This window comes from Felis catus, chromosome E3 (genome assembly GCF_018350175.1).
Source record: "Felis catus isolate Fca126 chromosome E3, F.catus_Fca126_mat1.0, whole genome shotgun sequence".
NCBI classification, from domain to species: Eukaryota; Metazoa; Chordata; class Mammalia; order Carnivora; family Felidae; genus Felis; species Felis catus.
Window position 1 is genome coordinate 868,540 of NC_058383.1, and position 279,850 is coordinate 1,148,389.

General features: G+C 58.4%; 7 protein-coding genes and 1 long non-coding RNA gene across 28 annotated transcripts; 4 read left to right on the forward strand and 4 right to left on the reverse strand.

Annotated features, from left to right (window-relative positions):
- Positions 1 to 1,691: 1,691 nt before the first annotated feature.
- Positions 1,692 to 53,328, reverse strand: ADAP1 (ArfGAP with dual PH domains 1). 3 transcript variants are annotated; one of them, XM_023246235.2, is made up of 11 exons: positions 53,137 to 53,327; positions 25,282 to 25,412; positions 20,477 to 20,568; positions 16,947 to 17,029; positions 10,673 to 10,785; positions 9,928 to 10,074; positions 3,652 to 3,735; positions 3,361 to 3,423; positions 2,684 to 2,755; positions 2,277 to 2,505; positions 1,692 to 2,192 (listed from the first exon to the last, which is right to left on the reverse strand). In XM_023246235.2, exons 1-11 carry the CDS (start codon positions 53,216 to 53,218, stop codon positions 2,164 to 2,166), a joined length of 1,125 nt encoding a protein of 374 aa, XP_023102003.1. In that variant the 5' UTR covers positions 53,219 to 53,327; the 3' UTR covers positions 1,692 to 2,163. The 3 variants fall into 3 exon arrangements, with proteins under 3 accessions (XP_023102003.1, XP_019675876.1, XP_023102004.1); XM_019820317.3 differs by lacking the exon at positions 53,137 to 53,327 and adding an exon at positions 36,971 to 37,072; XM_023246236.2 differs by lacking the exon at positions 3,652 to 3,735 and having other exon boundaries at positions 53,137 to 53,328.
- A 17,149-nt stretch (positions 53,329 to 70,477) lies between these two features.
- On the reverse strand, positions 70,478 to 76,372 carry COX19 (cytochrome c oxidase assembly factor COX19). Of its 3 annotated transcripts, XR_006591005.1 has the most exons (4): positions 76,218 to 76,372; positions 72,695 to 75,662; positions 71,847 to 71,969; positions 70,478 to 71,430 (listed from the first exon to the last, which is right to left on the reverse strand). XR_006591005.1 is itself a non-coding variant. In XM_011290451.3 (3 exons), the coding sequence occupies exons 1-3, from the start codon at positions 76,297 to 76,299 to the stop codon at positions 71,346 to 71,348; spliced, it is 279 nt and encodes a 92-aa protein (XP_011288753.1). In that variant the 5' UTR covers positions 76,300 to 76,372; the 3' UTR covers positions 70,827 to 71,345. The 3 variants fall into 3 exon arrangements, 1 of the variants encoding a protein (XP_011288753.1); XR_006591006.1 differs by lacking the exon at positions 71,847 to 71,969; XM_011290451.3 differs by lacking the exon at positions 71,847 to 71,969 and having other exon boundaries at positions 70,827 to 71,430; positions 75,551 to 75,662.
- A 7,317-nt stretch (positions 76,373 to 83,689) lies between these two features.
- CYP2W1 (cytochrome P450 family 2 subfamily W member 1) lies at positions 83,690 to 88,900 on the forward strand. The gene is made up of 9 exons (XM_003998398.3): positions 83,690 to 83,943; positions 85,260 to 85,422; positions 85,721 to 85,870; positions 85,941 to 86,098; positions 87,168 to 87,341; positions 87,678 to 87,816; positions 87,929 to 88,113; positions 88,263 to 88,404; positions 88,644 to 88,900. Exons 1-9 carry the CDS (start codon positions 83,770 to 83,772, stop codon positions 88,862 to 88,864), a joined length of 1,506 nt encoding a protein of 501 aa, XP_003998447.2. The 5' UTR covers positions 83,690 to 83,769; the 3' UTR covers positions 88,865 to 88,900.
- A 6,209-nt stretch (positions 88,901 to 95,109) lies between these two features.
- Positions 95,110 to 215,305, reverse strand: CE3H7orf50 (chromosome E3 C7orf50 homolog). Of its 3 annotated transcripts, XM_023246549.2 has the most exons (6): positions 214,932 to 215,305; positions 214,750 to 214,842; positions 195,013 to 195,136; positions 105,877 to 106,073; positions 100,373 to 100,454; positions 95,110 to 95,765 (listed from the first exon to the last, which is right to left on the reverse strand). In XM_023246549.2, the coding sequence occupies exons 3-6, from the start codon at positions 195,133 to 195,135 to the stop codon at positions 95,583 to 95,585; spliced, it is 585 nt and encodes a 194-aa protein (XP_023102317.1). In that variant the 5' UTR covers position 195,136; positions 214,750 to 214,842; positions 214,932 to 215,305; the 3' UTR covers positions 95,110 to 95,582. The 3 variants fall into 3 exon arrangements, with proteins under 3 accessions (XP_023102317.1, XP_023102316.1, XP_044903541.1); XM_023246548.2 differs by lacking the exons at positions 214,750 to 214,842; positions 214,932 to 215,305 and adding an exon at positions 203,380 to 203,497; XM_045047606.1 differs by lacking the exons at positions 195,013 to 195,136; positions 214,750 to 214,842; positions 214,932 to 215,305 and adding an exon at positions 107,805 to 107,846.
- LOC123382517 lies at positions 108,777 to 112,251 on the forward strand. Its single transcript, XR_006590993.1, has 2 exons — positions 108,777 to 109,760; positions 110,493 to 112,251. It is a non-coding gene; the product is annotated as an uncharacterized LOC123382517 (long non-coding RNA).
- GPR146 (G protein-coupled receptor 146) lies at positions 121,139 to 152,273 on the forward strand. Of its 15 annotated transcripts, none has more exons than XM_045047597.1 (5): positions 123,159 to 123,250; positions 123,729 to 123,812; positions 124,466 to 124,588; positions 127,051 to 127,299; positions 134,630 to 139,450. In XM_045047597.1, exons 4-5 carry the CDS (start codon positions 127,285 to 127,287, stop codon positions 135,638 to 135,640), a joined length of 1,026 nt encoding a protein of 341 aa, XP_044903532.1. In that variant the 5' UTR covers positions 123,159 to 123,250; positions 123,729 to 123,812; positions 124,466 to 124,588; positions 127,051 to 127,284; the 3' UTR covers positions 135,641 to 139,450. The 15 variants fall into 15 exon arrangements, 14 of the variants coding, with proteins under 14 accessions (XP_044903531.1, XP_044903535.1, XP_044903537.1 ...); XR_006590991.1 differs by lacking the exon at positions 123,159 to 123,250 and adding exons at positions 139,732 to 147,636; positions 149,442 to 152,273 and having other exon boundaries at positions 123,442 to 124,588; positions 134,630 to 137,138; XM_045047596.1 differs by lacking the exons at positions 123,159 to 123,250; positions 123,729 to 123,812 and adding an exon at positions 121,139 to 121,695.
- On the forward strand, positions 161,198 to 166,731 carry GPER1 (G protein-coupled estrogen receptor 1). The gene is made up of 2 exons (XM_003998386.6): positions 161,198 to 162,157; positions 164,426 to 166,731. The coding sequence occupies exon 2, from the start codon at positions 164,750 to 164,752 to the stop codon at positions 165,827 to 165,829; it is 1,080 nt and encodes a 359-aa protein (XP_003998435.1). The 5' UTR covers positions 161,198 to 162,157; positions 164,426 to 164,749; the 3' UTR covers positions 165,830 to 166,731.
- On the reverse strand, positions 215,303 to 221,988 carry ZFAND2A (zinc finger AN1-type containing 2A). Its single transcript, XM_045048234.1, is given in 6 exon segments — positions 215,303 to 215,367; positions 215,830 to 215,978; positions 219,138 to 219,267; positions 221,082 to 221,220; positions 221,443 to 221,488; positions 221,866 to 221,988. Coding segments are annotated over 6 exon segments (606 nt in total). The 3' UTR covers positions 215,303 to 215,348.
- Positions 221,989 to 279,850: the final 57,862 nt, after the last annotated feature.

Sequence of the window (279,850 nt, forward strand, 5' to 3'; positions counted from 1 at the left end):
CCGGCGTGGCTCTCCGGAGCAGGTGGTGGTACAGGTTGGCTCTGAAGTGCAGGGTCCAAGCCCACCACGGGCGCCTGGCTCCTGCCGTGACGTTTGTTCCGGAACTGCAACGCGCGCCCAGCGCGGTCGGCGTGAGGGGAGTTTGAGCGGCACGGCGGTTTTTCTGTGCGGTTCTGCCGGGAGGCACGGCACCCCTGTACAGCTGCTTCCTGCCTGCGCCCACGTCCCCCGGCGGTGGCGTCTGCCTGGACCCTCAGCACACGGAGACCCGCGTCCCCCGTGGGTGCGGCCCTTTTACCGGGCAGTTGGGAGCGGCGCCTGCAGCCGGGCGGGCCTTGTATCCCCACGTCTCCGCTGTACGGCACGAGGGAGCAGAGGCCACCACGACCACCAGCCCCGAGCCGGCCTCTAGCCCAGCACCCGGACTACGAGCGGCCCGTCACCCGGACGTCTGTGAGGTAAGCTCGGTGACACCCTTTGTGGACCATGAGTTTCCTACCTTGTTTCGGAAATTGTTCCCGCCAGTGGTGAAGTTGTTTCTCGTTGAAACGGGCGCAACGCCTCTGCCTCCGGGCCAAGAGAGGGTCTAGACTACCAGTCCCAGAGGACTTGTGGCCTGGGCCGCTGGCCACTCGGGGAGGGGACCACGAGGTTACCCGTTCCACCTTGGAGGAGACTCCTCGTTTCCTTGGGGAAGACGGGCCAGTGACGGTGGCTTATGGTGTGGCGGCACAGCTGGGGAGGAGCGGGGCCAGTGGATGGTCTCTCCTGGGGCAGGTGGGGTCTCTGGGACTCTGGCAGTGGCCCTGGCTGACCTCTGGCTGGCCTCACCCCCAGCCCAGCTGTCTGGGGGACCCCTACCCCGCAGCCTCTGTGCAGTAGGGTCAGGGTTGAGACGGCGGGGGGCGTGGTGCAGCCTCGTACTCCCTCTTGACCCTGCAGCCGCGCCCTTTCGGGTGTGCAGGGGTCCGAGCTGGCGGGCCGTGTGCTCAGATGCAGAGGGGAGAACAGGTGGTGGGAGCCCGGCCCACGAGGACAGGCAGAGGCCCTCGGACACCCTTTCCCTGGAGGTGTCCCCACTTCCTGCCATGTGCCTGAGGCCAGTGGGTAGATCTTCCTGGCGCCCAGAGCCCCCCCCTCCCCCCCAGCCTCTGACACCAGTGGCCACTTTAGGATAGGATGTGAGGGTTGGTGTGATGGGTCAGGACACCCTCCCTTGGGGACTGTCTTCCGGTCCCCTCAAGGGCTGGTCCAGGCAGGACAGGGGTGAGGGGCACCCGGATCACCCAGCTGGTAGCCCGTGCCCTGCACATGCTCCTCTGTCCCCCCCACCAAGGGTGGGCAGAGCCAGGGCGCCCGGGGACGAGGCTCGGCGGCTGTAACTACCATCTGGCCAATGGCACACTGGGGTCCTGTGGGGGGCAAGCGCTGCCTCCGTCTTCCAGGCGGCGGGGTGGGTCACCAGTCCGTGCCCAGCGGCGGCAGACAAGAGCTGACCCTTCATTCTCCCCCCCCCCCCCCCCATCCAGGTGCCCAGCAGGTAGGCAGGCCTGAAACCCCGACTCGGGGTGTTACAGCTCACTGGGGGCTCTGCCCCCCAGACCCTCGTGTACACGCCAGGTCAGCTCCCTGAGGACGAGGACGGTGTCCCCGTGCCAGCACCCAGGACCGCACAATTGACACACAGCAGGTGCTCAATAAATACTTGTTGAGGAGATACGTAGGAGGGGCCGGAGGGAAGGCATGCAGGCTGCCCGCTGTCCCCACAGCCCAGCCTCCTGCTCGGGCAGGGTCCTGCTCTGGTGGGCAGGGGGCAGGGTGAGTTGGTGAGGGGCCGCTGGGCTGCCCTGAGCCAGGAGGCTGGGCCCAGGCCCCGAGGAAGGGTGGTCCGGTGGACGGGGGGTGGGGTAGGGGGGTGGGCAGGGTCACATCCATGGGCAGCAGCATGATGGGGGCAGAGGTCAGGTCAGCCGGCCTGCAGTGAGGCTCCGGAGAAACGAGTCTTAGTGGCTAGAGCACAGGCCCCGCCTGGCCACGTCCGGGGCTGCCCCTGAGGGCGGGGGCCGGGAGGCCTGTCCTCCGTCACCGGCCCCCTCTGGCTGCTGACTCTTCGGTGGCATTTCCCGTGAGTCCAGCTCCCTCGGCCTCCACGACCAGCTCTTGTTAGGGTTTATGCTTGAAGTGGGCTTCCACTGGAAAAGGACAGGCGTCCGGCTGTGTCACAGCCACGCAGGAAGTGTTGGGCTCCCCCCCCCACCCCGCCCCCCCGCACTCACCTGCGTACTCCTGGGGCAGCATGGGTCTGTCCACGACCTTCCGAAAAGCCTCCATCCACGCCCGCTGCTCTGACTCCGTCTCACAGGCCAGCAGGAACCTGCGCTCCGGTGTCACGATGGTAATGCCGTGTGGCCAGTGGTGGCCCTGGGTGGACGGTGGGAGCCCGTCCAGCACCGTGTAGCCGCTCTCCCTGCTGCCGATGAAGACTTCCCCGCGAGCAAAGGCATCCTGTGGGTCGGGGCCGGGCTGAGCCTCGGGACTAGGCAGCCCAGGCCCCAGGGATGCGGCCCTCCCCTCCCGTATGTTCTCCCCGCCGCCCGTGGCCGGCAGCCTTCGGCCTGTCATCGTGGGAGAGGAGGCATCACCCGTGAGGGCCCAGCTGACCCGGGCCAAGGCCCGTCCTTACCAGGGGATCTTTGAAGTACATGAGCCTCCGGTCGTCCATGGTGAACCAGCGCTTCCGGAAGCCTTCTGTTTGCTGTGAGAGAAACCCGGGGACTGGTCACTTAGCCTGAGGGCAGGGCCCCCACCTGTGTCCCTTCTTCACTCAGGCCTTCTGTAGGCTTGCTGCGTCCTGTTCTGTCTGCCAGATGGTGCCCCAGGACCTTTGCACTTGTACTGTCCCACCTCTGTGCCCTCCCCTCCCCTCCCCACCACTTCCCCTCCTCGCTGCTCTGTGCATCTTGATCCTCCCTGGGGGCTCAGCTGGGGCTCAGCCTCAGAGTCCTGTCTGGGCCATGGGGTCACTGCGTGCGGGCCTCCATGTGGCAGGGAAGGGGGCTCCAGGCGGGTGCACAGACAGGTACCAGATGGACAGGGGCAAAGGCACGAGGCAGGACCTGGCACTAGCTAGGTTGAGTGGGTAGGGCTAACCAGAGACCCACAGTCCTGGGTCCACGGGGCCCCTGCTTACAAAGGTTTTGGGGTCAAGATGACCCGTGAGAAGCGTGCCGAGAGCACAGTGAATCTTCGCCAAGGTGTGTCGCTGACCCTTCGACCCTGCACGGCCACCCCAGCCCCTGGAGGCTGAGACACTGGCCTCCAAGGAGGCCCTGGCAGCTCAGGTCAGCCAGTCAGACTCACCTTGGGCCCGGTTTTTTCCATGTATCCTTCTTTCAGGTAGTTCCGGGAGAGCTTTGGCACCAGCTGGGGCAGAAGACAGGCTCAGGCCTGGGCCTTCGCGGTCCCCACCCCCCCCCCCCACCCCCCGTGTGTCCCAGCCCCTCCATCCCACTCTCATGGCCGCTGAGCTGAAATGCCCCAGCACAAAGGAGCAGCGTCTACGGGGGCCCTCGGCCGGCCCCCCGGCCCAGCATCTCAGGCTCGGGCTGTGCCCCTCACCCCCTCCAACAGACACGAGCAGCCACCACTCACGTCGGCGTCGCTGGCCCCCGGGAACGCCACCTGCAGGTAATGGAAGCGGGCCGCGCGGAGCGCATTAAACCAGTCCACGATCTCCTGCGGGTCAGAGGCTGGTGTGGGCCTGGGCCGTGAGCTCTGCCCCCCAGACTGTGTGCTGGGCGAGGCCTGCTGGGGGGGCAGCCCTGAGTCGGCCCAGGGTGGGGGTGGCGGCGTCTGAGCCGGCCGGCCCCTGGCCCTGAGCTGACCCTGCCCCGGGCTCTGGGCGGCTCCTTTCCTCTCCTACGGAGCTGTGGTTACAAAGCATACACGTGGCCCAGAGGGAGGCCTGTTTGTAACCCCACCCGGGGCTGCCACCCCTCTCCTCTGAGGGAAAGAGCAAGAGGGTTGCTCTGCGGGAGGGGAGCCCCATCACCGGGCAGGGTGGACCCCCAGCCCCTGCCTCTCCTGGCCGCCACGCCCCGCTCTGGGCCCCCACCCACCCGATGCTGGAATCTGCCCCAACCTCGGACGAGCCCCAACAGCTCCTGCCCCTGCCAGCACTTGGTACCCATCAGGCCGCCTCTCCCTGACCGCTGGGCAGCCCACTCCTGCCCACGGGTCACCCTGCGTCCGCCTTGGCCACAGCCGCCCCCCTCCCTCCTCCGCCATGCCTGCCTGCTGCAGATCCCACACCCTCTAACCATCCCTGCCCCTGGGGCTGGCTCTGTCCCCTTCTGTTCTGTCCCCCACCCTCCTACACAGGCGTCCAATCCAGGCCGTGACCTCCACCTGGGCCCTGCCCACAACCCGTTCACCCTTCCAGTGACCACTGGGCTCTCCCATTTCCTCACCAGCCCCGGAGACCAGAAGGCACCGTCTCCTGCCTGCTCCCCGGCGCTGGCCTCCCACCTCACGTCAGGCCTCCCTCGGATCATTGAAACCACACAGCTGGGTGAGTCATTGGCAGTTCGGTGACACTTTCCCAGCAAACCACCGCTGTACCTCCAATAGAGGTGAAAGTCCAGAGCGTGGCCGCAGGCCCTGCGGGGTCGGCCCAGCCCGTGCCCTTCCTCTCCTGCCAATCTCAGCCTTGTCAGCTTATCCAGCGTCTCCTGTTTCATCTGGCCCCAGGGACGTTGCACGTGCCATCCCAGTGTCTGTCCTCACCCTTGGGATGTGGGTCCCCTCCCCCACAGTCAGTCACTGTTTCCAGTTCTCAATGTAGGTGGGATTTTAGCCACTTGTCTCTCCTGACAAATTGTGCACCTGCTCACTGAGGGCAGAACCACGTCAGACAGTCTTCCTTGTGTCCAGGCCTAGGGCCCGGCCCCAGCAGGTGCGCGCAACCCTCTCGGGGAAGGCACCGCTGCAGACGCGTGCTGCACGTACAGGAAGGCCCTGGTCTCAGTCTCCTGAGGAGAGAGAGGGTGGAAGCTTCTGGGTGAAGCTGAAGACTGGCTCACACGCCTTGAGCCACGTCCCTCCTACAACCTGTTAATAGCATGTAACCTTGTGTGCAATCTTCCAAAACCAGATGAGGAAGTAGAAAACTTGAACATGCCAGCGACTAGTAACGCAACGGAATCAGTGATCAGAGATCTCAAAGCGCACAAAATTACAGGACCGGACGGCTTCACCAGTGAATTCTACCGAATGTTTAAAGAAGAGTTAATACCGGTTCTCAAATTACTGCAAAAGATAGAAGTAAAGCTTCCAGATTTGTTCTGTGAGGCCAGCATTACCCAGATAGCAAACCAAACACAGTTAGCCAATATCAGGCCAAGAGCTCTGAGAAATAGATACGGAAATCCTCAACCAAGTACCAGCAAATCGAATCCAGTGATCATTCACCTTGGTCAAGTGGGTTTATTCCAGGGATGCCAGCGTGACTCAGCAGTCACAAACCAACACGGTTTGTCACGTCAACAAAACAGAGGATAAAAAATGCATGATCGTTTCACCAGATGCAGAAAAAGCAAAGGAAAGCTCTTGACAAAGTACAGTCTGTTCACGATAGAAACGAAGGGTTAGAGGGGACGTGTGTCAACATGATAAAGGCCTTATTACGGGACAGACCTGCAGCTGGGGAAACAGAGCTGCTCCTCTGAGATCAGACAGTAACTCGAAGCTGCACGGAGAAACAGAGGTCTCGGGAAAGGGAAGTACTGGGGCAGTTGCAAAAGCTAGTTTTACTGTAACGACAGGCTGTAACTACACGTTGTGTTCTTCACATGACTTAAGACTAAGACTTTGAAAGAAACAAATAGTAATTAAAAGCTACTCTTAACTGTAACTGGTTTGTAATTACATATCTTGTTTTATATGTACGTTAGGAGATAGAGCATTTAAAAGGATGATTATTTATGCCTCAGGGCACACGGTGTACCAAGAGGTAAGACCGTGGCATCTACAACCACGGGGTGTGGTCCAGGCCGAGTGAGGGAGCAGTTTCTGCGTGTTCCTGAAGTTCAGCTACTATAAATTGGATCCAGGAGGTTATAGATTTCGGATGTTAGGTGGAATCCCCATGGCAACCACAAAGACCCACAGAACATACACAAAAGGGAACCGGGAGGGGCTTTCAACACTCGACTACAGAAGCTCACACGAGAGAGGACAGGGACGCGGGAAGTGAGGGACAGCAAAGCTGTAGGCCACACACAACGGGACGAGCGCGAGCCAGAGGGCAGGCCGTCCTTATCCACGTCCACGGGAAAGGTGAACGTGGGAAGCTCTGGGATCCACAGACAGGGAACGGCGGGCCGGATGACAGCCCGTGGTCCAGCCACGCGCCGTCTGCGGGAGGCTCGGCCGAGGTCGAGACGCAACAGGGTGGCGGTCAAAGGCGGGAAAGGAGATTCGTGCACACAGCCGCCAGGAGGCTGGAGCGTCTCGCGGACACCAGACAGACTCGAAGTGAGAGCAAGGTCCCAAGGGACAAAGAAGGACGTTGCACGTTACTAAGTCCTCGGTGCGGCCAGAAGACGTGACGCACACTCACGCCTCGTGCCGCACCGTCACGACCTACGAAGCAAAACCCGGCGGAGGTGAAGGGAGAAACAGCCTCGAATGGCACACGGGGGGCTCGATACCGCACTCGCGGTAACGGACGGCGAAGTCCAACACGGGAAACGAGGACTTCGCACAAACGACCGGATCCAACCACACGCGCCGGCCGACCGGGACGCGTTCTGGCCTGGTGCCCACGGGACGCGGCACGGGACCGACCCCACGTGAGGCCGCCTATCGGTCTCCTACGAGGTGTCCTCTCTGGCCGCGACAGGGCGGATGCAGTTAGAAGTCAACACGAGGAAAAGTGGAACGTTCACGACTTCGTGGAAGCAACACACTTTTACGAAACGACCAGTGGACCAAAGAAGAAGCCGCAAGGGAGGTGAGCAGACACTTCCAGACGGGGGAAGACGAAACACCACAAAACACGGGATGCAGCCAAGCGTGCCAAAGGCGGGTCTGGCGCCACAAACGCCACCGTTAAAGCACAAGGAAGGGGTCCGGTCCGCGACCTAACGGACCACGGAAGGAAGCCGACAAAGAAGAACAAACCAGACCCAAGGCCGGCACGAGGGAGGGGAGACTGGAGCGAGCTTGATGACGGAGGGAGTAGAAACTTGAGAGAGAAAATCAACGAAACTGACAAGAGCCGGCTCTTCGACAAGAACGGCAGTTGGCGAGCCTTGAGCCGGACGGACTAAGAAACACACTCGGGCCACTAAAATCAGACTCAAAAGCGGGGACACTGCCACCAGAAATCAAAGGGTCCGGGAGACAGCGCTGTGAGCAAGGTCGCCGACGACGGGGGAACCAAGATGAAGTGGATAAATCCTGGAAGCAGAAAGGCCGCCAAGATGAACCCATGAAGAAATGCACGGTGTGCACGGGCTGGTAAACGAGTAAGGAGCCCCCCTCGGGAATCAACACTTGCCAGCAAAGAGGGGCGCCTAGGCAGCTCAGTATGTTAAGCGTCTGACCTGATTTTGGCTCAGGTCATGATCTCACGGTTTGTTAGATCAAGCCCGGCATCGGGCTCTGAGCGGAGTATGGAGCCTGCTTGGGATTCTTTCTCTCTCCCCCTCTCTCTCTGCCCCTCCCCTGTTCACTCACTCTGTCTCTCTATCAAAGTAAATAAACATTTTTAAAAGTTTCCAACAAAGAAAAACCCTGGTCCTGATGGCCTCACTGATGTTCCACCAAACATTTCAAGGATAACCCACACCAGTCCTTCTCAAACGTCTCCAAAAAAATTGCAGAGGAGGGAACACTTCCTAACTCCTAGGCAGCCAGTGCAACCCTGATTACCAAAGCCAGACAAAAATAGAAGATGACCACAGAGCAATATCCCATGCGAACACTGACGCAAAAACCCTCCACCACATACTAGCAAACAATTCAGCATATTTAAGGGTTATGCGTCACGAACGAGTGGGATTTATTCCTGAAATGCAAGGAATTTTCAACAAATCAATGAATGTAATACATTGTATTAACAGAGTAAAGGAAGAGGAAACCACATCACCACCTCAGTTGGTGGATAAAATGCATCTGCCAGAATTCGTACAGAATCTCTGGGAACCTGAGTCATAACAGTTCTAAAAAACAAACATGGAAGAGTCACACTTCTAATTTCAGCATTTATTGCAAAGCCACAACAATCCAAATTACCTGGCACACAGACCAATGGGACGGAACCGAGAGCCCAGGGAGCAGTTACGTTATTTTTTGAGAAAGGGCGCCACCACCATCCAACGGGGGAAAGGACAGTCTTTTCAACCAAGTGTTGGGAAAAGTGGACGTCCTCTTGAAGAAGAATGAGGTTGGACCCTTACCTCACACCACACACAAAAATGAACTCCAAGTGGATAGAGGACAAGGTAAGACCGGTCACTACAAATCTTAGAAGAAAACACAGGGCAGAAGCTTCGTGGCATCGGACACGGCCGTGATCGTGCTGACGTGACCCCAAAGGCACAGGCAGCAAGAGACAAGTTGGACTTTTTGCAAATTGTGAACTTGGGTCCTTCAAATGACACTATCCACAGAGTAACAGGGACCCACAGGTGGGAGAATGTTTTCAGATCACCTATCTGATAAGGGCGTCACATCCAGAACATACAGAAAATCTACATCTCGGCAACAGACCACCCGCCTCAGTCCCAAACGGGCAAAATGGGAACCGAGTACACATTTCTCCAGACACAACGTGCAGGTGCCCCTCCCCCCGAGCAGCGTCACGCATCATCAGGGAGACGCGGGTCAAAACCGCTGTGATCCGGCCCCTCACACGTCACAACGGCCAGAATCAGAAACCAGAAGCCGGTGCCGGCGAGGACGCAGAGAAACGAGCCGCGAGCCCTGCTTACGGCGATGCCAAGTGGTGCCGCTGCCGTGGAAACCAGTGTGGTGGTTCCTCAAAAAACGAAACGGTGACCCCGCGATCCCACAGTTCCCCTCCTGGCTGTATAATCACAAACACTGGAAGCAGGGTCTCAGGTGTCGGTACCTCGACGTTCACAGCAATAGCGTTCACGGCCACCGGCAGGTGCCACCCAAGGGTCTGTCGGAGGAGGAGGGGATAAACCACAGGTGGTCCATCCACACGACCCCTCGGCCTCGGAAAGGAAGGAAGGAAGGAAGGACACCCGCTACCATGTGGACAGCCCTGAGGTTGTGGTGCTGAGTGACTCGAGCCAGACGCAGGAGAACCCGACACTGGGATCCACTCACACGAGGTCCTGGAGTGGTCAGACTCACAGAGCAGACGGCGGGGCAGGGGGGCCGGGTCAGGGTCACTGTGGGGAGATGGGACGTTCTGGAGACAGATTTGGGGGGCCGGCTTCACAACAACGAATGTACCTAATACCCCGGAAGCAAATGCTTAAACGTTGTGAGAATGTGCATTTTAACGAATAAAAGGAGAAAAGGTTGTTGACAGGTGGTTGCCAGGTGCTTGTGTCTGAAGCCTCACAGACACGTTTTGCCCTTGAAACCACGGGCACGTGGTCTGGAGCCAAAGGTGGGACAAAATCCAAAGAACAATGATGAGAATCCCCCAGTGGCCAAAAGGACAGACCCCGAGGTGTTTGCAGGGAGCTCCCTCCACCCTCAGGCTGCAGAGGTGCGGGGTGGGAGGCAGGGGGGACGGCCACGGAGCAGGACGCTGCGCACACGCCCCAGACCGTGGCCCTCTTCCATGTGGGCCCCTCCGGGCCCCATCCCCCGCGAGGGCCCAGCTGGCTCCGCGCTCGCCGTGGGGGCGGGGCTCTCCCGAGACGAGGGCAGCCCGGCACCCACCTTCCCGTCCTCGTGGTAGACGAAGATGTTGCGGGTGCTGTTGTCCTTCAGGTAGGTGATCTGCAGGCCATGGGGGTGGCCGATCTTGGCCGGCTGGAAGGTGGCGTTCAGATGTTCGATCTTCATGACGGCCTTGGGCTCCTTGGCCTGGAAGCAAAAGCCATGCCTTAGCTCCGGGTGGGCGGGGGAGCGGGCAGTGCGGTCCCGTGGGCGCTGGCTGTGCTCTGTGGCTTTGGGCAAGGTGCTTACCCTCTCCGGACCTGGTTTCCCTGACCCGTAAGCCAACGGCAACCGGCGCTCGGCACCTAGGCGGACCCTCCTCTGCTCCTTTGGCACTGAGCGCCTCTGTCCCGTGTGCCCCCTGCCCAAGGCCGGGCTCGGTCCCCCACACCGCTCCCGTCCCGCCAGCCTGGCTTTCCTCTCTGCCTGGGGGACCGGCAACCGTACCCTCGGCTCTTTGTGTCACGGGACCACGTTCTGATCTGGAACTGGTCTGGGTGGGGGCAGGGCTCGACCTGCCCCTCCCCTGCTCGCTGCCCGGGCGTGCCCAGCAGGGAAGGGCTCGCTGGTTCTGTTCCTGGCATTGCCAACCCAGGCCTGGCCCCAGGGAAGACTGAGGTGGACGGGGGCGGGGGGAGGGAGCGGGCATCCCCATCCCCACGGGACGGGCAGTGTGGCTTCCGGGAACTGCGTGCGGGCAGCTGGGGACCACGTGCAGCCACGACAGACCCTGGGCCCAGCTCACATCATTTCTGTTGAAATACTTCAGGGACCCCTCTCGCTCAGTCAGCACAAACTTCCGGCTTAGAAACTGCCCGTTGTCCCGGCCTCGCTTCCAGAGGGAGCCTTCTCGGTATCCTGGGGGGAGAGAGGGCAAGGGTCAGAGGGTCAGAGTGGACCACAGTCAAGGCCATCGTCCTGACCCGCACAGACATGGTCCCGCCCCTCGCCAGGAGACCCGTCGGCCTCTGGGCCGGGAAGCTGGGTGCGCGCGGGCCAGACAGGCCCACGGTGCAGGGGCCCGAGACCACCCCTCCCCAGCACGCTGCCCGCTGCTGCCTGCCGTTTGGGCCATTTTTCCTTTTTTTTCCTGGAGGCATAATAAACACACACGGAAGGGGTGCGGTGCGGCCCCGTGCGCAGGCCCACGGGCCCCTGTGGATACGTCTGTGGGGTCGCCCGCGCCGGGCAGCCCCGAGGTACCCACCGCGGAGTCCTCGGGACCGCAGGCGTGAGGGGGTTCTGGGGATGGGCGAGCGTCCTGCATTGTCCAGAGGGCCCGAGGTCATCACGAGGGTCCTTGCACGCGGACGACCACGGAGATGCGGGAGCGGACCCGCCCTGGCCTTCTCTCCGGCCCCCGGACCCAGGCTGCGGCCCTCCCCTCCGGATCCGCGGGACCGCCAGTCTGTGTCGTCCTGAGGCACCCGAGTTTGGGCCGGCCGCTGCGGCAGCTTTTGGAAGGGAACGCTGCCCCCTCACGTGCACGCTCCTGCCCCCAGACGCCCCCTTCTCATTCGCTCCTGCCTCACTCCCGTTGACTTCGCCTGTTCCGAGACCTGAAGACCTGGTCCGGCGCCCTGCTGTGCCTTCCCCGACAGCGCGCGTGCGGACCCTGTGCGGCTCCTTCCTTTCTGCTGGGTGGGGCCCACCCGGTGCGACCGGGGCTCCGGGTGCCTGCCGTCCTCGGGCGCGTTCCACAGCGGGGCTGCCGGCCGCGGTCAGGGCTTGTGGGTTCCGGGACGAATCGCCCCACGGTTCCACCTGTTCTGCCCCGGGTGCGTGGGGCTCCCTGGGGCTCACGTCCGGCCACCCACCTGGGCCGTCAGCCCCGCGCGGGGCCATCTGAGGCTGGTCCAGGACGGGAGGAGGAGGCGGCCGGGCCCGGGGCCGCTCGTGCCGGCCCCTCACCCCACTCAGCACCCCACGGAGCCCGGAGCCCGACAGCCCTGGCCGCCTCGTGTTTCGGATGCCACCTCCAGGCCCTGACCCCACCGCGCCTCCCCTCTGCGGCCCTGGCAGCCCCCTCCCGGACACCACGGAGACGAGGGCTATTTTCTCTGCTCTAGAGACACGTGGCCATAAAAAGGCGGCAGCCTGGCGTCGGGGAGGGGGCAGCTGGTGCCGCTTAGTCTGTCCCGGGACTGAGTGCCAAACGGGGCCTCTCCCCTCCCCTCCCCCGCCCCCCCCCCCCCCCGACTCAGAGGCTCCTGCATACAGCACCAGCAGGCACCTCCCCACCACCATGTCCCCAGGCCCACACAGGGCCCTACCTTGAATGTCTGTTGACTAAACGAACACCCACCCAGGGCAAAGCTGCAAATGCACTTGCCTCCCCGGGTCTTTGTGAGCAAGCGTCCACACCGGGAAGTGCAGAACACAGGTTCTGCCCGGCAGGTGGGGCCCCCACACCTACAAGGACGGTCCCCACCAGCATCTCCGGCTGCGCCCCCGACACACATGACCCCATTCGGTCCCCAGAAAGCCCTCCGCGCTGTTATCCTCGTGCAGGAGGGGAAACTGAGGCCCAGAGGCATGGAGCGCTGGCTGACCTTCGGCTCGGGGCTGTGGCTCCCGGCGCAGCAGGACCCCCGCGGCCCGGCCCGCCCGCCCGCCTTGCCCGCCGGGCCCAGCAGGTGGCAGCAGCGCCCACGACCCACACTCCCGCAGGCCCAGGCCCTGCTGGAAGGGGGGGGGGGCAAGCACGGGCCCCAAACTGCTCTGGCGCCCGGGCCACGTGGGTCCCGACGGCCAGCCGCCAGGAGGCCTAATTCCAGCAGCGGCAGTATTTTCGGACGGGCGCTGGCCGGGGTCCCCGACTGGCCCCAGCAGCAGGACGCCTTGGCCCGGAGCCTGAAGCCAGCGGCCGGCCATGTTCACACCCGGCCCTGCCGTGGGGTAGGCCTGCCCAGCCCTGGCCGTGGAAGGACGCCCGCCCCCCACACCCGGGGCCACACCCCGGGGTTCTAGCCCCCTGCAGACTCCGGGGCTCCGGGGCTCCTGGCCATCGTGTCGCCCGCCTACACAGCCTGGGGTGTCTCGATGCCCCACCCTTCCCCACACCCCTGCCAGAGGGGTCTCTCCAGGCGGCACGGGGCCCAGGGTGCCCTGCGGACGCGCACCCCCAGAGCTGGGCTGAGCGGGGAGACTGCTTACTCCCCAGGGCTGACCAGCCCCAGGGCAGAGGCCAGATGGTTCACTCAGCATTTACTAAGCGCCTACTGTGTGCCGGGCCCCACCACCCCCCGGGAAGCCGGACTGGCCAGCCCACCTCCCGGTTTCACTCGCTGCCTCTCCCCAGAAGCCCCGCATGGAGCGCCAGGAGGACGTGCGGGGAGAAGGTGCCGGGCCCCCAGGGGACAGCGCTGCTCACCCCCTGGGGCGGCCCGAGCAAACCAGAGGAACGGACCGTCCCCAGGGCGGGCCGGCGCCCGGGCTGGACGTGCGGGGAGAAGGTGTTGGGCCCCACCTCGGCCGCAGGGGCTGCAGAGCCGCTCGTTGACGCGGACAGGGAACCGCCACGCGCTTCTCACACGACGCAGAGAGAACGGAAACCACATTCCCGTGAAAGCCTCAGCACGACGCTCGCGGCGGCTGCAACCGGACACAAGCTGGGGACTCGTCCGCGCGCAAGACACTTTTCTGCGCGGGAAGGAGCGCCGGGGACGGGCGCAGCGCGGGCCAGTGTCGGGCGTGTCACGCCACACTCCAGAGGTGCCACGTCACTGGCCCCACGTAGTGACTCCGGGGCAGAGCGGGGGCCGGGAGGGGAGGCCGGCGATGGCCCTCAGGGTCCTGGTTGACTGGGAGTGTCCCGTATCTGCCTTTGTCACGGCTCACAGAACTGTCCCCTTCACGGGCACGGAGCTTATACATGGATTGTATCTTTGGTTTCTTAACTGGAGCCGGGACACGTGGCTTCCCGTGCCCAGACCCGGGGCGGCCCTCCCAGGACGGGAGACGCCCGGTGGAGAGGTGTTCTCTGGGCACAGAGACAGGGACCGGGGAGGCACCAGGGAATCGGAGGCCCACGGCAGCCTCTTCCCGAGAAGGGCCAAGACCTGGTTCCCGGCCTGTAAGTTCTAGACCCTGAGAGGTTGACACAGGGTCCCAGGCCTGGCCTCCCTTTCCCCCCTCTCCCTGCTGCCCCAGCCAGCCCCCCAGTCTCCCTGCCTGCTCCCGCAGCGCCCCGCTGGGGGACCAGCACAGCCCTCCGCGTGGCCAACTCCACACGCCGCACACCCCGATCCCCATGCACAACATACTCCAGGGAGCAGCCAACGGTCCCGAGCCCCGTGGGGGCCCGCTCGCATCCACGTCGGTGTGGGGGTGAGGGGCCCGTCAGCCTGCCCCCTCCCAGACAGACCCCCCCGAGCACCTTCACTCTACGGGACCCCACCAGCCACCACCCCAGGGATGCCTCAGGCCCACTGGCTGCCCCGCATGCGACGCTATTTGATGCTTAACAACGACCCCATGCCGAGCACTGTGTCCTCCCCGCTACACAGATGGGGAAACCGAGGCACGGGGGGATGGGCTCTGTCACACAGGGAGCCCCTGGGTCATCCTGTGACAGTGAGGACAAAGGCGGGGCAGGGTGCAAACTCGGGACCGGCCCTGCTTTGCACAGACAGGAGGGGACACAGGGAGATGGGGCGAACCACCCCCCGCCCCCAGCCCCGGCAGGAACGGGGTCCGAAGCCTAGACAGGAAGTGCTGTGTCTGTCGGTGACTGGGGGCGGCCTGGGCAGCCAGGCCCTCTGGACAACAGGGGGCATTGTCCTCCCAGTGAAAGGCGGCCATTGAGGCCCTGGCTCGAGGCGGGGCACAGGGTGGGGAGGCAGCCGTCACCAGGGTCACCCCTGCGAGCTGGGGTGGGGCAGGTGGAGACACCCTATCTCTACACACCCGCGACCTTGCCCCAAGGGCGGGGAGCGCCAGCCTGGTGCCTGTCCGTCCAGGGTCCATCCGGAGCCCGGGCCGTGTGGCCGCCCCTCGCCCCTTGCTCCCAGGCACCAGGCAGTGCCTGGCCTGCGCGTGACCCGGCGGGAGCCCGGGGCCCACTCCACACCTGGCGACCACAGGGCACTATGAACTACCCCGTTCTCGGCGGCCCCGCCGAGTCCCCACAGCCCTACGATGCCTGAAGGCGCCACCAGCTTCTCGGTCTTCCCTGCAGGCCATGACCTTGACATCTTCGAAGAGTGCTGGTCAGCTCTTTGGGTCATGGCCCCTCACGCAGGTCTGTCTGGGGTCTCCCTGAGGCAGAGCAGAGGCTTTACGTCTTTGGCCAGAAGGCCACGGAAGCCACGCTGCCCGTGCACCAGGGCCCCGTCCAGCCTGGTTGCCGTGGGTTAGGCGGGTCCAGCAGCTCCTCTGCCAGTGACACCCTTTCCCTCCGTCCTAATCCGAGTCCACTGGAAGACGCTGGGGGGACGTGCCAACCCCGCCCCTCCTCCAGCCCCCGCGGGTTTCAGCCCCGCCGTGGGCCCGTCCACACCTGCTCTGCCGGGAGTCCGCCCGGGGCCCGGCCCTCCCTCCCTGGCCCGTCCCTCCGTGGGCTCACGGGCGTCGCTTCCCCTGTGGCACCTTTGGCGCCCACGTCCCCTCACCGAGCCCTTCCTCCCGGGGCCACGTGTGGTGGTCACCAGCCGGTCCCACCGCCTACTGGGGACGCAGGCTCCCACCACGGCCCCTCCGAGCTGCAGGGAGGCCACGGCTTTGCCTCTGCTGTGCCCCGGCCTCACCGGGCCCCCGGGGCTGGAGGCCTCCCCGAGCCCCACGTCTCCCTTCCTCCCCCTCCGAGGGGCCCGGCTAAACTGCTGGCCAGTGGGTGTGTCAGCCCCTGGGCCCGAGAAAGTGCTCTTGTGGCAGGAAGTGCTCCCGGGAATCCCCTGGTGCTCCTCCCAGGACTGGGGGAGGGGCGCCCGACAAGGAACCACAGGGCCGGGACTCCTCAGTGGTTGCCGGCCCCCCAGGTGCCCCTGCCCTACCCCCTGGACGCCGGCCTGGGGTGGGGGGGCCGCTCCCTCCGTCTCAGCAGAGCGCTGCGCGGGCTTGGGGTCTAGGGCACCCGGCCAGCCGGGCACCGGAAGCTGCGGGGCCTGGTGCCCCTGGAGGCCCCCGCCTGGGAGACCCAGGAAGGCACGTGTGGGGCCATGGTTCCGGCTCCTCTGGGTCCCCAGGCTTGTGGGGGTCGGTCCCCGAGGCCGACCTCTGAGGCCCGTGCACCAGCACCTCCCACGTGACTTGGAGCGTGGCCTTGCCCCCAGGGGGGGCCCGGTGAGGACCCGGGCGGGGGCTGCACTCGGCCTGCCTGGGCCCTGGAATCGGGACGCCAGCGCCCTCCGCCAGCCCCGCGGGGTCCGGTGGAGAGGCGACCGTCTGCACGGCTGTGGCCTTGTGGGGCCACGGGCTCGGGGCCGCTGGTGTGTCCCTCCTGAGGACCCCCCCCCCCCCCGCTCCTGGCCTGTCTCACACACGCACGAGATGCTGGGGACGCTTCCCGAGGGGAACAGTGGTGGCAGCAGCTTGGGGGAACGGGTTCTAACGGGCAGAGAGGACTCCCGGCTGGCCCCGCGGCCATGGTGGGAGGCACAGGGGGGACCTGGCCCTCGTGGACCTCAGCGCCTGGGATGGACCCACGCACTCCGGCCGTGGACCGGTCTGGTGCCCACACCCCTCACCTCCGGAACCCAGCAGGGCCGCTCCCATCACCCCTGCCCCATCTTCTGGCCCCGGCCCCACCCAGGCCGAGTCCGTCACTCCCCTCCCACCAGCACCTGGTCACCCTTCGGGTGCCCGCCGCGGCCCCGAGGCGCCAGCCCCATCGGAGCTGTGCTGTGGGTGACCATGGGGTCTGAGCACCGGGCCGCCCAGCTCAGTGTCAGGAGGACCAGACACGGGCCAGACCAGCTAGGCCTGCCAGCGCCTCGGACAGGGAGGAGAGACACAGAGACAGGCAGGGACAGAGAGATAAGGACAGAGAGAGAGACACAGAGGGACACGCGCGCTCTTACCTGCGGAGTACGGCTCCTGCTTCTCCGGGTGGGTGAACTCCAGCCGTTCGTACTTGGCCCGGATCCACTGCTCCCGCAGGAGCCTGGGGAGGGAGGGCAGAGTGAGCCCCGGGCCGAGCGGGCCCACGGGGCGTGGGGGCTCCTGGCACCCCACGGACACGCGGCCACTGAGAGCGCGCGTGTCCACCGCCTGCAGACAGCAGGGCCGAAGGGCCACCCGCTTTGATTTTTAAAATAATTTGCTGATCAGACAGGTCTGCCACTAACACCTCCTCCTAAGAAAAAAAGAAATACGGGGCGCCTGGGTGGCGCAGTCGGTTAAGCGTCCGACTTCAGCCAGGTCACGATTTCGCGGTCCGTGAGTTCGAGCCCCGCGTCAGGCTCTGGGCTGATGGCTCAGAGCCTGGAGCCTGCTTCCGATTCTGTGTCTCCCTCTCTCTCTGCCCCTCCCCCGTTCATGCTCTGTCTCTCTCTGTCCCAAAAATAAATAAACGTTGAAAAAAAATTTAAAAAAAAAAAGAAAAGAAAAGAAATGGCCCTCGGGGGCGCCTGGCTGGCTCGGCCGGAGGAGCCTGCGACTCTTGATCTCGGGGTTGGGAGTTCAAGGCCCCGCACTGAGGGCAGAGATTACAAAAAAAAAAAAAAAAAAACCTAAAAAATTGGCTCTGATTCACGTGGCCATAACGCGACCACCGAAAGCGCTGACTCTGGCAGCTCACGGCGCCTTCCCAAGGTTATGCCGTCGTCACCCCAAAGAGGACCCCCGTGCCCACCAGCGCCCCCCCCAGCCCCCAACCACAGTCCACTTCCGCACGGAATCGGGCGGGTACGAGGCTGTCTGGGTCAGCCCCACTGGGGCGTCATTCCTTTCCGTCCACCGGCCCTCGAGGCGCACCCCCGCCCACCGCCCCCCGGGAGGGCTGCCCCAGAGGCGGCAGAGGGCCGTCTGCCCCGAGCGCCCGCTCATGCCCGTGGTGGGTCCTGCCAGACGGCCCGGCGCCCACGGTCCTCGCCCCTCCACCGGGCGAGGCAGCGGCTTCCTCGCCCTCCTCGCCCTGCGGCCCCTGGGGCCCGATCCCCCTCGGAAGGGGCCATCCGACGACACGTCTGGAACCCCGGCACGGCCCTCGGGCTCGGAGGCCCTTCCTGCCGCATGCGGGGGCCTCCCCGGGCCCGGCACCGAGGCTCCCGGCGGCAACAACGGGACTAAGCCCTGGGAGCAGACACGGGAGGGGGTCCCCACGCTGCTTGGCAGGCGCATCCCGGACCGCTCGGCCCCCGGGGACCCCACGGCCAGGGTGTCGCGGCAGGGGGCCCCGCCCTCCGGAGGCCATCTGGCCCGGCCTCCCGCACCAGGGAAAGCCGGCAGCGACGGGGTTCCCGCTACACGTGAGGCCCGGCGACGAGGGAGGCAGCGCCCACACCCCGTCTCGGGCCGCTGATGAAACCCCAGACCTGCTCTGCGTTCTCGGGAGCTGAGGGCGGCCAGGCTTCGCCCCCCCACCCCGCCTGCCGCGTGCCCTCCGCCCTCCCCACAGCAGACCCAGACCTCCTGTCGTTTCATCCGCCTGGTTTCAGAGGCCGTTAAGGGATGAACTGTGTCCCCCACCCATGAAAAGACGTTGGGTCCTAACCGACACTGCAGACTGGCCCCCGTTTGGACGGATTAACGGGTTATGATGAGGTCGCCCTGGAGTCGGGGCGCCCTCGGGGTGGGGGGAGTCTGCAGAGACACAGGATGGCCACATACAAGCCGAGGAGGGGGCTCAGGGGACCCCACACGCACCTCGACCCCGACCTCCAGGATGTGGGAACAGTGAATTTCTGTTGCAAAAGCTGAGCACCCGGTGTTTCGTCACCCTGGCCCCCGGAAGCCAGCACGGGGCCCCTGCCAGCCAGGCACCCTGCCCGCTGAGGGCTCGGGGGGCTCCTCCAGGTTCCGCCGAGGCTGCCTGCTGAGCCCACGTCACAGGAAGCCAGGGGCTGGCTGACAGCAGAGGGAAAACCGGGAGGGCCCTGGTGACTTTCTTCCCGCCGTGTGAGGACCGAATGCCAGGCCAGCGGGGCAGACACGGGAAGGGAACTGGGTCCCGCCCCCCTCTGAGTCACCGCCTGACACTAACACGGCCTGATCCCCAGGCCTTCTGAGCACCGCTCCTCATGGGCACAGGGACACACACCACCCCCCCCAGGCCATCCTCACGACACGTGGGAGGCTCCCTGGCTCCGCAGTGTGCACATCTGAATCCCCACGGTTTGTTTACAAAGGGATTCCACCACACCTCCTACCGCTGCACGGCTGTCCACAGGGAGCTTGGTGGGTCGGCTGCCACACCTCCCTGGTCAGCTTTCCCCATGAGGGGCTGGGACCTCACCCCTACAGATGTCTGCACCCTCCTGGGCCTCTGGGGCTTGGCCTGGGCAGACCTGAACACCCACGGAGTGTGGGTGCCGTGGCAGGCTCGGCTCCCACAAACCTCCACCTGGCGGAAGCTTCTGGAAGGCAAGGCCTGCCCCGGGTCAGCACGCTCACCACCCTGGGACGCCCAGCCACCTGATGGGTCCTGACCACACTGCCCCGGCAAGGGGCAGGGATGGTCTCTGTGAGCATGTCCTGGCAAGGGCGTGGCCTGTGTTCCAGTCTGTCCCTTGTCATACACTCAGACAGAAGGGACACATGGGGACACATGCAAATAACCAGACCACAGGGCAGCCTGTGGCCGGGGCAATAAAATCACATCTCACAAATAGCTGTCCGGCCTCGCTGATTCATACTGGGACGTGAATGGCCTGGCGTGGCCTCAGGGTCCAGATTTCCCCGGGAGCCCAGAAGCAGTGGGGTCTCAGGATGTGACACGGTGTCTGCATGGGGGTGGGTCCCTGGCAAGGCGTCCTGTCCCCAGAGACCCGCAGCCAACAGCATATCACCGGCCCGGGAGGTGGGTGGGTCAGGTCCCCACCTTCCTTTCCAAGAAAGGGCAGCTCACCCCCAGGCAAGTGGCCACGAGGTCTCCCACCTGCCCCCATGGGAACAGGGCTCCCCAGCATAGAGACCACGTCCCAAGTACTGGTTCCAGCTCGTCTGCTGGCATCTGTGTTACCCTGAGAAACTCACCCAACCCCTCCGGGCCCCCAGGAACACCCTTGTCAAAAGAGGGCCATTCGTTCTGAGCTGTGGCTGCCACCGTGGAAGAGGAGAGGCGGTCGGCGGGTGGCGGGTCTGGGTGACAGGCCTGTGCTGGGAGCAGACGGCCGAGGCGTCCCGGGCGGCGATGCCCAGGGAGGGAGGGAATACAGGGAGGTGTAGCGATGCCGGGGGAGGGGATGACTGGCTTGGGTGGGGGGACGGGGGGACAGGGGGACACCCTCAGACAGGCGGCCGCAGAGGTGCACTTTTCAGCATCCTCCTCAGACCTCCGGGGAGCGCTCGAGGGCCCCCAGCAAGGACCCCACCGCCCAGCCACCGGCCCGGGCCTGCACCCGCCCCACTCCGGTCTTCCAGCCCCAGACAAAACCGCTCGGCGACTTACTGACAGTCAGAGGACGTGGGCCGGTAGTAGAAGGGAGGCACTTTGGACTCATACGCGTCTCTCGCAGCATCATTTCCATGGGAGGCCATGAACTGCGGAGAGAGGACAGGGTCAGTGCTCCCGGAGGCCGGGGCCGGGCCGGCTGACCCCCAGCCGCTCCTGTCCCAGCGAAGGTGTTCGCAGTGGCCGCAGGGACGGGACCTGCACTTCCGGGTAGAAGGGGTGCTGGGGAGGGTGGCAGAGAGGCTGGGCCCTGCATACATCCCCCGGGACGGCAGCGCTGTGCCCTCCGCCCAAGGTGCCCCGTCCCTGCCTCACGCGAGGCCCGCCGTCCACTCATCTGACCCACACGGGCAGGCGGCCCTCGAGAACTGGACACAGCGAGGGCCCCAGAGATGGAGACTGGCCCGGGGCAGCAAAGTGCGTGTCCCCGAGGTGGACGGACAGCAGGAGTCAGGAGTGGGGAGCAGGGCACTTACACGGGCAGTGTGGGTGGGCAGTAGGTGCAAAGGCCCTGAGGAGGGTGCTTGGTGTGCTGGTGTTGGATGACATCCCAGGGCCGGTGTGGGGAGCAGGGAAGGGGCCAGAGGGGCCTGACCGCACTGTGGCCTTGAGGACAAGGGGAGCAAAGGAAATCCCTTGTGTTCCAATCCTGCCTCCTTCCCGAAGCCTCCAGGGAAAGCCTTTCTTCTAACAGCATGGAGCTTTGGGGACCGCCGGGTCATGACCACGGACGACCCAAGTGGGTCAACTGGAAAATACCACCAACAGTAAGACACTTGAGCAAAAGGCTGGAACCAAATTAGAATTCTGAAATCAGAATTCTATGTATCTGAAACCTCAGCCAAGAAGCAGCCTCACAAGAAATGCTCAAAGTCTCCACAAGACAAAACTTACACGCTCCTGAGGGATGAGCACAAAACTCTGCACAGAGACCCGTGCCTGGAAGGGGTGGGAACATGCTGCCTCCTTATGTTAATCTATGCGCTTTTGGAAGTTGTCAAAAACAAAAACAAAACGGGAATAGCAGTTTTTAAAGCTAGCAATGGTTCTAAAGTTCATTTTAAAGTTAACAAGCAGGGTAGGGGCGCCTGGGTGGCTCAGTCAGTTAAGCATCCAACTCAGCTCAGCTCATGATCTCACGGTTCGTGGATTCAACCCCCTCGTCGGGCTCTGTGCTGCCAGCTCAGAGCCTGGAGCCTGCTTCGGATTCTGTGTCTCCCTCTCTCTCTGCCCCTCCCTGGCTCATGCTCGCTCACTCTCTCTCTGTCTCTCTCAAAACATAAACTTTAAAAAAATTTTTTTTTAAATACAATTAACAAGAAAAAATATTCTAGAAAATTCTGTAAATGAAGACTCTTCCTACCAGATATTAAAACCTGTTACTGACTAGAAAGCCTAATCAATGAAACCAAGAAAAGATCCAGAAATCGATCCGCTAGAATCTAATACTGATATTAAGTGGATTTAATAGGATTAACGCCCATCTCACATCAGCGAGGGGTGCCCACCGGCTGATCATCAGTGGGGGCAGGAAACGCGGAAACCACTGGAGAAAAAGTATGGCTGGACGCAGCCTTTCAGTGACATAACTTCCAGCTGAATTGAAGCTGTGATTTCCAAAATTAAACAGTAAAAATAGTAGATAAGAACCGTGGTATAATTTTAAAAATCATGTTAGGAAAACACAGGAGGAAATCTCCCATTAATGTCTCCCGTTAAGACGTGGTTTCCCAGATGTCTCTCCAGAAGCACAAACAACCAGAGACAACAGTGGAACTTCAGAATTAAAAACTGTGCTCCAAAGGACGCCATCGAGAGAGTGCAAGCATCGTGCTAAATGACAGCAGCCGGGCGAGAAGGGCACAGCGCGTGGCCGCGGGGCCGGTGGCCCTGGGTCCTTGGACATGACGGGAATACTTGGAAACAGACAACGTGACCGTGGCAGACGCCATCACACTGTTCCCTTTAAGATGGCGGGTTTGGGGGCGCTGGGGCGGCTCAGTCACGTGTCAGACTCTTCATTTTGACTCGGGTTATGATCTCACAGTTCATGAGTTCGAGCCTCGCGTCGGGCTCTGTGCTGACAGCGTGGAGTCTGCTGGGGATTCTCTCTCTCCCTGCCCCTCCCCCATTCGTGCTCGTGCTCTCTTTCTCTCTCTCAAAATAAATAAATGAACGTAAAAAAATAAAATAAAATGGTGGGTTTTCTGTTATGTGGTTTTCACCTCAGTAATAAAAAATATATACGTATATAGCTCTTCAAGAATATACATTTCTTTTTTTTTTTTTTTAACGTTTATTCATTTTTGAGAGAGAAAGAGAGACAGTGTGAGAAGGGTAGAGTCAGAGAGAAAGGGAGACACAGAATCCGAAGCGGCCTCCAGGCCCTGAGCTGCACCGAGCCCAACGCGGGGCTCGAACCCGTGGACCGTGAGATCATGACCTGAGCCGAAGTCGGACGCTTAGCGAACTGAGCCAGCCAGACACCCAAAAAATTGGTAAAGGATTTGCGTGGACGTCTCTGTGGAGCACGTACGCAGACAAGCCGGCCGGCGTACGCGGAGATGCTGACCGCCTGGCACCCACGAGGGCGTCTAGAATCAGAGGCAGGTGGTACGATGCGTTGGGGGCCCGGGGACCACTGTGCACTGCCAGGGGCCACGTGCACCTGTCCTGGACCCCTTGGGAGGCCCCCAGGTGTCAAACAGAGCCCCGTAAGGCACAGTGAGGCCAGGCCATTCCCGGAGGAAGGCGACCCCTGCCCCTGACTGTTCGCAGCAGCACTTCCTGTGGGAGCCGAGGGAGTCACGCAGCCCAAGAGTCACTGATGGACGGGCGAGGGCGTAAGTCGAATGTGGCCTGTCCACACAGCAGGAAGCAGTCCACGATAAAGGGGCCGATGCCTAAGGCCACATGGCTGAACCCTGAACACACGGTGCTCTGCGGGGGAAGGAAGTCACAGAGGCCACGGGGGGGGGGGGGTCCACTGACATGACCCGCCCAGAAGACGTATCGGGACAGAAAAGCAGATGTTACTTCCAGTAGAGGCTGGGGGGGGGGGGGGGGCGGTCGTGGAGGGAAGGGGGAGGGGCTGCTGAGGGGCACAGGGTTTATTTTGGGAAAATGTTCCAAAATCAGTCAGTGGGGCCGGTTGCGCAGCCGGAAACGCGGTGAAATCGCGTCGGTTCACACCTCACAAGGGCGAGTGGCCTGGCGTGAGAGCGGCGTCTCAGTAACGCCCTTGTGAGTCAAAAGAAGCCTGGGGCAGAGCGGGCCCCTCTAGGTACCCAGAGACCCGAAAACCACAAAACGCTGATAATTTTGACTCCACCAAAGTAAAAAAGTTTCCACTGCACACAGCACGAGCAGAGTCAAAAGGCAGCGCGAACCGGAGGGCCATACGGTCTCGAAGGGTCAGACCCCCAAACGTGGAAGAACACGAGAAAACGAAACAGCTAACAAGGTGTCAGCCAGGGCGCCAACGGGAGGCCACGGATGAGACGCAGAGGACGCCAACCCGCGCCACGGACGCTCAGCGTCACTCATGATACAAAATGCCATAGGGGCGCCTGGGCGGCTCGGTCGGTTAAGCGGCCGACTTCGGCTCAGCTCGTGATCCCGCGGTCCGTGGGTTCGAGCCCCGCGTCGGGCTCTGTGCCGACGGCTCAGAGCCTGGAGCCTGTTTCGGATCCTGTGTCTCCCGCTCTCTGACCCTCCCCCGTTCGTGCTCTCTGTCTCAAAAATAAATAAACGTTTAAAAAAAAAAAAAAGGAAAGCAAGGATCCCGCAGGGACACAGCAGAGGAGGATCCCGGGGCCAGGGTGTGCGGGTGATGCGAGGTCTCCCGGAATCACAGTCACGTGACCTCCCACGTGCAGGAATTAAGGTTCCAGGACCCGCCACGGGTCCCGCGGTGGCCTGGCGGTCACAGGGGGTGGGGAAAGGCAGAGCCGGCGCGTCTGTCCAGGGGCCTGGTTCCATGAACCACGATTCTCCACCGGAGGGGTGACTCCGCCCCGGCGGGCAGGACGGGGGCCATGCTCGGTCACAACGCTCCTTGTGGGCACAGGGCTCGGTACCAAACCACGGCGCCCCAGGTGCTCGTGGGCAGGTGGACGGGCAGACAGGACGAGGCCGGTCAACGCAGTGGACATCGTCCCCCACAGAAAGGCCGAAGCCCTGACAGGCGCTACCAGGCGGGCGGAGCCTGGCCACGTGGCACTCAGTGAAAGTGGCTGAGGCCAAGGCCACCTGCTGCCTGCGCCCTTTCACAAAAATGCCCACGACAGCCACGTCTGTGGAGACGCAGAGCCTACGGACACTGCTCGGCCTGGACCGGACGGCAAGGAGCACGGGTTCCCTTGTCGGGCGTGAGATGCCCTAAAAGTGACTTCGGCGACAGTGGCCTGACCGTGGACACACCGGAAACGGCTGAGCTGTGTGCTTCGAAAGGGCGAACCGGGGGGCGGACAGCACAGGACACGAAGGCCTTGCTTACCCCATAAGCCCATCCCCCTGCCTCGCCCACCCCTCCCTGCCCCCAGCCCCCTGGGCTCCCCGCACCACCGCCCTGCCCTCTGCCCTCACCCCTCTTCCCCTCCCCCCACCACACTCCTCAATCCCCCCGCCCCCCACCGCTCCCCCCTCACAGTGCCGGCCACAGCCAGGAGCCGGGAACACCGGGGGTGGCCACTTCGAGGTGTCTGTGACGCAGGGGGCCGGGCCGACGGCCCCGTGGGGGGTGCGGCCGGACCACAGGGGCTCCTCCAACCCCCCGCAGCCCCATCCCCTCGGGGCCGTACCTCCACTTGGGCCTCCTCCCAGGCATCCAGGCGGACTGACTTCACCTTGCTGACCTGGGGGATGTTCCGGTGGATTCCCGAGCAGCTCAGGCAGATGAACACCCCCAGGGTGTAGGAGGCCCAGTCGGGATCTGGAAGGCAAAGGCGAGACCCTCAGGGGCTGGAGCTCGGCCGGGCCTCTCTGTGGCCTCAGTCTCTCCACCTGTGCGACGGGAAATCGGCGAGGAGATCCCCAGGGCGCACCGGCTCTGTGCCCCGCGCGGGGTCCCTGCCACCAGCCACAGGTGAGCGGCCCCACCCCCGAAGTCCCAGCTCCACAGACGCCCGAGCGGACGCGCCGTGGCCACAGAGACGTGCTCGACAGCGACACTCAATCGGCACCAAGTGCGCCGGGCGCGACGGGGACGCTGGCTTGGCCACGCGCCCACGCGCTCGAACGCACCCCGACGTCTCGCTCGGTGCAACAGCCACGTGCGTATGCGGATGGCCCTTGACCCGGTCAGGGGCGCGGGTCCACTTTTCCGCAGCTTTGCCAGGTTTCGCGTTGAGCCACGGGAGGCGAGCGTGGCGGAACGTGACGCTTGTTCACTCGGGGCACCGACGGCGCCTCCAGGATTGTCCTTCCTGTTGCGCACACCCCAGCCTGGTAACGGCGCGCGGGGCCGGGGGCTGGAAGGACCGAGCCTCAGAGCCAGCTCTCAGAAGGGGCGGCAGCCTCTGAGACACCTTCCACTTTTAAGTGAAGCTTCTGGATCAGCCGGTTCCAGTCAAGAGGCCAGGAGGGCCAGAGCCCCTCCGCAGACACCACAGGCCCAGCCACAGGCCCATGGTTCTGTGCCAGGGGTGCGTTTGCAGGGGGCGTGCGTGTGCGAGTGTGTGAGAGCTCATGTGTGCACACACATGTAAGTGGGCAGATGTGGGTGTGCACACGTGTGCGAGTGGGCAGGTGCGGGGGCTGTGAAGGGGCACCTGGGGCCCTGGGGTCCCCCGTTCCCACCCAGACTCTCGCTGCCCCAGGGCAGCCGGCCCCGCCCCCTCCCGCCCGTCTGGGGAGACGAGGGCTGCCCTATGGCGAGACCCGAGAGGGACACAGGCGGCCGGGAGGCTGGGCAGTTGAGCACGGGGACAAGAAGCACCAGATCTGGCAGCCACGGGCCTCGCTACTTTCCCAACCTAACAGCCTAGCTCGCGGCACCCCCGTCCCCACGGCGCCCACGGGGTGCTGAGCCGAGGTCTAGCAGAGGAAGTGCGGGCCGGGGCGGCAGGCTGCTTCTAAGCGGCGCCCAGAATAGAGAAGTTTCAGGAGAACAGCCACGTCATCCCGAGGGCCCTGCGGCCCCCAGGCCGACCGTCTGAGGGGCGGGGCCTCCGAGCCCTCCCTCCTGGTCCCCACAGGTGCTTATGGGGTGGGGGTGGCTGGTGCAGGATGGGGGTCCCGGTGGGTCTGGGGCGGTGCGGGACGGGGAGGTGACCCCAGGCACAGACACAGGCTCCTGGCCGGCGCTCTGAGACCACCAGGAGCCCCGGCCCCCCCACCTCCTGTCTATCCCGGGGTCGCCGACCCAGAGGCTCCCGCGAAGGGCGCGGCCCAGGGAGCCCGAGGCCTCAGAGCCTCGGCTCTGGGAGCCTCGCCACCCCCGCCCCCCCCAGAAGAGCTGTGAGCAGAGGCGCGGAGCAGACAGGCACACCCGTCCTCCCACACGTCCCCTCCATCCATTCCCCCCACCCCACCACCCCCGGGGCCCTTCTGCCAGCTCCGCCCACAGGCCGCCACCCCGGAAACCAGAACATCACCAGCTTTCTGCTTGGAACCCACAGGGGACTTTTCCCCACCTCTCCGGGCTCCTCCCCACGCCCGGCCCGCCCCATCCCTCCCGCACCTCAGGGCAAATGTCACCCTCGCAGGCCCCCCGAACACCAGCTCGAGGGACCCCCGCACGTCCCCATCATAACGCCCTCTGGGTTCTTCCCGGCATCTGCCGGTCCCGACACTTAGTTCCTTCCCTGTTTCTCATGTGCTGTCGGGGCCGCTGCGCGTGGACGGGTGCCACGAGCCCCCTCCCAGCAGCCCGCCGCACCCACACTGGGTACCCAGATGCCTACGCTGCCCCCACAGCCACGAGCTCCCTTCCGCTGCTCCAGGGTGACGGCTTGGGGGACGCCAGGGCACAGGCCACCACCCCTGCCGCCCTGAGCACTGACCTGGGGATGAGGCTTGGCTGCGGCCAGAGGCCAGGCCTCCAACGTGCCGGGACCGTGGAGCAGGCAGGCCGGGCACGTCGGGGGCCCCGGGAGTGGGCCGCGGGGAGCTCGGGTGGGGGGAAGGCCACGTGCCCCGGCTCTGTGCCTCCCCGGGGCCCGGGGGGGCAGAAGGAAACCCCGGGCGGGGGTCGGAGAGCCACAGACCCACCTCCGGCCCAAGGGCTCTTGGCAGCACGCGGATAGAAGACCGCCACACGCGACCCAAGCCTTCACAGGAACGCGGGGACGTGGACAACACGCAGAGAACCAGCGCGGGGTCCCCGGCTCTGCACGAACCCACCTCTACCTCTGCCCGCTATTCTCAGAATACCCTCTCCCTGCATTCTGGTGTCATTCTCGAGAAACCACCCGGCTGCTGCGAGGGGCACATGGAAGTCCCGCCCCCGGTCTGCCCCCCGCCAGGCCCCCGCCCCACACACCCCTGTGCCGTGGGCACAGCCCACCCTTGGCGGCCCTCCTGGAGGCACCCACCCTCCCTGGGCCCCAGGAGCCACTCCCTCTTTTTGAAAATGCTGCCCCACCAGGAAATGAGGAACTCGTCCGGCAGGAGAGAACGTGAGCAGGGAAGATCCACGCGGGCCGCGGACTCGGCCACCAGCCGGGCTGGGTCCCCTGGCGTTGCTGCCCGGCCGGAGGGGCCCGCCCAGCAGCGGAAAATCACACCAGGGCAGGGCGGCGGGCTTTCTCCCACAGCCACGGCTCCCTCCCGCATTCGTACTCAGGAGAGACGTGGGCCCCCGCCCGCCTGACCTGCCCCACTGGCCGCTCACCAGGGAGGACCCCGTGGCCCCGTCACACGCGCCGCAGAGCTGAGCAGACCCCCCCGGAGCCAGACGGCCCGGGTCCCCCTCCCTTCCCACCCTTCTCAGCTGGGCGTCCCAAGGCAAGTCACTGACCTGCTCTGGGTCTGTTGCTGGCCTGCAAAATGGGCACGTAGAGCATTCAGGTGCAACAGCCGGGCGCGGAGTGCTCGGTTAAGGGCACTTGTCGTGCAGCGGCACATGCGTCCAGGCCACGCTGCCTGTCCCAGGGATTACTAACGGCTCCTCCGTTCACCCTCAGGTATGTCCCGGTTCGGATGGTAATTTCCTCGGCCCCCGGGACGAGGGTCTGCGGCAGAAACCATTGGGGCTCGGCAGCATCTGTTCCTCCAGCTCCCCGGGGTCGGAGCTCCCTTCCCAATCTCCTGGAAGTTCGGCGTGGCTGGGGTTCTGGCCCGGGGAACGTGATCAGATGGACCCGTGTCCCTCTGGGCCTGGCTGACAGCCACCACCCACCCATGGTGCTCATGTCTCCATCCTTGGCTGGTGTGTGTGTGGGGGTGGGGGAGGGGTGGAGGCCATAGCGGGAGGAGCCTGGGCCCCCAAGGCACTGTCTGCAGCAGAGAGACCCGGGAGAGCTGGGAACGGGCACCCCCGCAAAGCTCTGTGTTACAGGCAAATGACAAATGACAAGTCTGGTCTCTGAGATGCGGGGTGTCTGTTACGGCCGCTGGCCTTCCTGACGAACTGTCTCCCCATTCATTGGGGCCCCCAGGACCCAGCACAGAACCTGGTCAAAACCAGGGGCCCAAGAGTTCATGATGGATGAGCCACCCAACAGCCCTACGCGCAGTCCCACTTCCAAGAGAGAGTCAAGGCCTCGTCCCCCACCTCACCGGCCCACGTCCGCCGAGGATGCGCGGGCAGGCAGGGAGCGTGCAGAGCACAGGGGCTTCGCGGGGAAGAAGGGAGCTACAGCGGGGCCCACGGCTTGCAGTGAAATGCTGTCCCGGAGAACGAGTGGCGAGGACCGGCGCAGGTCCCAGGAAGGGGAGAGTCCCAGCTCACCGCTCGGCTCTGCCTTCCCCAGAGACCTTCACGGAGCTGCTCCGTCAACGGCTGCGCACAGAGTACCCGGCAGGTACAGAGTCTCGGGTGAGCAGCACCCCTTCCGGGCCTCACCCTCCTCATCTGTAAGATGGGACAGTAACAGACACCTGCAAAACGGGCCCAACTGGGAGAATCACCGGGGTGCAGGAGAGACCCCCACTTTTCACCACCCGGGGACGTCTGCTCTGAGAGTGGACCTCTAGCCCAGGCCTCCCTCCTCACGGCCTTCATCCACTTGTGTGTACATTCTGAGACTGGCTGAACAAAGACCACCAGATGCCCCTGCCCGGCCATCCTTCTACGCAGTGTCCCAGCCTGGAACATCTGTTCGCGGAACACTTTGGCGGGGGTTAGCAAGCTGCGGCCCTCGGGCCCAGTGTTTTGTAAATAAAGTTTTATTGGCACGCGGCCACGTCGATCATTTAGTCTATGGGTCCTTCTGCAATAACCCAGCAGAGTTGAGTGGTCGTGACAGAGAAGGTGTGGCCAGCAGAGCCCGAAAAGTTTCCTATCTGGCCCTTTAAGAAAACATTTGCTGCCTGGCTCAGCAGAAGAATACCGACTCTCGATCTCGGGGTCGTGAGTTCGAGCCCCATGTTGGATGTAGAGGTTAAGACACAAAAAGAAAAGAAAAAGAAAACGTTGGCCAAGCCCCGCATTAGAGGGAAAAGGGGTGAGACACAGACGTGAGCCCAGGGAGGACCTGTGATCGGAGGGGTGCTTCCCGTCACTGCTAACAATCATCTCTGACAACAAGGCTTCTGGGTTTAAGGAGCGGCTACAGATGGGCCCGACATCTCACGACTGACGTGAGGACCCACTGGTACACAACTTAAGGCTGCCTGCAAGCCTGCCCGTCTGGTACCTGTGGGGGGACACGCCCCGTGTGCACGCCCGCACACAGGAGGGCTCCGTCCAAGGGGGGCTCAAGGAAGTCTGACTCTAAGAAATGGAGACACTAAGCCTTTCGCAGAGGAATAAAGACAGAAACCGGGGCGCCTGGCTGGCTCGGTCAGCACAGCATCTGACTCTTGGTCTCAGGGTCATGAACTCGAGCCCTACGTTGGGTACAGAGATGAAAAAAAACCAAAAGACAAAATCCGGTACATCACGTGTGTTAGAGGCTATCGCTGGAGGAACAGGAGGTCTGTCGTACCTTTTGAGAAAGCGTTGGTGACGAAATGCCATTACGCATCCACCAGAAAAGCTACAATGTAGAAGACTGGACCCCCGTGTGACGAGGGTGCAGGGAGGCTGGTACCCTCATACGTCACCCGCAGGAGGATACGTGGCTTCAACTCACTTTGGAAAACGGTTTGGCTGCTGCTCACAGAAGTCAACTTCTGTCCCCCGTAAACCAGCATTCCTACTCCCAGGTGCTCACCAAGGCGAAAGGCAGACACGTCCACAGGAAGATGGTCACGCCCAGTAACAGAGACAGGACACAGACCACGCCTCCGGGGATTTATGCCAGGAATGAAGAGCTGCCTTCGCATCTGGAAATCGGTCAACGTAATTCGCCATGTTCACAGGTTAAAAATTCACAGGACTGTCTCGTAGATCCGGAAAAACCACGTGACAAAATGTAACATCCCGATCAAAATTCTCAGCAAACTAGGAACGGAGGGGATCTTTCCTAACTCGGTACACAAGCTTCTATGAAACACCTACAGCTGACATCATACCTAACGGAAGAAGACTGAATGTTTCCCCCTAAAACCAGGACCACGACGGGAAGGTCTGTTCTAATCGCTTCTAATTAAAACCTGAACTGGAGATTCTAGTCAGTGCGATAAGGCAGTGACAAAAGAAAAGACTTCCAGGTTGGAAAGAAAGAAACAAAACCTCTTTCATTCACACACAACATGATTATCAGTGTAGAAAATCTGATGGATTCCACAAAAACACTACTATAACTAGTAAAGTTGCAAGACTGGGGCGCCTGGGGGGCTCCGTCGGTTAAGCGTCCGACTTCAGCTCAGGTCGTGATCTCACGGTTTGTGGGTTTGAGCCCCACGTCAGGCTCTGTGCTGACAGCTCAGAGTCTGGAGCTGCTTCAGATTCTGTGCCTCTCTCTCTCTCTCTCTCTGTCCCTCCCCTGCTCACCCTGTCTCTCTCTCTCTAAAATAAATGTTAAAAAATATATAAATAAAGCTGCAAGATATAAAATATACAAAAATCAATTATATTTGTATATATCAGTAATAAGCAGCCGGAAACTGAACGCTTAAAAACACCATCTACGGGGCACCTGGCTGACTCAGTTGAAAGAGCATGTGACTTGACCTCAGGTCATGAGTTGGAGCCCCATGTTGGGTGCAGAGATTAAATAAACTTAAAAAAAATAAAAATACCGTTTACATTCTAGAGATTGTTGTACAACGTGAATGTGTTTTTAATTTTTTACTTTATTTTAAATGTTTATTTTTGAGAGAAACAGAGAGATGTGAGTGGGAGGGGCAGGGAGAGGGACACAGAGGGTCTGAAGCTGGCTCGAGTCCGAGCCGTCAGCACAGAGCCCAACGCGGGGCTCGAACTCACGAACCGTGAGATCGCGACCCGAGCCGAAGTCGGACGCTCAACCGACTGAGCCACCTGGGCGCCCCGACAATGTGAATATTTTAAATGCAACTGAACTATACTTAAAGAGGGTAGGGGCATCTGGGTGGCTCAGTCAGTTGAGCGCCTGACTTCGGCTCGGGTCGCGATCTCACGGTTCGTGAGTTCGAGCCCCACGTTGGGCTCTGTGCTGACAGCTTGGAGCCTGGAGCCCTTGGATTCTAGGTCTCCCTCTCTCTCTGCCCCCCTCCTCCCTGCTCGTGCTCTGTCTCTCAAAAATGAATAAACATTTAAAATAATTTTTAAAAAGGAGGGTACAACAGTAAGTTTTATGTTTATGTGTTTTTACTACAATGAAAAGTTAAAAACACTGTTACAGAAGCATTGAAAAAAATCAAATACCTACAGGTAAAATGACAAAAGATATGCAAAACAGCACATTGGACACCACAAAGTGTTGCTGGGATAAATCACAGACCGCCTAAATATGTACGCAGAGATACAGTTTTCCTGGGTTGAAAGACTCAATATCGTGAAGATGAAAATTCTCTCTAAACTAACCTAGAGACTCAATGATCCCAATCAGAGTTCCAGCAGGATTTTAAAATACATATTCACAACCCGATTCTAAAATTCACGTGCAACTACAGGGGACGTAGAGTAGCCAAAACAACCTGGAAAAGGGACAAACGCTGCTTGGTTTCAGTGGGACAGAATAGAGACCCAGAAACAGTCCACACGCATTGCTGACAAAGGCGTAAAGGCAATTCAGGGGAGAGAGAAGAACCTTTCAGCACACAGCGCCGGAACAGTTGGAAAACATCTGCAAAAATATTAAGCTGGCATCCACACCCCCTGCCACGTACGAAAAGTCACTCGCGACGCACCGCGGTGCCAACGGTAAGACCCAGAGCCCAGGAACTTGCCAAAGAAAAGGAGAGAGGCCTTCGGGGCCTTGGGTTAGGCAAAGGTTGTTAGCCACAGAAAACTGAAAAATTAAACAAGTTAAGCTTCATCAGAATGTTTGGAAAGATCTGCTCTTTGATTTTTTTTTTAACGTTTATTTATTTTTGAGAGAGAGAGAGAGAGCATGAACAGGGGAGGGGCAGAGAGAGAGAGAGAGACACAGAATCTGAAACGGGCTCCAGTCTCTGAGCGGTCAGCACAGAGCCCGACGCGGGGCTCGAACTCATGGACCGCGAGATCATGACCTGAGCCGAAGTCGGACGCTTAACCGACGGAGCCGCCCAGGCGCCCCAAGAAAGATCTGCCCTTTGAAAGACACCAGTTGAGGCCGGCCGTACCGGGGACGTTTTGCAGATCGTGTACCTGACGAAGGACTTGCGTCCAAAGTACATAAAGAACTGTTCGAACTCAGAAGAAAAGAACTCCATCAGAGAGAGAGGCAGAGGGAATCGACCCAGCAGAGGCGACGTGCGGGCGGTACCTGGCACGGGTAGTGCCTGGCTGGCCATCCGGGAAGCGGGACGGGCGCGGGAGCTCTGGGGCCAGGTCAGCCCGCCCTCCAGCCTCTCCTCCCAGCATCCCGGCACTCTTAGAGGGGGTGCGCTTTCTTGTGTGTAACTCACGCCTCGGTAAAGGTGAATTTAAGAAAGCGGAGGTGTGTCTAGACCCCAGCCCTACCCCAGACACCGGAGAAGCAGCGAAATCAGGGCCTCTCACCCCGGTGCGCCCTGCTCTGTGGGGCAGGCAGGGACCTGCTGGATGTGGGCCCATCCAGCGGCCTGACCTTGGAGCAGGAAGCAGGAAGGTGCTGGCCATCTCGTCCACCTGGGGTAGGGGCACTAACGCCCATCACACTCGCTTGGGGCTAAAGATCAAGTACGTTGTCCCACCTGGTCCCGTAGCTCTGCCCATCCTACTAGTAGTCTGCTTCTACAGAACAAGGCATATAAAGCCCAGAGAGGGTCACACACTCGCCTGAGGTCACACAGCGGCAGAGCTGGACCAGGCTGGCACCTGTCCCAGAGCCCGCCCGGACCCTGTTCAGCACAGGCAGGTGGCAGGAGCGTGGGAAGCGGCACGGGCTGTGGGACCAGGCAGGGGAGGGGGAAAGAGGTCCTGGGGGCGGGGGTGGCCTCCCAGGGGGCCGTGTGGCAGGTCCACAGGGACACAGGGGGGTGGGCACAGTGGCCCCGCCTCCAGGCAGGGCTCCCAGCACCCGTGGAAACCCACTAGAGGAGTGACTTCACATTCGGGTCCGACCCTTCCAGGGGCAGGAGGGGGAGGTGCGGGGACCCCGGGCCTCTCTGAACACCCTCACGTCACGATGGGCGCAGGGGCTCGCGGCCTCCCCCGGGTCCTAAACCTCAGGCCCGGAGAAGCAAGACGACCGGTGACAGGCACAGGCTGGGCACAGCTGGGATCCCACCCAGCGAGGCCCGCCCGTCCGCCATCCCTGGAGGTGACGGACTGCCCACCACCCCTCCGGCCTCCCCTCCCGGGGCGGGGGAGTGTGGAAGAGGAGTCCAGCCTCCGCATATGCCTTCGCCTCACAAACCTGTAACAGACGGGACAGAGGCTCCCCGCCTGGGGAGCCCTCACCGCACCCACAGATAAGCTCTGCGTTGAACCAAGGCCAAGGCCGCCAGGAGAAGCGCCGGCAGGAGGCGGGACTGGGCTGGACCGCTGGGGAGAAGGAAGCAGAAGCCTGGGGCCCATCTTCCAGGCCGGCAGGGTCTGGAGCGGGGCTTGATCCAGCAAGAGGGGTACTTTGACCCAAGGTGCAGAGTGCGGTCCCCCCCCAAGCCTCAGGCTAATGATTCCACAGCACTGTGTGGGGGTGCCGTCTGCCTAGCGAAGATCCTGCCCAAATGTCCCCTCTGTGGTCACACAGGACGGTGGCTGAGTGCCACTCGGAGGCCGGCCAGCCCGCCTGTGTGAGGGGCCTGCGCACAGTAGGCTCACAGCAGCCCCAGCGAGCGCACCACCAGGGTTGAGAGCCTGTAATCCCAAAGATGAGGCATGGGGCACCTGCCTCCCCCTGGGGCCAGCCGGGGACATGGTCCTGCTGTCCTCGGACTCAGTGACCCCAGAGGGCCCTGTCCAAGCAACACACACCTGAAACGTCAGCCCTGGGCCTGGGGCCTGGGAAGGCAAGAGCCCTTACTTTAGGGGCGCCTCGGTGGCCCAGTCGGTTAAGCGTCCGACTTCGGCCCAGGTCACGATCTCATGGTTCGTGGGTTTGAGCCCCACGTTGGGCTCTGTGCGGACAGCTCAGAGCCTGAAGCCTGCTTCCGATTCTGTGCCTCCCTCTCTCTCTGCCCCACCCTGCTCATGCTGTGTCTCTCAAAATAAATAAACATTAAAGAAAATTAAAACAGAAAAGACCCTGAACTCAAAAAGTTAAAAACAAACAAAAGCCCTTATTTTAAAGAAGGATCCTGACTCTGGAAAGAGAGTTCTGGAAGTGATTCTGAGCAGCCCTGTAAGACTCCTGGGCTCCAGCAGAGGGACCCTCCCCCCTCCCACCGCCGCGTGCCCCTGAAACCACCACAACAGAGGGCAGAGGGCCAGTGCCCAACAGACTGGCCCTCTGCTGGTGCCCACGTCTTACCAGGACCAGCGCCCCCACAGGAGTCAGGTTAGGGGAGTAACTCCTCGCCAAGTGCTCCTGCTTCTCCTGGAGCCAGAGACTCCCTGGGCTCCCAGCCCCTCCCTCCTCCCTGAGAAAGCCCCTGGGCAGACTCTCAGGAGGTCACCCTCACCTCCAGAGTGGGGCCTCCAGAGTGGGGCCTGTGTGCGCGTGCACGGAGGACAGGAGCAGCTGGATGAAGGCTGGCGGGAGGTCCCCAAGGGAAGAAGGATGGGGCTGATGCTTTAGTTCTCCAAGTGGCAGGGCTGGGCCTGTGGGCTTCCTTCTCAGGCTGTTGGAGCACAGCCAGATCTGCCCATCTGAGCACACGCCCCCCCCCCCATCAGGTCTGCCCACCTGTGCACATGCACCCCCCCCCCCCGCCAATATGAGAGCCAGGCACCAGGGGTAGGATGTCCACACGTCACGCTCCTAAGCTCAGAGCCCCTCCGGGGGGGTGGGCAGGGGTATCCCAGCAGCAGAACCCCCTGACCCCAGGCAGGAGGGTCCCACACCCTATTCCCAGGCTCTGCTCTGGCTGCACCCCCTCCCCAGAACCAGACACACAGCTGCCCAGAGCCTGCCCTGCTCCTCTCTTCGGGCACCAGGGATCAGGACTTCCTTGCCCAGGGGTCTGGAGTGAGCCTCCAGCACCTGTGGGGACAGAGGGGGACACGGGGGGGGGGCAGAGGGGGACACCGGGGGGGCAGAGGGGGACACAGGAGGCTAGAGGGGGACACGGGGGCAGAGGAGGGCTAAGGGGAGGCAGGGAGGAACAGAAGGCAGCAGAGGGGGGCATAAGGGGCAAGGGGAACAGAGGGGGGCAGGGGGGACAGAGCAGGGGTGGGGGGTAGAGGGGGTAGGGGGGCAGGGGGGGCAGAGGGGGGACAGAAGGCAGCAGAGGGGGCAGAGGGGGACACGAGGGGAGCAAAGGAGGGCAAAGGGGAGGCAGATGGGGACAGAGGGGGGCCAGAGGGCAGAGGTGGGCAGAGGGGAGGCAGGAGGGTCAGAGCAGGGGTGAGGGGTAGAGGGGGTATGGGGGCAGGGGGGGCAGAGGGGGGACAAGAGGCAGCAGAGGGGGCAGAGGGGGACACGGGGGGAGCAAAGGAGGGCAAAAGGGAGGCAGGTGGGGACAGAGGGGGGCCAGAGGGCAGAGGTGGGCAGAGGGGAGGCAGGGTGGGGCAGAGGGGCGCAGAGGGGCGATGGGCCTGAGCCTGCAGTTCTACCCCTGTCCCCAAACCCACGACATCAGGGCTGCCGGCACATCAGGCCAGGGCCTCGCCCTCTGGGGTGACATTGCCCATCAACCCCAGGCTGCCAGCTTCTTCCTGACTCCCCCGGCGACCCCCTCCCCCGCTCCCCCCATCCCGTGCCTTCCGGGATGTCACTGCCCTCCATCTACCTCTGCTCTGCATTCTCCCAGGGTTTGGAGGTGACTCAGCCCCTCACCATTTCCTGGAGCAGAAGGGAGGCACCTGGGCAGGTGAGACACATCCTGGGGCTGAGCCGGACTGAGCCGGTATCGTCTGGAACCGTGGTCTGGCACAGCCCGGTGGCCGGGGCCCCAGAGGACGTCGCCCCTCCCACGCCGAGGCCCAGGACTGAGGGGGGCTGAGGTCCAGACATACAGTGGGCCCGGGGAGGGGGGAGGGCACAGGCAGTCTGCTGTTTGTTTATCCCGTGCCCCCCCCCACCCCCCGCAGAAGCCAAGCTCCGGGGGGGGGCACTTTTGCCGCCACCAAGGAGGGGCCATCCACACAGTGGCGCTTAGCGGCCCTGTGGCACCTGGAGGAGGGAGGCTCCCACATTGCCCTTGCTCCCCCCGGGCGGAGGACCCGGCCTCCCCTCCCGACCCTCCCCTCCGGCCCACCTGGCCCAGGGGCCTCCTCCTGGCACGTTCCCTTCCCCCTCCTGGCCCCACGGTACCTTCCGGCCTCCACCCCCGCGTTCACCGAAGCCGCGTCGCAGACACCGCTGGCCTCCGAGGTGCCGACCCGAGCCCTTCGGGGACGGGGCAGCGCGCGGCCGGCCTGCGCACCCCCGGTGGTCTTCCCGCCCACCGCCAGCTCCCCAGCTCTCCGTGGCGCCCCGTCTGGTCCCCCGGCTATAAACACCCAACCGTGGAGCTGAATGGAGGCCGCACGGCCCTGGAAATACGACAGACGCCACAGAACTGTTGGCTTTCACTGGTCGATTCCGTTTGTGTGACTTTCCCCTCGGCAAAGAAAAACGCGAAACGGAAAAAGGCGCACACCGTCGGCTATTTTCTACCTGGGTTCTACCTCCGGCCGCTTCTCCAGAACGCTCCTCAGCCCCGAGCTCGTGTCTCCCGGGCTCGAGGCCCCCGGTCTGTGGCGACCTCTCAACCCCAACGCCAGCTCCTGGTCTCCACCCCACTCCCTTCAGCCTCGGCCAAAAACTGCAGTGGCCTCGCCTCTCCCTGTCCGGCACCCCAGGTCGCAGCACACGCTGTTCCCCGAACTTCAGAACATGCGCAGAATCTGACCGCTTCCCGCGGCGTCACCTCTTGTCCGAACGACTCCAAAGTCCCCCCACGGTCTCCCGGCGTCCACCCCACCTCTGTCGGCCGGGGACTCTCCCCAAGAGCCGCAACAAGGCCCCGCGTGCACCGTGTCACCGGTGAGCCCGTCCCCCACCCTTGGCTCTGGACACACCGCCCCCCCTGCTTCCCCTTTCGGCCGGGGCCACCCGCCTTCCGGGGGAGCCGTCTCCCCTCCTCTGTGGATAATTCCGGAAACTCCGGCACCGGCGCCCCTTTTCCTTACCCACCGTTCCCCACGTCCCGTCCTGGTGGCACCCTCACGACACCCTCGCCGTACCCCAGGACCACACCCTGACCTTGGTCACTGCCAGTAACCCCACGCTGGCCACCTCAGCACCCGCGCTCCCCCGCGGCCTGCCCCGACGCCAGGGGGGCCGCCGGTCCATTCGCTGCCCCTCTCCTCACAGCCCCGCGGCCTCATCACGTCCCCTCACGTCCACATCACGTAGAGCCCATCCCTCCACCAAAGCCTGTGCCCGAAGAGCTGAATGTTCTAGACCAGGGGAGGCCTGGATGGAAAACTGCGGTCAGTGGTCAATGTCAGCTCTTAGCACAGGAGCAGCGACGCCCGTGGACCCCTGGCCCCGGGCAGGCGGTGGCCCAGCACACAGGTGGGCATCGGGGACCCCGTCCTCCACATATCATCCCCGAGCTCTTTCCACGGACGGCTGCCTCCAACCAGGAGGTGGGCGGCCGCTCCCCCCCGCTCAAGTGACCTCCAAGGGCATAAAAGCCCGGCACCCCCTCTGCCCCCTCGGACGGCAGACCTTAAAGACCGGGATATTCAAAACCCCTGCACAGATAGGAACGATTTTAAAGTGACCCCAAATCACCAGAGAAAAACTAAGACCCAGGAAGGTATTAAGTTTACCCTCAGGCTGATCCTTGGCGGACATCTTCCAACAATAAATAAACAGAGAGATGACAGAGAGATAATAGATAAATAAACAAAAACAATGACGAAACCCTGGGACGAGGGGAGAGCCTGATCTCCAAGCTCCCCCCTTATCGGAAAACAGTCACGGGGCAGAGACACAGACACGCAAGGCCCATTCGAAGGAAAAGATGAACAAAACGTGCCCCCGACCAAGATTCCGTAGCAGATAAGTTACACAGACGCAAAAACCAGTTTTAAATGTGCTCGAGGAGCTAACGGAAAAGTGTGGAGAAAGCCCAGAAAACGATGTACAAACAAACGAGGGCTAGGAATAAAGACAGAAACGGTACAAAGGAACCAGAGAGGGACGCGGAGGCAGAGCCGAGCAGCGGGACCCACGGAGGCTGCGGGGCGAGGACCACACGGAAAGATCAGATCGAGACGTCGTGAGCAGAGCCTCAGGGGCCAAGCGACGGGCGTGGGGGCTCGCGGGCGGGGGCAGGGACGCGAGCTGGGGACATGACGGCGGGAAAGTCCGCCAGGTGCAGGGAGCCTGGAGCTTACGCATCCACGAGGCTCCTGAACGCTGCGACCCAACAGCGCGACGTCCAAACCCAGGCTCGCGGGCCGTGGAGCGGGACAGTGGCCACGGGTCACTTCCGACACGTCCCCAAATAGATGAGGAGCAGGCTTTCTCCTCGGAAACGTCAGAGGCCGGAAGACCGTCAGCCGATATGTGCAAAGGGCTCAGAGGGAAAGGCCGTCAACCGGGAATCCTGTTTCTGGCAAAACTGTCCTTCAAAAGTGAGGGAGAAATCCAGACCTTCCCAGCTAAACGGAGGCCGAGGGAGTCTGTGCCCAGACCTGCCTGCAGGTGAAACGACAGGACGAGGCCGGACGGAGACGAAGATCTCCGGAGAAGGAAATAACGCGGCGATTACAGAAGCTAGGGCTGTCAGACACTGGAAGGCATTCAAACAACGGTTTTCTACAGAATTTGAGACTAATTCATTTAACGAAAAAAACAATTATCAAAGTAAGAGCCAGTGTTCCTCTAACTTTGGTATTTACCCTAAATCTTATTTTCTACATAAGAAACTACAGCATTTAAAATTTTTCTCTCAAAATAAATAACTTAAAAGAGACAGCACGGGGGTGGGGGGAGCGGCAGAGAGAGAGAAGAAGGGAGAGAATCCCAAGCAGGCTCCATACCGTCAGCACAGAGCCCAGTGTGGGAGTGGAACTCCCGAACCACGAGATCATGATCTGGGCCAAAGGCAAGATCTGGGCCAAGTCGCTTAAGTGACTGAGCCACCCAGACGCCCCTACAGCACGTGACTCTTGATCTTGGGGCCACGAGTCTGTGTTCCACATTGGGTGTAGAGATGACCTTAAAAATTTTTAGCAGGCGCCTGGGTGGCTCAGTCGGTTAAGTGTCAGGCTTCATTGAGCTCCGGTCATGATCTCACGGTTCGTGGGTTCGAGCCCCGCGTCGGGCTCTGTGCTGACAGCTCGGACCCTGGAGCCTGCTCCGGATTCGGTGTCTCCCTCTCTCTGCTCCTCCCCTGCTTGTGCTCTGTCTGTCTGTCTCTCTCTCGCTCAAATATTAATAAACATTAAAAAGAAATTTAAACAAAGAATACGTTAAAAAAAATTTTTTTTTTTAAATTTTTTTTTCAATGTTTTTTATTTATTTTTGGGACAGAGAGAGACAGAGCATGAACGGGGGAGGGGCAGAGAGAGAGGGAGACACAGAATCGGAAACAGGCTCCAGGCTCCGAGCCATCAGCCCAGAGCCCGACGCGGGGCTCGAACTCACGGACCGCGAGATCGTGACCTGGCTGAAGCCGGACGCTTAACCGACTGCGTCACCCAGGCGCCCCAAAAAAAAATTTTTTTAATAAAATAAATACAAAAAGAAGAATGACTATTTATGCCTCAGGGCACACGGTGTACCGAGAGGTAAGACTGTGGCATCTACAACCACGGGGTGTGGTCCAGGCCGAGTGAGGGAGCAATTTCTGTGCGTTCCTGAAGTTCAGCTACTATAAATTGGATCCAGGAGATTATAGATTTCGGATGTTAGATGGAATCTCCATGGCAACCACAAAGAGCCACAGAACATACACAAAAGGGAACCGGGAGGGACTTTCAACACTCGACTACAGAAGCTCAACACGAGAGAGGACAGGGACGCGGGAAGGGAGGGACAGCAAAGCCGTAGGCCACACACAACGGGACGAGCGCGAGCCAGACGGCAGGCCGTCCTTATCCACGTCCACGGGAAAGGTGAACGCGGGAAGCTCTGGGATCCACAGACAGGGAACGGCGGGCTGGATGACAGCCCGTGGTCCAGCCACGCGCCGTCTGCGGGAGGCTCGGCCGAGGTCGAGACGCAACAGGGTGGCGGTCAAAGGCGGGAAAGGAGATTCGTGCACACAGCCGCCAGGAGGCTGGAGCGTCTCGCGGACGCCAGACAGACTCGAAGTGAGAGCAAGGTCCCAAGGGACAAAGAAGGACGTTGCACGTTACTAAGTCCTCGGTGCGGCCAGAAGACGTGACGCACACTCACGCCTCGTGCCGCACCGTCACGACCTACGAAGCAAAACCCGGCGGAGGTGAAGGGAGAAACAGCCTCGAATGGCACACGGGGGGCTCAATAACGCGCTCGCGGTAACGGACGGCGAAGTCCGACACGGGAAACGAGGACTTCGCACAAACGACCGGATCCAACCACACGCGCCGGCCGACCGGGACGCGTTCTGGCCTGGTGCCCACGGGACGCGGCACGGGACCGACCCCACGTGAGGCCGCCTATCGGTCTCCTACGAGGTGTCCTCTCTGGCCGCGACAGGGCGGATGCAGTTAGAAGTCAACACGAGGAAAAGTGGAACGTTCACGACTTCGTGGAAGCAACACACTTTTACGAAACGACCAGTGGACCAAAGAAGAAGCCGCAAGGGAGGTGAGCAGACACTTCCAGACGGGGGAAGACGAAACACCACAAAACACGGGATGCAGCCAAGCGTGCCAAAGGCGGGTCTGGCGCCGCAAACGCCGCCGTTAAAGCACAAGGAAGGGGTCCGGTCCGCGACCTAACGGACCACGGAAGGAAGCCGACAAAGAAGAACAAACCAGACCCAAGGCCGGCACGAGGGAGGGGAGACTGGAGCGAGCTTGATGACGGAGGGAGTAGAAACTTGAGAGAGAAAATCAACGAAACTGACAAGAGCCGGCTCTTCGACAAGAACGGCAGTTGGCGAGCCTTGAGCCGGACGGACTAAGAAACACACTCGGGCCACTAAAATCAGACTCAAAAGCGGGGACACTGCCACCAGAAATCAAAGGGTCCGGGAGACAGCGCTCTGAGCAAGGTCGCCGACGACGGGGGAACCAAGATGAAGTGGATAAATCCCTGGAAGCAGAAAGGCCGCCAAGACGAACCCATGAAGAAATGCACGGTGTGCACGGGCCGGTAAACGAGTCAGGAGCCCCCTCGGGAAACACCCCCGCCCCCCGAACAGAGCAAAGTCCTGGTCCCGACGGCCTCACTGGCGAGGCCCGCCGAACGCTTCAAGGACACCCCACGCCGGTCCTTCTCAGACTTCTCCAGAAACGCTGAGGAAGAGGGAGCGCGTCCCGACTCCTTCCAGGCGGCCGGCGTAGCCCCCATACCAAAGCCCAAGGCGCCGGGAGGAGATCGGGGACCGCCACCCCTCGTGAGCGCTGATGCAAACGCCCGAGCAGAGCGCAGGCAAACAGACCGCGACAGCGCACGCACGGACGACGCGCCCCGAGGGGCCTCGCGCCTGCACCGCGAGGAGGGCTCCCCACGACAGGCCGGCGGGGGGGAGGGGGGGGGCGCGGCCCCTGGGCAGAGGGGGGAAGACCCACGCGATCGTCCACCTCCACGGACGCGGGATCGGCCCCTGGCTGGCCCCACGCGGTCATCACGGCACTCAGCCAACCGGGAACGGGAGGAGCCACCTCCACACGGTCCCCGCCGTCTCCGGAGAGCCCACGGGGGACGTCATGCGCAGGGGCGAGACCCTGAGAGCTCCTCCTCGAGGCGCAGACAGGCGAGGAGGCCCTCGCCGCCTCCATTCCACACCGAACTGGAAATTCCAGCCAGAGCAAGCAGGGAGAGAGAGAAGGAAAAGGCACCCGCGGCGCAAAGGAAGCAGCAACACCGTGTTGGCGCAGGACGTGGTCCTGCCACGCCGAAAACCCCAAGGGCTGCACGAAACAGCCGTCGGAGCGAGTGAATTCAGCAAAGGAGCGGGATACAAAGTCAGCAGACGGAGATCCGTTGCGTGTTTATTTTTATTTATTATTTTTTTAATAAAAAAAATTTCACTTTATTTGAGAGAGAGCACAAGTGGGGCAGAGGCAGTGCAGACAGGCGCCCCTAATTTTTTTTAAATTTTTCTTTACGTGTTTCTTCATTTTTGAGAGAGAAACAGAGAACCAGCTGAGGAGGGGCAGGGATGGGGCGGGCGGACACGGGATCCGAAGCGGGCTCCACTCTGACAGCAGTGAGCCCGAGGCAGGGCTCAAATTCACGAAACGTGAGATCACGACCTGAGCCAAAGTCTGAGGTCACCCAAGTGAGCCGGCCAGGCGCCCCAGTGGGCTCATTTTTACACCCAATAAGCGATCTGAAAGTAACTTACAACAGCATCAAAAACAATATGATGCCTAAGAAATAACCAAGCAGATAAAAAGCTTGCAGGATGATAACTATAAAACATTGTGCGAAGAAACGAGAGATGTAAATACGTGGAAACACATCCCATGTCATGGACGAGAAGACTTGAAATTGTCAAAATTCCAGGGGCACCTGGGTGGCTCAGTCGGTTACACGTCCGACCTCAGCTCCAGTCAAGATCTCACAGTCTGTGAGTTCGAGCCCCGCATCGGGCTCTGTGCTGACAGCTCAGACTGGAGCCTATTTCGGAGTCTGTGTCTCCCTCTTTCTCTGCCCCTCCCCTGTTCATGCTCTGTCTCTCTCTGTCTCAAAGAAAAATAAAAACATTTAAAAAAATTAAAAAAAAAAGAAACTGTCAAAATTCCATATGACCCAAAGCAAACGTACAGACTCCACCCAATCCCGATCAAATTCCGAATGACATATTTTGCAGAAATCAAAACCCATCCTAAAATTCATATGGAATTTCAAGGGACCCTGAAGAGCAAAAACAATCTTGAAAAAGGACAACCAATTTGGAGGTTTCACACCTCATGATTTCAGAAACTAATGCAAAGCCACCGTAATCAAAACAGACATAAAAACAGGGCACCTGAGTGGCTCAGCCGGTTAAACGTCCGACTTCAGCTCAGGTCATGATCTCACGGTTTGGGGGTTCAAGCCCCGCGTGGGGCTCTGGGCTGACGGCTCAGAGCCTGGAGCCTGCTTCCGATTCTGTGTCTCCCTCTCTGTCTGCCCCAACCCTGCTCACACTGTCTCTCTCTCAAAAATCAACTAACATTGACAATTTTTTTTAAAAAAGGAACGAGGGAGATCTTTCATAAGCCACCTAACTCCACACCTCAAGGAACCAGAAAAAGAAGAACCAAAGAAGCCCGAAGTCAGCCCACGGAAAGAAATAACAAAGAGCAGAGTGGAAATGAATGAAACAGAGAAGAGAAAGGCGATAGAAAGATCAATGAAACGTACAGCCGCTTCGGGGGAAATACAAGCACAAACCTTTAGCCAGACTCAACAAGAAACACAGAGGGGCAGCGAGAGGACTCAGATGAGATCAGAAACGAAGAGGAGTCGTGCCCCTGACACCACAGACGCACTGGGGATCACAAGAGACCATTAGGAACGACTGCACGCCAGCAGGAAACTCAAACGCCCCTGGGAACGTACACCCTACCAAGACGGAGTCGTGAAAACGTAGAAAATCCGAACAGACCGGTGACCAGCAAGGAGACTGAATCTGTAATCAAAGACCTTCCGGCGAAAGGTGGTCTGGCTGGTGGATTCTACCGGCACTTAAAGAAGTAATACCGATCCATACCAAAACGGAGAAGAGGGGAGAACGCTTCCAAACTCACCTGATGAGGCCAGCACCACCCTGAGGCCAAAACCAGACGAGGACGGCCCAAGAAAAGAAAATCGTAGGCCGATATCCCTGATGAACACAGATACAAAAGCCCTCGGTGATGTATCTGCAGACCGAACTCAACAACGCACTGAGAGGGTCACAAGCCCCAAAAGAGTGGGATTGACTCCAGGGATGCGGGTTTGGATCAAGAAATCGATTCGAGGGGCACCTGGGTGGCTCAGTCGGTGAAGCGTCCGACTTCAGCTCAGGTCACGATCTCGCGGTCCGTGAGTTCGAGCCCCGCGTCGGGCTCTGGGCTGATGGCTCGGAGCCTGGAGCCTGCTTTGGGTTCTGTGTCTCCCTCTCTCTCTGCCCCTCCCCCGTTCATGCTCTGTCTCTCTCTGTCTCAAAAATAAATAAAAAACATTAAAAAAAAATTTAAAGAGAAAAAGAAATTGATTCGAGCAGTCCGTCTCCCCTTTGCTGTCCCATCCACTGCTGGCGTGTTCAATAAACTTGTATCGCCTTAAAAAAAAAATCAATTTGACATCCGCAAATCAATTAATGTGACACACTGCATCCATGAAGTGCAAGATTAAAATCGTATGATGATTTCAATGGATGCAGCAAAAGCGTTTGACAAAATTCACCGTCTGTTTTGATAACCACCCTCAACAAAGCGGGGACGGAGGGGACGTCCTTTAGACACGACTAAAGGCCGCATGTGACAACTCACAGCTCCTATCACACCCAACAGGGGGAAGCTGAGAGCTTCTCCTGGAAAATCGGGAATCAGACGAGGAAGCCCAGCCTCTCCACTTTTGTCCCACAGAGTCCTGGGTGTCCCGGCCAGAGCAACCAGGCGAGACGGAGATGCAGACGACAGCTCAGCCGACACACACACACACACACACACACACACACACACACACACACACACCCCTGCTGGAGCTGGTAAATGAATTCAGTGAAACTGCAGGACACAAAATCAATGTACAGAAATCAGCTTCTATACACTAATAACAGAGCATCGGAGAGAGAAATTAAGAAAACAATGCCCCTGACAAGTGCATCAAATAAAACCCCCAAGAACAAACTTCATCAAGGAGGCGAAAGGCCCGTACGCTGAACACTGTAAAACCCGAGAGAAAGGGGTGCCTGGGGGCTCAGTCCGTGAAGCGTCTGACTCCTAGTTTCGCCTCAGGTCATGATCTCACGACTCGTGAGTTCAAACCCCGTGTCAGGCTCTGTGCTGCCGCATGGATCCTGCTTGGGATTTTCTGTTTCTCCCTCTCTGCCCCTCCCCCACTCACACTCTGTCGCACAAATAAATAAACATCAAAAAAAAAAAAAAACAAACAATCTTAGAGGCGCCTGGGTGGCTCAGTAGGTTGAGCGTCCCACTTCGGCTCAGGTCACGATCTCGCGGTTCGTGGGTTCGAGTCCCGCGTCGGGCTCTGTGCTGACGGCTGGGAGCCTGGAGCCTGCTTCCGATTCTGTGTCTCCCTCTCTCTCTGCCCCTCCACTACTCACGCTCTGTCTCTTTCTCAAAAATAAATAAACATGAAAAAAAATTTTTTTAATCTTAAAGAAATAAGCTGAAGACAACACAAATAAATGGAAAGAGAGTTTGTGCCTGTGACAGGCAGAATTAATATCGTCAGAATGTCCACAGTACCCAAAACAATCTACTATTCAGTGCAATCCCTATCAAAATTCCAATGGCATTTTTCACAGAAATAGAGCATCCAGTCCCAAAATTTGTATGGAATCACACAAGACCCCAAATAGCCAAGCAATTCTGAGAAAGCAGTGGGACACCATCCACCTGCAAAACTTCTGCCCGGCACAGGAAACCATCCACAAAGTGAAGAGACAACCCGTGGAATGGAGAGAATATTTTCAAATCAGATCTCTGATGGGGGCTAATGTCCAACATATATAAAGAACTCATACAACCCAACAGCAAAACAAAACAACAAAAACCCCAAACAATCCAATTAAAAACTGGACAGTTCTCCAGCGAAGGCACCCAGATGGCCAACAGGCACAGGAAAAGGTGCTCGCCATCACTCAGCATTGGGGCGCCTGGGGGGCTCGTCGGTTAAGCGTCCGACTTCGGCTCAGGTCACAGTCTCACGGTTCGTGGGTTCGAGACCCATGTTGGCCTCTGTGCTGACGCTCGGAGCCTAGAGCGGCTTCGGATTCTGTGTCTCCCTCTCTCTCTGCCCCTCCCCCACTTGCACTCTGTCTCTCTCTCAAAAATAAATAAACATTAAAAAAATTTTTTTTTTCAAATCACTCATCATCAGGGAAATGCAAATCAGGACCACAGTGAGATGCCACCTTGCACCTGTCAGAATGGCCACCGTCCAAAAGACAAGAAGGAACAAGTGTCAGTGAGGATGTGCAGAAAAGGGAACCCTCGCACCGCTGGTGGGAATGCAGACTGGTGCAGACACTGTGGGAGACGCTATGGAGGTTCCTCAAAACTTAAAAATAGACGTACTGTAACATCCAGCAACTCCACTTCTGGGTATTTACCCAAAGGAAACAAAAGCACTAACTCAGAACGGTATCTGCACCCCCGCGTTCACTGCAGCATAATTCACAAGGGACAAGACGCGGAGGCAGGTAAGTTTCCCCTCGTGGATGAGAAGACACAGAAAATGCGTTCACATACGCATTATTATTCCGCCATAAAAAAAAAAGAAAACCCTGCCATTTGCGACAACATGGATGGACCTGGAGGGCGTGGCTTGGGAAATAAGCCATACAGAAAACGACAAATACTACACGTGAAATCTAAGAAAAATCCCCTACAGTCATAGATGCAGAGGCCAGATCGGTGGCTCCCGGTGGGGCAGGTGAAACGGGTGAAGGGGGTCCAGAGACACAAGCTTCCAGGTGTAAGACAGTAAGACCCGGGGGTGTAAGGGACAGCGTGGGGACTGCAAGTTGCTAGCTTGCTAGCTGCAAGTTGCTAAGAGAGTAGATCTTGAAAGCTCTCCACACGAGCAAAAGTTGTAACTGTGTGGCGATGGACGTTAACTACTGTGGGGGTCCTATGGCAACACGCACGATATCGGATCATTATGTTGTACACCTGACCCTAATCGAACGCTGTGTGTGAGTCACAGCTCAGCTTTAAAGGATTTTTTTTTAATGTTTTTTAACGTTTATTCATTTTTCAGAGACGGAACGTGAGCGGGGGTGGGGGTGGGGTGGGTGGGAAGAGAGAGAGGGAGACACAGAATCTGAAACAGGCTCCAGGCTCCGAGCTGCCAGCACAGAGCCCGATGCGGGGTTTTGAACCCATGACCCTGGGATCATGACCTGAGCCGAAATCAAGAGTCAGACGTTTAATGGACTGAACCACCCAGGCGCCCCTATTTTAAAACCATAAAAAGAAAGGGGTGCCTGGGGGGCTCAGTCGGTTAAACGTCTGACTTCAGCTCAGGTCACGATCTCACGGTTCGTGGGTTCGAGCTCCGCGTCTGGCTCTGTGCTGACAGTTCGGAGCCTGGAGCTGCTTCGGATTCTGTGTCTCCCTCTCTCTCTGCCCCTCCCCTGCTTGCACTCTGTTTCCTTTAGTCTCTCAAAGATGAATAAATGTTTAAAAAAAAAATTTTTTTTTTTTTAAAGAAAGAAGGGGGAGAAGAGCCTGTCCCAGCCACCGTCCTGGGCCTCATGGAGAGCAGCAGACGAGAAAGCCCACACCCTCCCCCTGCACCCCTGGGCCTGGCCGGGCACAGGGGCTTGGGGGGGGGGGACTGGGGGGCCTGGGCGAGCTGGGACCGTGCAGCCAGCTCACAGGCATGGGGAGTAAGTGAACAGGGGACATGCCTGCAGGGGGGCACCTGGTGCAGACCAGGGCTTAGCAAACACAGCCCAAAGCTGGCAGCAAACGAGGAGGGTACCAGGGACAAGGTCGCCCTCACCCCATCCCCCGCCCCACATGCAGCTGGAACTCGGGCACAGCTCACACACCCGTGTGGAGGGAGAAGCCAGCCCGGGCCCCTTCTGGTCAACCCAGAAGCCCTGGGTCGGCTCGGGGGCCATCTCAGCCACGTGCATCTCCCCCGGCAGGACAGGCACCGTGGCTGTGCCTCCCACCTGGGGAGCGGGCGCAGTCCGGGGAACAGGTGAGGCCGGTGGCTGCGTCCTGAGCAACCACTCCTTGCCATAAGCAGCACCCCCCACCACCACACACACACCGGACCGCTGGCCTGTGGCCTCAGCACAGAACCAGGTATGGAAAACAGCTGCAGGTTCCCCTCGCCAGTCACACAGGGTCCTCACGTGACCCACGATCCCCTCCTCCGTCTCCACCCCCAAGACTTGAAAGCAGGACTCAGAGACCCACGCACCCACCCACGTTCATGGCAGCCAAGAGGTGGAAGTCACCTAGGTGTCCACGGGTGGATGACGGGACAAAGCGTGGCCCATCCACACAAGAGCAGAACGTGGTCCCCTAAGGTGGATAACGGAGGACCTGAGGCGAGTGGAATAAGCCAGCACAAGACAAACACTGCGTGACCCCGCTCCCACACGGTCCCGGGGTCATCAGACTCACGACACGGGGGGACACGCACCGGGACACGCTCACACACGGTCCCGGGGTGGTCAGACTCCCGGACAAGGGTAGACGGTGGGGCCGGCGCTGGAGGAGCGGGCGGGGGTCCGTGTTTCAGACTGACAGGATGAACAGAGCCCAGGAGACGGACAGTGGGGACAGCCGCATGATAACGAGAAGGACCTCCTGTCGCTGAACTGCGCACTTACGGTGGTTAAAATGGCAGCTCTTATGGTATCCATGTTTTGCCACAATAACACCATTTTGGTTAACCCAAAACTCAGATGGGGCTGCCCGGCCCACTCCTCAGCAGCCCTCGGCCAACCACGCGCCCACCCAGGGGACCCTCTCCCAAACTAGGCCACGTTCCGGAAATTCCTCCCCGCCAAGCTGCTTCTGTCCTGGCTTACGGCGATTCCGATTTTGGAAGAGTCGCCTCTCCCTCGAGGCCTTGCAGGGCTGCGGGAGGGGCTCGTGCTGAGGTCACCTGAGAGGCCGTGCGGGCACACGCCGGGTCCCGGCTGAGCCGCAAGGACCCCCCAGGTCAGTCACGCCCAGACCCTCCGGGCCCTGGCTCTGGAAAACGTGCGTGGGGCAGCCCAGAACATCCGCTGTCTGGCCGGGCACAGAGACCCCCGCTCGCGGAGCCGCCCGCTCAAGCCAGAAGGCCCGGATTGGTTTTACCTGGTGCCCCAGGTGTCTCTGCCCATCAGAGTACCGCAGAATGATGGCCCACGCCCAAAGCCAGGTGAACAGCTGAGAACCCCAAGTCCCTCCAGGGCACCGGACCCGAGGTCAGGACTTGTCCCGACTAGGCAGGCAGCTTGGAGGATGTGCTGGCGGCCCCACCCCTCCAGATGGGGCCCCCACCCGGGCCTTGCTGAGAAACGGATGCAAACACACTTACTCCCCCAGGCCTGTCACGAGAAACGCTTCTCTGGAGGCTGTCAGCCGGGTCCCGTGTTCAAAGGCAGGGGGGGCCCGCTGCTGGGCAGGTAACAGGGAGGGAGGGTCTGGGAGCAGGTCCTGTGGGGGCTGCAGGGACTGCCCCCTCCCAGGAGCCCTCACACGACCAGCCGGCCAGGTCTGCCCAAATCTACCGCAAGGCGCCCCACCCCCACCGGGCCGGGTGTTGGAGGCGACCCAGGCCCGCCCTGATGTCCTGCTGTCCAGGGCCCAGGCCTCGGGGACCCTTGCCCTGGCGATGCCCTGCTCCTGGCTGTGGTCAGGACGACCACGAGCCGGTCCGTGTCACCACAGAGTGGCCCCCAGTCGCCCATCTGGGCCGCGGCAGCACCCCACGGTGGCTCAGAACCTGGACAGACTAGGCGGCTTCATCCAAGCAGCAGGGACTGTAGGCGAGCATTGTATGGGGATCACGAGGGAGGAGGTAGGGTAGCAGGCCTCACCCCTCCACACACCCCTGGAGCAGGGGGGAGGCCGGGGGGGGGGCAGGGCTACAGCATCAGGAGATCTGCTCTGCCTTTGAAGCACCACGTCCCCTGAGGCGGCTCAAGTTTCCAAGGCCTCAGTTTCCCCAGCTGTGAAACGGGCTCCACAAGGCTGCCCGACAGATCAGGCAAGATGCAGGTGTCATGGACCGATTTGTGGGTCGATTCTGGAAGATGAGAGGCTTGGCCCAGTGCCAAGGAGAGCTGGGCTTGCAAGAACCCACCACTCCAGAGCCCTGTGTGCCTGCCTCGGGGCGGTGGATGCCGGCTGAGCGGGTGGGCGGGGCAAGGCAGTGCCCACTGGAGGGGAGGGCCCCCCCCCCCGCAGGGCCCAACAGGCCAAGGAAGCCCCTTCTCCCACCTACAGGCTGGGGGCCCCGGAGGTAGCCGGCGGGGGGGGGGGGCCTCTGGGTCCAAAGAAACTGCTTCCAAGCAGTGTGACCAGGAAGGACGGCGCCCGACCCCCCCCAGGCCGGCCCCCAGCCCACGTCTGAGAACATCCTGGCTGCCCTTTCTCAGCTGCCCTCTCCTCGGCGAGGCCAGCTTTCCTGAACAAGTGAACGGGTCTGGAAGAGGGAGGGAGAGCGTGGGGTGAACCAGCCCAGCTGGCGGGGGCAGGGCACAGTAGCAATGCCAGTGCTGCCCCCACCGCACCACCAGGGTGGGCCCTGCGGCTCCCGAGCTCAGGGGGCCGGGAGAACGGCCACCTCAGGCTGCTCGGCTTCCGGAAAAGCCTGTCGCTGCCTCCCCTCTGGGGCACTCAGGCTCCAACACTGCCGCTGACCAGCAGATTCCCAGGACCTGGGGCTGTCAGAGACGCCTCCCGGCCTAGCGGGTGGGCGACAGAGGGGAGCCGGGGTCCCTTTGGGAGTGCCCAGGACGCACGTCTCAGACTGGTGTCTCAGGACGCATGCAGGCCTTTAGCCTCTCCATGGGGTGCTAGCTTTGTTCTGAGGAGCTCAGGCTAGAAGCCCCCAGCAGAGCGTCCAGTGTCCCCCTGGGGTGCCTGGGGGACAGCGCCTGAGGGGGGTCACCCTCCACGGAGGCGGGGAGCAGGTGAGCCTCTAGGGGCCGTTCCTGCCCCACCCCCACCTTCAGCGAGGCCCAGGGGCTGCTGCCTTGGGCTCAGAAGCAGGTGCTGATGGCCCGAGGGCACAGCCTGTCTGTTCCCTGTCAATCCCAGGACAATTAGCCCCAGGAAGGGAGGGGAAGCTACTCAGGACTCTGGCACCTTGGAAATCACCCCAGAGCAGGGGCCACCCGGGAGCAAAGTCCAGGAGATGTGGCGGCAGGGAGGATCCACGCAGGTGGATGGACTGCGAGCTCATTACAGGCCGCACCTGCCCCCTCCCCCGAGCGCCACCTGGACTGGCCTCCTGCCCAGCGCAGCCGGCACCAGCGGGGGGAGAGGGGGGAGCCCTTTCCCACCCCACCAGCTTCATGGGGACCCAGCCGGTCCTTGCTCCCCCTGCCCCCTGATCCCCCCGCGAAAGGGTGGCTCGAGGTGGGGGCCATGACGTCACCTCTAGGTGGCGGGGAGCCAGGTGGACCCCCCCCCACACACACACCCACGCACAGAAGCCCGCGGGGCCGCCTGGCCCTTTCCCTCCCTGCAGCCGCTCGCCCGCGCGATTTCCTCTTTCTCTGCGGAGCCGAGGTTTCGCAACGCGGCGGTGGAGGTCCGCGGGTGACAGCGAGACACGCAGCCCGGGGTGGGGGACGGGGGTGGGGGTGGAGGGAGACGACACAGCCTCAGGCCCGGGGCCGCTGGGAGGCGACGTCCGGCTCCGTGCAGGTGCACTCCGGGCCCGCGCCCCCCAGCCACGCAGGCGCCGCAAGCAGCCCTCCTGCCCACCCCCCCCCCACGCCCGGGGCCGGCATCCAGGCCGGCCCCCACCCCGGGCCGCACCCATCCCGGCCCCGCACCCTCCCCGGCCCCGGCCCCGGCCCCGCACCCGCCCGGGCTCCGTCCCCGCACCCACACCCGGCCCCGCACCCGCCCGGGCCCCGCAGCCACCCCGGGGCGCACCCGCCCGGCCCGCACCTACCCGGGGCGCCGCAGTCGGCGCAGCGCGCGTTCCCCGGCCGCTGCAGCAGCTCCAGGACCGCCCTTCGCCGCTCCTTGGCCATGGCCGCGATGCCGCCCGCCCGCGATGCCGGGGCCGGGCCCGGAGCGTGCGCCCGCCGCGCTAGCGCCCCACGCAGGCCGCCCGCCGCCCGCGGCCCTGCGCCATCCTGGGCGGCCTCAGCCCGCGCGCCGGTTCCGCATTCCTGCCGCCCGGCCCGGCTCCGCCGCCGCCGCCGCCGCCGCCGCTCGTGTCGCCGCCGCGGCCGCCGAGCGTGTGCCGGCGCGGGGCCCGGGGCGCACGGCGCGCTCTGCTCTGGCCGGCGCGGCCCGCGGGCGGCCCCCAGCGGCGCGGGCGGGCGGGCGGCCTCCTTCCGCGCCCGCCCCGGGCCCCCAGCCCGCGCGCGTGGGGACCAGCTCGGAGGTCTGCCCGCCGCCCACGCCCATGCGAGCACCGCGTCCCACCCCGGGAGGAGGTGGCCAGCGGGCACCGGCGTCAGCGGGCACTCAGGCCGCAGAAGGGACAGGACACCTGTCACCTTGCCGGTCACCGTGCTCGGGATAAAGCCCCTCGGGCAGGAGGCCAGGGACCCAGGAGTGCAGGTGAGGGGAGGTAGAGGGGACAGGTCACAAAGGTGTCCCCTTGTCTCCTCGTCTGCTTGCCTCAGCAGTTTTTCAAATTCTTTCCATTTTCTTGTTATGAATGCAATGGTACCTGCTGTTACTGCAAATTGAAACTATCAGACCGAAAAATTACAGCTTCTCTCCACCCCCACCCCAGGAAATTCTGAACCAAACACTGTTAACAATCCCTTAGCGTCCTTCCAGAATGGTCCCTGGCCTGTGAGAACACCAGGGGAGTCCCTAGTCCTTCTGATCTGCCGCTTTTTTTTTTTTTTTTGTCATTTGTTTTGGTTTGGTTTTTGGTCGGTTGATTTATTTTCGCTTAATAAACCTTCCTATCTCCCAAGTCCATACATACAGATTCACTTCCTTCTTGTTCAATGGCTGCATCCTGCTCAGGGCTCGGCGGGACCATCACATGTCCACCCAGCTGTGGGCTGAGGGGCCGCTGGCCTGTTTGCAGACTTTCAGAGTCACAGGCTACACCATGGAGTCCACCACCGACACCTTTGCGACTCTCCAAGGGGAGTCCCCTCGGGGACAAGGGGAAAGGCGTTCGAATCCGTGGCCAATCTGTGAACTTGCACTCTGTCAAGGCTGCACTGGCTTGCTCCCTGGGGCCTGGCTCCCCGTGCCCTGGCCAACAGAGGGTCCCGGAGCCTCAGCCACCTTTTCCACAGAGTGCGGCAACCCACTTTGGTCTGCATTTCTAGATCCTGTGGGGCTGTGTGCTGTTTATCATTTTTTTCAGCAGTCTCCACACCCAGCGTGGGGCCTCCTGAACTCACAACCCCAAGATGAAGAGTTACAGGCTCCACCGACCGAGCCAGCCAGGCATCCCGTGGTGCTGTGAGGTTTAACTGGTCACACGTCTGTCTCCCCCATCGGACTGGAGCCTTGTGAATGAGGACAGATGGCATTTTCATCTCTGGGTCCGGTGCCAGGGTCAGATCCTACCCCCCAGCACAAACAAGAATGTTGCCGAAGGAAGACGTTAGCAAGTTACAGCTTTTGACCAGGCACCAGGCACCAGGCACCAGGCATGAGCTTGAACCCCTAGAAATACTTTCTTATTGGGGCACCTGGGTGGCTCAGTCCGACTTCAGCTCGTCACAATCTCACAGTTCGTGGGTTTGAGCCCCGCGTCGGGCTCTGGGCTGACCGCTCAGAGCCTGGAGCCTGCTTCAGATTCTGTGTCTCCCTCTCTCTCTGCACCTCCCCTACTCATGCTCTGTCTCTCTCCGCCTCTCAAAAATAAAGAAACATAATAAAAAAAATTTTTTTTAAATAAATACTTTCTTATGTAACTCCCATTTTATGGGGAAACTGAGGCATGGGGCAATTCAGTCACCGGCTCCAAGCCACACATGGCTTATACAAGTCAGGACCAAGAGAAAGACACACACGCTGGTCAGGTGCCCAGAGAGGCCGACTGCCGTGGACCTGGACGTGGTTCCACCTGGGGACAGAGAACAGCATGGAAGGACGGGGGGTGGGGGGGCACAGAGGGACTCGGAGGAAGACCAGGAAAGGGACGGGCAAGCGCTTTCCATGGGAGGGAAAGGCCTGAGCAGCTGGCCTCACCCTGTCGGGTGGGGAGGGGGTCCTCCGCCTTCTCTGTCGCCCCTTCCCCCTTCCAACTGAAGGGGTGATGACACAGTCCCCGGGGGAGGGATGACCCCAAAGGAGGCGAAAGCAAGATGTGCAGCCCCTGCCGGGCTGCCCGGCAAGGGGTGGGCCCCCCCAAGGGCTGCTGCTGGCTGCGGTCAGGCTGCCGAGGGTTGTGACAGCACGGCCGGTGCCGGGTCAGAACCGGCCCGGGTCTCGTGGGAGGCGAGGGGTCAGTGTGGGCGGCTCGCCTGCCCCTCCCGCTGTCCTTGGTCTGCAAGGCTCTGCTGAAGGTCCCTGAGTCCCAGTTACTCAAGCATCCTCTGAGCCCAGGCAGGGGCCTGGACAGCCAGTGCCTGCCCGCCCATGACCGCTCAGCCACCCCGAGCAGACGGGGAGCTCCGGGGGGCGGGGCCTGCCTGCTGCCCATCCCCATAGCACCGGGGGAGGCCACGCACAGCTGGCCGGCAGGGGAACCGGCGTCTCACCGGCTGGCAGAGCCAAGGTGAGACCGGGCCCCTTGGGCTAGGGGACAGGGAGGCACGTCGGCACTGGCAGGGGCTGGCCCTCCCAACGAAGGAGTGGAATGGACACAGGCTTCCAGGGACTGGGGCCGGTGCTGGGCCCCTCTGAAGGGATGGACCTGCCCTCAGCCTCGCACTTGGCCTCTACTGACAGAGAACCCACTTTCCAAAGGCGGGTGACAGGAGCCTTGCCAGGCTCCCTTCCCTGCAGATACACACAGCTCCTTGCCTCCTCCTCCTTGAAGCCCTCCCAGACGGCCCTGGGCAGAATTTCCCACGTGAGGAAAGATGACCCCTGCCCAGTGTCAGGATTTTGCCCATGGACCTCAGAACACCCAGCTCCCAGCCCAGAGTCTTGAGATGATCAGGCCCAGAGCACCCTGCGTTCTAACACCCCCTTGAGCAGAATACAAAGGGAACCCTCTCAACACTTTCCTGTCTTTTTACCACCAAGCTCTTTCCATCCTAAGACCTCCAAAGCACGAACTGATGGGACCGCCAAGAAACCTTGCTAGTCCGTGGAGTCCCCCTCCAAGCTGTGAGCGGCTCTGGGGCACGGCAATGCTGTGTGGTGTCTGTCCACACCCCTGACGTCTGTAGTCCTGATCAGGCGGACGCTGAGGCAGCTGGAAACTGAGGGAATCCCGGCTTGGCCGGCGTGCAGCTTGGACGTGTGAGCTGGGCTGGGAAGACACTGGACTGCTCTGGGCCTGAAACTTGGGCCTGGTCACGGAGAACCTCGCTGGAGAGCAGGCCCTGGGCTGCTCGGGGGTCCCAGGATGCACAGCGGTGGCGGGCAGAGGACAGAGACCCTCCGGCCCAGCCACGGAGACGGAGCCCCAAAACTGAAGGCAGGGGTCCAGGCGGGATGGAGAAACCAAGGTTGCTAGAGGCGAGAGTGGCCCAGGGGGCCTCAAGAGCAGGGCGTCCCGCTCAGGCGCCTCCTGGCAGGCAGCGAGGTTGCGCCGGGGCAGGAGGGCCGCTCTGGTGCCTGGTGGGGACAGCGGCCCCGCAACGAAGGGTCCTAGAGGGCAGCACCCCCCACCCCGGGCTGCAGGATTGCCTTCACAGTATCCTGCATTTGCTGATTTATGCTGTGGGTTGAATTGTCTCCCTAAAGCCAGGCTGGAGTCCCAGCCCCTGAACCCCTGAACTGTGAAAGTGGCCTTATCTGGGAGGGGGACTTTGCACATGAGGGGTGGGCCCTGATCCAATGACCGAGTCCTTATAAAAGGGGGATTTGGACACAGACACGCACCCAGGGAGAGCGCCATGTGATGAAGGACGAAGAGATCGGGGGTTGGGGGGTGGCAAGGGGAGAGTCCCGGAGCAGCTGCCTCCCCCAGAGCCTCCGGGAGGAGCCTGGCCTCCATGGGGGCCACCCCCAGAGCTGGGGGGGACAAATGTCTGTAGTTCAAAGCCTCATGACCATCGGGGCCCCCCCAGGCCCCTCCCCAGAGCTGGGGGGGACGAATGTCTGTAGTTCAAAGCCTCATGACCATCGGGGCCCCCCCAGGCCCCTCCCCAGAGCTGGGGGGGACAAATGTCTGTAGTTCAAAGCCTCACGAGCGAACTAACACAGTTACACATTGCTGTTCTTAGCCGCCTTCATACAAGTCAGGAAGCCATCAGCCGGCTGGCAGGCACCCACACCTCCCCCTGCGGCCTGCACCCAAGGGGACCCACGGGCTCTCTTCCCTCCCCAGCCTCCCGCCCACCTGCATCGGGGACGGTCCAGGATGCCTGGACCAATCTAACTTGGGGAGACATAAAGCAAACGGGGTGGGGGTCTGACCGCCTTAGAGCCCCGGGCCCAAGTCTGGGGGTGCATTTTCCTCCCCCTGAAGCCAAAGGAAGCCCTCGAGGCCCCAGCTGCCTGCCCCAGCTGCCCATTCTCACGTCTCCAGGTTCCTGCCTACACCCCTGGCCCGCAGCCCTGCCCGGGGCCATACCTTCCTGTGGGACCCCCACCTGGTGTCCCCTCTTTGTCCCGCCCTCCAGAGGCTGATGTGGAGAACGCCCTCCCTGCTCCATCGTGGTGGACCCTGGTGGACCCTGCTTACTGAGCACCTACTGTGTGCCCCGTCTGGGGTGGGAGCCCCTGTAGGCCAGTCCCTGCCTCCAGGGAGGCCAAGAGACTGGCCGTCACCCGTGTTGGATGGAGGGGGGAGGAGAGGCCACCAAGTATCAGGGAGGACAGGGAGGGGTCCCCCCGGGGGCCGTGGGCACAGAGGCAGAGGGCCGGAGACGGGGACAGGGGAAGGCTACAGTGAGCAAGGTGCCTGGGAGGGCTGTGCGGGGCTGGAGGGAGCTCTCAGGGAAGGGGTGAGTGAGGTGGGACAGTGTGGGGGTGGGGGGGGAGCTGCAGGACAGACGGTAGGTGGAGAGGACAAGTTCAGAGACAAGGAGGAAGCATGAGGGCCTGGGTGCCTCAGGTGTCCCCGTCCCCACAGAGGTGTCTCCACAGAGGTGTCCCCCCAGGTGTCCCCACAGAGGTGTCCCCTTTTCCCTGGATGCCAGGAGCCCCGAGGGGAGCTGACCACCAACCGCCTGCCTTGGCTCCCTCTTTTTCTGCCCGGACACCAGCCGTCTCCAGACTCTTGAGGAAATTCTGTAAAGCAGGTGGGGTTGGCAGTCCCGCCTGGGACAGGGGAGGGGGCACACCCAGCCCAAAGGAGGTGGGCAGCGTGGAGGCCGATCCCCTCCACCCCTGGGCCAGCACGCAGGAGGAGCCGGGCGAACGCTCGGAGTTCTTTGGTCTACACGGCCCTGTCTTTCCAGGGAGCCGGGCCCCTCCTCCCCTGGGACCGGGCGGTGGCCACGCGCCTCGACAGTGTTCACCGCGCACCTGCTCCGTGCAGAACCCTGAGCAGGTTGGAGGAGCCGGCCACCTCATCGGGGAGGAGACAGGGACCACAAGGCACCCAGCAGAGGGGGTCCAGCCCCTGCCAGAGCCCCCCCCCCCGCCAACACCGGCACGAGGCCTACACTGCATCAGGCCTGACCCTGGAGTGGGCGGGGCAGACACTGCCTCCCAGACCCAGACCCCAGCCTGGAGCCCTCCCCGCAGACACCGAGCAAGCAGCAGATCCCAGGGCGGCCTCGGGCAAGCCGTGAGCAGAGCGGGAACCAGGACGGGTCCCGGAACCCTCCCCCGGGGCCTCGCGCCCTCCTCCGGCCCTCTCTGGGCAGGGTGGCCGCGTCCGGGTGCCTTGGCCCTCCCTCCTCCCCGGGCCTGCCGGTCCCCAGGGGGCCCCTGGCCTCCACCGTGAGCCGGAGTGTCAGCTGTGGGCAAAGCCCCCGGGAGGACACGGGATGGGGAAGCCGAGGAGGGTCGGCCACGAGGTCCAGGGAGGCCACGCGCCCGGCCGCGAGAAACAGCCTCCTGCTGTGGCGGGGGACGCAGCCCTGTCCCCACAGAGTTCCCGTTTTCCAGCCGGCCCTCGGGCAGGCCATCAGCCCACGGCCCCGCCCCCGTAGACACGGCCATTTGTTTGCTCGCCAAGAGAAACACAGAAAAAGCACAAGGAAAGAGGATCCCAGTCACCCAGGGCCTCACGGGAGAGAGGACGAAACGAGGGGCCGACAGATGTGCGAAGAGGGCGCCGTCCTGCCCTGGCCCAGAAGTCACAGCCCCACAGGCCGGGGGAGCCGGCCACAGCCACCGGGTGCTTTCCACATCGCCGTCTGGGAGCGGCGCTAGCCCAGAAACTGCCTGGGAAGGTGCGGGTCTCCGGGGGTGTCCCCAAAGATGATGTGGGGGTGGGGTGCTGAGGGTTGCCGAGTGGGTTGGGGACACTGAAAGACAGTTTTGCTTGGTTTCCCAAAGAGCAAGAACACGACAGCATGTGGCAGTGGGAGGAGGGTGGGTGTGGGAGGCGCTCCCACCCGTCCCGCGGGCCGGCAAAGGCATGGTCCCCCCCTGCGCGTGAGGCGTCCCCGGGGCCGGGCGGGCCGCAAGGGTCGGGTCCTCTGGGGCTGTCTGCCACTTTCCGCCCGTGGTTTCCCGTGGTTTGGGGACAAGGGTGAGGTCCGAAATAGGCCACTGGGGCTTGCTCTCTTCCCCTGACCCGGTCCCCTTCCGGCAAGGACGTTGAGCAGTGGATCTTAAGTTCACACGCAAATCAGTGCAAAAAAAAGTCCAAAAAATCGCTTATAAGGAACCTCTGCAAGTCACTAATAAAAAAGGCAAGTGACCCAGTTTAGCAACAAGAAGATGATAGGAATAGACGCTCCTCTAAGACCTACAGCTGGCCAGGACGCACACGAAAAGATGTTCGACACCCTCAGCCGTCAGGGAAATGCAGGTCGAGACACTAGCAGATCCCACTTCTCCCCCCCTCACACGCACACACAGACACGCACGCACGTGCACGTGCACACCCAGGCGCACACAGAGGAACACATAGGCACACAGAGATGCACGCATGTACACACAGGAATACACAGGCACGGATGCACGCGTGTGAACATGTACACACATGCACAGGAATGCACACACAGGAACACACGCACACATGCACACAGAGAGGCACACGTACACACAGGTGCACATGCACAACAATGGCTGCAACTCAGAAACAGAAAGTGACAAGTGTGGCGACGGTGTGGGACCCAAAGCCTCGTCCACGGCTGCTGGGCACGTAGAATTCGCAGCCACTGTGTGAACAGTCTGGGAGGTCCTCCGACGGTCAGTGAATTCCCAAGTGCCCAGCGAGCCCAAGTACAGATCCAAGAGAAACGAAACCACATTCACATAAAAGCTTGTACGTGCATGTCCGCATTATGCACGTAGAAATTCAATACTATTCGCAACAGCTGAAGGCGGAAGCAACCCAGTGTCCATCAGATGAGGAATGAGTAAACACCACGTGGTCTGCCGCACCGTGGAATATTACTCTGCGGAGTAGTGACCCACGCACCACCTGGACGAACCCGGAAAACACGACGCTTGGTGAAATCCACCGGCCACAAAAGGACACGCGCTGCATTCTACTCCTGTGAGTCCCCTTCCCGGGAGTACTCACGCCGGTCTCCCTGTGTTGCAGTAAGAACTCAGAGGCTCTGTGCTTCTCGCGTCTGACGTCGTGGCCCCTGTGCTGAGCCTCCTGAACGAAGGGGTCCTGCCTTCCACTGCTCAGCGGCCCCACACAAGGCCGACATCACATCCCTTAGAGGACGGGGAGACTGAGGCGGGAGGCGTTGGGTCACACAGCTCACAAGGCTTCCCTCCAAGATCACACCACAGGCCTGAGGACAGACTAGGGCAAAGGGACCCCCACACACCGCAGACCATCGTGGCCAAGGAGCCTTTCAGCCTCACAAACACGAGGAGGAAGGTGTGGAAGCACTTCACAGTCTATCAGGCCCCGCATGCTGCGAACACAGCTGCCTGCCTCTGAGCCCATCTGCCGTGAACTGAGTCTACGAACGAGTACATCAGGACAGGTCTCAGACAGGTGCAATGGGACAGGGCGTTTGAGATGGGTCTTGTGTTTCCCAGAGAAGGTCCCTCTGCCCACCCTCCCATCCATCCGTCCATCCGTCCACCCACCCATCTATTCATTCATCCATCATCCATCATCTCTCCACCCATCCATCCATCCGCCTATCCACCCATCATCCATCTCTGTCTTCCCCCCATGGGATCTTCTATAACATGACTGACATCCCTCCTACCTCCCACTGAGATGTGGGATCTACGTCCCCACCTCGAGTCTCAGTGGGGGCTGTGATTGCTCCATCACAGGAGCAAGGATCGTTGCAAGATAGACTTCTCCGGCTGAGTCCGAAAAGGATGTAGCTTCCACCTGGTGCCCTCTCTGTCTCTGCCTCCGTCTCTCTCTCCCTCCTCGGGAACCTGAGCTTCCAGGCACCAAGCCTGGCCCCCAGCCACCACGGTGCAGAGACCACATGGAGAGGGCCCGGAGACAGTGACGCCCCAGCTGCCACAGAGGCCTCCCGGCTCAGGCGCCGGCCATGTCCGTGCAAGTGAGGAGCCTCAGGTGCGGCGGCCGACCCTAGAGACATAAGAATCGGAACCATAAAATGCTGTTGCTTGAAGGTAAATCTGGGACGGCCTGCAGTCTGGCAAGAGCTGACTGGCATAGCGATGGGAGAAAGAGAAGGAGAGAGAGAAAAGGAGGGGGGGAGGGGGAAGGGGAGGGGAGGGGGGAGGGAGGAGGGGGAGGGGGAGAGGAGGAAGGTGGAGGGAGGAGGAGGAGGGGGAGAGGAGGGTGGAGGGAGAAGGAGGGAAGGGGGAGGGGGAGAGGAGGAAGGAGGGGAGAGGGAGGAGGGAGGAGGGGAGAGGAGAATAGAGGCCTGGAGGAGCAGGGGCCACAGGGCTGCGTGCCTCAGGAGACCACGGCCCCGGGCAGACACCTGCAGCCTAGCGCTGGGTCCCAGGGGCTGGAAGGCCCCTAGGCCTGGCCTGAGCCCTCCTCCCAGCCCCCTCATTCACAGGGACCCTCCTGTCCCCAGGGGGGTGTCCTCTGAGGGGGGCTCCTACTACCCCCAGATCACAGTTTGTGGGTGCGGCGAGCCCCTTGCCACCCATCACGGACTCCCCTGTGGTGCCAGGCACTGGGCGTGCACCTGCTCTGCGCTGCTCCGACGTGTACGGGGGAGCTGGCACGGGGGCGGTGGCGGGCAGCTGAGGCTCCCCTTCTCTGAGCCCCTGAGCCCCCAGCCTGGCCGTCAGGTCAGGAAGACCTGGGGCCTCAGGCATGCACAGCCCTGGTCCTATCTGCAGTTCCTGGAGCGTGGGGAAAACTGCACGCGGTCCCCCCTAGGTGGCCCTCTTCAGGCGCTGCGGTGTCGCCACTGTCCGGCAGGGGCCGCCACGCCACCACATTCTGTCCCGTGGTGCCGCTGGCCCTGCAGGCCAACGGGAGGAAGGGAGACCTGGTTTCCTCCGAGTGGTAGGCCTCCACCCCTGCCCCATTACTGGGCTTTTGTAATTCGGGGGCACAGTCGCCCAGCCCCACGGACCAACCCTGAAAGCCCCAAGTGGCAGCCGGCCCAGCCCCCACACCCGTCCCGGACCCCCTGTCCTCCCAACACCGCCCGCCCACCTGAGCCTCCTGGGCCCCACACCTGCAGCCCCAAGCTTCCAGCCTTGACTTCGCCGCCCCCCCCCCCCAGGACCCACAAGCCGGGTGTCCCCCAGGAAGCACAGGGCTGTCCTCTGCTGGGCAGGGTGGTAGTCGATGAAATCCCAAACTGGAAGGTGGCAAGCAGAACGCTGGCCCGGGAGCTCTTTCCCCAGAACTCCCCCCGCCAGTGTCATGGCGGAGCACAGCGGTCAGGGTGGTGGGATCATCTCTGCCGATACATCTCCCGCCTCACGATCCCTGTGCCCCTTCTAAGTAACTTCCTGTCCCACCTCCTTCCCCTCCTCCGGTGACCTGTCCGGGACATGCCGTGGCCGAGACAGCACGACCAGGCTCCGGGGTCCCGGGAATTCAGGTGCAGTGCCGGCCCCGGGGGCCATGGGCATACGCCCCTCCTCCTGTCCCCTGACCGCTCTGCGTGGGCTCCCCCTGGAGATGCACCTGGGCTTCCTCAGAGCTCAGCTGCCTCTAAAGGTCCCAGATGGAGGGGCGGGGACAGAGACGCACCCCACTCCCAAGGCGGAGAGGGTGCAGAGTGTCCTAGGATCTGAAGTGGCCACGCCACTCTGGGGTTCCACTGGACTGAGGGCAAGACAGGCTGGTCCGAGCCCTGAGACAGCCTGGAACTGGGGCAGGCTCGGGAACGAGGCGCTCTCCCGCCCTCTCCCCTGCAGCCCTCCCCACAGGGCTCAGCAATAAATCCATAGCTTCCCAGAGACTGGTGGCTGCCTTCCGACTTCAGGGAGAAGAAGGGTGATGACAGGAGACCAAGCAGGTACTGGGGCGCCCGGCTGGCTCAGGCAGGAGACTGTGTGCCTCTCAGTCTCAGGGTCGTGAGCTCAAGCCCCATGCTGGGCATGGAACTTACCCAAAGAAAGCACTCCAGTGAGAGATGTTCACACAACTTTGTGAACTGTACTCTTCCAAAAGTGAATTTGTGGGATGCCGGTTCTATCCCAATAAAAATTTTTAAAAAAGGAACCAAACGGGCAAGAGGACTTGCTTTACAGTGACATTCTGTTTTCCTGGGCATTGGCAGCCAACCTCAGCGCTGCTGGAGCGTCCTCGGGGAGCACCCACAAAGTCACCTGCTCCCGTGTCGTCACTGGGCACTGCCCGCCCCGCCGTCTGCTGAGGGTACGCAGGCCCCCCTGAGACTGCAGCGGGGACGCAGGCCTGGCCTGGAAGAATCAGGGATGTCCACCCAGACGAGGGAAGGGGTCCAGGCCAGGGGCAGGGGACAGGGCGCCCTTGGGCCCAGGGAATGGTCCACATGACACGAGAGTGTAAGTGCCTGAGCCATGACAGAGGGGCTCCCGAGAAGTGGCTGGGCACACTTCCTCCGCCAGGAGACGGCTCCCCCCGGCCACAGCCCATCCCGGTGACCATCGATCAGAGATCAGAGCTGAGAGGCTGCAGACCGGACGTCAGTCCCTCCTCTCGGAGTGCAGAAGCCACTTCAGCTGGGCCCGCGTCTGTCTCAGGGTGGCCGCTCTCCTGCTGGAGCTGCCGCTGGGTCCTGTGCAGGGCCTGCCGGCCGGCTGGACACCAAACATCTCACCCGACCTCTCAGCTCTGTGCCTGCCCAGTGGGGCCTGGAGGGCTCCCTCCGGCCTACGGCCCCCACCTGATGGGGCGGCTCCAGGAGCTGACTCTGCGGTCACAGGAGCTGCCCGGGAGCCTGCACGGAACCAGAACTGCCCCGTCCTCTGCAGGCCTGGGAGAGGCCGTGGGCACAGCGCACAGGGAGACGCGCCAGTCCTGACTACAGGACGCCGGACAAGGTGGTCAGGCCGCCCAGGGAGACAGGCCTGTTCCAGGAAGAAGAAAGAGGCAACTGGACGAGAGGTGGGAGGGTGCTCACTGGGGAGGGGACAAGAGTCCTGAGGCCTGCTGCCCTGGTTAAGAAGTCGGCATGGCTTTCGGGTGGCAGGCGGCGTGCACGCAGGCCGGACCCACCCCACCTGCCTTCACGGCTCTGGGTCCCATTGGTCCAGCAGCAGGAAGGACCTGTCCGCCCCGACCTTGAACACCCCCAGACCTGCCCTCCACACGGGCCAGCGGAGGGGTGTTTTAAATTTTTTTTTTCAACGTTTATTTATTTTTGGGACAGAGAGAGACAGAGCATGAACGGGCGAGGGGCAGAGAGAGACGGAGACACAGAATCGGAAACAGGCTCCAGGCTCCGAGCCATCAGCCCAGAGCCCGACGCGGGGCTCGAACTCACGGACTGCGAGATCATGACCTGGCTGAAGTCGGACGCTTAACCAACTGCGCCACCCAGGCGCCCTGCGGAGGGGTGTTTTAAAGCAGAACCACAGGGGCGCGTGGGGGGATCGGTCAGTTGGGCGTCCGACTCCTGATTCCAGCTCCGGTCGTGATCTCATGGTCGCTAAGTTCAAGCCCCACATCGGGCTCTGCACTGACAGCGAGGGGCCCGCTTGGGATTCTCTGTCTCCTTCTGTCTCTGCCCCCCACCCCCGCTTGCTGTCTCTTTCTCTCTCTCAAAACAAATAAACATTAATAAAAAAAAAAAAAAAAAAAAAGGCAGTGCCACCACACCCGCACAGAAGCTCCCAGGCTTCCGCCTTCCCGAGCGCCGGACAAACCCCACACAACAGTGGTTCCGGGCTCCCTAACGCCTTGGGACGCCCCGGAGAACGTGGCAGGTGCAGCCACATGGTGTGTCCCCTAATGAAAGCTGGTGGATGACGTCCTTCCAGGCCACCGGGCCACCAGCAGGAGGGCCGTGACAGCCCAAGCTGATGACCAACACCTGACGCCAGGCCTGGACTCTTCTCCCCAGGAGGTGTCCCTTCCCCCACAAAGCTCTGTGTGCGGCAGGTGTGAATTTGGTTCCATTCTTCCCAAAGACTAGAGATTCACAATTTTCCTCATAGAACTATGAGAGTCACTTCTGTGGATTAATAGAAAGTTCTTCACTGCCTCTTGCAGTCATAAAATCCCTGACTTTTCACCCGTAAATAATCTCACTCAAAGACTGAATCCAAATGCCAGGTGGGTGGGATGACGAGCACTGAACTCTGGTTCCCGGTAGAGACCAGCAGGAGGCAGGCAGCACAGACAGGAAGGGGCTCTCGTTTGGGGAGGCATCTGAGGGCTGGCTCTGTGACGGTGTTCCCGCCTTCCTACGGGGGGACCGGAGCAGACCGCCACACCTCCCCTCCAAGACTCCATCAAGTGACCACTGGGGACATCAGGCCAGCCCTGTGTGCTTCGCGGAACTGGATCTCAACCCAAAACCAGCACAGTTTTACCAGGAAAAATAAACCGGGCAGTATTCATGCACGATATAAAATTACAACCACAAGCACGTAATTTATAGGTTATATAAAATTACGGTCAAACACAAGCAGTTTTAAACTAACAACTGTTTCTATAAAAACGATACACGCTTGTTATAAAATACAGCCATAAAGAAAAATACTTGGAGGAAAGCCACATAGGTCCGTCCGGACGTGCCCGCCACATGGACGTGCACTGTGAACACTCACCGTATGGGATCCCAGACCTCTCTCGCGTCTACATCGAATCCGGAAACGTCTAGAGAGACGCTTTACGGGAAGAGGGGTCATGTCATACGTGCAAAGGCCAGTTCTGACCTTCTGATCCCGTTTATTAAGCCATACTCATTCTCTGTCGTCACCAGCGAGAGTGGCTGCAAATCCAGTAACAACCAGTAACAAAGACCTCAGAAAAATACGGGATTCCAGCAGCCCTGAGCAAGTTCCACCTGTGATGGGGTCACTGCAGGGGAGACAGACCCCACAGCTGCCCAAAAGCACATCCTCTGGGCACGGGCCTGCGAGAGCTTCCCACCAGCCAGCTGCTCGGCCCCAAGGCCTACGCGGTCCGATGCCCCATCCCCAGCTCGACCCCGTGAATCCGACTTTCTGGGTGTGATTAGGGTAAGGAGGTTGAGCAGGCAGGCGACCCTGGATTATTTGGGTCAGCATTGTCATCAGGAGGGTCCCTGTAAGGAGGCAGGAGGGTCAGAGTCAGGGAGAAGACGGGAGAGGGGGGAAGGTCAGGGCAGAGAGAAGGCGCCGCCCTCAAGGACGGGCCCGGGCCAAGAATGCCAGCGCCTCTAGAAGCTGGAAAGACAAGGAGACGGACTCTCGCCAGACCCCCGGAAGAAATGCGGCCCTATGGGCCCACCTACACTTCTGACCTGCGGACGGTCAGAGCATAAACATAAACCTGTATTGTTTAAGCCACTGGGTCTGCGGTGACTTACGTGAGCACAGGACGCTTCGTGGAGGGGAGTCTGTCCTGCTCGTGACGGTGGGAGGGACAGGGCCAGCGGGGCGGAGGGAACCGCAGGGCTGCGTCCCGAGCGCTTCCGGACACGATCGTGCGGCTGAGGCCACGGGCACATCCAGCGCGCCCACCCAAGGGGCCGGAGGGAGGCAGACCGGGGAAGGGCTCATCTTCGGGGAAGGCGGCTGTGGGCCTAGGCCTCACCACGGTAGTCGGGGAAAGCCGTCTCCTGCATGAGGACACTTGGAAAACATCCTGGAGGTCACCCGTGGGCACCTTTGAATATGGGTGGTGGCTTTTCGTGACAAGTGCCTAGGTGGCTTTGCTCAAGTGGACACATGTCCGGCACGGACGTGTGCCACGTGGCTAGCGACTCTGATCTGGGAAGTCCAAGGCGATGCCGACTGCTGCTCCTTCGAAGAGAGCTGGGCTCTCTCCCCACACTTCCTCTCCCCGGGGCCGACACCACTGAGTCACGTCACCTGCTGCGAAATCCACCGAATGCGTTTCAGAGCGAGAATTTTCTCGATCACGTACAGGTAGACTACACAGAATCTGATGCAACATACTTTCTTCATTTTGAAATAATGTAATCTGAAGCAGGTTCCAGGCTCTGAGCTGTCAGCACAGAGCCGGACACAGGGCCCGAACTCACAAACCGTGAGATCGTGACCCGAGCTGAAGTCGGACACTTAACCGACTGAGCCACGAGGGCGCCCCTAGAACTTCCAAAAATTTGCAAAAACAGGACAAGAGTTCATACGTCCAGCTTCCCCAAACTACATCTTACGTAATCATAGAACAAGAATCCAAGCGTCCTGTGGGTCGCCAGGTCTCCCGGGCTGCCTGCCACCATCCGCCCTGACCCAGGGCCCGCGTGGCAGTCAGTCTCCTTGGACCCCTCCTCAGTTTTTATCTTTCAGGACCCTGGTGCTCCCAAAGCACCTGGTCCTCACTCTGCAGAACGTGTTCAGTTTGGCGTTGGCTCAATGGAGAGGTTACCATTTCTGGTAAGAAAACCCCAGAAGGATGTGGTCTTCTCGGGGCATCAGATGGGGGCAGCAGCCGTGGGCAGGTCACCAAGTGGTGACCACGCGCCTAAAGTGACCACACTGACCCTATGGCTCCCTTTGTAAGTGCTGGGCGCCCTGAGGGGAGGCCCCCGGGCATCCCATCTGCACCCCTTGCCGCTGTGGAGGGACTGCTGTCCCCAGTGCCACTACGGGCACTGTCCCTCCCTCCCTGACACATTTATTCCATTAATTATGAAAATTGTTTCAATGTTTATTTTTGACAGGGAGTGAGTGAGCCAGGGAGGGGCAGAGAACGAGAGGGAGAGAATCCTAACAGGATCCAGGCCATCGGCACAGAGCCCGACGTGGGGCTCAATCCCACGACCGAGAGGTCATGACCTGGACCGAAACCAAGAGTCGGTTTGCGCGACTGAGCCCCCCAGGCGCCCTCCGTTAATTATTTATGAGTGTGGACTCCTGGACAGTCATTTGTTCTGAGGACCACAACCCACTACAATATTGTGTTGTTCCAACTGGCCCATGTGTGGCTCCGTGGCGTGGCTGTGCCCCCTCGTTCTTCCGGGAATCCCTTACTTTCGGACACAAAATGGTCCAGGCTCGGCGTGGACTTTCAGGCACTGGCCACAGCATCAGCTGTCCCCCCCAGGAGCCTGGTTCCTGCTGCCGGTGTCGCGGCTCCAGGACCCGGGTGCTCAGAGCTGGCCGGCACACGTGTGTGGACACACGCACGCAGCCGAGTCTCTCTCTGTGCGGCCAACTACACCCATGACACCAGCAGGACCCAGTCCACGCTCTCCCGCTCCCCAGCGTGAGCTCCCTTTCAGAGCTGGGGAGGGTGAACCACTGCCCAGAGGACACAGCCTGTCTCCTCGTCCCCAGCGCCGGGCTGACCTCTGCTGTCCACTGCGGCCACGCTCTGCCCCAGCCGTGCGCCGCTCAGAACCCCCTCCCCCCGCCACCTGGCTGGGCCACCACCGCGGCTTCACTGCGCACGCGAAACGGGCAGACGGCTGGGACTCTGAGCCACACCACACGCTGCTGACCGTTCTCAGCATCCGGTTTGTCCTTCCTCGATTTCGTGTTTGCACAAACCCACAGACGCTTCCAGCTTCCTGCGCCTTTCTTGTTAACGATACCATAGATGCTTCTGGAGGCTGCCTTTCTCATGGAGTCAGTCACCCCGTGTCAGCGCAGACCTCCCCAACCCGCGCCCCGCCTGCACCCGCCCGCGGCTGCAGTGAGCCGTGTGGACCGGCCTCAGGTCACTGAAGGCTCGCAAGTGTGGGCATTTGCATGGCCTCAGTGATCTGTACGGCAAATACCCTTGCGCGGATATAACTGGACTCTCGTGACTTGATTTTCGGCTTGGCGGTAAAAGCCAAGACACTTCATAAACTAGACACGGACACAAAAGACCTGTACGACTCCAGCGGAGGGCAGACCCAGTATTCCGCGGAAACTGCAGAAGGGAGCCGGTGGTGCCCAACCAGTGATGCAGGAGGAGGTCAAGAGTGAGCCCCGAGGACGAGGACTCACGTGGGAGGGACCTGCTTCAGGGTCTGAGCAAGAGGCACCATGCCACCGAAGGACGGAAAACAGGGGCCTCGAGGCAGAGGACTGGACGCGAAGACGCCTCTTACCAGCCACGGCCAAGGCGGGGGTGGAGGTGACTTCTGGGAGCCCAGACCCGGGTCACAGCTGGCTGTCCCCACCGGGGTCGCTGTCCACGTGGGACGTGCCCAGGATCGTCCGACTGCCGTCTTCCATTAGCCACGTGAGGACAAAAGCCAGCTGGCTGGCCGGGAGCCAGGGAAGGCAGTGCTGGGCCCAGACCCCCACACACTCAGCACCCGGTTCGTGGATCTGAACCCCGGCCACATCAGAACCGGCCCAGTGTCCCGGCTCGGCATCTGGGTACGCGTGGGGTCTGACCGCGGGCAAACTGGTACCTTCCTGGACGTTGCCGCTGTGGGCCTGGTCGGTGAGACAGGACACCACAAGACCCTGCCCTGATGTGTGCTCAGAGGCCCTGGAAGCCAGTGCCGATGGCGCGTGCACATGGGTGTTCTCACAGCGACACACCAGAAGACCACGTGTGCAAGTCAAACTACAAGAGTCCAGACTTCCAGAGTTACAATAAATGAGTTACTGAAATTAAACTGGCTTTATGTACACGCACACAGGTCCGAAAATGAGCCTCTGGTTCAAAGGTGCTGGTGATTCGAGGCGCCAGGGGGGCTCAGTCGGTGGGGCGTCCGACTTCGGCTCGGGTCATGATCTCACGGGTTGTGGGTTCGAGCCCCGCGTCGGGCTCTGTGCTGACAGCTCAGACCCTGGAGTCTGCTTCGGATTCTGTGTCTGCTCCTCTCTCTACCCCTCCCATGCTCATGCTCTGTCTCTCAATAATAAATAAAACGTTAAAAAAATTAAAAAAAAAAAGATACTGGTGTTTCAGGCACTACCAGAAAAAAAACAAGTAAGTCAAATATGTCAAAAGTTAACAATCTTATTTCCAAGTTTATATTTTATATTTTGCTTAAAAAAAAAAAAAAACACGGGAAATAAATGGGCACAGAAGGAAACCATTTTGCCAGGAAATGGTTTTCGGGCAGCGTCTATGTGATGGGCTGAAACCGCTAGCATTCAGTATGTCAGTACTGAGAAGCTACGGACGGTATCACAGAGGGAGTCACCGCGTCGCGGATGCCTGCGTGTCCCCTCGCGCAGCGGGCATGACTCTGCTCTCCTTTCTCCCACCTGCCACAGGCCTCCCTAGGAACTCTCGATGTAAAGATAAAATCTAAGGCTCCTGGGAAAATGAGACCTAAAGGGGACAATCGCTTCTCAAAATAACCTGGGAGACATCAAGAGGAGGGGTTTCCGCCAAGGAGGGCGTTCCAGAAACTTCTCCTGAAGTCACAGCGCCTAACCATAAACCGTCAGTTGACAAGGTCACCCAACACGCTCCACCCTGGAAAAGCCAGCAGCCGGTGGATGGACTTCTTCCCATCAGGAGTTAGTTTCTGCCCCTGGTTTTCCATCCATCAAATCTCCGAATCCCAGTTTTTCCAGGGGCTCCTGTGCCATCAGCTGCCTGCAACAAAAACGAACAGCACTGTCCGTGCGAGGCCTGCGCATTCGCTCCCATCCCAACTGCCTGCGGCCAGTGGCACCGCTGGACCCAGGCCCCCGGGACCCCGAGGGCCTCTCTGCGCCCTCCTCCTCCCAGCTGACACCGCGCCTCTGGACTCCGGACGGACGGCCGCTGGCGGACAATGTGCGAAGCCCCTGGGGTGCCAGGTGGAGCCGGGACCCCGAAGGAAGGACAGACCGCCGCGAGCCCCCTGCCGGGTGCCAGTCTGGGGCAGACGTGTGTCCCGTTTGAGGGCTCCCACCTCAACCCGGCCTCCAGGTCGCTGGGAAGATGCACCGGACAGGGTGGGCGAGGACAGGACAGACTTCACTTGATAGTGACCCCTGAACAAGCCACAGGTTAGGGGCACCATTCACCTGCACAGTCGAAAATCCGTTCCTAACTCCTGACTCCCCAGAACTTAAGGACTCCAGCCCCCGCCGACCAGAAGCCTCAGCGACAACGTGCGTTTTGCGTGTCGGGTGTCTTCCGGCCGTATTCTTACCAACAGGTCAGCCGGACAAAAAAAGCTCGTTAAGATAATGGTCAGGAAGCAATACGTTTACAACACTGTCCTACACGGATCAAGAGATCTGGGTGGTAAGTGCACCTGCCCCGTTCACATCATGTCGTCCAAGGGTCACTGCACTTGTGAGCTTCACCTGTGACTCAGAAACACTGGGACACATGGCCCACCAGCTCTGTCTCCTCTCACTGCTGCCCCAGGCCCCGTGCCCCACACGGCCCGAGCCGTGGCCCCACAGCTGGCCGGCGGCCATGTCCGCTGTGCTCCCGCTCCCTCTGTGCCCAGCCGTGTGCCAGCCCCTCACCATGTCTCTTTAAGTCAGGACCTCGAAGACTGAGATGTCCCGGAGCACCTGCTGGGCTGGAGCCGCCCCCGTCCAGCCTCTCACTGCCCACACTCCAGGGCGGGAGGGCCTGGCTTTCATTCTGCTTTCTTTTTGGGGGGAGGGGGGGCAGGGACAGGTCCAACTCTTGGGGGCCACCTGTCCATCCTGCTTGCTGGTGGGAGCTCAGTGTCCCTGCAGGAACCAACAGGCCCGGCCGGGAAAGGGGATGCCCACCTCGCCAAGCCACCATCACTTGGCGCTGTGACCCCCCCCACACACCGCTGAGCTCACGCACCCCCCGCAAGCCCGGCAGGCCAGCACAGGCAGCCAGGGTTCAGCCGGCACGCTGGGAACCGAGGGACACCGTGAGTCACCTGGTCACCGGTCAGACGACCCACTTTCTGCGGGTTCTGTGGGGCTCCAGGCGAGCCGGCTACCCTCCTGCAGAAATACAAAACCTGGCAGATGACCTCTACCCAAGCTTCACAAGGGCTGTCCAGGCCGTCCCCACTGAGAACGAAACTAAGTGTTTAGGGTACGTGCCCTCGAGGGCTCCAGCCGCGGGGACGGGGGAGTGGGCAGGTGCCGCGGCGCTGCGTTCCCTCCACTGGTGCGCACGGCAATTTCTGTTATAAAAAGCTGGAATCCACTGAAAGGTACAAAGTCCGCTTGTAGACCAGACTGACTGTGTTATCTGTGTCCTTACGCGGCAAAGGGGGATGGGCTGAGGCGGAACACAGGAGCCGACCAGGTGCTGCTGAGGGGAGACCACCTCGGACTCCCCAGGCGGACTCAGCTGCAACGCGGGAACGCTTAAAATCAGAGAGCGTGCGCTGGCTTTGGTCAGAAGGACGGAGGAGGAGGACGGGCCAGAGACACGGCATCGCTGGCTTCCAGAGGGAGCAGGGCCACGAGCCGAGGGGCGTGGGCGCCTCTAGAAGCTGGAAAGGCAGAAGCAGTTCTGCACCGGAGCATCCACGAGGAGCGCGGCCCGCAGGCCCTGCGTCAGACATCTCGCTGCAGAAGTGAGTGTGCTGGGGGCACCAGGAGCACGGGGAGCAGCAGTGCTTCTCGAGACACGACAGGAAGGACCTGTGTGTTCAGCAGCAAACAGGGAGCGAGGGGGAAAACACTACAAGCTAAATGAGACGTGGTTCAAGAGTCCCTTTCTACAGACGTGTGAGTCTTCACAAAATCCAGCTCTGTGGCCAGGACACAACAACAACAATCCAACGATTACCAAGTTCTAAAGCCAAAAGGATGACGTGGACGCCTCCCCTTCAGCATAAGGGGACAGTGCAGGTTTTTAGGACCTGAGGCTTTCCAAGGAGCGTGCGCCGGGCCTCCTCCAGCCCGGGCAGGAGGCCCGGATCGCACGCCAGGGTGTGTGGCACAGCCCCCGGATGCCCACCGCACGGGGCAGGAACTCAAAGTCAAAAGGTCACAGAGGCTTGAGATCGGAGATCACAGCGTACTTGCTGTTTTCTTGGCCAACAAAGTCATCCCCGATTTAACAGCTCTTCCCACGAGAGTGTGATCCACACCCAAACCACACACACGCTTCCACGTCGAGCTGAGACGGCCCAAGTCCTCAAGAGGCAACTCTAAAATCTCACTGTGGTCCAGTTTTCTACAAAGATGCATATGGTGGGGGCGCCCGGTGGCTCAGTTGGTTGAGCGTCCGACTGTGGCTCAGGTCACGATCTCACGGTTCACGAGTTCGAGGTCCTCATTGGGCTGTGAGCACAGTGCCCACTTCGGATCCTCTGTCCCCTCCCTCTCTGCCTCCCTCCCACTTAAAACTAAACAAACGTTAAAAGAAAGACGCCTATGGATGTTCGTAGGGGTAAATAACGTCTGGGATTTCAGCATGAAAAGAAATAAAAAGGTTTACAAAGAGTGGGAAGGGAAATAAATGTGCAGTCTCGATACTGAACCTGGATGGTCATGGACTTGGAACTGAAAACCATCCAAAAGTCTACAGCCAAAATCACCGACCAAGTCTGAACACACATGTACCCCCTACATTGTTCTTAACGTCACGAGACCAACCAGAGAAGCCACTTGAAATAACGGAACTCACGGAGAGGCGAGCTGCACCCCCCCCGCCGCCACCCCGTCCCCACTGACCTCAGCAGACCTCAGGGCAGGCTGGTCTCCAGAGGCCGTGCTGAGCGAGGCGTGGCCACGTGGAGAGCAGACAGCCTACTTCCAGGGTCACATGGGGAGAAAAGTCAGAACCCTTCTGCTGTCCTTTGCCAGACGAGCCAGGAGCCTCTCTGGGGACCCAGACGGCCCAACTCTCTGGAGCAGCTCCCAGCAGGAGCGGCTGCCTGCGTGTGCTGGCCACTGTGGGCTCACCTGAGCTTCACGGGGGCAGGTGACCTGCTCACACCCTCACACGTGGTCAGAAACCAACTTCAAACTGTCTCCAGGGCGTGGCAGCACCAGAAAGAAACTCAGTTCATTTCTGAAAGGTATATCAACTTAAAAGACAGTAATTTAGCGGTGCCCCTTCAGTTAAGCATCTGACTTGGGCTCAGGTCACAATTTCGCCATTGGTGAGCTTGAGCCCCACGTCGAGCTCTGTGCTGACAGCTTGGAGCCTGGAGCCTGTTTCAGATTCTGTGTCTCCCTCTCTCTGACCCTCCCCCATTCATGCTCTGTCTCTCTCTGTCTCAAAAAAAACCAAATAAACGTTTAAAAAAAAAAAAAAAAAGCGAGCGCTGGTCAGTTCTGGTCAGGACAGAACAAACCTCCATGTTTCACCGTTTCTGAATGGCCCACTGTCTCCCCTGTCATATTTCAGGCACTGCCGAGCTACGTGGAACCAAACGGTATTTTTATGGTCTGAGAACGTGAGAGGAAGAAACCCTGTGCCCACGGCCTGCACATCTTTTGACTCCGTCAGCATTTTTATGATGTACGATTCTGAAACCTTAATGACGGGTCAGCAGCTCCCAAATGTGCAAAGAAAACACTCAGGAATGCAACCCCGTAAGACGCGCTCCCTCTCCGCAGGGTCCCCGTGACTGTGAAACCTTCGGTGCCACTGAATCTGGCAGGCCTCCGTTCCAGGGGCGAGCCACTCTACGTTCTCAAAGACAAAGGCTTGGAACCTGGGGGATGAATGAGGCCCGCTGCAATGACCTCTTGGGGGAAAAAAAAAAATGTTTCCATGGGAGTGGCTGGGAAGTTCCAGAAGTCGTTCATTGCCAGCAGGTACTTGCCTCTCCATTCTGCATTCTAAGTAGTCTTTCGACTCACTTCTGCACAAAGCATTTTCGAATCTATTGTCGCGGAGACACTTCATGAACTTCTCCTTAAAGCTTTTGCATTCGCCTAGAACGAAAAGGAAAAGAGCACCGAGTTTTCAAGTGAAAACGCGACGCGGTGGGACAGCACGCGCACCCGCAGCCGTCCTTCCAGAACGAGCCTCCTTCACACTCACGCTGGAAAGGACTAGCCTACCGCGTGCCCCACGGTGCGGCGACCGCCCCTCCGCTGCGTGTTTGGGACACTGCAGGGGAAGGCGTCGGTTACGAGAGAAATCTGCGGACCCACTTCCGGAGCCTTGGCTCGCACAGAGGCTCACCCCAAACGCGGACTTTCCAGGTCCGCGCGAGGCCCAGGTTGACAGCCTGCGGGCTTTGTGCGAGGCCGGGCGCGGGTCCCCCGGACGCCGGCAACGCTCTCCCTCGGGACGTCCTCCGCAACCTGTCGCCCCTCTTCCCGCAGGCCCGCCTCCGGGGTGGTGGCGGTGGGCCGCGGCGGGCCTCAGTTTCCCCACCTGCAACCGCGTGCGGACGCCAGCGCCCACGGGGCCGCACGGCGCCACCGGAGGAGACCCACGACCCGAGACTCGGCGCAGGAGCCCGGCGGCCGCCCGCCGCTCACCGAAGTGATCCAGCGGGAAGCTGCCCTTGTCCGGGGGCCGCGGCTGGAAGCTCTTGGACCCAAAATTCATGGCCGTCGACATGATGGCGGCGCCGGAGCCCCGGAGTAGGACGCGCGCCGTACGCAGGGCGGCGGGTCGAGCGCCGAGCGCGCCCCGCGAGAGCGCCGAGCACGTCGAGCGGCGAACGGCCGCGGGCGGCAAGCCCCGCCCCCGCCGCCCAGGCCCCGCCCCCACGCTGCAGGGCCCCGTCTTCGCCTCGAAGGCCACGCCCGTTATTGACCGGGCTCCTCTCCACCGACGGGACCGGTCCCCCTCGCCACACGGGCCCCGCCCGGGCATGCCCTCCCCCCATCAGGCCCCGCCCCCGCCCCAGGGGCCTCCGAAAGGCCCTGATCCAGGCTGCTCTGCCGGGTCCTTGCCAGGCTGACCCTCACAGCGACCGAGGGGCAGAGTCCGGCGTCATGTCCTTATGAGGAAACGGAAGTCCAGAGAGGCTGGACTTTACCCAGACACACAGCTTGAGACGACAAGAAGCCCAAGGGCGAGTGCACTCGGCAGGCTGTGCGGGTGGCTGTGCATCCCCAGGTGTCTGGGGGGGGGGGGGCTCAGCTGGTGACAAGGAAGGAGTGAGGGCCACCACAACAAAGTCCCACACCCTGGGCCGCTTCAGCTACAGAAAAGTGGTCGCTCCGGGTTCTGGAGGCCGGATGTCCCACACGGAGGAGGTGCGGCGGGGCTGGCTCCTCCTGGAGGTTCTGGGAGAGCCGGCTCCAGGCTGCCCTCCCCCGCCCCCCAGCTGCAGGTGGCTGGCAGGCAGTCTTGGGGGCTGCTGGGCCACTGGGCCTTGCTTCCGCCTTCACCCTCCCACGGCATCCCCCTGTGTGTCTGTGTCCAGAGGTCCTCCTCTTGTGAGGACGCAGGTCAGACTAGGCTAGGGCCCACCCTAATGACTTCATCATAACTAATTACATCTGCGACGACACTGTTTACCAAAGAGGTCACCTCCTAAGGTACTGGGGGCTAGGACTCCAACATATGAAGTGGTGGGGGAGGGGTGGTGCAGTTCAACCTATAACAGAATAAAAGTCAGCTCTGGCAACCGCTTGTCATTGTCGTATGGCAACAATACCAACAGTGAAAGGGCTCAGTGGAGACCCCAGCTCTCCCAGGCTGAGCCTCCTCCCAGCGCTGTACCCTGCACAGTCACCCCTCTTCCCCAACTGGGCATCCCGATTTCATCTGAACGGAGGAAGTGCGTCACTGCCCCACCCCCAACCAGCGCCCCTGGGCTCCAGAACTCTTGTCATGAGCTCCAAACTTCATCCATGCCCCCCGAGGGCCAACCACACACCAGGCCTTGGAGATAAGCAAATTGGGTCCTCAGTCACACAGCTCACCAGCTGCACCCCCCCCCCCCCCGCGCCCCCCTCCCCCGCCGGTTCCTGACACGATCCTGCACCACACCTCCTCCTGATGCCAGCAACTGAGGGGCCCTGCCGAGAAGTGCCCGGCCAACAAGCCCTCACAGCCCCCACCTCAGGGCCCGCCCCCTCCTCGAGTCCTGCCCTGAGGCATCCAGCTCCCCACTCGCTCCTGCCTCTCTGCAGGGCACAGCAGTGGATCTCCGTGCCTCACGTGACATTGGGCTGTGTGTCGTGCGGCGCGTGGAGCTGGGCCCTAGTGTTTGTAGGGTCCGGTGGGGCCGCAGGGAAAGCTCGTTCCGGTTGCTGGGGCCTCGATCAGCCTGGTGTTCTGTACCCACTAAAAACTACAAAAGGAAAATGGCACCTTGATCTTGTCACCTAAAAGACTGTTTTACGTGGCTAGCACCAGGGGCCACGCGCTGGGTTATTCATTAATATGTTTCCAGGGCCGTGAACAAAAGACGCTTTTATTACCCAGCAAATAGCACTTTTCCACTTGACTAGATCACAGTACTTAGCAGGAAAAAGGACAGCCCAGCCCCCCCAATGTTTCCTTGCAGCCTCTCTGTCCGACGGCCCTGAGGGACCAATGAAGCATTGCAGGCCCCGTGACCTAGAGGCGACAGCCAGCTTTTAATTGACATGTCCGTACCTGGCAAATGATTATTGCTCTATATGACACGTTTGGCCGGGAGAGGACGAAGGGATTTTCATCTCTGGTGCACAGATACAAAAAGTGGGGGAGGGCCTTCTGTGCCAGGGTGCTTCACATGGGATTGTCACAACAGCGTCTGGTGCGCAGGGGACGTCCCGTTACTAGTCTTTAAAGGACGAGCCCAGCTAGGCAGTATTCTTACCCTCGTTTCACACATAGAGACACCCAGAGACGTTAAATTCCTCGTCCAAGGTCACGCAGCCTGCACACGAGCTATCTAGCTCCGTGTCACGAACGGCCCGAACTCAGAGGTGCAAAACAGCAATCTGCTTTTGCACGAGAACTTGGAGCGTGGGCTGGCCTTGGAGAAGGCCCACGTGGCATCGGCTGGGGTTGCTCAACCTCAGGCTGGGACCCACTTCAAGACGGTGCACTCCTGGGGCTGGGAGCACTGCCTCTATCAGGGCCAAACGCCCCCAGCCAGATGCCAGGGCCGGGAGCCCGCTCCCGACGGGGAGGAGGGCAGAGTCACATTGTACGAACAGCCCCTGGATGGAACCTTGCCTGAAACTTTCTCTGGTCTTTCCACTTTAATAAATTCTGCTGCCAAAGCGTTCTTTTCTAAAGGCTGAAACCGTAGTTCCAGTAGAAACATAAACGGCCCCTGTGTCGGAGTCTCATTTAACGCCTGGGTGCAGGAGTGTGGCCCGATGGCAAAGCTGGTTCCAAGAAGGGCGCCCCGGCCCCGATATAGCCGCGTGCGGTCAGAGAAAGAAAAAACATGCCAGAGTCAGATTGCTAAACTGGGCCTAGAACAGGTTAATCCCTCACAGGGCAATAAACCACAACCTTCGGGATGATCTTTTCTGCCAGACAGGAACGATTTGCATTTTTTTTTAATTTTTTTTAACGTTTATTTATTTTTGAGACAGAGAGAGACAGAGCATGAGCAGGGGAGGGGCAGAGAGAGAGGGAGACACAGAATCGGAAGCAGGCTCCAGGCTCCGAGCTGTCAGCACAGAGCCCGACGTGGGGCTCGAAGTCATGAACCACGAGATCATGACCTGAGCTGAAGTCGGACGCTGAACCGACTGAGCCACCCAGGTGCCCCATGGAACGATTTGCATTTTTACAGGAACGCCAATCACTTGCAGCTTTTCTGTTTGCTCCATGTGAACGTCTGGCTTGAGGGCACCTGGGCTGGGTCAGTAATAAATGGTAAGTCACATGTAGTTGAATGATACTCAGGCAGACTGGCTAGACTGCGACTTCGAGAACACAGTGCAAGGACCCAGTGTCACCCACTTGCCTGACTCCTGCCTATTGGGAATTGTTCTGAACATTCCTTATAGGAGTCTCAGGGCCACTGTAACAAAGCACCAAAAACTGGGGGCTTAACCACCAGAAAATGGTTCTCTCCCACTTCTAGAGGCTGAACTTGAGGTGGGCGTTCCCCGCGAGGGCCAGAGGCGGGGGTGGGGGTCCTCCCGCCTCTTCCAGCTCCCGGTGGCCCTGGTTCCCGGCCTGTGGCCACACGCTCCATGGTGTCCCCAGGGTCACCTGGCCTTCTTCCCTCTGTGTCTGTCTTCTACTTTTCTGTCTCTTATGAGGACACCCCCACCCTAATCCAGGATGACCTCCTCTAAACTTGATCTGCAAAGACCCTATTTATAGATAAGATCCCATTCTGACATTCGAGGGAGACATGAATTCCGGGGGGGCCATTCTGCCCAGGACACTGCTCCGGATAGTTTGCGGTGGTTTTCCCAACTGGCACAGAACAGTGAGGTCCAGATGCCATGAGACATGGAGGGAGGTCCCTGTAGGTGGTTGGAGGGTCCTTTCTGGAGCCCAGGAGGTGTGGGCAGGGCCCTGAAGCTCGGGAATCTGGAGCTTGAAAGTTGTTCTTCGTGCAGAGAAAATCAGTGTTCCCAAGGTAGGAACAGCCACACCCATGGGCGCCCCACCTGAGGGCACACTCGTGCGCTAGTCCAGGTCCCTCTGTCACCAGACCTCTGCTTCCTGGTGCTGCTCCCAGGGGCACCTGCCTCCTCCCCACCCCCACTCTGGCTGCCCCCAAACCTGGCTCTCCTGTAGGCACTCATCAAATGCTGCCTCCTCCGAGGAGCCCTCCTGGCCTGACACTCCTGGCCCCCTGCTCCTTGCATGGCCCATCTGCTTCCCCGCAGGGTGGGGTCTTTCTCTCTTCCCTAAGGCAGGGTGGGCACTTGGGCCTACCCAGGCTGGGACACGGACCTCCTACCCCACCGGGGGCCTGGAAAACGGGCTCAGCTTCCCCTGAGGTGGGGCTGGGCTGCCCAGGCGGCCGGAGCCCTGACCTACCTCCATCAGTGACCGGTCCTGCTGTGACACGCACGGCAAGTGCGGGTTTCCGATGAGCGGCAGTGGGCGTGGCCCAGGGGGCCAGCGAGGGCCTGGGGAGGGGGTGCGGGTGTGGGCTCGGAGCAGCCCCGCGTGGAACCCAGAAGCCCCCACCCAGCCTGGGCATCGAGTGGGGGCAGTACAAGGAGCAGCCGCGGAGGAGGCAGAGGAGATGGGAACGCAGGCCGGGAGGCGAGGGTCCCTCCCAACGCCACCCACACGGGTGTGGGTCAGCGGGAGGGACGGTGGGAGCATCTGCCAGAATCAGCAGCCCCTTGGCTCGGGGATTCTGGTTCTAGGAACTGATTTTGCAGCACAAAGAAACGCGCACCCAGGATGTTTTTGACCCAGAGACAGTGCAACAGAGAGGAGACGAGGCAGCGGTCCCAGAGGAGGAGGCTGCTGTCTGATCCCGCCACGCTGTCACCTTACAAATAAAGAGCAACTGAACAGAGGGAGGGGGACAGGGCAGCAGGAGACAGGACGTCCGCCTTCTGGAAGTTGGCCAAGGCCAGGGCTTCCTGGCTGTCTACGGGTCTCAGCTCCGCACAGGAGCTGTTTGGTACATTAATAAATGAAAGCGTCAACACAACCGAAAAAGGCACACGATGACGGTGCGTGCCGGAGTGTTTCTGGAAGGATGCATGAGAGAGGGGCTCTGTGGGCGCCCCGGCGGGTCCGACTCCCCGGCTGGGGCACGTGCATTGTCTGTTTCAATGGAAAAGTATCCAAAGAAACACCTGAGCAGAAAGCCTTCTGGAGCTGGGGTGCCTTGATGGGGGAGGGAAGGGCCCACGGACGTGCAACCTCCAGTCTCTGCAGGGGCGGGTCTCCAGGTGAGACCACCCTGGGCGGGGGCTGGCGACAAGGGACGGCCGCCCACACCACCGTGGGACTTCTGGGCCCGCCAGCCACAGCGTGTTTCTGGTGTTTTAAACACCTGGTTGTGGGTGGCTTTGTGCAGCCCCAGGACTCACATTGGTTCGAGCGTGGGGCCCCTGGGGACCTGAGCAGGACCCTTCCAGTGCTGGGGGGTAGGGAGTGGGCGGGGGAGCAGCCATGGGGTTGGGGGGCAGCCGCCGTCTCTAGAAGTTGCAGAGGAAGGGCCGTGGCAGGGTGGGGGGGGGCGAGCAGAGATGCAGATATGCTGGGAGATTCCGCCGGGCACCCCCAGCTTCCTCTTTCCGGGGCCTGGATGTAAGGGAGCCCTTGACACTCATGTTGCCTGGAAAAATTCAAGGCCAAGCACCCAGTTCCACCCTTGTGAACCGGATTTGACTCTGTCGACCAGGGGCTCCAGCCCCGCAGGCCGGGCTCTAAGAAGCTCCGGGTGCCCAGCTGGCCTCCCCTGGGCTCACCCAACGCACAGGGGCCTGCCTGCCACATCCCGTGGTCACATGCCCCTGGCTGGGTCCACGCTAAACCCCAGAAAACACCACGCGGTCAGGATGCCCACAGGGCTGAGTCTCATTCCCAAGTCTGAGCCCCTCACCACCACACCCCACCGCCCCCCCCCTCCAGCAGCCGGCCAATCAGAGTGGTGGATCACAGTGCCCCCAGCCTCCCCTGCAGGGACCCGGGCGGTGGCACCCAGGTGGCTCACAGGAGCCCAGGCCTCAGCAACCTGAAAGAGGAGGCCACGGAAGATGGAGCCCCCACCCCAGGGACCCCGAGTTCCCGCCTCCTGCGCTTCCAGCCACGGATCTCCAGCCTCACGCCCCCCACCCAGCTCCTTGCTGGCACGGGGCCTCTGGGCTTTGCACACGCTGTTCCCTCTGCTGGAGTGCCCCGCCGCTTGGCGACTTGACTCTGGTCCCAATACCTCAGAAGTTTGCAGTGGCACGGCCACTGCCACGTGGGTCTCTTCCGCTGGACTTGGGGGCCATGTTTGGATCCCTGACCACCGATTACTATGGCCCCAGCTGCTGGCTGAGCCTATAGCACACACACATACTCCGGAAACGCTTGTGGAATTAATTCAGTGGACTGTCCCGGGCAGAGAGGAGCCCCAGCCGAAGCACCTAGCAGCGGCCTTGGTACCGGGCACTCAGCCCAGACGACCCAGAGACGCAGCCGCTGGAGAACCATCCTCCATCACAGAAGCCCCACAGCTGTGCGACAGGGCAGCCCGCCCGAAAGCCAGCGAGCTCCCCGTCACGGGACGTGTGCAAATTGAGGCTGGAAGCACGTACGGGCCTACGGGCCGCTTCGGCTCAGGGTGTGGGGAGGGGCGTGGACGGTACCCCGGAGACAGGCCTCGCAGCGAGGGGCCCGGCGTGGGGCTGGGGTTCCAACTCCTCATGTTGGGGCAGGAGGTGTGGAGCAGGCCCAGCCACTTCTGATGCCAACGGCCCTCCCACCCCTCACGGCTCCTTCCACGGCGGGGCCTCCTTCCCTCCCAGCAGGGGCACTGGGGTTAAGGAGCCCAGAGTTCACGCAGCACAGACACATGGGGGCTCATAAGCCTGGCCGGCCGTCACCCACTCTGCCCCTGCCCCGTCCTGCATAGACCAGTGCCTCCTGCCCCAGGTGACAGGAGCAGGTTGTCACCCAGGGAAAGTTTGCCATCTGAGACACGGCAGGGGACCCTCTGGTAGCCTCTGAAGGCCCTGGGGTTTGAGGTGTTTGCTGTGCAGACCTTCGAGAGCCATCCATGGGGTCTCCACAGACCTCCTACCCCATGGGTCCTGTCGAGGGAGGCTCAGAGCTCCCCTCAGAGCTCGGGCCCAGCTCCCAAAGCCCCATAAGCCCCAGTTCTGATGGGGAGACTGAGGCAGGAAGCAGAGGCTGATGGGAGGGGCACAGTGGCCACCACGGCGTCTTCTCTCCAGCAGGCAAGGGACGGAGACGCCTTACGCACAAGGTCTAGACGGCGGCCCCCCAGACGGCCCCTGGCGTCCTGGCTCCCTGCCACAGACGCGACCCCACATTCCACGCACGCCTGTCACTTTAAGCTGCCTGGCTGTCCCCTGTGAACCGCTCGGTCCACATTCTCTGGGTGGAGGGGCGAGGTCCTGGCACGCCCTCCCCCTGCCCGACAGCCTATAAGGCACAAGGTGGGGAGCTGGGGCCTCGCCGCCCGCCGTCCTCATGGCCCTGCTGCTCGTGGGGCTCCTGCTGCTCCTGGGGCTCTGGGGGCTGCTCCGAGCCCACACCCGCACCCCCTCCCCAGCCCCTCGCTGGCCCCCTGGGCCACGCCCACTGCCGCTCATCGGAAACCTGCATTTGCTGTGCGTGTCACAGCAGGACCGGTCACTGATGGAGGTAGGTCAGGGCTCCGGCCGCCTGGGCAGCCCAGCCCCACCTCAGGGGAAGCTGAGCCCGTTTTCCAGGCCCCCGGTGGGGTAGGAGGTCCGTGTCCCAGCCTGGGTAGGCCCAAGTGCCCACCCCGCCTTGGGGAAGAGAGAAGGACACCCCCCCCCCGCCCCCGCGGGGAAGCAGATGGGCCATGCAGGGAGCAGGGGGCCAGGAGTGTCAGGCCAGGAGGGCTCCTTGGAGGAGGCAGCATTTGATGAGTGCCTACAGGAGAGCCAGGTTTGGGGGCAGCCAGAGTGGGGGTGGGGAGGAGGCAGGTGCCCCTGGGAGCAGCACCAGGAAGCAGAGGTCTGGTGACAGAGGGACCTGGACTAGCGCACGAGTGTGCCGTCAGGTGGGGCGCCCGCGGGTGTGGCTGTTCCCACCCTGGGCTGGAGGCTGGACAGTCCTGGCCCCAGGTCGCCGGCCGGCTGCCCTGCCCTGCAGCCAGGAGACTGATGGCCCGGCGCTCGCCCGACCAGGGCTATCCAGCCACTCCTGGGCCGCTTACGGCTCCTATGACCACCCTCCCTGCTTCCCCAGAAATGCAGCTACTTCCAGAAACCTCCTAGTGGCTGCCTGGCGGCCCCCCAGGCCCTGGATGTGGGAGGAGAAGAGGGGGCTGCGGGCCTGGCCCCTCGGGGGCACCTCTCCAGGAAGCACCCTGGGCCCCCGAGTCTCAGGCCGTGCCCAGCGCTGGGCCCGTAGGCCACACTCCGGCATGCGGGGAGCAGAGCGGGTGTGGACAGGAAGGGCGGGCCTCTCTGTCCCTCAGTGTGTGTGACTGGCCGCAACTCACTTGTTGCCTCTGGGCCTCAGTTTCCCCATCTGTAAAGGCACAGAAGGGCAATGGCCCCAGGCGGCGGCCTTGGAGGCCAGCCTTAGCCACGTATTGTCGTTCTGTGCCCCGGGGGGTCAGCGTGGGGGAAACTGAGTGGTCGAGGCCACCCGGGCACTGCTGCCATCCATCTGGGTTTCAGTGCTAGGGGTGCCTGAGCAGGGGCGGGGCCTCTGGGGGTCAAGCTTGGGAGGCCGCCCCGCAGACAGCCCCTCTTACCAATGGCAGCCCCTCCCCTGCCTTCCCGGAATGGATGGGGAGGGGGCATGGGCCAGCACACCTCCTGCTTTTTGGCTCCTGGACCTTTATTCTGCCTGCTCTCCACCGGCCCAGTTCCCACAGACCCCGCCTAGGCCACCCCTGGCTCTGAGTCCCCCTGAGCCCGCCCCGCACAGGTGCAGTCTTGGAGGGGGGGGGGCGCTGGCTGATTCCTGCCCGTCCCCACCAGCTTTCGGAACGGTACGGGCCGGTGTTCACTGTGCACTTGGGGCTCCAGAAGACGGTGGTGCTGGCCGGCTACGAGGCCGTGAGGGAGGCCCTGGTGGGCACCGGGTCAAAGCTGGCCGACCGACCCCCCGTCGCCGTCTTCCAGCTCATCCAGGGCGGTGGGGGTAGGTGTGCCGCGTGGGGTGCGGAGGGGGCGGAGGACGGCGGAGCACGGGAGTCCCCGGACCCCGGGGAGGGGGTCTGCGTCTCTGAGCCGCGGGAGACAGTGTGCCCAGTGTGGCTCCCGGGGAGGGACACGGTGTCCACGGGGCAGGAGACCAGCATGCACCGAGAGGGGACGAGGCTCGCCAAGGCCAGCTCTTGGCAGAAGGGGCTCGGGCATGGGGGCGAGGCCCTCGACGTCGGGTCTGCCCCATCTGCTCCCTGCCTGCGTCACTCAGCGGCGACTTGCCCGGCCCGCAGGTATCTTCTTCTCATCGGGGGCACGCTGGAGGGCCGCCCGCCAGTTCACTGTGCGCACCCTCCATGACCTGGGCGTGGGGAGGGGGCCCATGGTCGACAAGATCCTGCAGGAGCTGAGGTGCCTCATGGGGCAGCTGGACAGCTACGGAGGTGAGTGGGGGCCGGGCACCCCCCGGTGGGGGTCCCTCACTCCCTGAGGCCCGTGTCCCTCCCACTCCAGGCCGGCCCTTCCCCCTGGCCCTGCTCGGCTGGGCCCCTTCCAACATCACCTTCACACTCCTCTTCGGCCGGCGCTTCGACTACCAGGATCCCCTGTTCGTGTCCCTGCTGAGGCTTATCGATGACGTCATGGTCCTCCTGGGGACCCCCAGCCTGCAGGTGAGAGGCGGCTGCTCCCGGCCTCGGCTGGGGGTCAGGGAGCTGAGCATTTCTTCCCTGGACGTGGGGCTCGATGTCCCCCTGTCCCCCAGCCCTTCCGGCCAGGGACGATCCACCCAGTATCGGTCCTCCACAGCGCCACAGAAATCACGCGAACTGGCCCTCTGGTTTTCCCGACTCCCAGGGGCGTGGGCATTGCACTCTTTTCCAAAACGTGAAACGTTCACCGTCGCGGCAATTTCAGCGCTAGGCGCTAAGCGCACGCATCTAGGTGTGGGGCACAGATTTAGAAGGATGCCACAGCGCCAGGTCTCTTCCTCCCAATCTCTCATGGACCCGCGGCCACGGGCGCGAGGCAGGGGCTGAGCACAGTCTCCCGTCCTCCCGCTTCCTTCCTAGGAGCCCCTGCCGTCCGCTGGGCGGGAGGATCTGGCCTCCTCGCGGAAGCCCCAGGAGGACGGAGGCCAGGGGGGCGGGAGTGGAATGTTCCGGGCCTCCCCACCCCATGTGCCGGCTCCTCACTGGGCAATTCGATCCAGGGATCGCTCACGTCCTAGGGGTGCACAGCGATGCGGGCGCAGCCAGGAGAGCCGTGGACAGCTGCCGAGGCCCCACCTGGTGCGGGACACGCGCTGGCTGGTCAGACACTCCGTGGCCTCCCTCCCACAGCGGCTCGGCTGGAGCTCTGAAGTTTGCAAATTCTCTGTCCCGATGACTGGCGGCACAGGCGACCCTCTCCCCCTTCTCTGTCCTACGGCTTTGGTGGCCGGAGGGCGGGGCGTGATTACAGCCGCCCCGCGTCGGGGAAGCCACCCGTCAAGGCGCGTCACCTGCCGTCCGGTCCCGGGACAGAGGGTTTTGTGGGAGCCCAGGCTGCGGTCCCAGCAGCAGTGCGAGCCGGCGCCCTCTTGTGGCCACGGGCAGTCCCCCACCCCGCAGGTCCGCCCGGAGTCCCGGGGCAGCACCTGGGAACCCGCACAGGTGCACACACCTGCTGGGGGGCGCGGGGCCCGCGGTGGGGACCGCATCCTGATCCCCCTCTCCCCGCTGTCTCGCTCTCTGCCTTCAGCTGTTCAACATCTACCCCCGGCTCGGGGCTCTCCTCCAGCTGCACCGGCCTGTCCTTCGGAAGATAGAGGAGGTGCGAGCCATCCTGAGGACCCTCCTGGAGACGCGGCGGCCCCCCCCGCCCGGGGCAGGCCCCGTGCAGAGCTACATGGACGCCCTGATCCAGCAGGGCCAGGTGTGGGCAGGACGCACCCTCCCGCCTCAGAGGCCTGCGGGCATTTGGGGGCCCCACCCCAGGAGAAGAGGGGCTGGCCCTGAGCCACCTCCCCCCTCTCCCCGCTGGGGGCCGCTCTCAGCCTCGGTCTCCCCATCTGTGAAACGGGGCATTTGCAGTGCCTGCCTCAGGGGTGGCAGCAAAGATGTGCCGAGCCCAGAACGTAGCAGGTGCCCTGCTAACCTGGCTCCTTCCTTCCATCCCTCTCTTGAGCCCGGAGCTGGCGGGGGGCGGGACGGGGGGGGTGGGTCCGTGGCGCCCAGCCGCCGGCCGAGTCCTCTCCAACCCACTCTGCAGGGGAAAGACCCCCACGGCCTGTTTGCCGAGGCCGACATGGTGGCCTGTGTTCTCGACATGGTCATGGCCGGCACAGAGACCACCTCCGCCACGCTGCAGTGGGCCGCCCTCCTGATGAGCAGGCACCCGAGTGTGCAAGGTGAGCCCCCAGCCTCCCTTTCCAGCACGCGTCGGTGGGCGGGGTCCCCCAGGGCCCGGGGCGGGGGGGCCGGGGCTCGCGGGGACGCGGGCGCCCACCTTCTCGCCCGCAGGCCGGGTGCAGGAGGAGTTGGACCGGGTGCTGGGGCCCGGGCGCCTCCCCCGGCTGGAGGACCAGCGGTCACTGCCCTACACCAGCGCCGTGCTGCACGAGGTCCAGCGCTCCATCACTCTCCTGCCCCACGTGCCGCGGTGCATGGCGGCTGACACCCAGCTGGGCGGCTACCTGCTCCCCAAGGTGGGCCCCCCTCCTGGCCCCCGACAGGATGGGCACGGCTCCCCTCCCCCTTTCTGCTCTCGGTCAGGCTGGGCCCAGCTGGGTCTCGCGGGGCACGCCCCCGGAGGGAGGGGGCGCCGGGCCCAGCCCACCTGCCGCCCCACCCACAGGGCACACCCGTGATCCCTCTGCTGAGCTCGGTGCTCCTGGACAAGACGCAGTGGGAGACCCCTCGCCAGTTCAACCCGGGTCACTTCCTGGACGCCGACGGGCGCTTTGTGAAGCGGGCAGCCTTCCTGCCTTTCTCCGCAGGTACCCCCAGCTCACGGGCAGGGGCGGCACGGGGTCCCTCACCCCCAAGGAGCCTGCTCACCAGGGACCTCGGAAGCTCAGGCCCCCAGGCCTCCCACTGCCCACAGCCTCCAGCACCCCATCCCTTCCCCCTCGGAGCTGGCCCGCACCTTGCTCTCGGGTCCAGGGGACCGGCCAGCCCCCCGGCACAGCCCTGCAAAGGGCAGGCTGGTAGCCCTGTGCCTCGGTTTCCCTCGCAGGCCGCCGCGTCTGCGTGGGGGAGAGCCTGGCCAGGTCGGAGCTGTTTCTGCTGTTCGCCGGCCTCCTCCACAGGTACCGCCTGCTGCCCCCACCGGGCCTCAGCCCTGGCGCCCTGGACACCACGCCCGCCCCGGCCTTCACCATGCGGCCGCCAGCACAGGCCCTCTGCGCGGTGCCCAGACACGGGGGCTCTGCCCAAGCAGACCCGGGGAGGGTCTGAGTCACTCTCCCAGGTCCCAGCTCGGGGTGCGTTGTGCATGATGGAGGCCGGACAAACGGGTGGACGGCCCTCACTGTGCCCCTTGCTGGGCTCTTTGCCGTGGCCCCTGGAACCCCACCTGGGCCCGATCGTGCTCTTTCGGGGACCCAGCCCCCTGCCAAGCTCCCTTGCCCCGAGCCATCTCTACCCCTCCTCCTCCCGTCTCCCCGGGGCAGCCGGGCCCCCTCCCCACCCTCCGCCCCCAGACCCCATGGGCGGCAGCGCTGCCTCGGTCTGCACTCAGGTCCCCCCCAAACCTCAGGGTGCCTCCCGTTCCCCAGTGGAGAAGTGCCCCCTTCCCGCACCCCACGCCTCCCGGGCTCCCGATGCCACCTCTCCCCACCCACCTACCCTCCACGCTGCCCCCATCAGGTTCCCCTCGGGGCCACTTGCTCTTGGGGTGCGGGGAGGTGGCAGGTGGCAGGGTGACACCCACCTAGAGGCCGGCCTCAGACCCGCGTTCCCAGCTTGCTCTGTGCTGGGTCTCCCGCAGACCCCACCCTGTTCTTGGGGCTCCTGGGGGGCCGTATCCAGGAGGCGCTCAGCCCTTGGAGCCAGGACCCTGAGCCCTGGGACACGGGCCAATCGAGGGTCAGCGGCTACCAGAGGCTTGGGTGGGAAGGGGAGCAGGGAGGACGCGGGCACCCCCCGAGCCAGTCAGCCTCATACCCGAAGCCCAGCTCCCCGCCCAAGCTGTATGGTAACTCCTAGGGCAGGGATCTGTTGCTGACCGGGGACACCAGGTCAGGGGGGCCGAGTGGGGGGCTCTCCAGCCTGCGTCCATGGGACACACTTCCCACGCACCCGAAATTCAGTGATCTGCGGTTGCGTACGTATCTGGCAACCCACCGGCGGTCCGGGAGCCTGGCGGGATGGGGTTTGGACTCCAGCCACCCTGGCCGCCCTCCCCCGTCCCCAGCCCTGGGTGGGGGGTGCAGGGGGCTGGCAGAGGTCAGGCAGCCTCTCCCTCAGGGAGAGGGGGCAGGACCGTGGCCACGCGTGCTTCTGGATGTGCCGTTCACATGGTGGGCCCCTGTGGGGGAAGGGGTATGGACTGGGTATCTTTTATTTCTGGAAAGAGCTGGGTGCTGGGGGGCGGCGAGGATTTTCTCTGTCGCCGGACTGCTTCTGTCTCAAACGTCTGAAACCTGGGTGGAGGGGTCGGGGCCGCTTGAGTCTAGCGGGGTCACGCGCGACAAGGAGCATGGATCTCATCCGAGTTCATCCTGGCCAATCAACTGACAGCATCCTTCAGAGCGAGGCAGAACATTCCGGAATGGCTGTGGAAACCCTTCCAAGAAGCTCTTGGCTGAAGAGACTGTGCTGCTTGGGGTGGGCGTGGTGGGAGGGGTTGGGCAGCCCGAAAAGGGAAAAGGTGAGCATTAGAAGCGAAGGCAGTGGTCACGGGGGTCTCCTTTCTTTGTGGTGAACGTAGGGCTGTCTGGACCCCGTTTCCAGGAGCCACGCCCCCCGTAGGAGCTGGGCCCACGGCACCTGCCGGGGCGGTCCCGCGTTAGCCGGGCGGCGGGACGCACACACTGAACCGCTATTTCCTAACTCCCAGGAACAGGCGTCAAAACGAACCACTTTCCAAGGTGACTTAACTTTTCTCCTCAGAATCCAATAGGGTCGTTGCTGCTTTGGGGTAATCGCTTTGATTTGCCAAGAATAAATGTGAGAAGGCTTTGTGCTGGGCTTGGAAGGTGTAGATCCCGGAGGAAAATGCTTCACAAACACGATGCTCGCCCAGTGGCTGCATCAGGGCTGGCGGCTCTGGTGGGAACGGGTCCCTGTGGGGGACCCCGGGAGCTCTGGTGGGACGTTAGGCAGGAGATCCCCAGGGCGACCCCAGGCGCCCGCGGCTCGGCTCCAGGCCTGTGGGCTGGTGCAGATCTGAGGTGGGCTGGGCGGAGGGCTGGCATGAGAGGGATCCTCAGCCACCCCGGTCCAGGGCACGGAAGGCTCTGGCACCCCCCTCACCCCTGCAGGGGACCTCCGGGCCCCCTATTCTCAGGCTCCCCTCACCCCTGCGGAGAACTGGCTGGGGCCCAGGAGAGCCGGGGCCGTCTGGGGAATATCTGTCCCCCCCCCTCCCACTTTATGGGGTGGACACAGAATAAATGTATTATACACCGAAGGTGCACAACACGCCAATTGTGACGTCTGGCCCACGAGGAAAGCACCCGTCACCGCTGCCCCCGAGCCCCCCCCACTGGGCCCAGCCCCTGCATGAGTGATCTGGAGACCCAGGTGTGCCGCTGCCTTCCCCTCTGCAAACAAGGGGGACTCACCCGCCCACCCGCTCCAGAGAGCTGCTCAGTCTGGCCCTGACCCGGTGTAGACACTCGCCCCGTGATGGGGGCTCCACCGAGGTGTTGATGGGACGGCCCCCCCTCCACCTCTGCCCCATCATCTGCTGGTTGCTCTTGTTTGCTTTGTATTTTTCTTGTGGTAAAACACACATAACAGAAATTACCATTTCAACCACTTCTAAGTGAGCAGCTCAGGGGCACCAAGCACATTCACGCTGCTGTGCAGCCGCCCCGCCGTCTGGCTCCAGAACGTTCCATCTCCCCACACTGAGACTCTGTCCCCGTTACACACAGACCCCTACCCGCTCCGCCAGCCCCGGCCCCACTGTCTCCTCCGTGTCCCTGAGTCTGACGACCCGGGGCCTCGTGGGAGTGCGTCCCAGTGCGTGTCCTCCCGTGTCTGGCTTGTGTCACTCACCGTGGTGTCTGCAGGGTCCGCCCATATTGGAGCAGGTGCCAGAACTTCCTTCCCTTTTAAGGCCGAATAGTATTTCGTGGGTGGATGGCGCGTGTTGTGTTGTCCATTCATCCATGGTGGACACTTCCAAGTTTGGGGTCCCATTTCTTGCCGGCTGCATCTCCAATGAGCTCAGCCTCCAGCCTGCATGGGCTTCGGGAGGAGCCTCTGGAGACGTCCATCAAGGGTCCCAGACGTTGAAGGTGAGGAGGGGGCAGCTGGGCCCCTGAACGTGGGTTCCCATGGCCACAGCGCCCCTCCTCTTGTCAGGGAAGGAGCCCCTGGGGGCCGGCGGGTGGCTCTTGATCCCGTCACACCACTGGCCCCCAAACCAGAAGCAAGCTCCCAGGGCCGCTGGGACACCCACCCTCAGGGCAGACACATGAGAGGCTGAAGGTCCGTTCCCAGGGCAGGGGTCCTGGCTCGTGGCCACCTAATGTCCTGAAGCACCTGTCAGGGACATTCCTGCTGGATAAGCACTGATTTCACTAAACAAGGAAGCTCTCCGGGGGGCACCGGAAGGGGAACCTTGGCGGGGGGCCATTGGTCACTGCAGGAGGTCAACAGAAACACCTGCCTGAACGTTTCTGGGACACGAGTCCCAGGAAGGGCGCTTCCTTGGAGGGTGGGGCAGGGTGATGGCGTCGGCAGTGACGGCCGGGAAGTCTGGTCGCTCCCTCACCCACTCTCAATGGAGCGCTCCCTCACCCACTCTCGATGGAGCGCTCGAGACGGTCTCCAGGAGGGACGCGGGGAACTTTGGTGAGAACAGACATTAAGGTGACAACGAACTTCTTTACCATTTTCCTTCCAAAATGCTTTGCCGTGAGTTCGGCCCCGCGAGGCTCTGTCTGCTCCCCGGAACGCGTCTGACACCTGCACACGCTGTGTGGCCGCAGTCCCCGAAGGCACCCCCGCCTCTGGGTGCTCCGTCACTGCAGGTGAGCAAGCTCACCGTTCCCAGAATCTCGTGTCAGTGGAACAGCGGTCTGAGGTCCCCCTTGTGGTCCGAGGTCCCCTGCCCAGTGCAATGCTGTGGCCTGTGTCAGCGTTTCTGTCCTTGTACTGCTGAGTGCTGTTTGCCTTGGTGTCCTGGTCACCTGCTGCTGGACGTCTGGGTTGTTTCCGGCTTGGGGGTGCCGACGGGCAAACAGTGCCACGGTCAAGCTTCCTGGCCCAGGGGCCCCACACAGACCTTGCTGAGTCAGGGACTCACAGACCGTCCTTCAGCACGCACGGCCCCCACCCCACGCCGTGGCCTGGCCCCGGGGCTCAGACTCTCCCACGTCACTGCCCCGGGGGCCTCATCCATGCCGTCTCTGACAGACACCCCCAGCAAGTGACGTTGGTCCCGGTGCGCCCAGGTGACATGTCTGTGTCTCCTCGCTCTGCCAGGGGGAACCTTGCAGTAGACAGCACTTTATGCCCTGGAAGGAGCCCTTAGGGAGGAAAGAGCCCTCTCCCATCTGGTATCGGGAGTGTTTGTGCTCAAGTGAAGGGAGTGCCCTGGTCTCCCGACTGTTTCCATTAACAGATGATGAGGACTTGGGACCCATCACATTCCCCTTTTCAACTTGGCTGCCAGGAAACCCAGAGCTATGGTTCTTGATCAATCAACCCTGATTCCTTAAAAAAAAAAAAAAAAAAAAAAAAAAAAAAAAATGCCTTTTCTAGCTTATGGATCTTCCTTTGCGTGTCTACTTTTCAATGTATTTTTTAATGTTTACTTTTGAGAGACAGAGAGCACAAGCAGGGGAGGGGGAGAGAGAGGGGGAGACACAGAATCCCAAGCAGGCTCTAGGCTCCGAGCTGTCAGCACAGAGCCTGACGTGGGGCTCGAACCCATAAACTGCAAGCTCATGACCTGAGCCGAAGTCAGGTGCTCAACGGACTGAGCCCCCCAGGCGCCCCTTAATGTGTTTTTTGGGTGCCTCCTCAAAGCTTAGGCACTGTGAGGCTGGCACCCCGATTGCTTGACGCCCCCAGATTATCTGTGGAGCCGTGATGCCAACACATCGGATTGGTGATGCACTCACAGGCCTGTGCCAACTCGGGGTTCCAAAGTGCCTCCTGTTCGGGATCTCACTGATGCCTGGAGGGTCGGGACCTCCCCTCTGTCCCTAAAAGCCAAAGAGGGGACGGCCAGGTGCTCTGGCCCGGAGGTGGGTGTGTGTGTGCACGTGGCGGGGTTTCAGCTGCACCAGTGGGAGGGGCGGAGCCAGATGCCCCCGGGGAGTGGCGGAGTATCACCCCTGCCCCTGGGGGGGCGCGGGGGAGGCGTGGGTGTTGGGTGGGAGGTGGGGCCGCGTGACCCTCAGAACCCAGGGGTGTGGGTTACAGGTGAGAGAGGGGAGGTCCTAAGGACCAGCCCAGGGCCCTCTGAATGCCTGGGCCCCTCCTGGCCTGGGGAACCCTCACCTTGAGGCCTGACCTCATCAAGGAGAAGCGTCCCTCGGCACGGGTGGTTCACGGTACCCGAAGCTCAAGTGAAAGCAGAAACCGAGGCTGGGGACACTGCTGGGAGGGGATGCCTCGGGGGAAGGCCTGGCTGGAAAGGCCTGGCCAGGTGCGACCACAGCGAGGCCCCAGGCCTTCTTCTGGAATAAGGGGTCTACGCACAGGCTAGGAGCCCGTGACTCACTGTCGGCACCGTGACAGGACACAACCAGTTCACCTTACACACCTTCGTGCTGTCCTGGTTGTCTATCGCACGCGCCCCAGCAACAGGGTTTACAAACCTGCAAGGTGAGGACTCAGTGGTGACAGCTCACCTCTGCTTCGCACGGTGTCACCTGGGGTGGAAGCCGCTGGAGGGCCTGCCATCACCCCGGTGGATCCCCACGCAGCCTCCCCATGCGGCAGGGGCTTCCCACGTGAAGGCCGCCAAGTCCCAAGGGCACACGTCCAGAGGGCGCCGCCTGCCTCCGCCTCCTGTCCTGGCCTCACAGCCGCACGACTCCACCCGTGCCTCATCCCATGCTGGAGGCTGACCCACGTCCCCGCGGGCAGAGCGCCAAAGCCTGGGTGGATGAGTTTTAAAACCACCACATCTCCACCACCCTGTGATTCTTCACGTACAGGTGCCGGGAAGTGCAGGCCTCCTGAAGGTGGTCCCGGCACCGGCCGCCCACCGACTTCCCCCACTCGCTGAGGAGGTGTGGGCCGCGGTGCCCTGAGCGCAGCCTCTGGGGCACTGGGAGCCCCATGACTTCTGGGGAGTTCAACGCACCCAGCACTCCTCTCGGCACAGAACGAGCGTGTCCCGGGTCCGTGCAGACAGCAGCCTGCAGAGCAAGTGCCGGGCACCCGCAGGCAGAAGCGCCACACGGGGAGTCTCACCAGGACGCCGTCCTGGGGGGGCTACGGCCACGGCCTGACGCACGCTCGTGGTCAATCAACGCACAAATGAGAACGAAACACACAGAACGAGAGCCACGGCCGACACAGGACGGTTTTACTGCAAACAGGAGTGGAAGAGGTCGGTGGACGCAGGCAGGTGACCAGGCAGCCCTGGCCGCCACTGGAGGGACCGCCCTCGGCCCCCAACAGGGACGGACCACTGCTGGCGGGAAGGGCTGGCTCTGGTGGATTTCTGAGTCATTCCAGTAGAAAACAGGCCTTTCCCTCGGCTTCCCTGTGGGCTCTGAGGCCACGCAGAGGCCAGGCCAGTGTCTCCAGGTTACCCCCCAAGTGCTCCCGTTCGGTTGTGAAGGCATGAAAACCTGTCATCGTGGAGTCAGTCCTCCCGAGGGCCAGGGGCCCGGCCCCCGGAAGGCCCCCCTGGCCGCTGCCCTGCCGCCGACCCCGCTTGCCGCTCGCTGGGGCCCCACTGCCGGGAGGACACTGTCGCCCTCACCGAGAGGCCCGGGACCGCCCGGGGCTGTGGCAGTGGCCCGGCCCGCCGGCAGCCCTAGGACAGCAGCTGTAGCACTTGCCGGACGCGCTGGATCGTCCCCAGCGGGAGGGTGTCCGCGCCCCTGGCCTCGTCTGACTTCTGCATCAGGGCCTCGGCCTTCTGCACCGTCAGCTCTCGGGCCCGGCCCCTCAGCCCCTCCAGGTAGGCCAGCAGGGTGGAGAAGAGCTCGTCGGGAACCTGGTGGAGGAAGAGGACCAGCGCGTCAGGGGCCGGGCGGGGTGACGTGACGAGCGTGGACACTGAGCGGGCCCGGGCGTCAGGCGGCTCACCGCCTCCTCCTCCAGGCAGCAGAGCTCGGCGTCATCTCGGCCCCGGGCACGCCGACGGTGCGGGGCCCCGTGTGCCGCACCCCTGTTCCCACCCCGTGCCGCTGCTGTGGGACCACGGGGCTGGGGAGGCGGGGAGGGCAGGCCAGTCTCCCGGTCTTTTTCGAGGGCTCGGGGCCCTGCAGCCATTGGATGTCACCCCCTCCCGAAAGGCCAGCCAGTCGACAGTTAACAGGCGTGTTTGTGAGGAGAGACATCTTCTGAGACACACACACACACACACACCCCCCGGGGGTCTGCGGGTGGAGCCCCCGCCGATAAAACCGAGTTCTGGCTCCCCGACCCCAGGCCTGGCTGGTCCCGTCCCGAGGGGAGAGTGAAGGGGCAGCCGGGTCCACTCAGAAAGCAGGTAGTGACTCACAGGCCTCAACTCCAAAGCTTCAGCAGTGGAGGCAGAAGCAGAGACAGGCACGCGGGGCAAGGGGACAGAGCCAGGCCCAGGCAGGAACCCCTCCACCCATGGTCAGCTGGCTCTCGACAAGGGCGCCCAGACCATTCGATGGGGAAAGGGGCCTCCACATCACTCCCCTCGCATGCGGACCCTCTCCCACCCCTTGTTGTCCCCCCCCCCCCCCACCTCCCTACACAGGCTTCCCCGGTGTTGGCGGCCAAGCCTGTGTCCTGCAGCAAGACTAGAAGATTCTACTGTGAAATTGAGGACAGAGGAGAGAAAACCCAGATCCTGAGCCCAGCCCATCAGCTCAGGATCTGGGTCTCAGCTCAGGACACGGGCCCCTGGGGTGCGCGCAGCCCTGGCCAGGTTTCCAGGCCCTTCCTGACCCCACAGGGCATCACGTCAGAACAAAGTGTCTGATCTCAAAGTCAGAGGCCAAGCAAACAAACCAAAAGCGACCTGAACAAGTTAAATGTCGTGCGGAGAGAAGGGGACTTCAAAGTGGTGTTACTGACATCCTCGAGAAGTAAGAAAACACGATCCACTGAGAACACGAGAGAAGAACACCGCCGAGAACGGCTGCATCTTCAGCGACACGGGTCACAGTCTGTCTTTGGTCACAGGGCCATCCTGCTCTGACCGGCCCCTCCCCAACGCCCGTGACACTGAGCTCCTCGGCACTCGCTCAAAGGCCACCTGCATCGTCTGCTCTGGACAGAGGTCGACGCACACCCTTTGTCCGTCCGTTTTAGAGTTGGGCTGCCCTTCTGTCGACCTAGAAAAGCTCCCACAGTCCGTGAGATCGGGCTCTGCACCCACCTCCTCCCTCCTGTGGGTGGGTGGGTGGCCATCTCCCCGCCCACCAGTCTGAGTCTGCGGTCACTGTGCTGGGGCAGTCGGCGCCTGTGCCCGACCTGAGGCCACACAGGTGCCCCCACATTCGCTTCTGGGAGCTGTAGTTTCAGCCCCGACATCCGGGACCTCGACCCACTTTGAGGGCTGCTGACAGAGGTCAGGTGGGGTCACCTTCCTTCCTTGACACGTGCAAATCCAGCTGGCAAAACTCCGCTTGCGGAGGAGGCCATCCTTTCCCCATCGAATGGTGGTGGCTCCCTCCGCCTCTGTGGACCCTGAGCGTACTCATTCCCTTCCGGGCTTTCTATTCCCCTCCCTTGTCAGTCCACCCCCACGGGGGTCGGATGTGGCTTCTGTCTCATCCGTGAAACTGAATCTCATATCCTGCTCCCGACAGGAAGTGCTCATGCACACCCACGCACACATGCAGACACGTGGCGGCCATGAGGTCAGGCCCATGCACCTCAGGGGCTCGAAGTGAGGCTGGGGTGGGGGCGGGGGTTCTTCAAGTAGGCGCACCAGGAAGACAGGGCGGGCACGCGTGGGACCACAGAACAGGTTCGTCTCACGTCACGGCCTCTGCTGTTCCCGCGGGCAGCACCGGGGCGCCACTGCTGCCACGGTCCAGCCAAGGAGGGTCCGGCACTCTGCTCCGGGGCCACACACAGCCGGCAGGGCACGTGGGCGGGACGGCAGGACGCCCACAAAGGGAAGCGGGACTCGGTGTGGGGCCAGGAGGCAGCACCGCCTAGCGTCTGGGGGCCGGAGCAACCAGGACCCCCAGCTTTGGCCCCGGGGTCCCCTCCTGTTCCTGCCACCAGCCTGCTGAGTCACGCAGGCCCGGGAGCGTCTGCGGAACCAAGGGCCGGGCACGCAGTTCCCAGGGGCCCTTCCCCCTTCCCCGCCTCCGCGCCTCCCCTCCTCCCCTCCCACCCCCAGGCGCCCCGGCCACAGTCATCTGCTGCGGTCCAGGGCTTTCTTCTATCCCACTGCCTGTGCTGGACCCCAAGTGAACCCTGACCCTGACCTCAGGGGGCTCACCAGAGACCAATGAATCCATCGGTCCATCCGCCCACCCGTTACTGCGCCCCTCCACAAAGGCCCCGGACACCACCCCTCCCCCCAGCTGGGCTCAGGTGCACGTGCCCCGGTTCCCAGGGGAGCCCAGGCAGCTCCGGGGCGTTAGGCTCAGAGATGTGGGGGTCCGTGAAAGCCGACGAGCCTTGTCCTTCCAGGTTAACGTCCCAGCAGGGCAGATGGCTAAGTAAATGACAGGACACCGGGAAGGTGCCAAGTCCATCCGCTGGGGGACAGTCTACTCACAGAAACCTAATTGACACACACACAGAGTTAACCCCAAAGAGATCAAAGGCCTAAAAGTAAGAACAGAAACTACAAAACCCTCACAAGGAAACACTGGGGTAATTTTGCTGACCTTGGGTGAGACCGTGGTTTCTTAGTAATGACACCAGACGCACAAGTGACAGAAGAAAAAAGACAAAAATCAGGCTCTGTCAAAATTATGACACGTCCCCAGCCCACCTCCCGGCGTGCAGTGACCAGGTGGTCTCCAGGGGCCTCAGGAAGCAAGGCCTCGGTTCCCGAGGCGCCTAGGCCCCTCCTCAGGGCACAGCGAGTCCACACAGGCTGGGAGTGGCTGTCAGGCCACCATCACCTGCCAGCACCTTGAGGCCCCGGGGGGGAAGGGGGCGGGCAGGGTGGTCAGGACACAGGTCTCTGTCCACAGCTGCCTGCTGGCTCCGTGTGTGTGACACCTGCTCCAGAGAGTTCCAGGGACGGCGTGTCCGCGGGGCCCGGGCTTCTGGGCACAGAAGTCTGGTGATAGGCTGGGGGGAGGGGGTGTGGGCCCTGAGCTATGGCGAGTGGGGAGCGGCCATGGATCGGCGCGGGACAGGGGGGTCACGGGGAAGGAAGGGTGGGGTGTCACGCCCCAGTGCGGGCTCTGCGGTGGGTCACAAGGCCGGCCCGTGACTCCTGCAGCGTTACAGGCTGGCCCAGCCCTGGCGCCTGTTCGGAAAGCTGTCCCCCCACCCTGATTTCAGAGTCTGGCTCTCAGGCGTGTCCTTCCCCGGTCACGGGCACACAGGCACCCTGGACCTCCCTGCAGCAGGGCCGTCACGCTTGTGACGAAAGCTATACTTGTCAGAACCAATGGCGGTAGCAGGGGGTTACGCAGCCTGGGAGAAGACCCTCGCAGACGTGGATGTGGCTCTGGTGGGGCGGGGGAGGGGGCAGGCGGCCAAGGGTGGAAAGCCAGCCGACCAAGGCAGACGAGGGTGGACCAAGGAGCACCACGTGGCAAGCACCAGGGCGACCACTGGCCAGGACGAGAGCTGCCAACGGTGTGGTGACCATCGGGGCGTTTCTAGAATCCCGAAGCAGGTCCACAGACATGGCCGATTACCGCACGCTCAAACCCAGGTGCCCCCTGAATCACGTGACCGAGGGAGGTCGGCACGGACTATCCTGCACCAGGTGCGTTGGGAGGGCACCCCCGTGCCCCACCTGTGTCTGATAACTGGCTTCTCCCAGACGCACTCCCCACCCCGCCAGGTGCACACAGCTCTCCTCCCCACCGGGGACGCACGCTCCACCACCCTCCGCTCACTCACCACGCACACGGCAGTCGCCGTCCTACATCTGTACATGCTTCCCCTCCCCCAGCGTGCACACACGATTGCTGTCGGACATGTGCGCACACCTCCCCTCCCCTGCCCTACACCACCCCCAGTGTGCACACCCCTGCCCCTGACCTAACGCCCTCCCAGCGTGCACACCCCTGCCCTAACGCCCTCCCAGCGTGCACACACCTGCTCTAACCACTCCCACCGGGTGTGCACACCCCTGCTCCCTGCCTCATGTACACCCCTGCCCCTCGGTGCACACCCCTGCCCTCACCTCCCCCCAGCATGCACACCCTTGCCCCAAAGCCCTCCCAGCGGGCACACACCTGCTCTAACCACCCCCACCGGGTGTGCACACCCCTGCTCCCTGCCTCATGTACACCCCTGCCCCTTGGTGCACACCCCTGCCCTCACCTCCCCCCAGCATGCACACCCCTGCCCTAACGCCCTCCCAGCATGCACACACCTGCCCTAACCATCCCCCCGCCACCGTGTGCATACCCCTGTCCAAACCACCCGCAGCGTGTACACCCCTGCTCCCCCCCGCCCCCCCGGTGCACATACCTGGTCGTTGTCATACATGTGCAGTAGCAGCCAGGTCTGCCTCGTCTTCTGGAACTTCCACTTCTCGTGCTTCTGGGCCCAGCTGGGAAGCAAGGACAGGACACGTCAGGCGCCGGCGCGAACTGACAGAAGGGTCTGTGCACCAGGTGTGTGGAGGCCCCTCCCCAGCTGGAGGGCGGCAGACGAGGAGCAGCGGAGGGGGCTCGGGGGCCTGGCGCTGGGAGGACGCCTCACTCCCGAGCGCCTGCCTCCACATCCGCGCCAGACGGCACGGGCACCCGGAGGCTCCTGAAATCAGCCGCTCCCGCGTCAGCCTTCACCGTGTGCCCGCCAGAGCGGGGACGGCCTTCCAACCGAGAGCTGTGTGTGGAGGGTGAGGGAGAGCAGCCCAGGGGGAGCCAGGAACCCTGACCCCGAGGGTCGTGCTGGTGTGGGCCACCTGAGGCCGTGTGACCCCCCACCCCAGCCCCCACCCAACCCGCGGCCACGAGGCCAGCCTGCTGACAAGCAGGAGGAAGAGAAGGGCGGCGTGTCTGGGACTCGGGGGCACCGAGGGGTGTGGGCAGGAGGGCGGGGGGTGAGCCCCCAGGGTGTGTGATGTGCCCTAGCTGCAGCCTCGACTGGAGGGACAGTAGCTCGCGGGGCCGAGGTGGAGTCACTCTTACTCGACTTCACACACACGGTCACGTGACAGCAGAGCCGCCTGAGCCCCGCCCCACGTCTGCCGGGGACCACGGGCACTTTGTGTGGCAGCCACAGAGCAGGACCTGAGCCAGACCGGGTCCCTGCTCCCATGCCATCCCGCTGGGGACCCGTGGATTCACATCTGGGATCTGGCCCTGGAGACTGACCGGCGCCCCTACAAAGCGGTGTGCCTTCAGGGCACCACGACCCGGATTCCCGCACCCACAGGTGTGGCCCTCGGCCTGTGCCGGGAACGAGTGGGTGGCAGAAATCGGGCCGTGGTCATTAGAGGAGGCCCGGAGGAAGAGCCCAAGAGCCGCCAGGCCGGGCGCTGTGCCTGGCTGATCCCTGCGGGTTAACCCGAGGGGCCCCTGCCCCGTGCTGGTTATCAAGTGACTGCGCTGGCTCACACCGTCCGTCGCCCACTCTGCTGGGGGGAGGGGGGTCTTCAAAAAATGGGTTTGCCAGATGGCGCGACGTTAAGTAGAAGGAGCTGCAGAGCCGTAAAAACAGGACACGGAGGCTGATGCACTCCGGTTCCAGCAAGCAACCCCCTGGAGCCCACGGTCCACGAAGCCCTGGCCAGGCCTCCCGTGAGCAGCCTTCCCAGCAAGTCCTGTGGCCACAGCTCCTGTGACTCCTCCCCCAAAGGTGTAGGCCCTGGGCTCGCCTGGCCCTGAGGGGAGGCTGTCTTGGGGTCTGCTCCTCCTGGGTCTTGGGTTTTGACTTACTAGCAAGCCCTTTGCTGTGCTTACTCATTCTTCACAATGAACTTTCTCTGTTCAAATTACCATTTGGTTCCACTGACCACCTGCACGCTGGCCAATTCCCCTGCCCCGGAAGATGGCACACGACCTCCCCCAGGGTCTGTGGGGTCCATCCTGGGCTGACGGAGGGTGTGGAGGTGCCGAGCTCCACTGCCTGGGACCTGGGGCTCCGCGGACCTGGCTGCCATGGCCACGGCATCGACAACACGGACGCGCTGTGTGCCTGACCCGAGCCAGGGCTCTGGTCTAGCTTAGGCTCAACCCCCCTTGTGGTCACCTGAACCCCCAGTGTTACGGCGGCTTCAGATCTGCCGTGTGGGCCCAAAGGAAGCAAGGGGCACTGGCTGGGAGCCCCAAGCCCCTAGACCACGACAGGCAGAGAGGAGGCCCCCGGACCAGGACAACAAGGACACAGGAGCGAAGTTGGGGATGACGGACACGGACAAGCCAGCCCGCCTCTCCAGGCTCCTGCTCCATCTCAGAGACGCCTCCCTGAGAGGCAGGACCCGTGGGGATAGAGAATCTGAGAGACCAGGGTCCACAGGGAGGGAGCGGGGACCCCGCGCCGGGTGGGCTCCTTGGTGGTAAGGGCTGAGCCCCACCCTCTCGAGGGGGTACGGAGTCGTCAGTGGCTCCCAGAGAACGTGGCTCCGTGAGGTCAGGGGTGAAGGACGCTTCAACACCCAGACGGGCAGAAGCACGTGCAGCTGCTGTACAGGCCCCTGGCCCACGGCCACCCAGAGACACGTGTGTCCCACGGGCCCCGCCTGAGCCCCAACATCGGGCAGGTTCTGGAGCCCCTGAGCCGGTGAATGTGTCTCTATCTCCACCAACCTGTCCCCAAGGCCGCGGTCTTCAGGGAAACCCTAAGAACCCGGCCCCAGGCCTCACACGTGCCAACCCCCACATTCCAGCCGGCAGTGCCATCGTGGCCTGGAGCAGCCCGTGCTCCCGCGGCAATCAGACAACTCGCGGATTTCGTACGGCCCGGTCTGCACGGCAGAAATCTCTCAGCTCACGGGAAGCTGGAATCGGCTGGCCGGCCCAGGCCCCGGGCGTAAACGAGGGATGGGGCTCAGCAGCCTCTCGTCCCGGGAAGGCAGGCCCTGAGTCGCTGAGGCCGCGCGCCCCGCTGAGCCCCGCTTACGCAGCACCTGATCGAGTCCCGGCCTGCGCTGGGGATGGGGCTGGGGGCCGGGCGCCCAGCGGGACAGGACGCCCCATGAGGGAGGAGCTGCCGTGTCCGGCTCAGTCGGCGGGAGGGGCCCCGGTGGAAGAGGGAAGAAACAGCTGGAGTCCGTCTCCCTGCCCCCAGCCCGGCGAGGGGTTGGTGTGGGGTCTCCGGGGAGAGCATGCTGGCTGCCTCGGCTCTGGGTCTGACATCTCACAGGGGCCAGGCTGCCCTCGGGGCTCCCGCGGGCCCAGAGACCACCGCTACCACTCCAAGCACACGCATGGGGTGCAGCTCCCGCCACACAAGACCTACAGCTGCCAGGCACGGGGACGCCGGGCGGCCACAGGAGCCCGCGCGGGCTGGAGGCGAGGCTGGAGGCGAGACCCAGACGGCAGAGGACAGGCGGCCTACCACAACATGGATGGCGTCCCCGGGCCGGCCTCTAGGTAATGGGGCATCTGGACAGGACAGGCCCCCGGTGGGTGAACGCCAGGGAGCTGGGCAGTCCACGCTGTGGTGGGAGGCGCGGCCTCGGGAGTGAAAACCAGGTCCGCAGCCCGGCCTCTTGGCGTCCACACGGGGTGTACGTGAAGAGCGGCCGCAGCCCTCTAGCCTGTCCTCACCCCCACCCACCCCAGGCGGGCTCTGCGCCCGTGGCACAGCCCGAGGTCCACTCTGTGGCTGGCCTGTCCCCCGACTCCTCTGTCCAGCCCCGGCCCCGTGGCCTCCTGTGTCCAGCCGTGACCCGTGCACGCTCACAGAAACACGCGTGGGCCCTCAGGCTGACAGCCGAGACCACAGAGGACGACTCTCTCGCTCGAGGACCCACACTGACAAGCAGCAGGCTGGCTCCAGCCCAGGCCCTGCCATCCCCAAGGCTGGTGCCCCACGCCGTGCCGACAGCCCAACTGAGCCGGGGACCCCACACCCGCACGCCAGCGGAGGGAGCAGCAGGCATCTGTCCTCAAGTCCCAGCGGGCCCCCACCCACGCGCTCCTGCCCTCTCTGGCCACCAACCGGGGATGGCCTTCAGCTCTGACCTCAGAGAACAGGGCTGCACGGACGGTGCTGAGCCCCTGCACCAGGCAGCCCTCGGCATTCTCGGGCTGCTGCTGTGTGTGGTCCCTGCAGGGCTCACTCCTCTAGACCCATGACATGCAGCAGGGCCAATCCAGCCTCTGCCAGGGCTACGGGGGCTGGCGATGCCCCTGCACCCCTGCTGAGTTTAGGGACGGAGGCCAGGAGGGCTGAGCCAGAGACCTGGTCCCAGCACATGCAGATTCCCCAGCCGCACCCCAGACCCCAGACCCAGCTCTCTCTTCACTGGGACGTGTGGGAGCGTGTGCCCAGGTGACACCAACACTGGGGGCTGGACTCCTTAAGGGGTGCTGGTTCCAGCCCCGTCCACTGTGCCCAGCAGCCAAGAGTGCAGAGGCCCCAGGGTCCCACGTCGCTCAGAATTACACATCCCTAAGGCTGGGGACGGGGACCAGCGGACAGGGTCCTCCTCACCCGGGCCACGCTGCGGGACCCTCAGTTCTCTGCCCTGAGGAGGCCAGCCAGCTGGTGTGCTGGATTCCTGCCCCCAACGCAGCCACGCCCGGGGCCAGCAGGTGGAGTCACGGAGCTGGGACTGGGGGCACTCGCCTTCCTGGCTGAGCCCTTCCAGGGACCCCTCCGGGGAGGAGCCAAGAGGGCGCCGCTTGGCAGCCCCCTGGGTTATCGACATCTTTGGTTTAACACGTACAGGATGCGAACGAGGAACACAGCGAGACACCGCCCCACACCCACCCGCGTGGCTGTCATCAGCGAGGGCGGCGCGGACGGGCGGAAGTCGGGGCCCTTGCCGGTGGGGCCGTTAACGTGGCGCAGGCGCCGTGGGCAGGTCTGCAGCTCCTGCAGAAACGGGGTCCCTGGCAATCCCGCTCCGAGGCTGTGCCCGAGGCCGAGGAAGACACGTCCCCACAAGATCCCGTACGGGGACACGCACCACAGCATCAGCCACAACGGCCCCGCGCCCGAAACAACCTTAACGCCCACGAGCGGGTGAGCGGATAAACGAGACGTGGCGTATGTGTGCGGTGCGCGGTATCTGGCCGTAAAGAGAAAGGGACGCCTGACACGTGCTGCAACGTGGGTGGGCCTCAAACGTTTCGCCGAGCGAAGGAAGCGCTTCGCAAAAGGCCACGCTGTGCGTGACTCCCACGTGCACAATCGTCCGGAATCGACGCGCCCACAGAGACACTGGGTGGACGAGGGCTTGGGTGGAGGCGGGCGGGGCGGTCTGAGGGGAATGGGGAGTGAGTCCCGGGAGCAGGGGCTGCTGTTGGAGTCAAAGGAGTTCGGCGGCGGCCGGGGCGGCTGCGCATACACCGCTCCCCACGATCAACGCACAGATGAGTGTGTCCAAGCTGGGTCTCCCCAGGGAAGCCCGTCTTGATGCTGGCCGCTGATGCCACTGGCTGGACCCCACTTCCGGAGGAGGAAAACCATTGTGGGCGGCAGGGGCGGGGGGAGGCCGCTGGAACCTGTGACTTTACTTCCCCGCAGGTTCCTCTGCCAACAGAAGCCAGCGATCTCACCGGGGCCTGGCTTTTCCGGGAGCTCCTAGACAGGCTTGCGCAGAGCTGTTGGCAAATGCCAGGCTCTGCCTGCCGTGGGAACGGGGTAAACCAGGGTCTGTCAGGCACCCCGAGGGCTCGAGCGGGCACTGGGGGTGGTCGTTCTGTGGTGACGCCCACCAGGGCAGGGCCCGGGCTGCGGGGACACCACTGGCCCCAGGAGCCAGATTTGGAGCAGCTCACCCGAGCCCCCGTCCCTCCTGGTACACCAGAGACCCTCCGGACCCGGCCAGGCCCTGCGTGAGAGGGTCGCCTTACCCACGGAGGTAGTCCAGGGCCAGCTGGGCCCCGGAGGGCTTGGCCGGCACGCTCGGGGCTGCATCCTTCCGAAGCTGCTTCCTCTCCTCTTTCCTCCGCTCCTTTTTCAGCTTCCTCTCCAGAACCCTCTTCTCCTCTGGGGTCAGCTCGGGCAGCTCGAGGGCTGTGTCCTGTCCGGCGCCCCAGGCGGCTCCTCCCTGAAAGGCAAGGGAAAACCAGCCTGGAAGGGTGCCCCTCAGCTCCCTGGACCCCCTCCCTCACCCCCAGTACCCGGGGAAGGGGCTGATCAAAGTCTTGCCCTCCCAGGGACCCAGGAGACCCAGCGCCCGGTGACAAGTCCAGCGGGGAAGGGCCGGGTGTGACTATCTCACCCCAGCACGTGTCAAAGCTCACTGACCTCGGACCTCTCTCCCGACCCTGCACCTGCACTCACGCACTGGGGACAAGGATTTCTGGGCGGAGAGGAGAGCCCCATCCCCCCACAGCCCTGCAGGAGACCTGCCCCTCCTCCTTTCCCTCTCCCCAGCCCCCCAGCCCTGCTGCTGCCCCCACTGTCTGCTGCCCTCAGGCTGCCCGCAGACCAGGTGCACTGAGGCAGGGCTGAGAGCATACTGCTCAAGGTTGCGGGGTGGGGTACCCACAGAGGCCTTTCCACTTAGGAACCCCTCCCGAGGAAGGCCCGGGTGCCTCCCCCAGCAGCTAAGCAGTTGGTGGACGCAGGCTGCCGGCCTCTCGCTCTCCCCTGATAGGGCCGCGGCCTCCTGACACCCCTGTTTTCCGAGATACCTTGCGGCCAGCAGTACAGCCCCAACCCGCTCCCCATATCAAACCAAACCAGGCTTTCAACGGGGCGGGGGATCATGACCCAGGACCTGCACACACGTCCCCTTTCCTGGAAAACCTGGCACACGAGCACTGGTCACTCCGCCTCTGGCCTGGGACCAGGCCACTGCCCCAAGGCCTCCGGAAGGGCAAAGGCTACCCCAGGCACATCCAGCGTTTGCAGACCTCCCCCTCCCCTCCCCTCCCCTCCGCTCCCCTCCCCTCCGCTCCCCTCCCCTCCGCTCCCCTCCCCTCTCGCCTCCCCAGAGGCCAGCTTACAAAGTGCCAGTGCCTTGACAACCTTTGTGTTCCCACTCAACGCCAGATCTTTCCGGAATCTTCTAAAACAAAAGAGACGTTCTCTCTCCAGCTCCCCCCTCTGCCTCCTTTAAAACCAGCAGTGGGGCCTCCAGGCTGCCCCAGGGAGGCTCCAGCAGCCCTGGCACCACGTACACGCATGTGCACACACACGCACGGCTCCTCTCACACGGGGCTCACAGGCCGCCAGCACAGGGGGTGCTTCCAGAGGGGGGGTCTCTGGACAGACACAGCCCTGGGGCGGCACATGCCCCCCGCCTGCAAGCCTAGTTGCCCGAGGCCATCGGGATTTCTGAGGGTTTCCTGAGGTCCAGGGGAGCAGTGGTGACACCATGATGGGAGGCAGGAGGGCAGGCCCGGTGCCCTCCTGGGGTCTCCACCTTGACTGAAGACGTGGCCTCGGGGCCGGCCTAGGAAAGAGGCCAAAACTGCAATAAACCCAGTGTTTCTCGAGACCACTTCTGTGCGGCCTGTGCTCCAAGCAGGATGGGCGGGAGCAAGACGCCCTTCCTGCCCGTTTCATCCCGGGTCCCAGGGGGCCTGCTGGTGGCCTCTGAGTTCGAGAAGCGGGGTGCAGACCGGCCCACCTGGGCCCTGCTCTTCCAGGGGGTGGGGGCAGAGGTCACGACACCCCAGGAGCGCTCAGGGAAAGCCAAGCCGCTTGCAGGGTCTGGACGCTCGTCCCGAAGGCGAAGGAGGCAGAGCTGGGACCAGAGCCGGAGTCACAGCACGTGAGCAGGGGCTGGGGGCGGGGAGAGGGCAGGCCCCGCCCTCCCACAGAACCAGACCTTTATGCCCCCCAGAAGGCGGCTCATCGTGGCAGCAGCTCTACGGCAAACGTTTTTAAGAAGCATCGAGAGAAGCGTCAGGCGACAGTCTGCGGTCCGGTTATCCGTTCACGTGGAAAGTGCTATCGGGTGGCGGCAGGGTGCTGCTGTGGCAAAGGGCCCAGGGCCGTGAGGTCAGGGCACCTCAGACGACAAAACCCCGACTGGAGTTTGTGCGTGGCGTCTACGGACGCACCCTAAGCGCCACACGGCGCTGCCCCTGAAGGGCTGGCCGGCAGGGGAGGGACAGTCTCTGCTCGGTCCTCGGTTTACGGATGTGGACAGAGCCCTGCCCGAGCCACATCTGTGTGGCCCCCGGCACCGAGGATCTTTAGCCACAGTAGTCTCTCCGTAAACTGTCCACAACAGTCTAACCAGTGCTCCCCGCAGCTGGGTGCTCCCCAGGGTCACGGTGGGATCCGCCCCCCTGGAGTCCGGGCCCCCTGACGTCAACTGCTTCGTGGCCCGGAGCTTGGGGGGCAGAAGGGACTCCAGAGTCGGGTCCAGAAAACAGCAGCAGGCTCACAGGCCTCCCCACCAGGAAGGCCCCACTTCCTTCTGGCTCTGAACCTAGGAAACAGGTGGGCAGGAAGCCCATGCCTCTGGCTGTGGCACCTTCAGAAATTTCGCTCTAGTTCAAAAGTACACCTTAATCAGACTTACTACTAGGTATCACCCGGTAGCACAATTTCCCTTATCTAACAACGAAGAACAAAAAAGACCGTTTCCTACAACGTTTTAAAGAAATGTTTTATTCTGAAACAAGACGCGGGTACAGTCATCAGAGGCATCGCAGACCCCCACGTGGCCTCTGTCCACGTTCCGTGGCACCGTCTGCAGACAGACCTAGAACCCTTTCAACGATCGGAAACCCACAGCGACAGCAGCAGATTCAAGTGACAGTGAAGGATACGGAACGTGCAGGTACGAACTGTCAGATCCTTCAAAGGCTAACTTCCCCAATCCCTCTCACCACCCCAAAACCCCCGGCTAAAGTAACACGTGAGCGACGGCTACCCCCTAGTGCCCGCGTGAATGAAACAATTTCCCCTTTCGTTTTGCTTGCAGCGTCCTGGTTAAAATGAGAACGATTTCAGAAAAGGTGTGTGCGGACAACTCCGGAAGCTGCTGCTCCTGGAACACAGCCGAGTCTCCAGGTGCGTGTGGTGGCGGGCACGACGCCCTCCGGGAGTCTCGGGCTGGCGCTGAGTGGAGGCAGACGCGGGCTCTGGCCTCGAGGAGCTCACGGCCGGATGTAAGTGAGCTCCTGGAGGACAGGGAGAGCGGCTGTCAGAGCGGCTGTTCAGGGCGGCAGGGCTCCTGGCGGGGCACAGCTCCTGGGTGCAGGGTCCTGCACAACGTAGCGGGGCCTGGACCCCCCTCTCGGAAGGCTTTTAAATGCAGGAAACGGAACACACAGGACATGCGGGGCACAAACGGAACCCTTCATCAAAAGACCGTCGACACCACACGAACTCATCCGTGCGGGTCTGTCGTGCAACCGGGCAGGGGAGCCGAGTACAGGTGACGCCGGGAGCGGTCTCCACCCGTCACGTGCCAGGAAAGTGTCCGTGCCCTCCACACATCCTGCCAATGCCACCGTGGCCTGCCAACATTCACAGCGGAAATGCCAAAAGTCAGGAGAGACCGTGCAAATAGTGTTTCCTTAATCCAGGTTCAAACTCCCTGGGTCTGTAAGTCGGGGTGAAAAACATAACTGCAACCTGAGCCCACCTGCCCAGGCCTGCGGGTCCCCCACGACCCCGGGGACAGCCAGGCTCCTTCCCCACCCGGCTCTCGCCACCTAAACCCACCTGGCCTTGGAGGACGGACGTGATGAAAACCGCCGGACCCTCCTCCCAGAAACACACACCCAGGGACACACGTTAAGGAACAGACTCCAGGATCCCAGTGGAGGTGACCTCCTTGGTGGCCAGAAATGAGGAACTGGAGGGGTGAAGTCTTGTCCACAGACGGTCACAGGTGGGAGGTGGGCAGGGACAGTGGCCCTTGGGGGACAGGCCAGTGCTCCGCAGAGGCTCTCCCACACGGGCGTTCTTCAGAGCCACGGCCTGGGCTGTCGGTGGGACCTGCCGCCCAGTCCCGGCTTCCAGGGCCGTGGCACCACCCCCCTTGCTAGCACAGACCCTGCGCACCAGACTCCCCAGAGCCAGGACGCCAGCAGAGGTGGAGAGCACTGGGCGGCCAGCCTGTGTTTCAGCACTAGGAGACTCGGTTTTTACTCCTGCTGTTGCTGCTTTCTTTTTAATATTTACTTCCGAGAGAAAGAGAGGAGAGAGAGAGAGAGAGAGAGAGAGAAAGAGGGAGAGAAAGAGGGAGAGACACAGAGAGACACGGGCGCAGCCCGAACAGGGGAGGGGCAGAGAGAGAGGGAGACACAGAACCCCCCCGATGCGAGGCTCAAACCCATGAACCGTGAGATCGTGACCTGGGCCAAAGTCGGACGCCCAACCGACTGAGCCACCTGGGCGCCCCCACTTGCTTCTTCGAACCCCAGGACACAAACAGGAGTTTGCAGTGTGGGCAGAATGTGAAGTTTGTGAGAGGCCGATACAGGTGCGGCGTCAGGGGGCTGCAGGAAGGCTGGAGAGGACCAGCCCCACAAAACCTCTCTTTGGTCCCTCACAGCTTCAGCCCGGGACAGTCAGGATGCCACATCTCTCGCAGGGCTGTGCGGGGACCAACCGCCTTTGCGGACAGGGTGGTCTCGAGCCAGCGAGGAGCCCCCCTCGCACCCCCCCCGCCACACTGGCAAAGCCAGGGTGAGTCACACGGCCCAGCCTCCTGCCTGCAATGTGACACTGTGGGTGTCCCACGGGGCTCTGTGGGTTCAGCTGGTGCCTTTGCCTGGGGACACAGGGAACCTCCAGCCCCGAGACGAGGACCAGATTTTTCTGGAGACAAAGTCCCCTGACCCTGTGAGGACTTTTTTTTAGGGCACATTTACCCTTTCACAGCTGGCCTGTCCGTTCACCCCAAATCAGCATGTCCAGCCGTGTCCTGGGAGGGCCCGCTCTTGAGTGGAGGTAGACACGGGGACAGACAGAAAGAGCATACAGGCTAGACTTTTGGGGGAGGGATGGGGGTGGAGAAATCTCCCAGGGTCCTTTCCCGGAGGGACGTGTGCAGGTGGTGCCCGTGGGGCTGAGTGACTGATGGGGACAGCTACCTGGCAGACATCGGTGACCCCTTCCCCCTGGCAGGTGTGGGGGGAGGTTCGGGGTACAACTCGGTCAGGCTCAGCGCCGGCTCTGTGGGCACCATCTGGGACCACCATCCAGGGCAGAGCGCAGGCGCCTCAGGGGACACAGGTGAAGAGCAGCCCTGCTCTCAAGGAGCTCCAGGGGCACAGGGAACAAGGCGCGAACAGGATGAGCTGTGGCCGCGGCCCTGCCCCGAGCCCGTGGACACTGGCAGAAGACAGGAGAGGTGCGAGGAGGCTGAGCTGACAAGGGCTGTGGGAGAAGGGGACGGGGACTAGGGGCAGACGGGGGAGGCCAGGGCAGGAGCGGACTTGGTTTTGGCACAGTTCACAGGACACGCGCTCAGATGTCAAACGTGGGTGCCCGCACAGGCCGGGAGAGGCTCGGGGACAGACAGTGTCCAGGGCCCTGAGGTCTTAGATCTGAGATGACAGGGCACATGCAAGAGGACGCATGGGGACAGGAAGACCGTTGAGTCCACCGAGAACAGAGCTAGGAAGCAGCCCGCACTCTAGTTTCCACTTCTGGAGACGCCCTGCTGAGCCGAGGGGGTTCACCTGGTCTGGCACACAAGCTCTGAAGGCCTTTGAGGGCAGGCGGGGTCCCCAGAGAGGCTGTGAGGGCCCCTCCTTTGGAGGCCTCCGTCAGCCAGACCCAGGACGCGGTACTGGGCGAGGCACACCCCCAGCACCTCACAGCCACACACCAAGGCGTAGCTCGGCCGCTAGAAAAGGAAACGGTTACCTGCTCGCCAGAGGTAGGGACCTACGGGGTCTCCTCACTCCAAGGTGGGTCTTCCTGGACTGCAGACCCCAAGGGCACCACGTCCCTGCTGCCAGCCCTCACTGCCTTGGGGTGACTTTGCCTACATCGGGGGTGGGGGGAAGGCACAGGCCCTGGCGGGCTCCCCCTGTGCGAGCTCTGTCACTTCCGAGAAGGACTGCCCACCGGCGGGGTCTAACGATCTAGACTCAGTAAACTTTTCCTCCATTACCAGCAGGCCAGCAAAGGCGTGGAATCCAGCGGCACGGTGCGGTCAACAGCCCGACCGTGGAATGTCACAGTTATGGCTTCCAGGCACGGATGCCAGATCTAACGGCAAAGGTCACGTGCACAGTCACGCCTGTGTTCACGGCAGGCCGCTGAGCCCGCCCCCCAGCCACGCCCACCCCCTTCCTAGTAAACTCTGAATCTGCCTTCCTCTCGTTTCCGGAAACGTGTGACTGGCCAGAAATTGAAGGGTGCACTTTCACTTTAATCTGGAAATGCCATTCCGGCAGGTTGATGGCCAGAACGGGCAGAGCCAGGAGGAAAACCAAGTACAGGGATCGTAAATGGGTCCGAAAATAGCGTTTAACGCACAAAAAACATGCTTCTGGACAACTTCCAAGAAGTCAGCAGACGCTCGTTCCTGACCCGGCAGTGCTGAACTCGCCACATTAACAGAATTCAGATTCCTAGTAACGCAAGCCCAGTAGAAAACCGTAGAGACAGCTCCGTGCCACCCGAGTTCACAGGCCAGGGCGCTGGGAGCAGGCCCAGAACGCAGGCTCTCCTGTGCGAAGCCCGCAGAGAGGCCGCCGGTTCTGCACAATATTTTCCAATAGGTTTTCCTGCCTTTTCAGCTGTGGTCTGTGGGCTGCAGTCTTCCTCAGGGGCTTTTGTGCCGAGGAAGCGGAAACGCCCTTGCCTTTGGGTAGAGAACACGACTATATAGCCTCAGCTCGGGGATCCCTTGCCTTCCGGGCCCTGTAGGCTGTGCAAGATCTGCAAACGGTCTGAGCTATGGGGAGAAACTGACACCACCACCTCATTGGCTCCAAAACGAACCAGCAACATCAAAACAAACGCTGCACGGGATGAATACAGCATATGATTAAATCAACTCCATCCACCGTTAAATATAATTTCCAAGATAATTCCACAGCTAGCGTACGGAAACCATGGGTTAGCTTCTTCTCGCCTTGCCAGAATTCGCGAGCGTGCACCGTGAAAATTCACATTGCCAAATAATGTGTCAAAGCCAGAGACCTTCACAAGCAAAATGGTGATACCCCTGCAGGCCCTCCCCACTCCTCCAACAATGATGATGTGCCACGTGTGGGTGGGACTTGCTAAGATAATGTCGCCTTGGGCTATCTGTCCCAAGCAAAGGACAACACCCGTCCCAGGAGTGGAGAGAGCAAGGACAGACCAGTCCCCAGGTGCACAACAGGGACAAGGTTTAGTCCACTCCCCGGTTTTGCAGAGAAACAGGCTGGAGAGGCAGGGAACTCGCGTGTGGTCACATGGCCCGGGGATGAGACTAGAATCCGGGGTTCTGAACCAGCAATCGGAGGGGCTGCGAGCCCCAGAGACCTTCCCCAAGGAAGAGCTGTTGAGGGCGCACAGCTGGAGGCCCCCTCAAGCCCTCCTCCCCAGTGCAGAACACAGCTCGGGGCCCCTCCCCTCTGGCACAGGGCACAGTCGGAGCCCCCCCCCCCCCCCCCCCACCGACCTCACCCGGGTGCGGGACACAGCTCGGAAACCCCCATAACCTCCCCTCCCGGTGCAGGACACAGCTCAGAGTCTCCACGACCTCCCCCTGGTGCAGCACATAGCTCGGGCCCAACCCCCACGACCTCCCCCCCCCCCCACCCCCCGGTGCAGGACCCAACTCGGGCCCCATCCTCACCGTGCAGGACGTCGAGGCTGGGAAGCAGGGCGCTCCGGCCCCCTCCCCCCCCCCCCCACGACGAGGTAACCTCGGCGGCGGCGTGGGCCCACCCGCGCCCGACCCGAGGGGAAAGGGCGCCCCACCCGCAGGGTGAGCCGTCTTACCGGGGCCGGGATCTTCCCGGCCCCGGGCTTCCGCAGCACCCCCACCGGGACACGCCCGGCCCTCCGCGCGGGCGCGCTCGTGCAGGGCGGGTCCCCCCACCCCCTCCCCGGGCCCCGATCCCGGGCTCGGCACACTGACCTCCGCGTCTCGGGCCGCCAGCAGGCCCCGGGCAGCCCGGCCGCAGCGCCCGCGCACTGCGCATGTCACGCCGGCCCGGCTCGGCTGGAACCGGATCCAGCCGGCCGGGCGGTGACGCAGGCGCGGGGGCGCTCGGGGGGGTGTGGGCGGGGCCCCGAGGCCTGCACGTGGGCGCGGACCCCAGACCCAGCCGGGTCTGCGAAGCAGGCGGGAGACGTGGGGCGAGGCCCACGCAGGCTCCCGGTGGAAGGAGGTTGTCGCGAGCGGGAATGGAGACTCGGGACGACTTGTCGGTGCCCGCCGCACCACCAGGTGGCAGCCACAGGGCCCTGGCCCGGAGGCCTGCCTGTTAACAGGCCCTGCCCCGTCGCGGGCAGGGGAGGAGGAAAACCACAGCTGCAGCGCCCCCAAGTGCTCCCCGTTTCTCTGCCCATCACATGGACCCACGCCCCCCTGGCAGGCTCTGGTTACCCCCCCTTCCCCGAGCTGGCCTCAATTCCCACCCTTGGGCTCTGTGTACCGGGGCTGCTGTCTCCTCCCCAGGGCCTTTGCACACGCTCTTCTCTTAGCCTGGAGGCTCTCAACTAGCTCCCCCATCATCCTCAGAGCCAGGGAGACCTCTGCCTCACCTACTGAGCACCCTCCCAACAGCACGGCCCCCCCAGCACCGAGAGCTCCAAGAGGGTCGGGCTGTGTCTGCTCACACCCCACGGACACTGCCCAGCAACACACCAGTGTTCGACCGAGGCCCGCTGAACAAATGAGTCACAAAGTCTTGCCCTCACCACGTGAACACCCTAGGTCTCTTCTCCAGCTTGCACTCCCTCCAGTGAGACTGCAGGTGAATCTTCGGGTACAAGAGGAAACCACACGCGGCAGCTGGGAGCCCGGTCCACCCCAGGGCCTGTAGGAGGCTCTGCGGCAGGGCTGCTGGGGGAGGGGAGGGCTTCTGGCCCCCGCTGTCCGGCAAAGGTCGGGGGCCGGGCGTCCCAGGATGCTCTGTACTCTGGCTGCGGACCCTTCACTGGCCAGCTGCGTGCTGGCTGGCGGGTGTCGCCGTGCCAGCTTCCCAGCCCGATAGGGACCCCCAGGGCTCGGGAGCCAAGTTGGAATCTTTCTGTGCTTTCCCTGTCTGTCACCGTGACCGCGGGCTGCTCCACAGGGGCAACGGGGGCAGGCACACGGGCATGGCAGGAGCCTGGGCCACAGCTGGACGGATGCAGGGGAGGGGAGGGCAGGGAGAAGCCCCGCCCGCCGGAGACCTCAGCCTCTGTGCCAGATGTCTTCCACCTGTGCTGTCTTGCTTCATCCCTGCGATGCAGGCATCAGCACCCCCACTTTACAGGTAAGGAAACCCGGAAATGGTTTTTAAAAAGTTTCCAAGACTGCCGTTGGGGGACTTCTGAGTCCCAGAGGACCCACGTGCTGATTTTCTAGTGCATTCCGGCGTCACTACACAGCCTTCAGGCCCTCCGATTGATGGCTTTCTTCACACCAGTCTGCTTCCGGTGACTCCAGAACAGCCCTGGGAGACCTGAGTGGGAAGGGGCGGGAGCCGGTCTGGCAGCAGGGAGGGCGGTGCCGCTGGGTGCACCACACGCAGGGCCGCGTGGCTGAGAGGGTGCCTTCGTGCCCTCCACTTGTCTCTCCCTCCCGGCCACCCTGTCCCCACACTTCACAGGCGAGGAACCTGGGGCTCGGGGGGGGGGGGCTGCCTACCCGCGACAGTGTCCCTTCCAGGCCCTGTGTGAGGTGCTCTGGACCCCCAGGGGCACATGCGCGGGCCTCACGCTGGGCCCGGACGCTGGGCCCGTGGAAGCTCTACCCCAAGCAGGTGCTGCCAGGCCCGGCCTCCCGGCGGCTGTCTGGCCCCGGGCCTCGTCAGCAGCAGCAGGCACAGGGCCGCTGTCCTCGCGCCTGGTTCTGCGCGGGACCTGGTGCAGCCGGAGAACCCTTGCGGACGGCCCAGCTGGTGGAAGGAGCGGCACCTGGCACCAGCTGTCCCGTCCTCAGGGACCCCAGAACTCCACCCCCACCCCCACCCCCCACGAAACTTGGCTCCTGGTTAGGAGGAGGGGTCGTCGGACAACGTCTTCACACCGAAGGCTCCTCTGACTCTGATCGCGGGCTATGCTGTGGGCACAAAACAGACGAAAATGCCCGCAGCCACGGACCGAGTGTTGGCGTCTCCCCCAAATTCGTATGTTCGAACCTAATCCCTGGCGTGATGGTAGTTGCGGGTGGGACCCTGGGGCGGTGCACGTGTCATGAGGGCAAAGCCTCGGGAATGGGACCGGTGCCTTCACAAGAGAGACCCAGAGAGCTCCCTCGCCCCTTCCACCGCGTGAGGACATCGCCCGGATGTGGCCCTCCCGGAACGCGGACACCGGCAGGCACGGCCCACAGAGCTCCCGTGCCGGCACCTCCGTCCCACTTAGCCTCCAGGGACAGGTCCGGCGTGGACAGAAACTGTGTGTGGCGGAGGGGTGGGGGTGGGGTAAGGCCCCAGGTAAAGAGGGTCTGCTGTCGGCTGCGATCCATCGGGCGGCAGCCGAGCCAAGTACAGCCCAGGGCCTTCGGGGCGGCCCGGCACTCCCCCCCCCCCCCCCCCCCCCCGGCACGGCAGTGCCTTGCGAAGCGGAGCCCCGGGTCTCCTGCCCAGGGGAGTGGGGCTTCACTGGAATTCTGTTAACCGCTGAGTCACCCAACTCCAGGCGGCCGGTCCCTCCCACGACACGGGAGAGGAGGGATCACTTCTCAGCACGACCACAAAGCCAGCACCGCCCTGACACCAAAACCAGGCAAAAACAGTACAGGACCAGCAAACTACAGACCCAGATCCCTCACAAATAAATGTGCAAAGACCCTAATCAGCAACAGATAAGAAGAATTGTACCTCACAACCGAGCGGGGCTTGTTCAATGAGGGATGTGAGGCCGATTCAACATTCAAGACCCAATCCGTAGAAGCCACCCTATCGACCGGCAAAAGACAAAGTATCACACAAGCATATCGACCGACACAGAAAAAGCGTCTGACAAAATTCAAATCGCAGCAGTGATCTAAATCCTGAAGAAACTACTCGTGGCGGGAAGTCTTGTCCGCTTGATAAATAACGTCCGCGTCCCTCCCCTCCCCACGAGACCAGGGAAAGGGCACAGAGATCCTCTGGCCGCTGCTAGTGAGTTCTAGCCCGCGCGATGAAGCAGGAAAAGGGAATCAAAGGCATGCAGGTTGGAAAAGAAGAAATACAACGGTCTGTATTTGTAGACGGCACGGTGACCAACACACGAAGCCCAAGGAGCCTACAAGACAACTCCAAGCACTCACGAAATCGGCAAGGTTGCAGGACAAGAGCAACGTGCGCGTGTCAACTGTGTTTCCGTGACTTGGCAGTCAACGCACAGAAACTCAAACTCAAAATCCAGTGCCAACTACAACCGCTTCCAAAAAACCCACGAGGTCGTAAACCCAATGACACGCGTACAGCATCTATGCGCTGAACACGGGAAAGGAAATCAGACGAAAAGAAATCAGGGAACGTCTAAATCGATGGAGACCTACTGTGTTCACGGACCGAACACAGCACAGTGAAGAGGTCTGTTGTCCACGAGACGAGACGCTGGTTCAATGCAAAACCCCAGCGAGACTTTCCGTGCAGGTGTACGAGATGACCCTAAAATTTCCACGGAAAAGAAAAGGGATATTTAGAAAAAGAATATTTAGAGCAATTTTGGAAAAGGAAGATAAAGTAGAAGAGTCCCTCTATTCGATTTCCACAATTATCACAGAGCTGCCACCATGAAGACCGTGTGGCGCCGACGGAGGGACAGGCGCACGAGTGAACGGAAGAGAACGGAGAACCCCTAACCACCTCATTAGCACTTGGAGTTTTGCCAAAGGTGTACAGGTACTTCACTGGAGGAAAGAGTCTCTGTAACAAACGGTCCTGGACGGTCATAGGCAAAAAACAAACCGCGAACCACAGAAGATGAACAGGGGGCAGGCACTCGGCGTCCTATCTCACACGTGCCTGTCAGAAGGGTCCACGACGCGGTGGCCGCCAGCGTGGACACGGAGCAGCGGGAATCTCCGGCCCCGCCCGTGGCCACGCGACACGGTGCAGCCACTTTGCGAGCCGGTTTGGCCGTTTCTGACAAAATGCGCCTACTCTCACCCTGCGACCCGGTCATCCTGCTCCTTGCTACTTACCGAAAGGAACTGAGAAGTTACGTGCACACCAAAACCTGCACCCAGACGTTTACGGCAGCTTTATTCACAACTGCCCATGTTTGGAAACAACCATGTTCTTCAGCGGGCGAGTGCGTAAACAGACCGTGGACCGTCCGGGCAAAGGAGTGTCGTTCGGCACTGAAAACTGAGCCGTCGAGCCATGAAGAGGCAGGGACTAGCCTTCAGTGTGTGTTACTGAGTGAAGGAAGCCAGTCTGAAAAGGTTTCGTGCTGAATGACTCCAACTCTAGGACGTTCTGGAAAAGGCAAAACTGTGGAGACGGTAAAAGACCAGTGGGTGCTGGGGGTTATGTGGGCGGAGGACAGGGATGAATGGGCAGACCACGGAGGAATTTTCCAGCAGGGAGACTACTCTGTAGGACGCTGGAACGGTGGACAGCTGTCCTCGACGAAAGCAGACAAACAACCCAATTAGAAAATGGGGAAGAACTCGGGGACGTGCCACCAAAGGGCTATGGGTGGCAAAGCACGGGACGCGGTGCGTGCCGTCACCAGGCATCAGGGCAGACGAGGCATCGGAGCAGGAGGAGGCCGCTCCACTCCCACCGGCGAGGAGGGCAGCTCAAACCAGCAGCGACAGCGCCCCGCGTGGACCTCACACACGGCTGGGAGGAACGCAGGACTGCTACAGCCGCCCTGGAAAACGGTTTGGTTGGTTCTTTTTTTTCATGTTTATTTATTTTTGACACAGAGCACGAGCAGGGGAGGGACAGAGAGAGGGAAACACAGAATCCCAAGGAGGCTCCAGCTCCGAGCCGTCAGCACAAAGCCCGACGTGGGGCTCGAACCCACAAACTGTGAGATCATGACCTGAGCCGAAGTCGGACGGTTAACCCACGAAGCCGCCCAGGCGCCCCTTGGCTGGTTCTTAAACCGCACATGCACATAGCACGTGACCCAGCAACTGGGACCTGAAAACTTAACTTCCACACAAAATCCTGTCACAACCGCTCAGCAGCTTTACCTGGAATAGTGCCAAACTGGCCTCTGACTGTACGACGGGGCACAAACTCTGTACCGCGGACTGCCGCGTGGAAGCAAAAAGGACGTCCGTTGATGGACAACAACAGCTTGAATCTCAGGACGTGAGGATCAGGAAAAGAGCCAGTCCCCAAAAGACACACACTGAGTGGCTCCGTGTATATAACATCCTCAAAAGGACATGATTACAGAGCAGGAAGAGGGAGGGGTGGTGTGACGGGGCAGCAGGGGTGGGGGGGGTGGCGCTCGGTGTTTGGATTAGGCGGTGGAGGTGGGACACACAATGTTTTGTGCAGAGTCGTGTAAAACATAGCCGTCAGGGCAAAGTGGGTGAAAGGTGCAAGCGACCCCTCCCTGCTATTTTTGCAACTTCCTGGGAATCTATAATTATTTAAACATAAAAAGCCAAAAGGGAGAGAGTGCCCTCCAGAACAGAAACCGAACCTAAAACAGCAACGTCTGTGCCTCTAGTCTGGAGGGACTGGGTGTGGCTTGAACCAGGCGGCCCCACAGGAGCTCGTACAGCCCAAGCCAGGAGTGAGGGGACCCTGCCTGGCTCGGTGCTCGCCCAGCTCCAGGCCTGGACAGACGCCCCGCGGCCAAGCCCCCGGCCCCTCTGTCACGAGGGGGAACGGACCGGCATGGACAGGCTTGGACAGGCTGCACCGGGGGAAGCAAGCAGGACAGTCACCCGGTCTTTTCGGAAGCCCCCGGACTGGCAGGGCACTGGCACGTCGCTGGCCGGATCCGGGGGCTGGGGTCCTTTGCCGTTGTGCAAACAGCAGCGCTCTGGCTTCAGCAGACAGCAGGCGGGGCCTGAGGGGCAGGTGGGCGCAGCCCCTGCCTCGCCCCGAGCAAAGCCCGGGCGTCCCATCCAGCCTCAGCGCATACTTCTGACCCCTAAGCACAGAGCTCCATCGTGCCCCAGGCCAATGAGGAGAGGAGCCCCAGGCTGGGCACCTGCCTGGCGGCAGGAGGAAGGAGGTTTCTCTCGGCAGCAGCCCAGCCAGTGAGAAGCCGCCCTCTGGCCTCCTCCGAGGGGCTCTCGTCCTGAGCAGCGCCCCCCCCCCCCCCTTCCTTCTATTCTCAGACGCACTTGGGGGTCACCACGGTTTGCCCGTGGTAAGTGCGATTCCTTTGCCATTCTGGAATACGGAACGAGCTACTATTCTGGTAAAATAACTGGGGGTTCTGTTTTTAGGGTTAGTGTTACACGTGTGTGTGTTCAGTGTAAGATACGCAAAAAATCATAGAAATAACACATGCAGAACGACACAGAACAGCTTCTTCTGAGAAGACAGAGTGTCTTTACTAACCCCGTTGTGTGGAAGCTGAATCGTGAGCTCTTCTGCTAAACTTGTGGCAGGAAAGTTTGATCAGATGAAATGCCAAGTTGGGCTCTGACTCTGGGGGCACGTGAGCCTGTGGGGAGGACACACAAACCGCCGTCCCGGGCTCTGCGCCGGCCGCCGGCCGCATGCCTCCCGCCTACACCACTGGCCTTTCCAGGCTGGGTCTCTCTCGCCAAGCCCTCCACGCTCCTTATCAGAGTCCACAGTTCGAGGGAGCCCTGAAGAACATTAACTTACATCAACAGAGCCACGAAGAAGTCCAGATATAGAACCTTTCTCTAAACCAGACTCACAAGAACTAACAAGTTAACTCCGAACATTCCTGGTCCCTGATCGACACATCACCTAGGACCAAATATGCAGTGTAAGCACATAATTATGAGAGAAGGGGCATCTCCAAAAGGAAGCTGGCCCTGCCTTTTCAGCCAAGGCAGCTGTAACCCTCCACATCATCGTCTCCAGCCCCCCCCCCCGGAGAATGACCACATGCAAACAAACTCTGGGTAGCAGAGTCCCCTCAGTGTGGAATGCAGCCCGGCCCATCTTGTCTGCTGCCACTCCAGTCACCAGGAATACTCGCCAAGTCTCCAGAATGTGGTGAGCAAAGGGCCATTGTGATGTTTCTATAATCCGCGGAGAGGCGGCCCCGTGACCTCAGCAAAACACTGGGCTGCGGCCTCCCTCTTCGCTGCAGAGCGCGGTGCACAATTAGGGCACCGGCCTTGTGACCACAGCGAGAGCGGCTGCGGAAGCACAGCCCTGGGGCCCGGGGGCACACAGCCCCTGCTCCTCAGGAACCCACACCAGCAGTCGGGGGACGGCTAACTCCGTGTGGTTTTCGAAAACGGACGCCTGAGCGTGAGGCGGTCAGAAACCCAGGAGGAATCAGGTCACGCTCGCACACCAACTCCGTCCGCCCAGGACGGTGGTGCTGTCCCCACAGACATTCGGCTCTTGCACAGCAATCGGCCAGAACAGTCAGGGAGCAGCTGCCAACAAGGCACAAAGCTGTCGCCCTCGGAGGGAGATTTACGTGAGCCAGCCAGAGAGTGCTAGAAGGTGCAGACCTTGGCTCAGCTGCAGGTGGGTGGCCCTGACACATGCACGGACACTGTGCTGTCCTTCCTGGCCCCGCTGGCATTCCTGGCAGAGGCCTTCTTTGCAGAGAAGGCAGTGTGGGTGACCTGACGCTAAATGGCTTAGGCGGTACTACATGTCAGCTCTCCCCAGTTGCAAACGGCTGCGGAACATCCTGTGGGCAGACCGCGTTATACCTGGCGTCCCGGGGACTGTGGCCAGGAATTCTGCCAAGGACACTCATACGAAGGCGATAATGTTTACTTGGGTGCATTGGTAAGAGAACTCATCTGGGTTCACATCCTGACCCCACCAGGGGCTGTGTGGCCTTGGGCAGGTTCCTTACGTTTTCTGAGCCTCAGTGCAACTTAAAATGGGAATCCTGCATTGCACTGCTGCTAAAACACATTTTCTCTCTCACTTCAACACCTTTAAAAACAGGATGGTTCTTATAACCGGCAGTGTCAGAACTTAATTGTGGCAAGTTGTTTTCTTTTTAGTGGTTCATAAGACAACGGCGCGGGTAGCACTAATGATGTCTTAAGAGCTGATAAAACGTGGAAGTAAATACCTTCCAAGGCTGTTCTGAGGGCGTAGGGCAGGAGCTGGCAAAGAGGGGTCTGTCCAGCTGTCTGAGCTGAGTGCTGGACGACCGTGGCTGGTCGAGGCGTCGGGGGACGCGTGGCGCACTCTCAGGCGGCTCTCTGCTATAAACCCACTTCTGGCGTTGGGCGGAGAAGCAAGGTAAGGCAGTGACGCCAGGGCCAAGCGGGCGGTGGGGTCCACAAGTGACCTGGACTCTGCTCTGCCCTTTTACCACAGGGAGTCTGGTCCCCCAGCTGACCCCAACTTCGGTCTCTAATCCGCGGTCAGGAAGCTGACCCGTGAGGCGGGCGGGCCTGGGGTGGAGCCCTGAGTAAGCAGGCGGCCCTGGGATGCTAACTGCCTCGACCGCTCTCCCGTTCAACCCCCGGTCACACCGCGGATCTTCATTAAATTAGAAGGCGCTAAGGTACTAATTACAGCAAAGTAAACCTCCTTGTTCTTTAAACTCTCCCGGCTTTTAATCGTGACCACAGCTACGAAATTAATGCGGCTGCAGACGGTACACGGTGTCTCCCCGAGGCCGGCTCGGTTGGCAAATTCCTACGACCAGAGAAGTAAGGGGTGAACTTGGAGACAGCAGGCGCGCTTTGGGGAGGTGCAGGTGCGCCTGGAAGGACCAGATTACAGCCTTCGGAGGGAGGGGGGGCGCTGTCCCCTGCAGATTAGAGCGCGTTCTGACTCGGCGGTACGACCAGCACCAGCGCTTTGGGGGAGCCCACCTCAGCGCCCGGGGTTCGCGTCCCGCACCCGGCTGACCTCGGGTCACAGGACGTGCTCCGCCCCGCCCCCCCGCCCCGCGCGGCGGGAGTGCGGCGCGAGCCCGGGGGGCGGGGCGGGGCCGGCCGGGGGCGGGGCGGGCGGCGGTCACGTGTGTACACAGGCCCGCGCGGCGTGCGCGCCTTGAGCCCCGCCGCCTCGGAGCCCGGAGCTGCCCGCCCCGCGGCCCAGCGAGCCGGTGAGTGGGCGCCCAACGCGGGGTCGAGCGGCGGGCAGGCTCGGGGGCTCGGCCCGCGCGGACAGCGAGCCCCGGGCTGTGGCGGCCCCGCACGGCCAGTGCTCCGCTGGGACTTTCGGGTGCCTCGGCCCCGCCCTGGCGCTGTCCTCTTGTGGGGGGGGGGGGTTGCCGTCCTTTGGGGGGCTGGAGGCGCCGTCTCCCAGGGGTTTGGGGGCACTGTCCCCTTGTGGGGTGGAGGCGTTGTTCCCCAGAGGTCTGGGGGCACCGGCCCACTTGCGGGCGGGGTGGGGGCGCTGTCCCCAGCCTGGGGCAGCCCTCCCGCTGAGCTAACCGGGCAGCCGCCCTGCGGTCATTAACCTGTGGAGGGTTCCTCCGGTGTCCTGCGGGGAGGGGGAGGGGGAGGGGGTGAGAGGGAAAGGAGGCTGACGGCTGACCGTGCTTATAGCTTCCCTCCTCTTTGTGATTACACAATTTTTAGTAAGTTCTGGAACTACGTCTGAGTGCAGTTATCAAGTCTGTTGCCGACTGTCTCGGACACTTGCTGAAAACGCGACTCCCCTGGGTATGGAAAGGCTCCCGCAAAACTTCCTAGGAAGGCAGCGGCCCCCAGCCTTTGAACACCCACCTGCTCTGCGGGCAGCAAGTGCTGCCAGGACACCTCAGCTCTGGTCCCGAGGCTGGGCCTCGTCTCTTGGGGGGAGCCTGCGGGAGCCTGCGCATGTGATGTCCCCTCACCGGAGAGGCCCTCCTCTGAGATCTCCCAGCTTTAAGCTGAGCAGCCAGCAGAGCGGGAGGCTGGAAGCCGGTTGCACAGACCTCTGCAAACACAAGAGTAGGACTAAAATGGCTCTGACCCTGTTCCCAGGCTGCTCATGCACGGTGACCAGATCCTCCACTGTCCCCACCGGGTCTAGCTGGGGCACGGCTGGGAGCGAACAGAGGCGCTATTAATAATTACGCACAGCGTACGGCCACCGTCCGTGGCCCGCGGCAGAGCTCCTAAAGGAACTGCTGTGGGGCCCGGCTCTCCAGACCAGAACCTCTGCTCTCTCCCCGAACGAAGCAGGCCTCTCGACACCTAGCTTCTAAAAACTGGAGCTCGTATTTGGGGAGTGCTTACCAGGCCCCTCGACACAGGAAGCTGGGCCAGAGCGGAAAGCCCGTGGCCCGGGGCCACACGCCGCTCTCTGACCATGGGGTGTCCTGCCTCTCCAGTCAGGATGGAAACCTCCAGGGGATAGAGGGACGCGGCTCGAGGCCAGAGGCCAGCACGTAACTGTCAGCGTTGACCTGGCGTTCCCGCAAGTCAGAGCGCATGGTAGGTTGATGGAAGCCAAGGTACGTCCACCTGATGTGGGTCATGTGGGCTGTGGAGACTGACTGTACCTATTACATAGCGAGAAAGTGACATCCTTGCCGAGATCGCTGTTGGGAAATCCGCTTGTTTGATTTACAGGTGGGAAGAGGGCCGTGCTGCCTCCGGGGCTGGGGGAGGGGGTCCTGGGGCTGCTGCACCCGTCCACGGCCCTAGGATGTCATTTGGAATCCTGAGAAAACAGCTGCCACCTGGCCCTTAAGGAGCCAACCACATAGCAGGGCCACGTCTTGGGGGCTGCTAGCAGGGGGGTGGGGGGCGAGCTCCTCCACGTTCGTGCGCGTGACAAAACCATGCTCCTTCTTCCTTAAACAGTGTTTCCTGGTTATTTCCTCTTGCTTGCTGCTGGCTCAAAGCCTAAAGCCACTTGTATAACTGGGCAGCCTCAGGCCGCGTGTGCCCACGGGGGTCTCAGGCCTGGGACCCAAATTACCACCTGGGCATCAGTCCTCAGTCTAGATAAGAAAAAGGCTGGTTTTCCCTCTAACTGGAGATGCCAAGACACAGCCCCACTGGGGAGCAGAGTCCTGTCCCCTGGGGGCCCCATGTGCAAGCAGAACGTCCTGGAGTAGCAGGACAGGGTGAAATGGGCCAGGTGTCCTGTGTGTCCCCCAGCAGGCCTGGCCTGGCCCCCTTCCTCCCATACATGCCGGGGGGGGGGGGCGTGCCCAAGGGCTTCCCAGTTTTAATTAGAACCCAGCACACCAGGAAGCAACTCTGAGTACAGACAGCCAGCTGGTTGCTCCCTCGGAAATGACTGCAGGCGGTGATCAGATGAGGGGCTCTGAGCAACCCCCCCCCCCGCCCCGGGTAAGAGCACACCTAGTTAATGGCTAGGGGAGGTCGGGAACCCAGATGGGGTGCCAGGCCTGCCCAGAGTCTGAAATGGGAGACTTGGTCTGTTCTCAGGCCTTTGAATTTCTGAGCGAGTCTCTGTGTTTCCCCCTGGCCTGGGGTACCTGGAAGGAGCATGAGCCACACACCAAGTCAGTCAGGGAACAAAACAGCCCAAGAAACTAGTGCTCCCGTAGACAAAAGAGTGTGTGTCCCATCTCCTTCCAGGGAAAGGAAGCCTGTGGCCTGTACAGGCGCCCCGCTGGCCCGGACCGGGCGGCCTGGTCTCAGCCCCCCACAGCCCTTCCTGAGCGGGCAGACAAGCCTGCTCTCTTCCAGGGAGAGGGAGGCGGCTCTTTGTTTATGCGGCTCAGCCAGGTTGCCTGGCCCACTCACTGCTCTGCAATTGAGAGCAGTAAAAAGCAAAAAGCTATAAAATTCAAAACAACCCATCTGTGTAAGAACAGCTTCTTATCACACCCCAGGAAGGCGCAGCGTTTGCGATAGGGATCAGTATGTGCAAGCCCTCTACGTTGAAAACCTATGAAAACATCAGCCTTTCCGGAGTGTCTGGCTCCTGCCAGCTGGATGTTAATTGTAGCTGAAGCCTCTGCCCGTTATTACAAAAGGAAATAAACATTCAGGAGTCATTTTCAAAGCATTCTGATTGTTCTAGAACATTCATCTGAAGTTGAGTCTCACGGTGCCCAGCGGGTCTATGTCAGATAGAAACAACCCACGGGACCATCAGCCCGGCCGGGCTGTCTGCCCAAGCAGGGTGCACCGCCCGGGCCTCGCAGCCCTGTGCCCCCCTCAAGAAGCTCTCCCACTCTCTGCTGTCCCTTCTACTACATGGGGTTGTGGTGCTCACCTTGGGGAGGAGCCTGTGACCTAATGGTCCTCCTCCCCAGCCAGCCAGCCAGCCAGCCAGCCAGCCAGCCAGCCAGGCTTCTGACACAAGTCACCCTCCCCCCCCCCTGCCGTTCAGAGAGCTTAGAGAGCTCAGAGAGCTCTCAGCAGGACTGGCTGGGGGGTGGGGACAGCAGTTAGGGAGGGCTCCCCGGGGCATTGATGCCAAAATAAAACTTCAGGAGTGAGTTAGCACTTCACAAAGGAACGGGGAATCGAGGAAAGGCAGTCTAGGCAAGGGACCAGTGTGTGCATACAGCAGTGGACAAGGGACGAGGGAAGCTGTGTTCGTTCACCCCCACCCGGCCCCGGCAGGGGGTGGGGGGGCAGGTGCCCGGCCCAGATGGGCCCCACACCAGAGGACAGGATTTCCTGATAACAAAGCAAGGAAACCAGGTAAGGTTTTAGAGAGACCAGCTCAGCTACCTTTCAACGGCGTGACTCCTCTTTGCTGGTTTTTCACGTCTGCCGGGTCTGTGCGCGTGCAGGCAGGGTTCCCAGCAGGCATGACCCCTGCCCGTCCCTGCAGCAGCTCAGCCACCCCCCACCCATGCTGCTGGGACCCACTCCTGGCCCCGGTCCGCACGGAGATCACTCTGCGCCTCAGCCAAGCGCATTCCCATTGCTTACAGACGTGTGGTTTTGACGGGCTGGTTTATACCATCTTGTCTTCTTTGAAAAGGCACAGAAAGCAAGCCGCCGATGTCTTGCCTCAAAATGCTTCTAACAGGCCGCCTAACGGGCGGGTGGGCCTTGCCAGCAGTGAAGAGGGCCAGTCGCTGCGGAGAGGCCTCTCCGGCGTCCTCCTAAGGGAGGGCTGGAAAAGAACGGACCAGAGCCGTCCTGCGTCCTGGCTTGTCTGCACGCCGTGAGCGCATGCGAGGGAAGCACACGCGAGGGAAGCACACGCTTACTTATGCCCCAGTTGAATGTGAGTGAAACACCAGGAAAATCGCTGTGTGTCACCAAAGCCCTAACCCAGCCGCAGAGCCTGTGAACTCACTCCTGTCCCCCGACAGCCCCGCTGGGCCTGCGACTGGTGGTCACGTGCTCACACCTGCCTCCCGGTGATTCGGAGCGCAGGTTCACGCACCAGCGTTCTGGGCACCCAGCGCGCCTGGGGAGGAGGGTGCGGGCTCAGATCCTCCTCGTCCCCACGCTGGGGACTCACCCAGGCCCACCCGGTCGCGCTCCAGGTACCTGAGCTCCTAAGCTGGGGAAACTGAGGCAGCACAGAACCTGTCACGGGCACCACCCGGTGGGTGAGCAGAGCCTCACCCCGGAGGCTCCACAGGGCTGTCCTGAGAGCTCGCTGAGCCAGGTCACGGGCACTAACTGAGCCCCCTCTGCAAGGCTCAAGTCTCCGCGTAAGTGGCCTCCTGTACCGTGGAGGTCCTGCTGCAAAGTCTCCTGTGCGGGACGGGAGTTGGCCAGGGCAGTGCCTGAAAGCAGAGGCATCGAGGACCGGTGCTCTCCTGCCCCAGGCAGCCTACCTGCAGCCCCGCTGTGCTGTCCCCGTCTGTCCCCCTCCGTCACCCAGGCCTGGCCATCACCCCTGCTGCTCTGGACACTAGGCCACCACTGCCACTGTGCACCTGCTCCCGCAGCAGGGCCTCACGGTTGTCTGCAGAGTGACCCCTACGGAGGCGGCATGTTCAGGGCCCACGGGCCGCCAGGCCAGCACCAGACACCCCTCCCCCCCCGTCAGGGCCTCCAGGTCTGTGAGTCGCTTGGCCTTGTCCAGCTGCTCGTGCCCCAGGCGGGGGACAGACAGCCCTTGGACACTCATGTGCTGAGCTGGCAGTCCAGCCAAAGAACCTCCTGACCCAGCACAGGGGGGCCCTCGGCTCGAGGGCGACCCCCCCCACGTGACCAGGAGCGGCCGGGACACCTCCTGGGCCTGGAAATGGCAAGTCTAGGAAAGCACCTTCGTGAAAAATAATTATTGAAGCCCAGAGGTGGTCTTGGAAGTAAATGGCTTTTCTTTTCTACCTGAGAGCATTTGTAGTAAATGACTGTCACCCAGCTGAGGACACACAGGCCTCTGTAGGGGATGCAGGGAGACAGAGGGCTCCGGAAACTAAGTCCCTAGAAATGCTCAGACACCTGCACGCCCGGTGGCCTCTCGCTCCATCCTCCACAAGCGTTAGTCAGGCCTCCCCTGCCCTGCCAGGGGTGGCTACCGTATTACTGCGCCCTCTGAGAGGCTGGCCCGAGGTCACCCCGTGAGCCCGCAGAGAGGCCCGGATGGCAAAGCCGTGGCACCAAGTCCACAAATGGAATGCCAGCTTTGATCAAGAAACCCTGCCCTTGTGGACCTCGGCCTCGCTCTCCTCTACGGGTCCCAGAGGTGACCCCTCCACGCTGGAGCGTCGAGCACAGCCTTGTTTCCTCCGAAGGGTTCCCGCCGCACAGCCAGCCTCGTGCAGGGGTGCCCCCTCAGCCTCCGGGTCCTCTCAGGTTTTTCTGGACGAACAGGCCATTTGTGACCTCTCGCCCCTCTGGGATGCGCAGCCAAGCCGCCGAAGGGTTCGCGGTAATGGTCCGAGTCGGCTGAAGGCTCACCCCGGGTGGGGGGCTTCGTGCAGCCATCTCTCAGGCCAGTCCCGGCGCCTGCTTCCACCAGGCAGCTTCCTCCGCCCTCCCCCACCTCGGTCACCTGTCGACTGGCCCCACAGGCCTGGATCCGTGCTGCCCCGAAGCCGTTTGAAGAGGCCTGGGAAGGGGAGTGGCCACTGGAGAGGCCAGCCCAGTCCTTATGGTGCGGAGGCTTTCTTCTGAGTGTGATTAGAGAACGAAACACACAGAAAGCTCTCGGAGAGAGAGGGGGTACGTGAGTCACCTTTACAGGAAAAGCCAGAATGAACTCATAACCTGGTCTTTCTTGGACAGCCGCAAGCAGGTGCGTGGTCGCTGGCCTGGAGAGCGCCTCCCTTTTGCCGCCCGGCCCAGATACTGGCGCACAGCACTCCTGCAGCCCCCGCCCTGCGCTGGCCTGTCACCACCGAGTCCCGCTTCTGGACCAGCAGAGGGTGGGGGCCCGGCGGTCCTGCTGCGCCCATTCCTGCCAATGTGCCAGGGGCACCTGGCTTTGTGCACCCAGGCCGGCTGGCGGTCTGGGCTCACCAGACCGCAGAGAAGCGCAGACCCATCTCGGCGGGGGTCTTGAGGATGCATGGAGATCCGGGGTGGGATGGGGAGGGGGCCTCTCGGAAGATGTTCGCAGCTTTTCGTGTGCTTCTTGGCTCCGGTGGCGTGAGGTCGGGAAGGGGCTCCGACCTGGAACACCCACCCTGGGAGGAGGGGAGAGGTTCGGGGACGGACCCAGCGCTCAGCTGCGGTGAAACGGTGGGCTGGCAGGAGCAGGGGCTCACGGGGGGCCCTGGGTGCCGGTCCGTGGGCACAGCCATCGCTGTGGGTGCAGACAGGGCACCTGGATGGACATGATGGGGTGTCAGTCCTGAAGGAATCTTGGAAGAGGCTTTGGGAGGCTAGAGGCAGGGCCAGCAGAGGCAGAGTGGCACCCAGGGAGTGGGGGCGGGAAGGGCAGAGCAGGCCAGGCGTCTCTGCCAATGGACCCTTCCGGAAAGGGCTCTAAAGCGTGTGGAAAAGGAGGGCGGGCACAAGGGGCCAGGGAGGCAGTGGGGAGCTCCAGCAAGGAAGGGCCCAGAGGTCCTAGTGGGAAGGTGTGGTGACAGGACTGGCCTGTTTGGAGAGCCAGCCTGGATGGGAGGCCCACTGGGGTCCCCGCTGACCCTGACACCGTCAGCTGAGGGGCTGCGGCAGGTGGCAGGGCCCGGAAGTTGGGATTGTCGATCCTGCCATTTGGGGAGAACGTGGCAGATTTCCAAATGAAAACGGGTGGAGAGTGGAGCGCAGGCCTGCTCGGCCCTGGAGAGGCCGCCTCCCCGCCGGCTGTGCCCCAAGTTCCTCTTTCGCCGAAGGAAGTGAACCGAGAACTGGCGAGCTGGAAAGGTGGTCTGAGGCCTGCGCGGGAGGGCGGGAGCCAAACCATTGTTCCCAGGTTGGCCTGCTTCCCGGGCAGCCTGAGGGGAAGTCTCTGTTCCCGGGTTCCTGGACTTGCAAAACCAGAGTGCACAAAAGGGAAGTGGGGTCACCGCAAGGAACCGGGGACCAGAGAAAGGCAGGGCCAGGAAGGGGGCGGGCGTGGGGGCGTCTGCGGGCTCCCAGGTGCGGAGCGGCGGGCAGCGGCCCCGAGGAACAGCACCGGGGCCGGGCCCTGACCGGGCGGCACCCCCACCCACGGTCTCCGCAATGTCTGTGCTGTGACGAGCGCCACCGGCTCCAAGACCTGAGCGTGTTTTTCTCACTGGCCCGTCCTGCTCGCTTGACACGCGGCAGTTCTGGCCTCCTGAGCACGTCCACCGTGCCACGTGCCCACACCCCGGGCTCGGCTGGCTCTGCCAGCCATGCTCCCCGGGACCCACGTTCTGTCTGCACAGGGTGCGGGCGAGCCCATCTTGAGGCAGGTGCTTGGCCGTCCGGGAGCCTCCGTGACAGTGGCACCCTCCGCCTCCCCCACTCCCCCTCCAAAGACAGGGATGAGCTTCGGCAAATGCCAGACAGACGGCCCCGTTTGTGACACAAGGCGGCTCCTCACCGCTGGCCTCCCCGGAGGATTGCCGGAACGAAAGGACGAGGCCTCTCGTCAGGCCTAGAGAAAGCGAACCGTCTGCATCCAGATCACGGCCGCCCGTGTACTTGACCCACGTGGGAACCATGCATGCGCAGCACTCCCTCCGACAAGCGAGCTGGGGCCACACGAGCACGTGAACTAGGAAGGAGGCTCTCAACAGACCGCGTTCCGGCTGAGGTTTTCCCAAGAACGGAGCCATCCTCAGCCCAGCGCGGCGGCCCGCCAGCGGCCCTTCCTGCGGCCCCACGGGGCAGCCGTGGGCAGTCAGGGCCGCGGCTCTGACCCCGCGGCCGGGAGGCTCCAGGCCGGCTGTGTTCCACAGCGACGTCGAGAAGACACCCACCCTTCTTCCTGCCGGTCCCGAGCCTGGCCCTCAGCCACCGCTGCCCGCTTTGGAGAGCTCTCGGGGCCACGCCCCAGGGCAGGCGGCCACGGCCCCTCTCCATGGTGACTGGGTAACTCTCAGGGAGGCCCGCGTTCCGCCCTTAGTGGCCACCCAGCTTCCTCGCAGAGGGAAAAAAGGAACTCGTCCGTGCACACGCCCAGCACCCCGAGTGTCCGGAGCGGCCACGTGGGCTCCAGACGAGCCTCATCGCACCGGCCCCGCCACCCAGTGCGGGCCGGGGGCGCAGAGGGGGGAGGAAGCGGGCGCTCCCGAAACCGGAGCGGCAGGGCAGGAGCCTGATCCGACGGTGCCGGCCGGCCCTTCCAGGCACAACCCTCATTCCGTGAAACCGGCTGTAAACAGAGCTGGGGAGGGGCCGCCGTGCCTGCCAAGGGAGGCAGAGACCGAGTGATTTACTGGAGGAAAACAAGTGTGCGTCCACACTGGGCACCGAGCGCACACACGCGCCCGCGCAGGAAGCCAGCGCTGCACGGCTGCGGCTGATAAGCTCCCGGGGGTAGGGTGGGGTGAGGGTGGGGGGCAGAGAAACAGGATCCTCTCGGCCTCCTTGGCTGCTCACGGACGGGGTCTGCGGTCCAGGCGCACAGAAACGCGGGGCTCGGGATAAAGGTAAGCAGCCTGCGCCGAAGGCTCCGCTATGGCTGCACCTATGGCTGCACCGGGGACAGGCGGCCGGGAGGGGCTGGGCCGGGGGGGACGCCCTGAGCGGTGAGTGCCGAGTGTCCCCCGCCCCCCCTCCCGCCACACCTGAACCGGGAGGGAAGCACGGGCTCGTCACACCAGGTGCGCGAATCCTGGGGTCCCGGCCTGGGCGCCGAGCGCGAGCCCGCCTTTCTCGCTAGCAACTACCCTGTGCGAGTTCAACGCCGGTCTTAAAGATGCCGGAAGGCCCTTCCTTTTGTGGGGCTGCGGCTCCACGTCTGGTCTCCTTACGAGGAGGGAGGCCGGTACACGAGAGTAGGTGCGACACCTCGGGCAGACCCCACGGGCCCTGGGGTAGCATGTGAGCCAGGCAGGGCCAGACCAGAGGGGGTCTGCCTGTGGGCTGACCACGGCAGAGACGGATGCGATGGGATGTGAAACGTCTAGTGGCCACAAGAATGCGCCGTGTTTCCTGGGGACTCGAGGCCTGTGAAGTCTGGTGGACAAGCTCTCCACAGCCATGGGCCCCCGTTCGCTGTCCCCCGGTTATGGTCAGAGCCATGGTTCGGCGGGCGGGAGCCCAGAACAGAGAGGAGACTGCACTTAAACATCCACAGCCAGCTCCGGATGAGTTCAGGAAGGAGAGTGGAAACCAGCCGTGTAATCAGCTAAAAGATGACACAACCAGCTTTGGGAGACCAAAGCTTCCTGTAGGAACCACAGGTGTTCCGGGAACATGCCAGCAGCCCAGTGCCCCCCTGCACCCCAGGATCCGGTTCCTGGGGTGCAGGGCGCCCACCAGGGCCAGAAGCTGAGGAGCGTGGTCTAGATTTAGGGACCCAACCTATGCTGTGGATTACAGCAAACACTTCTAAAAGTGATGTAATCAGCACGTGTGGGCAGAATCCGGCCGGCCCGGCCCCGAGCATCACTCCCGTCTGACGGGCTGCTGGGCGGCATTCACGGGGATTACAAAACACTCCCACTGACTCGATGTCCCTGAACGGGAGCTCACGCACCAACTGCCCACCTGCCCATCACAGCCGATGCAGGCGCACTCCTGTTGTGGGGACCCCAACCTCCCTTTACTTCCTGGTTAACCCCCTGGCGCCCCACGGGCTCACTGCCTCGGGAGAAATCAGCAGGTAGATGTCTGTTCACCGCCTGATCCCCACCCGACCCCCCCACCCCCACGCCAGGCTCCAGCCTGCAGTGCAGCAGCAGGTGTGGGCAGGGCCTGGCCCCCGAGCCCCTTCAGGGGCTGGGGTCCGGCACCAACAGCAACGGGGCTGGCAGAACCCTCAGCCCCTACGCCCAGGAGACAAACGTGCACTTTGCACGTGTTCGCCCGAGAGGATTTCTTATTCTGAGAGCAGGAGATCAGGATGGGCCGAAATTCATTTTTCACGGAAGGTTTTCCTCCAAAGGACCGTGACGCGTGAAGATTGTGCTCTTTCCTCACGTGTGGGTCCTCCCGGCCAGCCGCACACCCACGCCTCCTGTGTGCTAGACCACGGGCCACTGGGTTGCACTCCAGCGGGGAGGGGGGGCGGGGGGAGCGCAGCGCAAGGTTCCCTCCGAGGGAGCCCCATCACCGGGGCCCCGTGGCGGCCCGGTGGACACCAAGGCGTGAGCCTCTCACCCACGGTGGCCACCCCCACTTCCGCGCTCCTCCTCAGGTGGGGCCCCCACCCCCTGGCTTAGCGCCTCCTGCTCTCCCAGCTGCGTTCGGGGCACACCTGTCACACGCCAGCCTGTGCAGCTGCCCGCGACCTGCTCCCACGTGTGCACCCACACCCGCTCTCGGGGACAGAGGCGCAGCGTGCTGGTGCAGCCCAGGTGGCAGGAGAGACGGGGCGGGTCTCTGGCCACCAGACCGCAGACACAGGTGTGGAGGGCGGGCGGACGCACAATTCCCACACACGCCACGAAGGGTCCGGGCAGGGCTGTGGCGGCCTGCTGTTCCCACCCAGGAGGCTGTGGAGGGTCACCCTGTCGTGGGAAGGCCCATACACATCACGGCCCTGCGTGCCGCGCCACGGGCACCCGTCCTTCTAAAACCCCTTTCAGTAAAGAGGCTGAAAAGGAGGTGGTCACGGGGCTCGCTTGAAGCCACTGGGTGGTGGGGGGCAGGACGGGAGCCCAGGACTGGGGGTGGGGAGCCCTGCAGGGTGTCCCCGCGTGGCGGAGAGAAGCCAGGACGGGAGGCAGCGTGAAGGCTGCCCGAAGCGGCTTCCCCGGCGGGATCTCGGGCGCATCATCCAGTGCTCAGATTTCTCTAGAAACGGGCTCGGGGAGGCTCGCCGCGGCCGTTAGGGTCACGGCAGCATCGGGACCTTGCGGGCCCAGCTCAGGACCTAAGGCAGCCACGGACAGCGACCTGGCTCTCCCAGAACACGCACGCTCGGGACGGAGTTCTTCTGGAAGGGCCCGCGGTCTCTAGCCCTTGCCCTGCTAGGTTAAGGGGCGAGGCTCCCTTCGGGCACCACCTCTGCATCTCTGAGGGGCTGGCGGGGCCCGGGGCTCTGGCTAACCTTCCGCTGCTTTCTCCCGCAGCCCGCCGTCATGTGGAGCTGCGGCCCGCTCAACGGCACGGGCGGCGCGGAGGACCAGCCGCTGTGCCAGCACCTGCATCTGGTCCTGTCCGTCTTCTCCCTGCTCTACCTGGTGGCCGGCGTCCCCGTCGGCCTGGGCTACAACGCCCTGCTCGTCCTGGTCAACCTGCACGACCAGAGCAGCATGACCATGCCCGACGTCTACTTCGTCAACATGGCCGTGGCGGGCCTGGTGCTCAGCGCCCTGGCGCCCGTGCACCTGCTGGGCCCCACCGCCTCCGGGTGGGCCCTGTGGGGCTTCGGCAGCGAGGCCCACGTCACGCTGCTGGTGCTGTTCAACGTCTCCTCCCTGGTGACCATGTACTCCACGGCCCTGCTCAGCCTCGACTGCTACATCGAGCGGGCGCTGCCGCGCACCTACATGTCCAGCGTCTACAACACGCGACACGTGTGCGGCTTCGTCTGGGGCGGGGCCCTGCTCACCAGCTTCTCCTCCCTGCTCTTCTACGTCTGCAGCCACGTGGCCGCCAGGATCGTCGAGTGCTCCAAGATGCGGGACGCGCAGGCCGCGGACGCCATCATGGTGTTCATCGGCTACGTGGTCCCCGCCCTGGCCGTGTTCTACGCGCTGGCGCTCATCTCGAGGATCCGGAAGGCGGACACGCCGCTCGACCAGGACGCGGGGAGGCCGGACCCCTCGGTGCACAGGCTCCTGGTGGCCACCGTGTGCACGCAGTTCGGGCTCTGGACGCCTCACTACCTGACCCTCCTGGGGCACACGCTGCTGGCCTTGCGGGGGAAGCCCGTTGACAGGCACCACCTGGGGATCCTGCTCTTCGCCAAGGACGTGGCGAGATTCCTGGCCTTCTCCAGCAGCTCCGTGGTGCCGCTCCTTTACCGCTACATCAACAGAAACTTCCCCAGCAAACTCCGGCGGCTGATAAAGAAAATGCACTGCGGGCGCCAGAGCTGCTCCCCGGACCAAGCAGGGGTACAGCAGGTGATGGCGTAGAGCCGGCGGCTGGGGTCACGGCCGCTCGCTGAGCGCGGGTCCTGGGGCCGCCACCAGTGCCCCGGTGGGGTCATCGGACGGGCAGTCAACGGCGTACTTCCCGGAGGCACGGTCCGGGCCCCCTCCTGGGAGACAGGCGACCGACACTTGACCTGGATGCACAGCACTTTGTCACTGCCCGCTCTGTCACGCTCTTCCCCAGGACGTCACTGAGGCCGGGACCCAGAACAGCACGAGGCGTGTTCTCTCCAAGTTTTCTGCTTCCAGACAGGCCGCTCTTAGGCCAAGGCCACGCGGTCCAAGGCGGGAGGGGCCTGGCGTGAAAAACAGCTGCCTGCCCACCTGCTTCGGGCGGACGCACTGCTCGGTCGTGCGGGGCCACACCCGCAATAGCGTCCTCAGCCTGGCCGCCTCCACCCTGGGTTTCTGAACGAAGTCAGGAGAATCCAAATCCAGTGTTTATATTCTGCGCCGGCAAAATACCCGATTCCGTCTCTTGCGCTTATAAAAAGATTCGAGAGAAGTCACCAAAGCCTGAAAGCGAAGGAAGCAACACGAAGGGCACTCCCGTTGGACGGACGGGCGGGCTCCTGCTACCGCAGGGTCGTGCTGGGTGGGGTGAGGCGGGGAGAGGCGCGTGCCGTGCCACGCACACAGGCAGCGTGCAAATGCTTCAGAAGGACAGGGCCAGCAGTGTGGCTGGTCTTAGGCGGAGGGCCCTTAACTGGTACCCCTGCTGCCCTCCCCGGTGACCTCAGCTAACCGTCTTCAGTAGAAGCCAACTCCCCAAAGTGTGCACAAAACCCCACGCTAATAGTAAACCGAAGAGAGGAAAGCGCGGTGAGGATTTCCAACCTAACACAGAAGCTGGGAGGGACCGCCTGGGGAGTCACAGGCCTGCAAGGCGGAGCCCGGTCTGGCACGGGGGCAGAGCGTGGGGCCACCACTGCCACCTCACACCCGACAACAGCCTGCTTCGCCAGACGCGGCGCGTGCCTGGATCCTTCCACGCCGCGTCCCATAAACACCTGCTCTAAAACCGTGGCAGAAGCCCCCTGCTCTCCTCGACACCATCCGCTCACCTGCACCCCGACGTCACGACGCACCACAGGCCTGCAGCCCCCCAACTGCACCTCTGAAACCCACAAAGCTCTAAAAACAGGAAGATTTGTTTGTCAAGTTTGCGGCACATTCCCTTGGTAGCAAACCTTGAGCTGAAGTGGTAGGAGAGCGCTTTTCTGAGGAAAGAGGAGCGTGAATGTGATTACGGGGCACTGGCCCGGCCCCACAGGGCCCCGTAACACGCAGCACACACAGCATGTTAACTGCGTGCGCGCAAACGCAGAGAACAGGTGAACGTAGGTCGTTTGCCAAAAGCAGCCGGAAGCATGCACACGCCTTAAGATCTCATTCGCGTGTCACCCTACGCTTTCCTGCGGGGTTACGGTGACAGGGAGCGGCTGGGGCTGGCAGCTTGGGAACTCCAACCCGCGTTTAGGTTTGTGCCTCCAAAAATGTGTTGCTTTTTGTCGCTGCTCAGCAATACACTGTATTTATTTATTTATTTGTTTATTTTTACCTTCTGACTCCCTTCACCCGTTTCTCCTCCCTGCCCCGGCAACCACCAATCCGTGCTGCTTCCGTGGCCTTGGTTGTGTTTCTTAAAGATCCCCTGTACCACTGAGATCATGTTCTACTCCTCTTTGACTTATCTCACTTAGCACAGTGCTCTCCAGGTCCGTCCGTGTTGTCGCAAATGGCCAGATTTCATTTCTGTTTATGGCTAATATTCCGCGGTGCGTGTACCCGCCCCCCCTTCTTCTTCGTCCACTTGTCCGTCAAGGGACACTCAGCTGCTTCTGTGTCTGGTCTGTTGTGAATAACGCGGCAGTGAACGTGGGGGTGCAGACACCATTCTGACGGAGTGCTTTTGTTTCCTTTGGGTAGATACCCAGAAGTGCGATCACTGGATAAGTAGACCTGCTTTTGACTTTTGAGGCACGTCTGTACTGTTTTCACAGTGGCTGCGGCAGTGCGCATCCCCACCAGCGGTGCACGAGGACCCCTTTCCCGTACTCCCTCGCCAGCGCTCGGTGTCCTCTTGGTGGCGGCACCCTAGCGGGCGTGAGGAGCACCCGCTGGGGTTCTGACGCGCTCCTCTGACGAGTGCCGCTGAGCACCTTCTCACGTACACGTTGGCCGTCTGCGTTCTTTGCAGAAATGTCTGTTCTCATCCTTTGTAATCACATTTTATTTTGCTTCTGGGTTGTGGGAGTGCTTTATGTATTTTGGAGATGAGTCCCTTATCAGAGGTATTAACATACTAACTTTTGACAACCTGAAAACTTAATTCTGACACATCTGATCCGAGGATGGCAAAGTGTGGCTCTGTGTTTTGCCACATTCCATTCAGGGAAATCGCTCCATTTGGCCCTGGTCTCTCGGGAGATTTAGCCCATGACTTGGTTGCCATTGTGTTTCTGTCGGCAGAATATATCCCCTCCGGGGTGATGCGATGACTGAGTTCAGAGTCTGCCTGTGCAGAAGCATGAAAATACACTGGACACCAGGGTCCTGGTCTTACTTGCCCCTGCTAGCTGTGAAATTCTGGACAGGTGGGGCCTAATCTACTTCCTGGCCAGTAAATCAGGGGCAGAATTAGAGAAGGTTCTGGGTTGCCTCTGTCCGTGAACGTGCTATTTCTAGTGAAGGGCGCAGCGCCCCTCTGCTGCAGGGTTTCCCCCAGTCCTGAAAGTCTCAGACCCGACCCCCTCCACTCCTCAAGCTGTGGGCTGCACAGCGGGGGGTTCCGTGGCCCCGGCTCCACTGGGGAACTCTCGTGTTGGCCGAGCGAATGGCGGGTTGCAGGGTGCCCGGCATTGCAGCCGTGGGGCCTCTGACCTCACACACACCTGCTACCACGGAGTCTCAGTCCTCGTCCTCTCACGGCGGGTGGGCAGGGCTGGGGCCAGGGTCAGTCCCAGGTCCACCACACACGGCCAGGCTCTTGGGTCAGGAAGCCAGCACTGTTCTTAGGGGACACGGGACCCAGCGGTGGGCTGGTTTGGGGTGGCAGTGCTATTTCAAATAAAAAGACCCTTTTCCTCGCTCATCTGTTCTGCTCTTTGCTCTAGAAAGAGCTCCTAGGAGAAGAGGGAGATCCCAAGGGCACAGAGCCGAGAGCCACGTGGGTCTCCGCCCACAGCCCCGGAGTCCCTCACCCCAGCTGGGCTCCCCCAAACAGAAGAGAGGCCGAAAATCACGGTCTTGTTTTCACTTTCTCAGTGGCTTTGGTTGCAACCTGGCTTGTTTCTGGTGACCTCCGGGGGCCTGAGCGGGTCCCACCCGTGCCGGTGACAGAGGGCCCCCGGGGATGGGTGGCAGGCTGGGTGTCTCACGGAGACCCCTCCGCTGCTTTCGCGGCATCCCCGGGTCTCACGGCTCGACCGGCCTCTGTGCTCTTCTCCCCGCTGGGGACACCTCCGCCACCAGCCCCATGTGCTTCCCGCATGGCTTTTGTCCATCCACAGTCACCTGGGCTGGATCCGGGGCGACTGAACGCTGCCTCCAGCGCTCCTGCCACGTGGCCCAAGACATGGAAAGAATTCTGAGCTGAGAGAAGAATGAGGAGTGGGTCGGGAAAGGCTCCAGTAGACTGTGAACGTGATCCTACATATTACATGTGTATTTTTTTATCTCACCAATCTCCATGTCTCCCAGTGGAAGTCTATGTTCCAAGGCCATTAATTTTGTTATCAGTCCCTCGTATTATACTTTTTAAGTTAATTTTAATTTTGCTGATCACAACAACTCATCTACCGTGTCGTGCTTATTTAAGGTTCTAGAAGGTGAATTTAATTTTAGGTTGCTTCACGAAGGTTATAAAATTTATCACGGGAAACCAGATCTCCCGCTAATTGTGGCAGATGCATCGGTAAGGCAGACCCCCAGTCCTTCATAGAACGCACGTGATGAAGGATAAACCTGGAGAAAATGATTAAGAAGCTAAATTACAAGTGAAGTTCTTGGATTTAAAATCAGCTGGAAAACTGGGGGAATTTTTCATTTCTCGTCCGTTGCGTCTCTTCCAGAGGTTGTACCGTTTGCCTCGAGTTCTACGTAAATCACGAAGAAGATCCTGCTGAAGAAAAACCCACACGTTTGAAGACTTAAGTCACTTGACACAAATCACCCACCTTCGGAATTCTCAAAATGTGTATTTCCAGGGGTGTATGACGTGTGGCAGAAACCGGCACGGGACTTAGCCTGTTTCCCCTGGTGACACGGGGCCCGCCACTTTTCGTTACTCCTCTGCTGCAGTGGCACAGCAGCAGCGTGTACCTGCACGCAACCTCAGGCAGCGCGGGGCGCACCCCGAACCCCGTGAGGACAGCCCCCCAAGTCTGGCAAACGTTCTTTCCCGAGAACGGACGTTTGACAACTGCTGACGCGTCCCGAGGGCCGAGGACAGAACTGAGTGGCCCCAGCGGCTCCGTGTGGGAGGGCCTGTCCCCCCGGCGGGAGGGCCTCGTCCCCCCGGGCAAGAGGGGAGCGTGCCGTGCACACGGCGAGTAAATCTGAGTAACGAACAGGGAGTCTCTGGGAATGAAAGAATCCGAATTTACCCATCTTACGTTAATAAAGAACGCGAGGCGCAAAGAATTTTACCATTTGCCTCATTCCGTACGCGTGTAACACTGAAGTCCCGGGGACAAGCATTTGTTGAGTGGCTGTGACATTCTCGCCCCTCCTCCCGGTATTTGAAAACCGCTTCCCGGGAGGCTCTTGCGGGCCCGTGTGCCACTAACATCACGTGAACCGAGGAAACGATGCTACTGTCCGAAATGCTGTGAAGTCGGAGCGCGGTACGTTTCTACGTTCCGGCAGGGAACACGGGACTCCGACCCGCTCTGCAGCTGGGAGCGCAGGCGTGTGTGCGGGGCGCCACCTAGTGGCCGCCGGCAGAGCTTCGCCCTGCAGGGCAGCTGGGCGCCGGCCACAGAACCCTGACCGCGCCTGCACAGGGTGCTTCTCGCAGGGTTTACAGCCCATGTGGTCAGGGTCGGCGGGTCGTGCTCGGTGATTTATACCTTGGGGGCCTTCACCCCAAACCAGCCGCGGAGGAGCAGACACCCCGCCCCGCGCTCCCCAACAATCGGACGAGGGAAACTCCGCCCTGCGGATACCACGTGACTCAGGGAATTCAGGGCACATTGCGCTTTTCCAAAAACACGTGGTCAGCAGCAGTGGAGAGGAGCACTCGGACCACCCAGGCGCTGCTCCGCACACACACGCGTGTGCACACGCGTGTGCACACACACACTGGAGCCAGCAGAACCTGGCGCAGACAGGGACAGCAGCCAAGTCCGGCCTAGGACGCCGGACTTCTGCGCGGTTACGGCTGGGCGCACTATGTTTCCAGGGACGGCAGCCCCACACAGAGATTTCCGATCGCCAGCTGAAGCCGTGGCAGGGAGCATAGGTGAGAAAGAGACAGTTCAAAGATTATAAACGCTTTTAAAAGACGTTGCAGGGGCGCCTGGGTGGCTCTGTCGGTTAAGCATCCGACTCCGACTCCAGACTTCAGCTCAGATCACAATCTCATGGGTGGGATCAAGCCCCACCTCGGGCTCTGTGCGGCCCCCACGGAGCCTGCTTGGGACTGTCTCTCTCTCCCTCTCTCTGCCCCTCCCCAGCTCACGCGTGTGCACCAAGTAAATAAATAAACTTAAAAAGAAACGCTGAAAAGGCTCTCTCTCTAAAGAGGCGGTGGTGAGTGGCAGGGGGCTGGAGGGGAAAGTGCTCCCGCCCGCGGCCTCCGGGCCTGCCCGTGAACGGCCAGCTGGAAGGCCCCACAAGGCCGGCCTCTGCTCCGCGGGGCTGCCCCTCCCGTGCATAGTCTCAAAGCCTGCGGAGCGCCACTACAAAGGGACAGGGCTCCACGGAGCAGGGCCTGGGGCACCTTGACCTAGGAAGTGAGGACAAACGGAGATGACCACGGCCACGCCCCCAGTGCCGACAGGACCCAGGCCCCGGCTGGAAGTGGTTCCTCCTGGCCATGTTTGGGACAACTTGAGCAAACAAAAAGTGAAGAATTAAAAGGGAAAAAAAAGCCCACAGAGACACTCAAAAAGGCAGGAAGCAGAGGGGAAAAGGAAGCAAAGGAGAAAACCAGCGCGTCTCCGACGCAGGAATGGAAGGATGGGCACCGCACAGGGAGGCTGTGGGCAAAGACGGCCAGGAGCGTCCGTGTGGTCCAAGCAGCACCTGCGGCCAACTTCTCAGCGAGGGGGGCCTGTGAGCAGGGTGCCCAGGCCCGTCGCCCCGCCAGAAGCACATGCCCACCTGTACCCGGGGCAGGAGGGGCCTCAGTGCCCCTGAGAGGGGCCATGGGGTCAGGCTGTGCGGCCACGGCTAATGCCCGAAAGGCAAGGCCTGGCCTGCGGGCAGGCAAAGGACAGGCTGGCCAGCCCGCCGGGGGGGCCGGACGCCACACCGGGGAGCATCAGCCCCAAGACGGAGAAGTGAGTAGCAGAGGCAGAACCCAAAAGACGGGCGGGAGGCAGTGCGGGGTGGAGTGGTCCTGCGGGGAGTCAGGGATGAGGGGTGGACGGCTGGGCGGAGGCGTGGAGAGACGGGCCGGGTCCCCACAAAGGAAGGAGACCACGAATTCCTGGTGGGTCCAGACGTCCTGAGCTTGGATCCCAGTGGCCTTCCAATCCCCGAACTGTCTCCCAGACTCCATCACTGTTCCTTGGGCCACTGTCCCTGGACTCTAGGCTAGGGACTCCCAAATTCCTGGCCTCCTTATTTCCACAGGCAGCCCTGTAGGCGGTCCCCAGACTGAGGACGGAAGCCCTCAGGGGCACTGCCAGCCTCTCCGTGGCCCCCCCACTGCTCCCTGTGCAGAGCCCGGGCCACCTGGGAGTTCCCGTGACCCTCCTGCCGGGTCACACGTGGCTCAATATCCCTCTGACTTCCCAGGTCGTGCGGTCATACGACTAGCGGCACCGGACAGGGGCCGGGCCTCGCGGGAGCTGAGACACGGGTGACATACAGCGGCCTCTCCTAGAAGCCAGCAGCTGCCGCAGCGTGGCCCACGCTCCACGGCGACTTTCGGGCAGCGGGACCTGCGGGCCAGGAAGGAAAGGCCGTCGCGGTGAATCCCTGCCCGGGTGCGCTGTCAGGACGGTGGACGGACACCTGCCCGAACAGCAGCGCAGACAGACAGGGCCTGCCCCTCGAGTCCCTCCACTCGCTGAGGGGGTCAAGGAGATGCTTCTGTGACGACCCACGGTTCCACAGGGTGTGAACAACGCTCTTGCAAAGCGCCTGCTCCGGCAGGCCCCCTGCACGTCGCGCCCCGCCTGCCCCCCCCAGGAGCACGGAGCCCGCGCCCTCCCGGCCTCGGCCGACGCCCTTCACCTCCCCACCCGCAGCGCCCCATCCGCAAGGGGAGAGCCGGGCAAACACGGCCGGCGGGCCGTGCACTGCGACGGGAAGGCAGGTCGGAGCCACAATAACCCAGATACGGTTTTCCTCTGAGAGATGTGTCCACAAAGCCCAGGTCCCCCAGTGTCTGAAAAAGCCCCGTTACTTAGTGCTATGGGTCTGCTGTGAGATTCCGCGGGTGACGGAGGCCACATGAGCCGGGAGACAAATCAGGAAGCAGCCGGCAGGCCAGCCGCCTTGGCGACAGGCCAGCCCGAGACGCCAGCCCACACGTCTGCAGGGCTCGCTCCCAGGCCGCGGCCTGGGCTGGAATGGAGGCGTCAGTCCGTAGTCGGCCCACCCTCTCCTCCGCTTGCTGACTGGACAGCGGCAGGACGACGACAGAGCAAAGGGGGACAGAGCCCGGGGAACGGGGATCGGCTGCCGTCAGGCAGGAGGAAGCCGTCTGAGGGGGCGGCTGCAAGGTCCGCGCACCTAAGAATAGCGGAGGCCAGCGGCGTTTGCCTCAAGTAATCCATTCCCAAACACGGAAAGGTGTCTTAGTGACAAGAGTCAAGACAAAGGGGTCGTTAGTGCTGGTATTACGGGAAGCGGGAAGCGACAGAAGAGGTGACTTCCCCGGGCAGCCACTCATCTTCGTCTCTAGGGACCTGCTTCCCTCCCCCGACACCCACGGCGGTGGACTCACGCGGCACGTGGCTCCTCCCACCGAGCGCCGCGTCTGTACAGCACCCCCCCCCCCCCCCCCCCCCGCCTCGGGCCAGTATCCGAATGCCACTCCTCACGGCCGAGAAACCACATCCCCTCGTGCCACACACATCGACACGCACGGGGCTGCCTCCGCCTGTGGCCACTGTCGGGGGGGGGGCTGCCGTGAACACGGGTGTGCCCGTTCTGCACGGGGGAAGGCCACCTGTGGAGGCCGCGCGGGACGGCGTGGTGACGTCCGCAACCTCCGCCGTGAGCAAAGCCGAGGGCAGACGTCCCTCCCGCAGGTGTCCTCATCTGCAAGGACAACACCCAACCGTGCGCCCTGAGAGACGGGGGTGGGTAACAGTCGCCGGTCCCGGAACGAGTTGCCGCCTTCCCAACACGGGGCCAGCGATGCGCACCGCGAATCGGGGACGGGGACGCTGGGCCGCAGCCTGCACTGTGAGTTCCCGCTCCAGGGGGACAACCCACCCACTGGCCGGCCCCGTGGGCAGGGGAGGGTGTAGGGCCAAGGGCATCCCCTCCACGCTCTCGCCCATCTCCAGGGCCCGTGTGCGCTTCGTGTATGCAGAGCTCGGACACACTTTTACCTCCTCGCCAGCGCCTGCCAGGAAACCGCCTTCGCCTGGCCCGCACGTGGCACCGAGGGCACGTGGCCGCACGAGGCGGCGGCAGGCCCGGGGGTGAGGCGGCCCAGCGCCCCGTCCCGGGAGCCGTGTCTTCCTGCACCTCAACCCTGATTCAGGGCCCGGGGGCTCGGGGCGCAGACGATCCCAAGCGGGGATCCCAAGCGGGCCCACAGACACACAGAGCCAGGATGTGACAAGAAGGCAGGCCGAGTCCTCAAGACCCCTCAGGAGGAGGGTGCTGGGGCGCCCGAGCGGTAGACGGACAGCGGGCTGGACAGGGGGTCAGGCCAGGCTGGGCCGCAGAGGCCGGCCCACCTCAGACACACGCGGGGCCTCGTCTCTGTGAGGGTCCCGGCTCGTGGCAGAAACCTGGCTTTGCCGACTGTCCTGGGCCCCCCACGTCCCGGTGTGCTAACTCATTTAGCCCTCCAAGACCCCGAGGGGCAATGCTGTAATTACTGCCAATTTACAGGAGGAGACGGAGTCCTGGGGGCTAAGCAGCCGGCCTGACACCCCCAATGTCAAGGCTTCAGGCTCTCCCCTCCACTCGGGACCAGGGACTCAGGATGTAAGTCTCCGTGGTTCTTTTAGCAGCCACGCTTGTCCTGTGTTTTGTCCACCGGCCCACGGCCGGCTCGGCTGAAGCCTGGGCAGGTAGGGGGCCAGGGTGAGTGGGGAAGGCACCGCAGAGAGCGGAGGCAGCAGCCCATGCAGGCCGGAGGAGGACGCTGCCTGTCTGCCAGCGGGGGCCACGGCACAGAGCGAGTGCACCGAGGGCACCGCAGGCAGGAGCCAAACCACACACCGGCCCTCCCAGTGGCAGCAGCTGGGGAGGACCGTGGTTTTGTCAGCTTAAGGAAGACAGGAGGTCGGGGCGGGGAGGGGGCGGGTGGCCAGCCAGGCCTGTCGCTCGTCCGGTAGCTCAGAAATTCCCCCTCGAGGCTGGGGGAGTTCACAGGGAAGGCTATCTTGCTAACTTAGGGCTCTCGGAGGAAGAGACCGCCAAGGCCCAAGCTCACGGACGCGGGAGGCAGGATGCCCCCAAAGCGTATGACAGAAACGGGTACTGCTCCCCGGGAGCTCACTCTCGCCTAAGGAGGGGGGGCCCAGATTCCACTGACGAGAACGTCGCCCCACGACACCGTCCACAGGAGGGGCCCTTTCTGGGGGCAGTGCCCACCCACCGGTCACGTCATCCCCAGACATCCTTCCAATAGCTGTGGGAAGCTCTGTAAACCTACTCACGACAGGAAGCCGGGGGGCGGGGGAGGCCTGGGGCTGCACACGGGGACTCGGAACCTGGAGACCCTGCTGGGGTCGCACACAGGGGCGCTCGGGGCCGAGGGAGGCACGCCCGGCCCTGCCGTAGCCCAGGGCTCCTCTGCTCGCCTGTGCACCGGGGGCTGGAGGCCTTTCTTCCCTACCGGCCACGCACGCTCGTCAGGGACAGGGGGCTGGTGGCCACGGGGATCTAATGACAAGGCACCTCGTCACCCTGGGAGCCCAGAGGAGAACGCAGGCCTGAGACTGGCAGTGGCCCAGCCCCCTCTTCCGGGCCCCAGGTCTCCCATCTCTAGGGGAGGTCAGCCCCTTTCAGTGGTCCTCAAACCTCTGGGAGACTCCCCCACTCCAAAGCAGCTCCTCAGACCCCAGGCTCTGGGAACAGAGGCCCCAGGCCGGTTCCTTGTCAGCTGCTCGCCAGCAACAACACTGCCGTGGGGGCCACACGTTGTGAGAGACCTTCAAACAAAACACTCTCCAGCCCCAGCCTTGCTGGCGCGGGGCTCCTGGAGGTGTCCTTCGCCTCTGTGGAGCCTCTGTGGGTTTCGCACGGAGCTCACGTGGCCCTTGGATGCCATCAGTGACCCCAGCGGGCAGGGCGCTGCAGAGAAAGTCCCCCAGCTGCATAAGGGACGCAGACACCTGGCAGAGGGCTCCGCATGTCACGTCTCCCGCCGGTGCTGGCTCAGGGAAGCCACGCGTCCAAACTCGTGTCTCAGCTCTTACTTCCTTGAGGCAGGCCCCCTCCTTCAGGAGTTTGGGGACCCCCAGGCCACTTCCTGACTCTCCGTGCTGACCCCATCCTCCCTCCAAAACTCGCACCTGCCTCGTGCCCAGCCTTGCCAGGCCACGGGTGACCAGCGCCCTTCAGGCGACAGCGCCCTGACTCTGCCTAACCCCGAGGGAGGCTCTAGGCACAGGCCCGCAGGGCAATAAGGGATCAGTCTGCCTCTGTGTTCAGGACTCCGGCTGCCTGATGCCCACACCCCGTTGTCGGGGGGCAGAGGGCAGAGGGCAGAGCCCCAAGCCCCGGCCTGGGTGGTGCCAACGCGGGCCCTGGGGCCGAGCGCTCTCAAGGGAAGGTTTCGGGGACTTTCCCTTGGCTAGACAGGTTGTGAGCGCTTCTTCTGTATTACGGGTGGGGTTTTAGGTCCTATTTCAAGCTGCAGACGCTGCCCGCTTTCTGGGAGGGACTGTTTAGCGTGTGGAATCCGCTGGGTGCCCACAGTCGCTGGGAGGCACACGCGTTACTTGTTCCGGCCGCCACACCGGTGACTCTGTACGTAGGCCGACTTGAACCTGTCTGGGTCACGCGGCCAAAGCATATGCTGTTCCCAGTGCAGCCTGTGTGGCTGGAACGACCTAAGACTGAATTCCTGTCCTCCTTACAGAACTGGAGGTCTCTGCCCGGCCGCTGCCAGCAAGGGAGCTCGTGGGGAGGGGAGGACCGGAGACGGACAGGAGCCGCCTGCACAGCTCACAGGCCCTGGCACAGTCAGCCGCCAACCCTCTGGGCTTCCTTTTCTTTCCCCGCCTCCGTCTGCTTCCCCACCACCCGCTCAGCCGCCGGCCGGGGGACGGGCGATTTCACGGTTGAGCGACGTTTCACTCTGAAAACTCAGGTTTCTTTATACTGTAGATTGGCTCCAGTAAAAAGTAAAACAGAGTTCATTTTCCTAGACTTTCAGCCTGGAAGTGACTGAACAGACCGCTCAGGGCTTCCTCGTTCAAAAAAAGATGATCACTGGCTCCAGCGCTGTGTCCTGAAGACAGAACCGGAAAGGCTTGTCCATGGGCAGCACACACATCTGGATGCAGACTGAAGCCGCCAGAGGCGTGGCTAGCGCGGGGGCACGAACACGGAGAAGGTTCGGTCTGGCAGAGCACAGTGTATGCACCTTCCAGCAGCCACATCTGGCACGTGTATGTTTCATAGGGCACGAATCGGGGGCGGGGGGGGGCGGGGGCTCTTTCCGCAACTGTGGTCGGGAGGAGCTGGGAGCCCAGACCTGGCAGCGTTTCTACCCAGAGGCCTGGGAAGGAAGGTTCAAGTTTTCAACACGAGCAGGGGCGGCCAGGCTTCCGCACAAGGCGGGCTTTGTGTTCAGGTGACGCTCAGTGTGGTGTGGAAAGAAAGGGTCCCCCCACCAGCTGAATCCTCTCCGTAAGCGGGAGGGAACCGGGCGCCCCCACACACCACCCCGTCTGACAAAATCCTCATAAAGATGGTGGGTGGTGATGTACACGCACGGGCTGATCACTTTGTCCAAGATCACAGAGCCACGGTGCGAAAAGCTGGGCCTCCCAGCCCACAGAGCGCCAGCGTTCCCCTGCTGCTGGGACAGGGCGATGACGGAAGCCCAGGGGCCGAGCCTCCGACCTCTGGGGACAGGGCTGGGTCCCGCGCGGGACCCTGAGGGGGCAGGCGGCTCCCAGTCAGGCTCGGCCGGGAGCCCGAGGAGGGTCAGGGCAGCAGAGGGCCGGGCCAGACGTGAAAGGTAGTGACGGCAGAGCAGAGACTGCAGGGGAGAGGTGTGCAGGGCCGCACAGTGGCCCCAGCACCCCGTCACCAGGCGGCTGGCTGGCTATGAGGTGCCGAGGGTCCCCCACCGCAGTCCAGGACACAGGACACTGCAGTGGCCACGTGGGGGAGGACAGAAATAAGAGTCTGATGGCCAGTCTGGCCCTAAGAGGGCGACACGCACCCTGAGAGCCAGCATCGGACGTGGTCCTGGGACCGGCAGGAAGCAGACAACGTAAGGTCGCGGAACACCAACACCCTCCCATCTGGTCAAAACGGGTGCCTCCTCCCTCGCCCACCCTCCTCCAGATCACCCAGCCAGCCCCAGACCCCACAGCAGGCCGCACAGTGCCCTCTGCCGCGAAGCTCTGTGGGGCTCACGGTCTCACTCACGGGGCCACCAGCCCTGTCCAACCGGGCTCCAGCTACAGGTTCTCTCGAGCTACGGCCCTGATGGCCCACGAGGGCAGGGCCACGGCGCCCAGCCGCCAGGGCCACGTGGATGGAGGGTGCATCTCCAAACCACGGGTGGGTTTGCAAAACCAGCTCTCCCAGGCTCAGCTTTGGGGAGGAGAGGCTGTCCTGGGCACGCTAGATGGAAAGTGCCGGCAAACGCAAGGCCCCCGGGGCTTCCGGTGGACACAAACGAGTGCCCCTAAGCTGGGAGATCCCCGTCGTCTCTGCCCTGAGAACCATTCAGACCGGGGGTGGGGGTGGGGAAGCTTCTCACAGGGGACTGAAAGGATGGGCCTTTCCAGGATGGGGCCCTCCACTCACTGTGTCTCTGCCAGCCCGCTGCTGCAGAGCCAAGGGGACCCAGGGGAAGCGTGCCCAGGGTCAGAGAGAGATCACAGGAGCGCCCAGAGCCAGGCCTGCCCTCACAGGAGGGGCAAGCCCTTCCACAGGTGTGGTCTGGCCTCCCAGCTACGCAGAGACACAGAGGTGCCCACGAAGGCTGCAGGGACAGAGGCGAGACGGGGCGTCCGCCCACTGTGTTAGAACGGGTGCTCCCTCCAGGTCAGAGGGGCCTGAGCTGCGTGCCCTGGGGGGGGGGGGGGGGGTGCGCCCGCGTGTGTCTCCCGGAGGCAGGTATCTGCACATCAAGTGTGTCCGGGAGAGACGAAGAAGGTCTCAGGAGACTCAAATGGAGGAAAATGGAAAGAAACCTTCACTCTTCACCCTTTTAAGGAGGTTATTTTCCCCACAGGCCACAGGCGACACTCCGGACAGTTCAGGAATTTGCGTCTTCAGGCGACCAGGATGGGGACGAGGGGGCTGCCCGGCAGCAGGTCCCCACAGAAGGATGTGGGCCAGCAGCCACACTGCCCCTCATGTTCCCGTCCCAGCCCACGGGTCCACGAAAGCTCACGCCCTCCACGCCACGCCTCCGTCAAGCGGGCCGGGCTGGACGGCGGCGCAGGGCCTGGCCACGGATGGGCTGCACGGTGACTCATCGGGCCCCAGGGCTCCCAGTCTGCAGGGAGCACAGGAGACTGGGATGGAAACATTTATGCAGCCAAGACCAGAAGGCGCTAAAGAAGCCAAGTCCTGCCAGAGGGAGCGCGGGAGCCAGGGAGGGAGGAGCTGGCCAAGAGGGAGAAGGGCTTGGCGCCTCGGGACACCGCGGGAAGGAATCCTCCCGAGGGCCCGGGCGGGGCAAGAGGCCGTCGACGTGCTCCATCCTGTAACTCAACGTCTGCCCACCTTCCTGCCATCAGATCGACACAGAGCGTGTAACGCGGCCACCACACGCTCACACACCTGCCAAGCCACGAGCTGGTGGAGACGCCACGGCGCCCGGAGACGGTGGCGCCCCGAGTGACAAGTGTCCGAAGGTTCACCTGTGGGACCCACGGGGCTGCAGGCACGGCGACACGGGGCATCGAGGGGGTGGTGTATGCCCGCTGGCCAGCCGGGCTGAGAGCACAGAGGAATCACCCGGGACGCTGCCTCCAGGGGACACGCTTACGCGCACACGTGCACACACCTCCCCCCAGGAGACGCAGCGCACCCCCATCTGACCTCAAAGGCTCGTGCTCTTTCCACACAGAGAAGCAGCTTATGACCTTCCCAGATCACCTGTGAGACGGGCACAGGACTGGAAAGGACCCAGCAAAACACAAACACGAGAGCGAAAACCCAGAGACCAGGCAGAGGTCCGCAGCGGGCTCACAGCCCTGGAGCCACTGCTCATCCGGGGGGATGACGAGGACCACGCAGAAGCGGGGACCCGAGTGCGCCCAGCGCAGCCCCCAGGGATGGGAGGGAGACTCAACCACGGCACGCGGGTCCCTAACGATGCAGCCAGGGGGGCGGAGGCGGCCGCAGGGGGACGGCCCGGGGAAGCACAGGCTGCACCACCGGCCAGAGCCCCGCTCCGGGAGGACGAGGGAGCCCCGCGCACCAACCCTCCTCCCATCCTGGAAGACTTTCCGAGGAGCTACAGCCACGAGCTTCTGTAAAGGACACAAAATTCTCAAGGCTCTGGCCTTGGCCAGCTCCCCGGGGACCCTGGAGCTGGACCTTGGCAGCCCTTCCTCGTGGCTCAGAAAAGGGCCCCAGAAGCTCTGGTTCTCAGCCCAAAACTGGCACTGGAACAAAGCACGGGCGGTCCTGGAGGGTCGGCTCGTCCCCAGGGAATTCGGTCTCAGGTGAGATCTGGGCTTTAGCACAGGGGTGGGAAGTGCAGGTTCTGGCAGGGAAGCCAAACAGCACGGCCTCGCGGACCGACGCGGGCGGCCTCACGGCAGGTTAGAAACAGTCCGAGCTCATCGACAGGTGCGCGGCGCAGGAAGACACGGCGCACGCGCACAGCGGGACGGCATCCACCCGTGACGTGGATCGGCACACGGACCGGCCACGCGCCACGCTCAGCGAGGCAAATCAGAGGACAAGCCCTGCGTGACTCACACACACGTGGAAGCTAGGGAGGTTAAACCTACTGTAAAAAAATGGCAGGGACCTGGGTGGCTCAGAGTGCTGGTGTGGGCTCAGGTCACGGTCTCAGGGCTTGTGGTGGAGCCCAGGGTTGGGCGGAGCCTGCGTGGGATTCTCTCTCCCTCTTCCTGCCCCTCCCCTGCTCACACGCTTCTCCGTCTTTTGAAATAAACTTTTTGAAAGAAAAAGACCAGGGAGACGGTGGTTATGGAGGGAGGGGGGTGGGAGTAAAACGAACGACGTGTAAGGACACACACGTGAACGGGAGGCGACAAAGGCGACAGAGACCCAGCGTACAGCTGACGACCGCAGACAGGATGACGGGAGGCCTCGCCAACACCACCACGGCGGGACTCTCCTCACAGGAACACACCATACGCCTCGTCTTTGCAACGCGTAACGTCACATTTATCAGACGGAAAATTTAACAACAAACAAGAAAACCTCGCGTTCCCGCTTATAAGTATCCACCCAAGGGGAAAAACTACTACGCTTGCCTGTAAAAATGTACGTTCGTGTATAAAAACCGTAAAGCAGCTGTGACAGCCAAATCCTGGAATTAACCCTGCTTTGTGTGCTGCTGGGACACACTGGGGCCTTCCTTTCCTTGAATGTCCCCCTGCCTGGGAAGGGGCTGTCCTGGAGCCTGGCGAGCAGGCGGGTGGTCTACGGACACGAGCAAGCATGGAGGCCGGCACACGGCCCCGCCCCGCGGACGACACGGTGAGGCTGGAGCCCCCTCGGCCCCAAGGAAGGCCCCCTGCTTCTGGAGAAAAGCGCAGGGCGAGGCGAGAAGCAGTCGACAGGCTGACGAGCCTGGGACGAGCTCTCAAGGCCTCCGTCCTCCTGGCTGGGTGACCCAGAGCCCGGCCACCAAATCAGATGACCGAGTGCACTGGCACAAGCCAGGGGGCCTCTGACAACGAATGCCCCCGAAACCACCGGCAAAGACGATACGCTTCGCCCCAGGAAGTGCCCGGAACACTGGTCAGCTGTAGGGATCGGACACGGGGACAGCCTAATGCGTTTCCTGACCTGTGGTCAATGTTCACAGGATCTGCTTTCCAATTTGCCTTAATTAAAGATTAACATGCCGAATCACTTCCTCTCAGTCCGGCCACTATTCTTAATTGTGAGGCCCCTCAGCGGCCCGGGAATCACTCATCACCATAAGCAGCAGCAATGGACAACATCATGATTTACCGTATCTCTCGGACAAAGCCGGCCAGATGGGCGCCTGGGGAACATGTGCGCTCACGTCGCGTCGGGGTGGGGTGCGGAGCAGGGGTGTGGAGCAGGGATGCGGAGGTGGGGTGCGGAGATGGGGTGTGGAGGTGGGGTGCAGGGGAGGGGTGCAGAGCAGGGACACGGAGCAGGGGTGCGGAGGTGGGGCGCAGAGCAGGGGTGTGGAGGTGGGGTGCGGAGCAGGGGTGCAGGGGAGGGGTGCGGAGCAGGGACACGGAGCAGTGGTGCACAGGTGGGGCGAGGAGCAGGGGTGCAGAGGAGGGGCGCCGAGGTGGGGTGCGGAGCAGCGGTCAGAGCAGGGTCGGTCCGCAGGCAGAGCTGTCCGTGCGCCACATCAAGCGAGCACACGAGGCGTCCCCCCCAGCCCCCGGACGGTGCACCCCACAGCTGTCACCCAGGTGAGGCGCCGGGGGGCGTCAGGGGGCAAGGAGGAGAGCCCCGAGGAGTCTGCGTGTGCGAAGACGCCGCGCGAGACAACCTGCGAGTCTAGTAAACGGGGTGTTATTCAGACCGCCCTCGTGTGGCGGGAGGAAAGGCCGTTCACCTGCGCGCTCTACTTCTGAATCACGTGCTGGCCGAGGGTGGCCACACCGCGTGGCTCTGCCAGCCGGGCCCTCGGGGCGCCGCGCAGAGAAAATGACAGCTGGCGGTGGGGCCAGGCCCACCCGGGAGCCTTCCATTAACATCAACTTCCCGGTTTTATTCCTTCGCCTTCCTTCGAAGAATGAGCAGCCTCACCTGCTATTTAGCTAAAGTTTAACGGGGAGGACACACGTCCATGGAAACGGAATTATTTCTGTGACAAAGGACCGGCTGGGAAGGCTGCGAGCCTGACGGCACTGTCACTTAAAGCCCCGACTCAGGACTTCACAGCCCGGAGGCAGTAAGACAGCTCCCGGCCTTGAGCGCAAGGGCCCCCCCTCCCCCGGAGGCCCTGGGGGCAGCGGCCAGGGCGCACCACGTTTCAGTCTTTACGGGGGGGGGGGGGGGGGGGGGCGCTACGAGCACGGTCCCCTCAGGCCAGAGTCCATCAGAATTTTTCTGGGTCCAGAAGCTGGACGACGTGGTTCACGACCGTGCGGACTGCGGCCGTTCTGCCACGAGGCAGAGCCCCGGCCGAAGTGAGCGCGATTTGCTGGCGGGGCTCCGGACCGGGTCCTCCAGCTGCTTGGGGGATCAAGGTTCCTGGTGCACACGCTTCGGGACGGGGCTTGGACGTAACCTCATTCGGAGAAGGCGTTTCTCTCATGCCGAGAACGGTCCTGCTGACGTTGGAGATGAGGGGCCGAGGGGCCGTCTGGAAAGCGGGGTGGGCACGTCCTTGCACCCCTGCCCAGTGTCACAGGCACCCAGGCCCCTGCTCCAGGGCGCCCCGCGTAGGGAAGGGGGCTGCCACACCAATCCCCGTGCCCACTCATCTTGGTGGGGGCCCCTCCTACAGACACAGCCCCTGACCCCTTGGCGGGACCCCACGGTGACCCCACGGGAACCACCCGGCACCCGAGCCGCGTCCCCACGGCGGTGGAAGACGTCTTCGCCGCACAGAACGTCTCTCCAGGCGCCTGCGCGTCTACGTGGCCCCGTGCGTCCGGGCTCTTCGGCCTGACCACAAAGGGCCGAGGCTGGCGGGGCGGCCTGTGTGCGTTCCGGCCACACCCCGCTGTCACCAAGGTGCTGGTGACGCTGCTCTCGCTCAGTGCCGCCAGCAACCCGGGCTGTGCCGTCCTCTCCTTCGCGGCCCGCATCCGCTACTTCGACGCGCGGTACTTGCGGCTGGTGATGCCCTTCAAGTTCTTGCCGCGGGGTTCTCCGCCCCGCCTGCGCCCGGCTGCCAAGGGTGCCCACGGGCCTGCGGCGAGCCCGGCTGCCGCGGTGGGCTGCGCCCCCTGCAGCTCCCCGGGGCCGGTGGCCCCGCTGGGCACGTCCGGGGTGCCGTACGAAGCCACTCTGTGCCAGGGAGACCCGCCGACCGCCCGGCCCGAGTATGAAGTCGTGAAGGTCAGCCTGGGCTTCGGGCCGGCCAGTGGGCAGCCCCTCCCCGGAGGGACGCGGCCCCTGCTCCCCCCGTGGTCCCGGCCACCGCCCCGAGCGCGTCTGTCCGCCGGCCGGCGTACGACCCGCACTCCTGTGGCAGGCCCGGCTAACGCTGCAGAGGGACGGGGGCTCGCCCGGGGACGAGCTCCTCACGAGCCCTGCGGAGCGGGTCCTGTTTGGGGAGAGCCGTGTGACTTCCCTGGCTGGCCTCCTCCTCCAGGGGCCCCGCAGGCCGGCCCTGCTCAGCATCCCGGAGCACCTCACCCAGGCCTCGCCCGGTGGTGACGGAAGGGAGAGGCCCGGGACGGCTTGTCCCTGAAGAGAATTGGGGGGGGGGGGTGGGGAGGCGATGCAGCAGACAAGCAAGACGGGCGATGAGGGGGTGTGCCTGGCGGGTAGGGAACAGGATCATCTGAAGGCGCGGAGAACGAGCTTCCTGGCATTCGGCTCCACTTACGCACACGCTCCAGAGCTTGGCTCAAACCAAGGCTTTGCAGTGACAGGAAACCCTGCGAATCCAGGGTGCAGTGAGTGTCGGGGCAGGAGCCGGCTGGACACATCTGACTGGGCTGACAGGTCCTCAATTCTAATGGGTGATTCCATGGTTAGCGTGTCCGCTGGCCGGCACCGGTCTCTAGCCCTACCCCGGTCAGACGACGACAACGGCAGAATTTATGGCCGTGTTATAATCTGGCCCTGAAGGGCTCTTACCTGGTTACCCTTTAACACCGAGAGAGTTTGGCCTACGCAAGTAGCACCAAGAGCAAAGAAGTTTGCTTTGATCTTTCTAAATTTGCCACCATCGGCGGAGTCCGAGAGTGTCACCCGTGTGCTGATAAAGCATCACGAGACGCTTCCTGCCCCGCTGTGGCCTGGCAGGCAGCCAGTGCCCACCGCCAGGAGCTCTGGGTGGCCCGCGAAAAGCTCTGTGCCTAAAGCCTCCCCTGCTGTATTTGACATTATTCGCAGAAAGGCTGGTAACATATGAAACATAAAATACGAGGTTCAATGATTAATCTTAATCCAAAATGTACGTTTACCATTCTTGCTACATTTATATTAAGATCTTCCTGGTTGGGGTGCCTGGGTGGCTCCGTCGGTTAAGCGTCCGACTTCGGTTCAGGGTCATGATCTCACAGTCCGTGAGTTCGAGCCCCGTGTCGGGCTCTGTGCCGACAGCTCAGAGCCTGGAGCCTGCTTGGGATTCTGTGTCTCCCTCTCTCTTTGCCCCGCCCCCGCTTGCACTCTGTCTCAAAAATAAAGATTAAAAAACAAAAACAAAACCCAAGATTTTCTTGGTTGAACAGAGAAAGGAGACGGGCAAAGGGAAGGTGTCTCTCTGGTTGTAGCAAACCCATGCCTTAGAGAGCTTTGATTTTTTACCAAAACTTTACTGTTCAGGGCAATTTTACTGGGTTTGCAACTGAACTGAGAGGGAATGGAGGGAACACCCACACACCCTCCCCGCAGTGACACCCCCACCGGACGGAGCGTTTGTCACAACATAGATGGGATGGACCTATATTGACACGTCACCGTCACCCAGAGTCCCAGTTCCCATGTGGGCTCGCTCCTGGGGTGTAGACAGACCTATACTGACATGTGTCCTTCATTAAGGCATCACAGAGAGTGCCCACTGCCCTAAGACCCCCCCCCCCGTGCCCTGCCTATCCACCCCTGCCTTCCCCCCCGACACCCACCCGTCCTCTACCGGCTCCCTGGCCCTGCCTTTCCCAGAAGGCCACTCGGCTGGGATCACCCAGGGTGCGGCCTTTCCAGACTGGCTTCCTTCACGCAGTAACCTGGATCGAAGGTGCCTCCGCGTCGTTGTTGGCTTCGCGGCTCCCTTCTTTCCGGGGCTGAGTAACACTGCTTTGTCTGGATGGCTTCCACTCTTAGGGATATTTTACGTTCCTCTGCAAGCTAACGGCCAAGGCGTGCCGTCTGCAAGCCTGTCTTCAATGCTGATGCCACTTCTTTGCAAAAACAGGATTTGGGCCGTGTGGTTAAGGAGCTTCTGTAACATGCCATTAAAACACTTCATGCTTAAACAATCCCTCCCCTTCCGTTTCTGCTCCTCTGTGCGCTGGCACACCCACACGGCCTGTGCCGTGGGCGGCAGGCAGGTGTGAGTCCCACGCCCGCACGTCCGGAGAGGCTGGCAGGGGGCGAACAAGGAAGTTGGGAGCCCCTGGAAGGGAAGACGCTCCCTCCCTCCAGGAGGCTCAAGCAGGACAAAGGGCATCCCGGCTGACGTGTGAGGGCCGCTCCTTCCCATGCGATATAATAATTTTTTACTGGATCGGATGCTGGACGTTGTGAACATCCCTTGTTGAGTGTTGAACTTCACACTCAGGCTCGCCTTTTTAAAAAGGACTGAAGTTCACTCTGGAGGACACTTTGCTCCTTGTAGATCTGCGGGATTCTCTGGAGAGCTGTGTTTAAGCTTTGTTAGTGAGGTCTGGAGGGGCCTAAATACTCAAGCACCCCGTCTCTCCTCTTTGTCGTAAACGCTCAAAAACACCTCTCTCCCGACCAGCGAATTAGGACACGGACCAGCGTGATGCACACTCTGGGAGCTGGTCAGCTTGTGGCCTCTGGTTGCTCCTAGCTCGGCCTCAACTGTCTGCACTCTGCACGCAGACATGTTCAACTCTCCAGACCTCGGGGGCCCTTTCTCAGCGTGGCTCCCCACTCCCCAGCCCGGTCTCCTGCCAATTCCAGCTCCCTCAGGCTTCCAGAAATCCAATCCCGTCCCCTCAACGTGGTCCGGTCATCCTGCGCTGCTAGGAACCCCTCCTGACTCCGGACGGGTGCCCGGGTGAGAACAGGGGCTCACTGCACTCGCTTCCTCCTCAGAGGCCACGGTCCCGCACTGCCTACCGTCCCAACGTCTCAAAACAGCTTAATCTTTTATTTTATCCAGCTTTTGATGGCTTATGGCAAGCCCCCTTACGTTACTCATTCACGGCCAGAGGCGGAAGGACCTAATTAATGTACAAATACATAGTAACAGACACCGACAGCCTGTGAGTTTGCGACCCGAAGGAGGGGTGAGGCTCACGGGTGTTCGGCGCTCTTCAGAGAAACGGCTGACTGGGGCTGGGACAGCAGACATGGAAACCAGGCCTAGAGCATCTGATCCCACTGAGTTTCTCAGCATTCTGGCTAAAGGGGTAGTTTTAGAACCCAGCCACAGGAATGTCAGTGGGTGGTTCTCAAACGTTTTCTTTCGAGTGGTAGGATCCTTTCTTTAAACAAATCGTATAAAGAGGCCCAACGTCTGAGACACCAGGAGGTCCTGCTCTGACCGGAGAGGAGGTGGGGAAGCCGGTCCCCTGGAACATGAAGGTGCCCCAGGAACAGCAGGCCCCGTGGGGACGGGCGGCTGTCGCACGTGCCATGCAGGTCTTGTCCGCTGACCCCCCCATCCGGGGACAGATGGGACACACTGACCACAGGAGCTTTTCAAGGACAGAACTAAGAGAAGGGTCAGGAACCACAGAGAAGCAAGGCAGCGTGCAGAATCGTGGTTTCCAGCAGTGGGGTGAGACGTGCACCCAGGAGGCTGACAGGAGAGCTCGATTTCACAAGGATGAGTCAGAACTGAGGGGTGGGGGGAGGGGGGGGAAGCCACTTCCTCCAGCTCTGAGCCTCTCCCTGACGAGCCAGGTCGACCCAGGTCTCCAGCAAGACCTCCTAGGACGTGCCACTGGCGGACGGCCCCAGGCGGAACCGCGTGTGCGCTGTCCATCCCTAACCTGTGCGAGCCTCACGCGCTGCGCTCCGGCCGGCGCTGGCACCTCGCTCTCAAAGGACTGGAGGAAATGTGCAGAGAGCTCCGGGCAACGGCCGAGAGGGGCCCAGCTGTCCAAAGAGTCAACAGCAGCGAAACCATGGGGACCGCGCCTTCACGGTGTCACAAAGTGCCCGAGGGTGAGTGGGGAGCGAGGCTGCGCGGAGGCCGGCCGGCACCTGGACACCTACGATCCCTCCCCGTGACGGAAGAGGCCGCATGGCGGGTCTGCGGACTCCCGTCGATTTTTCTCTAAGGAACAGCCTCCGCGCAGATGGCGTCCGTTTGGCGCGCCCCGGTCCGGACACACACCTTTGTACGCACCCAGGACTGCCTGCCGCCGGGGTCGCACGGATGGCCGTGCCGACGCGCACGCTCCCGCGGGCACGGGCGCAGAGCTCAAACGGGAGGGGGTGCCCGGTGGGCGCCCCCCCCTCCCCCCGGCTCATCCAGAACGCCAGGTTCTGACACTCGGCCCCGGCCGATGTCTGCGGACTCGAGGCGGGCCTGCAGTGTTTCCTAACCGCCCACTCCTCGCCCGGCCAGCCTGCAGCAGACTGAGCCCCTCGGCTTCCCCGAGGGGAGCATGTGCAGCGATCCTCGGCCACGCTCGTGTCCCCACCGCTCTAGGCCCGGCCTCGGTCTTCACAGAGGTGGTGCTTGCCTGAGTGCTCAGGGTTAGGGTTAGGGTTAGGTCTCGTGAGGACGAGACCCAGAAGGGCTTCATAAGTGTCTCAAAGAAACCTACTGCCCAGGCACGGGCAGGGGCTCCCGGCTTCCCCCAGCTCGGCTAAGCAGAGAAAATGCACGAAAGGCAGTGTGGGCGGTGTCGCCCGCCTGCCCCCCCCCCCCCCGCTAACCCCTCCCCCAAGCAGCGCACCGGCCGGGCTGTGCTTCCCACCAACGACGGGCTCTGACGCTTGGCAGCCACGTCGCTCGGGGTCCCAACCGTGAGCCGAGTCCCGCTGGCTGCCCTGCGAACCCCTTGGATGGACACGCGCTCTCCCTGTGGCAGCCACGGGAAATGGGGGCCCAGCCGTCCGGGACCGTGCCGGCGTCTGGTGAGGCAGGCCGCCTGGTGACGGAAGGACCCCACCCGAGGACAAGGACGACAGAAGGCGGGTGTCCAGCATCATGCAGCTCCAACCACACCCCCCTGCACCCCCACTTTACCCAGGGTCATGGGGCGGCTGACCGCAGAGGGAGAAAGCAGGGCCTGGCAATTCAGAGACTGGGCGTCCTCCCTCCGGGGTGCTGCGTTGCACCTCAGGGGTCCCTCTGCGGGTGGGGGCACAATTCTTTGTCACAGAGGAGCAGGGCTGGCAGGGGTGGGGACGTGGGGAAGGTCGACCGCCGCACGCAGACAGCGCTGGACCTGGAGCACCTGGGAATGAGGGTGAGGGTTCCCGGGGTCCCCTCAGCCAGGCAGGCCTCCTGGCTTTACTACATGTCTGTGCTCTGCACCATGCCCGTTACCGAGCTGCATCTGCAAATTTAACTAAATGAAAGCTGACCAGACTTGATTTCCTTTGACGTTTCCCTATCATCCCATCCTGGGGACGGACAGAAAAACCTGCAAACGAGTCCAGTTCAGCACTGAGACCATCCTGTTACAGGGCACCAGCCACGTGGGAAGCACGCTGTGTGCCAGTGAGGACCCTGGGCCTCAGAGTGGCCAGACTGAGGCTTAGGCCACCGTGCCTGAGCTCAGGCTTCTCACGCGGGCAGCACTGGGTGCTCGGCGAGGGTTACATGGGCCAGCGGATGCAACACGCTCAGCGCTTAGCAAATGAAGCCTCGCGTGAACGCTCTGTAAGGGGAGATTTTTAAATTCACAGGAAGTCCCCACGCATTACAAGACGTCCGCGAGATGCTCTCATCCCTGGCCACGCAAACGCCAGCTCGGGTTCAGTGGACTGAAACCCTAAAAGCAGGGTTCTGTCCCTTATGCTAAGTAGTCGCGAGGGCCGACAGGTGACCACCTCTGGTGCCCTGAGACCTGGCAGCCCCAGGCTCGTCCGCGTCAGCGGGCCGGCCTCAGGGCCCTCCAGCTCGCTGTGAACTCAGCAGGGCGCGCAGAGGGGACCCCCGGAGCTACCGGGAGGTCCTCCCGGGCCACGGGGCCCAGTGGGACCGCGGGCCAGCAGGCCACGGGCTGGGGCGAGCAGTCCGCGGCTGTTTTTACGTGACGTGTCTTGGCTATTTCAAGGCTTAGGTTTTTATTTTATTTATTTACTTTTAACTCAAGAAGAAGTTTTAACTTTCTCATGACCCATTTCTTTCAAAATGGTGTCCTTGGGCACTTGCAGCGTCGCAATCGTGCGAGGGAGCGGCCGGCTGAAGTAGGTCTCAGCTCACAATGGCATCCGCGATGTCACGATGTCATTCAAAACTGTAAGAAGCTAACAGATCAGGATCATGGCTCGATCCTAAGTCGGAAACAACGCTGGGTGTTAAAGATTTATCCCAAAGAAATTTAACACAGCATTCTCTGTTGATAAACGTGTATATTTCCCAAAACAAATATCTGAAAGATGTGAAGCTATGATCATTCAAAACACCTTCAAGCTCGTTTGAAACAGGCTCTGTAAAAACAGACCGTGAAGGGGGGCCACGCTAGCCGCCACCGTGCAGGTGACCGGAGGGGCGCCCAGTGCCGACGACCCGCGGGCCGCCAGACGCCTCCGTTTCCAGCCTGAAACCAGCCTCTCTCCCCTCCGGGAGGAGCACACGGCAGCCTCCACGGTGCCAGCTGCTGCCATCTGGTTCATTCACGCTCAGAAATACGAAAGATGGCCCTCAGTTTTCAATCTCACAACTTCGAAAGGACTTAAAAAGAAAAAAGCCACCAAGAGGGAGGTACGAGATCAACGAAAATGTGATGTCCCTGACAACCGCATTAGCTGGTGCATGCAGCCAGGGCCCGCAGGTCCTAGAGGCCCTCCAGACCCGACGCGCGCGCCTGGGAACGCGCCTGGGGACGGGGCGGCTCTGCCAGCCTCTCTCCAGGCCGCCGGGGTGCCGGGAGACAGCAGCTACTCGCGGGGCGGTCAGGCCCTGGGACTGGGGACCGAGGCCACCCCCTCCCCCCCCCGCACAAGGGCTGTGGCCGTGGCTGGTCACAGAGCCTGCAGGGCAGGTGCACTCCGGCGGTTTCCAGAGTAAAGGGAAGGAGAGAGAGGAGACACGATTCATCCCCACGGCAGAGAAACCACTCTGCTTCCTAACGTGCTTGCCCCAAATACCTGCTATATCTTACGTTTAAATTTCTTTCTGCAAATGCCTTTGTGAAATTCCTAGGTTAAATTCTCTGTATAATCTGCACACTACTCTGTAGGTTCAGGAAATTTACCGTTTAGTTTTAAAAACAAGCAAGGGTATTTAAGTTCCAGTAGGTGACGATGGGTCATCACCTAAAAGGTATATAAAACCTACTTAACGATGCTTTCAAACTCAAGAAAGCCGAATCAGCGGGTGAGGAAAAGCAGTTAAGTCTGGAAACTTCCATAAAAATGCATGGTGGGCCTGGGCTCACTGCCACGGCGTGGGCGAAAAGTAGCCGGCAAAAAAATGGTTAACGCCGGCCTCCTCGGGAGGCCGTCCAGCAGGCCACAATGGGCGGCCCTGGGAAGCCTATAAAGCCAGCGGTGCCTCCGAGTCCGCAGCAATGACGGGCGTTCTGGCCGGTCGGCCTCGTGCCCCAGGCAGGCGTCCCCTTGCAGGACCACCGCTCCGGCATTCTTCGACGGGGGGAAGCGAGGCCAGAATCCCCGCCACCCGAGGGAGAGTCTCGGCCGTACCTCCAGCCTGCCGGGAGTGCACCCGCCGAGGCCGGCCGACAAGCCCTCCCAGGGACACGAGAAGGGCCTGCGCAGAGCCGGCCTGGGCTGGGGTGGGCGGCTGCATCGCAGGTGAGTCTCGGTCCCGGGTTCCCGGTTCTGCGTTCGGGTCGGTGCTGCGGTGGGAGTCCGCGGACCCGCCGTGCAGCCTCTTCCATCACGGGAGGGGAGACCGAGGGCGGGCCCGGCTCGGTGGGCCCGCGTCAGGTGCGGCACGCTGTGGTCACAGCTGGACGCAGATGGGGGCACACAGGCCACCCTGCGGTGAGAGAGGCACCGAGGCTACAAAGCCTCTACTCCGCACACGAACCCGCACCTGGCTCAGTCCCAGCGGGGCTGCGGGGTGGAGGCTTTGCAAAGGTCCTTTCTGTAACGCGTGCCCAGCGCGGCAGTCCCCCGACTCCCCGGCGCTCTGTCGCTAGGTTGGTCAAGCGAGGCCCTGCCTCCGGTTAGGACGTTAGCCAGTCAACGAAAACGCTTGCCCGGCGACACGGCCGGGTGGACCGGTGTTCCTTCACAAAGATACACACCCAGCTGGCCTGACAAAATGTGGTTTTAGTTTTCTTTTTTTTTTTTTAATTTTTTTTAATGTTTATTCATTTTTGAGACGGAGCATGAGCTGAGGAGGGTAGAGAGAGAGGGGGGAGGGGGAACGGGGAGACACAGAATCCCAAGCAGCATCCAGGCTCCGAGCTGTCAGCCCAGAGCCCGACGCGGGGCTCAAACCCACGAACTGCGACATCGTGACCAGAGCCGAAGTCGGACGCCCAACCGACTGAGCCCCTGGTTTTAGTTTTCTAGAGCTGGACAGGCAGTGGAAACTCGAACCAAAACGAGACCACAATGACACTCGCCTTTACACATCCACAGTCCACCTTCGCGAGGGTGCTGTGTCAGTAGCCAGCTCATACTCGTTCCCGCGTCCCGTCATTACAGCACGGTGACAATAAGAGTATTTGTCAAGGATCAGCGGGTTCACGTGCGTGGGAAAGGCGCAGAGGACTCACTTTAAAACTGCCGCGCAGCCTATGTCGACGACGACGGGAAGCGCGCGCCGAGGGCCCCTCACCGTGTCTTCCTCTGAAGACGGTCGGAAGCGGCCCAGGTTTCCGTGCTTAGAGAGCCAAACAAGCGCTCTGCGTGCTCCTTACAGACAAGTTACCGAGAGAGGCTTTAAACGCTAGACATTCATGAGGTCCACGCTGGCATTATCTGCTACACACGACACAACACAGAGCACAGACGTCTCCACTCCCGCCGAGCAAAGCTGGCCGAACGCTTCTCGATCACTATCTGACCTGAAGGCCGAGACTGGTCTTTCTCTGCTCTGCTTTTCGGGGTTTCCTTTGGAGCAAGACTTCTGAGCAGGGGTTCAGTGAGCGTCTAGTCTGGTTGGGCGACACTTCGAAAGTGATCCCCGACCGTCTCACAGGGTCAAGCAAAAATCCTAGGGAGAAAGACAACTCAAGGCCGTTTTAACGCGCCAGGGCCGGCTTCCTCGGCCTCTGTGGGGGCCCCCGGCCCCGGGAGGCCGGGAGCACCCCCAGCGGTGGCGGCCCAGACACGGCCGCCGACAGCACTCCCCTCCCTTCCCCCCGACTCTCGGGCCGAGCCGGGTCGCGGTGGGCGGCCTCGGACATGAGACCTGTGGGCGGCTGAGGCTTTTTTAACGCAGTTTCTAGGTTACAGACATCACTGCAGAAACGTACTCGCTGTTTCAGGTAGTTTATCAAAACGCTGAGTGAACACTATTTCCTAAACCAAGGACTGTTTTCGGTCCTTCGGGTCATATCACGAAGAAAGTTCCATGTGGGGGCACCCGAGCGTGGGGAGCAGGAAAACCTAGATCTGTTTTCTGTCGCATCGTGAGAGACTCTCCTCCAGCTTCCTCCAAGCACCCTGGGCCCGCCGTCTTCACAGACGCTGGGTTTTTCCCTTCCCATCTTGGTCCTCCTTCCAACAGCTGCCGAAATAAATTTGATTTCCTCTGCTGGCAGATAGTACTTTTCCTGAGAGTTCCAGACCCAACGGCCGCGTTACTTCATAAGCCTGCTATTTGGCTATTTTTAAGAAAGGCGTCCACCGCGCTTTAGCATGACTCACCGCCCAGGCTCCGGTTCGGACTGAGCGGCCCGGGAGCCCTGGGGACAGAAAATGGGGCACTTTCTGCACTTAACTCCTCTCCCTCAGCTCAGTGACAACCAAATCTCCGAGACGCCAGGACCTCACGTCCCACCCCACCCGTCCCCCCGGGCCACCCGCCGCCACGGCGTCCGTCCTGGCGGAGAGCCATGAAGACTCGAGTCACAGACTCACCGCTCTTCTGTCTCTTTCTCTCAGGTGTGCGGGTGGTGAGAGCCACCCGGCGGGCCTGACCGCAGCGGCCGCCGCCCCCCAGGGGCCCAGGCGAGGCGCCGCCCGTGGTGTGGACATGGAGGGCCTTTTCCGGCTGCCCGGCTGCCCGCGGAACAGACCCGCGCCGCCTCCAGTGCTGCCCGGGAGGAGTTCGGATTTTGCAAACGCCTGGCTCACTTCACAGAGCATCGCCTGTCTTTCCGGAGACGGACTGACTGTTCACGTCGGGTTTCTGTGAGCCGTGCGGCAGACCTTGACAGCTGTGCCCCCGGGGACACGGACGAGACGCCCCCAGCGCCCATCTCTGGCATGGAGACGCACGCGGCCGCTTACAATGGCACCTCCCCGGAGCTCAACCTGTCCCGCACGCTCCCCGGCAGCGTCCTGGCAAACCAGACGGGCGAGCTCTCCGAGCACCAGCAGTACGTGATCGGGCTTTTCCTGTCCTGCCTGTACACCATCTTCCTCTTCCCCATCGGCTTCGTGGGGAACATCCTGATACTGGTGGTGAACATCAGCTTCCGGGAGAAGATGACCATCCCCGACTTGTACTTCATCAACCTGGCGGCGGCCGACCTCATCCTGGTGGCCGACTCCCTGATCGAGGTGTTCAACCTGGACGAGCAGTACTACGACATCGCCGTGCTGTGTACCTTCATGTCCCTCTTCCTGCAGATCAACATGTACAGCAGCATCTTCTTCCTCACGTGGATGAGCTTCGACCGGTACCTCGCCCTGGCCAAGGCCATGCGCTCCGGCCCGTTCCGCACCAAGCACCACGCCAGGCTGAGCTGCGGCCTCATCTGGATGGCCTCCGTCTCGGCCACGCTGGTGCCCTTCACCGCGGTGCACCTGCAGCACACGGAGGAGGTCTGCTTCTGCTTCGCGGACGTCAAGGAGATCCAGTGGCTCGAGGTCACCCTGGGCTTCATCATCCCCTTCGCCATCATCGGCCTGTGCTACTCGCTCATCGTCCGGGTTCTCGTCAAGGCTCACAAGCACCGAGGCCTGCGCCCCCGGAGGCAGAAAGCCCTCCGCATGATCTTCGCCGTGGTCCTCGTCTTCTTCATCTGCTGGCTGCCCGAGAACGTGTTCATCAGCGTTCACCTGCTGCAGCGCACGCAGCCGGGAGCCGCTCCCTGCCAGCAGTCTTTCCGCCACGCCTACCCCCTGACCGGCCACATTGTCAACCTCGCGGCTTTCTCCAACAGCTGCCTGAACCCCCTCATCTACAGCTTCCTGGGGGAGACCTTCAGGGACAAACTGAGGCTGTACATCGAGCAGAAAACCAGCGTGTCGGCCCTGAACCGCTTCTGCCACGCTGCCCTGAAGGCGGTCATCCCGGAGAGCACCGAGCAGTCAGACGTGAAGTTCAGCAGCGCGGTGTAGAGACGGCGGAGCCGGACCGGCGGAGCCCAAACGCTGAGTCGGCCCCGCGGCCAGGCGGAGGAAGGGCTGGGCCGCACGCCACGGCCTGAGCCCGGTCGGAACGTGCCGGACCGTCCGTGCCCCAGCTGCGGGCACACCCGGGCTCCGAGGAGCCCTCGCCGCCAGCCACCTTGACTCTGGGCCGTGCGCACAGCGCCGGGGCTCCCCACCCCCGCTCACGGCGGCAGCTCGCGGCGCTGGCGGCTGGGCACGGGGACCAGCGTGGGCTCACCCTCCACTCCACACCCACTGTGTCCTGCAGCAGAAGACGTGTCTCACACCGGCCAATGAAAGCAGAAAGAAGGGGACGCTTTGGAGGAAATCCCTCAGTTTCGAGGTCGATCCGCCGTAAGTCTGCCACCCTCGGGAAAAAGAAGTCTGGACAGAACACGCTGGGCAGATCTGACTTGGACGGTGTGGTCCGTTCTCCACGTCTGCGGCACGTGGCTTCCGTGTGGTGCAGACAAGTATGCTCGGGCGAGACAGGAACGGAGAAGCCCTTCTCCCGGCAGCCCGCTCAGAACAGCCGCTCGCCGTCACCGGCTAAGTGACCCTGAGCACCCGAGCTGCCTCTGCCAGAAAGTTCTTCTCCAACCAGGGACGCCGCTGCTGTCTGGGTCGCCGGCCCACCGCTGCCCGTTTATGGTGTTACCTGCACCCATGCCACCACGGATCGAGACCGCGAGGGGCAGGTGGGGGGGGGGGGTGGAGCCAGCGTGCGCGGTACAAAGCTGGCCTCTGGGAACAACGGTGGGGGCGAAGATGAAGGCAGTGTAAACCGTTCGCCCTAAAATGTAGAAGAGAAAACCTCGCGACCGCCAGGAACGGTGAGGCCTTGTCAATAAAACATAGTCATGTGCTGATTCTCAGTGCTCTGGGTTGTTCCCCGTGGATGGGGGGAGGGGGCGGGCTGGGGCCCCGGCAGCGCAGTCGGTCTTTCCTCATGAGGAAAACACACACCTGGGGCTCACCGCCCATCCTCACTCACGAGGTCAGCATCAACGTCCGGTCACCCGCACGCACCCGGCATCTCTAAGATGTCAGACACTGCCGCACAACCTCCAGGGGCCAAAGTGAGCTTTACTGCAGACGGACCACATGCCCTGGCTCTTCCAGAAGGTTCTGTACTGTCCGCATCAGGCGTGGAGTCTGTAGTAGCTCAGGGTGCTCCTGAGGCAGCTCGGTGGGGGTGGCTTCCCGTCCTCTGACACGGGCCAGCCTGGGGACCCCGTCCTCTAATGCGCACAAGCTACGGCCCCTGCCTTCCAACGTGGCTGAGGCCAGAGGGGCCCCGTCCGTCCATGCTGCCTGGGGAGCCGTGGCTTCCAATGCGGGCTATGACTGGGGACCCCCGGCCTCCAGTGCGGGCTGGGGTTGGGGGCCCCCGGCCTCCAGTGCGGGCTAAGCCAGGATCAAAGTGAACCCTACTCCTCCTGCCCCACATACTCCACCCAGGGGACCACCTCCCCAGAAAAGTGGGGCCCTCAAGGACCTTCACACAGGCAAGGCTTCCCGAAGGAGAGGTGAGACAGTGGTTAGGTAACAGGAAAATGAGCCATTGTAGTTTAAATGGGTTTTATGGGTGCAAATCACCAAGAGAGAGAGGATCCGTCCCAAGTAAATATTTTCAGTGACCAACTGTGACCTCGCAGAAATGCCGTCTCCAGCACCGAAGTCCCACTTAAGACTCACTTTCTAAATAAACATCCCAAACGCAGGACAGGAAGACCGACCGACAGCTGGGGACGGTTCCCACGAACCAGCAGGTCAGGCGTGTGGAACACCACCGTGGGGTTGCCGCATGAGCCGGCCCGCGGCGCTGTCCCAGAACACCCACCCTACAGCCACGGTGAGGGTGAGCCGGTGATCTAGATGCCGGAGTAACTTCCAGGGAAGAGTCCTCCCTCCGCCCTCCGCCTCCCCAGAACCCGCAAAAGTCACAAGTCCGCAAAGGGCACAGACACGCCGTTGACACACCTCGTCCTCTAAGAGCCGGGAGGGGGTCTAAGATGCCTTCCCTCCTGCGTCCTCAGAGCTCTCTGTGAACAGCTTCTCGGGGGGGGGGGGGTCTGCCCCCCCCCCAGGGCCCAGCTGGGGCAGAAGGCACTGCCCAAGCCCCTGGCCTTCATTCCCTGCTCATCACCAAGTCCCCCCTTTGGCCCCAGTGCTGACGACTCCCAGTTGCAGAGCCAAGGCACAGACGGGTGCCCCAGCCTGGAGCGTCTGAGACGTGCAAGGGGCTCATCAAATATGCACCGTTCCCAGCGTGACGAGCGGTGAGGGACAGGTGCTTGACGGAGCGCAGGGCTGGGAGACCCATGCTGTCTGGCCGTGGTGCTCGAGGACGGGTGGGGAGACGGACGACACACTGGGGAATAAGGCCAGGCCTCATCTCCGATCCTGCCAAAAAACCCACGATGTACACACTGCCCCCGTTACCCAGAGTCCTGAACCGCTCAAAATCTTCAAGGGTAACGACGTAGCCAGGAACCGACGCCCAGCCCCGGTCTCCAAAACCCACATCCCTTCCTCTACGGCACCCGAGGATCAAGAGGTCAGTCAAAGTCACAGGCTCGACCCTGTCCAGACGGGATGTTCTGGGCAGGAAGGAGCAGAAGGGAGATCCCTTCCAAAGACCTCTGGGCAGGAACCGTGTCTGAGCAAAGCCCCAAAGCATCGGTCAGAGGGGCCTCCGTCCTCGTGGCAGACACCCCGTGAAAGCTGGGAGAGGCTGGCCCTGCGCCCGGAAGCCAACTCTTGCTCCCGAACGGCCCCTCAACGGGCCTTTTGCGCTGGCGCTTGACCGAGGCACAGGTCCAACGGGGTCAGACACAGCTCCTACCTCTAACCTCTGGAAGCTGTGTCCAGATGTGGAAGCTGGCAGCAGAACTGAGGGCCCACTGGAGAGTCACTGGAAGCAGAAGTGCAAGGTAGAGGTCCCGACTTCACAAGAAGGAACCCTTACTGCGCCGGAGGCCGGACAGGCGGCCTCTGGAGCCTCTTGTGAGCCGGTGCCAGGGAGACAGTGCAGAGACGGCAAAGCCAGGCAGGCTCTGTGCGCAGGCTACCCGGCCCCTTCGAGCACAGCCCCTTTGCGAAGCATTTGCTCGGGAGCAGAGGCCGATTTAATTATTTTGTCAGGACCGCCACAAGATAAAATCAAGGCGTGGGATTGCTTTGTTGTTTCCTGGTAACCCAGCTCTCCCGGCTACTCAGGCCCTGCAACCCCAGCAAGGGCTCACAAGGGCCGAGCCGGGAGCCGGCGCTGGCACCGAGTGCGATTTCCTAATTCTCTTTGTGCTTAATAACTGACCCTTGATCACGACCGTGACGCTTCCCAGACCCCGCATCCCCTTGGAGGGGTGGAGGCACCATGACCGCGTCACCGGTGTGTGTCCCCTCGTCTTCCGATGCGGCGTGGCCGAAGCGATCCTGAAACTTTCACACGTATTATGGGTCGTGCGTGTTCGCCAGTGAACCCAGAGCGGTTCTCGGGTGGGCAGTGGGAGGTGCAACGCGGAAGGGAGAAGGGGCAGGCAAGAAGGGCCTGAGGGGGATGGAACCGCGGGCGGCCAGCGAACCCCGAGATCTCTGAACTGAGAACACGTGCAGGAGGGCACGTGGGACCGTGTGTGCGTGTGGGCGGGCATGTCACACGCACCCCGGCTCCACCTGCTCAAAGGGGCAGAAAGGGCCTGAGCGGCTGGGGGCCCGCCGATACCCAAGCCCTCCCCCCAGGAGAAGCCGGGCTCCCCAGATAAGCAGCCGACCCGGCCCGAACAAGCCTTGCCACACGGGTTCCTGCCAGAAGGAAGAAAAGCTTCAAGAAAACAGCGAAGTCGCCGCAAAGGGACACGGGGACCTAGCCGGACGGTTCTCACTGGGCGGATCCGGCGCACCGTGAGCACCAAGACGATTATAAACTACCGAAAGACAAGGACCCGTGCGTCCGCTGCGGTAACGGGCCCGCGTGCACGCGCTGTACGTAAGATGAACACGGGAGCGGGCGAGTGAGCGGAGGGCGCCCGCAGGCTGCCGACCGTCCCAGCGAAGCCGTGCCTTGTGAGAATCCGTAGGGCACCCGACGGGAGCAGGACATCTGGCCGCTTCCGTGTGGGGACAGGGGCACCGCGCAGCAGAGGGGGGACGGCCCTTGGCTGAGTGTCAACGAGGAGCCCGCGGGAGCAGGGGAGTCCGGACGCGGACTCTGAATGGGGCACAACGTCTCCGAGTCCTCAGCTGGCACCGTGACCTCGATGCGGTCAGGAGCAAACGAGATCCAAAACGGGATCAGGGCACCCATCCCAAATGTCAGGCCAGAGACAGAGGGGCACCCTTCGCGAGCGCCACGGGCACCTGCGAATGGGAACGGTGGAGACGCCTGGGGTCCCGGAAGCTGCCTTCTGCCGGGACCCGTCCTCGCACACCGCCTCGCCGCGGTGGGAAACGGGTTATCTGGCGTACCTTGCGGTACGCGGCAAGTTAGAAAGAGAGGAACAGAACTGTAGTAAAAAAGCCCAATTTAGGCGCCAGGGGACGCTGCCCAGGCCGGGCGTCAGTCTCCAGGGTGGACTCTCGGGCCGATGGCCATCTCTTCCGCCGCGTACCGTGCCGGGGCACCTTCACGGGGCGAGGGGCTCGGGTCCCTGGTCCCTAGCAAACGGGCTGTTCTCACCCACGTCTGCAACACGTACGTCCTGTTTGTGACACCGAGGCTCGGAGTCGGGTGACGAGTCTGAGCGCCCAGGACCCCGCTCCCCTCCGCACCCCGCTCGACACCCGAGCCGGGAAGAGAGGCTGTGCTTCCTCACACGACGGATCGGCGGACCGCCTTTCCAGAGCCCATCACTGAGGCCCGGCCGCGGAGCCCGTGAGCACTCCGCCTCCCGGCTTTTGGCAGGGGTGGTGGCGAGGATGGGGGAGGTCAGTCAGCCCAGTGAACACCCCGAACTGGAAGGGAGGTAGGGAGGAGGGCGGGCGGTGTCATCGGTGAGACGCCCGCCAGGTCCCGGCCTCTCCCTGACTCCCGGTGCCCGACACCCCCCCCCCCACCCCCTCCCGGATGACCCACGGCCCACGCTGCCAGCAAGCCCTCTGGAGCCACGGGCCCAGCCTCTCCCTGACTCCCAGGTGAGGGGGGTGGCCCCGCCTGGGACGGCAGGACAGCGGCGGGGGCACCCGCCCAGGCCTCACAGACACACACAACAGGGGCTTCCACCCCCACCCCCACCCCCCACCTCGGTGGCGGCACACGGGCTGGCCGTGGGCGACTTAATCTGGGTCTTGCCATTGTCCGAGGGGTGGGGGCTCTCATGTGGGAACAAGGGTTTTAAAAGCCAAAGGAACACAAAACAAAAGTGCAGCAGATCTGACTGTGATTCCAGGCCTTTCTCCCAGGGTGGAATCAATCCAAAACTTATCACAAGAAATCAGCTGTAGGGAGTCCTGGAAAGATGCCAGTTATTCTCAGAAAAGGCAACGTCCCCCAGTCACTCCCAGGGGGCTGGTCCCGCCCAGTACGAACACCCACTGACAGGAGGTCCCTTGAAGGACAGCACAATGGCGGCCAGCACCTGGATACTTCCCCCTCCTCCTGCCCCTGCCCGGACGGCTACTACCCCTGGCCCCACTCCAGAAGGAGGGGGTCGTGTGAGACCCCACGGCCCCTACGACAGGGCTCTGCAGGCAGCACTTGCTATATGGAGGGAGGACTGAGGGCGGCTCTCAAGGCCTGAGCGTAGCCGAGCTGCCACCTGGGGCACAGGAGGGTCCTCGGCCCCCCCAGGAGACACAGCGAACTCTGGCGGCCGACAGGAAGGGGGGTCCACATCACTTGTGGGAGACACAGCCCCGTCCAGGACGCCCGTCTTCAGCAAACGAAGTAGCCTTTTCCTTTGTTGACTGAAAAATGTCAATCACCCCAAAAGGAAGAAAATCAGAGCAGGCCGCCGCAGAGTCCCGGCTCCCCTGAGGAGCGACAGGGCCGAAGGCTCTTGCCCTCGAGGTCACCGCACGGAACTGCCCCAGAGTGCCCGCCGCAAGTCCCCCGGGGCTCGAGAACCTGGTCCCAGGGCAACGCCCACACCAACCTGCCCCTGACAACGTGGACGTGGCTAGACCTGGCGACACACGTAGTGTCCTGTACCTTAAAAACACGGGAAACCTGAAGGTGCGGAGGACGCCCAGACCGGTTTCCGGAAGAAAGCAGGAAATGGGGGAGGGGGATGATGGCACACAAAAGTCACCAATGTCCTAAGGGCACCTGTCCTGCCCTCTGAGGGCACCCCCACGTCCTGCAGTGAGCCAAGGCCCCAAAAGGCTGTGCTAGTACTCCCCCCTGACACGCCGGTGCCCTGCGCCCCCACATCACCTTCACCCCACCCCTCCGAGTGCACACACATGCGTGCGCGTGCACAGACGCACACACGCGCGAGCGCACACTATGCCGACAGCAGGTAGTGAACAGGCGCCCTGGGTACTGAGGAGCGCCACGCTCCCTGCCACAGGGGGACGGAGGGACCTGTCTGAGCCCGGGGCCCGGCGAGCCAGCCTCGGGCAGAGGCGGAGGTGGCGCGCGCCAGCGGCACCCCAGACACCCCGCAGGAGCCAGGGAGGCTTCCGGGAGGACGCGGCCGTCCCAGGCATCAGAAACACCCGTTGAGGGTCTGTCAACAGCAGTGACAGCAGCAGCTACGCAAATGTAACAACGAGAGACGCGCCAGACGCAGGAGCCGGCGCGGACTTCGCACCGGAACACCCAAGGCCGCTCCCGACACACCTGCTACCGCGTTTCAAGACACACACGTCACACGTGAAAATACGTGCAGGGCACATAAACCTATAAAAAGAAACAGGAAGTGGAGTGAATCCTCCAAAAGCACAAACTGCCCCACCAACAAGTCATAAGCAAGAGCTACTCTGAGTAGCACTGCAGCTTATTAAGGAAACCGAATCCACAGTTTAAAAGCCCCTGAAACGGAACTCTCCAGGCCCAGAGGGTTCCACTACAGAACTTTACCAACATTAAAAGAAGAGCTGACACGAAATACCCTGATTCAAAACCAGGCAAAGACTGTACAGAAAACCCTATAGATCAGTGTTCCTCGTGAACCTAGATACACATGTCCTTGAGATATTGGCAACAGAATTCAGCACCATGTAAACATGACTATCTACCGTGACCACGGGGGAAGGGCTCATCCCAGGGATGCAAGGCTGCTTCGACATTCAAGCGTCAGTCGGGGTCATATACTGTATTCAACAGGCTAACAAGGAAAAAGCAAGTGATCGTAACAGCTGGTGCAGAAAAAGCACCTGACGAAATCCAACATCCGTTCATGATAAAAACTGGAGAAAAGCAGGAATAGGGGACAGTTTCCTCAACTTGGTACCGAACATCTACTCAGTGTGGAAGACGGCAGAGGTAAGCTGGACCCACAGTTCCGGACCCGGGTGTGGCCTCCGTCTGAAATTACCAACCAACAGCGGCGCTCGGAACAGCCCCAAGGGAGGCCACGAGGCAGAGCAGGAAGGGTGAAGGCCCTGGGCCAGGACGTGGCCAGGCTCAGGCTACATTCCCAAGTCGCTGGGACTCGCGGATGGGCTGGGAGACAGAGCTGCACCAACAGACAAGCACAAGCATGGAGGGACGCACGCCGTGGGTTCCCCTGGTGAGGAGCCGGAGTCCAACTCGCAGAGACAGAGAGTAGACGATGGGCCAGGGGAGGGGTCTGTGTGTAACGGGGACAGAGTCTCAGTGTGGGGAGATGGAACGTTCTGGAGACGGACGGTGCGGACGGCTGCACAGCTGCGTGAACGTGCTCGGTAACCCCGAAGCGCGCACTGAAAAGTGGCTAAGCTGGTCAATTCTATGTTACGTGTATTTTACCACAACAAGAAGGAATAAATACAAGCATCGTGCCCGAGCGGCCAGAGCAGGGGTGTTACCACTGGCCACCGGGAGAAGGCCGAGCGAACAGCTCTGGGAGAGTCTGAAACTCAAGCGGGACAGGAGGGTGAAGGGATCTGAGGCCCGCGAGGTCTGCGTGGGAGGCCCGTTCCAGAGCAGTGGCACCTGCGTCCAGGAGGCCAGCACGGACAGAGTGCGGGCGGCGGACGGCCAAACGGCAGGCCCCGGGCCTTCCAGCACAGAGGGGCGAGTGCTTACCGAAAGGCCTCGAGTCTGGGTCCCTACGGTCTTCGCCTTTTATTCTGAGTCTATTTTCCCTCTGAGTACAAAGTCATCAAAATATTAAAAGCCCACAGTGAGATGCTCATCACACGAAGAATATTACTACAAGCCTGACAAGACTAAGCACTGCCGAAAAAGGGCTCATCGTGAGCTCTCACCCGCTGCTGTGCGAACGTCCGCGGGCCGCACTTTTGAGAAGACAATGGGGCTGCAGCAGGCTGCTTCTAAAATGGTCCCCACGGTCCCCGCCTCCCAACATCCACACCCACGTGTGGGGGCAGGACCTCGTGACAAGCTTCTAACAAAGAGAACATAACAAAAGCGAGGGGAAACCGCCTCCGAGACCGGCCGCAAAAGATGATGGCGCCCCCTCTCGTGCCCTCCCTTTCTCTCTCCCTGTGACAGAGGCAGGTGCCATCCTGTGAGCTCCCCACGGAGAGGCCCCCACGGCAAGGTGCTAGGCCAACAGCCGGCAAGGAAGTGACGCCCTCAGTGCACCCGCCAGCGAGGACAAATCCTTCAACGGCTGCGGAGGGAGGCAGGATGCAGATTCCCGCCTCCCTTTGGGCCTTCGGGTGAGACCACACCCCACCTGTGGCCTGAGAGAGTCGAGTCTGAAGACCCACCTGAGCTCTGCCCAGACCCATGTCCACACACACCTAGTTATTTTAAGCCACTAAGTGTCGTAATTTGTTACACGATAACAGACAATAACATAGAGGTTTATCTAGTAGAGATGAAGAGCCACGGATCCCAAGACCCTGCAACTCCACGAGTAGGTCCACGGCCCCCGAGAAACGTGTACACGCCCGGGACGGGACACAGGTGAAAGAATTCATCACAGTGTTGTCTACAACAACCAAAATTGGAATAATGAGTAAACCGTGGTACATCCACACACAGAGAAAAATGAACGGTCTAGAGCCATACGTTGCTGCACAGATAATGCATACAAATAAAGTTTGGCTGAAAAAGTAAAATACCAGAAACTCGCCTCATACGACTGCACCCACACAAAGCTCGAATACGAGCAAAACCGAACTGTGTAACAGGCTGCACACCCGAGAAGCACAGCTCTGGAGAAAAGCAAGGAGGTGATGACGGTAAGGGCCTACGGTGATGATTTCTGGAGCTGGGTGTGGCTTCCGCTAAGCCTAGCACTTTTCCCCGGCAGGTTTTACAACAAGAAGGGAAGGGGGAGGAGGAACGGGAGGGAAGGAGGCCCACCAGAGCTCTGGCTGTCTGCAGGCGGAAATAAAATGCCCAGCTGCCCCGCTTCAAACCAGAGGCTCGAGCGAGAACTTAGTACCAACGGTCCTCCCATTTCCCAGATTAACACGGTCCTCCTTCTTCAAGCAAAAGAGTCTCGCAAACCCCACCCCACGGTCCAGGCACCGGTTTTTAAAAGTCAAGACTAAGCTCACACCGGACGTGGATAACACAAATCACAGAACTAGAAACTTTAGTCGGGAGGAAAGACGTCTCCCCTAAAGGTCAGACCTGAGAAGGGAGAGGAGGTGTACGTGCGCGGGGGTGGACAGGGCGGAAGGGGCTGGGGGGAACCGGGAGGAGAGGGAGAAACACACCGCCTCCGTCTGCGCCCCGATATTACCGCTTCCCTGTATTTCCTGGCTCCCCGCCGGGGTCACCGGGCGCTGCCCCCACAATCCCCAGGACGTGCAAGGGTGCGGCCTGTCCTCCACCAGCCACCCCATCAAGCTTACATCAGTTCGTCCCCCACAGACGCCTACGACGTTTCTGGCTTCGTGCTCACGGGCAGCCCCACAGGTGCACAGCTGAGCCCTGAAACCTCTTCGGTACAGTTGAGTCTGCCAGTAATGAACACAAACACTGAGAAAAAAGTTACGACTGTATTTGCCACAAATAATTTATCCCGAGGAAAGGACCTGCCTGCCGGAGAGAGCTCCATTCCCTTCTCCCTGGCCCGGAGGCTGGGGTGGCAGCGGGCCCGCTCCAGGACGGGCACCCTGAGCACGTCTGTCCCCAGACCCCGTGCACCCGCGGGGCTCCTGGGTCAAGGTAAGCCACATACTAGTCAAGCGAATGCCCTGCTCGGACATGGGGACTCCAGGTCTGCATTCTGAGAGTACAATTCCCCTTGCTTGTTTTTCTTGAAGAAAGTTCTGTTTTCTTTTTAAAACCAAAGTTCCGTGAGGTTGTGTGAACCCAGGGCAGTTCTCATTTTCGGATCGCTTATTTGCACAAACTGCCAACGTGGGGGTTGAGGGTGTTTGTTTTGAGGAGGATGTGGGAGCCACAGGAAAGACAGAAAATACCACAGGTTTGAATTCCTTTCTCACAAAACACATACGACGGGCAAACTCGGTTTATGTGCTCGGGAACATCTCCACCCCGCGCCCCGAGTTACAAATTCACGACCCGTGTCAGACGGGCCGGCGGCAACCGTGCGTCCAGGGCCAGCGTCTGGGCCCAGCTGACGCCCGGGGGGCGCAGAGCTGCCTCGAGCCACCTGCTTTCCCCACGGGGCCGGGACGGGCTGCAGCTCGGAGAACAGAGAACACGGGCCGCCCTCGAGCCTGGGGCACAGGAGGCGCAGCCCCAGGCTCTCTGGCCGGGAGCACCGCTCAGCCGAGGTGGCACGGGACCCACACTCGCGCTTGGGAGTGGCCGCAAAGTGCCAGGGCGCTCTGGGACGACAGAGCCGCACGCACACACACGCACCCTCACACAACTGGCGCGCACGCTCACTCATGTGCTCGGACGCACTGCCCGTGCATCACCCACGTCTTGGCTGACCTGGGTCCCCCAGGCCTGCCCTCTGGGAGCATTCCACCCAATCCACCAGGCGGTGAGACGCCTCCATCCTGAGAAGGGCGGCAGAGGCCACAGGCCGCTGGGAGAGGCACTCAAGGGGCCTCTCTGGTCCTCAGGAATGGCACTCTGCTAACCTTATTCAAAACGGCTTACGGTCACAGAGGGGCCACACGACCGAGTCTGTACTTCACAAGCGACCGCCAGTCGGCTGCTCAGGGCAATGACAACATCTCACTGGGCCAGGAGGAACACGTCACCCTCCGGGGAGACACCCCCCGTCTGCACCCCAACACACAAGGACAGAAAGCCAGCCGCCAGGTGCTACTGATACTCACTAGGATGACGTTTTCTCACACGAATGTGGCCGCCGTGGAATGCCTGCGGCCGAGAAAGCCGTCGTCACGTAACTTTGTGTTCCCAAAGTTCAGCCATACCGTCAGACGCCAGCTCACGAGGCCCGACCTCCTGGTAGGAGATCAAGACGGAAGAGATCCCAACCCCATTTTCACACATTACTTGATTAAAAGAACAAGTCACAACGACACGTACTGAGTGCTGACCACCGCCCAGGGCCGCGCCACACGTCTCCCGTGCGCGGTCTCAGGTCCCCTGCCTGCCACGGGCCGGGTCTGCGGCCACCCCGACTTCTCAGATGTGATGCTGGAGCACAGAGGAGTCAGGTCAAGGGGAAGGGAAGTGGGAGGCTTCTGCGGGTTCTGATGCCGCAGCCAGACTCTACTTACCGGGTTTTATAGTGACAATGTGAACAGAACGCTAAGTCACCAAACTGCGCTCAGCAAACGCAGAGGTTTGCTCAAATCCGCTTCTGGGCCACCTAGGCAAACATCAACCCCACGCATCCCAAAGGGATGCGTGTGACCACAGTGTCACTCGTTCCAACGAGCACAGGAGCAACGGCCACTTCTTAAGCACTTACCCGTGGCAGGAACCGCGTCAGCCATTCCATCTGTTACCTCACGCACCCTTGTGGCTGCCTGTGCGCTACCCGCGCGCGATCCCCATTGGACGTACATCAGGGAGAAGCCGGGTGCCAAGGTCACGCCGCGTGCCGCTGCCCTGCCGAAACCCAGGTCACCCAACAAGCCCGCGGCACTAAGCGCTGCCCGCAGGCCTCCCCTCGGAACTTGACGACGAGGCGGTCCCGCCCGTCGCAGACTCCCCCAGCGCCCACGTTTCCCTTCCTGCCGCTGGGAACACAGCCCCCGGTTTTGACCGGGTTCCCGGCTGCCCAGGCGGGGGTGACGGTCAACGCCTCGCCCGCAGCCAGACGGGCCGATGACCCGGGTGGGGCCAGCAGGGCGTGAGCGGAAGGCACGCAGCATCCCAGCCACCTCTGTGAAGATGAAGCCACTGACCCGTGCTCCGACTGTCCCCTGCCCCGGAACTAAAACACTGGTGCAGAGCGAGCCACCGCTGACCCCACAGCAGGGACGGCACCCCAGGGGGAGGCAGAGCAGTAAGGCGAAGGGGGCCTGGGTTCCTGGCTACTCACCCCCCGGCCTGTGGAATAAACTTCTAGTCTACTTAAGGTACCGGACCTCGGGCGCTCTGTGCTTCGGGCGTTGGCCTATACCCTGATACAGATGTGTAAACCTCAGACTTCCTTAGATCCTACTTTTTGGTTCCTTTCCAACACAGTCGCCGAGCCCATCTTGCACGCTGAGCCCCGTGCCCCGCCTGCGGTATTCCCGGTGGCGGGCCCTGGACAGTCGTCCCAGCCTGACGTCCAGCAGCCACACGCTTCCGACCTGCGCCGAACCACGACCTGGTACCCAGGCCAGGGGGCTTCGGGTGGCGGCTGTGTGGAGTCCAAGCGAACGTGTGGGGCCCCGGGGCCAACAGAGGCTTGGGGGAGGTAAGGACGGCATCGTCCAGACCAACCTGATGGGTCGGTGAGAGCCAAGACTTCAACCTCCACTTTCATTCTCAACCTTGAAAGATACGACCTATGAGCACAAAGTGAGCTACTCAGCACCCGGGGAGTCCGACACCCGCACCTGCTTCCCTGGCCTGTTTGGGCAGACTGCCGTTCGGTCTCCTCCAGGTTTGCAAACGCATATTCCCGACAGGGGACCGTGCGGCCTGGCCGGAAGAAGGCCATCGTATGCCACGAAAACTCACCAAGAGAACGGCAAGTTTCACTAGGCACTGTTACACTGTTTACGCTCCTCGCAGCAGGAGACGTGAGCTCTGTGCCTGGGAAAACCATCTTCAAAGCGGCGACTGTTTTCCCAGCTGTGAATACTCCATCCTGGGAAATGTTTTCATACCATTACAAAAATAATTTTGAAAAGATTGAACAAATATTCAGGCTCATCTGCCCATTCCGGTATTTCAGACCCGAAATGGGAGAGCTTTCTTGCGCACGTTGTCTGATTAGCCAGCGATTAATATTCCTTATAAACGTTAGCGAATGTTATAATGAAATAAGCTTCCTTAAATAAATGTGGTGTCCACTCGACTGAAAACAACAAATTTGGTGGCTTCCTCTGAACAGCCAGGAAGTGGCGATAATTCCAGCAGGAGGAGGGCAAGGCAGGAAGCATGTTGTTTTATTACTACGCGTGACCTTGCAGAAGAGTGGTTCTGGTGAAGGAAGCGGCCCGGCGGCCCTGGGCAAAACCACCTGGGAAGGCGCGCACACACGTCACCAGTCGGCTCCTGGCACCTCCGGGGCAGAATTTCCCAATAGCTTTAAAACACCCACGCGCGCCAGGGCCAAGAGCTCTCGAGACCACAGGACACCCCCTCTAAGGCGAAGAGGGAAGAAAAACAAAAAAACAAGCCACCGAAGCAGAGACTCACTCGGGAGGCCAGGTTCCGGGCGGGCTCTGCTTTCCGAGGCAGGAGGGGGGAGCGTCTGGGCTGGGGCTCCCAGGGCTGTGGTGGAACAGGGGGTGACGACGCCGGGCATGAAGGAGAGCAGGGGATGGGGTGGAGCCACCCAAACCCGGGGACGGGGTTGGCGGGGGGGGGCGATGGAGCACAGTTCAGTCTCCAAAATGGCAGTGACAGTCGGATCCCGGCTCGGTTCACAGACTCGCGTGATGAAGTGAAGTGTGCCCGCCTGCCTGAAAGCTAAGCACGTCTGGAAAAATACAGATGTGCTCAGGCACCAGACATTTCTCTCGGCTTTTCCACGTCTTCTGCATTCCTCACCATGGCTGTGCTCTACATGCCTGGCGTGGGGTGGGGGCTCTGTCTTCAAACACGAAGAACGCTCCTGGAGGCGTAAATCGAGCGACACACGAAGAGCTCACGTGCGAGAGACGCATGCCCAGACCGGCATCTCCGGAATGGAAAGGACACGCAAAACGGAACGCGCCGACGTCAGCAGCCGGAGGGGGCCTCCTCCGTTAACTTTCTTTTTTCATTGTTTGCAGGCCACTTTAGTCAACAGGCGAAGCATTTCCAGGGCACACGGCATGCGCGACTTATCCGAAAGCAGCTCTTTTCTCGTCTGTCGGTGTTCTCGGACGCCGGTCGGCACGACCACCTTGTGCCGGGCCGGCGAAGGTCCGCAGGCCCCCCGGCACGATGCGTGGTCACACGGCGCACACAGCAGGCCGCTCACGCACAGATGCGGGCGCCCCCGAATCGCTCTCGGCAAAGACAGGCGAGCAGGTTCCTCCCCCGCCTCCCAGGTGTGCCTGGGCGCCGCGGACAATCCAGGCCACGACCAGGACGAAGGCCCGAGAAAGGAGCCAGGTCAAGAAACGTGTGCGCCCGGCAGTCCGCTAGGCGGTGTCCCCGGTGGGGGACCCCAGGCTGCGCGGCAGCGTCTCGAGGGAAAAAGTTACCAAGATTTGACTCATTTTCCATCTTTCTCCCCGGCCAAGCTCTCCCCTGAAAGAACGCTGCTGGTTCACGATCTGTAGACACCGGAAAACTCCCAGAAACCACTCTTGCCATCCGACGTCACTCCCGGTGAAGCACACCTCCCACGTCAGCTTCAGGCCACGACCTCGGGCCTCCCATTTGCCAGGATTCGGGGTGACAGCCTGGGAAGCGGCCGTCTGGGCCCCGGACCCCGCTCCCTCCCGCCAGCCAGCCCCGCCCTGCCTGTCGCCCCCCCCCCCCCCCAGGCTGCCTTGCTGGGCACCAGCGGGAGTTAGGGACCAGACGCGCCCCTGCAACACACACGCCAGGTCACCTTCAAACCCTGCCCTTGGCCACCGTCCCTCCCCTCCCTCCGCACTCCAGAGGAGTAGCGCCACAGGGCCCCCGCCGGGCCCCCGCCGCCCTGCACTCTGCACACCCGGTCAGGTGCTCACCTCTCTCGGCCCGCTCGGCCCCCTGGGCCCGCTGTTGGGCTCCACGCCGACGCCTCTGCCTTTGCTGTCTCGGTCAGATTCCGCTTCAGCTTCCCGTTTGTTCCCAGGCTGGGGGAGACGGGACAGAATCCTGACTCTCCCTCCCTTCATCCCCCCAAAACCGCAAACCCATTTAGCCTCGCCCAGGTGCCCTGCCTCGTGTTTCTTGTGAATTCCGTCCCCCGTCCTGCCGGCGGACTGTCACCACGGTTCCCTCCTCCCGTGGTCCCGTGGACCGGGCTGTTCCGCCGTGGAAGTCTTCAGGAGGGCCGTTCTCCGTGGGACGCCCCGGGGGCCGGTTCTGCACTGATCTCTGCCGGAGGTCCAAACAGGTCTCCCGGTGAACTTCTTGGCTGGGGGCTCCCAGGTCGCGGGTCACTGAAATTTTGGGTCTGGCCCCCACGCACGCCGTGGGTTTGGGATTCTGATTCTCCATCATGGGCTCTTTCTTCGTCCACCCTGCCTGCCTGCTCTATCTGCCCAATGGGTAGGATTTTCCAATTTATGGCTCTTGGCTTCGGGGCCGGAGTCCGGCTCCACCACCTGCCCGTGAGGGGGCGGGCCACCTCGCGTGGCCGTGCCACTGTTAGAACACGAGCCCGGTTCCGATGACTCTGGGCCCGCCGGCTCCAGTTTCGCTCACCAGTCTGGCCTCGAGCTTCTGTATCTCTCACTCGTGGCTCGCTTTCAGCTACGCCATACGGTTCTGCTGTCACGCTTCTTCCACACGCTCACGCGCCTGAAGCGGGACAGGGTGTTTCTCACGTCAGCCAGTCCACCAGACTGGCAAGGGCTCTACGCACGTGCGTGACCTAAAATTTCACGACAGGCTGACGACCTGACAGGCTCCAGGTCACCTATGGCACAGAGCCCTTTTCTGGTGACTCCCACACGGCTACCGAGCCAAGCTCACTCTCCTAGGGGTCACAGCCCCCATGCCACCTGACCCCCAGGTCACCATGCAGCCTACGGCCTCCCTGGAGCACAGTGAGTTCTCGGGCATGACAACTGGCAGTAGTTAACTAACGTGCCACGGTTGTTCTGGGGGCAGTGTCAGAGCCTGGACCAGGGCTGAGGGCCACGGCCTTTCCCCCAACGAGGCCCTAACTTGGCTCTGGCCTCTGGGCTCCCATCTGTAGCGACGTCTCAGGGTCCGGCACTTAACCGGGTGCACAGCCAGCAAAGACTCCCTTCTGTCCACCAGGCAACCTCTTCCCTCCTCACCTTCGTCTGAGGGGACCCGAACCACATGCACCCACTCCCCACAGAGAATGACTCAGGCCCCAGCACCGCACGGTGCGGGAGCCACACCCAAGCCCATCCCGCAGGGCTGAGGGACTGTAGGCGGGCAACAACACAGTGCGGCCCAGCCAGGGCCAGAGGGCTGCCAGGCGCTCCTAGACAACAGGAGACAGGCTCAGTGGGGCCAAGTACTTGGTCGGTGGGGGGACTTCACCCACGGGGGCACGTGCTGATAACCCCCAGGCAACCACTCTCAGCTTCCCTGGGATCTGCCTTTGGAGACACTAGACGTAGAAGGACCCACATCACCAGTGAAAGCTAAACCCGGCCGTCAAAACCCAGGGCCACCCCCAGCCAAGGGGGCAGAGCCGGTCCAAGTATGGCAGAGGCTGAGAAGCCAGACCTCGAACGGGAGGCCCCTGGCGATGCCTCGCTGCTCGACCCTCGTCTTTCTCTAACGGCTAGAGAAACGGAACCCCGAGGGGGCATGGGACAAGACGGGGTGTGGGGAGGCAGCAAGGCCTTCGCCAGGGAGGCCGGTGCAGGGCCCAGAAGCGGCAGGAAGCTCCTGCAGGCTGGGAGAGGCAGAGGGCTGTCTGCTTAGGGCAAAAGCCAAAAACAAGAGTAACGTGACTGGAAAACTACCTGACACGTAAAAGAAAGATGAAAGGGGGATCCTGGGTGCCTCAGTGGGTTAAGCATCCGACCCGATTTCGGCTCGGATCGTGATCTCATGGTTTGTGAGACGAGCCCCATGTCGGGCTCTGTGCTGTCAGTGTGCAGCCTGCTTGGGATTCTCGATCTCCCTCTCTCCCTGCCTCTCTTTCTTAAAAAAAAAAAAAAGATGAAGAACCCTTAGCATGAGCAGTGTTTTCAAATCAATACAGAGAAGGTCAACTTTGCAAAAGACCTGGTAAAAAATCTAGAAGCTGCAAAAGCACATGACCAACATGTACACGGAGAATGACCGTTTGCGGTCATGATCAAAGAAGCTGAAATGAAAGCAACCACGAGCTACCCTCTTCTTGGTCGTACCAGAAAACACGGAAACCCTAGCACCCAGAGCCGATGTGGGTACTCTCGTGTATGTGAAATAGAGTACACCCACCGTGAAAACATGGAGAACGTGTCCGCGACGTTCACCGCGAGGCTGTCAGCCTGATTCCTTCCATGTGCTTTTCTCCAGTTTCTCCTTCTTTCTTTTTCACACTGGCCATGTATAACTCAGGAAAAACAACAAACGTTGCTTTTTTAAAATTCCACTTTGCCGAGTTGCTCTCTGCTGAGCACAAGGAGGCAAAGTTACACACATCTCCCGGGCTGACGGCCGCAGCAGTGAGGGCATTAGCTATGGCCGGTGGACGGCGGGGCTGGCGGGGGTGGGTGGGGGGGTGGGGGCGGGGAGACTGTTTTCTCTGGCCCAGAATGACAATTGCCAGGTCTCCACGGCAGCAGGGAAGCTGATCAGCTTCTAGGTTTTCTGCAATTCTCCAGATGTGACAAGTGATTGGAGAAACCGTGTCTCCACCGTGGAGACCGTGGGGCACACCGAGGCCGGCCTAACAGACCGCGGACCCGTGCCAGCCAACTCTGAGCGCCGCCCAGTGAAGACCACCACTCTTAAGCCCCTGGAGAAAAAGGATGTCGCACGCGGGCAGGGCAGACGAGGGCACATCACAGCTGGGCCCGCCAGGGCGGCGCCACCACGAGGCCGGGGCAATACGCCAATACCAGCCCACGGCGGTTTCCAAGCCAGGAGCACGTGTCGCCAATCCCCGAGCGGGAAGTTAATTCCCAGGGCGCTTCCGGCTGTCCGCTTTGAAACGTGAGCACAGACATCAGAACGACTGAAATAACGAACAGAAACACCGAACGCTGGTGAGCGTGCTGAGGAGCTCACCTCGCGCACGGTGACGGCGGGAGCGGAAGGGAGGAGAGCCGCGTGTTCGGGACGTCAAAAAACGTGCCTTACCAGCCGGCCCGGCCCGCGGCCATGCTCCGGGCATCTCCCCAGAGAAGCGAGCGCTGCTGCTCGGGGGTGTTCACAGAAGCTTTACCCCCAAAAGCCACGATCTGGAAACGACCCAAATGTCCTTCACTCAGTGGGTGAGTGGTTAGAACGGTAGGGCCCAAGGGAGCCGTGCAGCGACAGAGCACTTCTAAGCCTTGACCGCGCTGGCGGCTACAGGGATCCAAGCTGTGACAGAACCGCACTCAGACGCAGGCACACGCATGGGTGCACGCACACACACACACACGCCAGCACTCGAGCGCACGCAGGAATGTACACACAGGAGCACACCCGCAAGCACGAGCACGGACGCTCGGCAGCGGCTGGGAGAAGGCCCGTCCCGTCGCGTGGAGAAGGTCCCGTGGTATCATCAGAGGTTGCTAAGGGACCGCCTGGCTCCAGGGGACACAGAGCGGGTGGAATGGGCCCAGAGCACTAGAAGGGCCTCACAGGGCACCACTTCCAGCCCCCTCCCGGAGGAAGCCTCCCAGCGTGACCCCTAAACGTCCACCCTGTCTCGGCTGGACTTGCCCAAGGACAGGAGAACTCGCCCGTTTATTAGATGGCTGACTTTCTCAGGGACCGCCTCATCGAGGCCAACATCTACCTCCCTGTGCTTCCGGCCCCTGTTCCCGGGTGTGACAGAGAGCAGGAGGGAGCGTGCGTGCACGGTACACGGCCCACTGTGACACCGGAAAGCCCCTCCAGCGCTTACAGGCAGCGTCGGGGACTCGCCGCACCGCCCTGAGGTCAGCTCCTTAAAACGGGCCTCGGGCCCCCGGGCCCCCCCAACCGTCCCACGGCGGCTGAGCAGGGGAGAACCCAGATGCCCCCTAGCACGCCCGCAGAAGGTTTTGTCCTCTGCGTCACCCGCAGCCTCTGGAACCCTCCGGCGAGCTTCCTCGTGCGGTTTCCGGTCACGGCTTCCGGGCTCCGCGGATGTGTATCCGCTTCTCCAGCAAGCTGCAGCCAGCTCAGGCAGCGGCCTCCACGTCCACACAGGACAGAGGAGCCACTCAGGTGGCCAAAGGGCCCCACGCTTGCACCCTGGACCGCCGGGGCTCGCGTCCAGAAGAGAACACGAGTGCCCGCGCTCAGGAAGCGGCACGTTAGGACCACTCTCTCGGTGGTCCAACTTCCCGTCTACATAGATACTAATTTTATATTTCAAACCAAACGTCCTCCTGCCGGTCACAGATGCCGTATTGTTTTCCTAATTAGCCCTCCGTGTGGCGGTGTCCACGGCCACCTTTCCCCCGCAGCAATGACACAGGGCCGTCATCGGTCCCCGGGACAAACCCAGAGGCCTGCCAAGCCTCCCAGGGCCCCAGATACGGGCCACCCTTTACCCCAAGTACAATCCCCGGGCTTCCTTTCATACCGTGGAGACCCAGGAACTTGGGGCAGGAAGACCCCTGCCAGGAAGCACTGCTCCAGAGGCCAGCGCCGGCGCGCCGGACGCCTCGCAGCAGGGGGATGCGCGCTCTGGGCCGAGTCCCCTGTGCCCGCCTATCGGGGTAAATACACCGCATCTGCACATGGCCGTTTCTTTACGTGCCGTCTGTGTGCTTCTGCCCCCCACGGGCAGCCTGAGCAGCGACGGAGACCACAACGCTGGCCCGAAAGGAGAGATCTGCCAAGCCCTGATCTGCCTCAGACCCACTCTCTGGCCAGGTGGGGAAAGGATGGCGACCAAAAACACTGACCGAGAGACCAAAAAATGACCATTTTCATAAAGCGTCAAAGAACTGATGAAACGGGGCATCTGCAGACCCAAACCGAGCGGTACCCAGAAGCTAGTCCCCAGAGACATCGCAGGACACGGGGGCCACTCTGCCCCGAGGCCACCCGCCGGTGCCCGGAAGTCAGGGGCTTCGGCTCTGGCCGCCTCCCGGGCTGAGGGGACGGGCTCGGAGGCCAGGGCCCTCCCCCACCCCCCCCTCACCCCCACCCCCGGCGAGGTGGAGAGCCCAGCGGCAGAGAGCCATCCTGGGCATCCTCAGCCTCTCCACCGTTCCGGAGCGCCCTTCTGCCGGAGAGCCCCACACGGCCTCCGCGTGGGCTTCGTGTGCTCGGCGCGTGGGAGTGTGCTCTACATGAGTGCTGTGAGTCTGCTATGCGTGAGTGTGCTCTACAAGTGAGTGTGCTCTGTGCGTGTGAACGTATAAAATGGCGTCCTCCACCAGCTGCGGAGTGTGAAAGCTAAGATTCCGGTGAAGAACTTCCAAGTCTCTGTTTTGCTTTGTTTTGTTTTTTTTTTAATGAAGCAGGTTCCACGCCCAACGTGCACCTCAACTCAGGACCCTGACTGAGGTCAAGAGTCGCACACTCTGGGCCAGCCAGGTGCTCCTAAAGTCTCTGGTTTCTTGAGACATTCTCACCTTTTGAGAGAAGTAAGAGCTAAAAAGATGTGTCTGGTTTTGTAATAGACCTTTATTGTTTTCTTAAGGGGGAGAGTCTACTTCTGGGGGGGGGGGGCAGGGGGAATGAGATTGTTTTTTAGGTTTTTTTTTGAGAGAGAGCGCAAGTGGGGGAGGGGCAGAGAGAGAGACAGACAGACAGACAGACAGACACAGAGGATCTGAAGCGGGCTCTGACCGACAGCAGCGAGCCCAATGTGGGGCTCAAACTCGACAACCGCAAGATCATGACCTAAGCCAAAGTCAGATTTTCAACCGACTAGGCCACCCAGGCACCCCTGAGAGATTGTTTTTAATCATGTACAGACGTTAAATTTCACCCAGTGCTCCGCACGCATGTACTGAGATGAAAACAGCCGCAGACACAGGTCCTTTCTGTTTGTATGGAAACACCCAAGCCGAGATCCGGCCTGTGCCAGGTTGCCCTCTGGTGCCAATCCAATTGCCGTTCGCCTCTTACTGCAAATGGGAGGAAGTCGGCGAGAGACACTCCCTACTTCCAAGGTCACAACTCGTCCATCATTGGGTTTTCTCACATTCTGTGTGATTTTTCCACCCCAACAGCTACCGCTGGCTGTAAACCCAGACGCTAAGCGACACGGTGACTTAACCATGGCTCTGTCTCAAACACGTACAATTTGACACACCTGCTGTTGTTTTACTGCAAGTTATACGTGAGAAAAGCCAGTGCAGGTAACGACAAAGAGGAGGCCATCGTCCTAAAGCCGTCTAAACTCTACCCCAACCCCCATAATAAAAAAAAAAGAAAAGATCATCTTGCCTGATTCACCTTCCTTTATAAAACTGAAGAATTCTTGCCACAAATTATTAGAATCGGTTGAAAAAAATACATAACCATGAACGCTCCTATGACCTACTATATACGAAAACACCTAAGTTAATTCAACGTTAAAATAAAACTTCTTCCCATAGCAACACAAAAACCAGTGTTTAATACCTACTTGCTCAACAAGTTCACGTCCCAGTTTGATCCCCATGAGCTGCCGCTGGGTTTGACTGGTTACGGAACAGTCAGGTGAAGGCTCACCATGCAGAGTGTGAGGACATAGTGGGTAGAAGAAAACGAAAAGCTTGGTCAGGCCAGAAAGGTCAGTTTCTGAAAGGAAGGGGGGACAGCCAGCCTCTGCCCGGACGGAGAAGAGGGCATACCGTGTGCCCGGGCGGAGACGGTCAGAGCGGGCCCAGGAGGCCTGGGAGTGTCCTCTGCGGGGGCCCAGACTCCATTCCTGAGTTGTAGTTTGTGTATTTTGATATCGTGTGACAGGGAAAGACAGACCGATGGGATCTGCCCCGTGCTTGCCACAGGGACCCTACCCAGGTCACTTGCTCCTGGCGAGACACGCAAATCTCCTAGGAGAGAAGCATGATCGTCTGAATGACATAAAAACAACCTCAAAAAAGCACAAAAGACTTTCCTTTTTTTTTTTTTAATATTTTAACGTTTATTCATTTTTTTGATAGAGAGAGACAGAATGTGAGCGGGGGAAGGGCAGAGAGAGAGGGAGACACAGAATCTGAAGCAGGCTCCAGGCTCTGGACTGACAGCACAGAGCCCGAGTGGGACTCGAACTCACGCACCGTGAGATCATGACCTGAGCTGAAGTCGGACGCTTAACCGACTGAGCCACCCGGGCGCCCCAAAAGACTTTTCATGAAACGTGGAAGCTGATTCCAAACCTCGTACAAATAAGAAACTAGGTGAAAACATCCAAAAACAGGGTCCACATGACAACTGGAGGTACTTACTCTACTCAATATTAAAACACGCCTATAAAACCTGAAGAAGGGAGCAGCGCGGTGACAAGCAAGTTAAATATAACACGTTTATGGACTGCTGTGCAGCCCAGCTGAGAGGAAAATACAGAAGAGAAAATGCTCGTAAGTGACAGTGGGAGGGAGAAGGCGGCCATTATCTCTGGGATGAGGACTGACATCTGCCTGCACGCACGGAGAATGTCGTCATCAAAGTCAAACTGGGACAAAGCATGTGTAAAACGTGCACAAAAAGGCAACCAAAGCACCGGGAAAAGAGGAGAAAGATGTGGTGAGGACACTCACAGGACAAAGACGCTCCATAAGTGACTGAAAAACGTCTCAGTCCCACTGCTGACCAGGACAACACCAATAAAACGGGCTGCAGAAGGGCACACAGGGGAGGCAGACGCCAGCGCCGGCCTCGGGCCCGGACGTCTCTCCCCTGGCACTGGCCACACGCCGTCCCCCCGCCGCTCCGGCCCCTGGGGGCCCAGAGAAGAGGTCGCACACGTGCACAACGGCACTCCGGTGCCGGGCAGGCGCATCCACGTGGGAAACGAGGTTAACTGACCGTTAAGAGGGCGGCCGTGAGACATGCCACCGCCCCACCCGGGGAAATCCTAACATTTCGGAAGATCCACGAAGATCCACACTTGCGGACTTGGAAGCATCTCCGGACACACCCCTGACGACGTGTTAACAGAAAGTACAACCCAAGTACAACCGTACAAGAAAAACAGGTAAGTCAGACTTTATCAGAAGTCAGAACTCCTGCTCTTCAAAAGCCACTGCTGGCAAATGAGAAGGGGACCCACGGATCAGGAGAGAATGCGCTTCCAAACGGAAATCGGATAAAACACCTACATCTTAAATAGGTAACAAACTCTCAACACTCCACCGTAAGAAAACCCGCCACTAAGAGCGGGAAGAGAGCTGTGCGAGCACTTCACCAACGGGACCTTACGCACAGAAACAAGGCTTGCCAGATGCTCACGCCCGTCAGCGACCGGGGCAGAAACTACGAGAAATTATTTCAATGCGGGTGGTTTCCCCCACGTCAGTTACGCCTCAAGCAGCTGCTTGTGAAAACCACGTTCCCGAGAGCGGCCAAAACAAAAAATACCGACAACAACAAGTGCTGACAAACACACAGAGCACCAGCGCCCCGCGTGCCGGCGTGGAAGACGGCCTGGCAGCTCCTCGCACACGTAAACACACGGGGTGCCCGGTGGCTCAGGTGGCTGAGCGACCGACTCTTGATTTTGGCACCAGTCAGGCCATCAGGGTTGCGAGATCAAGACCTGTGCGGGGCCCAGTGCTGAGCGTGGCGCCTGCTTAAGATTCTCTCTCCCGTTCTCTCTGCCCCTCCCCCCACTCACGCTCTCTTAAAAAAAAAATAAAAAAGTAAACATACACTTACACTGTGGTCCATCTGAGTCCTGAGAATTTACCCAAGAGAAAGGAAAACAGAAAACCTCGCATACAGTCACAGCATACTCCCCATAGCCCCAAAGTGGAAACGAGCTAAAAGTCCAAAGACCAGGGAACGGAGAAACAAACACGTGGGACGTGCAGTGGGTGAGACATTACTGGGCAGTGAAAAGGAAAGCCCTCAGGAGGCAGCAGAGGTCACCATGACAGGACGAGGGGGACTTCGGTCCCCTACACCTCACCGGGAGCCTCGGGGCTATCAGGGAATTTCTCTGGGTCCCTTTTCTCCAACTCCCCCAGCCCTGCACGGCCATCACTTTATAACTAACTGGCTGACAAGTCCACGTTCAGTAGTCACAAAGGAGAAAACAAAGACAACGCAACAGGGGAATTCAGGCTCCCGGGGAGCTGCCTGTAAAGATTGGCAACCCCTCAGCTGCTACTTTCACAACCAAAACTCCACTGCCAGACCCGCGTATTTCTTGAGGCAAAACACCATTAGGAAGTACTTTGGTTCTGAGCAAATTCTCAAGGCCGCGAAGTTCACAACCTCGCGTGACGGTTTTCGGAAGCGTTCGCCGGCTTGACACCCACGTAATTCCTATCCCGATTTCAAGATCACAAACGAAGAGAAGAGGGTGGTCCCGTATGGAGCAGGTGTCTCCCTTCCAGACAGGCGACACTCCACTCCACGGCCGCTGAGGGTGTGGTGGTGCGGGGCCCAGCCTCTCTCAGCCCCGCTGTCACCCGCCACGCTCCAGTCGGGCCCGTGAAAACACACAGAGCACGCGGGGTGGCACGGGGAACTGGGGAGCCACCCAGCTTATGCACGGCATGTCACATTCTGCAAGAAGAAAAGTACTTGCTATTGCCACCGTGCCCTCTGGGCTCCAGGAACCCATTCACTCCCAGCGTGGGGTGGTCTGCCGGACAAATCCGGGGTCCTTCTCCCGACACAACACCCGCGTTGACAGCAGTGCAGAAATGGGTGCCCCAAAGGAGCCGCGTTATTCCTTAGACGGTGCTGGGCCTCGCCGCCCCCGCACGCGGCTGAGCCGCCCGCTGGCCGGCAGCCCTCAGCCCAGTTACACTGAGGAGTCAGGCCAGGCACCCCGTGGGTCCCTGTCTTCCTTGGGTGCTCCGAAAGGGAAGCAGACACAGGAGGCCCAAGTGGGAGTCCCTCCTCTGCCCCAGCCAGCTGAGAGCTGAGCGACTGGGCAAGCGGCCGCCTCTCCGGTCAACTCGTGTGTGAGACCAGGACGGGCCACACCCGGGGCCACTGGGCCTGAGGACTCCACTGTGATCAGGACGGTCTCGGGCAAACGCAGGGGTTCTCACCCAAGAGACGGGGGAGGAGGGCCCTACTCACTGCCAGCCACGCCTCTGCCTCCAGGCAACCAAGGGCCTGGGCACCGCAGCGCCCCTGCCGGGTGCCCACCGAGGCTTGCAGGGGCCTGACTGGCCCGTGAGTGGGGCAGCCGCGTGATGTCTCCCTGTCGTGGGGCTCGCTGTCCGGGACAAAACCGAACGGTGGACTATCTCCTCGGCGGTGGTGGGGAGACCCTCGGGAGCAACCCCTGGGCTTCTGCCCCTTCCACTCCCAACTGATGACTGATGACGGGTCGGCAACCTCTCGGGACACACCTGCTGTCTAAGATTTAACCCTCGCCACCCTCTCAAAGGAAGGGGCCCAGCAGCTTGAAGGCGGGCCTGTACGGCCCGACGCCCAGGCTCGCGGGAGGGTTTCAAGAAGCCGTGAAGCAGGCAGAGACTCCCTGGTGCAGAGGACGGGTCCATGGACCCTGACTTCCCGCGTCCCTCACGCAGCAGGACGGCGGGAGAGGGCGTGGTGTGGGCGGCAGGTCTCCAGTGAGGCCCGCGGCCGGCCGGCCGGCCAGAACCATATCCAGGGCGCTGAGGGAGGCACTAGCAGGGCTCGGCCCGTGCCGGGGGCGTCACAGACACCCTCTCCCGGCCTCGGGCGGCGAGGGCCTCAGGTTAACTAACGGGCTGGTGAGATGCGCAAAGAAGGGAGGTTCTGAGCGCCCGGGGCCGCACAAACGGCTTCCTACGTTCCGGAGCGCACAAAAGAGGGCCAGAGAGGAGTCCGCTGGGTGTGCCAAGGCTCCCCTCCCAGCAGGAAGCGCGGCTCTGAGGAGGCTGCCCCGGGGCCACGGAGGGCCAGCCCTGGGGAAACTTTGGCCCTCCTGGCGCTGGCTCAGGGCGCTTGTGCTGTGGGAAGTGGCCACATGGGCTCCCACGGGCCCATCCAGACAGCCGGTCCCGGGAGGACGGCACACTGGTCCAAGTGGGGACAGAGGCTTCTCTGTTCCTCATGCGGATGGATTCTGGGGCTTGATCCTGCAGCCAGGGCAGGGCGGGGAGGGGGGGGGCGGGGGAGGACAGCACAGTACTTTTCCACGAGCTCCCAGGGGAATGGGATGTGCTCTCCAGGCCTGGTCCACCCGCCCGCCTCAAAATTAGGTGCAGTGTTCCATGTGCTTTCCTTAAAAATGAGCCTGACGTGGCTTTTCCATAATTTCCCACGAAAAGCAGAGTGAAGAAATCCTCTTATTAGCGCAGCCCAAGTGTGTCCGCCTGGAAGAGCCCCTCCCTGGGAGACCGGCCCGGCAATGTAAGAAGGGGTCTTTGGGACACAAGCCCACAAGTGCCGCACCTCAGAGAACTCCCCCTACGAGTGCTCCCGCCCAGTAACCGCGCTGGGCCGGAGCTCCTCCCGGGAGAGGACCCCGGGCCGCCTGCAGGCGGAGGGGCGGCGACCCCTGGTGGCCGGGCCCCGCATTCCCATGCACCGCTTCCTGCTCCTCAGCCGGGCCAGCCTGCCACCAGGTCAACACCCCAGGGACCGAAAACCAAGCGGAAGTGCACGGGACTCTAGCAGCAACTCTGTCCACTACGCCACAGACCCCGACAAAACTGTAGGCCTCAAAAGAGAAACCAGAAGCTTCTCTTCCGTCTTCCAAATCTACTTTAACCAACGTGTGCTTTCATAACAAAAAACAATCACACACTTTTAAAAATGACCTGAACTCAGCAGAAAGAAGGTCCCCCCGAGGTTAGGCAGAAATCCCAACCTGTGTGCACGGCTACTGTCAACCTGCCCTGTTCTGCGGGGCCTGCCCCGGGCTAGCAGCCGGAAAGCAGGCCACTCCGAAAGGAAAACTGCAAGTTTTAAACAAAACTTAAAATCACCAAGGTGATAGAATGGAGTTTAAAAAAAAAAACGGAGGAGGGGCACCTGGGTAGCTCAGGTCACGATCGCGCGGTCTGTGAGTTCGAGCCCCGCGTCGGGCTCTGTGCCGACAGCTGGGAGCCTGGAGCCTGCTTCGGGTTCTGGGTCTCCTTCTCTCTCTGCCCCTCCCCTACCTGTGCTCTATCTCTATCAAAAATAAATCGCCAGGGACTAGGCGGGGGCCTGGGAGCCAGCTGGCAAAAGCACAGAGATGCCTCGGTGGATGGAGGCCTCAAGTGACCCGGACCAGTGAGTCATCGGACTGGGTGCACACCCCCTGAGGGACACAGAGACTCGCCCAGGCGTCTACAGCACGGGTGGTCTCAGGAGCGCGCTCCCAGGGCCCTAACGCCATGCGCGCTCCATGTGTACTCGCGCCGAAACTGCTCAGAGAAAAGGCCAGAATGGCCTGCGGTCAGGAGTTGGCGTTGTCATGAGGGCCCTCCTCTCTTCCTCCCCTGCACCACGGTCCTTTCCCCATCTTATGAGAGAAAAGCCACCTGTCACCCTGAAACCTGCTGGGGACGTTTCTGAGGGCAGAAGAGCCCACAGGGCTCTCGTAAGTGGAGGCAGGTCTGAATCACGGGTGCCACAAACAACAACAGCGACTGGCCAGAGACGCATCCCCGACCGAGTCAGACGGTTTCCAGTTCTTCCTCCACAAGGACTGGAGAAGGACCTCGCCAAGTTGTCATCCAATGGCCGATCTCTAACAACACATTGGGACCAAACGTGCCCCCAAATCACAGGAACAGTCTCCGACTTTAAGGAATTAAGCGATGCTGCCCAGACAACGCTTCCACCCGCGTTCACCGGTGTGATCGAGCTTCTCGGTGCTTCCAGGCAGGCGTGGACCCACAGGAAATCCCGTCCCCTCCGAAGACAGCAGCGCCCGCCCACAGATGCACGCGTCACCACGGGATACGCGCCCAATCACGTTCTACTTCATGTGTAATCTAGGAGAATTTGTGACACCCTGTACTGTTTCCATCAACCGCATACTAGAAATTGTAAAGACAGCCCAATCAAGAAAAGCGTTAACGCTCAGACCAGGAACCAAATTTAAGTGCACGTATTTTTGTAACAGACTTCTGTCCCATTCAATATGAGCATTTGTATGTTGTGACTGAATTCTTTTTTAATGTTTATTTTTACTTATTTTTGAGAGAGAGCGTGAGCGAGCATGCGTGTGCAAGGTGGGGGGGGGGGCGGTGGGCGCGGTGGAGCAGAGACAGAGGGACAGAGAAAATCCCAAGCAGGCTTTGCACTGTCAGCCGAGCCTGACGTGGAGCTTGAACTCCCAAACTGTGAGATCATGACCGGAGCCAAAGTCAGACACTCAAGTGACTGAGCCCCCCAGACGCCCCAAGATCTGAATTCCTCAGGACAGACTCCCGGCCATGCTCCACGCGTCACTGCGTGCACGGCACTCCACCCATTCCCGAGAGCGCAGCCCGTGCTGTCCCGCCGCCTCCCGTCTCAGACACAAGTGCCCCCGACAGCACGGCACCCCAACGGCGGTCGGTGGACGCTGTGCCCGAGGAAAGGCGGTCGTGGTGTTCGAACCTGAAGTGCACCACCCTCTTACTTGTCTTACAGCCGCTCCCAGAAGCCCCGCAGCGCGAAGGCTTGTAACCCACCCCGCCCTCGCTGCGCCCTCCCTCTGGACTGGGACCCCACGTGCGCCCACCTCGGCGTGCGCTTCCCCGGTGCCCGGTGTGGCCGCGGGTGGCATCTCCTTCGCTGACGCCTTCTTCAGTTTTTTGTTCTTTTTCTCTGTCATTTCGGTAATTTTTCTCTTCCGTTTTGCCATCCTGCAGCAGAGAAGGTAAACTGCTAAGTGCGTGACGAGAGGTCCTGGGCCACGTCACTTTTGTGACCGAGGGGAAGAGCGCTCTCCCGCTATAAAAGTCCAAACAAAGGCAGGGGCGCCTGGGGGGGGGGCTCAGTGGGTTGAGCACCTGGCTCAGGTCACAATCTGGCGGTTCGGGAGTTCAAGCCCCACTCAGGCTCTGGGCTGACAGCGCGGAGGCTGCTTGGGATTCTCTGTCTCCCTCTAACCCTGCCCCTCTCCTCTGCTCTCTCTCAAAATAAGCAAAATTTAAAAGAAAGAAAATATGGAAAATCTACACGAGTTAGGGGAAAGGTCAAATCCCCTAGGCAAACCGCCCACGATCTGGGGATGTTGCAGGCGACTGTCGCCGCCGTGGCTAGGGCATTCGGTCACGGTGATGGGCCCGGGCCGGGCCCCTCGACTTGTGGAAGCAGCACCACCCGGGCCGCATATAAGGCAGGACACGGTGTGAGAGGCGTCTGACAGGTGTGCTTTCTCCAGCACAGTGGTGTGCAGAGCTCCAGGAAAAGCCCGGGAACCCTAAAACCCACGTCCTTCGTGGGATCGCGCCACAGGGAACAGAAATGGTTGAAGGCCGACAGGTCAGGGAGAGCCCTCCCCTGAGGGGCACTGCCGGTGGCTGCTGGAACCTCCGAGAGGTTTCCTGCAAGGGGGCATGTGGGAGGGGAGACCTCGGAGTGTTTTTTAACGCCAGTCCTTTCAAACTGTATTTACAAGGTCTACTAATATCAGCTTTCGTTCTAACAAACTATAAAAATGTATTTCGTTTTTTCATGCTCAACTAACTCCCAGTTAACATTCTCCATGTTCCAGATTTTACAGGCACATGTAAATTATACACGTACATATTGTATACTTATGTCTACGTCTTTTTAAAAATTTACCTTCAGACCTGCGGTTCAAGGCTGTGTATACGGGAAAAGGGACAGAAACCCAATGTTGTTCTCTGAACACCAGCTCTAGCAACAGAAGTTCAACAAATACTTTGTGAGCGCCAACTCTGTGCCAGGCACTGTGCGGGGTGGCAAACACAGAGCGAACTGCATGGCACGCAAGAGCCTTGACCTCGTGAAGCTTCCCTTGTGGTGGGCAAGAGAGATCTATCGTCCAGGTGAGAAAATACTTTTACGTGAGGATGAATGCTACCGAGAAGGTAGAACAGAAGCGAGCGCAGGTGACATAGGGGCAGGAGGCCTCTGGGAGAAAGCCGGTGAAGGGCAGGGCTGGGGAGGGGGAGGGGGAGGGGGAGGGGGAGGGGAAGGGGGAGGGGGAGGCGGGGGAGGGGAGTGGTGCGTGCGGATGAAGAAGGTACGGCAGGTGCAAAGGTGCAAAAGCCGGGCCTCCGGACCCCCCCTAAAGGGCCTGTGGGCAGGGACGGCAGATGGAGGGCGATGGCCCCCTGAAGGCGAGCAAAGGCTGGATGCGTTCTGAGAACGTGGGCTCCCCAGGAACACGCTACTGAGATGTAGATTTCCCCCAAAGCAAAACCGTTTTCACGGGGACAAAAGGGGAAAATTACGTCAAGGGGGCAGCTGGTGGAATGAAACACGCACACCCCGCCACCAAGCAATCCACCCACGTACATCAGCACTTGCCAGTCACTCTGTCACCACCCGCAGAGTGCCGACCATGTGCTAGGAGCTGCTCCAGGCTAGACCTCTCAGTCCAAGAGACTTATTCACACACAGGTGACACGCTTATGGGGGACACAAACACAGGACACGTGAGACATAACTGTAACCTGCAACCGAACAGAGAGGGAAAGCATTACAGGAAAGGTGACCATAAAGGGTGATCACAGTGGAAAAGGCGTAGAAACAGAGTACACGGAGAGCCCAGATTTGGGTTCTCAACACCATCCTCTATGAAAAAGGAAGCGGGGAGGGGAGCTCCTTAGACTCCCGGTCTGGGAACCTTTGCAGAGCAAGGAAAGTGCAAGGAGAACCTGGGTTATCAAGCTGTGCTGAAACGCAGGAGATAGTCAAGGAACATAGGGCCACGTTCCAGCGGACACAGAGCCAGCATGGAGGGCTCCTTCTGCCCCAGTTGGGGCTACGATCAGCTATAGCATATTGAAAGAGTATCACTGTTGTGGAATCAGAAAAATTCCAAGCTCCACAGTCTTTAATTAAGCTTTACCTAAAAAAAAAGTATTCAAAGCCAGAGGCTACAAATTTCAATTAGCAGTATAATAAGAAATCGTGAAAGAACAAGAGACTGTTGACACAGGGGCTTTGAAAAGACAAAGGACTCCATCAGCCAATTACCTTGTTGGGGAAATAAGAAAAGTTTAGCAAATATTTACACACCAGTCACCACAAAAGTTAAGTTAAATCTTTATTCCTTCTGTAAGCTATCATTAAAAAGTGTAATCACTAAGTCTATTTGCTAAAAAGGGAGAAAGACTTTTCCATATTATAAAAAGGTTTCTTTTAATAGTTCTGAGAGATGGTATGTCTCATGACTTTGAGACAACAGATGCTTGGTATAGAAGACATTTCCTTACATGCACGGTCAGTGATTTTCAACAAGGGCGCCTAAACCATTTAATGGAAAAGAACAGTCTTTTCAACAAAAGGTGCCGGGACACCTGAACTTCCACATGCAAAACAATGAACTGAGAGCCCTACCTCACACCAAACACAAAAATTAACTCAAAATGGATGACAAACCGAAGTGTAAGAACTAAAACACAGGGGTACATCTTTATGACCCTGGATTAGGCAACAGTTTCTTACACAGGACACCAAAAAAAACAAAACAAAACAAAAACACAGCGAAAGAAAAAAAATGAATGGTGGACCTCTCAAAATTAAAAATTTTTGTGCTGCAAATAATTCCAGCAAAGAAGTACAAAGACAACATCAAGAAACGGAAAAATACTTGCAGGTCATGTAACTGACAAGAGCCTTGTATCCACCATGTGTGAAGAATTCTTACAACCCAATAAAAAAGACAAACTTGGTGAAAAAACAGACAAAGGATTTGAATTCGGATTACTCCCCAAACACACAAGTGGCTAATGAGGACAGGAAAAGATGCTCAACACCATCCATTGTTAGGGAAATGTAAATCAAATGACCCCACTTCACATTCCTAGGTTGGCTCCAGTAACAAATACTGGTGATGCCTGAAAACTTGGAACCCTTATGCACCGCTGGTGGGATATAAAATGGTGCAGCCACTCTGTACAACAGCCCAGTGGTTCCTCAAAAAGTTAAACATGTCGGGGCACCTGGCTGGCAGTCAGTAGAGCATGTGACTCTTGACCTCAGGGTTATAAATTCAAGCCCGACGTTGGGTGTAGAGATTACTTTAAAAAAAAAGTTCAGGGGCGCCTGGATGGCGCAGTCGGTTAAGCGTCCGACTTCAGCCAGATCACGGATCTCGCGGTCTGTGAGTTCGGGCCCCGCGTCAGGCTCTGGGCTGATGGCTCAGAGCCTGGAGCCTGTTTCCGATTCTGTGTCTCCCTCTCTCTCTGCCCCTCCCCCGTTCATGCTCTGTCTCTCTCTGTCCCAAAAATAAATAAACGTTGGAAAAAAAAAAAAAAGTTCAACACGTTACCATGGGTCCCAACAGCTCCACATGCAGATACCTACCAAAGAAAACGAACACGTCCACGTAAAAATTCCAACACTAACGTTCACAGCAGCATTCGTCATAGTAACCAAAAGGTGAAAAAACCTACGCATCCAGCAACTGCTGAACAGGGAACAAGACGTGGGGGCGCCCTCGCAATGGACGGCACTGACCGGGCGACTCAGCCCCGTCCTGCCACAGGAGAGGGGCCAGTCGCGGGTTACCGCACACGGTACAAGCTCGCCTACACGCGGTGTCCAGGACAAGTCCGCACAGAGCGGGAACATAGCTCCGTGGGTGCTCAGGGCTGGCGGAGGAAGGGGCAGGAGGGGCTCATAGGTCCGGGGTCTCTCCTGGGAGAAGGAAAATGTTCTGACACGAGGTTGCGGTGACGGTCACACAACGCTGTGAATTCATTAAAACACGGGAAGATTAAAAAAAACAAAAAAACAAAAAACCTCACACCTCTCTCAATTATTTGTAATAAATTTAGCAACACAATGCCCCTGTATTGGTTTTCTTTCCTTTTTTTCCCTTAGCGGTAACCCTATTTCACAGGGTTTTGAGGACGGCGTGCACGTGTCTACGGCCTCTGGCACACCCGGGGCCCACAAGTGTGCATCAGCTTCCTGGTGGGCAGCCAGAACAGAGGACGAGCCAGCAGAGGGAGAGCGCGGTGGTGAGGAAAGCAGCCCCGGGGGAAGGTGGGGCCTCACGGGGGTCAAGACCCCTCCTTTAGGTTTCTTTTTCCTCCCAGGCCTTTCTGCAAAACAGCAGGCTCCCCAGGCTCTGCCAGCTTCCCTAGGTGGCCCTGTACTTGGTGGCTAGAGGGAGGCCACGTTGCGGGGGGGGGGGGGGGGGGGGGGGGGGGGGGGGGGGGGGGGAGAGTCGATTCTGAAAACTGCCCTTTACTGAGAGCTGACCAGGCACCAGGTCCTGTTCTAAGTGCAGGACACGCACGAACTCGGTTCCGTCGTGTGGCCGTTGAGGGCAGCACGCGGGTGAGGAAACCGGGGCGTCCCTGTCAGAGGGGCACACCAACCGATGGCTCCTACGGTTGGCACACCCGAGTCACGCACTGAGCTCGCGCTACCGGGAAGTGTGCAAGCGATCCCGGCACAAAGAGCTGAGGGAGGACACCGCAGGCCTCCAGGGATGGGGCCTGGCGGGGGAGGGGGGAAGGCTGATGGCATCCTTTCTGCCCCTCGGCCGCTACGGCTGGAGGTTTTTAGCTGCACGCACACATCACCCAGCTAATTTGATAGGTTAAAAACGCCATTGTTTAAAATTGTATTATTCAGCGCTAGCCACAGGATGGTGAAAAGGCCGTCCGGGATTATGTCTGCTGACAGGAGAAGAAATTGGTGCAGTCTTTCTTTAAGGCAATTTTATAACATTCGTCAAGTGCTTTCCACTTCCAGGAACCTCTCCTGATGAAATAACCACGGGCTGAGATTCATACACAAGGGGGACAACTGCACCGTATAAAGCCTGCTAACGCCTCTGACATCGAGGAGCGGAAAACACCGTGACCGTCCCACAACAGTGGACTGCGGACTGGGAAAGCGACTGATGCCCGTGTGCAAAGGGGCAGGCCTATGCAGGACGGCGCAGAACATCGGCCACAGGAGTAAGAGCTCATGGCGCAACGTCAAGGGCAAAGATGGGGCACAAAGCTACGTGTGTACCCCGTGACCGTCGTTTTGTGAGGAAAATTGCACACACACACACACACACACAAAGAGAAAAACTAGAAGGAAACACATCAGTATATTAACATTTTAGGAAGTGAGAATTACAAGTATGGCTTTCCCCCTTCTACTCTTGTCATTTCTACTACAAAAGCTTTAAGATACCCAGCTCCAGTTCAGTGGGGCAAATGCTTCCGCCAGCAGAAAGCTGACGACCCAGGTCAGACACACACACGGCGGCTAACCGTCTGGGTGGGGTGACACTCACAGGTCAGGACGCTTCAGCGCCAACCGGCTGAGGCTGCCGGGTCCCCAGGCCTGAAAAGAAACCCCACAGGATCTTAAAAAAAAATAACTGACCCTACAGGAAAAAATTCTTTTAAAATCTGAAAATCACACCCGCAGCCCCCAATGGCCCCTCTCACCCAGCGCGTGTTACCTCTGATGTGTCCTGGGGGCCACAGGGAAGGACACCTTCCAACTCACAGGGCCAAGCCCCCCTCGGGAGGGTCTGCGCCCTCACTCCACAGCCCTCGAGGAAATCAGTCCGAGGAGTCCAGGAGCGGGATCCTAGCGCCTGAGCCGGCCTGGGACTTCATTCCTGTCCCTTTTGATCCAAGCCTAGTCCGAGTTCTGACTTGCCCACTTAGACGAACGGCCTCCACATTCTGCTCTCTTGGTACCTAACCCACCCCTCCCTGTCCCTCCAATGGCCAATCTCGAAGTCCTGTCACTACTCACTCACCGAGCCCACCTCCCATCTTTCCAGCTCAACCCCCTCAGCACCCCGGGGCCCAATCACCCTTCAGCCTCACCAGGGGATCCACCACATTCCCCACCTCTGCCACCTGCCTGGCCGCCCCTCTCCTCTCTCAAACCTCCACTGTCTTCTCCCTTCTGGCTGAGAACCTTAATTCCTGATCACAAAACAAGGGGAAGGGAACTGCAAGCTCCCTACATCTACCCACCTGCCCTCCTCTCCTGTTCTGATGGAAACGGGCCAGGTTCTGACCAAGGCCAAACCCTCCACTGGTGAGCTGGGTTCCAGCCCCACCTGCGCAGGGACATCACTCTGAGCACCGCCCCTCCTTCTCGGTTCTGGCTTCCCATCTACTCACTCAACTAAAGCTTCCCACAGGCAATAATAAAAACTCTCTCGATCCCACATGCTCTTCTCCCTATTTCTGCCTCCTTCTGCAGTAAAACCCTGTAGGGCCGCCTGCACGGCCTGGAACTCCTTCCGTCCCTCCTCTCTCCAACCCCTCCACCAGAACTGCTCTTCCCAAGATCACAACGACTCCATACGGACAAAGACGCGCTGTGTGACCAAACTCTACCCAGGCTCCTCTCTCCCAAAGGGCCTCACACCTGGCCCACTAATGCAGTGTCTAACAGCTCAAGGCCCTATCCCTGAAATGACCCTGGCGCCCTTAAAGAGAGCCTGCCTGAGAAAACTCAAGGCTGCCAAAAGAATGCGGCCAACACGGGGAGACCCCACCCGACAGCCCTGTGGAAGGGTAGCAGCCTACCTTTGATAAGCGCTAACCAGCAACCCCGGGTGGGTTTCACATGGACCAACCCCCCCTTCCTGGTTTTTGTAATGTTTCACTTCCTAAGGCGACTGAGTGCCTCCCCTTTCCCCTCCCCATTCCCTCAATCTCCCTTTAAAACACCCACTCGCCCCTGGACAGACCTAAGGAGAATTCGGTTCACGCGGTCTTGTCCCTACCGCAACAGTTACTACTGATCAAAATCCACCCTTGCCGCTTTGCTCGCCACAGAGGTGAAATCTCACGGCGAGTCTCAGTACTCTCCCTATTCCACCCAACAGCAGCATTTGGCAGGTGATGCTTCCTTCTCTCCGCTTCTGAAAAAGACACCACACCCTCCTCCTGCTCTTCCTCCTCCCTCTTCACCTCCTGAGCCTGGGCACTGAAGAGCTCCATGCTTCCTGCCCACTTTCCTCACGGCCTGCACTCATTCCCTCAGTGATCTCATCTAGTTGCGCGGCTTTAAACACCTCCCATCTACCAGCCACTTGGAATTTCTCCCTGAATTGCACTAGTACACGCTATCACCAACACCCACACACATCATCTCAGGCGCAAGGCGTCAAAATCCGCACTTCTGATCTTCCTGGGGGCATCTGTCCTCTCCATGAACGGCCATCAGGAAATCCTGACTTCTGCTCGAGCTAAAGACTGTGGTGCCCCACATTTGCATCTGACACAGCCATTAACCCTGTCGGCCTTGCCTCCAAAACACATCCCGAAGATAGTGACTACCTTTCACTCCCTGTGCCGTCACTACCCTCCCGTCTGCATTACTCACGGTCCCTGCCCTTGCCCCTCCAGCCCCTTTCCAACACAGCATGCACAATGACTCGTAGAACGTCCAGGTCAGGCTCTGCGGGACACCTTCCCATTTCTCTCGGAGAGGAGTCCGCGTCCTCGTCCAGGCCTTGCGGGCGCAGGTGGCTGCCCCGCGCGCCTCCTTCCCCGCTCTCCGGCTCGTACTCCTGCTGCAGCGGCTGCTGCTGCGCCCGGGATCCCTCGACCTGGGGCGTCTGCCGGCACCGACGCGACTCGCTCGCGGTGCCCTGCTCCGCCTTATTTTCCTGCAGGCTCCCACACCTTATTAATTCTGTGTCCTCAGAACGCAAGCGCCCCGGGTCGGCGTCGTTTCCGCCGAGCCCGGCGGCCGCCTGGGGCCCGGGACAGCGCAGACACGCGGGAGCCCACCGAACGCTTCAGTCAACGAGCGCTTTGTGGCGAAGGGGATGCCCGGCTCGAGGGGCACAGCCTGGGGCAGCCGGCGGCTCGGACCCCGCGCGCACCCCGCGGGCCTCCGCCGGTGCCCTCCGACGCCATCCAGGCCCGCACACCCACTTGGGAGCCGCCCCGCGACCCCCGACCCTGCGGTCCTCGCCTACCTGCGCGTGGCCGCCGACGCGGGCTTCCGGCAGGCGCGCCGCCAAGGTAACACGGTCCCGCCTCCTGGAGCGGCGTCGCCCATTGGCCGAGGCCCGCCCCCATCTGCCCGCCGGCCAACGGCACGCGGGAGCCGCGAGTAGGCGGGTTCAGGCGCAGGCGCGGGCTGGCAGCGTCATCTCTAGGCGCCGCCGCTTGCCGGGAGCCGCAGGTTGCCTAGCAACCCCCCGCGTGCTGGCTGCCGGGACTGGGGAGCCTCACCCGGTTTCCGGCCGCGGGGGCGAGGCGACCCCGGGCCGGGACCCCGACCTGTGTGTCTGGGCGCTTGGGAGTCGTATTAAACATACATATTTGTATGAACTGAAGATACTATAACGTTAGAACCGTGCACCGGTTTCAGACGCCGCACAGGAGGAGCCCCGGCAATGTGGTCGTCGGCCTAGAGGTCGCGGCCGGCCCGCGGTGAAGGCGTGCGCCCCCTGCCCGGACGACCCCACCTGGTGATAGGTGCCCGAGTGAGGGGACTGTGGCTGCCGCAGAGCATCTGGGGGTCCGGGAACCGGAGCGCCACGCCGGGCAGGCAGCGCGGGGCCGCAGAGGGAGCAGGTGCAGCTCTGCGGCCCCTCCCCTGCTGCTAGCACCTGGAAAGCGCGGCTCGAGTCACACGCCGCTCTCCCGCGTGCGCAGGTGCGGGCACGTGCAGCCTCGCCGACCTCGGGACGCGCGCAGGTGCCGCTCCGGTCACACGCCGCCTTTGAGCACGCAGGTGCGGGGACGTCCAGCCTTGCTGACTTTGGGAGAAACCGTCCTGCTTTCAAACTGACCCGACCGGCCTTCCGACAACATACAGAAAAGTTTTTATCCACGTACAAGCTTAAATAGTATATAATGTAATGTAAAAATACATGAATAAATGTGTAATATATTTAGTTTTGCCCTTGTTTTCAGAGCTCATATTGTAGGAATAGGTCGTTCAGATCAGCCTCCCATTGAGAACAGAATAAAAAGCTGGCCAAAATATAATCATTTAAAAGTAGCTGGGTTCTATGCCATCAGTGTGCTAATTGGATAGTGAAATATTCTAACAGGGGATACAAAGGAAACCCAGAGCACTAAACTTGATGTTCAGCAACACTTTCCACTCAGGGCTCAGTCCATTCTGGAAGAGGCGGAGAACCTGAACAGAGATTTTGATAGCTTGGTGGGCTAGGGCCGCTAAGGGAGAGGGTTCTTGTAATGTCCCATCTTTGAGCTGAGACCCTGAAAGGCTACACCAGGGGAGTGAATATGAACAGAATAGACCAGCCTTGCAGGGACTTCATAAAATCCATATTACATTATCTCAGTTTCTGAAACCGCAAGTGATTCAGGGTTTATCGTTGCTGCCGCTAGCCTGCTCAAAGAAGAAAGGGTAAAGCTGTTCTAGGAGAAAAGTCTAGTATCCTTTGCCCCAAACTACAATTGTCCATATATTATGTCCAGCACTCAGTAGAAAACAGCTGTTTACAGAAGACAACACATGATAGAAAACCAAGGAAAAGGAGGTACCACTTTCACTGTACAATGAATCGCTGACACTCTCAGCCAGCATTATAACTTCACGGTCTGAAAATGTCCAGTTCCTGATGGACAGCTCCAGTCACACGCTGATGTGACGTCTAAGGCCGGGGAGCACATCAGAAGCTTCTCGGCATGCTGTGTGATTCTCCGCAGCGGAGGGCACAGCTTGGTGCCAGAGACCACACGGCCTCAGAAACACGTATGCGTATCCAGCTGCAGCGGACCTTCCGAGTTATTTGGGCTCAGCGCAGGACAGCGGAGGCTACGGACTGGACGTGCTGCAGAATCTTCCAGTGCTCTGCGCCCCGCTCAAAACCAACAGACTTCCAAGTTTCCCAATACATGAGTGGTGCTCATGTTAACTCTGGTCCGTGCTGCCTCCCACATCCAAAAAGGCTACTTTCTGCTTCTCTGTGGCAGAAAATTGTGTTTGTTTTCGACGTCTGCATTACAAATGAACACAGAACTTATTAGTTTAAGCCCGTAAATTTAGCAGCTTCACTCACAGTCTCTGAGGGGTCAGAAATGCCGGAGCGGCTGAGCCCTGTCTGAGAGAAGGTCCCTCCCAAAGCCACGAAGCGTCCACCAGGGCTGTGGTTTTGTCAGAAGGTTTGTCTGGGGGACAGTCCATTTCCAAGCCACACGTGGCTACCGGAAGGATCCACTCCTCACAGGTGATTGGGCTGAGGGACCTCGGTTCCCGCTGGCCATCGGCAAAAGCCCTCCCTGACCTCCTTGTCACATGGGTTCCTGCACAGGGCAGCTCACAAAGCAGCTGGCTTCCCTGGGGCGAGTGAGCAAGAGGGCACACAGGAGGGGAGGCACGGGCTCTTTATAACCACACACTGGATGATTCTATTCATACGAAATGTCCAGAACAGGCAAGTCCAGAGACCATAGGTTAGTGGTCACCAGGGCCTGCTGGTGTGGAGAGAATGGGGAGTGCTTCGTGGGTACGAGGTTTCCTTTTGGGACGAGAACGTTCTGGAACTAGATGGTGGTAATGACCGCACACTATGAGTGTATTAAATGGTGCTCAATTATTCACTTGGAGATGGTTTTAAAATGGTGAGTTTTGTGTTTCTTACCACCGTCACGTTCCTCCATAAACGTGGCTATTATTCACGTCGAAGATGGCTGTGTTCCTTCGCATCTGTGTATTTCCAGCCGCCGCCCCCGCCCAGCCATCTTGGCTGAACTTTGCTGAATGCGTAGAACAGTAACAGGAGTCTAAAAGTTAAGACGGCACAAGAAAGTACTGGACCCCTCCCAACACTCCTACCTCATTGCCACCCACCCCATCCAGGTAGCCAGCTTCGTTAGTTTCTCGTTTATCCTTCTGTGTTTCTTTTAGCAAAAACAAGCAGATGCGTGGATATTATGACACTTACTCCCCGTTCCCTACGCAGAAGGCAGCAGAGCACACGTTCTCCGGCACCACGCTCCTTCCAGCCGACAACGAACCCTGGAAATTTTCCGTCAGTTACAGGCACCCTCTCCTTTCCTACAGCTTCTCGGGGCCCTGCGGGGGGACTTACCGTGGCTCACACGGTCGGTGCCCATCCACAGGAACCGTCTCCAGCTGTAAACCGAGCTGCGCTCAACAGTCGCGCACACTGGTTTTCCTATTGTTGGTGGCACACCTTCAGGATAGGCTCCTGGGGTGGGACTGCCAAACATAGACGAATTTGGCTGGGTACAGCCAGATTTTCCTCAGTAACGGTTGACGTCTGGCATTCCCACCTGCCACGCGTGGACGTCTCTCTCGCCTGCAGCCTTGCCAACAGAGTAGGCTCTCAAGCTTGGATTTCCGCTCATCTAATCTTCATTTGCGTCTCTCCTAACTCAAGTGAGGCGGAACATCCCTTTCCATACCCTGGGGTCACCCTTCTACGCTCTTGTGGCGTCGCTTCGTCCTTCACCCATCTTCCTACCCGGTCTCCGATCTTTTCCCCCTCAATGCGTACATTCTTTGTGTACTAGAGACATCGACCTTCACTGGGACATGGGTTGCAGATACTTTGTCCTAGTTTGTCACCTGTGCTTTGGTCCTGAGTATGGCGTCCTCTGCCACGCAACCGTGCTTCGCCACTGTGAACCCTTTCCTTCACCCATCTTACTTTTGCGTCACCTTAAGAAAGCCTTTCCCATTCCCAGTTTTGGAGAAGCCTGGCCAAGGTTTCGTCCCATGACCTGTTTGGCTTCATTCCTTCCACTCACATTTCTTTAATTTTTTTTTTTTTTTACGTTTATCCATTTTTGAAAGACAGAGACAGGGCACAAGCAGGAGTGGGGCACAGAGAGAGAGGGACACAGCAGGCTCCAGGCTCCGAGCTATCAGCACCAGAGCCCGACGTAGGGCTGGAACCCATGAACCTCGAGATCATGACCTGAGCCAAAGTCGGACGCTCAGCCGACTGAGCCACCCAGGCGCCCCTATTCCTTCCACTCACATTTCTGACAGGAGTCCTCGTATGCATGACATAAGGACAGACCCGATGCTACCTTTCTCTAAACAGCTATCTTAAATCAACACTGTTGTTCAAAAAGCCCATCCTGGCTCGTGACTTGAGATGCACCTTCCCTTCCATCACATCCACGTTTCCACACACACTTGGTTTCCTACCTCAGTGCACAGGTCCATCCGGTGCTGAGCCTGCAGCACGCTACTCCACGCACTGTTCCACACACCGGGGCTTTACGATGCCCCGGGAGGTCGGGGAAGGGCTTTCGCCATCTCCTTTGTTCTTCTTTCATGTGCACTTTGCCATATGAACCGGAGCGTCAGCTCGTCCAGCTCCAGAAGAGCAGCTTGTTGGGATTTATATTGGGATCCTCTTAGATTTAAAATTCATCTAGGAAAAATGGAGCTCCTTCGGATGTGGCCTTCCTTTCCAAGAACAAGCGCTGTCTTACCGGGTTGTGTCCACTTTTGTATCTTTCGTGAGTGTTTTAAAGTTTGGTCCGCTATGGATCTTGCATACATCTTAAGTTTATTCTTACATATTTTATCTTTATTGCCACTGTAAACGCGATTTGTCTCTTCCATTGTATCTTTGGGTTATCATGACGGCGATGAAGGTTACTGATTCCTGTCTGTCAGTTTTATATCCTGTTACCTTTTGAAATTCTTTCATCGGAGGAGCTACGTACATTTTATGATCTTAAGGAAGTTGTCTCTCATGTCCCACTTTACTGAACAGTCTGTCACGGAGAACTGAGATACTCGCGTTCCTTTCTCATCGACATCTCTATCCCTTAGAGCTCAGTCTGTGTTCAGTGTTCAATCTTCCTTCCCTCCCCCTCTCTCCCACGCTGCGGTGTCACCCTGGCGTGGCTTTCCGATCTAACATATGCCAGTGACTCCAAATCCTGTTTCTGGTCTCGACCTCGCCCCCTGGACTTGCTTACCCACCTGCCTAAATGGTTTCTCTACACAGCAGGTCAGTAAGTATCTCGACAGAACACGCTCACAGCCAGGCTTGGGATTCTTCCTTCCAAACCCGTTCCGTTCCTCATCGTGCTTAGCATCCACTGCCCCAACCCAGGTGCCACCGAGAAAAGCGTCCCCACTCCTCTCTGCCTGTCACCTACACATCTTGTTAACACACTTTCCACGTCCCCCGCCCCCGTCTAGCCCAGGGCTCCACAACCGGGCACCTGGGCACCCACTCTGCCCTCCTAATGCATTCACCACCTCACAAAGGCCAGAAAGATCACTATTTTTTAAAAAACTCATTAAGCAGTTGGCATTTAAAATTTACTACTTTGGGGGCGCCTGGGTGGCTCAGTCGGTTAGGCGGACGACTTCGGCTCAGGTCGTGATCTCGCGGTCTGTGAGTTCGAGCCCCGCGTCGGGCTCTGTGTTGACAGCTCAGAGCCTGGAGCCTGTTTCAGATTCTGTGTCTCCCTCTCTCTGACCCTCCCCCGTTCATGATCTGTCTCTCTCTGTCTCAAAAATAAACGTTAAAAAAAATTTTTTTTAATTTACTATTTTGTGAGACAGAGAAAGTGCACGAGTGGGGGAGGGGAGGAGGGGGTAGAAAGAGAGGAAGAGAGAGAATCCCAAGCAGGCTCCACACTGTCAGCACAGAGCCCAACGCAGGGCTCAATCCCACCAACCACGAGATCAAGACTTGAGCCAAAATCAAGACTCAGATGCTTAACCGGCTGAGCCACCCAGGTACCTCCAGAATCACTTTAGAACGTGGATCAAATGATTATATTTTCCATTTTGAGGGCAAGATATTCATAATTTTTAAAAGTAATCTCTATGTCCAACTTGGGGCTCAAACTCACCACTCTAAGATCAGGAGTCCCACACCCTACTGACTGAGCCGGCCAGATGCCCCCGATGTTTGTAATTTTAAAATTCCCCCAAGGTTTCCTCAGCAACCCACAGCCTCATAGATTCCTTTTACATTTGCCAGGCGGGAGCCTGATACCTGTCTCGTAAATAAGCCATGTAGTAACGCAGCTATAGAAGTAACAATTTCAAAACCGGGGAGGGAGCACAGCGATTTTGCTGTGTGCTGTATTTCTATTACTGCAAAATCATTCTTTGACTAAGAGGTGGTTTTGCTACATAACGGCTCTGGTATTCTTTGCCCTGATGGAATTTATACTTTTTTTTTTTTTTTAAGTTTATTTATTTGTGGGGTGGGGAGGCGAGAATCCCAAGCAGGTTCCACGCTGTCAGCACAGAGCCCGACACTGAGCTCTATCCTACAAACTGTGAGATCGTGACCTGAGTCAAAATCAACAGTCAGACACTCAACCCACTGAGCCACCCAGGTGCTCCTGGAGTTTATACTTTTAGAAGCTAACATGTATTTAAACGTGCTTCACTACTCTTTGGACACCCGTAGCACATCACACCGGCGAGGGGTGTTAATGGTGGGGGAGGCCGTGTGGGATGGCATGGAAATGGCGTATCCTTTCTGCTCAATTTGGTGGCGAACTTGAATCTGCTCTAAAAAATAAATTCATCAATTAAAAAAAGTCAAATCACAGGGGCGCCTGGGTGGCGCAGTCGGTTAAGCGTCCGACTTCAGCCAGGTCACGATCTCGCGGTCCGTGAGTTCGAGCCCCGTGTCAGGCTCTGGGCTGATGGCTCGGAGCCTGGAGCCTGTTTCCGATTCTGTGTCTCCCTCTCTCTCTGCCCCTCCCCCGTTCATGCTCTGTCTCTCTCTGTCCCAAAAATAAATAAACATTGAAAAAAAAAATTAAAAAAAAAAAAAAAAAAGTCAAATCACAAATGATCCTTCCCCAGGCTTATAGTTCAAATAAATAACCATAAGGAGACCTGGCGATTCTGCGACATCACCAGCCATTTCGGCAGGAATGTGAACCATGCGGATCAAGCCCAACTCCCCCAAAACACTCCTGAGCGCCCCCCCCCCCCAACTAGCCTCTGGCCTCAGATGCGATAAAACTGCTTTCCTAATTGACACAATTTTTCCTAATTTAGCAAAAATTACGGGGATCCCGTTTTCTCCACTTGTTCCTCCTACAAACTCCACCTTGACCCTTGGATGCATAGGTGGATTCCAGGACGGGATAGCTCATCCCGTCCACGTACGAAGCTTACCGCGGGCTCCCCGCACACACACACCACCACGGCGGGTTCCAGGCTCTGGAACAAGTTTGAGGACCCCGGCTTTGGCCAAACCGTGCAAGGCTCACTGCCCTCTGTTAGATGGGGGTGTATGACGGCGGGGGTGGGTGGGAGGGGACGTGGCCCCAGAGACCAGAGTCGGCCTGCCGCCAGGGCTCTGTGGTGGGCAGCGCGCGACCAGCCTGCGGTGGGAGAGGGACGTCACGAACGCCCAGCCAGAGGAGGACAGCCACGATTTCACGTCTCGGCACCGTGTCTGCGCCAACACCTGGGGGCTCCACAGAGAGAACCTGACTTTGTCCCTGGCACCCCAGGCGCTTTCTACCTGGCACCACGGAAACAGCAGCCCTTGGGACTGCTCTCGTTCTCCAGGGAACATTCCCTGAAGGCGGGAAGGGAGACACGTCTCCCCGCACCAGGATGGAGGCAAAGCAAAGCCATCCACACATGTCACTTTGCTCTGGTTCGGAATACCTCCAGAATGTAAAATTAACCCACTGCTCTGCCTGTCGGCATAGGGTTTTGTTTTTGTTTTTTACAAACCACTTCAAAAGGCTGTTTTTGTAGCATTTGTTGCAAGAAAGTCTTAGCTAGGGATGCATTCTGAGAACAGGGGTGGAGGTAATAATGCTACAAACGTGGGTGTGGGCAGAGCTCCCCCTAACGTCCTAATGAGAGGGAGGAAGGAGGACCCGCTCGGGCAAAGCAATTAAAAGCAAACTGCAAACCGCCTCTTCACACATTTAGTGAACAGCACAGCCGGATACTCTCCTCCTCCCTGCACCTTCTACGTGATCCACCGTGATCACGAGTCTTTATATCATCTCAGGAAAACACAGCAAATCAACACCCACTGGGGTCTCTCCAACATTTCCAGGTAAGGAAAGTGAGCCCCGTCCTACCCCTGACAGACGAACACAGAGCACAAAACTCAGTGTTAGGTTTTTCTCAAAACTGCACGCAAACTTTGAGCGCTAAAAAAACTTACTACGCTAATATTAACCTCCGTGTTTTCCACGAAAACCTGTACACTTGTGGCTTCTCCAACCCTTGGCACACAGTCACATTCGAATTCTTCCCCTGTTGTGAGGGCACCTGCACGAATGAACTCCCTTAGCTTAAATTCTTCACATGGACGGTTCTCAGATGAGCAACCTTGCTAATTCAAGACGTTCTTTGAGAGTAAAGGGACACCGTGTCTTCATCGGGTTAGGAAAAAACTAAACCAAAGGCAGGTAGTGAGGGCATGGAAAACTCATGACGCTGGGATGACATTTTAGACAACTTAGCACCTTCTACCAAAAGGACCTCCTCTTTGGCGCAGCGACACTAACACCAGGAAACCCCTCGCAGGCTGCCCCGAGCTGGCAGGTACCGGCCAGACCTTGCGGCTGCTGGAGAACGCGTGCTGGGCTCCCAGGAGGAGGCAGGTGGTGCAGAGGCAGGTTGGGACCTCGGTATCTGTGGACAACACAGCTGCCTGATGCAAGGGACACTGAGCAGGGAGTCAGCGCCCAGGAGCGTGACAAGGAGCCAGGACGCCTCTGCCCTCCCAACCTTTCACACCCTTGGAGCTATCTGAATATCTACTAACAGGACCGGAGAGAAGATCCCAGCCATCCCAACCCCGCCCCCACCCTGGTTCCAGCTCCCGCCCTAGCAGTGGTCCAGGTGATGATGGCCTTCTGACATAGCCTCAGGCCAAAAATAGACCTAGGCTCGTCACAGGCCTAGGTCATTCCCTCCTCCATCTAAGAGGAAGGCATTTTATCATCTCACACCATCACAAGAACGGGGAGTGCAGGACAGTAAGAATTTTGAGAGAGAGGGGTGCCTGGGTGGCTCAGTCGGTTAAGCATCCGCTTTCGGCTCAGGTCATGATCTCACGGTTCGTGGGTTCGAGCCCCACATCAGGCTCTGTGCTGACAGCTCAGAGCCTGGAGCCTGCTTCGGATTCTGTGTCTCCCTCTCTCTCTGCCCCTCCCCTGCTCACGCTGTCTCTCAAAAATGATTTAAAAAAAAAAAAAAAAGAATTTTGAAAGAGAGAACACTCCTAACTTTTGTTACAGACACGCTGCACGACGAAGCGGGCGCGGCAGGCATGAGGTCTCGTTCCTGTGTAACCGCGACTGCTCTTTCATTGCTGTCGGTCGCCTCTCGCTGAGCCTAACTCATGGCTCAAGCTCTACCGCAGGCACGTGTGTACAAGAGAGAACAGTCAACGCACACGGTCCGGCACAGACCGCGGTCTCGGGCACCCACAGGGGCAAACCCTGTGCTGAGGGGGGCCACCGTCCCGTCCCAAGTCAAACCCAAAGACGGAGGCACCAGCGGACTCCTAGGCTGACCGTCCTTCCAGCTTAAATGTGGGTGTTTATCCTTCAGTTCGGATAAGAACAGCACCGTGTAACAGGAACGTAAGGCAAGCCACCTACCTGTTTCTAAAGTTTCTAGTAGCCACAGTTAAAAGAAAAATAGATAAAATTAACTTTATCGCTTTATCTAATCCATCATATCCAAAATATTTCAACACGTGAATCATTTTTTTAACAATGACGTATTTTATGGTTTGTCTTCAAAGCTCAAGTGTGTTTCAGATTCTCAATTTGGACATTAAGTTTTCATGAGAAAGGCCTGACCTGTATTTAAAATCCAGAACTAAAAAAAAATAAATAAATGAAAAATAAATAAAATCCAGAACTGAAAAACCAAATTCACATACCAAAGTTCCTAACGTACTGAAGGATTTTTCTAAAAAGTAAATCAAGTTAACAGCCTTTAAGTTAGATAAAACTAAGAATCCAACCTCCAGCTGGGCTTGCTGCATTTCACGAGCTCCAGGCCATCTGTGGCCAGCGACCGCATATCGGACGGCAGGGGTACAGGACAAGTGATTGATCCAAGTGGGGTCCTCAGACCCACAGCATCACCATCAGCTGGGAACGTGCTGGAAGTGCAAATCTCAAGGCCCGCTCAGACCCCTGGAACCAGAAACTCCAGGGGTGGGGCCTGGCACTGTTCGAACAAGCCCTCTAGGCGACTCTGAGCACGCCCAAGTGAGAACCACTGGTCCAGAACAAACGGCACCAAGACAACTCGCAGAAGTTTTGATCACCTATTTGCGGAATGGAAACTGAACGGGAGCCCTTCCCCCCATCGTGTGTTGAAGCTGTGAGTAATTGCTTGGATTTTGTTAATCCAGGAAAAAGGGGTGCGCAGGTGGACGACCGGTGGGTTAAGATCAGGACCCGGCTACAGGGACGTTTTGCTTCACTGGTTCCCAGCGCCCAGGGTCACCGGGCATAGGGCTCTCTCCTGGAATGAGGCCATCAGTATGAGCCCAGCATTTATAGTCCGTATGGCCACAAGGCTGCTCTGTCAGAGTGGGGGCCGCCTTTGAACACGGGCCCTTAGCCAAGTAGGGCCAAGGCCTCCCCCTTCTTCTGGGCTCCAGGGGCGGTCACCATGGAAGCCAATGATAAAGACAGAGTGCCATCAGCTGTGCGGGTATGTAAGGGACAGAGGCCTCCACAGTGCCAGGTTCTTGCGGGACTCAGGCCGGGTAATACTCAGACCCTTTGCTCTCCACGTCACTTCATTTGGGGGCAGGACGGAGGAAGCAGGGGCTGACGCAGTTTAGCCAAGCTCAGAATATCGATACCCTTCTGTTTGTTTTGCCAAAATTTGCACATTTTACTGGAAAAGTTTTAATGACATTCCAGACTGTTTGCCACGAGAAGCGTAAAGGCACTACAGCACAGACACGGTCTGTAAAGTTAAAATACGCAACACAAGCTAATGTCTCCATGTGGACGGAGTCACATCATCTCTTTACTTTCCATCTGAAAGAGAACAAAACAACAGCTTATTTTTTTAGGTCCATCTTGACTAACCCGGAGCAGCTGATCATATAAAAGATCTGTATTTCAGAAACAGCTATAAAATGCCAACCGTGTGATCCGCTCTGTGCTGGAATAAATTGCACTGATAATCCGGAGCTCAAGAAAGCTCCGATCCAGACTCTCGATCACCCTGCCTAGTCTAAGCCGTGTGCCAGGAGTACATAACTCGGAGTACAGAATTTGAACCGCTCAGTTAGTACCTGTACTGCACCGACTTTTCCGTGCTCACCCGACAAGAACCGCCACACCCAGGACAAGGCAAGTGAATCTGTGCACGCCGTTCGGACCAGTACCTGAGTCGCCGAGCTAGCCAACTGGAAGACGACGTATTCAGGGCTCCCGACGGCTTGGATGGCTCGGAATCAGAGGCTCTGGCAGCTGCACACCTACACAGAAAGGTTGGACCAGCAGTCACGACCCCTCCGTCGGCTTACCCGGAGAGCCACGTGCTCGGTTAGGGAGCCAGGGCACTCACCCGTCAACCCGGCTCACAGCAGGTTTAGGAAGATGTTTCTACTGACTTGAGGAAGGTGCTCTTGGTTACACTACTAGCGAGTGGGTTGAATCGTGTCCCCACAGAAAGATAGGCCGACGCGTCTTAAACGGGACCTCAGAACGTGATGTTTGGAAGTAAGGTCATCGGAGATGTAATCGGCGGAGATGCGCTCAGAGTGGAAAAGGGTGGGATCCTAATCCAACATGACTGTGTCCTCATCAAAAGAAGACGCCCCGGGGCGCCTGGGTGGCTCAGTCCGTTGAGCATCTGACTTCGGCTCAGGTCATGATCTCGCAGTCCGTGAGTTCGAGCCCCGCGTGGGCTGTGTGATGACAGCTCGGATCCTGGAGCCTGCTTCAGATTCTGTGTCTCCCTCTCTCTCTGCCCCTCCCGCGCTCACGCTGTCTCTCTCTCTCTGTCAAAAATAAACAAATATTAAAAAAAAAATTTAGAAAAAAAAAAAAGATGACGCCTGGACAGCGACACATAAGGAAAACCCGTGTGACAGAGAGGTTGGGGAGAGGCAGCCTGCAAACCACCCACAGTGGGGGGAGCGGCCCGGAGTGGCATCTCCCCAGAACCTCGGGGAGGAACCCGCCACACCCCCATCTTGGACTCCAGCCTCCAGAGCAGGGAGACAATGAACTTCTGTGGCGTAAGCAGCCCAGGCCGTGGTACTTTGCTCTGGCGGCCACAAGAAAACAATACAACTAGAATCCAACTTTAATTTAGATTATATTTATCCAAGTCTCTACAACAAATATTTCACATCAACAACTTAGTTCAGTGCAACGCTCAAAGGTACCCTATCCCCACCGTGAGGGTTCCGGGTCCGTGTACGCGGGCCAGCACGTCCCAGCTCAGCCGCTCTGCTCACCCGGCTACACTGACGGCAAGGTTCCCGCGTGGGCAGCTGTGATCCAGAGGATGTCTACGCTGAATACGGAAACTGCCGCGGCCCTGGTCACAAATCACCTGCAGCATCTCCTTCTTGCACCCCTCTTTTGAGCGCCGGCATATAAAAATCTGAGAAAGCAAGGGCTGCTTTAACGTTTCTTTTTTTTTATTGTTTTAAGTAATCTTTCCACCCAACATGGGCTTGAACTCATAACCCTGCTGTCAAGAGTCACATGTCCCACCGACGGAACCAACTGGGCATTTCAATTGCTTCCATAAGCAATTATTTAAGAAACACCCAATAAGACTGCCAGCATTTAAACTAGAATCAGTTCTCAGCTACAAGAAATAAAAACGCCAAGACTTTACACAAACATCTTACTGTCGGGCAAACGCAGATACTAACTAAAAGGTTTTAGCAAGTAATAGAAAGCAGTGCATTAAGTTGGTCTTCACACGAGGCACCTGGACGTGTCCTCCGCAAAAACCCTTCAGACCTAGGAGAGTTCGGAGTGGGGACTGGGGATGGAGGGAAGGAGGCCAAGCCCATGGCGTGGCGCACAGTCCCACCGAGGGGAGCTGACTCGGGAGGCTCTGGGGACATTCCAGGGAGCTGAAGATCTATAGCCCCTATTCCCATCGGTTACTGAAGGGTTTTTTTGTTTTCTTTTAACGGGAGGGAGTGGTATACACTCCCAGGCACTGCTGGCGCTGTGAGCTAAGGGTGGCAGCCAAGAGAGGCTCACTTAGTGGCCTAAGGGCAGCCTTCCGGCAAGGACGGGCAGCTGTGGACTGCCTCAAGTCACCTGAGCATGCGCACCCAGTGCAGGGAGCAGAGGGCCTGCTTCAGGGGAGCAAAGGAGGGCCTGCCCGCCCTGGGGTGGGCTGGGGTCATGAATCTGCGGTGAGCCAAGAAAGAGGAGGGCCTTGTCAGTGCGGGGGGGGGGAAAGCAGAGCGAGGGGAGCTGTGGTCTTGTATAGACGCAGGGAGGTTTTAGTAGAGCTCCCAGAGGGCCTGAAGGGAAAAGCACACCACCATACAGCCAGAGCAGAGGGAACAAATCGGGGTTGTGGGGAGACTGGGGTCGGCTGGTCAAGAAAGGGTTTTGTGTGCTGGAGGCCGAGAGCAGCAAGTAAGGGGTTAATAGGCTTTCTGCTTACTTCCTGCAATCACTGCGTGTGTGGAGCATAAGCAGGGCGTCTCCGAGTAACCTGGGAGGGCCTTTGGGAAGGGCGAGCTGCGGAGCTGGCCCAGACCAGCCCCCGGAAGGCCCGAGAGGCTCTGAGAAAGTGCGGTCCAAGAGGAAAGGGCACGTAGACACATGTGTTCTACTGAAGGCAAGGTCAGTTTGAGTCTCCTTGAAACGACAGGGAGCAGATTTTTTGGAAAGGGATAAATCCACAAGATCGAGAGAAAAAAGAGTTACGAGATTTTAGAGAAAAAAGCACCCGACAACAATGAACTTGGCAAAGTGAGAAAGCCAAATTGTGAGCTGGTGGGGAAAGTCAAGAAGCACCCCTCTTCATGAAACAAAACCCTCAAAGGCTCAGACATCAGCAGTGCCGGCAGGTGAGGGTGACGTGGGACCACAATGGGAGAAGGCGAGAATCAGACCTCCACCCAACGCTGGCACAAGACGGATGCTCCGCAGAGGGTCTCACAGAGGCTCTGGCCTGGGGAGCAACGGGCAGGAGGACCCCCACAAACATGGGAGGGGCACGCAGAAGGCAGCAAGGAGCTTGTGCTCCACGAAGGGGAGAGGCGAGTGCTCTGTCCACCTGGCTCCATGATTCTGGAAGCCAGAGTGTGCTCTCCCCAGGCAGGGAACAGAACAGAACCCCACCTTCTCCAGGGAACCTGATCAGCCTAAGAGAAAGACCCCGAAGTCCTAGGGCTCCAGGGTTTCCCGAGAAAGTGGGCCGGGCAGATGCCCCAGAGCAAAGGCCAGAGTTCACACTGCACCAACTGTGCGAGTGGGCAGCCAGCAGATCGGGCACGGAGGAGGACATTTACTGTGACGCACAGAAAATACCCTGGACGCAGATTTCACAGGGAAAGAAAACTTCAGGGGGAAAAAAAGGAGACCGATCCAGAAAGTGCAGCACCTAAGGAACAGAAGGCTAGAGAATATCAAAGAATCCAAACTCCAGTCGGAAGCGCTGGAGTTTCCGGTTTGGAAGGGCCCACTGCCTGCCTAGTGTGACAGATGAAGAGGGATCTACACCAGGAACACTCGATGGGAAGCTTCCAAACTCTGGGACGAGGGGGAGATCCTTCAACTACCAGAAGCAAAACTGGCCCCACAAAGGACCGCAGTAGAACAACTACACAGAATTGTCTACAGCAACAGCGTAAGTGAGGAAATGAACAGGGTAAGTAAGTGCCCAAATGAAGAATTCAGAGCCTGGCTGCTACCTCATGCAGCTAAGCCAGAGGAAACCAAGAATGAAGATCCGGCGAGGTACACGGCCTCCATTTATTTACCTTCCACAGTCCTTCCCGGGGAGCAGCAGGGGCATGGGCCTCCCCACACATCAGGGAAAAACTAAGAAAAAAAACACGAGACACAGAAAGTAGGGAAACTTGGATCTAGCCTTAAGAGAAATACAGACAGAATCGCTCAGCTGTGTCCTCAGAGAGACGAGCCCCGGAAGGCCTGTGCAGGGACCCCACTCGTCTCCAGGGCGGGGCGGGGGCGGGCAGCCAGACAGGTGGCAGCGTAGCAATGGGGCCGGTAGCCCATGCTCAGCCTACACCGTGCCGAACCAGCTAACGATGCCCACGACTACAAGGGAATAAGACAGACCCGAGACACAACAGCGCACACACCTGGACAAAAGGACGGACCCCAAGCGACCAAGACTGGTGAGGAGAATGGGGCCTGCAATTTTCACTGGCATGATTTACTCCAAGTGAACAAACGTACAACTCTCACGAAGAACGCTGCAAGGTCAAATGGTATATATCCTTTTATGTTTCGCTAGGAGCAGCTAATAAAAACACACCTTAACCAAACGGTTCTAGAAACCACATTAGCTCTTCACTTTGGGAGACAAAGTATGAAATTCCTATAGAAGCAGCAGATCCTAGCAGAGACTCTCATATTTAGAAAATACGTTCCCGGATCTGTAAAAGCCCATGCCTTCCACTACTCGGGGAAGCACTGACGTCACTAAGGTTTCATCTGTAAGCAGACGATTAGGATTACGGATCATAGTTAGATAATGGACCTTTCCCCCCGACGGAAAAAAATCCCCATTCACAGAGTGGACAGAATTTGTCCTCACCTTCTCTTTCTTCCGAGGATGACAGCTACACTCTCAATCAATGTGCTCACCAACCACCACATCTGGGATCTCTCCCTTTTTTACCGGTACTGGTTTGTTACAAAGTGGGCACACTGGGACCCGAACGTCCCCAAAATAATGATATAAAATCATATTCCAGATTCAGACAAAACTCACAAAAGGAAAAGGTATAGTGCATTGAAAATCAAATAGAGGACAAGCACGGATGTTCCGACTGTTCATTAGAAGACGGTGTTGTTACCCCTGAGGATGAGTAGTAAGGCTTCCCTACAGATTCAGGACAGGAAGTGAAATCTAGTAGAATTTAAACCTAACAGACTGTTAACCAGCTGTGGACACGACCCTGAGACGGTGAAAGGCAACCAAAGAAAAGCTGGTGAAACGGATCTGGTCTCAGGGCAGCAGGGCCGTTCATCCAGCACCGCCCTGGCAGGTGGGGAGCCAGCCCGGACACCCCTGGAACAGAGAGAACGGAAGAGAACACTACCGTGAACAGCCTCCGGCTCCCTTCAACTGCCAACAGCCCGCCTGATCCTTTTGTGGCTTTCACCCGCAGGGAGACGCACGCGGCTGACTGGAGAGCACACAGCTAGGCTGAGCTCTCAGGTTCATTAACAGCCACCCAAGCAGACGGTGGGGGAGGGGCTCTATAGGGAAGAACCAAGCGCCCAGCAGATGCGCGCCCAGCAGTTAAAAACCTGAGCCAGGGCAGGAGCTAAGGAAACTAAGCTCAGCAAGAAAACGGACGGACGTGACAACTGACATCCAAACGTGTCATCAGAGTGAGGAGGCCTGCCGTCTGGGTCAAGCCGCAGGGTTGCCAGGAACACTCCCTCAGTTGACAACTCTGTGCCAAATAAGGCATTACTACTGCTGTCTAGCCAGACTCTCCCCATCTAGGGACGTGGGGAGGTCAAGCCAACAAATCAACTGCATAGTTTGGCCTAGTCATCGGGGCCTGGTAAATAGGAGTCACCCTCCCCCGCCCCCCCAATGACCTAGAAAACGCTGGAAGATCAGACCCCAGCCAACACTAATGAAAGCATGTAATAATGCTCATAAGTCATTCACCTTTCTAACTGCCACCTCAAGGAAGCAACACTCGGGCTATAGAGTTCACTCAAATAACCTCTGAATCGGGCACCTGAGCGGCTCAAGCGGGGGCACCTGATGGGTTCGAGCTCCGCAACGGGCTCTGCGCTGACAGCGTAGAGCATGCTTGGGATTCTCTCTCTTTCTCTCTCTCTCTCTCTGCCCTTCCCCTGCTCATGCTCTCTCAAAATAAATAAACTTAAAAAAAAAAAAAAAAAAAACCTCAGAACCACCAGAAACAAAACGAATACAGGTCAAGAGCCACCTGCAAAGCCAGTAACAAGGTGTCACTCCTTCGGACTCATGCACGTCGGTCTTCTTAGAGTCCTCGTCTTCCAGTTTCTACAATGTACTATTTGCCACTAAACAGCGGCCGTGAAGTCACCCAAATTAACTAGCATTTTTAATGGCTTCCAGATTAGGTTCTTTGTCAGATATTAACCATTTCTGGCGCTTCACAAAGACACCACTATGTTCTTCCTCAGCACGATGAATCAAAGGAACTGAGTATTTTCACACGCGAAATAAACTTTCAAGGTTTGGATACAACAATTTGACTTCAAGAGCCCCTGAAAATAGAATCTGTTACTTTAGAGCTGTGCCATCCAGACATTCTTGTGATGGTGGAAACATGCCATATCTGCACCACCCATGGCCACACGTGGTGGCCGAACACCTGGAATATGGCTAGTCTGATGGCGAAACCAGATTTTAAGTCTTACTTCATCCGAATGAGATTATTAGTTCTATGTGGCACATGGCTACTATTCGGACAGCATAGCTTTAGACAACAAAAGCTAGAATCTTTGAAATAAAATACGATCGATCACCTTCTCGAATGCAAATGGACATTTATGTGCAGCACAAGTAAAATGGTCTTTATGGAAATCTTGTTTACACGCATCGCATTGTAACGGAAGAAAATCTAAAAACAAACAAAAAACAAACACCAAAAAAACAACGAAGTGTTCTAAAGATTAGGATGAAAAAATTACAGATCACGTTAAACAGGTATTTACGTACGGTCAGTTCTTTATGCCTATCAAATACATCTTTGAAGTACCACAGGTGAGAAAAAAATTGGGGACCATGACTTTCACAATGACAGCGGTTCTGAAGAACCTAACCTGTGAAGCTGTCTTTTCAAAAGAACCCCATCCCGTGTTGTCCCACAAATATTTAAGCAGCACACCTGTATCCACCTGGCCTTGGCCCTGGTTCCTGGCCTTCAGAAGAGGCTACGTAGCAACGGTGACCAGAACCTGGACCTCAGGCCGGCCTCCCAACGCTGAAGAGCTAATGAGAAAAACGGCCAGGGGCGCCTGGTGGCTCAGTCGGTTGAGTGTGGCCAGATTTTCAGTCACCAGCGTTCCTAACTTCCAGCTGATGAAAATGAACAGACTTGCTCTGTAGGAAGCCGTCCGTGTGCAAGTGACCCCCGGCCCCTGCAGGCGACTAAAGCGTCACAAATTCTTGCCGAGACAAAAGGCGTTTCGGTACAAGCACTGGCTCATTCAGAATCACCCCTGTCGTGAGAGCGATGGCTTCTTGGTCCTTCAAATCTCTACTCGAGAAAGCTCCCCCCGAATTCAGGTGTGCATTAAACCACTCGGACTCGCAGCGACAGGCGTTTCCCATATTCAATTCCCACAACTGCCCGCAACGAGTTGGGGCACAGTTTCATCCGCTGAGTATACTTGTTGACGTAAGCCAAGTGTCGCCGGGTGCTAAGTCCCATTAGCTCGCGCCGCTACCCCGGAGAGACTCAGCTCTGCCCCTGCTGAGCCCCTCAACTCCCTCCCGCGGAGAGCTGACTCAGGACCGGCTCCCCGACGACAGCAACCCGGGGGTGATGAGGGAGGAGGACAAGCCGTTCACCCCCGGTGGAAAACGGGCCGACAAGCGAAGCTACGGCCCCGGAGGGGAAACTTCGGTCCGCACCGCGCCTCCCGAGGCCCCTTGCACGGCCCGGCCGCCGCAGAAGCCGGGTCCCCCAGGGGCTTTTCCGCACCTCCCCGTCGCCCCCCTCCCTGCCGGGGCGGGGCCGCCGCGCGGTGCCTGGCCCGCGCGGGCCCGTCCCCTCTCCCACGCCCCCGGGGCGGGAACGCTGCAGCCCCTGCCACGGCGCGGGCCCACTCCCGGCAGCGCGGCGGCACGGGAAACCCTTCCCCGGGGGATGTCCCCGGCCCGGCGCCGCACCTGGCTCTCGATCGGGACCCGGGCGGCCGCGGAGGCGACCGGAAGGCGGCGCAGACGGGAAGCCGGCTCCCCGCTTCCGACAGTCAGCCGCGGGGGACGAGACCAAAGGGGAGGCTGAGGAAAAGGGGCTCCGGGACGCGGCAGGGAGCCGACCGGCCCGCGGGAGAGCGAGGCGTCTCGCGGCGCCGGCGCCCCCGCCATTCACCCGCCGCCGCGGCTTCGGGGAGCGCCCGGCGCGCCCCGATGACGTCAGCGGCCGGCCCCTCCCGCCCCCGTCGGCCCGCCCACTCCTCGCTCCTCCTCCCCCTTCTGGAACAGTCCTGCCGCTTCCCCCGCCTGCTCGGTCGCCGAGAGCCGGCTGCGCGCAGGCGCACCGGGCCGGCCGCGCGGCGCGGCGCGGGAAAGCTGTGTCTGGGCGGCCGAGGCCGCGGCGCCGGGGCTGAGTGGAGGCCGGCGTCGCGCGGGGCCGCGCACGGAGGGCCCGAGTCCGCGCCGCAGAGGGGCCGCCGCGAGGTACGGAGCCGGCTCGGCCGGGGCGGGGGCTTCCCCAGCGGGAGAGAAGGGCCCGGCCCCGGGGAGACGACGCCCGGCGCGGCCTCGGGGGGCTCCGCCGGTGCCGCCGCGTCCGCGCGCTTGTGGCCTGTCCTGCCCCCTCACCGCGTCCGCGTGCTTGTCCCCCGGCCCGGTCCCCTCACCGCGCCCCCGCACCTGTCTCCTCACTTGTCCCCTCAACGTGTCGCCTTTTCCTCACCCCTTTCCTCTCACTGTATCACTTTGTTCCGCTGCCACATCCCCTGACTTGTCCCCTTACCGGATCCCCTTTCCACGTCCCGGTACTCGTCCCCTTCTTGCATCCCCGGGTCCCCGGCCGTGTCGCCTCCCTGGGCCTCTCACCATGTCATCTTACTTGTCCCGCCTCGCCATGGCCCCGTACTCCGTCGCCTCCCTTGCTCAGCCCCCCGCCCCGCCCCCCGCAAACGAGCCGCGGTTGGTTTTCTCTCTGGGAGCGCGTGGTTCTGTGAGGTCCCAGCAGACTGGCTCCGCGGGTGCTGTCGGGCCGCGGGGTTCACCGCCCCGGGGCCTGTGGTCACAGCCAGCCGTCGGCGCCTAACCTTGTTTTACGTGTGTTTCTGTTTGAAGACAACTTGCGTTGACGTGTCGTTGGTTCGTTCGCGTTGAGGTCACGGCCCGCCGCGCCCGTGACTCGTGCCCGAGCCCGTTCGCCGCTGATCTCCGTGCGGTGCGTCGCGGCCTCCTGTGCTTAGGAAACCGGATGGCGCGCGGGCTCCCGCCTGGGGCCGCTTTAGACGGCAAGATTCCCGCCAGAGAGCGCAAAAATGGGACGACCGTGACCCTGGATAGGCTGCGGAATGGACACTTAACTGTAGCAGAGGGGAAACACGAAAGAAGGCGGGTGTCGTCCTGTGTGACCCTGGCAGGGAAGTGCGTTCCTCGGGCAGCTCGGGTTGTTCGCCATCTGCACACGTTTGCGAACAGCTGCCCCAGTCCCGCAAGCGTTGCTTTTGGAGTTGCAAATAAACGTCTCGCGTGGGCACCTTCGCACGCGTGGCATCCACACATGAGAGCCTCGGGTGTGTGTGTATCTGTACGTGCACATACCCATTTTTTTAGTCTTTTTCTGAGCCGTTTGCGAGTATGCCGAGTATGACCGGGGTGCCCCCCACAATTTGTGTGCGTGTGCCCGAAAGCAGGCGTTCCTACATCACCATTCCGTGGCCGTCCACGTGAGATCAGTATCAAGACGGCATTAAGGTCCAACCCACAGCCTCCATTTGGATTTTGCCAACTGTGTCCACGTCTCTTTTTCTTCCCTGCTCCAGGGTCCCATCCACGATCACATGTGCAGCCTCCTCCCTGCTGGGACGGGCCCTCCGTTCTTTCCGTCCCTGACAGTTTTTATTAAAGGCCACAGGTTTTTCTTACATGTGAGATGACTGCGACGACTCGGGGTCCATGGATGTTTCCTCGGGACCAGATTCAGGTCATGTTTTTCAGTAGCAATGCTGCAGGAATGGTGCCGTGCTGCGACCCACCCTACCGTGGGTGACCCTCACCTCGATTACCTAGTCGTGTGGCTGGCTGCTAGGTTTCTCCTTTTTGTCCCTGGTAAATTGGTTAGTATCTTGTAGGGAGTTACTCTGAGATGCCACCATTATTCTTCATCAGCCTTTGCCCGGCAACCTTTAGCTGCGTCAGTGACTTCTGCCTCGATCACTGTGATCGTTGCCAGGTAGCGTTTTGTACTTTTTTTAAAGTAAGCTCTACGCTCTGTGTGGGCCTTGAACTCACGACCCCGAGATCAGGAGTCACGTGCTGTACCGACTGAGCCAGCCAGGTGCCGTCCAGATAGTGCTTTTTAAAATTTCCATCATTCCTTTTAAGTTTGTTATGTGGCATTCTACAAGGGAGATATTTCCCTTTCGTTTGTTTTTTTAATCCATTTATTTGTATCAGTGTATACTTGTGGATTTCTCTTTCACTCAGTGGGTCATGTTCTGTTGCTGTCGTTTTTTAAAGTTTACTTATTTTTGGGAGAGAGCACTCATGGGAGGGGCGGAGAAAGGGAGAGAGAGAATACCAACGTGATGTCAGCACAGATCCCGACCTGGGGCTCGAACTCACAAACCGTGAGATGACCTGAGCCCAAACCGACAGTCACTTAACTGACTGAGCCACCCAGGTGCCCCTGTTGCTGTTATTTACTTTGATGGCCAGAGAGCCCCGTGCAGCTGGCTCTTGAGTCCTTTTGACGTGTCCCTTCCTTGCTCCCTTCCTTGACTTTTGGTACAAGATGCCCCAGGCTCATTTTTTTACTCTTCCTGCTGCAGTGCTGGAATCCACCATTTCTCCAAGGAGCATTGTTCCTTTTTAGCGGAGGATGGTATTTAGAAATCAAGATTTGAGTGTGTGGTGTGCCTATTGCTACAAGGGTGTCGTTGCTTCTAGGCCTTCTCAGCAGACACGGGCCAAGAAATGTATGTATGTTTGCTCACATATACCTACACGTCATAACCATCTGTACTCGTGTGTGTATTTTTTAGGAAAACATCCGTATTCTTACCTTCAATTCCAATCCAACACCTCAGGATTTTTCGAATTTTCTCTTTTTGTGTTTGTAAATAACTCCTCCAGCAATAAAAAACCTGGGTTTCGTTATTCTATTTTCTTTTTTTTTTTTTTTTTTTACTTTTTTTAATGTTTATTTTTTCAGAGAGAGACAGAGTGGGAGTGGGGCAGGGGCAGAGAGAGAGGGAGACACAGAATCCCAAGCAGGCTCCAGGCTCTCAGCTGTCAGCACAGAGCCCGACGCGGGGCTCGAACTCAAGAACCGTGAGATCATGACCTGAGCCAAAGCCAGATGCTCAACTGACTGAGCCACCCAGGTGCCCCACATTATTCTATTTTCTTATTTTTTGGTCTGTTTATTTGCTTGATGTAACAGACCACTCTGGCTGTCACCTCACCTACTTTGCGCAGACTCCTTCAGCACCTTAAGCAATTGTTGCCACATCCTCCACGAACTCCTCTCGCTCCTCCCTTCTTCCAGTTGGTCAAAATCCAGTGCCAATCAAAACCTTCAGTTTTCTTCCACAAGTTTTCTATAAGAGAGGACAATTTACTAAGGAAGCATAAATACAAGCTTTTAAAATTGTTGTTATTCATGGGTCAAAAATATATACACATTATTAACCAGGAAAGTGGGTTAGATATTGCCCTTTCCCATAAATTTTATCTCACATGTTGAAATGAAAAGTCTTTTTTTTTTTTTTTAAGTTTATTTTGAGAGAGAGAGTGCATGCGAGAATGGAGGAGGGGCAGAGAGAGAATCCCAAGCAGGCTCTAGCGCTGTGAGTGCAGAGCCCAGTGTGGAGCACAAACTCACAAACCCTAGGATCGTGACCTGAGCCAAAATTGAGTCAGATGCTTAACTGACTGAGCCACTCGGGTGCCCCAAAATGTCTTTAGATCCGTGTATTCCAAGATTATCTGAGTCTTGGTAGAACCAATTGTAACACACTAAAACGTAAAGTTTTATGTTATATTTACACTGACTACTGAGTTTTAGAGCAGAAATCAAATTCTTGTGTGGAATCAAACATGCCATGCTACAGATTCACAATTTTCCACTTGGTAGGATATTTCTTATTGCTGCTCTTGCAAATTACTGCAAGTTATGTGGCCTAAAACAACACAAATTTTATGGTTCTGGAGGCCAGAAGTCAAAAGTGCGTCTCACAGGCCTAAAATTAAGGTGTCAGAAGGGCACTGTTCCTTCTGGGGGCTGTAGGACGGACCTTCCAGGCCTTTCCCAGCTTCTGAAGGTTGCCCACATTCTTTGGCCAATCACATCACCTCAGCCTCTACCTCCATTGCCACGTCTCCTCGTCTGACTCTCATTCTCCCTCTTTCACGTAAAAGGATTGCATTGAGCCTGCCCGTGCCATTCAGGATCCTTAGCATGAGCACATCCACAAAGTCCCTTTTGTCATGTGAAATAACAGATTCGTGGTTCCAGGGAATGGGACATGGACATGGGAGTGGAAGGAACATTATTCTGCTACCACAGGTAGTGACCACACTGCCATTAGGAAAAACAAGATTCTTGACAAATCATGGGGATCTAGTCCCGAAGCCAAGAGCACACTGTATACGTTGTATGCTAGCTAACTTGACAAAAATTATATTTAAAAAAAAAAAAAGGAAAGACAAGATTCTTCAAAATAAAAGTAAGCTGTTAAAATTTCTCAGTTATACTTTTATCTCCTTTTTTGAAATGTAAAAAAGCATTTAATGAAAAATATTGAAAAATTATGAATAAATGTTTTCGAAACAACTAGATTCATAAATGAGTTTCTTACCAAAGAAGAGAAATGTAATTGGTTGGACACCACTGTCTCCCATTCCCAGATACAGATACACACAAGCATACGTGTGTGCACATACACGTATGGGCGTTTGCGTGCTCTCAGAAGGAATTCACCCACAGCACGAGCTGGCACGTGGGGAGTGTCAGGGAAAGATGTGAAGGTAGACGACCCAGGAGCGCACTAGATGTACCTCTGCTGTTCTTTTTGGTCCTGATCTGGCTCAGACCACACCAAATTGCTGTGGGAACAAAAGATTATCAGGTCAGATTATTTTGACGTGCATCTTTGCCATTGACTGACGTCCACATGGATACAAAGAGTTGCCACCAAGCAGAAGTCAAGTGACCTCCTACCTCTAAGCTTCTTACCACATCAAGATTGAGGGCTTCCTAAGATGTCCTCTGAGAACTGCCTTGAGGTCACCAGGAAAAGAAGGACCCTGTAATACTCGTAATGCTCCACAGGGAAGGGGAAGCAGACCTCGGAGCCTTGGTTAGGAAACCTCAAGACGTCTGCTTCAAAGGAAGAGGCTACAGTGCACGTCCAGCTACGCGTTTCTCTATCAAGAGATGCCCGACAGCTCACTCTTCTGATCTCAACTTTAACTATAGGGAAACCGAGGCACAGAAGTGTTCGAAACACGATCTCCTGCGGCCACGTTTGAAATTGAATTCTTCCTCTGCCCCTTATATATGCTAGCCAGAGATGAGGGTAGAGAGGCAGGCAGGGACCAGACCGTTCAGACTTTATCTTGAATGCAAAGAGGTATCGTAGAAAACTTTTAAAGATTGGCCTTGAGGAGGAGACAGGGAACAAGATTTATGTGTAGTTCACACAGCCGTACGAAGAATATCCAACATTGTCTGTGTTGTAAAATGGAACTCCGCTTTGGAGCCCTGGGCTGCTGTGTGCAGGCCGCTGTTCTCGCTCGTTAGTGTAGCCCAGCCCGCAGTGTTCTTGTTTGTCCTCTGTCTGGGTCCGGTTTATCTCGACCTCATTCACCGTTGGGCTCCAATCTTGGTCATTCTGAGGCGTCTTTCTTCAACTCCTCCCACCTTTCTCCTTCAGTGGCATCTGGGTTTGGGGAAGCTGGATAGAAAACCTCATGGCAGCAGTCTCTGGTGTACATGCAAGCCAGGTCCTCCCTGGCCCCTGCTTGTGGCAGACCACCACCTCTGTTCGTGTGCTAGTATTTGCTGCTGCCGGCCTCTGATTGGGAGCGCGTTACGTACAATGCCAGCCTGTCCAGACCCTAGGTTACATCTGTTTCAGTGACCCTCCCGGTGTCCCGTGCCAGTGCACAAGGGGCTTTGGGAGTCTCTTACAGCTCTAGAGGCACCACCTCAGGCCTTCTGCCTGCCTGACCGCATCCCGGGTATCCGCTCCTGCACTCTCCCTACATTGGCACGGAGAAGTGTCTCTTCTAGAGAAGAGCTAGAAAGGAAACCAGGCAGGGGCCCCTCTTCTTCCAAAGGATCCCTCTACTCATCTGAATTGTTTGCCATCTCAACAGAGGGTTGTAGGATGAGCATCGGGGCCATTCTCAGACACCTGGGCAGGTGTCTTCCCTTTCAAAGTTCTTCAAACTTCTCCCCAGCCCTGGAAGTGTTTTCTCCTGAAGCAGTTTCTCTCACGTGTTATCTCTGGGCTTCTTGCTCTAGGGTAAGTCTCTGAAACTTTGGTTCATGGCTCCTTTTTTTCTCTCTTGAAAGCTGGGCTTTTACGACTGGCTTGCTATGAGTTCTTAAAAAGTTTAGGTTTAAGACTCCAAACTGAGCAGCAGCTTCTTTAGGCAGACCCTTCTTTGCGGCTGAGTGTCCTCTCATGGCCTAGTCTTGGTGATGGAAAACTTTTCAATAATGGGGAAGAGAAAACACATTGACATCGTACCCGTACAACACATTGTACTCTAAAACTTTTGTTCAGCTGCAGTACGTGCAGGACAGATTGAGGGGAGGCAGGAACAGAAGCAGGAGAGCAAATGAGCTGTGACTGCAGTCTAGATAAGAGATGACAGTGACTGTGGAAATGCAGAAACCTTACCTTCACAGCTTCCCTTGTACACAGGGCATGACCACGTGATCCAGCCTTCCAGGGGGAGAGGGCTTCCGGGGAAAGGATTTTCTCCCTAATAAAAAAGGGGTATGCGTTAGGACAAAGCCCACTTCCGGAAGGTATTTTGAGGATGCTTGGGAATAGTCGCCTTTTGGCTAACGTGAAGGGCCGAGGTTAAGGACCATGTCCTTCTGCTGAGCTGGCTGAGCAGAAAGTGGAAGCAGCTGGGTTGTGATGGTGCTGTTGAACTGCTGGTGGCTTCCTTGCCCCTGGATTTCTTGTAATGTGAGGTAACACATCCTTCTTGTTCGAGGCAATTTTTCCTTGTTTTTCCTGCTATTGGTAACCACAGATATTGTTACCAATAAGTGGAAATAATGATTTCAGTTCAGGACATATCGGTTATGAGACAAAAGAGAAAAGTGGGTGAATACGTGATCGGATACATGCCTCTGGAACTCGGAGAAGAGGTCTGGCCTGGGAAGTAAAGTTTCAGGTCATCAGCATACAGTGTGTTGATGAGATTGTCGAGGGGGGGACAAGATGCGGAGAAGAGGATGCAGGCCTGTGCCTTGGGAAAGCCAGCCCTGGGAAACCGGACTGAGCATGAGCAACCAGAGAACTCGGGAGGAAAATAAGGAGGGGGAGGCATTGACAGGCTAAGACAGATATTTCAAGAGGGAGAACTGGCTCACCAGCTCCCGCTTCTCAAAGAACAAGACAAAACCCGGGGGTGTCCGTTAGGGTCAGTCACGGGGAGGTCACCATTGTCCTGGAATGGTCCCAGAGGCAGGGGAGGAAGTCAGACAAATGGCTGAAGAGGATAAGGTGAAGGCGTGGAGCCTGGGTGAAAGAAGCAGCGAAGCTCTTCCCCCGAAAGAAAGACGGCGAAGCACACCCTCCTGGTCCACCCTGCGGGCCTAGCCTGGTTCAGCGGGTGACGGCCCACTGCCCCCTTCCCACCGGACACACTCGCTTCTGCCCAGACACACAGTCAATATTACCTTTCCATTTGTGACTCATATCCTCAACAAATATTTATTGGGTGCCTGCTGTGTACACAGCACCCTGTTTGGCCTCAAGAAAATATAAGAAAAGATTAAATGGGGTCCCTGTCTTCTCCCAGGAGCTTATAGTTTTGATCTTGGAGAAAAAGAGCCCCACATCCCGAAACAACTGGACGTTAAGTGTAAACACTGTACTTACGAGGCTGCAGGGCAGAGGCTGTAATCATGATGAGAATTCAGAGAATAAAAACTTCCCAGATCAACGTCTGCCTGAAAAAGTTGGGCCGGAGTATCTTTTGGTTGCAGGTGACAAGAATTCACCTCAAACTAGATTTTTCCCAGAAGGGGAATTTATTGGCTCCTAGACGTGAGATGTGCTGGATCCAGGAATTTAGAAAAGATCCTTCCCTCTGAATGCTGGCCTCCCTGTTCCGCTACAGAGCAGCCTCCTCTTGTGACAAAGACATAGCTGCCAGCAACCTGGGCTACGGTTGGCCTCCAGAGTGAGTGTCTCTTTCCTAGCCTGTATGTCATGATCCCACAGATGGATTCTAGTGGGCTTTCTTGGATCATGTGTAGGGTGACTCCGTGTGCACCTAACTGAAGACACTTTTGAGGGTAGACATGGGGTGCTGCTATTAGTTTTGTTGGGACAACAGGCATGACCTAGGACCCTGATAGGAAAACTGGGGCACAAGACCACCATAAGCAAATGTCCACTCTGTGGCCTCTGGCTGATGGCCCTGCCAGAATCACATGAAATGGGGGAGAGACAGTACTCCAAAGTCATTGTGCCATTACCAGATGAAGAAGGGAGACGGATGCTGGAATCTAGAAGCAACGGGTGTCCAACATTCATCATGAGTTGGCAATTCAGGGAAAGGGAAAGAAACAGACCAAACGTGTAAAGCACAAAGTTTGAAGTCAAGCCCACTAGATAAAGACAGAAGACTTAGACTTTGAGGAGGAGAAACCTGAACTTCATTTGACTGGTAAGAGAGACAGAACACTGCCCAACGAGTTGACCCATACGACGGATGTTTGCAGAGACAAATCTGGGAGGGAGTTGCCGGATATGTTGAGAAGGATTCAGAGAGGATGCTAGGGTTGGATTACTGGAGTCCTGACTCTTGAAGGTGCTGGTATGGTGGAGGTGGAAAGAAAGGGATATATTCAGGAAGCAGATTACAAACCAAAAAGAACCAGGAGAACTTCTTGGCTAACTGGGCACGAAGGACAGAGAAGAAGCAGGCATGCTAGTTCAAGCATGGAAAAGCAGAAGCCGCCAGAATGGGCAGGTTACCAAGATGGCAATTTGGAGATGAGGCGAACCTGTTTGGGTCGTGTTGAGTTTTGAGAAGTCGTGGGAATGGAGAGAACACTGGATTAGAATTGGAATACTATTCAAAGTCAAGACAATGGATAAAGTCTCCCAAAAAGAGAGTAAGAAGTGGCCTAAGGAGGGCCCGCAGGTAGGTCACAGGAGGAGGAGGAAACAGAAAAGAGCCGACAGCAGGACTGGGAAAGAATGCTAAAGTACCATGGAGGAGAGGCCACAGGTGACAAGCAGCACCAGGTGCTCTGCTGAATTCCACATGAGAATGAGAAGCCTGCATAAAGTTTACCTACGTGCATGTTTATGACTTTTGGGAAAGTTCCTTCCTTATCACAGTACAGCATTCAGGATACTCAGGGCTGTGCTGTGTAACAGACAATCCCAAAATCAATGCAGTTGAAAACAACAGAGGTTTATTTCCTTCTCACGTGTCCTGTCCCCGATGTGTACACAAGCTCTGCTCCACATTGTCCTCACCCCTAAGCCCTGAGACAACAGAGCAATCGATGTCGGAAGTCTCGTTCGTTGCCTTGGCGGAAGGAAAAAAGGTGGCCACGGGGGCCTCACACCGGTCTTAGATCCTCTCGCTTGGGAGTTTCAGAGCTCACTGGCTAAGCCGGTCCCACACCCAAGCGGGGGGGCTGGGAAGTACAGCCCCAGCAGGTGTCCAGAAGGGGAGAAGCAAAACAGCTGTTGAAGAGGAACAAGGTCCGGGCATCAGGTGGTGGCAGAGGTCAGATGTTAGGCTGAAGGAGGGAGTACGTATCGCAATTTACTTGTTTAATGCTCAGTTGTGGTGACTGTTCCCGTAGGGGTGCTATTCATGGTGTTAGACCATCAGCTCCCTGATGACAAGGACTGTGCCCTTTAACCCTTTGTAGATGGTGCTTATGCACCTCATCATGTTAGGCGGGTGGTTTCAGGTGACGAAACTAGAGAGGGATGCTCTGATGACATCGGGGCTTCAGCATAAGGCCTCTCGGGGAGGAACAGGAAGTGTCTCAGTGCAGCCTTGTGCAAAGGAAATGTGTCTCCTTAAATTCTGAGTGTCCACATACACGGTCGCATATGGTGGCCTCATAATGAATACACTGGTGATGTGAAGTCCACTTAGGCCAATTTTCCTACTGGAGACTGTCCTAGGAGTTCTCGGAGCAAAGACCTGTGGGGGTGGGGTCGCCAACCCTGCTGTCGCTGCTGCAGATGATGGCCAGGTGGACTGCTCTGTCCTCTAACCGACATTGTCTTTAGGTCTCTGCAAAGGCTTTGGCTCCGTGAATCCGAGACTCACAGAGGGAGGTGTGATACTTTGAGTCGAAGTTGCCAACAAAAATCAAACTGTTTTGCCTTAGACATGTGAGCAGAGCATAAATATTTCATAGACACAAAGTCAGGTAGACAGAGATTTTAATTCCAGAAAGTGATCATAAGGCAATCTATAGGAGACGTGGCTTATGATTTGCCTCACGACACATTTTATGTAAGCAAAAGCCCTGTGGAATAAAAGGTTCTCGCTCAGGTTCCCCAGAGAATGGGAGGCAGCTGAGAGGAGCAGAGACGAACTAATGTTCTCTTTTTCCCTCTCGTATTTTTGTGATGTGATGTTATCTAGCATAGGGAACCCCTTTGGTCACAGAATCTGGGTCACGTGGCTCTTGCTTACCCCCATCCTTTGATAACAAATCAGCGTAAGAGCTTCTGTTTCAATATCTTTCTAACTATTGTCAGAAATGACCTTGGAGAACCCTTTGCTCGGTGCAGTTGAGGCCCAACAGTGAGGAGTGAGTGCCGCTTGTTGGTAATTTTTGTCCATGTAAAATGTCGTATGTGACTGGGAACACAAATGCAGAATTGAAAAAGAGAAAAGGGAGCCCTCATCGAGAATGTGGCAGAAATACTCCTTGTGAGGACATTTCAAACGTCCTGTCAGAATGATGTCTCCAGCGCCACTGCGCATCCAAGGCTATGCCTTGACTTCCTTTAACTTCCAGTATCACGTGGCACATGGGATTTGCACACGGCACCCACCCGTGGCCGTGAGATGGGTCCACGTGCTCCTCTCCCCACCGTGAGAAACCTTTGGGTCCGGTAGGTGGTCAGAGTTGGGAGCCTCTGGAAGTGACGCCGTATCCCTGGCGGACGGCACCGCCGATCGTGGGTCTCCTTGAGCGGGTGACAGGGCAGACGGGCGGGGGCGGTGTAAGGCCCGTGGGGAGCCTCGGGCGACCACGCACGACACCGCGGCCTGGTTAGCAGTGCTTCCCAGGGCTTGCTCCTCTGTCTTCGGGAACGTTCTGCTCGGGAGAGCCAGCCGAGGGAGGCAGGTGCCTCTGAGCCGGCTTTACAGCTCTTCTGTCAGCCTACGTGATGTCAATTTACAACTTAGAAACGGAGCTGCCTTCCTGTGCTCGGGAACAAGATTTTCATTTCTCTTGCAAGCCTGCCTGTTGCTGTATCTTCGAGCGGAGCAGCAAGGGCGGGTGCGCCCGTTACTTACTGGGAAGCAGGCTTGCATCTTCCCTCTTCCCCTCAAGTCGCCGAGGGAGACGTGGGTGCCTTGTGAGCTGTATACGTTACTTTTGTAACTACAGGTAAAAATCTCTTGATTCACAGACGTGCCACCGTGCAGGGACGTGATCACTTGTATCGACGCGTCATGCTGCCGTCTGAAATGGAGAGGAGCACGTGGCAGTTAAGGTAGGAAACAGCATTTCGTTTCGAATTTAAGTCTTTATGGAAACGTGCTGTGGACCGGCTGTGGCATGCTCGCGTCCGCCGTCTGCGCCTTTGCCTGTGCCCGGGCCATCGCTCTCTCGCGCGGCTCAGAAAGACAGCTGTCCTTTTCAGGTAGCAGTGATTATCCCCACTCCCCATCATCGGTGGCGGTTCTGCTTCAACAGTGTTGTTCTTTATTTTAAGGTTGCTCTGATCTGGTCACTGCCTCGGGGTCCTACTCTTAGGACCACGAGAACTCAGGGAAAAGAATCTAGTCCGGGATGAATTAATAACGATGCAAAGTCACCAGTTTGTTTTCAACTTTGTGTTGGTTCCTGAGTGGGTTCTGAATAAGTAATAATCATCCTGATTTCTGTGACTTGATGTTCCATTCCTGGCCAGGCCCCTTCGCTACCCCCTCGAATCGCTGCATTAAATATTAAAGCCGCCTGCGCCCTGGCAGCTCCATCCTGGAGGCGGCGACAGTGTTTTTGTGAAATGACTCCTCCTGGTTGGCTGCTAGGTTTGTTCATTATTTTAATCTATGCGTATTGGCTAGGACTGCAACATTGTCCTTTTTTCCACGAATATTAGTTTGAAATGGAGGAGGAGAGATCCGTGTCCCCCGCGGCCCAGTCCTGAGGAAAAGGAGGGCTCTGGGTCTCTGGGGGTGCCACGCCTAGTGCTGGGCGCTGACGGCGGGGGGCCTCTGGACACCCGCACCCTCCAGCCTTCACCCCAGCAGGGACGTTAGGCGGTCCCAGACGGGGGTCTGTTGAAGACCTGCTTCATACAATGTACTTTGCTGGGCACTGTCGGGAGGGCAGGGGAAGCATAAGGTTGGAGACTGGAGGCTGCTTGGAGAGTGAAGACAACGTCTGTTTGAAAACAACAACAAAAAACAGTTCAACCCTAGAGCGGTGGGTCCCCAGTACAAAGAGGGTGAGAGATACGGACCAGACCCCGCAGACGTCCGCAGCACAGGGAGCAGGCCTCTGGTGCTGTGGACGAGCTGGGCCTTTGAGAGGGATGTAGCACTTTGGTGAATGTGCGAGAGAAAGGGGGGGTTGCAGTGCGGGCGTGGCATGCTGGGTGCAGACTCCCCGGCAGAGCCCAGCGATGGCCGTGGGCAGTGCTCACCACGAGGGCACGGCAGCCACGGCGAGTGTGGAGGAAAACAGCCTTCATGAGTCCGATTCGAATGAAGGGCCCGACCCTGGACGCTTTCCCCAGGGGGAGTCAGGTCTGTTTTCAGTGTTGTTCATACAGACTTTGTTCTTCTGAGACTGGGAGTCGTCCTGTGTTTCTGTTGCTGCTGGTCAGGCCGCACGGCGGGCTGAGCCTGGCTGGTGTGGCCATTGCAAAAGTGCTGTGAATGCATCTAGAGAGTTGTGCCTGGAGGGGAAGAAGAGATGGGGGAGGAGGGTGTGCTCGGAGAGGGAGGGCAGAAAGGGGCAGGTGCAGACCCCCCGGGCATCAGCCCCTGCCAGCCCCACCGAGGCCCAGGCAGCACCAGCGGCCCCCTGGAGTATTCTTTGGAAAGAGCTCCTGTGTCCTTCTCTGCCAGCAACTGAAACTATAAAAACAGATCCTAATTATAGCGATAAATTAGCAGGCCCTTCCCGACGAGCCTCCGGGTCCCAGGCAGAGGGGTGCCGACCTCCCCAGCGAGACAGCGTGACGGTCTCCTCACTCAGCTGGTCACCTCCGGCCGCTCAGCGAGCAGCTCCTGGCCAGAACGCAGCTTAGTGGTGGGGTCCATGTTCGGCTGTGAGGCACTGTTAGCGGGTGGAGTCTGCGTTAGGACCCTCCTGGGCAGCCAGTGGGGCCTGTCACCGAGGCACTGAGAGCAGCCCCAGTCTCTGCTGCGTTAGACTCAGAAGGGAGTAAGTGGTTCGCTGTTTCAGGAAAGGAGCTCCCCCCCCACCCCCAACGTGCAAAAGCCAATGGATTTAATGAGGAATTTAGAGTTCTGTACCGGCTCCAGTTTAAGCTGAGGAGGAAGTTGGGGAATCTCACATTTTGGGCTGCTCTTTTTTTTTTTTTTAAAGTTTATTTATTTTGAGAGAGACAGAGAGAGAGAGAGAGAGAGGTCCCAAGGAGGCTCCACACCGTCAGCGTGGAGCCCAGCATGGGGCTAGACCTTACGAACTTCGAGATCACAACCTGAGCTGAAACCAGGAGTCGGAGCCCAACCGACTAAGTCTCCCAGGCACCCAGGGTGGCTCTTCTCTTGGAGGGGGAAGTGTACCGATGGGCTGGAGCACCTCACATGGTCCAAACCCGGGCCCTGCTGGGGCTCACCGTGTGGCCGCCTTCCTTTTCTTCCCAGGTGCCCTTTCCGCTCCAGAGACGGCAGAAGACGGCTTGCCAAAAGCTTTTGAGCAGTTTGTGGCGAGCTCCAGGGATACAGTGCTATAAACATGAGATCTGACCGGGCCGTTGATGCCCCGAGCATGGCCACGCCAGGGGGTGGTTGGACACACTCGATGCCCCTGTATCTGTCGGCCACAGACAGTTGGATTCTCCATTGGGTCTCCCTGCAACTGAATTATTTTCTGGCCTAGGATGGTGTTTGCAGCCCAGGCAGTGAGTGCAGGGAGCTGGGAGAGGAAGATCGGGCCACTTAGGTCACATGGCCACGACAGGCTGGCTCTTCTGTCAGCCGCAAGGCCAGACCGCTTTCCTCTCCTTAGCTTGCATGTGTCGAGTTAGCTGTCTTTCCTGTGCTGACACTTAGTGCTTCCGTTGACGTGTCACATCAGTTGTCATCGACTCAGCGAGTCCGAGTGCCTCCCGTCGGCCTGCTTGGAGCACGCCTTAAGAACTCCTGTGATTGAAATCTATTCCCGTGAAGTCCAAGCAGGGACGAGGTCTGAAGGTGCAGGGCGGTGAGCGGGCACACCGGGAACTGGAGCCGGCAGCGCTTCCACGAGATGTGAGCAGACCCAGGAAGAGGAGAGTGTGGCTCCGCAAAACAGGCAGAAACGAGGGAAATGAGTAAGGATGCCGTCGGCTGCGGCACGGATTCGAGAAGCAGCTGTAGTCTCCCTAAACCCGTGAATCTAGGCGCAAGAATCAGTCGGGAGGTAGGCCTTTATGTGCTGTGTGTACAAGTGCGTTGAAATTGAGCATCGTGCTCACAGGACCCCATTCCTTTCCATTTTACCTGATATTCTCCTTCAGGGTAAAGGTATAAAACACACTTAAGGTTCTTTACCTCCTTCCCTGCAAGAGTAATTGACAGTTACTCGACTCCCGTGGGTGTCGTAAATAAGGAGCACACCGAGAGACTCGGTTGCCGTCATTAGAAAGCACTGGCTTTAGCTGAATTGAACTAGCGTCAACTAGGAGACGGGGTGAAGAATGCAAAGGGGTGCTCTTGGCAAGATCACCCCCACCCTGTGCCCTAACTTTTGTTGCAAGGGCTGGGTTTTCTCCCAACTAAGCAAATTGGGTTTGTGTATTGACACGTGTGCACTCACGGGAGTGGGTCAGAGGCAGGTTGTCTGAGTCGGGGCGCCCTGAAGCGGGGGCCACACTGAATTCTGGAACATCTTAGTAGTGGCAAGAGAGATCGTGATGTTATCACTTGCTGCATGGTAAACATGGGAAGCAGGCCACTTGCTGTGCGGGGGCTAAGGCATGGAAACTATGCCAACAGCATGCTGCTGCGTGGGTTTTGTTCTATTGTGGCAGCAAACACATGACATAAAATCTAGTGTCTTAACCATTGTTAGGTGTGCAGTACAGTAGTGTAACTACATGCACGTTGTTGTGCAAATGATCTCTAGGGGTTTTCCATCTTGCAAAACTGAAGCTCGGTCACCATCAAACACTCACTCCGCATCCCCACCTCCAGCCCCTGGCCCCACCCTTCTACTCTCTGTGTCTATGAATTGACTCCCGGGACCTCATGTGAGTGGAATCACACAGTACTTGTCCCTCTGTGTCTGGCTTATGTCACTGAGTGTCACGTCCTCAGGGTTCATCCACCGCCTAGCAGGTATCGGTCCTTCCTTTCTACGGCTGAAGAATATTCCATTGTGTGGAGGGACCACGTTTTGTTTATCTGCTCACTCACTGATGGACGCTTGGGTTGGCTGTTGTGAATCATGCCGCTGTGAACTTGGGTGTGAAAATCACAGTAGCTTGGTTTTAAAAGAAAACTCGGTTTTCTGAATAAGGACTTTCTTGACTGTTAATATTCTATTACTAACATGTGAAAGGAGCGTGCCCAGCGCTTGTACCACTAATATATTTAACATCTTCGTGGAGATAGTGCTTTCCTGGCTGTAGATAAAACAACAGCCCTGCTCCGGCCTCTCTTCTGTGAGGCTCAGGACAAGTAGGATAAACCACCCTTTAAATTTTCAGTGGCCATAAGGATGGAGACAAGCTTTGCTCCTCAGAACAGAAAAACAAGTCTTGTAGGAAAGTGATCTGATGAAATGAGGACCAGGGCTTGCCTGTTGTTGCCCTGCTCCGCATCCCCCAGGTGACCGTCCCCAGGGAAGCTGAAGGACTGAGAAGATGGCGAGAGGTCTCAGCCGAGACAGGCATGGAGCACACAGCTCTCAGTTCAACCTGGACCCTGGCTCCCGCAGTCCTTGGAATATCTGGGTGATCCCCTTTCCTCAGCGTGGGGTGGCCGGAGGGTGACCACTAGCGGTGGACTCCTTTGGAGAAGGCCCAGGGGCATCATGACAGCATTTGCTGTGGTTTGTGTTGTTCGTCCTCATAAAGACCCAGCTTCTCCCCCAGTCGGGGGGGCCACAGGTCCGAGACCAGATCAGGTCTGGAAAGGAAGCAAAAGACCGTGACTTCAGGCTGGGATGGCTTCCCTCAGACCGTGTCATCCATTGTTGGCTTCTCTTGGTTGTATCATGAGGTAATAGCTTCTTGGCTGCCTATTTGTCCCTTAGGAATACCGTGTTTTATCAGCCATCTTCGTGGTATGTGCAGGTCCCCCTTCCCTCTTCGGTGCTCCAGCTTTGCTGCTCTTACAAGAACTGCACCCCTCTTGCTGTTGATGATTAAGCGCCGCCGCCTATCATTCTGGGATCCTGATATCCCTGTTGCTGTAAGGGAGGCCACTCTATGACAGCATCTGCTGTTGCCCCCTCTGGCTTACAGAGCACAGACACTGCTGAGCTCCTCATCGATGCCGGTGCCCCCAGCTTCCCAGTCCCCACTGATCTGGTAAACAGAATGTCTCCGAGCCCTTCTGTGAAGCATGGTTGGCTCGTGTCTTGTTTCCAGCCTTACTAGGTATATCCGCATTAGCGTGCCCACTTCTCTGAGACTTGACTCCTTCCTCCACCGTTTGCCACAGTACATATGACATTTATGTTTCAATGAGTGTGTGGGTCATCACTTTTTCCAAACTTCCAAGGATCTTCTTGGGTGCAAATTAGCACTGCCTCCCAGTGCATTAAATCCTGTGTCCTGGGAAAGTGTTTCTCCATTGATAAATCCTCCCTTACCCCATCTGACATTCTGCCCCTTCGTTCAGCATATCCAGGTGGTACATCTTGGCTAGGTCATGCAGCAACTTCAGGATACAATCTCTTTCTTCCTTGGCCAGGCCCAGCTCTTTCTTGGCTGGATTATATTGCAACTTCAACTTTCATATCAGCTGACAGCCAGGAGGGAAGGTGGGGGCTGTAGCCTTTGACAGGGTGGAGTAGGTCACTGCTGAGAGCCCAGAGCGTTCAGAAGGACCTGGGGTTCAAAGATTTTTGAGTGTATCAACCTAGTTGTTCCCAGGGTCCTAGTTGTTTCAGGGTCCCCCTCCTTCTAGTTCGGGCCCTGACCTTGGCATAGGAGATTTGCTGGGGTTGAGAATTCAGCCTTTTCCAGCGCTTTGCTATCCATATCGTTAAGTCTTGGGCCTGACTCTCAATTCCTCCTGCAAGATGTGAGGTCTGTCTGTGTGCCACCAGAAAAGCCCTGGGGATGTCCACACTTGACCTTAAGTTGGAGATTAACCAACTTTCATTATCTTCCTCCAGGGCATTGATAGCATCCAGCAACAATCACCCCGTCCTGGCGTCCTGATCCTTACAACTCGCCCACAATTCCCAAATGCACCGGCTAATGCCATGCCTTCCACCGGTAGCCCATACCAGTTTACCATTGTTAAGAATTTTTTTTTAATTAGTAGATTTCATCTTACAAGATGGTTTCAGGTCTACAGAAAACTTGGGAAGACAGTACATATACTCCCTTTTCTGCACAATTTTCCCTTCTGCTGCTATCTCACGTTAGTGAGATACATTTGTTACAATCAATGAACCAATATTACTAACATTATTACTAACTGAAAGTCATAGTTAAAGTTGTCTCTTCATGTTGTTCGGTTCTAGGAGTTTTGTGAAATATGTATCATTTGTTAAATGTATCCACCATTACATCATTCACAATAGCTTCTGCTCTAAAAGTTCCAGCGCTTCACCTCTTCTGCTTCTCTCTGAAAACCCTAGCAATCACTGATTTGTTTCACTATCTCCATAGTTTTGCCTTTTCCAGACCATCGTATGGTTGGAATCATACTGGGTGTAGCCTTTTCAAATAGCTTTTTTTCCCCACTTTTAATATGCATTTAAGGTGCCTCCATGTCTTCTAGTGGCCTAATAGCTCATTTCTTTTTAATGCTAAGTAATACTCTATTGTCTAAATGGACCACAGTTTATCAGTTCATTTATCGAAGGCCATCCAGGTTGCTTCCAAGCTTTGCAATTATGAATAAAGCTCCTGTAGACCTGTGTGCAGGTTTTTGTGTGGTACGTTGACCATGTAGCTGGGTGTGTCATGGCCGACTCACATGGTAAGGGCATTTTGTGTGGACATACATTTGCCATGTAGCTGGGTACGTACTCAGGAGTGTCATGGTAAGGTAACCTTACTCACATGGTAAGGGCATGTTTAGCTTTACAAGAAACTGCCTGGCTATCTGGCACCAGCAGTGGGTGGGACTTCCTGTTGCTCTGTATCTGCACCAGCATTTAGTGCTGTACGTGTTCTGGATTTTTGTCATTCTGATAATTGTGTCGTGGCGTATTGTTTTTAGTTTGCAGTTTCCGAGTGACATATGATGTCGAGCCTCTTTTCCTGTGCTTACCTTCCTGTGCGTATCACCTTCTCTGGTGATGTGTCTGTTCAGATTGTTGCCCATTTTTAAATTGGGTTGTCGTTTTCTTGTTGCATTTTAAGACTTCTTTGTATATATATTTTTTTAATGTTTATTTTTGAGACAGAGAGAGACAGAGCATGAGCAGGGGAGGGGCAAAGAGAGAGGGAGACCCAGAATCGGAAACAGGCTCCAGGCTCTGCACTGTCAGCACAGAGCCCGACGCGGGGCTCGAACTCACGAACCGTGAGATCATGACCTGAGCCGAAGTTGGACGCTTAACCGACTGAGCCACCCAGGCGCCCCAAGACTTCTTTGTATATTTTGGATGCAAGCCCTTTATCACTTATATTGTGAATATTTTCTCCCAGTCTGTTTGTCTTTTCATTCTCTTAGCATGATTTTCACAGAGCAGAAGCTTTTAATTTTCATAAAGTCCAGTTCCTCAATGTCTTTCTTCACTGATTATGGTTTGGGTGTCGTATTTAAGAATTTATCTCCCAACCCGAGGTCACCTAGATTTTCTCATATTTTCTTCTAGAAGTTTTATACTTTTGGGTTTTACAACCAGGTGGCCTTAAGTTATGAGCCAGTTTGTGTAAATTCTTGTAAAAGGTGTGAAGTCTGTGTCCAGATTCATTTTTTTGCACGTAGATATCCGATTATTCCTGTACCATATGCTGAGAAAACTATTCTTCCATTAAACTGCCTTTGCTCCTTTGTCAGAGAGAAGTTGACTGTATTTGTGTGGTCTATTCCCGGGTTCTTTGTTCTGTACCATTGATCTATATGTCTTTTCTTTGGCTTTTTAGCTGACACCAGGCTGCCATGGCTACTGTAGCTTTAGAGTAAGTCTTGCAGTTGGATAGCACTAACAGCTTTAACAGTGGTTTCGCTACATGTGCCAAGGACTATCAGAGCTCAACCTGTGACCTCCAGGGCAGGGTCCTCATCACCAGCCTCACTGCCAGCTGGCAGGTGATCCAGCTTAAAGGCCCCATATTGGAGTGATTCCTGTGATTACTCTCGATACCAACTGTCATTTCCTGGGAAGGGACTCTGAGGCAGAGAGTTGCCGCAGGAGCTTAAAGAACGACACCCATAAGGGCACGAGGGAAGTAGGGTAGGGCAGAGGGTGAAGGTGAAGTGCAGTATAGTTGCAGCAGAGTGCATGCTAGTAGGAGTCTGGAGCTGGCATGTCCTTTCGTGGTAGTCCCAAGTTGAGGCAAAGGGCCTGGGCCAGAGTAGCCCTGCATCAACTAGATAGTTAGCGCAGGCTCCCTCAAGAAGTGTAACTTTGGGTGAGAAGCTTCCCCTATTCCAGGGAATCTCCCTCAGAGAGAGATACAGCTGGGGGAATGAGCGCCCATCATGCAGCACTCCAAACGGGGCGTCCCAGTGTCCACCACGCGGTCCTTTGGATTCTCAGCAGACGGGTCACTCATCGGACAAGTCTTCTCCACTTCTCCACTCCATGAAGGTTGCTGGTGGTGAACATTTGAAATTAATCTAAATTTTAAAATATTAGCCCGGCATTTAGGATAGGAGCCGTGGTTTCTCACCCAAAGAAAGAATGGGTAGGAAGGGAAAAATAGAGAAGAGTTACTTGAAGGGCTTCCTGTAGCTTAGCTGGTCTCAGGACCTCTGTAGGCAAGAGTCCCCGCTTGCCTGGTGTTCCAGTCAGGCTTGGTCATATTGTCACCAATCAAATTGTCAGGAAAAGATTAGAATGGCTTAATCAAGGAAGGACAAAGGCTAGGAGATGAACTGCCCTTCTGCCAATATTAATAGAAATAAGGATTAGAAATTAGTTGGCGGCTTAACTGATATTTTTAGAATTCCACTTGAAAGGGATAAGGATTCTAAAAACAGGAAAGTGGTAAATGCTACATAAGTCAGTAAAGGATCATAGCTAGCTTCATGTCCTTTGTAAAGAAACTATTACAAATTATGTGGGAGGATTTAGCTGTAAAATTGCTTGAAAAGCAAAATGTGATCTGAGACAGGCAGCCTAGATTTATGAGAGGGAACATGCCCAGAAGTTGTGTTGGAGATTTTAAAAGATATTATATTTATGACAGACAATGAGAATGCTTTGTGTAGCCTGCATCTGTGAAGAATTTGATAATGCTCTACTTAAAGATTTATTCTGAAGGTAAGAAGTGGAAGAAGATGTGAAAAGAAACCCTGCATTTCCAAAGCACTGCATATTCACGCACATGCTCATTCCAGCTACATTGGTAGCAAAAGAAGAGTGTTTGTTAATGATCCCCCATGCCGTGTGTGGAGCCTGGCGCAGAGAGAGGGCTTGGCTGTCGGTTACTATGTGCATGAACAGATGGATTAATCTTGTCTCACCAGTACCTATTTAAACAGGAAGTCTAGGGGCGCCTGGGTGGCGCAGTCGGTTGAGCGTCCGACTTCAGCCAGGTCACGATCTCGCGGCCCATGAATTCGAGCCCCGCGTCGGGCTCTGGGCTGATGGCTCAGAGCCTGGAGCCTGTTTCCGATTCTGTGTCTCCCTCTCTCTCTGCCCCTCCCCCGTTCATGCTCTGTCTCTCTCTGTCCCAAAAATAAATAAACGTTGAAAAAAAAAAATAAATAAATAAATAAACAGGAAGTCTAAGCAGCGAGGAATGACTCGTATATATTGTTAAAATGACTTTCCTTACCTTTTCTTTAAACTGGAAAGAGCGAGGACTTCTTTCCATGAAGCATAACCAGTTTTGTAGAGTCCTTGTTGAAGCCTTGCCCAAGGATGAGGTCCTTTGGAGAGACAACTGATGAATGTCTTCTGAGCAGACAGAACCACTGATGGGCAATGAAAACCTTCATCCAGGAGCATACGAAGATCCCAGCAAGCAGGGGTGAGGTAGAAGGAGGCAGCACTGTGGTTCTATGCGAGAATGGAGTCAGCCACTAGGGATCTGAGTTTTCAGGAAATATGATACTCAGCAGGTGGACGGGAGTCCCTAAGTGAGGACATTAGGGCAATGCTGCCAAGAAGACAGGTGTGATGGCAGGTCCTGTGACCTACAAATCCAGTGTTTTGTGGCTCCTATTAGGAAACAGGGGGCCCAGGAACAGATCCAGATCTCCAAATCAGTATGGTCAGGTGGCCCAGCTCTCCCAGGAGTGGAGAGTCATAGAAAAAATGAATATCACCTGAGTGAGCCGTGATTGGAAGCAAGATGAGAATGTCCCCCCTCATCAGTCCCGTTTGACATCATGCTGAAAGTCCTAGCTAATGCAATAAGACAGGAAAAGGAAATAAAGTACACGGTTTGAGAAGGAAGAAATAAAACTGTCTTTGTTTACAGATGACATGATTATAGAAAATCCCAAAGAATCAATGGAATAAACAAAGAAACAAACATCCTGGAACTAACAGCAATTATAGCAAAGTCGCAGGATGCAAGGTGAATATACAGAAGTTAATTGTTTTTCCTATATACCATCCATGAGTAATTCGAATTTGAAGTGAAAAATTCAATAACATTTACAAAGTGAACCATGCAGCTGAACCTGCAACCCCCACCTTGAGCCTTTGCATTTGCTGTTCCCTCTACCTAGAAGGCTTTTCTCTCAGGTGTCCACATGGCCAACTCCTTCACATCCTTCAAACAGTCGTTCAAAAAGTTATCATCCTGGAGGATTCTGGGAAGATGGCAAAGCAGAAACCATCAGGAATCAGTTTCCCCACCTAAGCAACAGTTACACTGGCAAAATCTGTCTGATGTAACTATTTTGGAACTCTGGAGTCTATTGAAGGCTTCCAACTTTCAGGGGGAAGCCTTAGATAGGAAATTGCACTTGATCTTGGTCAGTTTCAACTCTTAGCACAGTAGCAGCTACCCACCCCTACCCCAAGACCAGTGTCAGTCACCTGTGCATGGGTTTCTGGAGCAGCTGGCATGCGGCTTGTGGGAGCCAGAGTGAATATCCACCAAATATCGAGGATCTTCCCCCTGATTGCTAAGTGCTGCTTCAGATCACAGAGGTGCAAAAAATGAGGGCAGCCATTGTTGCTGCACTTCCCCCATTGTGGCAAGCCCTTCCCCTACTACCTGAAGTGACTTCCAGAGGATTTAAAGGGCTGACGCGCTTCCCCTTCTCCTTCATTTCTTTCTCTGGAAGGAGGCCAGACATTAGAGACTAAGACCTTCAAATCAATTTTATGTACAAGGGAAAGTTAGAAAGTGACTGTGCATGCCCAGGGAAAGGCCCAGGCTCAGAAAAGACCTGAGAAGAGATTAAGGATGATCTTTGGTGCAGAGACAGGCTGCAATAATAGAAAAAACCCATAAAATAACCAAAAACAGTAAACCTTGGGGGAAGGGGAAGATTCTGATTTCCAGAGTTACAACATTATTAGATTCAAATGTCTAGTTTTCAACAAAAAATCACAAAGCATACATAGAAACAGGGAAATATGGCCAATTCAAAGGAAAATTCAATAGAAAGTATTCCTGAAAAAGCCCTGATGGCAGGTATACTAGACAAAGACTTTAAAACAACTGTCTTCAATATGCTCAAAAACTAAAGGAAGACCTTGAGAAAAATCAAGAAAATGACGTACGAACAAAATGGAAATATCAATAAAGAGATAGAAAGAAATTCTGGAGCTGAAAACACAATAACTGAAATGAAAAATTCACCAGAATTTTCACCTCAAATCAAAGGTAGATTTGAGCAGACAAAAGAAAGAATCAGCAAACTAGAAGATAAAAAAAAAAAAAAACAATAGAAGCATTCGGTTTAAGGAACAGAACATAAAAAGATTAAAGAAAAGCAAACGGAGCCTAAGGAACCTGTTGGACAACACAAAAGACCGACATATACCTTATGGGAGATCTAGAAGAAAAAGAGAGAAAGGATCGGAAAAAATCTTTGAGGAAATAATGGCTAAAAACTTCCCAAATGTGATGAAAGACAAGAATATAAACATCCAAGAAGGTCAATAAGTTCCAAGGAAGATGAACTCATGGAGACCCACACTGGGACACATACTCAAATTCTGAAAAGCCCTAAGACAGAGAATCTTGAAAACAGCAAGAGAGAAGTGACTCATCACATACAAGGGATTCTCAGCATATTTCTCATCAGAAACTCAGGAGGCAGAAGACAGTGGGGAATTGACCACAATTAATGTTTTATTATCTTAGGATATCCAAAGTGAAAGAACTGTCAACCAAGAAGTTCATTTTCAGTAAAACTGTCCTTCAAAGAGCAAGGGAGAGCGGCGCCTGGGTGGTTCAGCTGCTTGAGCGTCCAGCTCTTGATTTCGGCTCAGGTCACGATCTCACGGTTCATGAGATTGAGCTCCACATTGGGCTCCATGCTGACAGCACAGAGCGTATTGGGATTCTCTCTCTCCCTCTCTTTCTCTCTCTGCTCCTCCACTGCTTGTGCTTGTACTCTTTCTCTCTCTCAAAATAAATAAATACAAATTAAAAAAAACAAAAACAGAGCAGAGGAGGAATCAAGACATTTCCAGATAAACAAAAGCCGAGGGAGTGCATTTCCACTAGACCTGCATGGCAAGAAATGTTCAACATAATTGTGCAAGGTGAAAGGAAAGACACCACTAGGAAGTAATTCCAAACCACGTGAAGAAATCTATCTCATTAAAGGTAGTAAGTGGGCAATTATAAATGCTAGTATTATCATAATAACAGTTTGTAAGTCTTTTTGTTTCTACATGTTTTAAGAGACTAGTGTTTGTAAAAGAGACTAGTGTTTACACATGGGGGCACATAATGTGTAAAGATACAATTTTGTGATATCAGTGACCCTAAAGGGTGGGGACAGAGCCCTAAAAAACGTAGAGGTTTTGTTTGCTGGTGGAAATATAAATGAGTGTTATCATTTCAGGATGTTAAATGTAATCCTCCTGGTAGCCACAAAGGAAATAGGTATAGAACATACACAAAAGAAAATGAGAAAGGATTTAAAGGTTTAACTACAAAACAACAACAACAACACAACTAAACACAGAAGACTAATGTATGTCATGAGAGACAGAAAAGCTAGGAGACATATAGAATACAAATAGCAAAATGACAGAAGAAAGTTCCTCCCATCAGTAATTATACTTCATGTAAATGTATTCAACTCCCATTACAAGACAGAGGTTGCAGAGGTTGGCAGAATGGATAAAAACACATGATGCAACTATATGCTATCTATAAGAGACTCACTTTAGATCCAAAGGCAAAAATAGATGGAAAGTGAAAGGACGGAAAAAGATATCCATTTAAATGCTGGCCAAATGAGAGCAGAGGTGACTCTACTGATACAGACAAGAATGGACTTTAAATCCAAAACGGTTGTGAGGGACAAATAAGGGCATTATGTATAAAGGTTCAAACAAAAAGATACAACAGTTATAAACATTTATACACCTACTAACAGACTGAAAATGTATGAAGCAAATACTGACAGAATCGAAGGGAGAAATAGTTCTAAAAGTTGGAGGCTGCAACACCCCATTCTAAATAATGGATAAAACAATCAGACAGATCATATGTAAGGAAATAGAAGACTTAATACCATACATCAACAACATCTAACAGACATGTGTGGGCCGGTCTAGTATCAACAGCATACACATTCTTTTCAAGCACATATGGGACATTTTATAGGATAGACCATATGTTGGACCACAAGTTAAGTCTCAATAGATTTTATTTTATTTTTTCTTTAGATTTTATTTCTTTTGACAGAGAGAGAAAGAGAGCTCATGCATGTGGGTAAGCGGGGGAGGGGCAGAGAGAGAAGGAGAGATTCCCAAGCAGGCTGCTCTCAGTCAGCACAGAGCCCAATGCCGAGCTCAGTCCCACAAACCATGAGATCGTGACCTGAGCCAGGATCAAAAGTCGGACGCCTAAGTGAGCCCCTCGGGCACTCCAAGTCTCAATAGATTTTAAAAGATACAAAGAATCTTCACCCACAACAGAATGAGATTAGAAATCAACAACAGAAGTAAACTGGAAAATTTACAGATTTGTGTACATTAAAGACACACTCTTAAAGAACCAGTGAATCAAAAAAGAAATACAAAGGGAATTAGAAAATACTTAGAAACAAATGAAAATGAAAACACACATACCAAAACTTGCGGGATGCAGTAAAACCAGTGTTAAGGGGGAAATGTATAGCCATACACACATTTTTTAAAAAGGGATCTCAAACTGATGATCTAACTTTACAATTTCAGGAATTAGAAAAAGAAAAACAAACTAAACGCGAAGCTAGCAAAAGGAAGGAAATAATAAAAATTAGAGAAGAGATAAATAAAAGAATATTAAAAAATAGAGGCAAATCAATGCAGAAAGATCAACGAAGTTGACAAAACTTTAGCTGTATGGATTAAGGAAAAAATAGAGAAGACTCAAGTTAGAAAAATCAGAAATGAAAGTAGGGACATTATCAATTCTACAGAAATAAATGGATTATAAGAAAGAACTTATTAACAACAAATTAAATAACCTAGATGAAATGGACAAATTCCTCAAAACACAAAATCTACCAAGAATAAATCATGAAGAAATAGAAAATCTGAACAGGACTATAACTAGTAAGGAGTGTGAGTCAACTATTCAAAAATGTTCCAATAAGTAAAAAATCAGGACCAGATGGCTTCACTGGTGAATTCTACCAAGCATTAAAGAAGAATTAACACCAATTCTTCTTAAACTTTTGCAAAAATTTAAAGAGGAGGGAACACTTCCTACCTAACTCATCTAATGAGGCCGGCATTGCTCTGATATCAAAGCCAAAGACACTGCAAGAAAGGAAAACGATGTATCTAATATCCCTTATGACCACTGATGGAAAAATCCTCAACAAAATACTAGCAAACCAAATTCAGCAAAACATTATAAGGATTAGAGGCCATGACCAAGAGGAATTTATTCCTGGAATGTAAGGATGATTCAACATACAAAAATCAATCAGCGTAAGTCGTCACATTTACAGAACGAAGAAAAAACAAAACAAAACATGATCATCTCGATTGATGCAAAAAAGGCAAAAAAAAAAAAACCACATAACAACCTCAACACTCTTTCATGATAAAAAAAACTCGACAAACTAGGAATAGAAGAAAACTATCTCATGATATGATATAATAAAAGTCATATGTGAAAAAACCCGCAGCAAACATTGTACTCAGCGCTAAAAGACTGAAAGCTTTTCCTCTAAGATCTGGAACAAGGCAAGGATGTCCACTTTTGCTGCTTCTGTTAAAAATATACCGGAAGTTCTTGTCATAGCAATTAGACAAGAAAAAGAAACAGGCATACAAATTGGAAAGAAAGAAGTACAATTGCTTCTGTTTGCAGATGATGCGATTTTATATGTAGTAAATCCTAAAGACTCCACCAAAAAAAAAGTTATAATAAGTGAATTCAGCAAAATAGCAGGATGCAGAGTCAGCACATGAAAATCAGTTGCATTTCCATACACCAACCGTGAATAATCTGAAAAGGAAATTACAAAAACAATTCCACTTATAATAGCATCAGAATAATAAAATACTTAGAAATTAATCAAAGGGATAAAAGACATACAATGAAAACTACAAAATATTGCTGAAAGAAATTAAGGAGGACACAAACAGAAGTACAGCCTATGTTCATAAGTTGGAAGAGTTAAAAGTTGTTAAGCTGTCAGTACTATCCAAAGTGATCTAAAGAGTCAGTGTAATCCTTTTTACGATCTCCATGACATTTTCTGCAAAAATGGAAAAACACATTCTAAAGTTAACATGCAATCTCACGGGACCCCAAATAGCCAAAGCAATCTTGAAAAAGAACAAAGCTGGAGAACTCATACTTCCTGGTTTCAAAACTCGTTACAAAGCTACAGTCCTCAACATAGTGTGTAGTGGCATAAAGTGTCACACAGAGCAACAGGATAGAATGGAGAATAGCCCAGAAATAGTCTCACACATATGGTCAAATGATGTTTGACGAGGTCATCAAGACCATTCAGTGAGGAAAGGAAAGTCTTTTCAAAAAATGGTGCTGAGGACACTGGATGTCCATATTCAAAAGAATGAAGTTGGACTCTCATGTACAAAAAGTCACTCAAAGTGGATCAGAGATTGGAATGGAAGGCCCAGCACGATAAAACTCTTCGAAGAGGCCGCCTGGGGGGGCTCAATCGGGTAAGCGTCCGACTCTTGGTTTCATCTCAGGTCATGATCTCACAGTTTGTAAGTTTGAGCCTCACATCAGGCTCTGCACTGAGACCACAGAGCCCACTTGGGATTTCTGTCTCCCTCTGTCTCTGCTCCTCCCCAGTTTACTCTCTCTCAAAAATAAAGAAATAAACATTCTTAAAAACCCTTAAACTCTTAGAAGAAAACTTAGCGTCAGAACTTCACAACATTGAGTTTGGTGATGAATTCTTGGATGTGACACCAAAAAGCACAGGCAACAAAAGAACGATAGAGAAATGAGACTTAATGGGAATTGAAATTTTTGTGCTTCAAAAGAGACTATTAACAGAGCAAAAAGGCAACCCACAGAAAATGTATGTGATGAGGGATTAACATCCAGAACAGATAGAATTTCTAAAAGTCAACAATAAAAAAAACAAACAACCTCATTTAAAAATGGGCAAAGAACTTTGAATAGACATTTCTCCAAAGAAGATACACAAATGGCCCATAAGCACACGAGAGGATGCTCAACATCACTCATCATCAGGGAGATGTGAATCAAAACCACAAGGAGATACAACCTCACACCTGTTAGGACGACTACTATTTTTTAAATCTAATTTTTTTAAATGGTTGTTTATTTTTGAGAGGTGGGGGAGAGGCAGAGAGAGAGGGCGACACAGAATCTGAAGCAGGCTCCAGGCTCTGAGCTGTCAGCACAGAGCCCGATGCGGGGCTCGAACTCATGGACTGCAAGATCATGACCTGAGTCGAAGTTGGACGCTTAACCCGCTGAGCCACCCAGGCGCCCCAGGATGACTACTATTTTTTTAAAAAAGAAATTAGGGGCCCCTGGCTGACTCAGTCGCTAGGGCATGCAGCTCGTGATCTCAGGATTGTGAGTTCGAGCCCCATGTTGGGTGTTGAGATTACGTTAATGCATAAACTTAATTTGTTTATTTATTTGGGCAAAGGAAATTATTTACAGCGTCATTCACGATAACCAAAAGGTGGAAGTTACCCAAGTGTCCCATGAATAGATGAACAAAATGTGGTACAGCCATACAGTGGAATATCTTTCCTTAAAAAGGAAGTTCTGACACCGGCTACAACATGGATGACTCTAGAGGACATTTTGCTATGTGAAATAAGCCGGTCATAAAAAGACAAACACTGTAGGATTCCACTTACATGAGTACCTATAAGTACCCAGAGTAGTCAGAATCGTGGACAGAAAGCAGAATGGTTGCCAGAGGCCGGGGAGGGGGAGAAGGGTGCGGTTTAATGGGTATCATTTCAGTTTCACCTTACGAAAAGAGTTCTGGAGGTGGATGGTGGTGGCGGTTGTATAACGTTAGGAATGTATACAATACTACTGAGCTTTACACGAAAAAATAGTTGAGATGGTAAATTTGATGTAATGTGTATTTTACCACAATTCTTAAAAAAAGGCTGTCTTCTCTGGGGCTCCTGGGCGGCTCAGCTGGTTAAGTGTCCAACTCTTGATCTCAGCTCAGATCATGATCTCGCAGTTTGTGAGATCGATCGAGCCCAGCATTGGGCTCTGCCCTGACAGTGTGAAGCCCGCTTGGGATTTTCCTCTCCCTCTCTCTCTGCCCCTCCCCTGCTTGCCCGTGCTCTCTCAATAAGTAAGTAAGTAAATAAATAAATAAATACATGAACAAGCAAACTTTAAAAAATTAAAAATAAATAAAAATGGAAAGCTGTCTTCTCAGCGAGGCCAACCCTCCTTGACCTCCCTGTGATCCCTGCCGGTGCAAGTACTCCGTGTCCTCTTATGTTACCTCTAGTGTTTCTTATGGTGTAACATACAGTCTCCTTACTTCTTCGTCTCATGCACTGGATGTGCTTCTGCCTTAGTTGTGGCACACCCTGGCACGCGGAAATGCTCAGTAAGTATTTGTTTATAATAGCTTTTTTTAATGTTTATTTTTGAGAGAAAGAGAGACACAGAATCCGAAGCAGGCTCCAGGCTCAGAACTGTCCGCACAGAGGCTGACATGGGACTTGAACTCATGGACCGCGAGATCATGACCTAAGCCGAAGTCAGACGCTTAACTGACTGAGCCACCCAGGCGCCCCTCGTTTATAATCGCTTTATTGAGACGTAAGTCACAAGCCATGCATCCCACTCACGTGGAGTGTGTAATTCAGGGATTTTCCTATATATTCACGAGGCTGTGCCACCATCACTGCTGTCTAACTGCAGCACATTGTGAAGATCTCAGACAGAAAACCCCTACCCACCAGCCGTCACCACCTGTCACCGCCAGGTCCCCCCACCCCCCGGCAACCACGGATCCACTTTCTGCCTGTGGACACGTGTGAGTGGACACATACGGTGTGTGTGCTTTTGTGGCCGAGTCCTCTCGCTCGGCGTGATGTTCATGTAGCAGGTAGCAGCCCTTCATTTCTGTCTCAGTCTGTTTTTTCCCACCTTGCCATGTGGTTCTGCAGGCGTCTTTTGGTCAACTCAGCTCAGACGTTGCCTGCTTTGTGAATCTTCCCAGATTTAGAGCACCACGATGCACTGTCCGACACAGGGCCACATCACTGCTTCGGAAGTAGACATGAGGCCTGCTAAGTCTTAAGGACCAAACTACTTGTTCTCCGAGATACGCATTCCTCGGTTCCTTCTACTACAGTTGACTTTCCGTTGTACCTTCTCCCGGAAGACACTGGGGAGGTGGATCCAAATCTCCTAGCCAGCACACAGGGAAGTCAAACCCATTTTACTCCTGCCACCAAGCGGTAAGAGGCCAGCATGACACCGAACCAGACTGGACGGACCAGACCCCAGAGGGCTGAGGGGCTCAGCCGCGCCTGCCCTTCCTGTGCATGAAGCTCAGCGCTTAACCTCCTCTTCAGGGTTCAGCATGCCTGCTTTTGCTGAGGATGTTTCCAAGCCCGCGGTCAGGCTTTTTATGGGCCAGGTTCAAGGTTGTTTGAGCCACTTCCGGATCCGGCTGGTTGTCAGAATTACCTGTGGGTGTTTAAAACGTAGCGATGCCGGGGCCCCATCTCAGCCTAATGAACTAGAATCTCCGGGTTACGACCCAGGTCTCTGTATTTTGTAAATCTTAACAGGTTGAGAATCACCGTGCTGGCCTGTAGGCTCCTGGAGGGTAGGAGCCTGGAGTTCTCGCTCGGCCCCGTAGGGCCTGCTCCTGGCACGGGTCTGGCACCGGCAGAGTGCACAGGTGTGGATCAGAAGGATAAAGAGTGAACGGATTCAGTGAAAGAACAAACGGCTACATGCTGCAAAGATTTTTATAAAGCGGTTTTTTTACGTGGAGGTGAAATTCACATAACACAGATACACCATTTTAAAGTAAACGACTTAATGGCATTTCGTATATGATGATGTTGTGCAACCATGGCCTCTATCAAGTTCCAAAATATTTCCGTCGCCCCGAGAGAAGGCCCTGTACCCATTAAGCAGCTGCTCCTCGCTTCTGCTCCCTGGAACCCCTGGCTACCACGAATCTGCCTGTTGCCTCCACGAGTTTGCCTCTTCTGGACACGTCACTACATGGAATCACACAAGGTGTGTCTTTTGCACCTGATTTCTCTCACTGAGCATAATAATGTCAAGGTCCATCCGCACTGTGGCACAGCTCAGCACGCCGGTCCTTCTTGTGGCTGAGTAATACTCTCCTGTGTGAAGGACCACGTTCGTTACTCAGCTGTTCGCGGACACACGGAACACTTTCCACGCAGAGTCACCTGGGAGGGGACTCGCCCACAAGATCACTCTCTGGCTCTGCTCTCCGATCTGACACATGCTTGTCTTGCTTGCTCTGGGGCCTGTGGCCTTGCCTTCCCGTGGCTGTCTTGTGGCATGAAGGGGAGTGACTGCCACGTGTGGTATTTGCAGAGGCACAGAAGTTAGCTCAGCACGCGGCGTCTGAGGGAAGCCTCGCGTCCTCTTTCCAGAAAGCTCTATTTGTTTGAAGCTTCTCCAGTTGCTTTGATTTTTGCTCCAGACCCCGTGCTGTAGCCCAGGATCCTTCTCAAAAAGGCTAATAAGCACCCATTTGTCCTGGCACTTGGTGCCTATGAGCCTCTCTGCGGCCAAGCCTGCCTCACACTGGCAGCCGCGGGGGCGTGAGTCCCAGGTCTTCCGCGGGGGCCCTCACGGGGCTCTCGGGTCGCGCTCATCACCTGCCCCCCAGCCTGTGAGGAAGGGGATGCCACCAAGCTATTGCCTACAGGCTTTTGGCGCACAAACCCAAGACCCTGTTGAATGAGAACATCACAGGAAAACCTGAGCGAGATTCCCCGAGACCCCTCTTGTAGGATAAAGAAACCGTTTGTCCTCATTTCCTCTTGTCTTTACGATTCCTGTAGGTGTGAGGCCCCTGGAACTATTTGAAATTTAAGTGTGTAAGTCATATGCGGTGAAGTACACAACTCTTAAACATGCAGCTTACTGAATTCTAACATATGTGTACATCCATGTAGTCCCTCCCCGAACATACTGAGTGTCTGCAGCCCCCGAGAGCCTCCTCCGGTGGTTTTCCACCAGTGGGTTCCACCCCAGAGGCAACCATGTTCTGACCTCCGTCACCGTCCGCCAGTGCCGTCTGCTCCGGACTTCACTGAATGGGCTCGTCAGCACACGCACTTTGAGCCTGACTTCTCTCCCTCAGCGTTACACCTCTGACATTCATCTGTGTGGTCGCATACAGTGCGGTTTGTTGTCGCATCGCTGTGTGGTGTTCCACTGTGTGTGACCGCCACGGTTCACTTACTTGCCACGCAACACTGATGGGAACACCTGTCGTCGCGGTGGCCGCTCACCGAGGTGACACTGTATTGGCAGTGTTGCTGGCCTGGCTATCCCCAGCCCTGTCAGTGGGGAGGGGCCTTGACTCCTCCCATCTAACCCTCAGCCCCTAGCAGAGCAGACTGGCTGAGAAGTGCACCTGGGTCACGCACAGCCAGTCTGCCAGCTGGGTGGGACCTCAAGGGACCCCACCCCAGGGGGCAGAGGCAGTTAGCTTCTAAGTCCTGGGGTGCAGAGTGGGACCAAGCGAGAATCTGAACGGAGGCTCCCGGCCAGAGGCAGGGCAGTGACACGGCTGCACCTGTAGCTGCGGAGAAGATACTGCGTGAACAGAAGCTGGGAGGGGGTCAGGGGCCCGGCGGGGTGCTCCGGGGTCCGAGTCCCTGTGGGCCTCGGGTCCATGCCCGATCCTCCCCATTGGGTCCCTACGACTGACGGCTCTTCTCTGGAGCTGCCCTGGCCGTGCCCTCGCACCTTGAGGGAAACAGTGTCCCCGGGCACCCCAAATCTTTGCGGAGGGTGAGGCCAGGTGTTCCTGGCGCCTCTGGTTTGCAGCCTCAAAGATCCTTCATTTTTCCCTCTGACACTCTCCCTTTCGGACTAATTTCCTTTTTGAAGATCAACTTCCCAAAATTAAGTCCACCCAAGTTCCCAAGTAAAATGAAAAGCCATTTTTCTTACAAATCTTATATGGACATAATTTAATATAAGGCATAAACTAATAAACTAAAGATCATATATTACAGCAGTAGCACAATAAAAAACAAGCCACTATAGGAGACAAATGAATGGTATTTTCGCCAAGGGGAAAAGAGAAACAGAAATGAGATGTGAGTTATATTCTGTGTATAAATAACTTTAAAGAGAAATAATAAAGGTGACGTCTGTAACTCTCAGTATATTTGGGGAGAGATTATTTAATTGCAGTAAAATAAGAGGTGATAAGTTTCGCTGAAGCTTTGCATAATCAGAATTCAGTTAAGTTTCCTGAGAAAGGCACAATAGGCGAGTATCATTTTATGGGATTTTTAAGATTTGGGAGATGTGCAACATTCGCTCCTGTTGGGGTGCCACGGGCTCCAGCGGGGCAGCTCTGCCTTCATCTGAAAGGTGGCACGTGGTCTTCGAAACTTCTTGTAAGGGCGCCTGGGTGGCTCAGTCGGTTGAGCATCCGGCTTCAGCTCAGGTCATAATCTCGAGGTTGGTGAGGTTGAGCCCCGAATCCAGCTCACTGCTGTCAGCACAGAGCCCACTTCGGATCCTCTGTTCCCCTCTCTCTTTGCCCCTACCCCACTCGTGCTCTCTCTCAAAAACAAAAACATAAAAAAAAATTAAAGTTTCTTTTAAAATCTCATTACGCAAAATACTGAGTGATAAAAAAAAATAGAACTATTGATATGCACAGCAGCCCGGACGGGCCTCCAGAGAATTACGCTGGGTCAGAAAAGCTGATCCCAGAAGGTTACACACCATGTGATTCCATTTATAGGACGTTCCCGAAATGGAAAATTACAGAAACGGGAACGGACAAGAGGTTGCCAGGGTTGGGATTGGAGGATGGTGGGTGTGGTTATGAAAGAAGGGACCCTTGTGGTGATGGATGTTCTGTATCTTGACCATGGTGACGGACACACGAACCCGCGCACGGACAAAACCCACGCATCTAAGTGCGCGCACGGGCACAAGTGCGCAGACGTAAAATTGGGGAGAACTGAGTCAGACTGGCAGAGTATCATTGTCGACATACCAGTGTCCCGGTTGATACCACACTATGGTTTTGTGAGGTGTTACTCTGGAAGTAGTGTTTCTTGCAATTGCCTCACAATAAACAGTTTCATTTAAAACAAGCAGGAAGAAACCTTCCTTAGAGTCAGCCCTGTCGGGCACCCACGTAGATGGTAAGGTAAGAAGGGAGGCCGGGACCGAGTCCTTCAGGCTCGGCCCTTGGTGCGTGCCTGGCGTCCACCGCCTGCGGCCCAGCTGTGCCGCCCGCGTGTGCACGGAGGCCCGGCTGCCGGGCTGGGCTGGTGGCAGACCCCAGGACGCTGCTTCCAGCTGCCAGTCCAGCTCTGTCGCGGGCCCAGGCTGCCACCCCTTACGTCTCAGGTATCTTTAGGGCCCACTCAGGGTGGCACTTTTGCCAACATTTCCAGCTTTGTTGCAATTAATTTGCTGTTGCCGTTAGGTTTGTTTGCTTGCTTTGTGGTGGCGGTGGCAGTAGAAGGAGGTGAGAGAGGACAGGCGCTGGGGTCGGTCAGGTCACAGTGCAGCCGGCAGGGTGCCTCTCCGAGCTGACGGGCTGGTCTTGTGTCTCCCCGGAGACACAGGGGCGGCTCACGGGAGCCGCAGGGAGTTTGGAAATGCAGAGACGCGTCAGGAAGAAATGAAGATGAAAAGCACTCTGCCCAGAGAAACCCAGGGTTAATGTGTCAGAGCATTTCCTTGCCTTAAAAACATTGTGTGTGGGTGAGTGCAAGACTCTGTTTTGATCCCCTCGTTTTTCACTCAACATTACGTTACGAATATTCTCCGTGACCAAATTAAGGGTAATTTAGAGTGTCTTAGTGTGATCGCATGTGGCTATCCCAAACCCTTTCGAACCAACACCTTGCTCACTTGGTGGAGTTTTTGACTGTTTATTTCAGAATCCTGCTCTTCTGGAGACACCACTCAGGTGTGAATCCTCCTCAGAGATTTCTTTTTCCATCTAGTAAGCACAGCATTATGAAGAAAAGTCGAGAAAGGTATTTGCTTGCTGCCCACATCGTAAGACTCATCAGTGCAGTAACAGTTTTCCTATTATATTCCCGCCCGGCTCAGTTTTATGTAGTGAAATTGGGGGTGTTTGTGCAAAACTTCCCTTTTGCAGGGAGAGGAATGGTTTGTGTCTGTGAATTTTATCTGGTTTTAAAAAGTTGTTTTGTAATGATCTCTTGGCGCATTTATCTTACTTGCTGAGTCTGAGCGTGCCGAGGTTTTTATAGCTTCTTAAAACTGTTAGGAGACGCCATTGGACCTCTTGGTGGGGTCACGCCAGTTCAGTGGTGAGACCCCTTTGATCAGGAACACCCCAAAATTTAAACAGAAGCATGTAAGGGATTGTGGGACTTCAGGGGGCTGGCGGGGGGCAGGGGACTGCTGCTTCTCATTATGAGCTCTTGGGTGACATTTGATATTTTTACCGCGTGAATGTGTTACTTTGCATAAAAACCATGGGGAAAGATGCCTTCGGTTCGGTCTTGAAAGTCACAAGGGATAAATGTCCTTAGTTTACAGAAATGTAGGAAGGCTCCCGTTCCTTTCTCTTCCACGTAAAAGATGTAGGTTAGCGTGGTGGCCAGAGAAAGAAGATGTTTCTGGCACTCTCAGGAGCTCGGGCTGGCCTTTGATTCGAAAGCGAGCTGTGCCATCCCAGACCGACCTCCCTCCCCCGTCGGTGGAGGGCCCATTAGATGGGGTGTTGTTTGTGCCCCGGGAGAGGTGCTGGTGTGCAGGGGGCTCAACCACAGTGCTCCTGCATCAAAGGAAGAGAATGCTGTCCTGGGTTTAAAGGAAATTGCATTAATGGATGAATGAATGCATTTAATTTAAGGATTTCCCCATAGCGGTTTCTTGGACCCTGGATGCCTGCTACTACACCTTTGCTGCTGGCAAAGGTGTAGACATTCAGAAGTCAGTCCCTGGGCCCCGGTCTTTGCCCATGTTCCACATCATGCCTTCCTTCCACGTCTCAGCTTGAACATTAAATTTAATAAATAAGCTTAAGAAAATTATTAATGTCTAGCTAAAAGGTGGTTTCTTGAAATATTTTTAAGTGAAGAGAACTATATGCATATCATATAGTAGTCTTTTCTGCATGTAGAATTGTTCTGGGTACCTATAATGGAATAAAATACATTTATAGTCCTAAGTGTTCAACAAAATCATCATGCCCTCCAAAGTCTCTACGGTCTTAGGGCACTTGGTATTTGGTGAAAGACAGCGAATGCTCTTCTGTAACTTTCCCACAGTGACTCAGGGAATGAGCCCTTTGAAAAGATTGATTCTTCCCATAAAGCTCAGATGTATATTTCAGTGAGGGTCCATGTTGGTTCCAGACAGAGTTGGGAAGATTGCTTCCGGGGGCCTTCCTTCTCTCCCCTTTGGGCATCAGTGGCTCCAAATATGCGGCTGCTTCCTCGACAGCCCCGACTCGCCACGTCCAAACCCGAATTCTTAATCTTCCTCCCGAAAGCTGCCATTTCCCGTTCTTACCCATCTCGGCCAGTGGTTAGCCTGATTGCCATGGCCAACCCCTGAGAGGCAATGACTCCTCACTCTTTCTCACTCGCCCTCCGGTGCCCTGTTGACAGTACCCCGAACCTGTTGGCTGCTCTCCGTCTCTGCCATCACTGTGACTCCCCGGTCCAGGCCACCGTCCCGACTCACGGCCTCCTCGCTGGACTTCCTGCTTCCGCTTTTACCTAGTAAAGTCCATCTGCCATTACAACGGCCACCAAATCTAGAAATAAGATCACATCACTGGCCTGTTTAAAACTTCCCAGTGGCTTTATATCAGTCAAGTTCTAGCCAGCAAAACAGGCCCAACTTCAAGTGTGTATAACCAAGGGATTTAAGGTAGGGAGTTGTTCACACAGAGGGTGAGGCAATCTGGAGACAGCCCGCATAACATGGCAGGAATCCGTTGCCACCTCTAGTCCGGAGGGACAAAAGGAGGAAGCTAGGGCGGCACTGAGGATCATCCAGATTTCCTTCCCGTGGCCACTACGGGCCCAGTACATAAAGCAGTGCCTGGCGTACAGGCGCTTAGTAAATGTTGGTCCGACGTTTGGTTGGACAGATGGATGGGCGGACAGACGGACGGATGGATGGACAGACAGACGGACGGACGGGTCGGCTTTCCCACTTGGCATCTCCCTTCCAGATATCGTGTATATATTTGGAAGGCCTGATGGTGGCCTCCTGCTTTCCTTAGGCAGTGGCCCTCCCCAGGGATCTCTGCCCAGGAACTATGTGGCCTCTGGTGTCAGACGTGTTTGAGTTTGAATCCTGAGTGCCCTCACCTCGCCGTATAAGCTTGGATGCTTCTGTTTCCTAGTCAGTCAAAGAGGGATCATAGTAATGATGGCCGCCTCACAGGGTTGATGTGAGGCCTCAGGCGCCAGTGTCCAGCTTCAGCGTGGGGCCGTGCCACAGGCACAGGTAAGTGTAAATTGGACAAACAGCCAGTTTGTGCCTCGGGAGCAGCCGCTGTGGTCCGGGCAACACCCCGTGGGCATCACAGAAGCTCCGCGGTGTTCTCTGCGTAGTCTTCTTTGCAGGACTTTGCGGAGCCAGCAGGCTGAGCATTTCAGAGCTGGGTACCATGGGGTGGCACTGTCGGCCAGCCGTTGGCCTCAGCATCCACACGCTCTGCCTGGATGCAGGCCCTCTGCCAAGTGAGTCTGTGCCGACAGGGCCCAAGTGGCCCTGTGATGGTCAGCCCAGATTTGTTTTAATGTTTACTTATTCTGAGAGAGAGAGAGAGCTCTAGCTCTAGCAGGGAAGGGGCAGAGAGAGAGAGAGGGAGAGAGAGAATCCCAAGCAAGCTCTGCGCTGTCAGCACCAAGTCCAATGTGGGGCTTGAACCCACAAACCGTGAGATCATAGTCGGACAAAACCAAAAGTCTGACAGTTAACTGACTGAGCCACACAGGCACCCCAGATTTTTAAATTTAAAAATCACACTGTTTGGGATTGACTGTATAATTTAGCAATGTCTTCCAGGAACCGGACTGGATGTAGAACAGATCACTGAAATCTATCTAGCCAGTCAGTTTCACTAATTTGTGTTTTGGGAATGCAGCGAATGCGGTAAAACCAGACAGAATTCCTGGAACGTGTTCTCAAACGCGTCAGCTCTCCTGAGGGAAACCAATCGCACCTCTGTCTGGAGGTCTGAAGGCCCCACACCGGCCTGTGGATCTGGACCAGGACTTAGCCACTGTGGAGTTTGCTAGTGCATGGAGTGAGGTATTCAACCTCGACAAGTGGCCTCGACATTAAATAAAATTTTCGGAAGGAATTTTTCAGATTGAGAAATTGTTCATTTAAATGTTCACACTGAGAAGTGCCTGGCTGGCTCAGGCAATAGAGCGTGTGGCTCTTGATCTCGGGGTTGTGAGTTCAAGCCCCAGCTTGAGTGTAGAGATTCCTTAAAAATAAAATCTTTGAAAATTTTCAATAAATAAAATAAATAAAAAATAAATGTTCCCACTCATTTAATAACGACGACTGCTACCTTTTATCAGATGTTCAATAACTGCTTGACTTTCTCCCTAAGTGCTGTACTGTATCCAGCACCCCCCCCCCCCAGCACCGCCGCGTCAGCGCGATTTGATAGTGAAGGAAGCCCACCCTGGAAGGGGCCAAGTGACTTGCCAAGGCGTCTAGTCCAGGAAGAGTCTGAGCCACAATCCCACCCGAGGTGTCCGGGCCCCAAAGTCTGCTGTTGGACACTGTGCACTGCCCCGACCCAGAAGGTCACGTCAACGGGAGGAAACTGCTGCCTCGCGCTTGGTGGCCAGACCTGGGGTTCGGTGTCGGGTCTCGTCAGTGTCTTCCACGTGCGTGGAGGGAATTTGGACAGTGGTTGACACTTCCCGATGCGCTTTCTGTGGGGCCGCAAAGTGAAGGCAGGGGATGGTCGAGGTGGGACCGAAAGCCCCCAGAGCGTGGTGCAGTGTGCAGACTGCTTCCACGTCACTGAGGTCGGACGCTGAGCCCGTCCCCCTCACCCACCTGGCTTGTTTCTTCGGCCGGGAGCGGCGTGCGGCTCGGTGGCCTCCCTCCTGCAGGGGTCAGATCCCCGCACCTCCTGGTGAGGCTTTGCTAGCCACCCTGTCGCTTTCTAGGCCGAACACCCTGTTGTAATTTTCTTCATACTTTGTGCTGTTTCATATTTTCCTTTCTGTTTGAGTGGCTGTTTTCACTTTCCATCTCCTCTCCACTAAAATGCAAGTTATGGATGATCAGAAACTTTGCCGAGTCTGCCAGCCAATAGAAAGTTGTTCAATGAACTATTAAATGAACTTCTCAAATCAACAAAGCAAAATACAAGAGAGACCTCACAACCTGCAAAGAAGAGAATGGATGCCAATAACTTTAAACAAATGGCTGGAATTTAAGTGCAGAGTTAAATTCTGTTCAAGATTCACTGAGACTGTATAAACAGCTTGATTTTTCCTGCACTCTTAGATTGGCAACCTATTTGAAAGGAGCTGGAAATCCTCAGCTTTTTAATAAAAATCTCACCAACAAAGAAAGGCTACCAGATACCTTTGGATTGGGCACCGGACCAACACGGCCGTGTTAGGCAGCCGCACTGTTGGCCATCTGGCCCGACTGCTCGGAGTTTCAGAGGCTGAAACGTTTCCACTGAAACCCAGCATAGACTGCTCTTCGTTGAGAGGAAGGAGGCAAGAGCAGGTTTTCCTGAGTGCCGGAAACCCCCTTCGGTAAAATGATGTCCAACCCAAACTCTAGTGCCTTGGAGGGTAGTAAAATGTGCACAGAAACCCTTGTAATGTGGGGAGATTACGGTGTCCATAAATATTTATGGGGCAGCCACAGCTTCTTAGGCAGAATACACAGGACATCTGCCACCAAGGCTGAAATACCCACTGGATATTTCCGTCCGTAGACTCGAGGAACATACTCGTTTTTTACAAAGAAAGGTCGTGTTTTGAAGGTGAGTTTGGGGTCAGAGGGCTTATCTCCTTCTAAATTCCCCACCTACTGAAACTGTCTGCCTCAGAGATCTCACAAGACGCCCTCGCCCCACTGATTTCTAATCCCTTGCTGTCTCCCACCAGGAGGGGACTCCGCTGTCTGGCCCTTGCCGGTCCTGGTGCGACGCCCTGACTCACGGCTCCAGGGAGGCGTGCGGCGTGCAAGGAGAGGCGCGTGCCGGCTCGATCCCGGCGCCTCCTTGGCCTTGAGCCCCCGGGAAGGCTGAGCGCTCGGTTCTTGAGTTTTGCTGGCAGTTTTCCCACTTGCCGCGGAGTTCCCCGTAAGAAGTGTGGTCTTCCTCCTGTTGTTTTGGGTTGTTGTTTATACAGCGCTCCAGATACATATGGCACATGGAAGCAATTAAGGTAAAGACGTAAAGTGGGCCTGTCCCCCAGGGCTCCCGATCTGCCAATCTCCCGCTTCCAGGGAGGCCCCGCGTAGACAGGAGCCTCGTGACGTGAGGCTCACACGGAACAGGCACGGGGAGAGTACACTGTGCAGAGCGGTTCCGTTTTGTCGCTTTTTAAGATTGGTTTTTAACGTCAGTTGACAGAAAACAGAAGCCCTTCCGTACAAAAATGAATCAGGTTTGTAGCTGCTGCTGCTGGTGGAAACTCATACTGTGGCTTGGTAGCCACGCAGGCTGTGACAGACATTTGCCGTCTCTCATCTAGAAACTGCCATAAACCGTCTGGTATGAGTGTGTCTTCACGGGTGCAAAAGAGAGACAGACGGGAGGCCTCAGGGAGCAAAGGCCGTGACATCGTCCGTGATGGCTTCTCTCCATTCCTGTGCGTCACTGGCAGTTTGGTCCACCTGGAGGTGGCCACGCGGTGCGGCATGGGGACTCCACACGCACTCTCTCGGTGACCATGACTTGCCACCATTGCCCCCACCGAGCCGTGCTGGCCTTTTCACACTCGGTAGCGTGTGCATACGTGGCTTGTAAGTGTGCCGTGGCCACTAGCAACCAACACATCCTTCCTCTCTCTTCCCCCCGAACTGCCACGGGGGCATTGTGCAGAGTGTGGCGAGAACAGAGATGCCCTGGTTGTCTTAGGCTCAGCCCTGAGGAGAAAAGACTAAACTCCAATCCAACAGAGCGTCATTAATGTGGAACAGTAGAAAAGGCGCCTACCCTCTGCACTTACCACGGTCAAGTGGACTTCTTGTACTGGACATTGACTTGCTGTGCCGTTGAATGTGATTCCTTACAACGTGAAAATTTAACCAAGACAGGGTTGTGCAGGGTTGTGCAAGACAGGGTTACGCAACAGCAAGAAGCCACCTTATATTTAACCTGAAGGGGGCAGCAGCTTATTCTCTCCAAGGCTTGAAGCCCTATTTAGACCCAAGGGAGGGGGAGGGGGTCTTGCAACGTGAGTGTGTAAGTTATAGTAGCAGAGAGCAGATATATGGAGAGACCTGCCACATTCAGATTTTAGCAATGCTCATAAACCCTTTCTGATGACACATAATGGAGAGAAGAGAGCAGGGGATAAAATTTTGATAGCGATTTAGGCTGACTGAATGTGAACAGACTTGATTTAATATTCAGACTAGTCAAGTAATTTGCTCAGAACTCCAAAATAATAAATATAAATGTGAAGTAAATGGCATCAGGCCGGCCAGAGGCCCAGGGGAGAGTGCCATGCCGACCCAGGGTGGGGCCTCTCGTCTGTTTCTGCTTCAGACCCCTGACATTCGGGGCCGGGGCAGCCAGGCAAATGACCCTGAGACGGCACGCATGTGTTTCCCCATCCCAGCCTGGCAGCCCCTGGGCTTTGCCAGAGGTGTCTCCCTCTCCCTCTCTCCCTCTCTCCCTCTCTCTTTCTCTCTTTCCCTCTCTCTCTCTCTCTCTCTCTCTCTCTCTCTCTCTCACACACACACACACACACACATACACACACACACACACACACACACACTGGCTAAGCATGTCTGAGAACAATTCAGTTCCCAGTAACTCTGATTCTATGGACAAAGGGAAGCTTCTTGTAGTCAGGGATCAGGATTTTTTTTCTGTGTGACGAGCCCAGGATTTATTTTGGCAAGTTCAAAAAGTAGTATGTGTTTTCATGAATTCCCAGGCATTGTCTGCCTCAACTGGGCTGGGCTGGAGCCCCTGGGTTCCAGCTTTCGTGACCTGTGCTCATTTAAAAAGATGATTTACAGCATCAATAAGAGAACAGCACAGAAGCAGACACAGTCAGCTGCATTTTAGTTTCAGAAAATAAGACGGTCTCTAGGACATGACACAGTGACTTCATTTTAAATACTGCCCGTAAATTTCGGTATCACTTGAATATTTGAAAGAGAATTATGGGTGTTCACAGCATTCGTTGATCTAGGGCTCAAGGGTGGTGTGGGGAAAAAAATCCCAAAGTCTTGAAGGAGGATATTTTCAACCTCTTTCTCCATCTGAAATCCAGCTGCTGTGTGTTCCCCCGGCATGTTCCCAAAGCTTGTTCATGTTCCACCGTCACGGCATCCCCAGGTCACCCACACTGCTGTCAACCACGTCCCACTTGTGCTCCTCTAAACCAGTGTACTTGTCAGCTTACGTAAATACAGAATGAAGCTGTGAGTCACCAAAATTATCCTTGTGGCTTTTGGGGCACGCGTAACTTTTAACGCACTACTTAAATTACCGGTCTAAAATCGATCAGAATCTTGGCCCTCCTCCTGACCGAGACAAGGACCTCGGGTTGCCTCATTTGCAACCGCTGTCACCTTCGCTCCGTGTCACTGTCCGTGTCCGGCCCTTCCGGTGTCAGCATCTTTGCCGTAGACACCTTTGCCTCAAGCACTTTTTTCCATAGACATTTTCGCTGCATAACTAATTGGCCATAAGGCAGTTTTGCCATAGAAGGTAAAAAAATAATTGTTGACAGTTCAGTTTGACAATTTGGTTCCATCAGACTGGTTCACAGTTTGGTCTCTGTTGGTGCAGGACTCCCACTTTTATATTATATAGATCTTAGCCCTCCTGATGGTCTACACGGCCGCACGGGGTGTTCAGACCACATTTCCCGTGGAACTTTGGAACATCTATCAGCAGACATGTGACAGTTTGCCACGAACACACAATAGCGTGGATGGCTTTCACAGCGTAGCACAAAGCCCAGTTACAGTACGCACCCTCGTATCTAGAAACTGGTGCCTCTCTTAACGAAGGAAGGAATTTTAGTGGAAAAGGCAGTGTGATGCCGGACAAGGAAACAGACTGACAAGCAAAACAGTGCCCAATACCAAGAACAGAAGACGTGGAAGACAAGTCCACAAAGTAAATCAGTCATTTGTCAGTATTGACCATGAATCTGCACCATACGTTTTGGTTTTTTTTAATTTTTTTTTTTAACGTTTATTTATTTTTGAGACAGAGAGAGACAGAGCATGAACGGGGAGGGTCAGAGAGAGGGAGACACAGAATATGAAGCAGGCTCCAGGCTCTGAGCAGTCAGCACAGAGGCCGACACGGGGCTCGAACTCAGATACCGCGAGATCGTGACCTCAGCCGAAGTCGGCCGCTTAACCGACTGAGCCACCTGGGCGCCCCATCTGCACCATACGTTTTGAATGTGTTCAAATATCTTGTGTTTTGAAATAAAGTCTTGAATTTTTATTCGTTTTTTGTGTTCCATTGTGTCCTTTTCCACGAATGTCCCTCTTTTATCTTTTGTGATCTTGTGTCTTTTGTATCTTTTATGGCAGCATTGCCTTACGGCCCGCTGGTTCTATGGTGTCTGGAACCATCACTGCCCCCCAGAGTCGTGTTTCCATCTCGTTTCCAACCACCTAGTAAGCCCTTGGCATGATCACATGTTGGATCGTCAGTGCTTCTTGAGGTGTCGTCACGTTTGCTTTGTTAATTTCACTAATGCACCTTGTGTGTCACTCCTTCCTTCCAGAATTGCCTCATTTCCTTAGTTCTTTCAGCAAGGTCAGGTGGTGGTAAGTGTTCCTGTTGGAACATGTCTGTGTGTCTTCGTCTTACCTGGAGCTGGTTTAGCGAGGTGTGGACGGTTGTGCACTACAAGGTTCGCGCAGCCTTTGGAAGATCTTGTTCCATCACGTCTTTGATTCTATTTTGCAGCTGAGAAGTCTGCTGTCCCTGCCCCCGGCTGTCGGTAACTGTTGCTGCCTCACTGACAGCTTGCAAGGTCGTCTCTCTGTCTTTGGTAACCTGTGGTTTTCACTGTAACTTATTTAGTCAGGGATCTCTTTTATCCTGCTTGGGACTTAAGTCTTATGAATCCAGGAAGGTATAATTTAATCAGTTTTGTAAAATTCTCAGGCATTATCTCTGCCGTGTTGCCTCTATTTCTTTATCCTTGGAGGATGCCTGTGGGCTCCCTGCTGGACCACTCACGCCTCCTGTGTCTCCATACCCCTGTCCTCAGCCTCTTGGTTCACACCCCCTTCTGTCACCTCTCCTTGTCCCCACCTTGCTTCCACGCGCAGTGATCACTGGAATCTTCTTTTCCTTCCTTGTTCTCTTTATCCCTTTATTGCTCCCAATTACTGCACCCGAAACAATACCTTACTTACTGTGGAGGTGCAACCGACATGTGTTGATCGAATTTCATTTTTAAAAACATCAGGAACAAACACCCAGAAATCCACTATAGAACATTTCCCTGGAGAACCTCACGAAACCACAGGATCACGTCTATAGAGTTCTCTTCTAGGCCCCTGTATCTTTGGTTGGCAGCCAGCCTGATCTCTTTTAGGCCTGTCCTAATTTATTTTTGGTCCCGTGCATATGAGCTGGCGCTTATTTTCATAACTGCGTTTATGCTTCCCAGCCACGACAGACAAATCGTTGCCCTGGGCTCCCTCGTGGCCCCGAGCTTCAGCTCACCTCCTGCCCGAAGGAGTAACTCACCCTCCAGCAGGCTCCAGTCTGTTCTCTGCAATTAGTTATCTAGCAATTGAGCGAGCTTCTCGGGATGACTGTCTCTCAGAGAGACAACTGCAGATGCGGCGGGCGACGGCCTTTCTGAAGTCTGAGCGCCTGTGCGCACGGTAGGGAGTGGCGTTCGCTGTCTGTGAGCGTTTGGAGAGAAGCACAAGCAGCGGCGACACCACTTTTTTCCAGTCGTGTTTGTAGCCAGTCGGCCCCCTCCTGCCACATCCTGGCCCACAGGCTCCAAGAGGGAAGTTTCTGTCCCGGAGCACGGGAAAACCGATGAAAGAAAGCGTCTCTTTACAACATTGCCGACAACATCCACCTCCACTGGTCCGTGATTTCTGTGGAATCCGGACCCCCCTCGCTCCCGACGTTCTAATTAGGCAGTTCGCTTGCTTTCGGAGCGTTGGAAACATCGGCTCAGAGCCTCCCAGCCCCTTCCCCTGAAAACCCCGGCATGAGCAGAAGGAGGCCGAGCTGAGGGAGGAGAGAGGGCTGCCAACCGAGCCCGGGTTTTCAGGCAGAAGTGGCGTTGCCATTTGGCTTCTTCTAACTACGGCAACGACTCCCAAGTTGTTCTTTGGGTGACACCGAGGGTCGGGGGTCAGAGGGAGGGAAGAGAGGGAACCCTTGCCTGCTGGCCAGTTGCCAGATTGAAGTCCAAACACCTGGGTGCCAGACGTGCCTCGGGCGCGAGGCCCACTGTGGACCGGCGGCTGCACTTCGCGCGGGAGATGTTGCGCTCGTCCGGGAGAGGATTGCGAGACCACACCGAAGACGGGCGGCCCGTGGCCCGGGTTGCCTCCGCCCGCTCGCTTTCTTCTCCACCCGCCTTCCAGACCCTCTGCACCCTTGCCCGCCTGAGGGCTCGCTGCCAGCTCATCAGTCTGGCACCTTCTGCACCAGACCTTGGCCCTGATCTCAATCATTCACGCCTCGCTGTCTTTACCGAAGTTCGGCGGAGGGAGACGCAGCTGGTTGGTACCTTCAGGTGATGGTCTGGGACCGTCGTGCCGTGGCCAGGTGGTGGAGGTAAAGCAAGAAGCAGCAGGCTGGCCGCGCTGCCCCCAACCGACAGCCATGGTCAGGAGAAGTCCGGAACGACGTGGTGGTGCCCCGTGGGTCAGAACGCCGCTGGCCGGGATGCCACAGGAAGCGAAGGCCGCCCTCACGTCTGCTTGGTATTTATTGAGCTCCTGTCTCCCTTCGAGCGGGAGCACTTGCCGGGCATGCCCCTCCTCCCTCCTCCTGGGAGTCTGAGCTTGGCTCTCTCCCTCTCCGGTTATGGGGTTTGGACGAAAGCAGGCCTGTCTGCAATGTGGCTCCCTTGCCCGTTGCTAGCGCTGGGCCCGTTACCTCATCTCTCTGCTCGGGCGTCTCAATGTGTGAAACTGAGGGGTGGTGAAATGCATCTTGCCAGGGCATCAACAGGAGTGAAAGGGCCCGGCCCAGGACAGGCTGGCACTCTGCCCTCCTCCCCTTCGCCTGACCTTCGGTGGTGTATTGCTGGGTCTTTGTGGCTGGAGTGTTAGAAGATTTTAACATAGTTCAAAATGAAGCAGGTCTGGGGAAAAAAATAGATGTGGCCGATAGTGACAGCCCCCCTCTGCCAGAAGACATCCTCGGGTGACCCGACGCCCTTTCTGACACCCACGTGCTGGCATCTTAGGAAATATCAAGCCACATGAAGAGCCGAGAAGGACCCTCCAGTCTGCGTCCCACATTCCTGCTCGGGCGGGCAGCTGCCGTCACCGGTCACCGACTCTGCACGTCCCGTCTTCAGTCCCCTAACTGGGCCGGAGGGGAGCAGATTGACCTGCAAAGACTGAAAGAGGAGAAATGTCTCTGGGGGGGGGGGGGTTCCTCAAGGCCCCACGTGACCCCACCGCTCCACCCCCGGGGCAGACACCCGGAAGAACTGAGAACAAGCGCTCCAGACAGACACCTGTGCGCAGTGTTCGTGGTAGTGCACGGCGGGAAGGAGTGTGTCTGCGACAGACGACAGACGAGTGGAGACGAGGAGCGTGATGTCCACACACACGGAGTATCACTCAGCCTGGGAAAGACACGAAGTTCTGACACTTGACAGCAGAGGCGGGCCTCAAAAACATGATGCCCAGTGAAAGAAGCCAGACGCAAAGGCCACGTTTTCTCTGGGTCCGGTTCTGTGACATCCACAGAGACAGAAAGCAGATCAGTGGGTGCCAGGGGCCGGGGGGTGGGAAATGGGGGTGGGAGGCGGGCTTCTTAGAGACGGAGTGTTCGGGAACCGGTCAGAGGCGGCGGTTACACAACACGCACAAATGATGTTCACTCTCACATGGTGAATTTCCCCTAAAAAACGCCCCCACAGCGTCTCATAGAGCCATACACCTTTCCAAAAAAAACTTCAGGAAAAGAGCAAACTGTGCGTTTCTGTGTGAGAACCAGTGAGCACATAATCCAAGCAGAACTTCCCCTCAACCGCTCCTGGACAAAGAGGAAACTTTTCTCTTGCTCTGAGATCCTACCGTGCCGGCGACCCCGCCCCCGTCACGGCCATTCCCTAGCCCAAACGTGCTCCTGCGGATCACGCCTGTGGAACTGCTCTCTTTCTGATTTGGCCTCTTTCACATTGGAAGTAATTTGGGATCAGCTCTAATATTTTTTGCTTTAGAAAAGTAGTAAAAATTAATTAATCTACAACCGCGCTGATAGCAAAAGTTAATAGAAATTTTAATAAAAATACAACCTCAATAAGCTTCTCTATTGTTCTAATAAATGCAGTAGTAGTTTAGAATCGTAGATAAAAAAAATTAATAAAACAGCTGAGGCTAGGGACCAGGAAGCTCAGATGAAGGGACAGTCTCTGCCCCACTTCCCCAGCCGCTGAGGGAAGAAGATGCCCGTGATGAGCGGTTCCCACTTGATGCTGTGCGGTTCCCACTTGATGCTGTGCGTTGGAAATTTTCTTGAACATTTAACTAATTCTCCTTGTGTGATGGCCTATTTTTTAATTATTCAGATATTTTTATCCAATATAAAGAGGTCTTGTCGACAACTCTGATACCAAAATACAGTGATACATTCACAGAGAAGATAACTAGGGAGAGGGTTCTAAGAAAACCCAAAGACACACTTGGCTTTGAAGGCACGGGGAAAAGCGGGAGCTTTGAGTTCATGAGGCCCCCATGTCGGGCTGGCGTTCCCGGGCTCACGGCAGCCTGTTCCTCAGGGTAAGCAGACAGATCCCAGGCGGGGTGGACAGTCGGGTGAGAAGCGACATCCCGGGACAGGCAGCCTGTTCGGGAATGGGCTGCACGCTGGAGAAGTGCTCGAGGCAGAGCCTGGGGCCCCGATGGTGACCTGCTCAGGTCACAGGGTCTCTGCTGGCCTGGCCTCTGGGTGGAAAACCAAATGGGAATGTCTTTGGTCACGTAGAGCTTGTTAGAAGGTGAGGGAAGTATGGAAACGAAAGAATAGGGAAGCGAAAGGCATTTTAGTTGCTTTTCATGTAGCCAGCTTTCTTTGCTAAATTCCAGAACTAGAATTTAAATGAAGTCAATGTTGCCAGAAATCAGCATTCTGCTGTGCTGAGAATATCGGAGGTGGAGGAGAAGGTGTGCCCTGCAAGGCCCATTAAGGGGCTAAAGCGATAGAAAGGACGCCTGCAGACGGACCCCAGGGGATCACTAACTCTGCTCGCGCCTCCTCCCCACCCCCACCCCCCCAGGGCCCCTGCAGAGCAAGGGTCGCTGTAGCAGCACTGGCGGAGACATTGTTCCCTCCCCGGGCACTGGCACCAGCTTCCGGGGGCGGTCCGGAGCCCTCCCTGCACTGTCCTTGCCGCCTCTCCAGAGTGATGGGGAGAGCTGGCAGCGGGGAGAGGAGGGCTAGTCCGGAAGTAAGGCCTTGGGGCAGGAGGGAGAGCTGCAAGGTGCCTGAGCGGCGCATCCCTCGGCTTGTTCCTTGTTCCACCCGCTGCCTGGACTCTGCCCGTCACTCACACCTGCCCTCGCGTGGGGCCCTCTGAGCCTGGGCATCTGCAGGGGCTCCATCTGTGGGGAGAGAGAGCAGCCGCTCCTGGGGAAAACCCGAGAAGTCTCTTAAAAATTATTATGGTAGGGGCACCTGGGTGGCTCCGTCGGTCGAGAGTCTGACTTCGCTTTAGGTCATGATCTCACAGTTGGTGTGTTCGAACCCGGCATGGGGCTCTGTGCCGACAGCTCCGAGCCTGGAGCCTGCCTCGGATTCTGTGTCTCCTCTCTGCCCTTCCCCCGCTAGTGCTCTGCCTCCGTCTCTCTTTCTCTCCGTCTTTCTATCCCTCAAAAATAAACATTAAAAATGTTTTGAATTATTACGGTAAATTTCAACTGTGAACAAAAGTAGAGCTTTTGAGTCCCCACGTACCCATCACCAGCTTTTTATCCCTCCCCTCTACTGTTTTTTTCTTCATTGTAGAGAGATACGCATAGCATAAAAATTTACCATTTTAACTGTTTTTAAGTGTACGATTCAGGGGCATTAAGCACATTCACACTGCTGTGCAACCATCATCACGGTCATCTCCAAAATGTTCCATATCCCCACACTGCGACTCTGTCCCCGTTACACACTGACCTCCACCCGCTCCCCCAGCCCACCCCCCACCTCCGCCCGTGTCTGTGTCTGAGAGTCTGACGACCCCGGGACCGTGTGTGAGTGGGTCCCAGTACGTGTCCTCCCGTGTCTGAATCTGGCTCATCGGAGAACCTCATGTGAGCAGACGCATATGGTATGTGTCCTTTGGTGACAAATTTCACAAACGTATGATTTCACTTAGCATAATGCCCTCCCCTGTTTCCAGATCTGAGAAGTCTGAGATCCCTAGAGAAGCTGGGGATCATCTCAAGCCGAAACTGCCTCTACTTTTCTTTAAAACAAAAGCACTGGTATTTCCAGCTCTGCCTGCACGAGCACCTCTGGCCCCACTGCCAGCTCACCCTGCAGCAGAGTTGAGAAGGGGCGGGCCAGAGAGGTTGAGAGACTGCTCCAACATGACTCAGCAGCGGGAGGGACACGAGGGCTCGTGTTTTTACCCCGACACAGGGGCCACTGCCGCCCGCAAGGGAGGCTGGCTTCACTTCTGCAGGCCCAGCCTCTGCTCCGGAATGCGCTGGGCCCTGAGGTCCCCTGAGGACACTTGGGCCTCCGTGGGCCTCTTCTGGCAACTCACCCTGGCCCGTTTGACTGGTCAGAGTGGGAGTGGAGACCTCATCCCTACATCCCACTTCTTATTGGTCCCAGGAATCAGAGGTCCCGCAGCCTCTAATCAGCCGAGTCAAGAGAAGGACTTAGGCTCTGCCTCCTACCGTCCCTAGAATGGCCTGTTCTGCCTGTGGGACGCTCTAAATAGTGTGTGGGACAGTCATCGGAGAGCCGGGGAAGGTAACAAAGGAGTTCTGAATGTGAGCTGGGGAGGCACTGGTGCTGGAAGGGCTCTGCGGGGGCTGGTCTGCCCCCACCAGGGTGAGTGAGCCCGACAGGCTGGGGCAGTTGTGCTCCTGGGACAGAAGTCCTCTCCCTGGGGTCTCCCGGGCTCACTGTTCTTGCCCACTGTTGTCTGTGTCTCTGAAAATGAAAGCTCGCTCTTCTAATGAGAACAACAGCCAGCCACAATGAGCAGTCTCCTATGCTCCTGAGAGGGGCCTGGGGACACCCTGGTGGCCGGGATGGGAAAGCAGGTGAGGAAACATCCCCTCTGTGTCCTAGCCGTCATCCACAGTGACACTGGTAGGCTCCAGCCTGTGCTACTGGCTCTAACCAGTGTGCAGTTTCTCCTTGTAAACCGGCCACCTTGCTCCATGGATTTCTACACCTGCCACTCTGGAACTCATGACTACGGTACTCACTAACTTAGAGGTAATTCAGACCGCCTTGAGTATTCTTCTTTTTCTCCTGGTGGATGGAACACAACTGACATCTGACTCTGTAGGAAAGCCAAAGGCAGCAGGAGTAGGAGTCCTGTAACAATGCCTTTGCTTACGCGTGTCTCCAGCGCAGTCTTGCCGCGCCGGCTGCTGTAAATCACGGGCAGGGACGAGCTGATGGCACTGGAGGGGCCTGGGTCAAAAGAAGCAGGAGGGAGGAGGCCACGGGCATCCGAGAGCCAGTTGCCGCTCCCCCGGCCTCAGTTTCTCTGTGTATAAAGTAGCTGGATGGGCTGTGCTGAGAATTAATTAACAAACGTCCGTTAGATACTCACAGGGTAGCTGCTCGCAGCTGCTAAGTGGTTCTAAATAATCGCAGCCCTCGAATGATGAGCCCATCGTGTCGTTGATCTGATGCATGAAAATGTTGTTATATGTCTTCTCACAAAGACTTTATTTAACAAGAGCTGATCTTTGCAATTTGGTTTATTTTCTGTATCCCTTTTAATTTCAGACTCATGGGTTATTAGCAGATAACTGCTCATTTCTGCTGTAAATCAAGAAAACACTCATTAGAAACCCTAAGCGGTGACTGCTAGGAGTTTGGGCTTGTAAAGAATGGGATAATGGCAAGATTTGGTGTTAAAAATAGGTTGAATTCAAAAGTATTTTTTGTTCAGAGAAAACAAAATGGCATTTTCTGAACTGAGCCTCTTAAATGCATTAAAATCCAAATCATACTTGACAAAGCACAGGGACGAGAGACGGCCGTCAGATTCAGATCGGGTGTTCATGACTGGGGAGAAAGGAAAGCGGGTGGGCCCTGCGGAGCCTCCCCATTGACCACACTGGGTGCCAAGCTGCCCACATGTTAGCATCTAGTGCTGTGGGGCTGAAGTGGAAGGAGACCCACGGTCTCCGCCACGAAGCCGGCGCCCACAGATGCAGACAGACCACAGAGGGGTCAGAGGCGATTTTAAAAGCAAAGCTATAAACTCTGAGAAGAAAAAGGGTGCTGATTTCTAAAACATATGCTCTGGGCTGAGGACCAGCAGCCATAGAGTTTTCATCCCCTACTTCTGGCCCCCTGGTGACATTTTCTCCTTGTGTCTCCTAAGGAACGTGTTGATTCACAGAGAGAGTGTTTTCAGGCCTTACTCCCACATTCCTCATTCAAACACGCCTTTCCAGACCGGTAGAATTTCTTTTTGCAAAATTATCCTTGTCTAATCCATAGAGACGGAAAGTGGATTAGTGGTTGCCAGGGGCTGCGGGGGAGGGGTCGAGGATGGGGAGTGACTGCTAATGGGCACGGGGCTTCTTTGGGGAGCGATGACAATGTCCCGGAACTAGAGAATGGGGATGGTTACAAAATTCTGTGGATACACTAAAAACACTGAATTTCCCACTTCAGAGCGTGAATTCAATGATGTGTCAATGATAACTCAATAAAGCAGTTACTTAAAAGAATATGCACCCCTCTTCTCGCTGGCCTAACTGTAGGTACTGAGACCTTGAGCCCCCATGCTACACTGAGGGTACATAGGAACTAGCACCCACAGCCCAGCAGCTGCACGAGGACCCTGTAGTGAGGAAGGGGCTCTGAAATCCCTACTTGGCGGTGGCCCTGAGACCCTGCAGGTGAAGTGTAGGTCTGATAGATATGTAGGTCCATTTGGGGTTTGTAGTATGGTTTGTTTTTTGGTTTTGTTTTGCCTTAAGAGATTCATGTGTTGCCAAACGCTGGAGACTCCATGCGTCAGACCTTGGGTTTGTATTCTAAAGTTTATCAGAAGTAGATAAAGGACTTGTACTTTTGATGCACTGTAAAATTGACCTATAAAGACTCCATGGGAACAACTTTGTAATGTGTCTTTGGCTTTAGGCACAAGAAGGGAGACAAGGTGGACCTTGTTGTCCCTGCACTTTGGGAACCACCAGAATCTCCAAAAAGAATGATAGTTCCCCTTGCATCAGATCAGCAGTACAAAATAGTAAACCTCCCCAGAATTAGAGAGCTCTCCTCCTTCAACAGCAGGGATGGGGCCTGGGCAAGGAGAGGCCCGCTGCGGGAGTTCCTGCTGGAGGAGTTGTAGGAGACCTTGGGCAATTGTAATATGTCCATTCTTGTTTTCATGAAGTCTCTTTATTTACAGCTCTCAGATAATTTTAACAAGAAGGTAACTAGGCAGAGATGGAACCTGGGACCCGTTTCACCTGGCTTGGACATGTAACGTCTCATCCTCCAGAGGACACTTCTGGTGTGTCCTAGGATGGCCTTGCAAGGGGCCATCGCCTTGCCACGGGATCAACATTTGTAAGGTAGAAAGTGAGAGCAAGTAGGTTCCAGGTGAATAAAGAGGGGAGCTTTCCGGGGGCGCCTGGGTGGCTCAGTCGGTTAAGCGTCCGACTTCGGCTCAGGTCGTGATCTCACAGCTGGTGAGTTCGAGCCCCGCGTTGGGCTCTGTGCTGACAGCTCGGAGCTTGGAGCCTGCTTGGGATTCTGTGTCTCCCTCTCTCTCTCTGCCCCGCCCCCACTCACACTCTGTCTTTTGCTATCAAAAAATGAATAAACGTTAAAAAAAATTTTTAAAGGGGCGCCTGGATGGCTCAGTTGGTTAAGTGTCCGACTTCCGGTCAGGTCATGATCTCACATCCGTGGGTTCAAGCCCCATATCAGTCTCTGCGCTGACAGCTCGGAGCCTGGACCCTGCTTCGGATTCTGTGTCTCCCTCTCTCTCTGCCCCTCCCCGGCTGGCACTCTCTCCCTCTCAAAAATAAATAAACATTAAAAAATAAAAAAAAAATTTAAAAAGAGGGGAGGTTTTCAGGAGACTGGCGTCAGGGCCACACTGATCATCAGTGTGCGTGTGTGGGCATCTTAGCACTGGCGGGCCCCTGCCCCCTGCTGTCACTGCAATTCCCATGTTGGAGAGAGGTGACCCTCCGGTGGCCTGTGTGGACAACTCTTTAGCAATAGGCCACCTTCTTCCTGCCACACAGGTCAGAATACGGTGTTCCTGGGAGAGGACCGTCCCAGAAGAGTGAGGACAGACCATAGCTGCAGAACACAAGCGGGAGGGGCCTGGCCTCCACAGTTACCTGTCCCAGCCGCCATCTGAGAGCTGCGAGCAAGTCCCAGTGGCGGGGAGCAGCACACAGAAGCATGGGCAGCATTTCTGAGGGCAGCCTGGCTCCTCGCAGGAGTGGCTTGGCCTCCCTGAACCCTGGCTGGCACAGGACAAATTCAGATGCCACCTGGGGAGCTGGCCCCTGGGTGGGCCCTCCTCCTGGGCTGGGGACTGTGTGCAGGAAGGCATTTGCGGTAGGCCTGGCTCCGAGGTCTGCTCCCCGCAGCCAGCACCCCCAGAAGAGTGGGTGCGCTCCCAGGACGGTGGGCCGGGGGTTCCCTCTCCGGGAGGAAAATGGAGTCAGGAGGAGAGACGGCGCTGGCCTAGGAACAGGTTACTGGTCTTTGTTTATCGGCCTCGGGGACGGCCTGCCTCTCTCCTCCCAGCCGCGTTTTCTCTCTGCTTGCCAGTTTCACGTCCAGGCGGGGACGCGGTGGGGGGGGGGGGGGGGGGGGGGGGAGGGGGGGGGGACTGAGGGCGGATTAGCTCCCGCCCCCGCCCGGTGGGCGGCCGTTCCCGCGGCGGCAGCTGCGCTGCGGCCCTGCCAAGGGCAGCGTGGGCCCTAGTCCCCGCTCTACTGAGGGCGGAATCGGCTCGGACACGACGACTTCGTCTGCTTCTCATCAAGGCCGATTCCGCCCCGCGCCGTCGGGCCGCCGGGCCGGGCTGAGCGGGCCGCGGCCGCAGGGTCAGCGGCGCACAATGGAGGGGCTCGCGCGCCGGTGCCGTTTCAGGGCTTTGTTGCCGGAGCCTCGTGCCGATGGGTTAATGGGGCAGAAGAGATCGGCGGAGGGCGACAGAAGTGGTCTTTGAAAGAGGGTGTCAGTACAGGGCAGCGAGACAAAGGCCAAAACACACACGGGCGGAGAGGGACAGATGGGGACGGGCGAGGGAAAACAATTATGCCGCGAGTGCGGGGGCGGGGCGCGACTCCATCATTTCCCGGTTAACCAGGCCGGGCCGGCGCCGCCCCGCGCCCCCTCCCCACCCCGGGGCCTGTCCCCAGCCGCCACCTTGCCCCTGGGCTCGCAACCACAGCCTCCCCGCGCCTGGGGAGGGACGGAAGAGGGGTGGGGGGATGAGTGGACGGATGAGCCCCTCTTCCCCTAAGTAACCGCGCGGCCGAACCCCGGTCGGCCGGGCCCGGCACCCCGCAGCTTCCCGCAGGACAGCCCGTCCCGGGCCGCGCTCTCCCGAGCCGGTCGGCGGAGCCCAGCGGCGCGGGACCGGCCGCCGACTGCGAGCCGCGCGCAACCCGGGCCGGCCGCCAGGCGGCGCTGCCTCCCTCCCAGCCGCCGGCCGCGCTCTGCAAACCGAGGCTGCTTAATTAACGTGCAAATTGAGTAGATTAAATGACTCTAAATAATTAGCCACAGATCCTATAAACAGGATAACATATTTAATTAAGCAGCGATATAGATTTTGGAAACTGTTAATGTATTTTTAGAATGGCTGCTTAGATCTTTCACTTTTCCCCCCTAACTTCAAACATGTAACTACAGCCCTTGGTACGTGGATAAATATCTGGAAACAAGATTATGCCTGTTAACTTCAACTAATAGAAATGTTGGTTTAACGGGAGCTTGCACAGCCCTGGCGTTGGCGCCACTCTCGGGGCCGGATGCGCGCTCGGCCGAGCTGGGGGGCCACTTCTGTTTGGCTTTGCTGTGAGGGGGTGCTGTGTGCGCCCGAGGTCCTTGACAGAGAGGCCAGGCGACGCAGAATGAGGGGGGACAGGAGAAGGCAAGTGAAAATACAATCCAATTTCATTATATCAATCACATTTAATTGGCAATTTGTACAAGCAATGACCGGGCTGGCTTTAGGTAAAACTATTAGGCGACAGGCGGGTGTGCTACTAAAATTCTTGGTTAGTTAATTAGTGTCTGAACTGCGGAGGGAAAGGATCCTCAGATTTACTCTCTACAAAGAGAGAGCAGCCCAGACAATTCATTAGGCAGGCGGCTTGTAAATTAGAGCTAAGTTAACCTGATTTCCCTTAATTAAAACATCTTTTCTCGTTTACGATGTGGATATAAGTAGATCTCCAGGGTTTTGAATTTTCTGCAACAGCAGATGGTCAGCTAGAAGCAGATAATAGTTAACGCTTTCTCTCTACCAGTTCCGAACAACGTGAGCCGCTGGCCCATCTGAGGATTAAAAGGAGAGATAACAAAGAGGGTTAACCCTTCCCAGTCTTCAGGCTCCCGAGGCTCTGAGGGAGGGGCTGCCCCTGGCTCAGGGGACCAGAGAAAGCCCTGGCTAGGACCGCAGGAAGCCCGGGTGGGAGATGGGACAGGGGTGTCAGGGGAAGTGGACACCAGGCTGTCTTTGGGGGAAGGGGAGTGTCAGAAGGGAGGGGCGCCGTTCCCTTTGCTCTGCGGCCAGCTGGGCAGGGTACATTGAGGTGGCCGCCTGCAGACTTCCTTCCCTGAGCCTGGCCACTGCCTGGCCGTCCAGCCATCTGCCCACCACGGCCTGAGCCCCTGCCCTTCTAGCTCCTTCCTGCCTCGGATCCGGATCCCGGTCCTAGCGTGGAGTCCCTTCTGGGTATGGACAGCTGCTGGCCTGGGCCCAGCGGACCAGT

What these genes read in the sequence shown, in the direction of transcription:
- ADAP1 (XM_023246235.2), bottom strand. Translation starts at nt 53,218, where the DNA reads ATGGCCAAGGAGCGGCGAAGGGCGGTCCTGGAGCTGCTGCAGCGGCCG. An exon ending in GGGAGGAGGCCCAAGTGGAG is followed by an intron (nt 20,569 to 25,281) that starts GTACGGCCCCGA and finishes CTCTCTCCGCAG; the next exon opens with TTCATGGCCTCCCATGGAAA. An exon ending in GCAGGAGCCGTACTCCGCAG is followed by an intron (nt 10,786 to 16,946) that starts GTAAGAGCGCGC and finishes CTCTCCCCCCAG; the next exon opens with GATACCGAGAAGGCTCCCTC.
- COX19 (XM_011290451.3), bottom strand. Translation starts at nt 76,299, where the DNA reads ATGTCGACGGCCATGAATTTTGGGTCCAAGAGCTTCCAGCCGCGGCCC. An exon ending in CTTCCCGCTGGATCACTTCG is followed by an intron (nt 75,663 to 76,217) that starts GTGAGCGGCGGG and finishes TTTTCGTTCTAG; the next exon opens with GCGAATGCAAAAGCTTTAAG. An exon ending in TTAGAATGCAGAATGGAGAG is followed by an intron (nt 71,431 to 75,550) that starts GCAAGTACCTGC and finishes TTTTTGTTGCAG; the next exon opens with GCAGCTGATGGCACAGGAGC.
- CYP2W1 (XM_003998398.3), top strand. Translation starts at nt 83,770, where the DNA reads ATGGCCCTGCTGCTCGTGGGGCTCCTGCTGCTCCTGGGGCTCTGGGGG. An exon ending in CAGGCACCCGAGTGTGCAAG is followed by an intron (nt 87,817 to 87,928) that starts GTGAGCCCCCAG and finishes TCTCGCCCGCAG; the next exon opens with GCCGGGTGCAGGAGGAGTTG. An exon ending in CTTCCTGCCTTTCTCCGCAG is followed by an intron (nt 88,405 to 88,643) that starts GTACCCCCAGCT and finishes TTTCCCTCGCAG; the next exon opens with GCCGCCGCGTCTGCGTGGGG.
- GPER1 (XM_003998386.6), top strand. Translation starts at nt 164,750, where the DNA reads ATGGAGACGCACGCGGCCGCTTACAATGGCACCTCCCCGGAGCTCAAC.
- CE3H7orf50 (XM_023246548.2), bottom strand. Translation starts at nt 203,462, where the DNA reads ATGGGCGACGCCGCTCCAGGAGGCGGGACCGTGTTACCTTGGCGGCGC. An exon ending in GCGTCGGCGGCCACGCGCAG is followed by an intron (nt 195,137 to 203,379) that starts GTAGGCGAGGAC and finishes TCTCTGCTGCAG; the next exon opens with GATGGCAAAACGGAAGAGAA. An exon ending in CCGGGGAAGCGCACGCCGAG is followed by an intron (nt 106,074 to 195,012) that starts GTGGGCGCACGT and finishes CTTGCCTTTCAG; the next exon opens with GGAGGAGCCGCCTGGGGCGC.